A 255,546-nucleotide genomic window follows, 5' to 3' on the forward strand; every position below is an offset into this window, starting at 1 on the left:
TGACTCTCTTCCTAGTATATTACTTTCCTTAGAGGAATTTGGTAGGATGACAGCTTATTTGGTAAATCAGGAGAAAACAGAAATTATGTGTTGGAATATTGCCTACAACAGTCCATTAGTTAAGAAAGAGATGAAATATTTGGGGTTACAGATAACAGCTAATCTTGAGGAGGTTGCCAGGGTTAACTTTAATAAAGCATGGGCGAAAACAAGGAGGCTGTTAAAGACATGGTCTAGCCTCCCTCTATCTTTAATAGGGTAGGCAAATATCCTAAAGATTATTATCCTACCAAAATGTATGTTTTTGTTTAATACAATCCCCCTAGAATTTAGGTCGGGTTGGTTTAAAAAATTGAAGGAGGACGTGACCTCATTTGTATGGGCTTCAAAGGGTGTACGTATTACGTGGAAAACACTGTGCAGGAAGAAAGAACACAGGGGCATTATAACACCCGATTTTTATAAATATGATCTCGCCTTTCAAATAAAAAATGTAAGGGCTGTATAAAATTATAGATTTAACTACACCCCTCTTTTGAGGACAATGGCCCAATCTTTTGCAAATGCAGGAGATCATTTCCTATATAAGTTTGGTCACCCAAAATATTAAAAAAAATATAGATTAAAATTGAGGGTTCATAGGGATAGCATATTACAGCAGCATAGCCCCCATCTGGGACTCACCGGGCACCCCTTAGTGTCTCCTGGAAAAACTATCAGTTTCCCTTTGGTTAAATGGGGTGGTAAAGTGGGGTCAAATTATAGAGGACTATTCATTGGTACCCTGGGCTACATTTAAGGAGCAAGCAGGGAGTACGATTTCTAAATTTAAGTGTTACCAATTGGCAAGCTGGGCTAACTCTTTGTGGAAAGAAGGAACAGGGAAGAGCATCTGGGAGAAGAAACTACTTCAGAGATCTGTTTACCATAAGGAGGTCTTCTTGTGGTACTGGATGTTAATCGAGGTAGGGGAAGGGACCCCAAAGAAGTGGGGAAAAGATTTGCCTACTTTAGATGTTATTAATCTTTGGCAAGTGTCAATGTCTAAACTTTGGCGTACAGCCAAATCAGCCTCCCTGAAGAAGAATCATCTGTTCACTTTGCATAGGGTGTATTGGTCGCCAGCGAGGATAACAGCTCTGGGAAAGGGTAAAAAACACTGTCATCGGTGTGGTGACGAGAGGACGGACGATCTTCACATGTTCTGGCAGTGCCAGAACCTTGAGGCCTTTTGGAACTCTATTGAGAGGGTGTTAAAGAAGGCAATTAGTACAGAGGTTGAGGTAAGCCTCCCGATGCTAATGTTTGGGGTGTGGGACAGGAAAAGGCTAAACTAGTTGCTTAACAGACACCAAAGTCATCTGCTGTTCGTGTTAATACTCTTAGCCAGACTAGAAATTTGTTTAAAATAGGTCCTTTCATCGGCCCCTACTGTACAAGAATGGTTGAGGGTGATTAATAAGCTGAGCTGCTTAGAAGGTAGTGGTCCACTCAGTAAAAGAGATACATTCTGGTTACTTTGGGAGAATAGCTGTCAAGAGATAGGTCTTTAAGGGCATCAAATAAAATGGAGTCCAATGATTAAGAATATTCCACAAGGATGCCTCAGGTCATGAGACTGTTTGGCGAGGTGAGAGGTCGGTGTTGTTTTAAGTGGGACTCGAGGACATCGTTAACACATCGTCTTGGCCCTGAATGGCAGGTGGGCGTAGGGTGTGTCTGGTGGAGGGGACTCACTGCGGCTGGGGTGTCTCTTCCTTGCGACATATACCCATCGCCCCCTTAGCCGGTGTGGAAAACTATGAGGACAAAAAGAAAAAAAATGATAATCGTCTTTTCAGGATCCCATGCAGTCTGTGACAGTGGGAGGCCTTGCACACTGTCATTCAGACATGGCACATTGCACAGTTTACCAGTGACCCCACTATCTGTCATCTGCAGATGAAGGTGGGCACTCAGGGTCTCTATGCCACCTCTTCTCAGGTCATCTGCTCCATCCGCTGAGTTTGGGCATAAAATCTGGCCAAACGTACCTCTTCCTTTAAGGTGCACGAAGCAAGGAATTTTGGTCTTTTCTTCTCGCAATTAGATAATGTGGCATGAACTGGGCTGCACATTCATTCCATGCCTCAGACGGCACTTTCTAGACGTCAGACAGAATACCTTTATAGAAGTTTCCACTGCAAGAGACTAGCACTCTGACGCCTGCTCCAATTATAAAATACTGTTCTCATAAAAAATTCCCGAGACATTTCTGAGATCCACAGACAAAGTGCCCATCTGGGTTGAGAAGGCAAAGAGCCCCCTCCCTCCCCCCCCACCGTTTTGAGTAACTTTATATGACATTACCTTGCATTAAAAGGAAAGACTTGAAGAAGCAACCTTGCAAGAGACATCTATATTAACATGGAAGTGATTTTAGACAAATGCTTCTTTGAACTTCTCCACCAGAGCAGTTTTCCCATTCACTTATACAGGGTTTTAAAAGTATGATAAAAAGCATTGTTGCCAAAATGCTGGCAGCATTTATTCATATACCACGTAATTCAATTTAAATTAATGATAACTAAATAAAGTATCCAAAAACAGCCATTTGGATGTCTTTTTTGTAGAGAAGAGTTTTACATTGTGATAAGTCATTTCTCTGGCATCATCTAAGACTTGCTTAGGCCCTGAAAATTTCAAAATGGAATTCTGGTGCAAAGCCAAACATTGGTTATTTGCACATAAGAAGGCAGTGTTCCTTCATGCCGCATAAAGGTTACTCATTAACAAGTCTGTTTTCTTCAGTGACCGAGGTGAATCAAACTGCTACAGTTTAGCATGGCAGGCATTGGTGGATGTGTAACACACAGAACAACCATTTTGACCGGAAGGACAATATCATTAAACACTGCAATTCTGTATGTGGTTCTGCATTTAAACACAGCATGCACACTGCTGTGTGAATGCATAAGCACATGTAAGCCTGACCTGTCCTAGTGTAGGAGACATTTTTGATAATTAAGGATGCCAAGCACTAAGCAGAAACATTTTGGGGCAGTTGTAAGAAAGCTAATGTATATGCTTGTATTTACATTGTAAACTAAGAAGCAGTAAATACACATAAAGAAAAATAGGCTACCTTTGCTTAAAAAACCCGTTAACTAGTGTCAGACCCTGTTTGGGAGGCTATGGGGCAGAAAGGGCTATTGGCAACAGCTGTGGGGCTGGGTCCATTTGACTATACTGTTCCCGGGTCTGTCCTACTATGACTTTGCAAACTGGGCCATATAAAACCCTGTTTCAGCACTTACTGTCAGTGTTAGCGATGGCAAGCAGTCACAGACTTTTCAGGGAGTGTTAAAATAAATCACATCAGATAATTAAAAGTCTAACGTGTTAAATGCACAAATAGTGAGCAGCACAGCAAATAATCAAGAGACAATTGTCATTTCAACCAACCAGAACTCTCAACGTAAACAGACATTTGGTGCATGTAATGCTAAAAAGCATGCAACTTTTAATGTTTTATATACATTTTTCTCTCAATACAAGTCTATGGAATGCAAATGTGACAGAAAAGTATTACTTTCAGCAAAACGTATGTAATGAGCAGGCTGCAGGGTAGTCCCACTTAGAAAGGCATTCTTGAAACAGAGATATGATACATTAAAACACTCCTAACTTGGTTAATTTCTTAAAATTGTGCTTCCAGATGCTAATTTCAAAAGCAAGGCAATGCTGTAGTACTAGATGCAGGGACTGTGCAAATGTACTACCTCAAATAAACTGGCATCTAGACCTCCTAGAATCATGAAACTTAGCAGGTATTTTAAGGCTAATGGCACTTAAGGTGAGTAAGAAAACAACAATCATATTTGATTAGAAAATATGTGATTGCATGTTGTAATACACAGGAGCAAGGAAACAGTGACTTTAAACCAATAAGAATACAGGCTCATACTCAACAGACTTCCTACAGTCAAATAATGAGATTGTCCAGCCCAGACCTTTTCTTAATAAAAAGAAAAGGACTTTAATACACAATAAGACGCAAAGCTAAATAGAAATGCAAAAGTAGAAAATACCCGCTATTCAGATGTAAGGCTAATGCAGTTAGGCGGGGTGGCCCTCTCTCCTCACTCTAACCCCAATCTGCCCCTCATGTATACTGGAGTATTTTAGGTGTAGAAAACAGTGCAATACGTCACATCTTTAGTTATTAGTCTCTTTAGAGCTATGTTAGTGTTCAGTCACTCACCCATTCTCTGGGATGCAGAAGGCCACGTGTTGGCCTTCTGCTTTTAGCCTGTGTTCACTGTAGACTTGCCAGCCATGGTTGAGTAGTGCAGCTTCCCTGCTTGGGTATGGTAGGAACAGACTTCATGACAGTTTACTGGAGACAGTGGCTGAAATGGCTGTCTTTAGACAGCGGCCTTCTTCTGGGTTTGACGACATTGGCAGTAGGTGAGCCCCTTGGTTGCAGTGGGCCTACCCAGTCTGGATCTTTACGTCTTGGTGATAGTCGCTTGGTCTCCCTGGGTGCAGTTCTTCTTTCAAGTAACTTTGAGATGCTGTTGACAGCAACAGCTGGGTCCAGACAGGTATGCTGATAGTTAACACCAAGGGCATCCAATCACCTGCTTTAGAAAATGGTGATTAGGTACCTCAAGGCAGCTTTTTCTTCTGGGCAGCATCGTGCCAGGTTTGTCAACAGTTCAGTCCATACAGCACAACCTGAAATGGGGGCCAAAAGTTCACAATGTTCTTCTTCAGTGGCATGGTTGGCTTGGACATAACTCAACAAGTGTGATGGCATATAGACCACAGTCACTTTGGGCACACAAATCAATGACACAAGTCAATGCCAAGTCCTTCTTCCACTGTGCAACTGCTTTTGTCCACACAACAGTTTGCTTCTGTTGGAGGATCACCTCACTCTTTCCCTCTTCATTTAGACAGAAATTTCTAGACATTCAGAGAAAAGGAAAGCAGTTCTTCCTTCACCCAGTGATAAAGGCCAATTGAGATCTTTTTTTTATTCTAATTGAAAATTTTTGTAGGTTTGCTGAAAGGTTTGCATACAAAACAGAGTGTCTGATATTGTTAATAAAGACTACAGTTGTAATTTTGTGTTGGGTGGTGAACAACAAATATGTTTTGAGCATATCAAGAATGTCATTTTCTATGTAGGAATTCTGATATCATTTGATATCATTTGATACCAGATTAAAATCTCATCTTACTCTTGATGCCAGTCCTAAGGGCATTGGGACATTCATCTCACAAAAGCATGTGACGAAAGAAAAACAGTAGCTTTTGCTTCTAGAGCCTTGACCAACTATGAACTGAACTACTCAGTTATAGAGAGTGAGACATTGGATGTAGCATGGGGAGCAGAGTATTTCAGGATTTACTTGTGGAAAACCAAATTTGTAGTACATACAGGTCATAAATCGTTAATGAAAATTCTACTTCCAGGTTGTGCTGGCAAGGGGTCTTCAAGATTAGCTAGGTTGGCAGCCAGATTGCAAGAGCATTGTTATGTCTTGGAACATGTCCAGTGTTGAAGAAATTGTCATGTGAATTGCTTGTCAAGGCTTTTATTGGTTTGTCATATAGTTAGTGGTCTAGCTGTCCTTGCAAATGAGAGTGAGGGTGCAGTAGCCTCAGTGCATGATGCTCTTGAGACTTGGGGTATTGATGCAATCACTGTTGAAGAGTGGATAAGGGAAATGGAACCTGATCCTTCATTGAGGGAAGTAAAGTGCCTTCTTTTGCTGGGTAGTAGGAGGAAGAGTACTGTCTCACCTTCAGTTAGTATCAACCAAGAGTATCCCTAGCCCTTATAACAAACCTTATGATCGACAGAGTCAAAGGTCTGACTTCAGTTGTCCCCATCCAGAAAAGATTTTTTTTTTTTTTTTAGTGACCCTCACCCACTCTATTAGTGGCATGCTTCATCATTGGGTGCATCCCCCCCCTAAAAGCCAGGGTGGGCTTGACCAACTTTAGGGAGCTCTTGTAGAGATCCTACCACAGGTCTAAAGATAAAAATACTGTTCAGAAATGTATCCCTTTATTAAGTATGGTTACAAACTAAGGAAATGGGGGGTACTGTAGGGTTTTATGGCACTCAGACCCTTGAACAAATTAAAAACCTGTTTCAGTCCTTGCGAAGGCCATTAAGGACCCGGGCTTTTATCACGACGTACATCTCAGTTTTAGCCCCGTCAGTGATAGAACACCATTTCAGTGAATAATAGATCATGCATAATATATTAGAAATGAATGCAAAGAGTGAGTTCTTCACTCGCCGGTGAATAAAACAAAGCATGATTGTGGTCCCTATGATGAAACAAAGAGGAACAACAATTGTACACTTTCTCATACACTAAGACACTTCCTTGATGTTTTAGAAGCAGCACCCCTCATCATATTCAATACAAGTATGAAAAAGATAAAACACAATTTAAGAAGGAAACACATGTGGGCATGTGGCAAGCAGGCCATTTGGGCACAGTCAAACTAGTGCCACCAGTGCAACATCAGGGATGCTAATGGAATTCACTGAGTTTCATACCGCGGTCTCCCTCTGCTGTTTGTTTCCCATTGTTGTCAATGTTTCCTAGATTGGCAGGTGCTATGTACTCTGCTATGCAATTTTCAGTGTTTTCTAGTCAGGCAATACTCTGTTTTGAACTTTATCTAGGCATGCTATGTACTTTAGCTTGAGTGCACTATTTCAAGATCTGTTTAACTAAGTCGAAATACTTTGAATGTGGAGCTGATTAGTTAAACACCTCTGTTTCCTGCTGACTTAAACGTTGCCTGATATGCTTGTTTATTGTTTATGTGTTCAGTTGCACTGCCATCTAATTATAGGTCTCCATTCCTGCCCAGTCTCCTGCCACAGACAGCCTTCTAATTGACAGGAAACAGTTGGTAGTCTTCAGAAAAACTCTAGTGCCCAATGTGTTTGTTTACTCAACTTTATATTTCAATCCCCAGTCTCCTGCCAGAGAGAGTCAGCCTTCTAACTGTCAAGAAATGCTTAGTAATGTTCAAAAAAGCTCCAGATTAACATTTGCATGACAGACTCTACATACTACTCTCAAACTCAATTCTCTGCTTGGCTTTGTTGATCTGTCTTGAACTGTGTATCCCATCAGCGCTGTCCTTGGGTTCGGAGCTATGCCACCTGTGACAAGAATAACCTGGACATCTTCGCCTGGGGGCCTGCTAATCCTCTTGGAACTTCACATACAAACACCACTCCCACAGACCAAACACAATATAAAACACACACCCACATCACCCACAAACCCCTACGACCAAAAATTAGAGACGAAGGCGACAGAGAGATAGCACACTAATAGGCAACCCCACCACACAGAGGCACACAACACGATCACCCACACAACATCCCCGCACAAAATACCACACACCACTACACATCACCACACTCATCACCACATACACCCCACACACATCACCTACACCACCCCATGGCACGCCAAAGACACCCCAGGTTTTCGGAGGAGGAGCTCAGGGTCATGGTGGAGGAAATCATACGGGTGGAGCCACAGCTATTTGGATCACAGGTGCAGCACACCTCTATAGCTAGGAAGATGGAGCTATGGCGGAGAATCGTCGACAGGGTCAACGCAGTGGGACAGCACCCAAGAAATCGGGAGGACATCAGGAAGAGATGGAACGACCTACGGGGGAAGGTGTGTTCAGTGGTCTCCAGGCACAACATCGCGATTCAGCGGACTGGTGGCGGGCCCCCACCTCCTCCCCCACAACTAACAACATGGGAGGAGCAGGTCTTGACCATTATGCATCCAGAGGGCCTCGGAGGAGTCGGTGGAGGAATGGACACTGGTAAGTCTAATCTTAACTATCATATCCCCCACCCTACCTGCATGCTATCACACACCCCCACCCTAACCCCCTCCCCTATCACTCCAACTCCTCACTAATGTACTAATAACACAAACCACAAATCCCAACACCAAGCCCTCCATGACACAACAAAGCATGGACACCCATCACTAAAGCATGCCCACTGCACATACCCATAACACCCCCCCAACCATCATCACACAAGCCCCCACATGGAAATGCTAGCAAAGGGGTACACGCTCACCCACCTATTGCACACCATGACACACACAGATGCAATAATCATGCTTTTACACCCCTGCAGGACTACTACCTAACGTCACCAGACAGGAGGGTCCAGACATCTCCACCCCACCCACAGAAGAGGCCCACAGTGATGACAGCACCTCTGCCCAACTGGATCCAGATGACCAGCCCGGACCATCGTGGGCCTCGGGACAGTCGGTTCCCCTCGCACAGGCACAGCCCAACACTGACCTTCCACCCTCTGGTAACACCAGCACAGCACCCACCCAGCGGGCCCATACCTCCATACCCAGGACACGTCAATCAGCTGTGTGTCCACCGCTACAGGGAACCCAGGATAACCCACCACCCCAACAACAACAGGGACCTGGGGGCAGTGGCAGTGTGCACACGGTCCAGGGGACGGAGGCACAGGAACACAGGGGAACTGGGAGGGCTGCTGTGCGACAGGGGGCGGACAGGCCCAGGGAACCCACTCTACACGAGGCACTCTCCTCCATCATGGGAGCCTACCACCACTCTCAGGAGACGATGGCTACGGTCCTGGCCAAGTTTCAGGAGACCCAGCGCATGCAGGACGAACAGTATTTGGGGTTCAGGGAGGAGCTCAGAACCATCAGCTCCGCCCTGGGCACCATCGTAGGGGTGCTGAAGGACATACAGAAGACCATGAGGGACACCGTGGCACTCCAGGGGGCCCCTGACACTAGCCTGGACGATGAACTGCCCACAACCTATGCCGGCGCTAGTGGACAGGACGCCCCACCACAGGACCACCACACCAGCACCCCACCCCCTGCAGACGGACAACGACCCCGCAAGCGGTCCCTGAGACCCAGGAACAGGACAGAGCAAGATGGCAAGACCCCCACCAGGAAATGAGACCACCCTGATTGTCATCCCATTGTCCCACTTTGTTACCCTGTCCAGATTGGAACTGCCCCAGCTCCACTTCCTATGCCCATATGGGCAGTGTACCTGTGAGACTAATAGACTGGACTCTGCCATGGACATTCCTCTACCATCACCATTTTGCCACCCCCTCCAATAATTAGCACTTCAATAAACACCCTTGAACCACAAAACAATCTGGAGTCAGTCTGTGATTTTGAAAATGTGTATTATCTAAGACAATGACAAAACCTGTTTGAAAATGCAATGTCAACATACCTATGTAACACATCACAAACCCATGAAGGATGCAAGCAGATGACACACGTTGGTAACCACACCTCTGAAACCGTAATGGAAATGTACCACTCAGTTAGCAAACACTGCTTCAAACTGACAGACAGGATAGAGGTAGAAGTGTGAAAGTAAATATAATAGTAAAAATATTGTTCTCACCTGTGTGTCACTGGAAATATTGCTGTATGACAGAATCCCTGTTATCAATGTCTTCTTCCTCTGCTTCCTCCTCATCACTGTCCACAGGCTCCACAGCTGGCACAACACCGTCATCTGGACTATCCTCCTGCAGAAAAGGCACCTGGCGTCGCAAAGCAAGATTGTGCAGCATACAGCAGGCGATGACGATCTGGCACACCTTCCTTGGTGAGTAGAATAAGGAACCACCTGTCATATGGAGGCACCTGAACCTGGCCTTCAGGAGGCCGAAGGTGCGTTCGATCACCCTCCTAGTATGCCCATGGGCCTCATTGTAGCGTTCCTCCTCCCTGGTCCTGGGATTCCTCACTGGGGTCAATAGCCATGACAGGTTGGGGTAACCAGAGTCCCCTAATAGCCACACACAGTGCCTCTGGAGTTGACCCATCACATAAGGGATGCTGCTATTCCGCAGGATGTAGGCGTCATGCACTGAGCCAGGGAACATAGCATTTACCTGTGAGATGTACTGGTCTGCCAAACATACCATCTGTACATTCATCGAATGATAACTCTTCCGGTTCCTGTACACCTGTTCACTCCTGTGGGGGGGGACCAAAGCCACATGGGTCCCATCAATGGCACCTATGATGTTAGGGATATGTCCCAGGGCATAGAAGTCACCTTTCACTGTAGCCAAATCCTCCACCTGAGGGAAAACAATGTAGCTCCTCACGTGTTTCAGCAGGGCAGACAACACTCTGGACAATACGTTAGAAAACATAGGCTGGGACATCCCTGATGCCATGGCCACTGTTGTCTGAAATGACCCACTTGCTAGGAAATGGAGTACTGACAGCACCTGCACTTGAGGGGGGATACCTGTGGGATTGCGGATTGGTGACATCAGATCTGGCTCCAACTGGGTACACAGTTCCTGGATTGTGGCACGGTCAAACTTGCAGGTGATGATTAAATGTCGCTCCTCCATTGTCAACAGGTCCACCAGAGGTCGGTACACCAGAGGATTCCGCCATCTCCTCACATGTCCCAGCTGACGGTGATTAGGAAGGACAACAGCGACCACAGAGTCAACCAATTATGAGGTATGTACCCACAGCTACACAGAACACGACATAAAATACAAAAATCTTCCTGTATGTGTGTTGAGTCCAGGCCTAGGTATGTGTGACGCAGTTGTAAATGAAGCCATGTGGGCCCCTGAAATGGCGGATGCCTGACCTCTAAAGTGGGACAATGGGATGTGAGGTAACTGCACTGGTGTTGTACACCGCCGCGGTAGGCGGTCCAAGGAGCCAATGACGAAGTGCGCCGGTGGTGATGATACGCACCGCCGTGGACGTCACCGCCGCGGACGTGACCCCCATTTTCTATCTGTTCAATCACTCGATACCTGATCTTCGACAGGAGAGGACCTACACTGCAAGTGCTGCTGTGACCTCGGTCTGGAAGAGACAATGGCACGTGCGTCTGGGGAAAGGGCCCCTGCCTTCACTGCACAGGAGTTGGAGAAGCTTGTGGATGGGATCCTCCCCCAGTACACGCTACTCTACGGTCCTCCAGACCAACAGGTGAGTACATAGGGTGCAAGTTGTATGGGCTATGTCTGGGTGGAGAGGGCTGGATGTAAGTAGGAAGGGGGCAGAGTTATGCGAGCATGAAGGACTGTGAATGCATGTGCCACATGGCAAGGGTAGGGATGTAGGACACTCACTTTGATGGTGCAGTTGGTAATGACTTCTTTTCTTCCCCTGTACATGTCATGTAGGTCAGCGCCCACCAGAAGAAGGATATTTGGCGTGCCATCGCCAAGGACGTCCGGACCCTGGAGGTCCACCAGAGACGGAGCACCCATTGCCGTAAAAAATGGGAGGACATTCGCCGCTGGAGCAAGAAGACGGCGGAGGCTCAGCTGGGGATGGCCTCCCAAGGTGGGAGGGGTGCCCGTCGCACCATGACCCCCCTGATGTTCCGGATCCTGGCGGTGGCCTACCCTGAGTTGGATGGGCGCATGAGGGCATCACAGCAGACACAAGGGGGTGAGTACACTCACATTCTCATGACTTTGCACGCAGTGGAGGGGTCTGGGTGGGGGAGGAGGGCTGTGGGTTTCCCTAGGCCAGGGCGAGTTCCGTAGGCTAGGCCCCTCCCTAATGCAGGAAATGTGCCACTCCGCCCCTCCTCTGTAGAGTGCCAAAAACAGGTATACATGCCCGTGTCATCTATGTGGGCAGATGACACTCATAGGCAAGTAGCCCATATCCCAGGAACTGCATCTGTAGAGGCCAAGAGCACGGCATAGTGCAGGGGGCAGCTGTGTCTGTATTGTCCGCCAACTGTAGCGGTAAGCCATGCACTCAACCTGTCTTTCTTCTGTTTCCCCACCCCTTTTTGTGCTCTCCCTGTTCTTTTGTGCATCATCAGGCGGAGGTACAGGGGCACCGGAGCACGAGGGGGCTGCGTCACACATGGCCATGGAGGGCCACACCATGAACTCCGAATATACCAGTGGGACGGAGGGCGAGGGGAGCTTCACGGCGGTCAGTGGATCAGCAAACAGCGACACGGACTCGTCCTCCGATGGGAGCTCCCTTGTGGTGGCGGCACCATCTGTGCCCCCCACTTCTACAGGTACAGCCACCACCCCCCCTACCAGCACTGCCCTCCCAGCAGCCCCTCAGCCTTCGCCCCGTGCCCGCTCATCTAGGAGGGTGGGCATCACCTTCGCCCCAGGAATCTCAGCCCCTGCCCGTCACCCCTGCTGCCCTCAGTGAGGAGGCCATTGAACTCCTCAGGTCACTCACTGTTGGGCCGTCTACCATTGTGAATGCCATCCAGGGTGTAGGAAGGGAGTTGCAACACACCAATGCATTCCTGGAGGGCATTCATTCTGGTCAGGCTGCCCATCATCGAACCCTGCAATCTCTGGCCTCAGCACTGATGGCAGCCATTGTCCCTGTGTCTAGCCTCCTCCCTCCAACTTCCTCCACCCAGACCCAATCCCCTGTACCTCAACCTATCCCAAGCACACCATCAGACCAGCCTGCACACACCTCAACACACAAGGGCAGCTCAGGCAAACATAGGCACCACACATCCCAGAGGCACTCACACAAGCATCACCCACATACAGACACAGCAACATCCACTGCCTCCACTGTGTCCCCCTCCTCATCGTCTCCCTCCTCCCTCCCAGTGTCGTCTACACTCTCACCTGCATGCACTACCACAACAGCCACTAGGACTCGCACCAGAACACCCAGCACCACACCCCGCTCACCTGCACTCACCACCCCCACTACCATTTACACGTCCCCTTTGTCCTCTCCCAGTGTGTCTGTGACGTCCCCTCCCAAAGTACACAAACGCGGGCACGCACACACCCAACATCCATCCACCTCACGACAGCCTCCAGAACATGCACCTGCACCCAAATCACCAAAAGTTACACCTCCTACAACCACCTCCTCTTCCTCCACTCCCAGACCCCCTCCAGCTACCCGTCCCAGTGTTCGTCAGAAACTTTTCCTGAGCAACCTTGACCTCTGTCCCATCACCCCCCCCTCCAATTCATAGGTCCTGTAGTAGCACCTCAGCCAAAAAGATTCCGATACCAGTTGTGCCTGTTCGAGGTATGTGGAGTGCACCGGGCACCAGGGCAGCCAGTGTGACACGGAGCCAAAGCACTGCCAGTCCACCCCCTTTGAAGCACCAGAAGTTGGACAGTGCCTGACGGGAGAGGGGGAAGACACTTGCCGGCAAAGCTGCCCACAAGGGTCCCGGGGGGAGTGTTGAGTCAGCTGTGACTCCTCCCAAGATGGTGAAGGGGCAGAAGAAGTCTCCAAAGTCTGGCAAGAGCAGCACGGCGGAGAAGGCCGCCATCCTCCCCGCTGCCCAAGACGCCACTGCCAGCCCCATCGTCACCTGTCAGGAGACCACCGCCGGAGTCAGTGCCCAGGAGGGCAGCACTATCGTCACTGGTCAGGAGACCACCACCGGAGTCAGTGCCCAGGAGGGCAGCACTATCGTCACTGGTCAGGAGACCACCGCCAGAGTCAGTGCCCAGGAGGGCAGCACTATTGTCACTGGTCAGGAGACCACCGCCGGAGTCAGTATCCAGGAGGGCCCCAGCAGCCACAGCCCCGCTGGGCAATGAGGGACCGCCATGGCACACACCGCTGCACAGGTCAGAGACAGCAAAGTCAAGCACCACTGAACAGGGCAAAGACCGACATGTCAAGCACCGCTGAACAGGGCAAAGACCGCCATGGACAGCACCGCTGAACAGGGCAAGCACCGCTGAACAGGGCAAAGACTGCCATGGCAAGCACCGCTGAACAGGTCAGAGACAGCAAAGTCAAGCACCGCTGAACAGGGCAAAGACTGCCAAGGCAAGCAATGCTGAATAGGGCAAGCACCGCTGAACAGAGCAAAGACCGCCATGGCAAGCACCGCTGAACAGGGCAAAGACCGCTGAACAGGGCAAGCACCGCTGAACAGGGCAAAGACCACCATGGCAAGCACCGCTGAAAGGGCAAAGACCACCATGGCAAGCACCGCTGAACAGGGCAAGCACCGCCAACTCAAGCACCGCTAGCCCATGAGCGGCAGGGGCAGTGACGCAACAGGGACCGTCACGGGGTCAGTGATGCACTCTGGGCACCAGTCCCCCTCCAGAACCAGTGGAGACATGCATCCACTCCATCTATCCTTCACAGGATGAAGCACTCTGGGCACCAGTCCCCCTCCAGAACCAGTGGAGACATGCATCCACTCCATCTATCCTGCACAGAATGAAGCACTCTGGGCACCAGTCCCCCTCCAGAACCAGTAGAGACTGTTATCCACTTGAGAGACTGTGGCTTTGCACTCCCCAGGATGGCACAGTGGGCAACCCACCCACTGTAGAGACTTGAGAGACTGTGGCTTTGCACTCCCCAGGATGGTACAGTGGGCAAACCAGCCACTGTAGAGACTTGTGAGACTGTGGCTTTGCACTCCCCAGGATGGTACAGTGGGCAAACCACCCACTGTAGAGACGTGAGAGACTGTGGCTTTGCACTCCCCAGGATGGTACAGTGGGCAAACCACCCACTGTAGAGACTTGTGAGACTGTGGCTTTGCACTCCCCAGGATGGTACAGTGGGCAAACCAGCCACTGTAGAGACTTGAGAGACTGTGGCTTTGCACTCCCCAGGATGGTACACTGGGCAACCCACCCACTGTAGAGACTTGAGAGACTGTGGCTTTGCACTGCCCAGGATGGTACAGTGGGCAACCCACCCACTGTAGAGACTTGAGAGACTGTGGCTTTGCACTCCCCAGGATGGTACAGTGGGCAACCCACCCACTGTAGAGACTTGAGAGACTGTGGCTTTGCACTCCCCAGGATGGTACAGTGGGCAAACCACCCACTGTAGAGACTTGTGAAACTGTGGCTTTGCACTCCCCAGGATACATCAATGGGCATGGAGCCCCGTCGTGGATCTGGAGTGGTGCAGTCATCCGGCTGAGGTGCCCCCCTTCCCTTCCCCCTGAGGTGCCTGTTGTATTTCTATCTGATGCCCCTGCAGTGTTCTTTCCGTTCAAGGACAGGTATCGTGTGTGGGCTTCGCCCATGCATTTTGGGCACAGTGGTCCACGGACATTGAAATGTGCATACCTGTACTACTAATCGTGATGTATATATTTGGAATGTGTATATATTGATGTATATATGAGCTTACTGTTTTTTGATACATTACAATGGTTGAACTAATTTCCTTTTGTCTTAGCATTCTTCCGGGGGGGTTGGGGGTTGTTACTGTGATGATCGGAAATGCATTGGTGTGTGTGTTGTAGTGGGTGAGGATCGGGTTGGGGGTGGGGGTGTTGCATGTATGTGCCCCCTCCCCTATGTTGTAGGTGCAGTACTCACCGTTGTCTTCGGCGCCGCGATGCTGATGTTCGTAGAGGAGCAGGAAGACAAGCGCAGGGAGTATTTGGAGTTCCGGCTCCATGGTGCCCTCATTCCTTGTGGAGTTTGTTCAGGTGAGCGTTTTCCCATTGAAATGTCTGTTTCCGCCGTGTTTTTATCCACGGTGAATCCCCCCCGGAAAAGGTGGCGGATTGGCCTGTTGTAATACTGTGGGCGGTACTTTGTCTTCCGCCTGTCTGTTGGCGATGACCGCCGCACTGCTTTTCTGTACCGCCGTGGCGGTCGGAGTGTTAAAGTGGCTGTCTATGTTGGCGGTTTCCGCCACGGTCATAATTCCCTTTTTTTTTCCGCCGGCCTGTTTGCGGTATTACCGCCGCTTTAACACCGTCCGCCAGGGTTGTAATGACCCCCATTGTGTTTTTCTTTTTAACAAACTAAAAGGCCAGTAGGAGCCTTCAGTTCGAAAGGGTGTTGCCATTTTGCTTCTCTTTGTTGGGGTGAGGGTGTCGGTCCAGTCTTTTTTCTTTGCTGCCACGCCCCCCCTCCAATCTCATGTGCCGGCAAAATCTACTTAATCAAGACAGGCCACTGACGTGCAGCAGACGTGCTGAAGGCGTACATAAGGCAAGTCCGTCTGTGCCCGTCCACGCCCGAGCAGGCCCAGGGGCCAGAAATGCTGCTGGTTTCAATATAAATTCTACCCGGATACAATATACAGGGACACAACTTAGAAGTTATATGCCTACATGTAGTAGGAGGGAGAAGGAGACCCATTACTGAAGGAGAGAGCCTCTGGTATAGCACCTGGGAACTCGAAGATTGCTCCAGGATAGACCACCCAGATAAACCCATAAGGCCCCACTATGACTGACCCTCTCAGAAAGGCAGATAAATCCATTCACAATATACTGAGATGTGGGCTGATTAATGTCAGATCTCTAATAAAACACAGCCTGGAGGTAAGGAATGTTATTGAGGAATCTAATTTTGATGGCCTATTCTTGACAGAGACCTGGGCCAGAGCTGACTCTGACCTGGACTTTGTCAGAGCACTGCCTACAGGTTATGGTTTAGAAAGAATGGACAGGCAAGGTAGAAGAGGAGGTGGGGTAGCGATCATCTTCAAACAGAAATTGGGCTGTAGCTTGACCTCTTTCATAATCACACCTGATACCTGTGAAGGCGGGTATTTTAAGATCAAACAAGGAAACCTGCTAAGAATTGAAGGGCTATTAGTCTACTGCCCACCTGGACGCTAGACTAATTTCTTAGGAAATTGTGCCCAAATCATCGAAACCTCTCACTTCTATGAACCACAGTATAGTTCTTGGAGACTTCAACATCCAATTAGAGAATAGAGAAGAAGGTGAGACCCTCTTCCTCCTTGATTCCATGACCTGCTTTGGTTGGAACCACGGGGTTACCAATAGTATACATATTGGGGGCCACACACTAGATGGTATTTTCTCTACACATGAGTTCACCACACTAGGAAAGTGCAGGCAACTCGAGTGGACGGACCATTGCCTGATTCCCTTTGAGGTGAAATACAAAAGAGGGAAGGAACTTAAGCAGACCACCAACACTTCCAGTAGAAATTGGAACCGCATATGAAAAGAGGATCTTAGCCTATAGAGAAGCCAAGAAAAATTAAAGAACAGCACAGGTCAGAGCGTGATAATCTTTGACTAATGGGTCAAAGAGGCAATCAACGCAGTAGCACCTTTGAGGGAGAACAAACCCAAAAGTGGGAAAAACGTTCAGCCCCCTGGTACACCGAAGAGCTTAAAACACTCCAGAAATCGTGCAGCAAACAGGAAAATAAAAGAAAACTCGATCCGAGTCTGGTCGGAAGAACAAAACTTAAAGAACTGTGGGGCACTTACAAAAGTGCCATAAAACATGCCAAAACATGCTACTTCTCTCAGAAAATTAGAAATCCAGACAGCGCTCCAAAAGAACTGTTTAAAGTAATCAAGAGATTAGCAGCACCTATCCCCCTCTAGGAGCTAGAAAATTCACAAAAATTCTGCGACAGTGTAGCTACCTTTTTCAAAGATAAAAGCTCTCATTTTACCAATGGCGGTAAAATACGCCTACCGTCTCGGTGACGGCCTCCGCCATACCACCGCGACGGCGACCATCCGTTCGTCAGATTATGAGCACTGCCTGACTTCCGCCACAATGAGGGTGGAAATCCGGCAGTGTTCATACTGATGGACAGTGGTGACCTGGCGCTGCTTACACTAGCACCGTCCCGCTTAGCCAGTAGAATGCCACCAGCCGTATTTTGAGCTGCAATACGGCCTGTCAATGTTCTGCTGGCGGGGTGCTGCTGGCAGTAGCAGCGCCCCTTCCCATTCCCTGCCGGACAACATCCTCACCCAAGTTAAGTCGGATATACGAAAGGGTTATGGGGGATGTTGTGTGTGTGTGTGTCTGAGTGCTTGTGAAAGCGTCTGTGTGTTGTGCTGTATGCGTGTGAGTGAATGCGTGTAAGAATGGTGAAGTGAGTGCATATCTGCATGTCAGTGTGTCTGTGTGTAAGTATGTGTGTGAGTATGTCCGGACGAATGCGTATGTGAATGCCAGTAAATGAGTGAATGGGTGTATGCCAGTGTACGTGAATGGGTGTATGCGTGGTGCATGTGGGTGTATATGTGCGTGTATGCGGGGAGGTAGGGTGTGGGGTGAGGGGTGCTGTGACTGTTGTGGGAGTGGGAGACGTAGGTGATGTGTGCGTACGTGTGTGTATATGGGGGTGGGGCGTGAATGCGTGTATCGGAGAAGGGGTGTTTGGATGTATCAGAGGGGGGTGTTTGGATGAAGGGAGGGTGGGGGGTCTTAGATGAGTGTTGGGGGGAGCCGCCTAACGGTGACAGGGAAGGAATTCCCTGTCACCAGTAGGGCCTACTGCTATGGTTTTTGTGGCATTGCTATCGCCACGGAAACCATAGCGCTAGGCCGGTCATAGTGCTGCCGGCAGTACTCTGTGCGCTGCCGGGTCAGAGATTGACATCTCCGGCCGGCGGCTCAGACCGCCATGGCAGTATGAATGGAGAAGTGGCGGGTTGGCTGCAACCTGCCTGCCACAGTAATAATGTGGTGGTATGTACCGCTAGCCTGTTGGCGGTTATACTGCCACATTAACCCTGGCGGTCAGGGTTAAAATGAGGGCCAAAGTCCTGAAAAGATTTACTGAATTCTCACCCCCCCAACTGGCTCCAGGAGCGCATGATCTGGAATGGAATAATACACCAGGGAGTGGAGCAACTCTGGCAAAATTCTCACCCCTAACTACTACAAAAATGATCTCCTCTCTGTGCAAAATTCACTCGGGTTCCCCCAACGACCCCTGTCCCCCCAGAATTCTGCAAATGATTAGCAAATGTATAGTAGCACCTCTTGAAAAGATCTATGCAGAAATATTAGAATCAGGAAAGTTTCCCAACACTTGGAAAGAGACTGTCATTATTCCTATTAAACAAAAGCCGGGGAGACCTTAAAAATCTGCGCCCTATTTCTCTCCTTCCAATGCTGGATAAAATATTAGAGAGTCATATAAATGAAGAACTTGCTACTTTTCTGCCGGCACCTGATCAACTGGACATCTCCCAACATGTTTTCTGTAAACACCATAGTGCTGAGTCCGCACTATTGGTCACCACTGATATCATAAGAAAACAGGTTGACCAAAATGCGCCATTCTGATTCTATTAGATCTGTCAGCTGCATTTGATACCATATTGCCCCAAATCCTGATCAGCTGCCGCTTCAAGGCAGGTCTGAGAGGCTCAGCTTTGAACTTGTTGGAGACCTTTCTCCAGGAAAGAATTTTGACAGTGAAGTGTGGGTATTTTCTGCTCACCCCCTTACAAACTTCCTTGTGGGGTCCCTCAGGGATCGTCTTTGAGTCCAACCCTTTTTAGTCTTTATGTCCCCCCCTGGCCAATTTGATTCATTCCTTTGACTTCCAGGTGTCCTCATATGCCGACGATACCCAAATCATTGTTACCTTGCAAGACAGCGTAGACATTTCAGCTGGCAGATTTCAATCTTGTATGAGAGAAGTCAATAAATGGATGAACCAGAACTGGTTAAAAATGAATAGGGACAAAACCGAAGTTATGGTCTTTGGTGCGAACCCACCATTTGGAACCACAGCCGGTGGCACGAGACCTGTGGAACCTTACCTTCCCCAATAACTGTTGTCAGGAATCTTGGAGTCATTTGTGACCCAGGACTAACCTTTGATGCCCAGGTAAATAAAGTCACAAACACATGTATTTGGCTACTCAAAACTCTTAAGAAAATCTTGCCTTATATCCCACATGATCTTAGAGTTATGGTAGTCCTTATTGTGTCTAGGCTAGACTATTGCAATGCCCTTTACCTGAACATCAATCAACTTGCCCTGAACAAGCTACAACTTGTTTAAAATTCGTCAGCCAGAGTAGTACTCGGGATACTCAGGTCTGCTTCCATTAAGAAGGGCCTTAGGAGTTTGCACTGGATTCCAATTAGGAAACATATCTCTTTCAAGACATTGTGCTTTGCGCACAAAACTCTATACTTCAGAAGCGATGTAAACACGACTAGTCTTGAGCTGACGACTTTGGACGGCCACGCGAATTTCACAAATGGACTTACCAGGGTCTGTTTGATGGGCTATCCCTCACTCAATTTGGACGCCTTTTTCCAGTATGGCACAAGTACACCAGCATTAAATAGTTACAGACAACTCAGAGTTTTTGGACTATACTTCTATTTCTGAGATCTTTCAGACTTACCTTGTTGTCACCAATACGTCAGATTTGCCTTGATAAAGTCACCAGTGTGACGAAACACGTGTTGGCTGTGTTTTGGAATGATGCTCTTTGCTTATTGAATACAACTTCGCCCACAATAAAGGAACTCACTTCACAAGACAAGATTCGAATACCGATGTGCCTGATTTCTTCATCTACTTTTTACTTAACCTAACATTACAAAATGTTATGACTCATTTGCGTATTGTGTGCTGTGATCTGTTTCTGTTCATTATTACTTGTGTATACTTTTACACAATATCTGTGTCCAGGGGTAGTAGGGCACTTTGATCACTTGCATCATTTTCTGTTCTACATTACTGTACATTCCCTTTTGAGTGCGGCCAATTCTCACCCTTACTACCCGTTATATTTAATAAAAATACAAATATGCTAATCCTGCAAAGCACATTGAGGCCCATTATAAATAATGGTGTGCCTCCTTTTAACGCCTTCTCTGTGCAGGTCTTAAAAATGACACAAAAAATGGAGCAAAGAAATCTTTTAGATTTCTTTGCTCCATTTTTTTGGCCACTCTAACGGGGGTATGTCCCCCTTGCTTACATTATGCCTACTTTGTAAATCTGGTGCAGCAACGTTGGCATCATTGGGCCACATTAGTGTTTAAAAAAATGATGTTAATGTGGTGCCAAATGGCACTAGGCCCTCTGAAATCCGGGCCTTAGATTTCTGCTTAAAGTCTTCCAGTGAGGAACAACTGCATCAAATGTGCAAGTATTGACCCAGAGGTAGGTTCTCCCTAAGGGGTGCATGGATGTGCACTTCAAAAATCAAGGAGTCTCTTTCTATCAGTGGGTTTGGTGTATAATGTGCTCTGCCAGTGCTTGACCTTAATGAGGTATGAACTGCACCTAGAGCAGAGGCAATAGCTCAGGCTTGGTGACAGGACCGGCAGGATGTAGAGTGTGATACATATCAGCTCAAGAAGAGCAGCTGCAGAGTTTGCAGGAACTTTGTTAACTTGAAAGGGACAGAGGTGAACCCTGTCCATTCTTGGTTTAGTGTAATACCAGAGATAAAGACGGTAAAGCCTTTATTCTTTAGGCCCAAGATATCCAGTTTGACAGCAGCCCAGTGGGAAGGGGAGCTAGTCCCAGAACCAGTTTAGGGTAGCTTACGGGGAGGGTACTCCTCGTTTCCCTGACTACAGACCTCTCTGGCACACCACGGGCAGATGGATGGATTTTTCCTTAGATTAGTGTACCCTGTGCTAGTTTGTAGTAAGACTAACAGGATGTGCTGTAAAAGTGGATAAGATATCCTCTCTGTACTTTTTCTCATTGGCTACGAAGTGTGCAGGAGTCACCCTCACCAATGGTCCAGTGAAGTGTGCCAAGCTGGCACCTTACCAAAAACTCCTCAGAACACTTTCTTGACCTGTGGAAGAACTGAACAGGGGTTGACATGCTATTTGAAACCTGTGAGGATCCTAAATGGGTGAACCTGCATCTACTTGTACCCACAAAATAGAAGCAGACTCCCGGGGTCTGTTGGCTCACCTGCTGTGTAGCTACAGGGGTACAACAGGCTGCACAAGGACTTTTTCCTGGGATGCTCACTTGACCAGTTGCAATGGGACCTGGACTGTCCATGTTGAACGCCTCCTTTGAAGTAAAGTCTGACATCAAAGTGCTGTTTATGTGATCCTGGAATCCTTTGCTGTGCCTAGCTGGAAATGTTGGGACTTGGAACTTTTTTGGACTTTCAAGGCATCCAGAACATGAGGAACATCGCTGCAAAGGTGTCCAGTTTCAATGTGTCTTTGTTGGATACAGCTTCAGGCTTGATGACTAATTCCGAAGGTTGAAATCTTGACCAGGTGAAGCCATGAAAAGTATCCACAGAAATAAAGGACTTTGGCGGCCATAACATTTAAATTTCTTATACACACATATGTTGTTGCCAAAAGCAACAGCTTTGGTGGGACCTCCTTAGCAGATATCTGGTATTAATGGCACATACATCCTGCAGCTTTGCCTCATGGGAGGATTTTGACTTTCATTTCAGAGACCAAGTAGGAAGGTCAAATCTTTAACCGGATGAACGTGCTTTGTGTATCTGACCCACACTCCTTCATGGTCAACTTGAAAATGTGCCTAAATATCTGTCTCAAATACGAATAGTGATCACTTGATTGGCACTTTAATGTTTCTGGGTGCTTTTTGCTTTAATTCTTTAAAAGATCATATCTTTGGTTCCCCTTACTTAATTTTGGCGTTTTGGTGTCATTCTGTTTATGAAATGTTTCCCTAGTTCTATTCATTGGAGAGGGATTTTTATTGTGTTGTGTTTTTGACTTTGTGATTTTTTTGGTACTACCAAAGACTTTCTACATTTTCACTAAACTAAGCCTTTTTTTCTCTGTGGCATAACTACCAAGGGTTGAGCTTATGTTTAAATGATTGAAACCATTGCCTAGAATCAACAGATTGGTATCTTTATTACTTGTGGTGAACTGCCATCCACCCCAATTAATAATTCACTTTCTTACAGGGGTAAACAAATAATGATGCATAAACTAATATAAAACAACCTTCACCACAAGCATTCTTCCTTAAATATCCTCCATATTTTTGTTGAAGTCATAAAAGAACACTTGAAATAACTCTGAAGAAATGTTTCTTGTTGTGGCATTCTATGAAAGTTGACTGTCAAAGAATATCCCCAAGCACCCACACTGATTAACGTATGCTAAGAACATGCTAATATTACTAGGAAGAAATGGATTTGGGCAATGGGCATGGACATCAATTCACCAAAATGCTAGGGGTAGCAGATGTGACATCATATAACTGCTGATCCCAATCTTTCCTGGATGTGATGTAAAATGTCCGTAGACCCAATTACCATCTTAATAACTGACATAACTGATGTTAAGATCTGCTAAGTTAGTTAAGCACACAATTACTAGAGTAACAACAATGTCTAACACAGATGCATGGTATTTAAACTAGGTTACTGCCTTGATATAACATTGATTATTCATCATATACCCTGATACACATGCAAGTAGTCAAATACACATGCAAGTAGTCAAATACAAGTGTAGCCTAAAATACCCATGCACAAAAACTGTCTACCCATAAGTTCAGAAACATGGTCTTCTGTTGTTGCCAGAATTTATCGCAAATCATGGAATTCAAAGCATAAACATCTATATTTGGTTATAATCAGAATGTGCCAGTTTTTGAAACTCAACTGTTGTACAGAATAGATCATCTCAGAATCAATACAATTATGCTCTTTAACATGGTATATAGCGCCAAACCCTGTATAATGCTTCTCCTTGGCCCAATTCACATCCTCACGTGCAGCCCTTGAGGTGCAAGTGTGGCATAGTAGAATACTTAGGGCAGAATACAATGAGGTCAGATTTGGAATGAAAGTGCTGTCATGGTTGACCATTGGCTGCAAGAACGCTGTTGGGTGAGGTGTCCAGAATAAAGCTCCACTTATCTTATCTGTCTGCCATGTCAACTTTTGGGAGAACATCACAATTGCTGCTAACGAGAATGGGATTAATTTGAAAGACACTGTTGGGCACCTCCACAAAGCGATGCTGAGTGATTGGTCAATGCTGGTGCTGACCATGCACTTGCTCGGCTTTCCCGTGGAAATTGCCGATGTTCAATGAGGCAGTGTGGCCTGGTAATTGAGGTCCTGGAGCCCCATGGTCCTGTTTCCTGGTTCAGGAAAGAATTTGGGCCCGACGCTTGAGTAGGACTGTGACCATAGTTAAAGCACAGCTCCTGCATGCTGTAAGTGGCGGCACGAGGACAGCAGTCATATAAAGGAAGGCTGCTTGACCAACAAGCCGCCTGACATGGTTGGAGTTCTGGGAGCCATTGGTGCGAGGTGCACAAGCGTATGCCATGTGACTAGCAGCCTGAGTGTTGGAGTCAGGGTTTGGTATGTGCATGCTCACTGATGAATCAGAAACGTAGAACTGTGAGACTATGCCAACACTTGGGAAGAGCATGTGCATGTGCGCTTAAGTGTTTCTATCAAGTTGTGAGCAAGTCATTTTATTGGTTGCTCTCCCGGGCTCTCTGATGTGGCGTCCTAGTAAGCTGCTGACATCTTGCTTTGGGTTGCCATTTCCAAGCCAACACATTTACAGTGTGTTTACTGGATGACATAACAGTGTCACGCTCGCCTGACTTGTTGCTCTCACGGCTTGCCAGTTTTGCTGTCCTTACAAGCGGCTGACATTTGGGTTGTCATTTTACAACATAGCATGTGTATTCATTGACACAATGGTGACATGCACATCATTATTACTTTATCTGGGGCATTTTCTTATTAATTCTTTTTTGCTGACTTCTTGATTTGGTTGGGTTGTCACTTCTATGACAACTTATATTGCAGTGTGTGTACATATTGACACAGCGGTGACATGCACACCATTACTACTTTATCGTTGGCATTTGGTTTAGTCAAACTAAAATATTGCTATCAGAATCTCAAGAAAGCATTGCTCCAGTTTGTTCATAATATATGTTATCAAACTATTGTGCTCTGCATAATTTGGGTGATTGGTGTAGAGATAAAAGAGGAAAATGCAGAATGTCACAACACCGTTTTTCTTTTTAAAAAATGCCTGGAGAACCCTTACTCAGATAGGCTAAATGGAAGAACGTTTTTGGCAACTATGCACATGTATGTGGCGCTAATCTCAGCGTAGGAAGGAAACATGCACTTTTGCTACACTGACCAAGTGCAGAGGGACAAGATGTGTTGGAGAACTTTACTGGAACTCAGAGATGTGTGACCTCAGTGAGCTTGAGATAGTCATTGCCTAACCGGAATACCATTATTTGCAGCGTGTCAGTACAATATTTGAGCAATATCATTTTGGTCTTAAGAGCCACGGTCAAAATGAGTCAGTGGAGGAATTTATCACAAGTTTAGGGAAACTGGCATCTACATGCAAATTTGGTAATACTGTCAAAGAGAAGATCAGAGACCAGTTTATTTTTGCGTTGCAATAGTGATAAGATATGCGAAGAACTGTAGATGAAATACAGCCACCTCTTGAAGAAGTGCTTTTAATTGCAAAGTGTGTTGAGCATATGTTGAAGTGTGTGGGGAAACTTAATTGAGAAAAGGGAGTGATAAGCAGTGAAAAGGAAGGGGTATCAGAGGTCTGTGATAAAAGCGCATAAGAGCGTACCGAAAAAATTGAACCAGAATTTAAGGGACAGAAAAAGACGAATCAGAATTTAAAAGGACATGTTTTAGGTGTGGACTTGAAGATCATAAAGCTAATGACAAATCTTGCCCAGCATGGTTTCAAGTATGTTAATTCTTGTGGGGGCAGAGGTCATTTCAGCAAGTGTTTGCTGGAGTAAAGGAATGAAGGTGAATAGGACTAAAGTTTTTTCAAGCATGTCAGGATGTAGTGTTACAAGTAGGTGAGGTGGCTAAAATCTTCCCATCTGAGGTAATAACCATTGATGGAGCGCAACATTCTATGAAATTTGATTTATGTTCACTGTTAGAAGTGGGGTCTTTGGTTGACAGTCAGGTTACCCCCTGTTCAAGCAAGGACCCTCAGTCTAATCAGGGTAAAAGAGAATTACCCTCAGCTAACCCCTGCTTACCCCCTTGGTAGCTTGGCAGAGCAGTAGGCTTAACTTCAGAGCGCTAGGTGTAAATTATTTGTACCAACACACACAGTAACTTAATGAAAACACTACAAAATGCCACAACACCGGTTTAGAAAAATAGGGAATATTTATCTAAACAAAACAAGACCAAAACGGCAAAAATCCAACATACACAAGTCATGTTATGAATTTTCAAAGATTAAACTCAAAAATAGCGCTTAGAAACAAAAATGCTTTGATGAGATGTTAACACGGCGTTGTGACGGAGTCGTTCCCAACAAGCCGACATCAGGGGCGACGGACACGGAGTCGTGTAGACCCCCAAGTACAGTACCTTTGGTGAAGAGTGAAAACAAGCCGATGCACGAAGTCGGGAATCGCGGCGTCTGTGCGAATCGTTGAATCCGTGCACTTTGAGCGGCGTCAGTCACGACGTGGTGCGGTGACTTCCACAGAGACGCGGACTTCAGCGGGGCTGCTGCGGCGTCGGGCCTGCGAAGAGCGTCGCGTTCCAGCGAAGGTCACGGCGTCGGGTGCAGGGGGCGTTACCGGATTCAGCAGCGGCGTCGGTCCGAAGTCGTCCGAAGTCGATTTCCTTGGATTTCCACCAGCTTTCCTTTCAAGGGCCCAGGGACTGGATAGGGCATCACTTGTCAGAGCAGGAGTCTCTCCAGAGACTCCAGGTGCTGGCAGAGAGAAGTCTTTGCTGTCCCTGAGACTTCAAACAACATGAGGCAAGCTCTAACTCAAGCCCTTGGAGATTTCTTCACAAGATGGAAGGCACACAAAGTCCAGTCTTTGCCCTCTTACTCTGGCAGAAGCAGCACTGCAGGAAAGCTCCACAAAGCACAGTCACAGGCAGGGCAGCACTTCTTCCTCAGCTATCAGCTCTTCTCCAGGCAGAGGTTCCTCTTGGTTCCAGAAGTATTTTCTAAAGTCTGTAGATTTGGGTGCCCTTCTTATACCCATTTTAGTCTTTGAAGTCACCTTTCTTCAAAGGGGACTCACACCTTCTTGTGAAATCCTGCCTTGCCTAGGCAATGCCTCAGACACACACATCAGGGGGTTGGAGCCGGCATTGTCAGAGGCAGGCACAGTCCTTTCAGATGAGAGTGACCACTCCACCCCTCCCTCCTAGCAGAGATGGCTAATCAGGAAATGCAGGTTACACCCCAGCTCCCTTTCTGTCACTGTCTGGTGTGAGGTGAAAAACAACCCAACTGTCAAACTGACCCAGACAGGGAATCCACAAACACGGCAGAGTCACAGAATGGTTTAAGGAAGAAAATGCTCACTTTCTAAAAGTGGCATTTTCAAACGCACAAAATCAACTTTACTAAAAGATGTATTTTTAAATTGTGAGTTCAGGGACCCCAAACTCCACATGTCCATCTACTCTCTAGGGGAATCTACACTTTAATCATATTTAAAGGTAGCCCCCATATTATCCTATGAGAGAGACAGGCCTTGCAACAGTGTAAAACGAAATTGGCAGTATTTCACTGTCAGGACATATAAACCACATTACTATATGTCCTACCTTATCCATACACTGCACCCTGCCCTTGGGGCTACCTAGGGCCTACCTTAGGGGTGCCTTACATGTAAGAAAAGGGAAGGTTTAGTCCTGGCAAGTGGGTACACTTGCCAAGTCGAATGTACAGTGTAAAAATACACTTACAGACACTGCAGTGGCAGGTCTGAGACATGATTACAGGGTTACTTGTGTGGGTGGCACAACCTGTGCTGCAGGCCCACTAGTAACATTTGATTTACAGGCCCTGGGCACCTCTAGTGCAGTTTACTAGGGACTTAACAGTAAAACAAATATGCCTATCATGGAGAACCAATTACGTACACATTTTAAACAGGAGCACTTGCACTTTAGCACTGGTTAGCAGTGGTAAAGTGCCCAGAGTAACAAAAACAGTAAAATCAGAGTCCAGCACACATCAACAACCTGGGGAACAGAGGCAAAAAGTTAAGGGAGACCACGCCAAGGATGAAAAGTCTAACATTCACGAATCTCCATCATTTCAAATTTGACATTTAAAAAAAATATTCAGAAGGAAGGAGGTTGATGGAGATGGATGTCAAACCAGATGTTTATGGTTGGATTAAGATCAAAATGTTGTGTTATTTTGAAGCTGAACTAGGGATTTGAATCAAATATACTCCTGGAAAGATTTATGTGTTATGTCAAGGTGATGATTCGTTGGGGTGGGTTCATTAAAAAGAATTGGGTGTGTGTTTCCAGCCTAACAAAATACCACAGGTTTGGGTAAATTAAATAAGTTCAAATAATGACAAATTTGTAAGAGAGTTTGAAGGTTTGTTTTGAGACGGAGTTGTGCGGATATAAACACAAAATCAGATTGAGAAATAATGCAATCCCAGTAGTGGCAAAAGTCAGGCAGATACCTTTGAACATGTAAATTGCTGTTGCAAATGAGTTGGAAGGATTATGTGAGTGTGGTGTGATTGAGCCTGTGGAGGCTACAGAATGGTTAGCTCCCACAGTAGTAGCACACAAAAGAAATGGACGCCTTTGTCTTTGTTTGGATTTGTGGACCCTTAATAGGGAAATACTAGTAGCTAAATTTCCTTTGCCCAACACTGAAGAAATGGTTCCAATTATTTTCAGATGCAAAGGTATTCACTACTTTTGATTTAGTGTCTGCATAACACCTGATTGAACTAAAGGAGGCTTCTCAAGATCTAATGGCTTTTGTGACACTGATTGGAGTTTGTCATATAAAAAGAATGCCTTTTGGGCTGATATCTGGGGCTGCAGTGCTTCAAACAGTCATGTTGCGAATTTTGAAAGGAGTACCTGGAGTAAAGTGCTACCAGGATGACATTTAAATTTTTGGTTTGACAATTACTGAACATGATCATAGAGTAATAGGGGTTTTGGGAGACTACAAGAAGCAGGTTTAACTCCCAAAGCTGGTAGATGCAAGTTTGGAGTGCGTGAGGTCAGTTTTCTGGGTTACAGAATTTCAGAATAGGGGATTTGGCCACATACTGAATTGGTTGAGATGATCAAATCCATTGAAGAGCCGAAGTCAAAAGAAGAATTGTCATCATTCCTCAGAATGGTAGAATATTACAGCAAGATAATTAAAGACTGATAGCTATATGCACAATGTGGAGAAATTATTGAAGAAGAGAGTGGAATTTCATTGGGATAATGAACGTATGGATGATTGTACAAGGGTAAAGGAGGAATTGAGCCAATCTCCCTTTTTTAGAAGCATACGATTCTACATGTGACACGAAGGCAGTGTGTGATGCCAGTGTCAGTATTAGGAGCCCTCAATGAGACCAAGAATGGTAAGGCGAATTTGACAGCCTGCATTTTGCATACTTTGAAGGAGGAGGAATGTAACTACCCTGTTATTGAAAGAGATTCACGGGCTGTCTATTGGTCAGTCAAAAGATTCATACAGTTTCTGTGAGGAATTAAGTTTACACTTCAAACAGATCACAAGCCTTTGTTGGGGGTGTTTACAAGAAAGGGTCTAGATTCCATCTGTTCACGTATTAGGAGGTGGGTTGTAGATCTGCAAGATTTCTGTTTTACAATGCAATATGTTCCAGGTGCTAGCAACTATTCTGCGGACTTCTTCTCGAGATTAATAGATATGAAGGAATCAGGGACAGAAGAAATGGATGAGATGGATGATGAGGACTCAGTGAGTGTGTGTGTGAGATTATTCAAGGGATTATGACAGAGAGTGAGTGGGTAAAAGAGTTATAGAAAGATGAAGAATTGAGACAGGTTTTGTCTCGAGACGGGGCCACTCACCTGAAAAGCAGGATGTCTGCAGGGGTGATGGTATGCCCCCTGACCTCCTGGAACACCTCTCGGCACTTCCTGGTGGACACAGAAACCCTGGCAGGTGTCCCAAAAGGAAAGGGGGAATGGAAGAGAAAGAGACAAAACACTGCCACGTCTTGCCGGTCCAGCCAGGCACCCTGTATCTTCGGGGGGAAGGTTGTTGTTGACAGAGTGATAGTAGAGTTAGTGCACTCAACTTCCTTGAAACTGAATCTCTCTTTCTGATATGGGCACGGGAGCGGTAGAAGAACACCGGGATGCTCCAGCACTTTTTTGGGATAATAATAACTGTTGGCACAATTACTAACACTGCATTACAAAAAAAACCAAACTAAGTACCGTTCCAATGAGTACTGCGACACTAGATCTGGCTTCAAAGAGATTTACTGTTGCACACTACAATTAGAACTTTGGTTGCATTTATCATGCACAAGAAAGACAAACAAGGGCATTAATTATATCACGTATAACTTTCCTGCATGCATAGGGTTAAACTAAAAGGAACAAAAAACAATCCAAGAAACATAAATATCCACTCTGGGTTTAAACAGTTAGGGTGGCACAGTTTGGTTTGGTTTCACTGTGTGTGTGAAAAGCCCTTCAAAAGCAAATTCCTCAAATCTGAAACACAGGCATGAATGACACAATTTAAATCCAAGAGTTATGCTATTACAGAAAGAAAAGACACGTAAATGCTCTTTTAAAATTGCACTGTCACTTTTTGCAGTACTTGAGCTCAAGCAGATGTCCTGAAGCACATTTAGGCAAGTAACTACAATAATAATGTCGAATGTTCAGAAATGCATTTGTCTCTTCAAGATAAGCAGTTTGCCAAAATACGAGGTCTGAAATACACCTGCTGTTCTAGGAAAGCGCGGCGCTCAAAGAACAAACTCCCTGGAGAATACTAGTCACTTAGCTGCAGTCTTTTCCGGAGTGCTGGAGGAATTCCTGGTGTCAGCTGGTACAGGAACGAAGAAAAGAATTGCCTCAAAAGTCCTGAATACGAGGATGACAGCAGGGGCTGGACTGCCAAATCAGATGCTGAGATCAGGCAGCAAAACAAAGCCAAGCAGGGAGGCATGCTTCACTCTGCTATTTATAGCCAATCAGGAAAGCAGTTGAGTTTCCACATGTGGATGAGTCACCACACTCAATTAGAAGCACATGTCTACACCACAGCCAACTAGAAGCACATGTCTACACCTGCTCACATTAGCAAACAAGCATTGGTAAAACAAGCATTGATAAAACCAATTGTGTAACACAGCACATTATGTTTACTTAGAAACATGGAGGTTTAGCCAAGAACAGAGATATGATTTAACCCTAATCCTTGGGGATGCTGACAGATAACGCAGGAGGCACCTTGGGGATTCCTGACATTATGCAAGTGCTAAACTCGGAGAGACCTAATCTAGCAGGGTTAAAAGAATACAAAGAAAAGTCAGAAAAATTACTGAATTAACTCACAGTTGACAAAGGATTTTTGTTAAGCGAACAAGGTTGGTCCTACCAAAAGGTCTGAGACAGAAAATATTGCAACTTGCTCATGAAGGGCACATAGGAATGGTACAAACTAAGGAGAGACTTTGACTTGACTTTTAGTGGCCAGCCTTTGACCGTGATGTGGAATGTATGATTGGAGACTGTGTGGAGTGTGTGGCATGTGCTAAAGGGCTAAGAACTAGCCATCTTCCCATGGATTGCAGGGAATTACCTAAATATTCAATGGAAGAAGTTGAATGGACATTTTAGGACCAGTGAAAGGGGAACATGCCACCCTTTATGTGTTAGTTTTCATGAATCTGTACTCCTGGTGGATTGAGGTGTGGTGTGTACATGATATGTCCTTGTCTGAGGCCATTAGGTTTTTAGAAAACATCTTCAAGCATGTAAGTTATCCTCGTTATCTGCTCACGGATAATGGGGCGCAGTTTTCCTCTTGTGAGACATAAAATATTTGAGAGAATCTGGCATTGAACATAAAAAGTCAACTTTATATCACGCTCAAATGAATGGTCCTGTTGAGAGGGTTGTGAAGATGTTAAAGTAAGGCATACAATTGGCAAGAGTAAATGGTGTGGACTGGAAAACAGAGTTATTTTGAAGAATACCTGGTTATCACATTTCTCCGCTCATTACCTCAGGCAAATCACCTTTTGAGTTGTTTAAAGGGAGAACTCCCTCTACTAAAATATGTCTTGGCTGGATGTTTTGGAGCAAGGGTTGTGTTAACAATGTTTTGGGTGAGTAGAGAGAAAAAGAGATTGTAGCTCAGGAAAAGAGAAAGAAGAAGTTTGATAAAAACAAAAATGTGAGAAATGTGAAGGTAAAGGTTGGGGATTTTGTAAAGATAAGAGCACACAAATGTTGTGGAGATTGGTCCAGGTTTACAAAGAAGTTAGAAGTTAGAAGTTATTAAATGTTTCAAAAATGTGTTTAAAATGCATGATGGTCGGATTTGGAATAAGAACAGGGTAGCTGTTCTTCATCATGTGCCTGACTCAACTGGTTCCTTCAAGCCAGATCCTGGGCATGAGGTGGAAAATACAGTTGGTCAGGGCAAACGAAAGGCACACTCAGTTGCAGCTCTTACCTGGAGGAAGAGCATTAGGGTTATAAAAAAACCTGCCTATTACAAGGATTTTGTTCAACGATAACTATATTGTTTTCTTTGACTGGTAACTCCAGACTTAATGTATGCATATAAGTTGTAGGATAGGTCATGAGCTCTTTCTTCAACAATTCTCGGTATGTTGAATTAGTGCAATTCTTTCTGCACTTACCATATTATTATTGTAAATTTCTGTCATTTCATGTTTGATGAGGATGGGGTGGTTTAAGGATTTGGTTTAATTCGGATTTATTTATTGTTTTTTGTTAATAATTTGTTGTGGGAGAGAAAAGTGTGGCATAGTGGAACACTTAGGGCAGAATGCAATGAGGTCAGAGATGGAAAGTGGGAGCTGTCAGAGTTGACAGTTGGATGGAAGGGCGGTGTTGGGTGAGGTGTCCAGAATAAAGCTCCTCTTACCTTATCTGCCTGCCATGTTTTCTTTTGAGAGAACATCACAGGAACCCAGCGTTTAATGCCAAGTTTTTAGCACAGGTGCATCGTACCTCTTTGCCACACCCAGAAAAGGCATTTGCTTGCATATCTACTATCATTACTACCTTAAATTATATTTGTAATCTATCCATTTGCATACAGAAGTACTGAACTCATATGCAGTATTTAAATATTTTTTAACAGGATGGACATTGATAAGGTTATTTCAGGTTTGTCTTGGTTTAGCTTGAAAAAGTCTTGGTCCTCCACCAATTCAGTGGGTGAAGCATTAGTTCAATAGATGCAATTAATAATATGCTACCTTTTTGCTACTGGACATCTGAAAAAGATTTTGGGTGTTATCCGCATTCATAACAATTCCTGACACAAGGGAAGAAAAAAGAAATGCAACTGGATGCATGTAAAGAATAAACAAACTAGAATGAGGAAACACAGTGATTGGCATAACATACACTGAGCAGCGAGGGGGGAACTGATGACGATCTTCAAAGAATGAGGCGACCCATGCAAAGACTGTGGACTCTCACCTCTGTGAATTGCTTTAAAAGAATGGAATGGGTATCTTTGTTGAATGTTTTGGAAAGGGCTAAAATAATCTCCCACGATTTTCCAGCATTCCTAGTTCCACACCATGGCCTTGATAAAAGTCTGCCTGCCTAGGCTCAGGGCGACATGCTGTCCTACACAAGCTTGATTTCAGAAGAAGCTCCTATTCCAACGTGTAAGCCAGAAAGTGAAGGAAAGAAATAGGGTGGTAGTCAGAATGGTCAATGGTATTAGGCATATGCTATTTTCTTTGTAGCTCTTTTCTTTTCATTTCCCTTTCAATCTAATCTGACCCACCTCCTCCTGCTTCTATTTCTAGTGTCCTCAAAGTCCCTTAGCCACACTGGACTTTATCTTTGTCTCATTTTCACTGTATGCCCCTCTCTGTCACCCTGTCAAGTTCTCTCTTCCTTTCCAGCCACTTAACTCTCCGTCCTGTCCAGTTAATTTAATACTCAAATTACTTATAACTCTTTGCTTAAGTGTGAAGCTCAAATATGTGGATGGCCTATGGTGGTCACTCAAACAGTCACAAGAGGGGTGCAAAGCCAGCAATGGAGAAGGCTTCCCTCGCAGAGAACAGGTAGAGCCAGACAGCAGCAATTTAAGCTTCACTTGAATGGCCAGCATAGGTAGCAGCATTGCAAGTGTTTTGCACACAAACGAGGTACAATATGAGCAGGAGGGCAACATTTCCTCACTCCAAGAAGAGTTACAGCACAGGAAGCAACAATGCAAGCTTTCCTCACACAAACAGTACAGTGATTAGCTGTCCCAACTTCCTTCACATACACACACATACACCATTGGCACCTGCAGTGAAAGTCATAGTATGGGCAACAGCTATGAAACTCAACTTCAAACAGTGCATATGGTACAGGCATGAGCTCTGTAGGAGCCCCTCATCGAATATGGGAAGGAGTAGCACAGTAATCAACTTTGCAAGTCTCCATCAAACAGCTGTAAGGTGCAGCAGTGGTAGCTTCCCTCACATAATAGGTACAGGACTGGCATGGTAAATCTCACACAGAAAAGCAAAACATGAGTAGCAGCGGTGGGAGTGCCACATGCAAAAAGTACAGCACAGGGAACAAGCAGAAGTGTAAGCCACACTCACAAAGCTAATGCAGAATAGGCAACCAGTGTGTAGACCTCCTTCAAAGAAAACAAGTACATAATAGACAGCATCAGAGCAATTAGACATCAGAAAAAAGGTAAAGTACAGTACAGGAACACATCATCCCTTCGCACCTCTCTCACAAAACACAAATGAGTGGGTAGGCAAAGCTGCCAATAGGCATCAAGCAATTCGTCACACCTTCAAGCAATACCTGTTTTTTTAATCAAACAGTAGCTTGCATGCAGTGATTTTTACTTTCATGTTTATTATGATAAAACCAAAACTAATAGCCTAAAATTGCTGTTGGATACAAAGTCAGGACTAATCGCTTGTGTGACACACATTAGGACAGATTTACCTACTTTTCACGCAATGGAGTGCAGCAACCAACAAACGTTTCTGAACTGGGTTGCATTTTAGGGAGAGAGAGAGCCGAACAGAGCCACTTCTACTAAGATATGATTCTGCTTTCCTCTCTCCCTGCACTGACAACTTTAAGCTGCCATGCACCAACGCACACACCCTTGCACCTTAGTGCAAAAGTGTGTACTTTCTATCAAGCATTGATTTTGCCCTGGAATGGGACCCTTCCAATATAAAACTAAGCTTTTGTACTTTTGCTACTTTGTATGTCTGTTGTGCAGTGCAACACGTGCAAATTTGGAAAAACGTGGAGAGTTTTAAAATGTGTTCCATCTTCATGCCTGCCTCAAGGAGGTATATTTTTTTGTTTTGGCACTAATCCTTGTCTCCCAATGTTAGTGGATGATTCAAATCAAAACCCTTAGGTGTTTACATGAGAACACTCAAAACCCACAGTAGCTTCATAGGACCATGCATGTACCACCCGTGGTACAAACACTCGAAGCAAAGAAGAGCATAGCTATATCAACTTTTTGATGCAAATCATGATTTGTGTTGGAAAGTAAATCCCACCACAATGCCTTCAACTGGATGTGTGTCACTTTTGAGACACAAACACAGCACAAGAGTTAGTTAATGGGGCAATGGTGTGGGGCCCACTGATAGCTATGTGTACAAACACAATTCAAAAGAGTGCACAAACACCCATCTTGAGACATAAAATAGAGCACTGAATACTCCTACACTTAGACAAAGTGAACGCCAATTATGCAGTCACTCTTAGCAGCAGAGATTATCTTTAACATACGCTTTTCTTGGCATTTACAGGATGCTGGGCCATAGGTACCATTTACTGGTCTTAAAATACTGATCGCAATTTGTGATCAGTATTTTTGCGACCATTTAAGATCCTTAAGTACCAACATATGTACTAATAGGTCAATTCTTAAAAATCCAAATCACAAATTGCATCTCACTATGTTGCCATCATAAGGATGGTGGCCTGCTGCAGTTGGCAGACCATCATTTGTGTGGTTGCTTTTTTAAAAAAAATAAAACAATCTTTTGTTTTACATGCAGCTCGTTCTCCTTAAAGGAAAATGTGCTGTGTTTAAAAAATAAATAAATACAAGTTTTGAAAACTTTTTTTAAGAGTGGATAGTAGCCACATGGACCACTGCCTACCCCTACAAAATGCTGTTTTGACCATTCACAGAAGGGAAGGAGTCCTTTGGGGGCTCCTTTGCTTTTGCAAATAGGTTACCACTATCTATCAGTAGTCAGTAAAATATTAATGTTTTGCAACGGGATTTCAGTTGCAAAACATTAAAATATTTAATCCCTACAGGAGAGTCAAGAGGGTAAAATGATCAAAGTACGTCCTCCTCATTACTAAATTATCTCACCTAAGATACTTGAGTATATTAGGAAACAAGTCACTCTTGTCCTATATGTGAAAGTAATAGCCTACTGGGTCACACACAAATATTTGAGAGGGCATCTCACCTTATCATGGTATGCTTCATCATAGGCAACCTCTCACACTAGAGTAGGATGAGGCCACTACAGCAGACTCAACCAAATACATTTGGGAGTTCTTAAATATTCCTTAATAGGACAAACCTGTCAGTCCAGATTCAAGATTAAAAATAACTAGGGATGTACCCAAAGAATGTTCCTTTATTTTAGGGGACCCCTTGTGTAGGTTAAAAATGAAGTTGTGGTCTAAAGATAGAACACAATGGATCATGCAACCACTAAAAAATATCAACATGGTGCGACCTACGCTTAATGCTGGAAATTGCTCAAAAGGTCTTCTTCGGGGTAAAAGAACTCCCTATCTATATAGCACATACATTACCTGCAGATAAATTGAGAAAATGTTCTCATACCAATGGGACGTCCATTATGACATTAACCCAGGTTTTCCAAACAAGAGGAGATGTCCCTTCCCCCTCTCTGATCTGTAAAGCCCTTAGTTTAGAAAGCCTGGGTTAATGTCATAAGGGATATCCCATTGGTATGGATGTACTCACTGTGAAAGAGTGTCAAATTGACATTAGGCAGTGACTGAAGTAGGCTGACTCATTGCCCTATAATGTATGCTGTAGTAGGTGAAAGCAAATGTGAGTGAATGAAGAACAGAACAATGGACGAAGAGAGCTAAGTAAGTATATAATACCTATAATTTTAGTAAAGTTAAATAAAAGGGCTTGATTAACTCCACAGTTAAAATATAATAGCAGGACTGAATGTCAGCAGTGACAAATGACTGTGCATATCAAGAATGCCAAATTTAATTTCCACCTCATGCCTCTTTCTTCTACCACTGTACACTTGTTGTCTTTTTTCCTCACATTTGCTGGTCCTTTTTAATTCCTCCTTTCCACTTTTGTCACTGATCTTCTATTTTTCTTCATTCTTTCATTCCCATCTAGCGCTCTCTTGCCCTGGGTCAACATTTGAGAATAAAAACCAGATTTAGAACTCGACGGATGGGCGTCTCTATCACAACAGTGACCAATAATCCACCCGCCAAATTCTAAATTCCATAGGATAGAATGGGGTTTACATGTCAGTGGAAGTGATATCTGTCATCGTTGTGACGGAGTGACCTGTCTGACGAGTTCTAAATCAGGCCCTAAGTCCCAGTCTCCAAAAACATGCTGTGCCCCCAACCAGCAATCACTAACACATACTTAGCAGTGGCTCAACGCATCCATGATAATCAGCCCATACCACCTCACAAACACTGACACTCCTTCCCATTAATAATTATCCCATCATTATCCTGTAATACGGAGATGAACGTGTCTTATTAAAGTGTTTGCTGCCAAAGTCTTCATTCAGTGTGATCTACTCCCCAAGTCAATGGTGGACACTTTGTCGACCTCAGTAGGATGAAACTTAGACCTGGGCTTGCTAGAATCCAAACCATTTCGCTGTTGGTTACAAACAATACATTCCGGCAGAAACCTTATAGGTCTGTATTGCAAACCACAAATTCACCTCCTACGAACAAGAAATACACAAAAAATTGCAAAAGTAAATAGCAATAAAACTTACAGAAGATGGGTGAAGCTGCAGCCTGAGTGGTGTGAAGTGGCATATCGTGAAACAAGGACGTATACTATGCATACACACAGTCCAAATCGTCTCTCTTATAACTACACTGACCCCAAGCCTTGCAAGAGTCCCAAGGCGCATTGCCTCAAAGCACAAACACACAACCGAGCAAGTACTGCAGTAACTAAACTGGGGACTGAAACCAGAGGACTGGCTTTTATTCCCAGCTACCCAACCTGCTCAAATTTTGTGATCCTGCAACGCTCATGATATCTTCCTGTTCCTCTTACCCATGAACATCAATTCATCAAAATGCCAGGGATAGCGGCAGTGACATCACACGCCCTTTGACCTTCCAATTTCACTCACACACACATGCTTACATATACACACAGTTACACTTCTCAAGTAAACACACACTCACCCGCAAGCACGCACACAACATACATTTAGAAGCACATTTTTACTGTACTTCAGCTGCCAGGGAAGGCCATATTTCAGCTAATTGTCATCCCTTTTTATTACACTAACAGTGAATAATGAAGCATTATTCACTGTTAGTGTAATTAAAAAAACGTTGAGAGAAAACAGAGTGAAGCTACAACTGAAGTCCATAAGGACGAAATGCCACTGTATTCCTGGCACTGGTTTTTCCACCTCTGAGCACAGGGGTCGCAAAGGGCAAGCCAGGGGTCGTAACTGGGACCCTTAGCAACCCCTTAGTGACGACCATGGTCTTACCTTCAAACTTAGGGAGTGTTGAAGTTGTGTGGGGTTAAAAGAGACTTCCCTTAGAACACTTAAGATGCATATTTCCTACTGTCTCTTTGTGTCATGCCAAGGTAACTACGAAATGTGGTCACAAAAAACCGTGGGTCCTCGCGGCTCGAAAAACCCCTGTGACAGCGCCATCCCTTTGTCTGCAGATTTATGGACCTTCTGTAGCAGAACCGACGACCTCCTATCGGAACTTAGCCCCCCGCCCCTTGCGTCAGGGTCGTGCCAACCTCCTCACCCCCACTGCCCCTCTTGCATCCTCTCCCACTTCATTTTCAAATATGCCGTGGATAGTAGCGGAGGAATAATTGCTCCTGCCGTTCCCTCTCTAGGCCATCGTCTGTGCTTGCTGCTTATGCTGATGCTGAGGTTGGTACCACGGAGAAGGTCTCCATGGCGACACCCTCTCCGTCTTCCTTTCCGTCCCTATATCCCTGACGGACACAGCACACAGCCAATGGGAGGTTCTGCAGTCCAAGGCAAGTGGGCGGTGCTCCATCCATTAGCTAGCAGAGGCCCTGCAACACACACCGGAGAAATTAGACCCGTTCCACCTTTTTATTTCATATTATTTATTTCTGTTCCCTTAAGCTTTGTTCCATTCCGCCCTCGAGTAAATTTATGTCCGCGAACAGCGATGCAGGGGACGTCCACCGCCGTTGCTGTCGGGCCCCTATGTCTGTGAGTCTTTTCGATCTCCCGGTGGGATGGAGAAAAAACCGACGGAGGGGGGCAGGTTTATTTAATTCTTCTATGGTTTTGGGCTTTGCCGCTCGACGGATGGTTTTGGGTTCGCGGTCCTTCGCCTCCCCACTCCCCGGACCAAGACGGCATGTCCCCAGAAGTACGGCAGGCAGAACCGGGGACTACCATGCTGCTGGATTACGGGGGACGCAGGTAAGGCAGGCCCGGCGCCTCTTGTGGGTGAGCTGCACTTGTCTGTCCCTCCCTCTCTCTTTATCAGTCCCATCAGGTCAATTCGGCCATTCACATGGCCACGGCTGGTGCGTATGTGACCGCGCGTCTGTGGGTACCCTCGATTATGCGTGTGCGCGTGTGTAATCTAATCATTTTAGTAATTTACGTATTTTACACATCGAACTGTGGATTCAATCTTGGCACTTGAATTCTAGTCTCCCTCTGCTATGTTTTGTTGCATATCTACATTTGTATAGATTGATATGGAAATATATCTTATATAGAGAGAGAGGTTCTCATCTCATATGGTCCAATATAGCCATTGAGGAGTTACGGTGACATCATAAATCACGAGGCTGAGAGTTGAGTACGTTAGAAATAGCTCTAGATCTCGAGGGTGGCAATAATGAATGAAATTAGGTTATCTATTAAGTGGCATCTTTATATTACGTTTACATTTGGATACTTACCCTGAAAAAGCTGTTTTATTCAAAGTGTAGCCAACCAGGGGTACTAATTAGAGTTAGAAGGCTTAATTTCCGTTTTACCTTTCATAAATACACTTGCTAAACCAAAGTGCAATGTGACGGCCAGTGTATTTTATGCGACTCAATAGCTGCAGTAGTTATTGCATAATTACTGCATTTTTCACACAATTGGCCACATGATTTGCATAACTTGCACATTTCACCAGAAATTTTGTTTCCAGCTAAAAGGTATGAATATTATACTGCCAGAGAATGTGGTGCATAATTTGTGTTTTTTGCCACATAATTTAGTCTCAGAAGCCACATAATTCTTGTAGCTGTGCCAATGGTAAACCTCTGCAGATTGGGATGGGGCCATCATTATGATAATGGAACCATATTTCAGAGCGAACCCTCAAATATTTTCCACGTCATGTGAAATAGGGTTTTTATATCGCTATGTTTTGTGCAGTAAAAGCACATTAGCACATACTATTTACACACAAGCATAGATATACGTATATATATAAATATACACACAGCAGCAGATATAGGCATAATAGATTTGATTTAGACACATAGAGGTATACATTTCGATATAGTAATATTGATTTTTTATTGGTATATGTAGCCAATAACTGATTCAGCTCTTGGCTTGAACTAATATTAATCAACCCAATGTAACACTTGTATACCTGTGTGCACAAATATGTGTTACTTTTTTGGTGTCTATTTCTATGTTAACATCTCTTTGTGTGCCTGTGGGATGTGTTGTGTGTGTGAGTGAGGATGTATGTGGTTGACTGCCTGCCTTGTATTTGCTTCTGTGGGTTTATGCCATGGTGTGACATGTACCTGTGCGTCTGTATATGCATTGACGTATGTGAATCTTCCTGTGTTTTTGTGTGTGCCTATGTTTGTGTTATTGTCTGTGTTTGCCATATCTTTAGGTATTTTTCTGTATTTGTCTGTGTGTCTGTAAGTAAGTGAGTGGTGTGACATCTTCTGTAGTCTATGTCTCTGTGTTTCTCTGTATACGTTTGTGTGAGTTAATTGATGTTAATTGATGTTTCTTTGTGTCTGAGTCTATGTTTGAAGCCCATTTGACCCTACCTCTGCCTGTGCAAAGGTTTCATGTAAAGATGCCCAGGTGTCAGAACCCTCTCTGTGTGTATGTGTACCACATGTGTGTAGAATCTAACAGATCCATGGCCCACCCATTCTTCCACATTAGAGTCTGGCCACCCCCTGCTCCTGGAAGAACCCTCTTTGTGGGGCAGATTTACTAAGATTTTGCATCGGAGTTGCATCACTTTTGTGGGACAGTTCTGAAGCATAACCATTTTTATTGTTTACTAAGCCAAGCAAAGCCAAATTGTGTGGCTTTGCATAGTTTAGTAAATACAAAGAAACTTTGCATTGGGAAGGCATTCCATGAGTGGAGCATTGGCGTTCCCATATATCCATATATGGATTTTGGCCCATTTCCAGATTTACAAAGACTAGTAAACCTGGGAATTAATGAAAATGCTACACCTTCCCCAGTGAGGTGCAACAAGAAGAAATACATTTATATTTCTCTTTATTTTCTCTATGTGTGCTGCGAAATGCAGCACATGCAGAAAGAGGAAAATGTCGTTAAGGATAGTTTTTGTGCAAGAAAAAGTGTCACTTCCTGCACAAAACAATCCTGCGTGTAACACACACACCCATGTACCATGGTTTGAGGGTGCCTGCGCTGGCACTAGGCTGCATGCAATGCGCCAGTGTTAGAAGGCAGCAGAAAGGCGCCTCATCTTAGCTGATACAGCTCACTTCTGCTGTCTTCCTTTCATGTACCGCAGAACAGGAAGTTGCCTTGCTGCGTTGTGTTGCATAAAATGTACCTAAATTTGCCCATAAGTGTGTGTGTCTGTTGTATATGTGTGGAGTTTAACATATCCATGCCTCACCTGTGCTTTCTCAGCAGGTCTTGGGCATCACCTGCTCCTGGCAGAAACATCTCTGTATGTGTGTATTGTATGTGCATGAACTCACAGTCTCTCTGACCTTCTGGCAGAAGCTTCTCTGTATATAATGTACTGCATGTGTGTAGTGTCTCACAGATCCACGCCCCATCTTTACTTCCTCACTAGGGTGTGGCCTTCACCTGCTCCCGAGGCTGGTGCCCTAAGACTCCCATTCGCCAGCCACTGCTCTGCACGTGTGGGCCTTGCTGCCTTTAACTGCGCATGTCCGGGTTTACGACCCCGAGCCTGTGTGCTTCCTCAGCAGGACTGACCTCCCGCTGAACCCGACGTGGCACAGTAAGATCCTAAGGTGGCATTCTCGGCTATGTGTCTGTCTGTGCCGGTGTGTATCCGGGTCTGCTCACCCGTGACCCGCCTGTGCTTTCTCGGCAGCATCAGGGCCATATCCCTCCGAATCCCAGATTGGCGCTGTTCTATGATAAAATGCATAGGAGTCTGACTGAGCTGTGAGTGTGCGCGAGAGTATGCGCTTGTACAGGTGTGTGTGTGCGGGAGAGTATCCCCCCGTGTAGGTGTGCATACATTCTCACAGGTCCCGAGCCTCTTTGTGCGTTCTAAGCAAGGCATGGGTCTCCCGCTCAAAGCATTGAAGCCAGCGCTCACAGGTGCCCAGGCGTCAGCCATTATTCTGTGTGTTCCCTGAGGGTCTATATTGATGTGTATCAATTCCTGCACCCCTGAGCCTGCGTGTTTGTCCTAAACAGGGCCTGCAGCCATCAAAACACTAAAGGTGGCGCCTAAGGTGATAGCGTGGCAGCTGTAGGGGTGTGTGTGTGCTGGGGCGATAGGTGTGTGTGTATTTATACTGGTATGTATCCATTCCCGCAGGCCCTGAGCCTGTGTGTCCGTCCTAAGCAGGGCCTGAGCTTGCCCTGAATCCCAAGAGTGGCGCCCTAAAATGCGCAGGTGGCTACCTCGGCCTGATGAGTGTGTGTGTGTGCGCACTGGTGCCTATTTGGTCACACGTCATGAGCTTCTATGTGCTTGCTCAGCAGGGCCTGGACTCCGCCTGAACCCCGAGGATGGCTCCCAAAGATGCTTAGGTGGCAGCTGGACTGTGTGTGCATGTGTGTGTGTTTCTTGAGGTGTGTGATGTTCGTATCTGTATGCTACCCCGTCACAATTACCCTGCGTCCGTCTTTCCTTCTTCAGCAGGGCCTGAGCTTCCACTGAACTCTGAGGCTGGGACCCTAAGAGAGCACACCACACCTGTTGTGTGTGTTGTTGTGTGTGTATCTGTATTCATGTGTTTCTGTTCACCCCGATCCTGAGCTTCTCTGTGCTTCCTCAGCAGGGCCTGATCTCCCCGTAACCTTGAGGCCGGCACCCTAAGATGCTCAGGTGGCAGTCCCTGCTCTGCTTGCTCTTTTCCATGTCGTATTTTAACCCCGAGAAGGCCCTGGCAGCACCTGCTGAGAACGGTGAGTAGTTGCCTGGGACGTTTAATGCATTTTGCATGGGTAAGCTGGATTCTAGGACTCAATGCAGCCCAGAGCCATACATCAGTTAACAGCGCAAACGACTTATCTCCGTCAGTGTGTAACTCGTGACCTTACACATGACGTCACCGATAAAAAATACACGAAGTGTGGTGACGGGCAACATACAAATTAAATTTCATGAGGCACGTTAGGGAGGAAACAGTTCCACAAGTGCATGTGCCAGAAAGTACACTCAACATGGTCTACTGACACAGCGCCAGATTTAGAGGTGTTCATTGTTGGCTAATTCATCGGAAAACTTACTCCACTCACCTGACAGAGTCGAGGCCGTTAGAGATAAGCTATCAGACCACCCACCATGTTTAGGACTGACAATGTGATGGCTTTATTTCTGACTGTCACTGCCTGTTTTTTTCCTGTGATGGACAGAAAATTAAAATAATCCCCCCACACTCGGGGAACAGAAAACCTACATGGGTGAGCGTGGTGGGGTCTTTATTTATTCGTTTTTCAAAAACACACTTTCACTTTGTAAGTTCCTTTTTGAAAAACAATAAGTTTGCTGGACAGCCTATCAGAATTGGCAGGAACCACCCACCAAACTTTTTTTTTACTTTCAGAGGAACCGTCTTGACAGAGGTTCCTCTAATGGTACAGAGGACTGCGTTGGACTTGTGATGGTCTTTCAATTTTGTGGACAGTAGTTTGTCAGCGTGGCAAATGTAAAGTCGCCCGCATCCGTGACTGACAAAATCCCACCCACCAAATTCTGAATGTGGTCCATTGTCTGTTGAACATGCCCGAGTGGAGCACACAATGCCCAGTTACAGGGTATGCACTCGGCAACGTATCCGTGGGCTAATCGAAGCAAAAGATCGTGGGCCCTGTTTCCTATATTTTAGTGGAACACAGTGCAAAGCTGCAGACTATCCACTGTGTTTCGTTGAAAGACAAAGCTGATAAGCGGAATGCTTGTCAAAGTTTCAGCCACTGGCAATCGCTTGGGGCCCTATTCCTGCCCATCATTTTTTGTCCACTGTGCTACTCCAGATAATGGCCACCTATTTGCAGATCAGAGTCCTGCTCCAGTAGGAATAGTTCCGCACAGACTTCCTGCCTGAATTCCCTCTAGAGAGAAGCATGAGAAGCTCCAAGCCGTTTCATCCTTGATCAGCCTCATCACTGATGTGCATCTTGAGTCCTGTGGCACAGTGAGCACCAAACCAATGCCTTAGCTTCACCCATTGCAGTTAGAGCAATGCTGCAGTAGGCAAGTACTGAATGGTGCAACATTTCTTGGGTATGGTATTACCGTTCATTCCAAGTTCTGCACCTCAGAATTGAAGAGAATGCAAAAATGCTGTGCATGTTTCCCAATGCTGTGGTACGTAAACTCAACGTGTGCAGTGTTTAACTGCATCAGTGCCACCAAGTTTTAACTGAAAACAATTGTCCTGGTCACGCCCTCGCAAACACCCCCTCCCATCTCCAGTAATAACCACTCGGAGTCACGATTTGGGCACAAAATCCCATGTGCACCCAAATCTTGGTTTTAAGGTTGCTTACGTTAAATGTCTGATAAACCCTTCTTTCTTTCTTTCTTTCTTGTTTGTTTCCTCCTTTCCTTCTTTGTTATTGCTGTGAAAAAGAGAAGGAAAGGAATCCACTGCTTAAGGTCCTTATTAAAGATGACCACATGCTGTGATCCTGAACATTTTACTTTATCTTCCTTTGTTCCTTTATCTAATGTTAATCCAAAAAATGTAAAAGAAGCTACTCAGTGTGAGATCCCATCTATTATCCTGAAATTCTCCTTTAAGGTCTCAAAGAGGTGGCTTTTTCCCTAAGCCATACAGTCTTTTTTGGGCCACAGATGCTAGCCATGTAACCTGTTACATGAGGTACTAACAATTTTCTTTAATTTACTTTTTTTCATAAATCATACATAACATTACTAGGTACAGATGCCACGCCTAGCAAAAAGGCTATCCGTGGACCCTAATGATGATAACCAATAGAGAAAAAAGGCATTTTTAGGAGAGCAAATTTACTACCAGAGGCCTCCAATATTTTTCCAAAAATGTTTTATAACCTGTTGACTCGTGGTTGCAGCTGGAAAGTTTCAAGCATACCCCCTTACAGGAAAGCTTGATGTGCCTTTGTTAGGTTAGAGGGTCCTTCAGTCTTTGGATCATTGTAAATTCAGAGCTATAGGCAATTGATTTATTGATTCAACATTTTATTCCCAGGAAGTCCTTATTTCTGGTGGAAAAAATTAGCAGGGTTTGTATCATCTAGAACCTTGGTCTGTAATTCAGATGGGTCAAAGACCTAATTCCTTGGGTACAACCTGAAGGTTGTACCCCAAAAGAGGTGGAGGGTTACCCCTCGGGGACAATCAGGGGGCAATTTATGAGTCCTACATTCTACATTCTAAAATGGGTCGAAGCAATTGGAGAATATAAGACCAGGCCTCTCATGCCAAAAGGACATGAACTCTCCCTTCACTCAATAATTTGAGAGTCATTTTCACCTGTAGCAACCTGAAGTTTTCAAAACGTGACATTCAGCAATTTCTAGAATCTCAAAAATGTATTTGGGAGTGTTTGAGTTGCACCACTTCACAGAGGTTGTCTTATCATAATGAGACTGTTGTGAGCATCAAACGGGCGTTTGACACCTTTTCTATTACCAATACTTCAGGAAGGTTCAGAAACACCTGTGAATGTTTTATCTTGTAAAATCATAATCCTAGGAAAATGATGAAATTCAGAGTATGCTTCAACCAGGATACTATATCAAACTACAATCTTACACACTGCACATTGACACTTCTTGTCAGTTTGTTCATGCGCATGCCAGCCATTCCCCAATATGGAGGAAGCACATCTAGAGTCCCTCTTTTTCTTCCAGGAGGACCTCATCACATTCCATAGGCTGTATGCTTGCCCATGTGATTTTACTTAGAAAAGACCCTGAAGTATTTTTCTATCATGTTTTAGCAGATGATTCCCAATATAACATCTCCTGGCCTACACACACACTATACAGAATAACACTGACCAGGATATCTCCATGGTCTGTTCTACAAGTTGGTTGTGTTACTGTTTTGCATTTTTTATGTAGTGCCATTTTTTAAACTTTGAGGCTTTAACAGACAAAACAAATAATAATGTATAGCAGAAGGATGATATATGTAACTTCATAATGTAGCTAAACTTTGTAACAATAGGTGAGAGAATAAAACAGGTGCCACCAAAGATGATTTTAAATAAGTTCTTCTGTAAGTATAATTTCCACATTTAACATATCTATGCACCTGCAAGCAAATATTATTTGGAACACCCATTTATACTCGTGTAACTTGCACATTTCCCCAAATTATGCAACAGTGAAAGTTCAAACTTTTGTATGACACCGTGCAAGAGATTACATATCAGCTAGGATGTGTTTGTGTGTGTCAAGGCATTGAAGAAAACTAGTCTTTAGGCGACGTGAAGAAATACAGGATGTGCCTGGAATGTGCCAATTGTCTCTATCTTTGGATTGCCTTGGGCCTTATTAATCAAGTGTTATGGTAGAAAAGTAAAAAATTGCCACTTGTTTTAAGTATGTCTTGGAGAAGACAGCTGAACCACAATTGAGGGACAGTTAGTATGGATTGTCAAAATTGCACTATAGGGTGAGAACTGTAAGTGTTGCCACATGTGTCAGCCTGAAAATGAGAAGATAACACAGAATAGTTGTCCATTGAATCAGTGATAAACATTCTACTGATGCAACCAAAACAAATAAATATGCAGGGCAATTTTTAAATGTACAATCAGCAGCAATGTGATCGACAATGTAAACCTTGGTAAGGCTGATATGAGTCCAAGAACCTTATGACATAATATTGAGATGATAAATATCATTATATGCACATATCATAACTACATAAATATAGTGGACCACAACAGCGACATGAAATAGGAAAGTATGTATGTTTAAAAGTAGTTTACATTATAATAATGTAAACAAGATAAATACAATTTACATCCATTAAAATAAGAAAAAATATGTAATAAAGAAAATGTAAAGATACATTTGATAACTTGAGAGTGATATATATATAATAAGTAACATTGAATTCAGTGAATAAAGCTATACAAAATTAATGCAACATAATAAAAATCACTGGATTAACATTTAATTACATAAAATAAACTATTAATAATTATAAACTTCTAACAATATATACAATCACTAAAAAATACAAATATCCAATTCTTAAAATAATTTAACTAAAACGAAAATGTATGAAACAGTAAAACTTACATATTTCAAATACATGAAACAAAATATAACATCATAAAACTATATTTATATATAAAATGCATATAAAACTAAATTACAAAATCTAAAAATGTGAAAGAAAATATAAAACAATAACAACTTTAAATACAAATATCTAACACACGTTAATAAGACTATATCAGCAACTTAGGTACAAGGAGATAGTATATATAGTTTTTTTCCAATCTAATAAACATTAAAAATATATTATCGTATACCAACATAACTCCATTCAAACACAATTTGACCAAAAACACATGTATCAAAGAAAATCAGACTTAGTATTGTCACTCCAACAGCAATACAGGACAAGTTGAGCTTTAGTCAGGTCAGATACACTATTCCCAAAAACTCCAAACTGTGGGGTCAGATATATTATTCCCAACCCAAACGTAACAAAATTGGGAGGGAATTGTTTTCCTTGTTAGCTGTAAGATATACTGTTCCCACTCCAACCAGAGCAGCAGTCAAAATAACTAATATTTTAAAAATTGAAAAAAGTAATTATAATATGTAACTTTGTTTATAATCACATTAGCTAATTAAAAATAACTTAATCACATAAAAAATTACCTACATATAGTTATTTAAATACTACCCATCCTACTCCACCACAAACCCAATAACAGGACAAATAAAAAAGTGAAACAACACTCAAACATTAGATTAAAAGTACTAATTAATATAACATATAAAACTAATAGCTGGCAAAGCAAAAATGTACATATTTATGTTAACATAATAATTCATGTAACCAATGTAAATAAACAAATGACAGCTTATTGAATATTATAACACATATGTGATAATACACTTCCCACCCAACTCCCCAACAAATCCAACAATCCACCAAAAGTCAATCAATCAATCACCCATAGGGTCTCAAGGCGCTGAATGAAGGCGTGCTGCAAATCTAAAGAAGTAAAGGAGTGCAACAAAGCTCAAGCAATAAAAAAAAAAAAATCCTTTAACTGAACAAATAAATGAACTATACAAAAATAATTGTAAATATTTATCAAATAATAACAACTTATAACACTCAAACTAAAAAAAAAAAACATTTAAAAACCCTAACAAAATATCTTATGCAGCAATATTAAATAAAAAAATACTAAACACTTATTAACAAAGTAAAAACAACTTGTATTCTTACCTGTGATATGTTCCACGCTAATCTGTGCATTCAAATATTTTTGCAGCAATAGTAACGACCGGCAATATTTTTGAAACAATATGAAGGTCGTATAACTAATATTAAACTGTAGCTAACAAGCAAAGTTTTGTGGGGTTACCAACAATTCTGAACTGGCTGTACAAATAGAAAGGTACTTGTTTGACTGATTGTAATATGTGATATAATCAAGTGAAGAGTTTACAGATAATATCAACCATCCAAATGATGAACTAAACCAAGCAAGTTCTTCTTCAAGGTGTTAAACTAGTTATTATCTTTTTTTTACAAGAGCAAATAGTGCTCTGCGAAAGATGAAGGAGATTTGTATCGATCGAATAAAATAGATTGTGTTGTTGTGGCTTATTTTACCATCTAAAGGCCCAAATAACAGAAAAAGTTAAAAACCTGCACCTGCACCATTTTAGAGTGTGTGTGATTCAGAATATTATCCTGGAAAGGGATTTTACTCATTCCCTTGACAGAAGTAAATCTTTGACTTTTTCCAGACATATACCATTTCAGGTAGTAAGTTTCAGCTTTCCTGGGAGTACAAACAACAACAGCATTATTTATAAGTATGTATAATCTTTGTACATTATATCTATAGTGATTCAAAGATGACAAGGAATACATATCAGGAAATGGAACATAAATTAGCTCTTGATTGGCTGAGCAATAAACAAACATGTTATAATGATAATAATAATAATAATAATAATAATAATTATTATTATTATTATTTCCCTTTTCTGACCAGCACCAATTTTATGTCTTCAAAGTTTGTAGGATCCAGTTCCTGAAATTGATTAATACCACATGCTATGCCACAGTAAAAACCATGTAAATAAAGTAGTTCTCTTATTGGATATTATGTCACAGAATCTATTTGGAATGATCATTACTTAATACAGTTTAAAAAAACAGTGGCTTCATTTGCCGGTAAACCATTTTCAGAGGTGTGTTTTTAAGCTTAATGAACCACGTGTCATTGTCTTTACATCGCCACTTTTACTTTATGATTACATAATTACCAGTGTTTGTCAAACACTGTTGCCTAAGCAAAGGTTTTGTGATTAGGACACTTAATAATAGAGTTCCATAATACCTCTATCATGGTAACTGATCATGCATCATGGCTCAAATGAATGGACTCGCTTGATGCGGCCTACAAACAATCCCAACAAGATCGGTGCAGCTAGCTGGTGAACTAAAGTGGTGATCTGTCTGCTTCACTTGCAAAACAACACACGTCAGAGTACTGCATGTCAATCCACTATATCTTCCCATTAAACTAGAATGGCTGCCTCCTTATATTCAGGAGACATAAAAACCTTAGCACCCCCTTTCCTTCAGGTGAGTTTGATGGCACAGGCTAAGATGTACCTCACATGGTACACAGATGGATCTGGAATTGCTGTGGCCTATGTCAACTCCCAGGTAAACCAGAGGTACCAAGGAGAATTTGAATACTGCATAGAATGAGGAGAAGCAGCTCAACTTAGTTAACAAAGCTGAGTCCAGAGTGCTTTAATGTTTTTCATGCTGGAGGACAGTGCCATATGTACTGGTTGCCATGACTGGAAGAGCCATGGATATAGTAGAGCGGAGTGTTATTTTCATGTTCAGGAAGATGCTTTGGATTTCTCTGGATGTTACACAGGAAAGTTGCCCATGGTGGTCATTAGGTTTTAAGTTAGTTTTGCCACTTTCCAAGAGCTTTGATGAAGAACGAATGTATATGTACATGTTCTGCATTTTGAAATGAAACGAAGAATAGGAATTCCGAACACCTACTAGAAGAGTTTTACCACTTTTGGAGCTAAACGTGATTGTGGCAGTGCATGTTGCCTTGTTATAAACCTGCCAACACCTACTTAGAAACTTGCGAGGAGATTCAAACACCCATAATAACTATACTAAAGACATACATTTCAAAAGAACTGAAGCAGCTGGTCCCACCTTTAAAAACATGCAGACACACATGTGGGAATTAATATGTTACTCTTATTTTAGCCTACAAGGTGCAGGTGCCTCGTCTTTTCTAGCTTAAACTAGCTACATAAAAATGTCCCTACTTTAATAAGATAAACCTAAGTTAAGAAATTAATTAATGATGGAATTGGCTCGGACAAACTTTCCTTTTCTTTCAGCAACTAGGTCAAAAGATATACCTGTTTAACAATCAAAATGCATTATCTAGAACTTGATATGTCTTGTAGTTTTACAGAAAAAGTTTGCAATTTGGAATAACAGAGCAGTTCTGTGAATATATATTTAAGACAGGAAACTGTTTTAAGGGAGTGTAGACAATTTCAGTCCCTAACTGTAAAATATCAAAGGATAAACACATAGCATAAACTTCACCTAATTGTTGGAGACTACACCGCAAACAATGGCTCACTCGTGTGAATTCTAATGAATATGACATTACATTTTAAAAAGCCATTATGCCTTACAACATAATGTAATGCAAATACCAGGCATGCTGATGGTTCTCGACATCCATAGCTATTGTAATGATTTGCATCCTAAGAAGATAAGAATCTCCAATGACTCTGATGCACGAGGACAGCATCAAATGATTATTCATCATTGTGGGTCATGAACAGCTGATTTAGAGGATTAGTGATCAAGAACACATCTTTGAAGAGATTTGGGGGTCACTTCTTGTCCCCACTAAATTGCTAGGACTTTTGACGAAAATGTATTATATTCCACTTGGCTATTCAATGACAGACTGACCTTGACAAACTCAACACATATTTACCTCTTATGCAGTTTATCACACCCCCTAATGCAATGCTTGCTTGGCCATGATACATAATCACCCCATATCCTTGTCTTCACTATCCATATAACTCAATCATTGAAATTAATACTGCTGACAACTCTTGGCCATGGTCTACTCTTTTCCTATTGTTGCCCCGTAGGCACAAGGGAAAATAAATAAAAGGGGGGGGGGGAGTAGAGGGATTTCAAACTCCTGAAAACACTCTTTTTGCCCATCCACCCCCTTTTATTTATTTTCCTTTTTTAAGGCACCTGACAGAGACACATCCGCTATTAAAAATTCCTAAGGTGACAACTCACTTGCACACTGCTTTCACTTACATGATATTCATGACATGGTTAATCAGTCAATGTAACCACTAGTAAAAACCCGCCATGTATTTGAATAGTGAAACGACTTGACCCTCTTCTACACTTAGATGCACTTATTTCCCAACACTTTCACTGTAGTCTCTACCTTGAATGTTGGCACCATTTCTTGTAATTTTACATATTTTGTATACTTGCACAAGACCTTCCCATGATATAGGGAGTCATCTAATGCTGTTTATGTTACATTGATGATTAAAATGCTATAATGTTCACACTGCCTATAAAAAAGAAATGCTTATAAAAGGAATTATTCAGAAAAAATAAATTTTAAGTGAATAAAGATATTGACATTGTGATGAATAGCTAGTAGCCATTTCCAATCCAAGCTTAAAGACCTCCTAACTCAGAGACCCTGTCAAATGAGTTGGAAATCTCCCTCTACTAGTTTAATTCCAATCACTAGGTCACCACAACTTCGATCTACACTAGTGTAATTAGGGTTTCTCACTCTCCACACTGAAACACTGACTACCACTGTTTCCTCATTTACATCTATGGTGTGCTTGGGGTATTTCGTGTCTTCACCTGTATTGACCTATGTGTTCTCCATTAAGTAATTGCGTCATCTCTATTTAATGGACTGCTGCATTGTGAATTGTATAGATCTTGGTCTAGATGTTTATATGGCACACCTTATCATCTAATCTCATATCTTAACATGTAGCATTGTGCTCTTCATCACTTTTTCTCTGTGCCCTACACACTATATCAAAAATGGCAGATATCTTGTCTGCCGTATTACAACTGCCAAAGGCTAACATGTACTTGGAATATGGTGGACATAACATCTCCCAGTTTTGTGATAGAGTACCCCATTTACCGAACTCTAAACAAAGCTTTTAGTTTTTTGCTACATTTAGGCCCTCATTTACTAAAGATTTCACATGCACTTGCACCACCGACCTTTTTAATACACAAGGGTCTAATTCCAATGCTTTTGACACCTGGTCCCTGCAAAGGAAAACCTTGCAAATGAAATAGTTCACCCATCAGGTGTCCCGTGAAATAATCTATTAAAAATGATCACTACTTTAGTTAATAGAGTCTGTGTTATTTTCTTTACATCATCAAATTTATGACAAAATTAATACCTGTATTAGTCAAACACTCTTATCTAAGCAAGGGATTTGCAGGTGGAATATTGAATACTCAAGTTCCATAGTAACTCTTTTGAGGTAATTGATCATACAGAGACTATAACCAAATTATGTTTTTGCTTACTGGCCGAACTATTAATATAGACCTCTTGATTTACCTATATGTTGATCAACACAATTCAATTATTATGGTATCATGTATTTAGGGCAAATCCCACATGACTAGATGGTGCTTGTCATAGATAAACATAAATTGTTTTACAAAATGCTAGTTTTTTGTGAAAGGGGAGAAATGTGAAAATTGTATTCCATGTAACGTATAGAAAAAGTACTTAATAATAATGTCATTGATGATGTTGATTGAAGACTATGGTGATAATAAACAATAAATTATAACACATAATAATAATCATACAATAATAAAAATAACTTGTTTTATATAGCTTGTCGTACCACACTTCTGCCATTTCTATGTACTATAAATAATACATGTTAATATTACCCAAGTTAATGATACTTGTCTCGAAGAGATGCACTAGATGTAAGAGCAAGCTTATTCCCAAGTTCCTATGTGAAAAAACGGAAACATATAGCTCTAATTAGTGTTTTAGCAGTGGTACGTAAGATAAGGCAAGATCAGAATACAGATATCACAAGTATCTCCTGGCCATTTTTGCCTCTATAGAATGGCCGCTCAATATCTCAGAGACTGGAGAATAAACACCTTTATTTTAAACTGTGATGATAAATGCATGAATTTCCATGAATTTCATCCCTATATGAGCAAAAAACGAAATCGTAACTGCATACAATCGGTAAATATTATAAATTTTTTCAAGAATCACAAATTGAACTAAAACCACAGAGTAAAGAATGGCTTAAATAATGAACTGTGCAGTGCAAAGATACTTTCACTCTCTCAGATATGAGGAGTCCCTCTCTAAGTAACCCTGAAAAGAGCCAATACTTCAGATTTTATAACTGTATCAACTTTACCCTGTTCCTACTATCATACTTTCTGCTAACTTGTGTTAAAATAATTTAGGCGTGACACTTGGTTAATCTTAGGGCCTCACTTAGAGGTAGCTTGTAACAGACACACCCACCCCCTCTTGCATCCCCGCCTTATTTAGAGTGTGGTGGCTTTCATGACGATGGAGTAGCCACTCGAACAGTACAGTTATCGGATCTTCATTGCTCAATATATAAATATATTTACTCACACTTTTTAACAATCAACAGCACTTGGCTAACAATTCTGTATCCTCCTGTATAAAATGGCCACATGCACAAATGATCTTTGAGCTCCAGGCTTAATTGGAAAAATGGATGCTATTGTGTTGAAGTAATGCATGGGTTGAAAACCTTAAAATGCTAGCTAAATAGGGAAAATCACACAGAAACTGATGTGACTTGGTCTCAACACATTGTTTGTTTGCATTTTAAGTGTAACTCCCGATAGTTCGAGATAGCTTTGTATTGAATTTCTAGGTAAAGAAATGTGAGGGGAAATAACAGCTAGGTCAACATCCATGTAGATTAGAAGGCTTTTGTGTTATAAAACCCATGCCCTAAACGCTGTGATTTATAAACATCACTTTCCCCCTTCTTCTCTTTTAAGATGGCTCTTCACAAGGGCGGATGCCCCTTGCCCCACCCTATGCTGTGGTCCTGATTTCCTGCTCAGGCCTTCTGGCCTTCGTTTTTCTTCTTCTCACCTGCCTTTGCTGCAAAAGGGGTGATGTTGGCTTCAAGGTGAGTGAAGGGAGAATTGGGAGTAGGCCTGGGAAGCGGTGCCAGGTTCAGAATCGTCCTAGCATCAAGCATGAGGGTCTGTTTCTTGAAGTGACGGATGCCTTGATGACAAAAGTGCATGTGGATGGTGGGGAATAAGACTGAGGTGCTCATTACGAGTCTGGCGGTCCTGGGACTGCCAGACTCCTGGTGGCGGTCAGACCACCACCAAAGCAGCGGTCCGGCCTCCACATTATGACGCTGGTGGAGCCGCCACGGTCTGACCGCCCTGGGAATTACGACTCCCCTCTCTGCCGGCTTTTGCATGGCGGTCCCACCGCCATGCAAAGGCTGGTGGAGACGGGGTGCCAGAATTTGCCAGTATAGAGAACAAATCTTTGTGCAGTCTGGCTTTACTGACAATCATCAACAATTCCAGAATGCTGCTTTGTCTGATGACCTCTACTTGGGTTTTGAATTTTATTGTGGCATCATTCACTGGAGAGCACCTTAAAAGTAGCATGGACAGGTGCATTTTATCAAAACAGAACTTGATGTGATATAAGTCAGTCTTTACAGGGAGTCCGGGCTTCCCTAATGGAATGTGTCCTTACAAATACATTGTTAGTAACATTGATGAAAAGAAATAGATTTTAAATACACTTTTAGAGTGCGGTTTAGGGGAGCCACTCCCAAGGATTGCTTGGTAAAACGAGTGCCAAAGGGTTGTTTTGAAGCACATTGGACCAGGAAAAATGTCTCTATTCACATTATACCAGACTAATTATCCCAGACTGCTATGCTGTCTAGGCATTGATCTGCAGTTATAATCATATAGCCGGTTCTAGGAAAGAAGGACTATTCTTGCGCCAGCATGTAACAATCTGAGCATGAAGGGAGCAGTTCTATAATGTAATATAACTCTAAAAAACATAAAGGCCTCGATCCAGTCCTGGAAATGGAAAATATGTATTTTCTAGCTTCATAGGTTAGTGCTTATGCACTAAAACAAAAAACAGAAGGTACCAATTCAGCTGGTGGCTTCAGTGTAGCGGCACCATCAGTGCTCCTTGTGTACTATAACTGAGCAGGAGTCCCAACCTTTTCAAGAACCAATAACAGCATTTTTAGAAGGACCTTCGTACATTTCTCGTGACAAGCCCTACACTTGATTGTATGATGGAACCACGCATGCATGAATAGTGCATGCCTTAACATCGTTGTCGGAACCACAACTGCATTGTTTTCCCGCATGCCTTTACCACTCATGCCTTTAGAACTAATTTTGTTGTAAAAGCATGCCTAGTAAAGGCATGTGTGGAAACGGCATGCACTACGGCATGCGTTGCTCTATCATACAACCCCCTCACCCCTCTAAGACCCAAAACAACCCCCACCCTAATACCTAAACTACCCCGACCTTCCACCCGCCCTGAGCCCTAAAATAATACTACCCTAACCCCCACCCTCTTCATTAGAAACTAAAGTACCCTGACCCCCCCACCCGCCCTGAATTCTAATAAAAACCCTAACCTGACCCCCATCCCCTGCCCCATACAACAAAACTACTCCGACATTCCCACCCACCCTGAGCGTTAAAATCATCCCCTTAAGTAAACCACCCCCCCACCCACCCTAAGCCCTAAATTCACCCCACCCCTAAAAACTATCCCCTACCCCAACCCCACTTCCTCACTGCGTCCTCTCCCGATCCTTCCTCCTCTTCTCTCCTCCCTCCTCCCGCCCTCCCTTAAACAATCCCCCACCCCTTTAAAAATAAACTACCCCACCCCTCACCCTAAGCCCTAAATAAAAATAACCAAACCCCCCACATCCCAACTCCTAAAAAATAAAATAGCCCGACCCCCCAACCTAAGCCCTGAAAAAACAAAATACCCAAACCCCCCCACCCGCCCCTAAAAGATAAAGTGCGACCCCCACCCACCCCAAGCCCTTAATCCAACCCCTACCCCCAAAAACTACCCCACCCCTGCCCCACTTACCTCACTGCGTTCTCTCCTGATCCATTCTGCCTTTTTCTGTGCTGTAACCATGCATATGCATAGTTTCATATATGCGTGGTTAAGGCATATAAAAAGGCAGCCGTTGTTCCGGCAAGCGTGGTTACACTTGCGTGGGAAACGTCTGCGTTGTTTACAATGCGTTATTCAGGACGTTTCCCCCTACACTTATTGGTCAAGCCTCTGTCCTTCTAATGGAACAGTTTAAACAGTTCTCAGCAGGGCAGTCATCGCTTGATTGGACAGTTCTAGCAATGTTCATCAAAGTTGCCATACTTTAATGAGACAGTGACATTTTTAACTGGTGACAATGAGGGTCGGGTGGGTTGATGGGGGTGAGCTATTGTGAGGTGTTCGAAAAAGCAATGCCAGGCCAGTAACGTCCGTCAGATGCTGAAGAAATATTAAGAACATTTTCCATTTGAAAGGCCTTTAGATTGCTAACGTTAGTAAATAGACGGTAGGCTTCAAATGCCACTTTACAGAGAGTGCAGGGTTCTATACCATGGAGGAATTTGGAACATTGTGAGCAAATGCTGAAATTCACAGGGCATTAGTCCTGTAATACTGGACCAAAAATAGCACGCTTTTAAGGACCACTTTAAGGCAGATTTGAGGGGGGTGGGCCCTCAAAATGAAATTTATGAACATTAGTTTTCAATGGTGCCTTAAGACATAATTTAAGCCACTGACATTGGTCAAAACGTAATATGTTTTAAAGACTAACTAAGCATTATTTTCATACACTTTCTGCCTCTCACACCAACACTTTTCTGTTTCATTCTTTCCCTTACATTTTCTCCTAGTCTCTCTCTCTTCTCTCATCTATTTTCTCTGCCCTTCTCCTCTTTACCTCCCTTTTTCTTCTAATCTCTTGTCAATCTTTTTTCTTAGTCTCCATCTCTATCTCCCCCTTTTCTCTTTTGTTTCTTCTTCCGTCATCTGTTTCTCTCCCTTGATATCCATAGCTTCTGCTTTCTTTTAGAAAATTGTAGTTCTGTATTCTATCTCTAGATCTCCTTTCCTAGTTTCTGTTTGTTTCCACCTGTTACCATTCTCTTTTGCGTCCCTGTCTCCTTTCTTCACTCTATAACTCTATTTACTTCTTTTGCCTACGCAATCTGTTTCACTGTCTTACTTAGGGCCTGATTTAGAGTTTGGTGGGTGGGGTTACTCTGTCACAAATGTGACGGATATCCCTTCCGCCATATTACGATTCCATTATAGCCTATGGACATCGTAATACAGCGGACGTGATATCCATCACATATGTGACAGAGTAACCCGTCCACCAAACTCTAAATCTGGCTCTTACTTATTGCCCCCTCTCTCTCTCTATATATATCCCTCTCTCGCTCCCTCTCTCTATCTCTCCTCTCAGCTTTGGGGTCTCTCTCCTTACTTTGATCGCCATTTCACTTGGTGTCTCTCATTCTTTTCCTCATTCTTAAGTCCTCCATTCCCTTCTTTCTTGCTCTTCATTTGCACCTCTCTACCAATAATTCTATCTATTCATTTTAAATCTACTCGATGTGACAAGAACAGAACATTTGCTGTGGAGTGGAATAAAATTATACAAAGAGAGGGTTTGCCGAGAATTATTGTATCTTATACATTTTGCAGCAAACTCTTCTGCAGCCGTTATGCTCAAAAACAGAACAAATCAACAATCCACAAAATTTGAGGGAGACACTTGACTGTTTCAAATTAGTAGATTTTTTTTTGGTTGTCTGATTATTATATTGTATTGTGAATTTAAATCACCAAATTTGCATTATTTTAATCTTTAGCAAATTTTCAACCATCTCAGCCAGCATGTATTTCAAGAGTGAAACCCTGCCTCATCAGGGCCTGATCCTTAACCAACATTATAATCCTTTAACCAGAATGAAATATATTTGTTCAAATAATATAAGGCAAATTAAGGTAGGTTGCATTCTTGGAGCCCGAATCTGTCTTGGATGTATACAGAAAGCACTCTATTTATGAATTCATTTGGCTACTGTACATCCTTTGGACTAGTGTATTTCATGCCGGATACAGAAACAGGCCCCAATGAAATGAGATTTAGCTCGTGAAAACTTTGCTGGCTTAGCCAGTTCAAAATTTGATGAGACTGAAAATGAGAATTTGATGACTGGATTTGCATTTATAAGTAGAATGAAAACAATGCCAAATAAATTGAAACTCACATTCAAGTTCCATAGGTTGTTGAATTTAAGGCTAGTGTTTGAAAAAGGGCATTAGAGAGACAGACACCAATAGTCATGTAACTTTGATAGATCTACTGGTTGAAACAATGTTTTTAATTTAATTTAAGGATCACAGTTCTTCTAAATTGTAGTTTAGTGGGCTTTAGGGTACTATGTTTCCGTAATTGAAATGGAATCCATAGGAATACATGTTAATAAATGGAGAACCATAAATTAATTAATTTTCTTTGTTTTAAAGGTTTAATGACATGGACTGTATGGTTGAAGAAGCGGCAAGTCTATTCTCATAAGAATATTTTTGTGTCACAAAACACACATTGCCATAGTAGTTTCTAGTACTCTAGTACACTTTGGGGGTCATTTTGACCTTGGCGGACGGCGGAGGCCGTCCGCCAAGGTACCGCCGCTGAATGACCGCACCGCGGTCAAAAGACCGCGGCTGCCATTCAGACATTTCCTCTGGGCCGGCGGGCGCTCTCCAAAAGAGCGCCCGCCGGCCCAGAGGAAATGCCCCTGCAACGAGGACGCCGGCTCAGAATTGAGCCGGCGTAGTTGCAGGGGTGCGACGGGTGCAGTTGCACCCGTCGCGTATTTCAGTGTCTGCTTAGCAGACACTGAAATACTTTGCGGGGCCCTCTTACGGGGGCCCCTGCAGCCATGGGCATGGGCACTGCATGGGCCCCCAGGGGCCCCGCGGCACCCCCTACCGCCATCCTGTTCCTGGCGGGAGACCCGCCAGGAACAGGATGGCGGTAGGGGGTGTCAGAATCCCCATGGCTGCGGAGCGCGCTCCGCAGCCATGGAGGATTCACAAGGGCAGTGGTAAACCGGCGGGAGACCGCCGGTTTACCCTTTCTGGCCGCGGCTGAACCGCCGCGGTCAGAATGCCCTCGGGAGCACCGCCAGCCTGTTGGCGGTGCTCCCGTGGTCCGTGACCCTGGCGGTCACCGGCCGCCAGGGTCAGAATGACCCCCTTTGTGTGTGAATGTGCTACTTGTAAACAGGCAAAATGCCGCCACTCACAATGAGGTTAGACAGTAGCTGATTTGGGCTGACCTATTGCCCCATGTTGCATGCTGTAATGGGTGAAAGAAATATGTGAATGACACAGTAACAGAACGGTGAATGAAGAGGGCTAAATGAAATAACTAAATAGAATATATGTCTATTTTCATAAAATTAGAAGATCTTGGCTACTGCCAGACCTAAAATGAACACTTTCAGGTGCAAATTTCAGTAAGTTGTTGAAACAGAAGAATAACTCAAATAGAGCCACAGCTGTATTGCCTGTGTTAGGCAATGGAGCAGCTACCAATACAAGATGGCTGAAAGCTAACTGCAGAAACAGGAGCAAATACACCACTATTACACCAGTTAAGTGGATGCACTCCTCTGCTAAAGCAAGAGTATACTTCCTGACATAGGTTATTTTGCGTACTTTACCACGCAACAGTTTACTCCTACTTATACTAAATACAAGTGCCATTCTACTTTCTCACAGTTTCTATTAACATTTGTCATCAAGAAATCACAAAACTTTGTGGGGGAAGTCAGCAATCCAATGTCCCAGTCAAGGACAATAACCCCCTTCTCTATCGGTCAGAGACACAAGTTAAAGGTGTGAATGACAGAGAAGTCAAAACAAGATCCGTACTCCTCAATCTGTTCAAAACAATGCACTGGGCCTCATTAAGAGTGCCACTTATAATACCAAAATGTGTGGTAGCTTTTTGACAGCATGTCAGATTTATATGTGGATTTTAACACATCCTGTAAATCCTGAGTGTGATAAAATCCTCATCTTCATTATTACAAAGTAATAGCTGCCAAGTTTCCCAGGTTCATGCATGATATGCTGGTCCAGTCCAGTTTTTTTCTGTGATTTGTAGTCCTGTTTTATAATGGAATAAACAAGACCATAAGTCCCAGAATTCAAAGAAAAAAATTGGACTGGAGCAGCACATCACTCATGAACCTGGGAAACTTGACGGAGCTGTGAAGTTTAGCATGTGAATTGTATCTGCCACATCCCTCAACCAGGGGGTCAGGAACTTCAATGCATGGATTATGAACTGCGTCAACAACGCTGCTCCCAGCAGAGGCAGCAACTACAAAAGGTGCACAAAAAAAGCAAGCTAGTACACTGAAGAACTTATAACAGCTAAACGTATCTGCAGGAAAGAAGGTGGCATACTGCCAAGGACACCACTGACAGTACCTCCTTCAAGATCCCCCTAAACCTCTATGATCAGCTCCTAAGGGAGAAGAAGAGAGAGGCCTTAGCTGCCCGCACTGATTCCAGTTCCAAACACAGCAAGGAACTCTTCAACATCATCGGGGAGTTTTCCAACACCTCAGTCACTAAGAACAGCATCACACATTTGCAGGAGCACTGCGACAACCTCACCAATTACTTCCAGTACAAGATCGCCACCATCTACAAGAACTCCGAACTCTACCCTTAGCCTACTGACTTCCTCAACCTACACACTGCAACTGGCACAGAACCCTGACTAACCACTCGGAACTCACTTACCACCCTGGAAACTGCTAACTTTATGAACTCCATCCATTCAGGAGGACTAATGACCCCTGCCCACACCACATCTTCAGCCTCGGAAAAGACAAAATCAAGAACCCATTGACTGAGCCCAGCGAACTCAAGAACTACTGACACATCTCCCTGCTCATCTGAAAAAGACCATCAACAAACAACTCACCACACATATCGAGCTAAACCACCTTCTTGACTCCTCCCAATCTGGATTCCGCAGCAACCACAGCACAGAGACTTCTCTCATTGCAGCTGCAGATGACATTTGAATCCTCCTTGATCAAGGAGAGACAGCAGCCCTGATCATTCTTGACCTCTGAGTAGCATTCAACACATTATCCTACCACACTATGATCACCAGGCTACACTGCATCAATATCCAAGGGAACGCCCTCAGATGTAACACCTCATTCCTCACCGGAAGAACCCAAAAAGTCTGCCTACCTTCATTCACCTCCAAACCTAAGGAAATCATATGCGGTGTCCCTCTGGGCTCAGCTCTCAGCCCCACCCTCTTCAACAACTACATGACACACTTGGCCAAATTAGTTTGATTCCACAGGCTCCACATCATCTCATACTCAGACAACACTCAGCTTATCCTCTCCAGGGATCCCACCACAGACAGATTCCACAGGTGCATGACGAGCGTGGCCCACTGGATGAGAGAGAACTGCATGAAGGTCAACACCTACAAAACAGAAGAACTAATCTTCGGCAAAAACTCCACCCCCTGGAACACCTCCAGGTGGCCAGTGGAACTAGGACAAGCACCCTCCCCGTTCGATCAAGCCAGAAACCTCAGCATTATCCTTGACAGCAATCTGACTATGAAATCCCAGATCAATGCAGTCTCATCAGCCTGCTTCATCAATCTGTGCATGCTACAAAAGATTTTCAAGTGGCTCCTCGGAAACACTAGACGCACCGTCACACAATCCCGCATCATGAGAGGACTGGATTACGGCAACACCCTGTACTACAAGATCTCTATACTCCTCCTCCAGAGACTACAGGCCATCCATAGCGCCACAGCCAGACTCATCCTCGACCTCCCCTGATGGACCAACATCCCCCCTCACCTCAAGGAACTCCATTGGCTCCCAGTACAGAGGAGATACTGATTCAAGCTACTGACCCACGCATACAAGGCCTTTCTCACAACCTAGGATGAGCCTACATCAACCACAGCCTGAATTTCCACCAGCCAGCCAGTCTCTGCTTCCCTAGGGCTCACCCTCTCTCCCCAAATTAACAGAAGCTGGAAGGGAGGATGCTCTTTCTCCTTCCTCTCAGCAAAAGCATGTAACGACCTTCCCTGCAACTGCAAACCTCCCCATCTTTACTGGAATTCTGAAAAATCTCTCAAGAACTGGCTATTTGACTGAGCCTGTTGCAACCTGCAAGCGACTAGATATCCTCTCGGGTAATTAGTCACGCTGTACAAATCGACTGATTGATTGATTGTCTAGAAAATACTGATCAGAAATGTTTGGTGCAATAAGCACTAAAATCTTCATGTTATGCACCCTTTTTATAATGGGCCATAATTAATGCACATGATCAAATCCGAGCCCTTTTGTGACAGATTTTTTTTGTGTGCAATAATTATCACACTGGACACTAAGGCACTCCTAATGAGGCTGTCGATCATTAAACCTGCGCTCGGAGAAGGCACCAGTATTTTATCCTCGAAATAGGCATCTATTCTGCTGCACCGTTTCTGGGTGTTGGAGCAATTAGTTTTTTTTAATTTCGGTGCTCAGTGCTTTAAATGGAAATACAGAAGTCCAGGTACTCAGTCTTCAGGGTACCTGTTCCTTAGAAGTGCCGGTACTCTCCCATTAAATGTATGACATCAGAGCTGATCAGTGCAGGTACTCTCCCTGTCAAATTGAAGAAGTGCAGGTACTTAGTACCGGAGAGTACCCGCCCGTTTAAAGCACTGCCGGTGTCACATTTCTACCCAATTGTGTATTCAACCCTTTCAACCTTGAAAAGTAACAACACTCATACAAAATTGCGGATCCTTTAGCAACGATGCTATTCACTGCAACTCCATTTAAAACACTTTTAACGTCAACTACGCGCAGTTATATTTTGTTATTTTTTGTTTCAGTTTCTTTACAGCATTTTTTTTTAGTTATAATAACCAACATTCAGCGTTGGGAAATCGGCGATAGAAATGCTCTTGTCGGTAATAACTTGTAAGTAATAATCTAACAAAGGGAAATAAAATACATTAGTGCATTGGCAGCGCGCCTCTACGTGTGTGCTTTTACGGGAATGAAAGGCTGCAGCAAAAGTGGAAAGTGGAGGAAATAGTACCGAAGGGTGAGGAGGGTGGCACTGGCCCAGCCTTGTGTGGACCACAGGAGGCGACAGGACCCTCCAGAAAACTACTCATCCCTCACTGCGGTGTCCTTCTCGTTCGCTGATTTCGGCCTTTTTTACGTCTTTATACGTGCACGCCACTCCACGTTTGCTTACATTCGTAGTCTCGCTTTTTACAACTCCTGTTTTTTCCTGTACTGGGGTCTAGGATCTGTGGGAATCAAATAACCGGTGTCACCTCCTTATTTCAACCAACTAACACTCAGGTCAGCAGGATGTGGTAACCAGCACACTTTACATTCTCATTTACACGCATACACAGTTACACATTTAGGGCCAGATGTAGCAAACGTTTTGCGACTCGCAAACGGCAAAATTTGCGTTTGCGAGTCGCAAAACGCGTATCCCAATGCAGAAATGCATTTTGCGAGTCGTTACCGACTCGCAAAATGCATTTCAGACTTGCAAATAGGAAGGGGTGTTCCCTTCCTATTTGCGAGTCGCATTGGGATGCAATACCATTTGCGACCGCACATGCGGTCGCAAATGGCATCGCAGTTACCATCCACTTCAAGTGGATGGTAACCCAATCGCAAATTGGAAGGGGTCCCCATGGGACCTCTTCCAGTTTGTGACTGGACCCCAAACTATTTTTTCAGGGCAGGGAGTGAAAAAAACCGAAACTAAAGGTTTCGTTTTTTTTTGAAGTGCAGCTCGTTTTCCCTTAGGGAAAACGGGCTACACTTCAACAAAAAAAACTGCTTTATTTAAAAGCAGGTCGCTAACATGGAGGTCTGCTGACGTCAGCAGGCCTCCATGTTAGCGAGTGCCTATACTCGCAATGGGGCCGCAATTTGCGACCCCATTGCGAGTTGCAGTCGGTGTCTGAGACACCGTACTGCATAGCAATTTGCGACTTGCAAATTGCGAGTCGCAGGGACTCGCAATTTGCAAGTCGCAAATTGCTTTTTTCCTACATCTGGCCCTTAGTGGCTAAAACTAGTCATAGGCAAACGCGCATTAAATAAATGTTGCTGGCAGTGTACATTTCAGGAAGATATTTCTATGTTAACATAGCCACGATGTTTCTGTCCTTGTTGTTAATCCCTTCTGTAGTCCAATTAACATGATTAATAACACAATATGTAAAAATATAAAGTATTAACACACGTAAATACATTGTATTGTCTTCTTACCAGAACATTTGAATGTTAGGATCTTCACTGAAGACACTGGAGTGGCTCAGAGCAGTGATGGCCAGTACACGCCTTCTGCTCCAACATTCCAATGCTTGGCTTTCTGTTCCTCCCTTTTAAGTTATGACATTCTCCTCCCCAGAAGAGACAATGGTATTATACTTTTATGCCCTTCTATGTAGGGCTATGAATGTTGTTAAAGGCCTTCACCCTCATCATATGCCCTGGCTATGAATGTATTATATACCTCAGATTCAGGACCTTTAACAATCTTCATAACTCTAAACAAAGGACTTGCTTAAACATAAATAAGAATAATTTGATGTTATAAGGAATGAAATACAATGCATAATAATTTTAGCCACAGAACATCAGAAACTTGGGTGAAACTGAATAGTGTGGCAGTACTGTGATCCTCCAGGTACGTCCACCTACAAACTGAACTTGCTTTTGTATCCCACCCTCAATAGCTCAGCTCACAATATCCTCTAGATCACCATATTCTGTTACGTTACAAGTTGGGTGAACACTCCACTCTAAACCATCCTCATATATAGGCTACAGCTAGCCAGCATCTCCTGAGGATCACACCAGGAGGACCTCAGTTACATTTAAGCACCTGGCACAAAAGTTGCAACAGGACTTCATAATCAATAAAGAAACCAATATCACCAGCGCCCATTACTTATAAAACGTTCCCTCAGCTTCTGGCATAGTACATGGCTATTCCCCAGCTTGATCTGGCTAAGTTTGTGTTCTTGACTGGGTATCGGACAGCATGGGCAAGAGCTTCCCCACCTACAGAACATGTGCAGTATGGGCAGGAGTCTGGCAGCACGCAGGCTGCCTCCTCCCTCACCAAGAGCCTGAAACTCTTCTTCAGGCACCACTGCTTGCAGCACCTGAAAGCTCACCAGCCATTGTTGGGATGCTGCTCTGCCCTCTTGTCACAGTCTGACATGGAGACACTTACACACTCGTTGACACTCACCTGACATGTCCCTGGGCCATCTTCTGTCTGCTCACAGACTGCACTGCTGCTGGGCCCGCTGTGTCTCATGCCATCTTCTGACTACTCACAGACTGCACTGCTGCTGGACCCCTGCAGTGTCTCATGCCATCTTCTGACTACTCACAGACTGCACTGCTGCTGGACCCCTGCAGTGTCTCATGCCATCTTCTGACTACTCACAGACTGCACTGCTGCTGGGCCCCCACTGCCTCTTGTGCAATCTTCTGGCTGCTCACAGACTGCACTGCTGCTGGGCCCGCTGTGTCTCATGCCATCTTCTGACTACTCACAGACTGCACTGCTGCTGGACCCCTGCAGTGTCTCATGCCATCTTCTGACTACTCACAGACTGCACTGCTGCTGGGCCCCCACTGCCTCTTGTGCAATCTTCTGGCTGCTCGCAGACTGCACTGCTGCTGGGCCCGCTGTGTCTCATGCCATCTTCTGACTACTCACAGACTGCACTGCTGCTGGACCCCTGCAGTGTTTCATGCCTTCTTCTGACTACTCACAGACTGCACTGCTGCTGGGCTCCCACTGCCTCTTGTGCAATCTTCTGTCTGCTCACAGACTGCACTGCTGCTGGGCCCGCTGTGTCTCATGCCATCTTCTGACTACTCACAGACTGCACTGCTGCTGGGCCCCCACCGTCTCTTGTGCAATCTTCTGGCTGCTCTCAGACTTCACTGCTTCTGCACCCCCGCAGTGTCTCATGCCATCTTCTGACTACTCACAGACTGGACTGCTGCTGGGCCCCCACTGTCTCTTGTGCAATCTTCTGGCTGCTCACAGACTGCACTGTTGCTGGGCCCGCTGTGTCTCACGCCATCTTCTGACTACTCACAGACTGCACTGCTGCTGGGCCCCCACCGTCTCTTGTGCAATCTTCTGGCTGCTCGCAGACTGCACTGCTGCTGGACCCCCGCAGTGTCTCATGCCATCTTCTGACTACTCACAGACTGGACTGCTGCTGGGCCCCCACTGTCTCTTGTGCAATCTTCTGGCTGCTCACAGACTGCACTGCTGCTGGGCCCGCTGTGTCTCATGCCATCTTCTGGCTTTTCACAGACTGAACTGCTGTGAGGTTCCCGCTGTGTCTTGATGCTTCTTCTGGCTGCTCACAGACTGCACTGCTATGGATCCTGCTGTGTCTCATGCCACCTTCTGGCTGCTCACATATTGCACTGCTGCTGGACCCCCACTGTCTCTTGTGCAATCTTCTGGCTGCTCGCAGGCTGCACTGCTGCTGGACACCCGCAGTGTCTCATGCCATCTTCTGACTACTCACAGACTGCACTGCTGCTGGGCCCGCTGTGTCTCATGCCATCTTCTGGCTTTTCACAGACTGAAGTGCTGTGAGGTTCCCGCTGTGTCTTGATGCTTCTTCTGGCTGCTCACAGACTGCACTGCTATGGATCCTGCTGTAACTCATTCCACCTTCTGGCTTCCCACAGACTGCACTGCTGTGGGGCCCCACTGTATCTTGTGCCATCTTCTGACTGCTCACAGACTGTACTGCTCTGGGTCCACCACTGTGTATCATGCCATCTTCTGACTGCTCACAGACTTCACGGCTGCTGGGCCCCTGCTGTGCCTCATGCTATATTCTGGCTGCTCACAGACTGCACTGCTGTGGGGCCACCACTGTCTCATGCCATCTTCTAATGGTTGGGTGATGAAGTGAGGGGACATTAAAAGAATAATTGCCTTCCCGCATTTGCTTATATCCTCTGTCTTTCAATGTATCATAAAATGATTGCAGTGCATATGTGCTTTCCCAATAAAAAGCATTGCAGCCCAGCTATTTAGTTAGGTCATGTACCATTAAATGCATTGCAAACATTTTAAGAGGGGCTAGTACTATCCCATGAAAATTAAAACAGGTCTCATTAACAAGCATTGGTAAAGCCAATAGGTCTCGACTACCAGACTAGAACTATTGACTTTGTCAGTGTTTAGCCATGTTGTGCAGCAGCATGGCCGGTGTTCATCATGGCTTAAACAAAAAGCATTGACAAAGCCATTGTGTTTTGTCCCAGTGAGCTATTGACTTGTCAGTGTTTTAGCCATGTTGTACTGCAGCGTAACTGCTGTGCGGCATGGCTGCAAGTAAAAACAAACATTTGAAATGCAGTCAGCCCCTAGAGAGCACAACCACATGAAAACAGAATGGCAGAAAATGATGCAGTGTAACCATATATTTAACCCCTAGAGGGCATTGTGCATTACACATTTTCATGGCTAGCAGGCCTACTGGAATATTATTACAAGCAAGGCCATTAAAACACAAACTACTCCCAGCTGTAAAACAAACGTTCCAGCCATGAGAGTGCTTAAAAAGACACTGAATCGTGGGAGAGGCTATTATTTTGGGGTCCCCATTAACCTAGCTTTGTGACCCAGAGATCTAGACAGAAGGAGCGTGTTGTGGTGAACGTTTTGAAGGTGGTCCCATTGTCCTAGGACCCCCACAGGCTGTTATGAGCAAAAATGTTTTGTGAAAGAAATGCCCCACAAAGTTTTATGGGGTTAGTTTCCCAAGTGCAGTGAATATTGTAATATCGGCTCTCCCGCTGTGCTGGGAAAGCTGTTTGGAGGATTTCTGTGTTTTTTTTTGTTTTTTGAAACAGCTGCAGTTTGTATATTTTTGAACTGTTAATCCTTGGAAGAATTTAGGAACGAGGTTAGTCTGATCCAGTAATAATGTGACTTTACTGGTGCTTATGCAAAATGCTCCAATACCTCTGATTATCATCATCATCATTGTCCTTTATTTTGATTAATTGAATCATAAAAGGTAGAAAAAACAGAGATAAAACCATTGAAAGTTAAAACATAATAACATACATTCTTCCAATCCCACATGGGGATTTAAATTAAATGGAATTAAAATGTACACACAGCATGTTTAAAATATACACAACTTGAGTATTCTAAAATTCATTTTAAGCCCTCTGGTTTAAAAGATATTCTTCAATACTTAAAGATTTTGCCATACTGTGCCCTATCGCTGCAAAAAATGTTGCTACAGCGCACACTACAATGCCATGGGTACTAGTTCTACAGATCCTAAGGGTTGAATGACGATCTCAAGCCCCAGACATTGGAGAGGGGTCTAATCCAACAAGCCCTCTGCTTGTTATACACAGAACAATGAAATAGGATGTGACTGATGTATTCTTTAGTCTTACATCCCATAGGGAAAGAATCTGTAAGACCATCATTCTGCTGCCATCTGGAGGTAAAATCTTGCAAGGGTAAGGATCCAGTTCTGAATCTGATATAAAGTGCACGTGCTGAAGGCTGTGAAATAGTATCAAGATAACGTTTAAATTCATAATAACACTTGACTGATAAAAAGATAGCCAGGTGGAGCAGATGCTAGTTCTGACATTTGCACATTAACTCAACATGCATCCTTCAGGCTTTATAGAGCGTTTTTGGGAAGGTGCAAAGTGTCCAACCAATAGGAGCCCAGCCCTAGGTTAAAAAAGCTGTTTTTTTTAGATAACTGCACCACACAATTTTCTCGGCTTGCGAGGCCCCGTGGAGCTCTCTTAGCCATACCCTATATGGTTTTAACACCTCTGAAGACCAAACCCTGATCCAATATGGTAGTGGCCTCAGAGCAGCAATATCTGCAATGGATTGCAGACTTAGATCCAAGCGGATTGAGAGCAAAGGTGTGCTCGATGGAATCTTTAACAAAGCCTTTATAAAATGGTTCTCTGCTCTTACCAAGTTATGTAATTTTCCATGGCCCCACAGCTCAGCACCATACAGAGCTCCCCCTCTGGCCTGGCTTTTATATATTTCTATAGCTGGCGTGATGAAGAAGTTGGGGGATCTTCCAGCGAATCTTAACATACACTCTACATTTTGTCTTAGGGACATGGTACTTTTAACAGCTGGCCTGTTTATTTATGGGAATTCCCTAATCTGACTCCCAGGTAGTCGAATTCTGATACTCGTTGAAGAATCTCACCATCTAGCGATATGTTTTTCTTCACTCTGTGCTTGCTATCGCCAAATCGGTCTGTAGTTGTCCGGGACCGACTTATCTTCCTTTTTCTAAATGAGTACAACAGTTGCACCTTTCTAGGAACGGGGAAAAAAGCTACCTGCCAAAACAGTCTTTGATACACAATTTACTAGGGGCTCCAAATCAGATTTAAACAGGTCAGACTTTATCCCATCTAGCCCGGGAGCCTTCCCAGATTTTTCAGCCATTACGACAGTCTCAGTTTCCCCCATGGTAAATAGGGTAATCAATCAAGTCTCTGCGTTACTCTACTCACTTGGTCTAGCTGGGCCTATTGAGGAAGTGTGCTCCTATTTATAAAGTTCGGTAAAGTGGAGAGTCCACTTTTCAGGGATGAGATGTGGAAATCAGGTCTGGAGCTTGCATTTCACCTGTCGTGGGAGACCAAGCACCAGAACCATTTGGCATTGTTTTCCTTAGCTGCTGTTTGTAGTTCCTGTCAAATGCCCTCCTCCCACTGTGCCTTTCTAGTCTTAACAGCAGCAGCATACACGTGCCTCGCCAAGATTATCATTGATCTATCCTTTTGTCTTTTTGCTTCTAGAAGTCTATACTTGGCTTTTTTGCATCTATTATCAAACCATCTATTGGGTTTGTCCAAGTTCAAGTGCTTTCTTCCTTTGTAAATCCTAGTGAATAGAACCTTAAGGGAGGTGAACAGGTCAACGTGTTTCGCCATGATCTGGTTTGGTGTGTAGATGTTAGATATAAGGACTGGCAATTGACTGGAAACTAAATCATGCATCCTAGCTACTAGAATATCTGAGTTCTTAAGTGTGTCCCATTTTAGAAAATATTGGTTACTTGACACCACTAAAGGAGGCATAACTTCTTGCTTCCATAGGTTGTCCCCCTTACCAGAGAACCACCTTTCCCACTCTACTATTATAGGGGAGTGATCACTATTTTGTTGCTTTCCCAGCCTAAGATCTTTGATCTCCTGCCAGATCCTTACATCTATGAGCACATAATCGATGAGGCTGCTGTAACTCCCTCTGAAGAAGGTGGGATTATCTGGGCTATCTGAGGGGAAGGGCCCATTACCTGGCCGTAGGCCATGCTTCAACATTAGATCCATAATCTGCAATGCCATAATACTGATCTCGGGCTGCTTCCTCAATGTAGAGACAGGTGGAATCCCGCATGTAGCGTCTTCTGCCTGCGTTAGCTCAGAGAAAAGGGAGTTAAGTTCTAGGGACACATTGAAATCTCCAGGTATGATAACATGGGTAGCAGCTCTGCCACAAGTGTGCCCAAAAGGCTAATAGGTTTTGTGGTTTGACTAGGGGGGGCTGGTCTGATATAAAGGTTTACACACAGAAGCAGGGGTCCCTGTTTTAACTAAATAGAGACCACCAGCATGTCAGCTGAATCAACATATATTTCCTTCATTGTGACACCCTGGAAGATTTTTATCCATGTCGTATGGCCCCCTCCTACCCTCTCTGCAGATGAAGGAGATATACCCCTGCCTATGCATATTTGTGGTGGCCCATGTTTCCTGGAATAAACATACAGTAAAACTATCAATAAATCAATAAACAAACCCCACTCTGCATTGTCAATCTTATCTTGTATGCTCGCAACATTCCATACGATTAGAGCAGGGTGAAAAGAGCCAGGGCCCACGTGTTGCGTTCAAGCTCCTGGGGTAATCTGTCTCATTAGGGATCCAAAACATGTTTGGGACCCCTCAAACTATTCAATTCAGGATGCTCTTTTATTATCGTTTGGGAGTTTTCGCCCCCAGTCAGTGTGTTAGTGTTCTGGGGGCTACAACTTCCCACAGTCAATCAATGTCTGAAAGATCATCTTTGCAAATTTTTCTAGGTGATCTCAGACTCTTGTCCTGGCTCATGTGCTCCCTCGTAGCAACGTCTGTGAAATGAGCCTTCAGAGGTGATACTTGCACCACATAACCAATGGTAGATGCCCTCATAGATGGAATATATTGTTCCAGCCGAGAATTTTTAAAAACAATGCTTGAGCCATTGCGTGCTGGGGGATGGGCCTCCATGGACATCAAACCTTTTACTAGAACAGGACAAGATAATGTTAACTCAATGGTATACCAATGCTCCGCCTCCCCTGGATATCGTTTGGCAGAAATGATGTCTGAGTATATAATGGAGCCACACTGTCTGACATGTCGTATGCAGTGGATAACTTTGTTTTTAGTGACATACTGCCCTCCCGGGCATTCAGTGGTAATGTGGGAACCTTACACTTATAAATTGGATAACCAATAATTTGGTCTTTAGCAAAAGGCTGCCCTTCCATGGGGTTCCGTGCCAACTCCACATGAGGGCGGGTCTGGAAGGAGAGGCTGCTGTGCTTGTTTGCCCATGAACCATTTTCACTACTTTCCAAGGGTACTCTTGCCCTATCGACTTCCTTAATGGGGCCTGCACTCAATGAGCTTCTCAGCTTTATGGAACTAGACATAGTTTGGGTCAGGATTTTTTCAGCAAGGCTCTTTACATCCCCTTCTTTTGCTGCTGATCGAAGTAGGGTGAGGGCCTCTGTCAACATTTGTTGGAGTTCCTTAAACTAAATTTTTTCAGACCGGTAATGAGATTTCTTCTTTCTGGAAGTTATCGTCTGTAACCGGTGGACTAGAAGTTTCTAGGTTTGCGTCAATGTGACCAGTTCCAGGAGAGGGGTCCAAGTTCCCCAACAAGGAAAAGTGATTTGAACTAGGTAGTTTGTGCACAACTATACTTCTGTCAAGGGCAATCGCATCTATTTTCTGTGGAAGGCTTGATCCCCCATCCACAGCATTGGGCTTGCCGTGTTTCCCTTGTGCTGGCGACACTGCAGGGGCATCCATTTTGCTGGCTATTGATCCCTTCTTAGACAGTTTAGGCTTGAAAAAAAGATGAAAGAGATCCACTTTTGGCCTCTTTGACACTCTCCTCTCATTCCCTTTCAATATAGGCTTTACTTCTTCAATTAGAGTATCAATTTCGGTAGTGACACAATTGAAAGATTTGGTGGAGAATTTGTGTGACTTAGAGATTATAGGCAAAGCGTCTTCCATGACAGGGCTCCCTTGGGCTTTGCGCTTCTCCACCCTCCCGTCTATGTTTTTAGGTGACGCTAGTCTTCAAAGTCAAATAAATAAACAGAAATTGCTATCAAAATATTGAGAAAAGCAAGCCCAACCTTCAGACCAAGAGGGATGCCCCAGCCACTGACGGGCATGGGCGGGAGACCCAAAGTGCTTGACTGTGCTCTCCAAGCACTCTTCTGGCTTTCCTGGCATGTCCTCCCAGTGCTGAGGCCGCCCACTAGCCTACAGCCTCCTGGGACTTCAAGTCCCCATCCTCATCTTCCTCGGATGTGGAAAGAGTGTGACTGCGATCCAGTGGCCAGTGGCCAGTCTATCCTGTGGTATGTGGAGCAAACTCAGGTGCTGGGTTGAGCCTCTCTACCCTGCAGGCTCTTCAAGCTTAACCCCCTTAGGCATAGATCAGCTTGCCATCGCTGTACGGTGTGAGGAGTGATGGGATCAACTATAGTCTTTTATTATGGGACCCAGCTATCCCTCGCCACAGTGCTCTGCCGCTCATTAATTTGCTATCTTGGACCTGTTACTCAGTCTCCCTGTGCCTCGCGCTCTTCCGGCTACAGATCTCACTGCCCTGTGCCCGCCCAGTCTGAGCACAGTCAGTCCCGCTTGCGCTGCTCTGGAAGGGGCACGGCAATATGGCAGGTGTCCTTGGCCGGCGTGAGCCAGCACATCCAGGGCCCTCACCGTCAATCCTCCGCTAGCACCTGGGGCCCCAGCGCTCACACAGGGTCCGAGCTTCCACTGGGTCGGCCAGTTCCCCCACTGCGGTGCTCACCTTATGGATCTTGGAGTGCCAGTAAAAGGTGATGTCGGAAGCCCCCTACGCTGTCTGTGTCTTGCTGCAAGGGCCCAGGACCCAGCAGTTCTCCCCGTAGTGGTCGCTCTTTCTCTGTGCGCCACTAATGGCGTTGGCCTTGCTAGTATGTCCAGTGCCCCTCCAGACAGTCGTGGAGGTTAATGCAGTCCCAAGGTCCTTGCTCACTCACTGCTGGCTTGATCCATGTCTTTGTATTATTTTTCTCCAAGCTGAACCGAGCCATCATTCTAGCCCAAATAAAGCCATGTTATTTGATGACAGTGTGAAGTCTCCTCAGTAGCCGCCCAGCTGCCCAGTCAAAGCCGCCATCTTGACCCATGAACTCACTCGTCTGATCAAGTTTGTACTTCAAACTGCCACGGCCACCATGGAGCTTGAAGGGGAAAGACAAAATAAAAATGTAAATGACTCTGATTCAGTGTGATGTAATTGGTACTCATGCAAAGCAGTCCAATACCTCCGATTGAGTTTGTGAGATAGGAAACTTCAAAGCGCTGTGGCTGCTATGGAGCGTGAAGCGTCGAGACAGAAGAAAAAAGTAGTACGCCCACACTAAAGACCTATTGCATTGATCTCTTCTTTGGTGATTTTGGTAATGATACACATGACCTGCGCAACAGTTTTTGGTAATACTGCACAGCATCAGCAAAAATAAATAAATAAAATAACAGTAATGAAGCCGGGCTCATTATTCTGTAGGCACGCATGTGCATCAGCATGTGAAATGACATAAGTGCCTTTTTTTAACATTTACTGATCCAAAAATGATCGATAGATTTAAAAAAAAGAAAGAAAATGAAGCAGCGGGAAATCGCTTTTTAGGGCAGACGACCCAGCATATATTTGCTGCCTGGCCCTCCCCCCCAAAAAAAGTCGACGGTGAGAGATCATATGGTAGGTTGGGTAGGTGAAAAGCAGCATAGGAAGGAGATAACAGCATGTAGCAAGGGGAGTTTGTTATATTATGTTGTGTTGTGCTGTGTTGTGTTGTGTTGTGTTGATTTGTATAACTCACTAATCACCAAGAGGGTATCAAGGTGCTTGGGCAGGTGTGTGCTCCCAAGGTGCTTATATGAAGAGCCAGGTCTTCAGCTTCTTGCATAACCCAAGTAGTGATCAGGCTCTAATGTGTTGAGAGAGGTTGTTCCCTATCTTGTATGTGATAAAGGAGAATAAGCAACCTCAGTTTTGCTTTTGCAGATGCAGGGAATGTATCTGAGTGAAAGTGAGGCAGAACATAGGTGTCTGGTGGGCTGATGAAAGTGTATGCATCTGTTCAGGCATTCTGGCCCTGTGTTGTGTAGGGCTTTGAATGTGTGTGTGAGAAGTTTGAATTGGCTGCGCTTGTGAATGGGGATCCAGTGAAGCTTCCTGCAGTGCGGTGTGAGATGGGTGAGGCATGGGAGGTAGAGTATGAGTCTTTAAGTGGGTTTCTGGATGGTCTGGAGTCTGTGTAGGAGTTGTTTGGAGATTCCGGCATAGAGTGTTGCCGTAGTCCAGCCTGCTGGTGATGAGTGCTTGCATGATGGTGCTTCTGATTTTCTAAGCCAACCATTTGAACATCTTTAGTAGTATGTGGAGGATGTGGAAACAGGAGGTTCACACTGCGTTGACATGAGCCATCATGTTTGGTGAGAGGCACAAGTATGCGTGCCAGCAGACTGGGGAGGGTGTTTTGTGGCGGGGAAGCATAAGAGGGAGAAATCTGGAAAAGGCATGTACTCCTGCGCAGTGCTAGGCCAAAAAGAAAACTAATTTGTTAAAAGTGTGCAGTGGAAGGAGAGAAGCCAGCCAATCAGAGAGTTAGTATAGTGGCTATGCTCCAGATGAGGGACAACCACAAGATGGACAAGCTGGGATAAGGAAAGCCATCAAATAAGCAGGGAAATGAAAGTGGCAATGAAGCCGTCCAATGAGAAGCAATGGGCAGGCTATAAGCTCTTGTAAAACTGCACTGCATCTTTTTCAACCAGAGAACAACATAGAGAGACAGGACGTGAAGGGTGGTGGAAGAAAGAAGCAGAAGGCAGGTTCAGGCCTAGACAGCTTTGGAACTCATAAATAGCGTCTGCAGTGGATCCCTTAGAAAAACTGATGCCAAGTTTGCATGAGATGCACATGAAGCAAGTGATTAGTATCAGAGACAACCTAGCGTCTCAGGGGGTGAGATTCTAGCCCACATTATATTGTATTTATCTTGCGCTGCTGTAGGGGCTGGATCTAGAAAAGACAAACTAACGCTGGTCTGATATCTTGGGTGTGAGTGGCAGGAACATACACTCATCCATCATACCTTCCCCCCTTTTTCACCTCTTTGTGTCCTGTGGCTGACAAGATGTGCATTGTGCTACTGTTAGTAACAATCAGAACTAGTTTTTATACAGAGATGACACAGTTTTGTAGGTTTGTAGTGCTGTAAATCACAGATGTCAAATGATATAGCGTAAAGTCGGTGCAATTAATAGGATTAGTGCAAGAGTGCCGTGCACTGACAAACGTGCAAAAAGAAAGTCTGAACCAACCACATTCAAACATTTTTTAACTTGGTGGTGGGTGCAAATATTGCAGTGGCTGATAGGCAGGGACACTGGGTTTCTGCGGCAGGGAAAGGCCAAATTATGCAGCAGGGTTGAGTAAATTATGCAGCATGAAAAGTCTAATTATGTGGCGTAAGGCAGCACATTTTGTGATAGTATTACTTCATTATTTTGTCATTTTTAAACTTGTTAACACTGTCTGGGCACTAGTTGCACCTCATCAGTACTAGTTTACCACCCAAATAAGGCAATAAGCTACGGGAAAATGACCAGTCAACCGTTGCAAAGGGTCTTACACTGTGCGGCAACACAGGCTGCTGTATTTTAGTAACTTTTGAATTGTTTGAGCTAAAACAATTTTTTGGGTTACAATCAGCAGATTATGCGACAGGTGATGGATTATGTGGTAAATGCTGCAAATCTTCAATTATGCATAAATTGCCCCAGCTGCACAATTCAAATTTCAGGAGCCTAGTTGATAGGCCCCTTGATGAGTGACAAATTAATTGATTCTCCTGTCTGGGTGACTGTCCTGTTGGGGTCAGACTGGGGTCACAGACCGCAACTTACTCCAGCACTAGAAAGAAAGCTTCAGAGGAATTGTAAAATTAATAAAATTAAAAGTGGGATGACAACTCAAGCCTATCTTGACTTAGACGCAATGCCAGAGACGTGCTAATCTTTAGGTCTGACTAAACTTCTGCTTTAAAGCCATGTATGGCAAAACTGGATCTCATCTTCACAAATAAGAACAGACTTGGGCATGGGATGCAAACTGTAGGCTCTGTAATTGGTGCTTGCAAGAGAGGACCGTGGGCTGTATAGTTCCGGTTCTCCTTATGTCATGGCTGCCATAAGACTTTAGAAAGTGACCATCTTGTTGGTGCCCCTGATGGGGGTGCAGAAATCATTGTAAATACCTCTGTGCAAATGTAGCCATGCCTGTACTGAGTCTACTGACTTCTGCAGCATAAACGGCTAAGTCAGCCCTGCCATAAAGTCACAAGAGATTTCAGCAGCAGACACTTAACGTACACAATCTTCTTAGCAGTCGGGGCAATTATCTGTGATCATCTATGAAAGTGGAGAATGGGCTAGTCTTAACCAGTGTGAGTCAATGCCCTCTTCTTGCCACCACCCACGTTTGTTCCCCTTCCTCCTGCCCATCCCCATGCCAGTCTGTCTCCACCCTTTTTTGCCCCACAATCCTCATGCTTATGTATTTGGCCCTACAGCCCACTCATGCTCCCTGAAGTCCCACTGTTTGCAGTCACATGCTGTGTATCTGGCACTAGCTATGTGAGTGCTACTAGGATAGTTTTCTGCAATCCCCTGTCCGACTTCCAAAAAGGGCCCTTGCTGCTTAATAGAGGTTAATGCAGGACTTTTCCTAGAAATTTTGAGACAGACAGTTCTCTCGCTAACCTCTGGCAATGCATGCATGGTGCTCCGCCTTTCACCAGTACACAAGGATTCTTCGTGCACTTCTCCAGCTGATAAACTCTTTACTGGAGCAAGATGTTTTTTGTGCAGAGAACCAAGGCGAAAACAAAAAAAAACTAAAAAAAAGTAGCACAAAAGCAATTTTTTTTAACAGGAAGTCAGAGCGGCGAGGGGGTTGAGAACCACAGGGGCGAGAGAGGGCAATACGGATATTTGTATGGGTTGCTGACGTGTGGGGGTTACACAGAAGCCCACTGTGCATACAGCACCAAGGGGGGTGGCGCATATGAGGGAGATTGATAAAACACATGTACTTTCACCCAGTGCTTCACATCAATGCATTCCGGGATTTGTTGAAGTTTGTCAGAGGAGGAGGCGGGGAAGCAGTGGGCTTTGGGTCTTGGAGAGAGCAGAATAAACAAGAATCCTGAGAGGCTCAGGCTGAGCTGAGCTGCAAAAGAAAAAATAGTGTAGAAATGTAAGACAAATGGTCCACAAGTGAAAGCCTACAAGTAACAGGGCCAGTCCCATAGGCATGAGCAGCACACCAAAAGGAGGGACAAATGTAAGCAATTGCCCACAGAAAAGCAAGTATTTTAGGAGAGCACACGAAGGAACAAATTGCAAGAGGTGGGCGTGGTATATGCCCACATATTAGATACACCATGCCTCGTAGAGGCAGCACATGCACTTCCTAGGCGAGACCTAAAAAGGTACTGCCACATCATATTACTTTTTCTTGTATTATCAGCCATCCCGCACATTGCTGAAAACATCAACAAAGTTAAAAAAAGAAATAAGCTCTATTATGCAGCCAGTGCAGGCTATGTCATAGTACTTTTATTATTGCACAGGGGAGTATTGGGGGCAATGGAAACCAAATGTGGGGAAAAAACTGATGTGACATGGTTAGCATTGGCTGCATCACAATGCTTTTTTGTTTATTCTGCGATGGGAGAAGGCAAAACAGAGGAAGGCAGTCGAGGGGAGGATGAGCAACAACACTGACTGCAGGTGGAGCAGAAGGGAGAGCAACAACACGAACAGCTTGTGCGGAAGAGAGAGTAACAACACAGGCAACAGGTGGGGCGAGCAACAACATGGCAGTAGGGTGGGGCCTGCAACAACACAGACAGGAGTCAGCTGCAAGCTACAACACAGACGGTGGATTCTGGCAACAACATGGCCAGTGGGTGCAGGCAACAACATGGCCAGTGGGTGGGGCAAGCAACAACACAGACAGTGGGAGAGGGCAAAGAACAACACAGGCAGCAGAAAGGGTAAGCAACAACATGGACAGAAGTTGGGGAACACAACAACACATACAGAGGGCGGGGCAAGCAACAACATTGGTATTGGGTGGGGGCAAGTAATAACATAGACAGTGGGAGTGCAAGCAACAAGGAGTGGAAAGCAACATGGAGGGTGGGAGATCTGGAACTTGAAGCAACACGGAGAACGAGTACACGAGAGAGACTATTAAAAAATACAGCCAGTCTAAATACAGCCAGTCGAGTGGTCAGGAAAGAAGAAAAAAGTAGAGTCGATTAAGGGAGCACTGGAAGGAGAAAAGTACTTGGGCCATTCCCCAGGGAAACAAAAAACAGAAATGAATGTTGGATATGCCAACTTATGAAAAGCAAGTAAATGAAAGAGACAATGAAGCCATCCGATGGCAAGCAGTTGGCGGCATTTAAGCCCTCTCTAAATAAAAAAATTACTTGCAAGCGACAGCACGTCTCAGGCGAGACCTAAAGTAATGATACAAAGCCATTAAAAGAATTACAGCTTGTGAATACGTTTGCATCTTGCCCAGTAAAAGACAAGCATCCTCAGAGGGAAGTATTTGTACTGTCCCATAAAAGTATAGAAGCCCTCCAGAGAAATTCAAACTCACCAATTAAAATAATAGCTTTCTTGCAGAAAATTACTGTAAAACAAGTGTGGCAGCAATGTGGGGAAAGTCTGGTAATGTGGCATTTAAAGCAAGGGCTTTCTCGTCTAAAGGCATGAAAAGTAGGCTTAACTATTGCGACCCCAATGAGAAGCATATTACAGCCCATTAAAAGTACACTAGTCCTTCTGAGAGCTACTGGTACGATGCCATTAAAGGTATAGCAAAATTTAGGAGGGTAGAGCTGAAGCTGAGGCTACAAGACCTTTTGGTTATTCTCCGCCTGTCTGAGAAGTCCAACAAGTAATGAAAAAAGAAATGTCTGTTAGTTACACATATTTTTATACCAGCCTGCTCCTAAGTACATCTAATATTTTGCTGGCGTACCAAATGAGGAACATGTCAATAACGGGATTTACCAAGGGACACAGATGCACAGCGTGTTGTCCAGTGGTTAATTTGTGCTTGTTGTTTCCGGTGCGGAGCACCGGCACCTATTTTTCAGCAATGGCGCTTATTTTCCTGCCTCAAGCATTTTCTATGAGCAAAAGACACATATGGGAAAGACGGAGGAAGAGAAAAACGAAAAAGCGTCATCAAGGGAGAAAGCAAAAAGCTGCAAGAGTGAGCTGAAGGGGCACGGAGCAGCTTTAAATGGATTAAAGAGGCCCGAGATGGCTTCAGGATTACGCTGCCTCTGTTTTACCAGCACGCACATTTAATTCCAGCAGCCGCATGTTTAAGAGGAAGGCTGTGAGCACCGGCACGTTTTTATTTACAAATTAAGCACTGGTGTTGTCATGCGGAGTAGACAGGATTGCAACCCATTTCGTCCCATTCATCAGTATTCCAAACCAGTATCCCTTTCAAGTCTCCCAGTTCAAAAGATACAGCATCGGCTGACGCTCATGGACAAATCAATCAATCAGTGTATTTGTAGAGCGCACTACCACCTGTGAGGTTCTCAAGGCGCTGGGGGGGGTGCTGCTAATGCTCAAATAGGCAGGTTTTGAGCCGCTTCCTGAAAGTCAGCAGGTTTTCGGTCTGTCGTTGGGGCAAGGACAGGATGTTCCAGGTCTTGGCGGCGAGGTGGGAGAAGGATCTGCCTCCGGTAGTCGCTCTTCGGATGTGGGGGACGGTGGCGAGGGGGAGGTCGGCTGAGCGGTGTTGGCGGGACGGGGTGTAGAAGGTGAGTCGCCTGTTGAGGAAGGCCGGACCGGTGCTGTGGAGCACCTTGTGTGCGTGGGTGAGGAGCTTGAAGGTTATCCTTTTGTTGACGGGGAGCCAGTGTAGGTCTCTCAGCAGGGGAGTGATGTGGCTGTGGTGGTGGGCATCAAGGATCAGGTGTGCGGAGACGTTTTGTATGCATTGCAGTCATTTGAGGAGTTTGGCCGGGGCTCCTGCGTAGAGGGTGTTTCCGTAGTCAAGTTTGCTGCTGACGAGGGCTTGGGTGACTATTCTTCTTGTATCTGGGGATCCATCTGTAGATCTTGCGGAGCATGCGGAGGGTGTTGAAGCAGGTTGAGGAGATGGCGCTGACTTGCTTGGTCATGGAGAGTGTTGAGTCGAGGATGGTGCCCAGGTTGTGTGCGTGGTTGTTGGGTGTAGGGGCTGCTCCCAGAGTGGTCGGCCACCAGGAATCGTCCCAGGCTGAGGGGTTGGCACCGAAGATGAGCACCTCCATCTTATCTGAGTTCAACTTCAGTTTGCTGTTCCCCATTCATTCAGCGACGACCTTCATTCCTTCGTGGAGGTTGGATTTGTCGGTGAGGGGAGGATCAGTTGGGTGTTGTTGGTGTAGGAGATGATGTTGAGGTTGTGCAGCCGGGCGACGCGGGTGAGCGGGGCCGTAGACGTTGAAAAGAGTAGGGCTGAGGGACGAACCTTGGGGAACGCAGCAGATGATCTTGGAGGCTTCGGAGCGGAAAGGGGGGAAGCAGACGCTCTGGGTTCTGCCGGAAAGGAAGGAGGTGGTCCACTCCAGAGCTTTGTCCTGGATCCCTGCATTGTGGAGGCGTGTGCGTAGGATGCGGTGGCAGACGGTGTCGAATGCGGCCGAGAGGTCCAGGAGGATGAGGGCCACGGTTTTGCCGTTGTCAAGCAGGGCCTTGATGTCGTCAGTGGCGGTGATGAGGGCGGTTTCCGTACTGTGGTTGCTGCGGAACCCTGACTGGGATGGGTCCAGGATGTTGTTTTCTTCGAGGTAGTGGGTCAGTTGTCTGTTGACAATCTTCTCGATGACTGTTAGACTTTTCATCCTTGGCGTGGTCTCCCTTAACTTTTTGCCTCTGTTCCCCAGGTTGTTGATGTGTGCTGGACTCTGATTTTACTGTTTTTGTTACTCTGGGCACTTTACCACTGCTAACCAGTGCTAAAGTGCAAGTGCTCCTGTTTAAAATGTGTACGTAATTGGTTCTCCATGATTGGCATATTTGTTTTACTGTTAAGTCCCTAGTAAAGTGCACTAGAGGTGCCCAGGGCCTGTAAATGAAATGTTACTGGTGGGCCTGCAGCACTGGTTGTGCCACCCACACAAGTAACCCTGTAATCATGTCTCAGACCTGCCACTGCAGTGTCTGTAAGTGTATTTTTACACTGTAAATTCGACTTGGCAAGTGTACCCACTTGCCAGGCCTAATCCTTCCCTTTTCTTACATGTAAGGCATCCCTAAGGTAGGCCCTAGGTAGCCCCAAGGGCAGGGTGCTGTGTATGGATAAGGTAGGACATATAGGCGGTCATTCTGACCTTGGCGGACGGCGGAGGCCGTCCGCCAAGGTACCGCCGTCAGAACACCGCACCGCGGTCGAAAGACCGCGGCGGTGATTCTGACATTTGCCCTGGGCTGGCGGGTGGCCGCCAAAAGGCCGCCCGCCAGCCCAGGGCAAATCAACCTTCCCACTAGGATGCCGGCTCAGAATTGGCATGGGCACTGCAGGGGCCCCCAGGGGCCCCGCGGCACCCCCTACCGCCATCCTGTTCATGGCGGGAGAGCCGCCATGAACAGGATGGCGGTAGGGGGTGTCTGAATCCCCATGGCGGCGGAGCGTGCTCCGCCGCCATGGAGGATTCAGACGGGCAGCGGAAAGTCGGCGGTACCCCGCCGGCTTTCCGCTTCTGGCCGCGGCTGTACCGCCGCGGTCAGAATGCCCGGCGGAGCACCGCCAGCCTGTTGGCGGTGCTACCGCCAACCTCCGCCCTGGCGGTAATTACCGCCAGGGTGAGAATCAGGGCCATAGTAATGTGGTTTATATGTTCTGATAGTGAAATACTGCCAATTTCGTTTTTCACTGTTGCAAGGCCTGTCTCTCTCATAGGATAACATGGGGGCTACCTTTAAATATGATTAAAGTTTCGATTCCCCTAGAGAGTAGATGGACATGTGGAGTTTGGGGTCCCTGAACTCACAATTTAAAAATACATCTTTTAGTAAAGTTGATTTTAAGATTGTGCATTTGAAAATGGCACTTTTAGAAAGTGAGCATTTTCTTGCTTAAACCATTCTGTGACTCTGCCTTGTTTGTGGATTCCCTGTCTGGGTCAGTTTGACAGTTGGGTTGTTTTTTACCTCACACCAGACAGTGACAGAAAGGGAGCTGGGGTGTAACCTGCATTTCCTGATTAGCCATCTCTGCTAGGAGGGAGGGGTGGAGTGGTCACTCTCATCTGAAAGGACTGTGCCTGCCTCTGACAATGCCGGCTCCAACCCCCTGGTGTGTGTCTGAGGCCTTGCCTGGGCAAGGCAGGATTTCACAAGTAGGTGTGAGTCCCCTTTGAAGAAAGGTGACTTCAAAGACTAAAATGGGTATAAGAAGGGCACCCAAATCTACAGACTTTAGAAACACTTCTGGAACCAAGAGGAACCTCTGCCTGGAGAAGAGCTGATAGCTGAGGAAGAAGTGCTGCCCTGCCTGTGACCGTGCTTTGTGGAGCTTTCCTGCAGTGCTGCTTCTGCCAGAGTAAGAGGGCAAAGACTGGACTTTGTGTGCCTTCCATCTTGTGAAGAAATTGAAGAAATCTCCAAGGGCTTGAGTTAGAGCTTGCCTCCTGTTGTTTGAAGTCTCAGGGACAGCAAAGACTTCTCTCTGCCAGCACCTGGAGACTCTGGAGAGACTCCTGCCCGACAAGTGGTGCCCTATCCAGTCCCTGGGCCCTTGAAATGAAAGCTGGTGGAAATCCAAGGAAATCGACTTCGGACGACTTCGGACCGACGCCGCTGCTAAATCCGGTAACGCCGCCTGCACCTGACGCCGTGACCTTTGCTGGAACGCGACGCTTTTTCGCAGGCCCGACGCCACAGCAGCCCCGCTGAAGTCCGCGACTCCGTGGAAGTCGCCGCACCACATCGTGACCGACGCCGCTCGAAGTGCACGGATTCAACGTTCCGCACAGACGCCGCGGTTCCCCACTTCGCGCATTGGCTTGTTTTCACTCTTCACCAAAGGTACTGTACTTGGGGGTCTACACGACTCCGTGTCCGGCGCCGCTGGTGTCGGCTTGTTGGGAACGACTCCGTCATGACGCCGTGTTAACATCTCATCGAAGCATTTTTGTTTCTAAGCGCTATTTTTGAGTTTAATCTTTAAAAATTCATAACTTGACTTGTGTATGTCGGATTTTTGTTGTTTTGGTCTTGTTTTGTTTAGATAAATATTTCCTATTTTTCTAAACCTGTGTTGTGTCATCTTGTAGTGTTTTCATTAAGTTAATGTGTGTGTTGGTACAAATACTTTACACCTAGCACTCTGAAGTTAAGCCTACTGCTCTGCCAAGCTACCAAGGGGGTAAGCAGGGGTTAGCTGAGGGTGATTCTCTTTTACCCTGACTAGAGTGAGGGTCTTTGCTTGAACATGGGGTAACCTGACTGTCACCCAAAGACCCCATTTCTAACAATGACCTTGGCCGGGAATGGGAGCAGGGAGATGGGGCGGAAGTTCTTGAGGTCTCTTGGGTCCGCCGTGGGTTTCTTGAGTAGGGGTTTGATCTCAGCATGCTTCCAGCTCTCGGGGTAGGTCACGGTCTCGAAGGAGATGTTGATGACTTTGCGGAGGTGGGGTACGATGGTGGCGCTTGCTTTGTTAAAGATGTGGTGCGGGCATGGGTCTGACAGAGATCCAGAGAGGATGGAGCCCATGGTTTTGATTGTGTCGTCTTCGTTCACGTTGGCCCAGGCAAGCAGGGGGTCGTAGTGGAAAGTGGGTGGAGAGTCTGAGGATTCGGTGATTGGTGGGGTGGTCTGGCTGTTGAAGCTGTCATGGATGTCTGTGATCTTGTGGTGGAAGAAGGTGGCAAGGGAGTTGCACAGGTCTAGTGAAGGTGGGATGTCGTTTGTGCTGGAGCTGGGGTTGGAGAGTTCATTCACGATGTTGAAGAGCTCCCTGCTGTTGTGTGCATTGTTGTCCAGGCGGTCTTTGGAAGAGGTTTTCTTGACAGATCTGATGAGGTGATGGTGATTGCAGATGGCGTTCTTGAAGGCGACATGGTTGTCAGGAGTCTGTTTGAGGAGCCACTTTCTCTCCAGTTTCTGACAGGTTTGCTTGGAGGCTTGAAGGTCCGAGGTGAACCAGCTGGCTCTCTTGTTGGCATCTCTGTTGGAAGGTTTATTGGGCGGGGCGAGAGTGTTGGCACAGTCATCGATCCAGCACCAGAGGTTGCAGGCTGCGAGGTCGGGATTGGTGGGCTCAGTGGGTGTTTTTCGGGCGAGGCTGGTGTTAAGCTGGTCTTGGCTCATTTTGCTCCAGTTGCGGCGGGGGATCTGTTGGGTGCGGTGGTGTGTGGTGGGTTTCTGGAAGGTGAAGTGGATGCAGCGGTGGTCGGTCCATTGGAGTTCGTGGTGTGGCTGAATGTGACGTGGGGGCAAACTGAGACAACGGGGTCTAGCGTGTGGCCAGCCGAGTGTGTTGGGGTAGTGACGAGTTGTCTGAGTCCGAGGGTGGTGAGGTTGTTGATTAGGGTGGTGGTGTTGGGGTCATTGCTATTTTCCAGGTGACAGTTAAGGTCGCCGAGGAGGACGTAGTCGGCGGAGACTAGGGCGTGCCTGCTGACAAGGTCGGCGATGGAGTCGCAGAACTGAGGCCGAGGTCCGGGGGGTCTGTAGATGAGGGTTCCTCTGAGGGTGGTGTTGGAGTTGGTGTGGATCTGGAAGTGCAGGTGTTCGGCGGCGCTGGGGGTGTCGTCGATATAGGTCGTGACCCTGATGGTGTTCTTGTGGACGATGGCAATTCCGCCTCCGACTCCATTGGTGCGATCCCTGCGGGTGATTTTGTAGCCATCCAGAAGGGCTATGGCGATGTCTGGGGCTGAGGTGGCGTTCATCCAGGTCTCCGTCAGGAAGGCGACGTCCGGGGTGGAGGTGTCGAGCAGGTCCCAGAGTTCGACGGCGTGTTTGCATGCGGAGCCAGTGTTAAGTAGGATGCATCGGAGGTAGTTGCGGTCAGGCTCGGCAGGAGGTTTGGTGATTTGGAGGCTGGTGAGGCTGCAGTTCCGGAAGCTAAAGGGTCCCTGGGTGTGCTTAGGGGAAGCCAGGAAGCAGGCGTGTGCTCATCCGGTATTGAGTGCGCGGAGGGTGCTGGCGGAGTATTGGCGTTGCCGGCTGTGCTGGTCTTGGGGACCAGGGGTCCTGGCGCTGAGCGCGGTCTGGACACGGACGGGCGCAGACGGACTTGCCTTAGGCGCGCAGCGGCTGCCATATGAGAGGAGGTAGGAGAGAGTGGCAGCAGGGAGGATGGAGGGGACAGCGAATGGGAGAGCAGGGGGACGGGGCCGCAGGGACGCAGCGGTGGGAAGAGGGAAACTGAAGTGGAGGTGGGGCGGGCCGCAGGAACACAGCGGCAGGGGCTGAGGAAAGAAAAAAAAAAAACAAAGACGAGGGCACCTGGAGCAGAGGCAGCACCAGCACGCGGTGCAGGGGAGCGACCTGCCTGAAGCAGGGTCAAGGGCCGCTCCCCTCACTGTGCAGCGGCTGCCATGTGAGGGGAGATGGGAGGGAGTGGCAGCAGGGAGGAGGGAGGGGACAGCGAATGGAAGAGCAGGGGGGCGGGGCCGCAGGGACGCAGCGGCGGGAAGAGGGAAACTAAAGTGGATGGAGGGGGGCGGGCCGCAGGGACGCAGAGGCAGGGGCAGAGGAAAGAAAAAAAAAAACAAAGATGAGGGCGCCTGGAGCAGAGGCAGCACCGGCACGCGGTGCAGGGGAGCGACCTGCCTGAAGCAGGGTCAAGGGTCGCTTCCCTCACTGCACAGCGGCTGCCAAAAAAAAGCTGCCACAACAACTGTAAAGAAGTCAGGCTGACTGCTGTGTCAGGACCCCATCCTTCACCTGTTTACCATTTCTCACTTCTTCTGTGGTCATTTATGTTTCGCTCTGGACCTCTGTGGCCGTCTCAGTGGCTCTGAATGGTATTTCAGAAAAAATTTAAGGTGGAGTTGAAACGCCAGAACGGACAAACATCAGTAAGGCTGGATCATTAAACATAAATTAAATGACAAGTAACCCCCAAACTGGGAAAGCCAACTCCCCTCTTGTGACTGGGAGTGGGTAGGTGGTTGACAACACATGCATTCCCCTTGGCGATACACTGTGAGGGCACAGCACACCTAAATGTGTTGTGCCCCTGCTGCATTTATTCTGAGGTGAAGGCTGTGCATTTAAAACCAGTGTTCGCCTGAAGACTACCATCTAAAGGGTGTTCAGGTCGGTGTGATTTGTCCAGACCCTAGCAGGCACTCCACTCCACATTCTTGTAGATATGAGTAGGTGAGCCTCTAATCCCCATCACCTGTGCTACCATGAGAGAGAATTGAAAAGGATGTTGACATATTTAATAGTGCTCAGTAGGGATCAGAGGCTTCTGTCCTTTAGAATTTAGCAGAGGCAGATTTACTTATAAAGGTTGGAGACTGAAACATGTAAAAGAATATACAGGCAACACAGGAGGGCCATGAAATTCAACATTTGCATGGTCTCTGCAGAGTTCTACGAAGGGAAGGGGACAATTCTGTTCAGTAGTGGAAGATTTGAGGTTAGGAAATAAGCAGATAAACCAAACTGCTCAAGGAGGAAAACCTCTGTGAAAGATCCCATTTCTTTGGCTTGTTCTACCACCTTTGGGCCATCAGACATGGCGCCAGCACTGGCTATATGAGTGACTGAACATAGAATAGATGGGAGGTGGCCCACTGATAGAGAGTGACAGAAAACAATCAACAATGTAAACAAAGTGATCAGATTCAATAAATGGTACTTTACAGATCACGAGCATCATAAGCATATTGGTGAAGGGGTTATACAAAACTCATTCTTTGGCATATTCTTTGAAAAAATACAAAATAGGAGATTGTTTCTCGCTGTAGTAGGGTCAGAATGAAACCATTTCCATGGAATTACTGAGTGCTCTAATCCAGGCACTTTTGTGTTTTGTGTGGAGCAATCACTGGGACACAACCACTGAAACAATAGATTTGAAGAAGAGGGAAAAGTTTTATTTGCTTTTGATATGTTTTTTTACTTGACGCTTACAATTAATTTTAAATAGGGCTGTGAAAGGTTTTTTTTTTTAACCTCGGTGAATGTCTGTGGAACACTTTGCAACTTTGCCAAGGTTGCCTAGAATTTTGCTTTTCTATTTCTGTAACCTTCGCAACACACGTATATCACCCCTATCGTATTAAACATTAACAACATTATTTTTGCATAAGGTATATATGAAAAAAAAGTTCAGTGTTTTCGTCCCAATGACAATGTATTCAGAAAAGATTTGCAAAAGGTTATCTTCCAGAGAATAAACCTACATATTTTTCAAGCGCGATTGAAAGTTGCCGTGATATGTGTTGATAATTATCTTGTTATGCATAACAAACAGCTTGCTCGCGCGAAGGTCAGGTTGTATGGCAGAATTTGAGCACAAAAATATCCTTGCCAGAATGTCGACTGGCAAAATCTAAGCATAGATTTATTTACTATTATTAAATTGCTATATGTGTACCTTGAAGATGTGCATGTTGTCAAAGCTCATATATGTGAGTTAAGTAGAGGAAGTCTATACTTACCTATGAAATCTAACCTTTACGATATATTGATTGTCGATATTCTGTCAATGATATTCTGATAGAATACAGGAGGCCAATGTAAACCAGCAAAACGTTTAAACCTTGGCCAAGGGTAGAAGTTGGGAACTTCACAGAACTTTGCTGAAAAAAAATGACGATAATGTCAGTTAGGGTTTGTGTAGCTGACAGTGGCCTGAGGCTGACCACATATTGGTGGTCATTTTGACCCTGGCGGTACTAGACCGCCAGGGATAAAATGACAGAAGCACCGCCAACAGGCTGGCGGTGCTTCCTGGCCTATTCCACCGCGGTCGCACCACCGGGGCCGGCGGTATACCGCCAGATTTGCCCCGGCGGTGATAATCCGCCTGGGCAGCGCTGCCCAGGGGATTACGAGTCCCCGACCGCCAGCCTTTTTCTGGCGGTCTGAATCACCAGGAAAAGGCTGGTGGTACGGGGAGTCGTGGGGCCCCTGGGGGCCCCTGCACTGCCCATGCTACTGGCTACTGGCTACTGGCATGGGCAGTGCATGGGCCCCCTGACAGGGCCCCATGCGGCTTTTCACTGTCTGCACAGCAGACAGTGAAAAGCGTGACGGGTGCAACTGCACCCGTCGCACGGCTGCAACACCGCCGGCTCCATTTGGAGCCGGCTCCCATGTTGTGGCCCACATCCCCGCTGGGCCGGCTGGCGGAAACTTGGTTTCTGCCCGCCGGCCCAGCGGGGATGTCCAAATGGGCACCGCGGGAGTGCGGCCGCATTGGCGGCCGCCCGGTGGTTACAGCTTGGCGGGCAGCGGCAGCCGCCCGCCAATGTTGTAATGAGGCCCATTGTCTGTTTCACAGCCATACTGTCAGTGCTTAATTTGTAAATAAAAACGTGACGTGACCAAAGCCCTCCTCTTAAACACACGGCTGCTGCAATTAAATGTAGGGACATGGAATACGGAGGCAGCTTAATCCTGAAGCCATCTCGGGCCTCTGCAATCCATATAAAGCCACTCCCTGCCCCTTCAGCTCACTCTTGCAGCTTTGTGACACTTTTTCGTTTTTCTCTTCCTCCGTCTTTCCCATCTGTGTCTTTTGCTCCTCAAAAATAAGTGCCGGTGCTCAACACCGGAAACAACAAGCACAAATTAAGCACTGCATACTGTTGAACTGCAGCAGTAAGAAGTAACATTTAACAAGAGGGAGAGAGACCCTTGATAGATAATGTTCACATGACACGGATAAAGTGCCTGGTGTATCGTGAAATAGTAACTCATCAACATTCATGAGCTGGGAATTATTCAGTGGTCACAACGCATTGATATATGCTTTGCAATAGAGGTTGGCGAGTCACTTAAAGCTTGAGCCAAGCTCGAGACAGATCAGATGCTGAGCTCTGGCTCACTTCGAGGCCCTCATGGCATCTCGACCCCAAAAAGAGCAAAACTTTCATATGGCTTCTGCCTGCCCCCTCGCTTTAACCTCATGTCCAAAGTGAAGCATAAAGCATTTACATCTGAGGGAAAGAGGAGAGACAAACAGATACCCATTTTTTTACAAAGTCAAACCAGAAAACCAAAAATTAATCCCAGCTTAACCAAACTATGGGGGTTATTACAACTTTGGAGGAGGTGTTAATCTGTCCCAAAAGTGACTGTAAAGTGACGGATATACCACCAGCCGTATTACGAGTCCATTATATCCTATGGAACTCGTAATACGGCTGGTGGTATATCCGTCACTTTTGGGACTGATTAACACTTCCTCCACAGTTCTAATAACCCCCTATGTTCTTAAGCAAATATTTTGTTTCACCAATCTTCCTCTTTCTTCATTACCTCTCTATGAACGTATATTGTGACGTAAAAACGTCAAAGCGGATGGATTTTAAAGAAATGCTCTTTTTTAATTTTGAAGAGACTTTGGGGGTCATTCTGACCCTGGCGGCCGGTGACCGCCAGGGTCACCGACCACGGGAGCACCGCCAACAGGCTGGCGGTGCTCCCGAGGGCATTCTGACCGCGGCGGTTCAGCCGCGGCCAGAAAGGGTAAACCGGCGGTCTCCCGCCGGTTTACCACTGCCCTTGTGAATCCTCCATGGCTGCGGAGCGCGCTCCGCAGCCATGGGGATTCTGACACCCCCTACCGCCATCCTGTTCCTGGCGGGTCTCCCGCCAGGAACAGGATGGCGGTAGGGGGTGCCGCGGGGCCCCTGGGGGCCCCTGCAGTGGCCATGGCATGGGCACTGCAGGGGCCCCCGTAAGATGGCCCCCCAAAGTATTTCAGTGTCTGCTAAGCAGACACTGAAATACGCGACGGGTGCAACTGCACCCGTCGCACCCCTGCAACTACGCCGGCTCAATTCTGAGCCGGCGTCCTCGTTGCAGGGGCATTTCCTCTGGGCCGGCGGGCGCTCTTTTGGAGAGCGCCCGCCGGCCCAGAGGAAATGTCTGAATGGCCGCCGCGGTCTTTTGACCGCGGTGCGGTCATTCAGCGGCGGTACCTTGGCGGACGGCCTCCGCCGTCCGCCAAGGTCAAAATGACCCCCTTTATCATATTTTACGTAATGTTTGTTTGTATGATGTACAAGGCAAACATTTCCAGGGCTCGGCTCCTGCAGGAACTCTTAGAGCTCAGCCATTCCACTGGCTTGGCTCCGACTCGGCTTTCCCTGTAAATTTATTGGCCTGCCCAATTTCACTTTGCAAGTGTCAGTGGCAACTGTGACTTGGATTTCTCTTTCTTCATTGCACAAAGTCTGCTACTTTGGCAGAGTCAGTTCTGTGGGTGAAGAAACTGTTTCAGACATAACACCCAGTGTGTATAACCCATGAATCTTTGGCATACATAATTCATACTTCAGGTATTGAAAAGAAACGTAACACAGACTAGTGACATCCAGCATTCTGTAGAGAGGTGGGACTTGATTAGACTAAAGGGGCAATGAAAAATCCACCGATTCACAGAAGATTGTTTTTCCTAACTTTAAATAATGCCTATATTCCCTTTCTTGAAGAGGTGGGGGCTGAGTAAGTTGGATCGTACTGGACACATGCATGTGAGTATAATACCAAGTGAGGGTGTGAGCCAAGTTTTAGGATATGGAAGACTTGCAAAGTTTGTAAAGAAGGGTGAAAAGAACTCCAAAAGGGCAATGTTTGCCAGAAATGTTCCTGCAAAATGGGCGTGAGTTATAGTTACCTTAGTGCAGGAGTTACAGTTACTTGAAATAACTCTAACTGTAACAGCTTAATTTCTATGGTTTTGTGCATGGCAAATCTGAACCTAACTATAACGTCCCTGTAACCTTTGGTTTTTTAGTGAATAAATATATATATTATTATTATTAGTGAATATATATATTTATTTATTCACTAAAAAAATCAAAGGTTAGAGAGATGTTATAATTGGGTTCAGATATACATATATCTTACCTACTGGTGGTCCCCAGTAAGTAGTTATAGTCTGGACAGAGTTTTCATTGAAAAGCGTTTTTCAACTTGGCTATATCTTTGCCACCGTTTGATTACTCTTCATGAAATTTCCCCCAAAAAAGTGTGCTCAAGAATCTTGTTGTGTAAGGGAATTTTCGGGGAGGACTGTCACGCGGGGGCCAAGAAAAAGGGGGAGTGTAAAAAAAAGTGCAGTTCCCATGTTAATTTCCATTGCAGTTTTGAGCACAACTACAACCCAAACAAATTGACGGAATCACACCAAATTTGGTCCAGAAAGCAACCTTTTTGTTATTTGGTGATAATCCATTCTGTAGTTTGGTGGATATTAAAGGAAAACCAAATTTGTATATCTAGTGGTGCAAAGGCTTCGCAAATCCTTTCAATCTTGTGCAGAGATCTGATTGGCTGCCAACATTGCAACCAGGAAGCGTTGGCTGCCAACACTTCAACCAGGAAGCGTTGGCTGCCAACACTTAAACCAAGAAGAGCTGGCTGCCAACACTTCAACCAGGAAGCGTTGGCAGTCATTTTGAGACTTGGCTTCAGCCGAGTCCAAACAAAAAAATGAAAAAAAATAAAAGGGGCCAGGGTAGGGATAACCTGAGCCCCTAGCCTTGATGCAGGGGTATCTCTGATGCCCCATTAGGAATAAAAAGCATTTTTTTAAATTCACTGTGAAAATCGTGAATATTTGCAGTTTTCTCCATGATTTAAAAACAAGTAGTGACTGTGATGAATGGTTCTTTCTTGTGAGCTGCTGCTGAGAGCCAACCCCTGCCATGCACGGCCAAAGGCAACCCCCAGCACCCACGGTGCAGGAAAGGGTGATTAGCTGCAAGACATGGCCACAGACCAGGCCCTGCAGCCCGCCTCCAAGACAGTGTGCAGCAGTGGTTGGATTAACGTAAAGCAATTAAAATTACTTTATGATAAAAAAAACAACATAGAAATTCACTGAAAAAACAAAGGTTACAGGGACGTTATAGTTAAGAAATAGAATTAAAACACAGAAATTCAATAAAAAAATCCAAAGGTTACAGGAACGTAATAGTTAGGCTCACATTTTAAACATATAAAACCATAGAAATTCAGCTGTTAGAGTTAGAGTTATTTCAAGTAACTATAACTTGTGCCGTAAGGTAACTATTGCCCGTGCCCTCACTGTGCCCTGCTAATTACCCCACATATTACAGCACTCACATCATCTTTTCTAACATTATTGATAATATCACTGTAACATTTGCAGTAAGATTATTGATGACAAACTGTGCATTGTGGGGACGCGAGTTAGAGTTACCTTAGGGCACGAGTTATAGTTACTTCAAACTACTCTAACTATAACAGCTGAATTTCTATGGTTTTGTATGTTTAAAATGTGAGCCTAACTATAAGGTCCCTTTAACCTTTGGTTTTTAAGTGAATTTCTATGTTTTTTTAAATTCCATTTCCTAACTATAAAGTCCCTGTAACCTTTGTTTTTTCCGTATAGATATACATATGTACTTTTTGTGTTTGTTTGCTTCTCTTATATCTATTTTATCTTTCTTTTAGTCTGTCCATGTCCCACTTTTTTGTTTCTTTCTTGCTCTCTTTCTTTCTCTAAAACTAGGATTTGTAGATAAAAATATGAGGCTTGGTTCTTCATTTCAGGACATAAATTAATCTTTAAAATGCAAGCAATGGCAATCTGCTTTAGGGGGTTGTGGGGCACAATGTAAATATTGTGTCTTGTTCGTAATGTTGACAGCAGACGACAAGCATCAACTGTTCTGCCATCCTGACACACAGGGGATGAGCAGCATCAGTATTTTACATTCTAAATGAGTGAGGGATTAATAAAACTCAGGCAGAAAAATGGGAGAGGATGAGCTATGAATAGACAAATTAGGTATATTCTTCTCTGGTTATTCTAACAAAGAGCGAGAGATACTTAATTTTGAGGCCTAATTTAATATCATTTTAAAGGCTTGCATCATTTTACATACAGAATGTTACTTTTTCACAAGGAAAGTTGACCAATTTCTCTTTAAGATTCTGGACCTTGCAGTACAATCTGCTTGTTTTTTTTTTCTTACCCTACTTTGGTCCTCTTTCTTTCCTGTTATGTTCATGAGACGGTTCTTCAGTTCTTCTAGCTTCCTGCTGATTCAGGAAACTGTTTCCAGTGTCCTAGTTTTCTGTACCGTCTCTGATGTTATTTGCTTCCCCTTATTGCCTCCCTCTGCCTTTTCCTCCCTCGTCCCCTTGCATACCTTTCCCCATCATCTTGTTGAGTGGACATTCTCTCGACCCTCCTCTCTATCTTCCAGGAATTTGAGAACCCGGATGGGGAGGAGTTCTCAGGGGAGTACACCCCACCTGCCGAGGAGACCTCCTCTTCACAGTCCATTCCTGACGTGTATATTCTCCCCCTCTCTGAAGTGTCGCTTCCTGACCCCAACCCTCAGCTTCCGAAGTCAGGTACTCACTTCCAGCAGCTCCACCCCTGTATGTGCTTCTCCTGCCCATCGCTTGCTGTATCCATTAGAGATTCCATCTTCTCTGTCTTTCCATCTTTCACTGGTTCTACTTACATCTTTGTCCATCAACTGAATTCCTCTGCATCCTCTTTCTACATCTTTTGTCTCACGTAGTTCAAATGCATATAGACAACTATATCAAGTTATATATGCTTCATGTCCTGTTTCCATGTCTTCATTCACCAGACTCCAGTTGTACAAATTTCATATTGGGTTATACCTGATGTCAACATTCAATGTCCACCATGATTTTCTGAATATATGAAGTACTCTCGGTATGGTTCCATGATTAGAACAGTATTAATGTTAGTTTACCATATTTTCGAAGTGGATGTGCAGTGCAATGCATTGAAGCAGGTCAGAATGAAACGTTGGAGTAGACATGTATGTTAATCGTGTGACTCGATGAAATTATCATAAAGAGATGGTTGGAAATGCCCAAGTCAATGTCTATTCTCTGCTATGATTCTTTGGGTAATTTACCTCCTCTGAATAATAAGGAGACCAATGCTCTTTATCAGCAGGACACCATAGTTTCAGTCACTTTTCTTTTCATTTAACAAACTAGTGTCTTCTTTGGTGTTTATCTAGTGCTAACAATGAAAACAACTGCACTACAATACAATGCTTTGTGAAAGGAGAAAAGCCCACAAATGGAAACCTGATTTCTGTTTGTCTTGTAGCTATATAGTCACTAATACAATCTAGAAGGCTCTTTAGCTATAACCACTCAACAATCCATATGGACAGGTAAAAAGAAAGACACACTATTCAAAGAAGAAAGCCACTATGGGTGTGGTCTGCAGCAGGGCAAGGACAACTCATGCACTGAAAGAGACAATCACAGAAACGTCATCTTAAGGAAAGCACAAGAGCACATATCATAATCAATCACTCGTCATTACTGGCTGAAAAACATTACACCTCTCAGATAAGACGCGGGCAAGCTAAGGTTGCAAGATTGCTTGGAGGAAGAAAAGACCACAACCATTTCCCTTCACAAGAAGAATGCTACTTCACTTTAAGTTACCAGTAGGATTGTAGCCCATGACCGCCGTCTCTGAGCCTCCTTTGTAAGAGCATACAACATACTGAGTGTTTGTTCATAGGAAGAGAACACTGAATTACTCAGTGTTCCACTCAAAATAGACCACAGCTATAGTCTCTATAGAAAGACTTACATGTTCATCAATCTGCATATTAATACTGATTTTGAAAAGTTGCCAGTTTCTGTGGATAGCTGCCGGTCCAAAGCCACTTAAGTCAAAGGTGAGCTGACCTGCTGGTAAATTGAGAGATTTTGTTCCATAGGCAGAAGCCTTTGAAATGCCTGGAGGGCTGAGACGCAGCCAGTCAGTTTCATCAGGCCCAAGCCCTGTCCGACAAGTGATTGATTAATCCGTAGTGCTCCAACCATTTCAGAAGCATATGTCAGTTGAAAAATGTTGCAAATGGCCCAAACCTTCAACGACCTTCTCCCAACATTGATGAAAGACACTTTATGGTGGTTTGTCATATCAGTGGAAACCCATCACAGGGAGTCTCCTGGACAATTCTGTGGCCCAGTTGCACTATTAACAAACTGTTACTTGACTTTTAAGGTCTGGTGAAGCAGCCAGGATTCAGCCGCCAGGACCTCAGCTATCTGCAGGAGATTGGGAACGGTTGGTTTGGCAAGGTACGTGCATCTTTCAAGGACTTTTAGCTCTTGTCATTGGGTTGTTTTGGGCTGGTCGAGGGTGAAAGGATTATTTAAATGCAGAACAAGAAATTGGTCGAGCTGCGGCCAGGCTCTGAATGAAACAGAAAAGTCGTTAAATAAAGAAGCCTATGACAAGATGCTTCTCTGGGTTAGAAAGAGAAGGGAAAAGGGAAAGAGAGAGATAGAGAAAGATATAGAGATGGAGAGAGACGGGCATTTTGGGATATCCGGTATGTAGTAAGAAGAAGAAAGATATGAGAAGGATGTGTAGAGGCTAGTCTGAAATACAACGGAAATATGACCCACTCTGGAATGGACATCACATTGGAATATTAGGCCAGTAGATATTTGCTGTTTTTAACAGCACAAATTTTTCTACATTGTCTGTATGTTGCGAACATTGTCTGTGCTCAGTGTGAGCGGTCTTTTGTTGTACGGCTTGTCTGGCTTTAAAGGCAGTGTTACCAATGCTAAATTCATCTTCAGTTTTCAGTGCTATGAAGTTGTCATGTTGGTTTTGTTCACAACCACCTTCTACAAAATATCACTGAGGGAGTAGTATTTCAGTGGGAGGGAGAGTGCCATTCAAGATATTGTGTCTTCCTTCCTTGTGGCTGTTGCCTCATCCTGTCTACCTGTCTTGTTTTTGTAGGTAATTCTTGGTGAGATATTCTCAGATTACACTCCTGCGCAGGTGGTTGTAAAGGAACTACGGGTCAGCGCCAGCCCTCTGGAGCAGAGGAAGTTCCTATGTGAAGCGCAACCTTACCGGTAAGACTGAAGGCACCACTTGGTCTCATTGCTCTACCCATGGGCTATTTCATGCCTGGGCTGTTAGGTCTGAATCAGACCTTATTTTAGATGTTCTAGACTACACCAGGGGTGGCTGGTGTTCAAGGGCTAAGGGGCTGCGCCCCTAGCCTTTTCTGGCCTCTCTAGTGAAGCATATATGTAATTACATGATGAAAGTAAAACATTTTCCGCACAACATTTTCGAAGTGAAAGTTGTGCACTTTGAAAAGCCCCACTGCGCCTGCGTGAGTATGTGGCTGAAAGCTGCACAGTAGGGCTGACAGGGCTTGTCCGCGCAAAGCCCTTACGTTTTCTCAGAGCGCAGTGACGTCCCTGGCTTATCTCCTCCTCCACCAGAAGCCCTGATAGTAAACAGCCTGGAGCATTTTTTATTCAGACTGGGTTTCTGAAAACTTCATGTCACTCCGATATTATTATCCACCCTTTCCTATTTACTCAAATGGTGGGGTGTGATCAGAAGGGTCTACGTACCAGAGGTCATGTTTTATTAAAAGAATGTGGCATTGCGCAAAGAAAATGCCCTTTTCCTGCATTACAAGCAGTCTGTGGCAGAGAAATGGAATAAATACAATAAATAACTCCATCCAGGGCTCTCTGGGAGACAGGAGTGTGACCTGAAGACCTCAAGTCATAAATATGCCAAAGACAACCCTTCACACAAGTGAGTTGGAGCTCTATCTTTTTTACAGACAATAAGAAAAGAATCTGTTCTCTCAGCTCTACTCTCCCTTCACTACCTCTGTAGGTGATTTCGTCTCTCAAAGGCAGTAATGGTTCCAGTAATTGATCATGGCTAGTTATGCTCGTTTTATTTCTTCTGCAGACTAATGACTGGATATGTCATATTAAACATGTAGGGCCATATTTATACTTTTTGACGCAAAACTGCGCTAACGCAGTTTTGCGTCAAAAAAATTAGCGCCGGCTAACGCCATTCTGAAGCACCATGGGGGCGCCGTATTTATTGAATGACGTTAGCCGGCGTTAGCCGGCGGCGCTGTCTGGTGTGCGTTAAAAAAAAATTCGTACACCAGGCAGCGCCGGCGTAGGGGAAAATGGAGCTTGGCCGGCAAAAAATGGGGTAAGTCAGGCTGAGGCAAAATTTTCGCCGCAACCCGATTTGCGCCATTTTTTTTTTACTCCCAACCCCCATTGACATGACTCCTGTCTTAGCAAAGACAGGAGTCATGCCCCCTTGCCCAATGGCCAGGCCCAGGGGACTTATGTCCCCTGGGCCTGGTCATTGGGCATAGTGGCATGTAGGGGGGCACAAATCAGGCCCCCCTATGCCACAAACAAAAAAAAAAATACTTACCTGAACTTACCTTAATGTCCCTGGGATGGGTCCCTCCAGCCTTGGGTGTCCTCCTGGGGTGGGCAAGGGTGACATGGGGTGTCCCTGGGGGCATGGGAGGGCACCTCTGGGCTCCTTCCGAGCCCAAAGGTCCCTTAACGCCTGCCTTTTCCAGGCGCAAAAAAACGGCGCAAAAGCGGCCGTACGTCATTTTTTTTGACCCGCCCACTCCCGGGCGTGAATTTTGCCCGGGAGTGTAAATACGGCGCACATGCCTCGGAGTCACTTTTTTAGACGGGAACGCCTACCTTGCATATAATTAACGGAAAGTAGGTGTCCACGCTAAAAAATGACGCAAACTCCAAGGACTTTGGCGCTAGACGCGTCTAACGCCAAAGTATAAATATGGAGTTAGTTTTGCGTCGGAATTGCGTCAAAAAAAACGACGCAATTCCGGCGCAAACGGAGTATAAATATGCCCCTTAATCTGGAGCTCAAATAAACGTGTACCTTTTATCACTGAAACTGCTGGATACTGGATGGGTGAGGCAATGTGTGTTTGTTTGAATAAGTGTTTGCAGGGCTTGACTGAGTGGCTGAGAAATTGTGGGTGTCTGTGTATAAGAGTTGTGTGAATGGCAGTGGATGACAATGTGGATGAGTAAATGGGTAGGTGACCAAAGGCAGTGGGTGAGTAGGTGAATGGAAATACGTGGGTAGTGAGGCTCATTCACAAGGTGCAATTCTGTCTTGTATTGTTGCCCCACCACTGCTTTCAGTCACCAGCCACCACTAGACTACACCCCACTTAGTTCAAAGAAGTCACTGAACACAACAATGATATCTAGAAATCCCTAATATGAGTTATGACACAAAATGGACAACAGTTATTGCAACAACTTATTAGAGTATTGGCTAAGGCGAATAAAAAATACCCTGTCTCCATATATGTCAACTGTCTGGGTTATGCGCAGCCCTCACTTTGTCAGCAGTCCAAGCTCATAGCATATCACACATTCATCCTTTGTAGTATTTCTCTCGGGCTTGCTCATGTCTTGCTAACAGCTAAAACATGGACTGCTCATGTAAACTAGAAGGTGCAACAGCAAGTGAAGACAGTATTTGTTTCCCAGGATGTTTGTCGAAAGAAGTTGGGAGATCCACAGACATGTGAACAACGCTAGCAATGAGAATTGTGTTTTCCAATTTCCACCTATTTAAAAAGTATTGCAGCTAAATAAAGCTTTAGCAGTAATAAATACCTGCATATAAATAATTTGTGCAAATACACATGAGCCTGCAAACTGTCATATTGTAAAGTAAAGAAATACTAAAAAAGTCCTCCCTACCGAAGGGCATAGTTCAAATGTCATAGTTCATAAATCATCCGAGTCTGCAACAAGGTAATTGACCTGAACATGCCCTCATTTGTTCCTAGGGGCATTCCTGATCAATACAGAGGTTCTGTACCTTTTCTTTAAGTGCCTGTCCCATTAAACACCCTCTAGTTTACGGAAAACCCATCTCTACATCATTTGTAAGGGCACCAGGCTCAGCATCAAAGGGGATCCTCTGCATTCCCTGGTCTGTTTTATATCCCACAAAACGGCAGCTTCAGCACTAAATTACCTGCTTCTGATTAGATCCAGCCACTCATCATTTTTACCCCAGTTGTTATGAAAAGCCACTGGTTTTCCCATGAGGTCTCCGTTAATTCGACAGCCAGACACAAGAGGTAGTTTAGTCTCAGTTTATATTAAATAAGTCATCCCACTTACCCACTTCTGCTACGCAATGCAACTAGTCAATAAGCTCAAGGAAGGGATCTGGAGTGCTCTCTACAAATTGTGCAGCTAGCAATGAGGACGAGTTGGCAGGCTAAACACTGAATCAACCCTACAATGAAAAGATGAGAACAACGTCCAGTGCACCTACATACTAGTCAATGCCTTCACATTTAGGGAACTTAAAGTGGTTTTCTGTTTTTAATGGAATGTATTTTGACTATATAACTTGGGCTGTTGAGGTTTCTTTGAAGTTATTTCAAAATAATAGTGCATGTTTAGATGCTCTCTGCCGAGAGTATGTTTAACTACTTTGCCCACAATTATGCAAATCCACCCCATCCCAAAGATGAAACATTGTTGAGATCAGCTGGGACAAAGCTCTACCTATGGACCATAAGAAGAAAAGATCATTGGAGTCATCAATGGTAATTGGCACAAATTAAGGTATTGTAAGTAATATTGGGTGGATAATGCAAATGGATAAATCTGGAAGTGGTAATTTGATGTTTTCTGGGCAGTTTTATGGCTCAACTGGTAGATTACATTAAATGGATATTTTCTGTACCCTGGTATAAAAGCTTATTGTGTGTTTGCAGATAAACAAGGAGAGAATCAATGTTGTGTGTGCAAACTCATATTGAAAAACAATTACTCTTCAAAATGCATGCTCAAGTGCCCAAGATTATGACAATACCAGTGGTTTTAGGAAACCATATCTTGAATGGCTGCGCAAAGATATCATAAGAAACAGTGGAGATTTGGAAGGGAGGAATTAACGTATACATGGAGGCGAAAAGGGAAATTTTCGAGGACAGGAGCTGTCGCAAGAAATTCAACAATGTGTGGTGGAAGTGGAGAGCATACCATGGTCTGGATGTGGAACTCAGGGACTCAGAAGAGGTCAATCTCTCCGTTTAACACCTGCCAGAGGAAAGCAAAAGATATCAAAAGAAAACCTTTTGATCGGTCAGGTGATTTGCACCAATCGCTATTGTTGAGAGGCTGATGAGGTGATGCATCTAGGTGTCTGCTTAAGTGTAAGTAGTAGAACACTGCTAGATCTATACTCATTACTGACTCTAATGTGGCCAAATGTTTGTAAATGATATTTTGGACACGTACAATAATTAGTCCATGATATTCTTATGCCATACAGTTACATCTGAAGTTAAAACTACTAATATCCTTTATCACACTGAAGGTGGTGTTCCAGTTTATGCATGTGCACTCTATTTTGGATTCAGCACTTTATGCAGCATTTGTTTAGTGGAACGTTGGTGCTTTATTTTATCTGCAGAACTGTGCTGCCCTCTACTTTTTCCTCTGTCAGCTCAGCAATCATGCAAGCTTGCTGAGAGTTCTCTTTTTGATGACATGAGATGTCTGAACTGGGTGGATCTCTAGGTGGATCCTGTCCTCTCTAGCCATCTATGAAGGACTGATTGTGCTGGCAGTGTAATGATGATAAGAAGATGGGGTTTATACCTCTACTCCCCTAGCAGTACTACCTACAAGTGTTCTCATGTAAAGTTCTGTTCTGTTTCCTGTAACTGGGGTCCATTGCCCATTTCACAACTTTGTGCGTGGAGTGTGGCCATGTGTGAGCCTTCTAGGGATGCTTGGTTGAGTGAATAGTGTAGTACATCTCTCTGGTGAGCAACAAGATGCTGGCTGGCATAGTGTAAAGCTGCCCAGGATCCATGCTCTACCAGGGAGCCTCAACATATCATACTCCATTCCCAATTCCAGTTGAGATGTGGGCTCATGTCTGGGAGCAATACATTTTCTTGGTGGACCAGCTGAAATTGACCCCAGAGAAACATCTTTAAAATTTGATCCTTGCATCTGCTGGTTCCGCAGTAGTCATGCCCTTCCTGGATTGGTGAACTCTCGAACTCTTCCCCAGCAAGAAGCGAGACAGAGCAGTGTATCATTGCATCAACTCCTCTTCTGTGCTTCTTGTCTCGCCTACTCTAGTATGAGGATGGCATGTGGAATGCTGCACGTGCACAGAGAAAAAGAAGAGTCTCACCAGCTGGGTGCCATGCTTTTGTTTGTGTAGATTGTAGATGTTTTGCTGGAGGTGTAAGGTGTAATGACTGCAAAGCTCATGATATAGGGTGTATGTAGTGTGGGTGATGTAGCTGGCATACTGTGTAGGTAGTGGTGTCCTATGAAGGGTGTAGCATGAAGGTAGCAGTGCATGGTGCAGGATTTGCAGGAATTTAGTAGGTGGTTTGAGCTGTACAATAGTCACGGTATAAGTTATAAGTGGGAAAGGGTGTAGCAGTGGATTAGGCTGTGGCTGATTGTGAGTGTATGTGAATGTATAGGTTGCATATTAGGGTGTAGGTGTGGTGAAGGTGATACTGTAAGTGAGGGTATAAATGGTGCAGGTGGTGATGAAGATTGTGACTCAGGTAGCATAAGGTATATGGTGTATGTGGTGTAAGTGTAATCTAGTGGCCATAATGTAGATGGTGGTGTGGATGTAGGGTGTAGGGTGTAGGGTAAAGCTGGGTGCAGCTGAGGTAAGATGAAGGTGTAGGGTGCAGCTGAAGTAAGGTGTAGTTGGTGTGGTTTAGTTAGTGGTTCTAGGGAATGAATGGGAGGAAGCAATATCCACTGGATATGTGTGGTGTAGTAGGGGACAGGCTGTACTGTAGGTTGAGGAGTATGGTGTATTTTGTCTAGGGTCTAATGTATGTAGTTAGGTGTGTAGGTGGTTAGAGTGGTTGCATTTAAATGGATGCAATTCAGGATTGGCTAGATATAGTCCATAGATATTCTTGGTTATGGATAATTGCTTGAGGAAATTCAACACACATTGACTTTGAATGGCAGTCATTTACATATCTGTGGGTATCCTAAAAACAGGCATAGGATAGGGTATAGAGGGTCATGTAAGGTGCAAGTGGCTGTTTAGGGTGTAGGGTGTGGGTGTAGAGAGTAAGGGATGGAGGTGTAAAGTGGTATTGTAAAAGGTGGTATAGATGGTGGTATAACTTTAGTTTGTTTTTGCAGTCTAATTGTAGATAGTGTGACTACAGTTGAGGGTATAAGATATATGTGTTAGTGTAGAGTGTATGTGATAGTAAAATGTATAGGTTGTGGCAATAACTGTAGGTGGCATAAGCAGTACAATATAGGTACCTTGTGTAGGTTTTTGAAGGTGCAAAGCAGTGTTCTAAGGTGTGGAAGGTTATATATGCTGTTTAGTTTAGGTAGTTGATTGAGGTAAGGTAGGTGAGGCATTTGCTTAATCAGTCTAGTGCTGTATAACCCTATGATTAGTCAGAAATTAGAGGGAGAATGTGTGGTTCTGTAATTAAAGTTACTTGTGTTAATGTAAGCCATACAGAATATGGATTTTTCTGTATGCAAAATGCTAGAAGAGCAGCAGTACAGAGAGAAGGAACAACAAAGTTGGCATTTAGTAATGACCTTGTCTTCAGCTGTGGTTGCCTTTGATAACCAAGCCTCTCTATTTCCATTGCAAATCCAACACTCTTATCAGTGGTGCTTTATCTTGAACAATAGGAAATCCTGGTTCTGCTTTTTGTAATATTCCTTGTTATTTTCATTTGGTTGATGTACAAATCAAACTGCATAGTCCAGGCCATGCAGAAAGAATCAGGTACACCTTCAGTGTGCTTAAATGACTGAGTCAATGCACATTGCTACACAGCACTATGTTCCATTCTTTCTATTGTAATCTTAGAGCTATTAGCACACCAGCATAAACAATCACCGGCTTTCCTCTTTGGCCTAGTTCCATTCTGCCAATTTTAATCCTAGAGCTAAATAGCACACCAGCATAAACAATCACCAGCTTTCCTCTTCTGCCTAGTTCCATTCCTCTAATTTTAATCTTAGCGCTATATAGCGCACCAGCATAAACAATCACCGGCTTTCATCTTTAGCCTAGTTCCATTCCGCCAATTTTAATCTTAGAGCTTTATAGCACACCAGCATAAACAATCACCAGTTTTCCTTTTTCCTTCTTTGTCTAATTTAACCCTGGATAACATCAAACAGGAGTTTATAAGGAGTATGCAGTTTTGGGACGTTTTCTCAGTTTCACCCAGTTACCCAAAGCTAAGTCGACTTGAAAGCTTGTACTATAGTCCCTGGGGATGGGTATAGTTCGCTGTATCATGAAGAGAAACGTGTTGCAATTAACCTAGACGTGATTTCACTCTTACAGGTAACACAACAGGCAATAGACAAATGTTTTACCTGCAGCCAACTCAATGTACATAAATGTAGTTAAAAACATGTTATCTACTCAATGAACCTTGGGTTTAAAACATTTTAGTTATTAGAGAATGGGATTATATTCCTATAATAGAAAAACGTTGTTGACATGGATGTTCTTGTGCATAGACTATATCTGTGCAGCCTCTCAATTTAAGTATTGAATTATCATACATACAAAATTGGAATTTCAAATTCACAGACTCTATGTTATATTCAAGAAATATGCAGAACTAGTAATTCATCGATAAAACAGATGATATGGCCTCAACAGATATTCCCCTCTCCAGCAAGTAAAGATTTCATTGTGACCAGTAACTATTTATATATTTCAAGATGGCAAAGAGATTGGAGTGTGTGAATGATGCATGTTAAAGAGCTTTGAGAAGCCTGCATGTGAGCAGTGAAACACATGTTGGCTGAAATCCGGACAGTTTTGAAGCGATAATCTGCTGGGAAAAGGGTCCTCTTACTTTCAAATCTTTTTATTTGTTTTTTGTTATATATTTGTTTCAACTTTAATTTTTATTTTTCAGAATTTGTAATACAGTTTATTAGCCAAGAAATACAACATAAAAATAAAAGGAGAGCAAACACAGAGCGATCTCAACATGCTAGTAATAAATAAACATTGTAAAAGTGTTTGTTAGATTGTATATAAACGGTAGATTGAGCTCTATCACATTTAGCGTTAATAACACATTAACTCAAAGTGTGACTACAAGGTATGCAAAAGATTAAGCATAGACATCGAGAAATCAGGACCAAATGAAAGTGGAGGTCAGTTTGTCATTTCTCAGTGTGTAGGCGACTTTCTCCATTTATCTTTGTGTAGCCAAGTCCACAACCTACTCATATCTATAAAGCTTCTTTTAAGTTTCCCAGTAACAGCAGATTATTGTTTAGCAATCACACTGCTGACAATTTTGTAACAATCACACAATGTTTATCAATCCAAACAGTGCAAAACGTATTTGCTATGTCAGACTAAGACAGACCATTCAACAGAGAAGTGGATAGCAGGAGATCTACATTTGTCATCTACATGAGTCTTGGTAAAACCATCTTTCACCGTTCTAAAATGAAATCACCGCCAATAAACATTTGCAGTCTCTCCTTTGTGTCTCCATGATCTAGTATGCTCCTTTAAGTTTATTTTTATAAAACTTTGATATTTTTCCCAGTCTTCAAAGGTTTTTGCAAGAATCCAGTTTTTAATGAAGTAGAGAGATAGTAAATACACGATGCTTCGTTCTGTTACCTTTACCAGTGACTGTTTTGTACAAAATGTGTAAATGGTGAAACCTTAACCACTCCATGTGCTTGTGGTTCAGAACGCAGGATATCATCAAGGTTAAACCCAGATTCTTAACAGCCCCTACAGGAACAGCACATAGAAATAAAAGCCCGAAAAATAATAATTCGCACATTTACATTTCCACTGAGCAATCAAGATGATACAGAAATGACTGATGTATTTGAAGTCTGTTCCTTGATCTGTGGCTGTTCTCTTAGTGCAGGAAACGTGTGACCTTTTTGGCGGAAATGAAATCAGATGCCCTTTTTATGCTCCATCCTAATTGTAGTTCTAACAGGGTCTCAAAAAACCTTTTATGGGTCTAAGACTCTCTTTCGACTCATAAAAGAGCTTTTGTAAATAGCAAAAAGGAGTTTTGCAGTGGCAAAACCTATGAATTTGTGAATTGTGGGGTTGTCAACTGCAAAATGCTTTAGTACACCAAGCCCTTTGTTCATTGCAGCAGACTCCTTCTGTGAGCCATGCTAGGGTATGGGAAGGAATGGGACCTGTTGGTTAACATACCCCCAACACTTTAAATTATATCCCGAATTATGGAGAGCAGTGAATTATGGTTTCTTCCCTTGCTTCTCAGTTCCGTTTTTCTCTCCCATTCTTAGTCTTGTGTGGCCCCTCACTTGTTTTATTTCAATCGTTTTTCCACCTTTCCTTTTTCCGTATGGTCTTACTATCTTTTCTTCTTTCTTTTTCTTTATTTTCAATGTCATTTCACTTTCTTAACACCTTTTCAGCACGCCATCTTTCCATTTTGTCCTTCTGTCCATCAGTAGTTCTTTCTTTCTTTAATTGTTTCTTAGCTATCTTTCGTTTGCAGCTTTCTGTTTTCTTTACTTTCCCTTCCTTCCTTCTTTACTTTCATTTTCTTTTTAATTGCTTTATCATTTCATTGTGTTTCTACTATTTTCCTTCTTTGTTATCAATACCACCCCACCCTTCGCTCTATATGGACCATCAATACGTCAAGAAGGTAACAAATAGCAATTAAGGGCCATATGTACAAACACTTTTTCCCATAGACACAGAGGCCCTCATTCTGACCCTGGCGGTGTCTCACCGCCAGGGCAGAGGGCAGAGGAAGCACCGCCAACAGGCTGGCGGTGCTTCCGTGGCATTCTGACCGCGGCGGTACAGCCGCAGTCAGAAACGGGAAACCGGCGGTGTCCCGCCGGTTTCCCGCTGCCCTGGGGAATCCTGTTCCTGGCGGTGCTCGCCGCCAGGAACCGGATGGCGGTAAACGGTGTCGAGGGGCCCCTGGGGGCCCCTGCAGTGCCCATGCCAATGGCATGGGCACTGCAGGGGCCCCCTAACAGGGCCCCACTATGATTTTCAGTGTCTGCCAAGCAGACACTGAAAATCGCGACGGGTGCAACTGCACCCGTCGCACCCCTTCCACTCCGCCGGCTCCATTCGGAGCCCGCATTCTCATGGAAGGGGGTTTCCCGCTGGGCTGGCGGGCGGCCTTCTGGCGGTCGCCCGCCAGCCCAGCGGGAAACTCAGAATAACCGCGGCGGTCTTTTGACCACGCAGCGGTATTCTGACGGCGGTACTTTGGCGGGCGGCCTCCGCCGCCCGCCAAAGTCAGAATGAGGGCCAGAATGGGTAAAAACCTTTGCTACATCTGGCCCCAAATCATTAAATGCAACAGACCAGCAATGCCTCCAGCAAACCTTCCACCCTCCCTGCAGCTGGTTCTCAATGTCATTGTTGAGGTGTTTTTTTTCTGCAGCACGCCTGCGTGGGCTAGATAGGGAGGCATTGTTGAGTATGGCACACTGGACTGAAGAGCCCTCTCGTGCTCAGTTTTAGATTCAGAGCTCTTAACCTTCGGTGCGGAATTGTTCGTGGAGGCTCGGTGCAGGAGCGTCTTATGTGCCATAGATATCACAATAGTATGTTACTCTAGTGCCATCGAGATCCCCTTGCATTCAGTCACACGTAGCTAGTAGATTATCCAGCATTTGATAAAAATCTAAAGGCAATCTTTGATAACCTTCCTCCACGAAAGGACTCTGGGAAGTACCTACGGTCCCCGGTTGTGTACTGCTCAGGTAATTCCATGGCACTTAGGTTTTTTTCAGCAGTGCTAATGGTGGATGACGCTTCATGGAAAATCCCCAAAGAAGAGAGAAAATGTAGATTGGGAATTACCTGTCTTTAAACTGATTAATTTGTTCTGCTCTTTTGCCCAGAGTGCCCCGGCCTGCACACACTTTGCTAGAGCTTGAGGGGCATATTTATTTGCCCGAATGTGCGTCACAATTTTTGATGCACAATCGGCGCAAACCCTGCCCCATATTTATACTTTGACGTCCGACCCCGCGGGCGTCAAAATTCCACCATGTGCGTCATTTTTTGGAAGGGGGAACCAGCCTTGCGTTAATTATATGCAAGGTAGGCGTTCCTTTCCAAAAAATGACTTTAAGGCCTGTGCCCCTTATTTATACTCTGACGTAATTTTGACGCACAGGAGGGGGCAGGCCTTAAAAAACAGCGCACAGCCTGATGGGTGCCGTTTTTTAACGCCTGGGTCAGGGCAGGCGTTAAGGGACCTGTGGGCTCGGAAGGAGCCCAGAGGTGCCCTCCCCTGCCCCCAGGGACACCCTCTGCCACCCTTGCCCACCCCAGGAGGACACCCAAGGATGGAGGGACCCATCCCAGGGAAGAAAAGGTAAGTTTGGGTAAGTATTTTTTTCCGTATTTTTTGTGGCATAGGGGGGCATGATTTGGGCCCCCCTACATGCCACTATGCCCAATGACCATGCCCAGGGGACATAAGTCCCCTGGGCATGGCCATTGGGCAAGGGGGCATGACTCCTGTCTTTGCTAAGACAGGAGTTATGTCAATGGAGGTTGGGTGTAAAAAAAAATGGCGCAAATCCGGTTTGAGGCCTGAATTTTGTCTCAGACCTGACTTGCACCGTTTTTTGACACACAACCCCCATTTTCCCATACGCCGGCGCTGCCTGGTGTGAGTCATTTTTTTTTACGCACACCAGTCCGCAGCGCCGGCTCGCGTCATTCCATTAATAAGGCACCCGCATGGTGCGTTGGAATGGCGTTAGCCGGCGGTAAAATTGTTGACGCACAACTGCGTTGGCGCAGTTGTGCGTCACAAAGTATAAATATGGGCCTTAATTTTTACTGAACGGTGTAAGAAACTGTTTGGATCCATTGTCCATTTTGAGTTGAGATATAGGCCTTGCAGTGCATTAGTAATAGGTGATTCTAATTAAAACAATGACACTGTGAGGAGGAATGTAAATAATATGTAATAAATATGCATACAGAATGTGGCCTAAACTGAACGTGGTAAGAGCGTGTAGCACTTCAGCCTTTAAAATAATATTCATTCAAATAGTATTAATCATTTTTAAAATGTTAACAGTTTGTTTAGTGAAATGCAGTTGATTTATTTACCCCGACCCTAGATATCATATTCGCTTATCAGTATTCCACGCTTTACAAAGAAGTCAGTGGATCCTGAATTCGAAATAGATACTGATGCAAAAGTACGGTCTTCGCATGAAGTTTAATTCATGTGTAAGTATCTTAGGGCCAGATGTAGCAAACACATTGCGACTTGCAAACGGCGAAAATCGCCGTTTGCGAGTCGCAAATGCGTGTTTGCTATGTAGAAATGCATTTTGCGAGTCGGAACCGACTCGCAAAATGCATTTCCGAGTCGCAAATAGGAAGGGGTGTTCCCTTCCTATTTGCGAGTCGCAGTGGTATGCAATTCCATTTGGAGTCGCAGTTACCATCCACTTGAAGTGGATGGTAACCCACTCGCAAAAGGGAAGGGGTCCCCATGGGACCCCTTCCCCTTTGTGACTGGACCCAAAAATATTTTTTCAGGGCAGGCAGTGGTCCAAGGGACCACTGCCTGCCCTGAAAAAATCCGAAACAAAAGGTTTCGCTTTTTTTTTCTAAGTGCAGCTCGTTTTCCTTTAAGGAAAACGGGCTACACTTGGAAAAAAAAAACTGCTTTATTTAAAAGCAGTCACGGACATGGAGGTCTGCTGTTCCCAGCAGGCCTCCATCCCTGTGAGTGCCCAGAGTCGCTATGGGGGCGCAAATTGCGACTCACCTCATTAATATTAATGAGGTGGGTCTTTGCGACCCCATAGCGACTCGCAGAAGGTGTCTGAGACACCTTTCTGCATACCAAATTGCGACTTGCAATTTGCGAGTCGCAGGGACTCGCAAATTGCAAGTCGCAATTTGGTATATTGCTACATCTGGCCCTTAGTCATTATTTGAGCTTTGTGGTGCTTTATGAACCTATTTCTATTCACTAATATCCATTTTTAAATATGGGCCCTATGCTTGAACAGAATAGTTGCGATGTGGTCGGACGAGGTCTTGTTCTGCAGGACACTGACCTTCCTAGTCATACTTTGTATGGTCCTTAAGGTCAGGATAAGGCTTAGGGCCTGATTTAGAATTTGGCGGATCGGGTTACTCCATCACAAATGTGGAGGATATTCCATCTGCCGTATTACAAACCCATTATAGGCTATGGAGATGGTAATACGGCAGTGGGGAAATCCTTCACGTTTGTGATGGAGTAACTAGTCTGTCAAACTCTAAATCAGGCCTTTACTCTTCTTTGAAGGCCCAGTATGACATTGTTCACTCATTTGTAGCTTTCTGTTTATAGGCTATCCATAATCCTTAATGCCACTGTTAATATCTAGTCATTTTAAAGAATGAGACCACCTCTGTTTGACAGCAGCCAAAGGTTGGTCTACCATGGTGTCATAGCTTTCTTACTGTCCTACAATGCCTGTTTGTTATGTTTTCTTCTTTCCTTGCTCTCAAGAAGCCTCCATCACCCTAACATCCTGCAATGCCTTGGACTGTGCACCGAGATTGTGCCCCTCCTGCTCATCATGGAGTTCTGCCAGCTGGTGAGTGTCCTAGGAACATTTGTTTGGGATAGGAGCGGGTAAAAGGAAGTGTGTTTCATATGTTTGATTTTGCACTTGCCACGTAATCTTCATTTTTCTGATGCACGGAGATAGTAGTGAATCCTACCTGAAGCACCCCGAGGCTGACTAGAGAGGATAATTAGACTGAAGGACATGGGAAGCAGTTGTGTTTTTATGATTTGTTAAAATATGGATAGTTTTTATGTCTCTGAAAGCCAGTCATATGGCACCCCAAGCAACACCCCATAAAAGTTCCTTACTTAAAAACGCTTTTTGCTAAAGAGAGGGACAACCATGAGGTTCCTAGTCAGAGGCATGGCCTTCCTGTCAGTGTACATTCCGCCAACCTGGTTTGCAAATATTTTGTTATTAGCTTTCAGATGACATTACTGATCAGAAGGTGGATCTTAATCTTGATCCTCTTATTGACTTCAAGATAGTTATTTTTGGCTAGGAAGAATTGTGCATGGTCTTTGGTTGTGCATGGTACATTAGTCTGTACATGATCTAGTTGCCTATGCATGGTGTAGTGATCTGTTCATGTGCTCTTTGTTTTTTGCATGGTCTACTGGTCTGTGCTTAGTTTATTGACTGTTACAATGTTTATTGGTCTGCATGGTTTATTAATTAGTGCATGGTCTCTTGGTGCATTGTCTACTAGTCCATGCTTGGTCTACTGCTCTGTGTATGGTCATGACCTGCTTGCTTAATTTATCTGTACGTTGTTTATTAGTCTGCATATTTATTTATTATGTTTAGGATAAAATAGGAAGAAATTAAAAGTAGAAGCCAAGTGAAAATCCACCTATCACTTGTTTTAAATAAATTCACATCAATATGTCACAGAAAAAATGATGATGGCTTCCCTCGTTTAGTTTCATTGGTGGCTTATTCACTAGTGTGGTGGTCCATGACTGCAGGATAACTTCATCTTCTGCCAGGAGGTCTTCTTTCCTAGTCCAAAAATGAAATGAAGCCAAAAATCCAAGTACTCTGGTGGTTAAATAAACAAACGTTTTAAATCTTTTACCAGAGAGCTGCATCTCAGAAATATTGTTAAAAATATGGTCACATTTTTCCCTAGCAGTGGATGGGCCACATAGCTCAATAAAATTATTCAGGTAGTTAAAAAAATGAAAAAAGTGCTGGGAGCAAGTGGAGCTCTTTCAGCTCCCATCTGATATAGTCATATCACCACAAGTTTAGACACAAACTGGCAACTTTATTTTGAAGTCATTGTGGTCTATCAGGCTTTTTGGAAAGGCAATTTGAGGCACACTTCACTAGTTTAGATCACCCCTAACAGCGTATCCTGTCAGTTCACTCAAGTGAGATATTGTAAGAAAGGAGTAATTTTCTGGAGCATAGAGATTTGCCTACTGATACATTTAACCAGAGGGTGGTGTTTTGATCGGTGAACACCTTAGTCTACTCTTCACATATGGTGTATTGGTGTAAAAATGTACTACTATCCTGCACATTGTCTATTGGTTTGTACATAACTACTGCTTCACACATGGTTTATTGGTCTGCACATGGTCTATTGATCTGATCATATCCCATTGGTCTGTGCATGGTCTACTGGTTTATGCATTGGCTATTGGTATATGCATGATTTATTGGTCTGTGCATGGTCAACTGTTCTGCACATGTTCTATGGGGCTATACATGATTTACCTGCATATGGTTTATTATTGTTCTGTGCATAGTCAGCTGGTTTACTTTCTATTGTTCTTCTATTGTCTTATTTGTCTGTTCAAGGTCTATTGATTTGTACCTGTTCCACTGTTCAGCATTTGATCTATTGTTTGAGTCTGAATATGGCTTCGATAGCATTACTTCATAACAGCTCATAAGTTCTTAACAGTTTCCTGGGCAATCAAAACTACTGAAAGTTACAGTGGTTGAACAATGCAAGTATGAAAGCTCTCTTAGCGTTTAATTGCTTTACTGATCAGAATAAGACCCTAGGATGTAAGTTTATTCTTCACTCAGCACACTTGTAACATCGGTCTAAGGCATTGTTAGCTATAAAGACTGGTTAAGCCTCTGAACATGGGTCTGAAAATGTGTCTTCTCAGTCCTTCTGCTGAAAACAGAGGGGTGCATGAAGAAAAAGTGTAGTAAGCAGAGCATTTGTGTCAGGGAAACAACACCTGAGTGAATTCAATCATTTGTCCATGTTTCTACAATAGAGATTATTTTTTTTACACATTAAAGGATTGTCTAGATTCTGAATATTGCTTTTTTTGTCATTTAAGGACACTGGTTGCCCATGTGCCTGAACAGTGTCACGAGTCCCGTCACCCGGGAGAGACCCCTATGCAAATTCGTTTGTGCCCACCACCACTGCATTTAAGTTTAGCTGTGGGTGAACATGAACAATTCAGTTTCAGGCTTTAATTTTTCACACACACTTTTCTTCTGCCCCAAGATTCTGTTTTAAGGTGTTCCACACGCTGGAGCCCTGAACTCCTACAGCTGCGCCTCTGTGTTATATCCATTTGAAAGTGTATTGGATGATGAAGCGTGCAGTCATTGAATGGATTTATAGTTGGATTTTATTCTGTAGTTATCCTAGTCCTTTGCCTCAACAGGCGTTGAACATGGTGCAAAGAACATTTAACTTTCTTCTTGCACCCCTGGAAGACAGTGAAGTGCTTTGCGGGGTGATTTTATCTGTCACATACACTTTGCTTATTGATACAGCATCCCTGCTCATGCATTTGGTGCTCACTACTGCCTCTAGCACGATGGCCTCTTAGTAGAGCACGTAATACACTGTGATGAGAGTCTCAGACGGACGGTTAGGTGGTTCCACTCCTTCTTTAGGGAATTGTTCCCACCAGATGAAACTAGCCCAGCTCGCCTCTGAAATCTCCAGGCTGTACTGTGGAGTCCAACTGGGGTTTCCCCTGTCATCCACACTTCTTAAAGTCGGTGCCTACCAGACAGCGCAGCAACAAATATTTCAAAACCATCACAACAAATCAATACACTAGAGTATGACATTTCCAGACATTATAGTTTGTGCGCTGTATAGTGTTATCAGTAAACGGTATGTCTTTTCAAATGTGAGGGCCATTTCATTTGAAGATGTGTTGTCCATAATGGCAGTGCACTATCACACTATGCGTGCTCCACTTTACATCACTCCACTCCACTCTACACCACTCCACATCACTGCACTCTACTCTTCACCACTCCACTCTGCACCATTTCACAGTGCGTCTCAGTGTTCTACTCTGCACCATTCCACTCTGCGCCCCTTCACTCTACCCCTCTCTCCTCTACATCACTGTACGCCAATGCACTCTATTCTACTGTGCACCACTGCACTCTTCGCCACTCCAGTCCACACCATTCCACTCTACGCCCTCCTCTCTATGCCATTCTCCTCTGCAACCCTGCACTCTATGCCTCTGCACTCTACTCTATACCACTCCACTCTACGTCATCCACTGTATGCCACTGTAACCTACTCCGCACTACTGCCCTTTATGCCACTGCACTCTGCCTGCATCACTCCAGTCTAGTGTGCAGCATTCAACTGTATGCCACTTCACTCAACTCTAAAACAATCTACTCTGTACCATGCCATTCTCCTCCACTGAAATCTATGCCACTGTACTCTGTACCTCCCCACTTTATGCCAGTGTACTCTACTCTCACCACTGCACTATATGCAAATGCACTTTACACCACTTTAGTCCAAAACAATGCAGCGTTTGCCACTGAACTCTGCAGCAATCTACTGTGCACCACTGCACTCTACGCCACTATACTCTACTCTGCAATACTCTACGCCACTTCACTTTACACCATTGTATTCTACATCACTGCAATCTACACTGCAGCACACCCCCCTACTCTGCACCACTCTACTCTACGACACCTGATCTTCACTGCACTCTACGCCAATGAACTCTACACCATTTTACACAAAACAATGGCACTCCAAGCCACTGCACTCTATTTTAATCTACTCTGCACCTGTCCTTTATGCCACTTCACTCGAGGCCACTCTATTCCACTCTAGAACACTCCACTCTATAATGATCTACTTCATTAAACTCTATTCCACTCTATGCCACTCTGCTCTACAATGCTCTATTACACTCTACAACACTACTCCACTCTGCCACGTTCCATGCAACTCCCTCTATGACACGCCATGCCACTTTACTTCACTCTATTCTGCGACACACTACTCCACTCCATTACTCCACTCTGCAGCTCCAGTACTCATCTCTATGCCACTCCACCCCACTCTATGCCACTCCACTCTGACGCTCTATGCCACTTTGTGCCATTCCACTCTATTGTACTACTCCACTCATTGCCACTCTACTCTACAACAATCTACTCTGCCTTACGCCAGTCTACTCTACAACACTCTAATCCACTCTACGCAACAATCCATATGTTACTCCACTCTGCACCACTTCACAACACTCTATGCCACTCCACTCTATGGCACTGTAATCCACTTTGACACTCTACTCCACTTTATACTACTCAGCTCTTCAACAATCTACTCCATTCTACGCCCTTCCACTGTACAACACTTTACTCCCTCCACAACACTCCACAACACTCTATGCCACTCCACTCTGCACCACTCCATGACAGTCCACTTCACTCCACGCTACCCCATTTTACCCTACACCACTCCATGCCACTCCAAAACACACGTCTCTACGCAACAACACTGTCCTTTACAACCCGAACTTTTAGCCATATAGAACAGCTGCCAGGCTGGTGTACAACATGGCTAAAACATATTGGCACACCAAGTAGCTCTTGCATAGGCGAGATCTATTGGCTTTGCCAGAGCTTGCAATTTATACTTCCTTCGTCTCGTAATTTCATCTCGCTCTGTAAGTTCTATACTGATCACACCTGAGTAAATATTACATTTATAACCGACCCAGACATCGATCTTGAACACTTCTTACTTCAGGTTTGGATGTCCGCGACTATCTCCTGCTCATGAACAAGACTGATTCATTTTGGTCTCAAATGGAGACAACCTCTGAATCTTCTAAACTTTTTCTCCATTCAGGAGAGATAACTAAGAATCTTGGTTCTTGGATCCGAACACTACCTTTACACTATAGGGCAGCAGAGCTGTTAGCAATTGTCATTTTTAGCTTAGGAAACTGAAGCTCGCCCTCCCAATATTGCCCACGTAGCATCGAGCATCAATTGGTGAACCCCTATTAATTCTCATTTTGACGATTGCACTGCCCTTCTATACTCGGAGCTTTTCAAGTCTCTTCTGTGTCACCTCCAAAAAGGTCAAAATGCTATTACTGGCACCAGGAAAGAAATACAGTGTTTCTTCAGATCACAGCACTAAACAGTCATGCATGTCGGAAGTGTTTACGAGGCCTGAATCAACACCTTCAGGGGGACCACTGAAAGGACCAGCGCCTGAGTCTATGTTAAAAACATGCCCTGTAAAGAAAGAGACTGTAAATTGAACATTTGGCACCATCTAGTGATTTTAGCCCAGTTATTCTCCTTGTCATTAATAAACAGGGCAGGCATTCGCTACTCAATTAGCTCATTGGCGTTTGCTTTATCATTTTTTGAAGATCAAAGGCTTTCTGGACCAATCAAAAGTCATAGTAGTGGATTCTACATTTGCATGGACACCTCTGCAACAAATGTAAACCAGCTCTCCACCTTAAATAGTCAAATGCTAATTTGCGCCTGCTGAAATGGCACTTTTGGGCCCTGATTTATAATTTTTGACACAAACCTGTGTTAGCGCAAAAACAGTTTACTGCCAGCTAGCACCATTCCTGGATGCCAGCCGGGAGTCATATTTAAGGAATGACGCTAGCTGGCGGTAAGACCTGGTTAGCGTCAAAATAAATGACGCTATCCGGGTGGGGGAGGCGTAGGGAAAACAGGAGGTTGTGGGTCAAAGAATGGCGCTAGTCAGGTTAGAGTCAGAAAAATGAATCTAACCTAACCAGCGTAATTTTTTGACGCACAACCCCCATGGACATGACTCCTGTCTTAACAAAGACAGGAGTCATGTCCCCCTGCCCAATGGCTATGTAGGGGGGCCCAAGTTAGGCCCCCTATGGCACTTTAAAAAAAAAACTTACCTGGACTTACCTGGGATGGGTCCCCCTATCCTTAGGTTTCTTCCAGGTGTGGGTGGGGGTGTCCCTGGGGGCAGGGAAGAGCACCTGTGGGCTGCTTCCATGGTCTTTGACCATGGAAATTAGCCCACAGGGCCCCTAACATCTGCCCTAACCCAGGCGTTAAATAATGGCGCTAAGCAAGCTTAACACCATTATTTAAGGCCCTCCTCTTCCTGTGCGTGATTTTTGCATGGGAGGATAAATAAGGCACTAAGGTCTTAGAGTCTTTTTTTGCCCGGGAATGCCTACCTTGCATCTCATTGACGCAAGGTAGGTTTTCACAGTAAAAAAATTACGTTAAACTCCAATATTTTGACGCTAGATGGGTCTAGCGTCACAATAAGAATATGGAGATAAGTTTGCGCTGGATTTGCATAAAAAAATGACGCAAATCCGGCGCAAACAGAGTATAACTATGCCCCTTAATGTTTTATTGGCATTGCATTGGCCTCTTCTGAACACGTTCCCGGATGTTTGAATACTATTCATGGTGGGACATAAAGACTGAATAATTGCATAGCGTGTAATTACAGAACGCAAGCTATTAACTTAGTATGACCTCCCAACGCACTTCAATGAGAAGATGGGCTGGAAGGGAGTTCCATATGTGTGAGTCTTCTGTATGCGGAATCCATTGCCCAAGACGTCACAGAGTGAAAACAGGTTATTCTGGGAGCTTGACTAAAGGTTCCTCATTGAATAAAGCGGGGTTACAGTTTTTTGATTTATGTAGAGATCACACTGCTTTGCTTTGTGCTCTAGACCTATTTATGACTTTTCATTTCAAACTAGCCATTATGAGCTCTGATTGATTCATGCCAAAGATGCGTTGCAGACGTAGTTTTGGATTTCTTATTGTTCATTCTGTGCCTTAGCTAGTAGATCTTATATAGACTGTTGAAGTCCAAGTGGGATAGTACTATTCCAATGACTAATGTTGTCAATTGAGGCATGATCAACATGAGGGAAACAGATGGCAGGACCTTTAGATGATGGAATGCACTTTTTTGTTGCTGCATTGACTTGGGGTTGAAGGGTAGAGTGGTGTTGATTAGGGCCCCACGTTTCCTATTTTCTGCTTCAGTGTTCATGGTGGTCCCGTGATTGATGTTGAATTGAACATTACTGTGGATTGATGTTAGTGCTGATAAGCAGGATTTCTGCCTTTGCAGCATTTAGGCAGAGCCATGTCTGATGCACGTACGTCTGGGCTAGTACTAGACACCCTGATGTTTTTTGGAGCCCCAGTTCCATTTTTCAGTTCACCTGCATCTGGGTTATCACATACTGTGGTTGACTGGATTGAGCCTGTTAGTGGGCTCAGCTAGACAACGAAAGAAAGAGGCGATGTGGTAGAGTTGCTGGGGCCTCCTCATGTGTTTCTGAAGCTGGTTGACCTCGTATAGGAGTAACGTGAGGTGAGCTGGCAGCAGACGTGAGACCTGAAAGCTCCTTCCTCCACACATGCTCAGATACAGTAAGCAATCTGTATGGGATTGAACTTGGCTGGTTTCCTTAACTAATTTGGCAGCAGTAAACAGAAATAAAAAGCCTTATCAGAACAAATGGAACATTAAACACAACAAAGGACCGACCTCACTGGCCGACCTCACTGGCACGTCTGTCCCACTCTCTCTATCGAGTCAGTAAGCGTGATACTGGCACAAGTATGTGTCACTTTCAAATCTTAAAAGACCTTTTCTACTAGAATTTCTTTATCTCGATAAAGGTTTGGAGCCAGATGCTCAGAATAGAAATAAAAGTCAAACAAAACTTTATTTGCGCAGCTGCTTAAAAGTGACTGGAGAGCAGCAGAACCACCATTTTACACCCAGCCAAGGCTAAATTAAAAACGTGTTTGATGCCTGGTCTTGGAGAATTTGAGATCAAAGATTTAAAATGTTTGCCTGGCCGGATGGTCAGTAATGAAGGGGCAAGGGATGCTTTCAAACCCCAGGATTAAGAGGAGATGGAAGCATAACTAAAGGTGTCAGATTTTCATCTGTAAACTATTTTAGAGACTTTTCCCCTTCTTCGGTAGACACAGAAAGTTATTATTTTTGGCACTGCTCTTTCCAGACTGTATTTGTTCGCCATCTATTACACCTCACCAAGGAAAGCAGCACTATGTGTTGCTGCAATACCCTTTTGTGGTTAAAAAAGGTCTCAAGCTCTGAAGTATCTAACTGGAGGTGTGCTGTGGACTACAAAACCCAGTTGATGTTATTCAATGTAGGTCTTCGAAACTCTTATCCTTCTCAGAATTTCAGGCTAACCAGTAACTGTGTAAAAGAACTCCATTTAGATTAATAGTAGGCAACTTTAGTCTATGTGGATATTGCGAAAAGCTGTCATAAATGTGGATCTCTTGGGTGTACTGAATCTAGCATAACAATTATAATTTATCAAACTAAAACTTCTACAAACCTGTCACTGGAATTTTCTGCTGAGTGAAAAATTGGATAATTTGACAGACGATTAGGAATAGATGACTTTTTGATCAATTTAGCAGTAAATGAACCTTTAGGTTTTGTCTTGAAGGCAGAGTGTGAAACATGTTCACCGTATTTCATTGAGCCACATTTCCTCATAATCCTGGTATATTCAGCATACACTTCTTCTGTGCTTTTTGAAAAGAGGCCTGCACAACCTGTGAAGAATGCTGTTTCTAAACAGAGGACACTATTAATGTGTTCCTGAGTGAAACTTTCAAATTAGATTTCCAGCAATAACTTATTGGTGAGCTTCCATTTTGGACCCTGATGCATCACTGATATTATTGTGTGAAATTCTGCGCTTCTTTTGATGGCCTAAGATATTACGGTAGGTCATGACATGTTTACTAAAAAGCAGAAATACACTAAAACAATGTACTACTATGATTGTTAAGCTGCAAAGAATGTTGGCCGAGCAGACCCTGCAGGGGAATACCAAGGATGTAGTTTGAATTGACACTGGCAGAGTCAATTTTTAACTTGGGGTTTGTGCTGCCATCGACGCCCACGAACAGTCACAAATGGCCACAAATGCACAGCATCAATGACATCCACGAACACACGTTAAATGCAGATAAACATCTACAATAGTATCATGCAACAATGTCTTAAAGGGTGTCAATAGAAGGGCACAAATTAATAAATGCATTAATCATGCAAGAAACAAAAAACACATAGGGGGTCATTCTGACTCCCGCCGGCGGCGGTAACTGCACGTCCGGCGGGAGCCGCCGAATGACCGCACCGCAGTCAAATGACCGCGGCGGTCATTCTGAGTTTCCCGCTGGGCTGGCGGGTGACCGCCAGAAGGCCGCCCGCCCGCCCAGCGGGAAACCCCCTTCCACAAGGATGCCGGCTCCGAATGGAGCCGGCGGAGTGGAAGGGGTGCGACGGGTGCAGTTGCACCCATCGCGATTTTCAGTGTCTGCCACGCAGACACTGAAAATCTATGTGGGGCCCTGTTAGGGGGCCCCTGCAGTGCCCATGCCAATGGCATGGCATGGGCACTGCAGGGGCCCCCAGGGGCCCCACAACACCCGTTCCCGCCAGCCAGGTTCTGGCGGGAAGGGGGTCGGAATCCCCATGGCGGCGCTGCTTGCAGCGCCGCCGTGGAGGATTCCCTGGGGCAGCGGGAAACCGGCGGGACACCGCCGGTTTCCCGTTTCTGACCGTGGCTGTACCGCCGCGGTCAGAATGCCCATGGAAGCACCGCCAGCCTGTTGGCGGTGGGTCAGAATGACCCCCATAGTCCCAACTTTTTGGTTAAATGCATTTATATTAACAACAAATGCATAGCAATATGCATCATGGATTATAATGCAACATCAACCATGCTTTTAGAGGGTGTCCTAAGTTCAAGTTGAACACATTGTGCTCATGAAAAAATATATTTAAACGGTGCAAGGTGAAACACATGAGAATACAGGTGACACAGGGTATTGGAAATAATTTGGAAGAATATTATGCATGAGTTGTTTGAATACAATGAAAATAATGTGACATCATTGCATTGTTGGTGCATGTCAACGGTGTTTCGACCTTCACGACTAGTGGTCATAATCAGGACAGGGGTGACACTCATGAGATGGTTGTGCCCTGAAGGGAAAGATGGAACTGAGGTTTTAACCCTGGTATTCAATCAAACTAGACCAATGACTGACAGCGTAAGGGACGTGTTTGGGTACCTGCAAGAAATCCAGGGCACCTAACGAAGAAAAAGAAAATAATTACAAACATCTAGATCGAGACCCTCAACAGTAATGTACACCCAGGAACCCACAGACAATAAATGTGCTTTGCGCAGACAATACTAGAAATCGAGGTGGGCCAATGCCCTTTGCAACCTCAAGCAACTCAAATCACTTTAATCAGCACAGAGATTCCTCGCCTCATACAAAAAGTCTACCTTCTACAAGACTACCATTAATAAAGTGACTAAAAGAATGAAAGCATTCTTTAAGGGTGTCAAGCACTGTTTCAATCCACTTGCAAACACTCCAGTCCAATAATCAGTTGCTATGCCATCAATTATTTTTTTAACTGCAAAAATTGATACAATTTGATCCCACATAGCCAACACAAAAGCTGACATCCACTTTGCCTCCAATCCACCAATCCTGCCACCCCAAGTTGACTACTTCAATCTTCTTTGGCACTCTGGATTTTCCATCATTCTCTACTCTCAAGGCCACTGTTTATTAACATGAGACTCTTCTAATCTTTGTGAAATCTCTTTAAGAAGCTACATTAAACCCCATCCTCAACATGAACTCCTCTCTTAGTGAAAAAAGTGTTCTGAACAAGCTCAAGACAGTTCAAATTCTCCCTTTGCTATGGAAATCTACCCTAACCCAAAAGGTCTTGCCACCTACTGCCCCAGCACTATCCTGTGTTTCATTGGAAAATTAATTCAGAAAGCAGCATCCAACCAACCCCCAGGTTCCCCCAAGATCAGGTAAGCATGAATTAACTTTAACAGGACTACTAAGTAGTCTTTGATTAATTCCTCCCATTACTGACTGATCTCTGATCGTCTCTGCAGCTGCCTGTCCAGTCAACCACAGAGCGCTGATCCATACCATGGAACCTCCTATGGGTCTCTCGGACACAGACATGTAGTGGTTCTTCTCTAACAGAGTAATCAGGTGACTGAAATTAAAACCAGCTGAGCGGCCATGCACTTGGTCTTTGAACAAGGGAGGAGATGTCTGGAACTGTTTCCGCACTGGCTACACCTAATGAGGTGAAACACTACAGACTACATTTCTCTGCTGATGAAGGGATGAACCCAGAAACAAGTGTCGAGAGATGAATGAAAATCAGAGATGAATGAAAATAAAAGGCCATGAATAATGAAAATGTCAAAAGAATTCACTGTAAGTTGCTGGCTTTGCCATATTCTCTAATACTTAACCTGTTGGGAGTGCGCTTTCACAGAGGACAACCCTTGTTTGCATTGGTTCTTCTCTTACTTTACCAGCTCATACTGCTGGGATGCTGAAGATACCAGAAACTCCAAATCCCCTGCAGAGCACTCTAGGGATCTGTTCTCTGCCTTTTCCTCTTCAGGCTCCACATGGAGTGCTTCAGATCCAGCCTCACTCAAAATAACATCAAGATCCATCAATATGGTTGCCACACATAATACTACCTCATAATCTCACCAAGCTAATAGTATACAGAGGATTGTAACCTGTCTCAAGCTGTTACCTAAAGCTCTAAATATTACTTAAATTGTAGCCCAATGCACAACACGATCCCTGCACAACACGATCTCAGATTCAAGTGTGGCTAAGAACCTATATGGCTGACAGCAAGCTTAAAATATATTGAATTTACTTTTGACACAGATCTCAAAGATCACATCCCCATGAAAATGAAGACAGCGTGACACCAGCTTGCCCTCCTAAAAAAGTGAAGCTTTCCTCCCCAGAAATCAACTTTATAATGACAGTGGAAGCTTTGGTCTTCTCCCACCTACATGCAAGGCTGTGCACAATGGCTTCCTTGACACCACATTGGCATCCTTGAAATGCATCCTACATGCTATGATGCACCTTACTAAAGTCCTGAAGAGGGTTAAACACATCACTCAAAAACTGAAGGATTTACCCTGGCTCCTACTCTATGCTAGTATCAGCTTAAAGGCCACTTGCATCACCTGTAAGGCTATCAGAAACAATATTCCTGCATACCTGCTGAGAAAATAATCACCTCAGATGCACAGTGCCACACCAGAACCAGGCCATTGTCAGACTGGAGAAGAAGAAAAGGCATAAAGTAAAAAACTAAAATGCAGGCCTTCTCAATCTACTCACCCTGGATGTGGAACAACCTACCCGTTGACATTAGATCCCTCATGGCCCTCTTTCCATTCAGAAAGAAATTGAAGATGCATCTCTTCAAAGGACACTACCACTTTACTTTAGAGAGACCTGCCTCTTCTAAAATACCCTACTTTATCCCAAGACCACCACACATTGGTCAGCGCTCTATTCCTGTCTAGTTAGGTTTGAGCTATGAAAATATATTAAATACCAATATACAGGTCAGAATTTAGAAACTTAGCTTTTCAACCAACTCAAGTTGGTACACTGATTTCCACTAAGAATAATAATAGTTAAATCTGGTGTATATTCAGTGTTAATGAAATTCAGAAACTGTTAGAGAGTGAAAAGGTTATGGCTGGTGACTTCACTTCGTTTGGGTTTATTCAGACAGCCTTTTACAATAAATATATTTTCTTCCAAACTTTATTTAGCTCACTCGCAGCATGGAAGTTCTACTATAGCTTTTATGAAACCTCACTCATTCTCTTCAAAGGATTGCACCCCATGCAAAAAAGTCAATAGTAAGACAATCTAGGCACTGATATATAATCAGGAGGGAGTGGCCACATTAATTCAGAGCATATTAATTGGTACGTCCTGCATCCAAAGTAAATGTGTTTGGTTTGTGATAAGGTCTCTCACCCAGTGGGTTTTAATTCAGTGGCATGCAGGGGCGGCCCCTCCGCTATGGTTGAGGAATGTCACCCCACTGATGAAAGCAGAAAAATAAAGGGATAATAAAAGTATTTTACTATCCCTTTATTTTTCTGCTTTCGTAGGGCGGAGCAGGGCCAGCTTCCTCCACGTCAGCAAGTGGAGGAGGAGAAGTGATGCACTCCTAAGTGCGCATGTCAGTTTGGCCAGCCATCCGAGGCTGGCCAAACTGACATGCTCACTTAGAAACTCTCCACAGGGCTGTATTTTATAGCCGAGTGGAACCCAAGCGCAGTGCCCGCACTCCCTCCTTGAGCAGCATTTCTACCCGCTCAGGCCAATCGTGGCACTCCTTTCATGTTGTGTAACAGCTTGAGAGAAGTGTCAGGATTGGTTGGGGAGGGAAGAAGACAAGAGGCGGCTGAAGCGGGAGAGGCAGATCACACAGGGGCAGAGAAGTTCTTTATTTTATTTTTACTGCCTCCCTGTGCCAATTGCTCTGTGCACTGTCTCCCTGCACCCCTACCCTTCCTGGCGATAGCAGCTGCGACTGGTGGCATGCTTGGTCATTGAGTCCTTGATGCAAAAAACTGCAGTGTATCTGGGCAGGCTCTACTCCATTTGTTTGAGAGAGCTCTTTATGTTGTATTGTTTTGTTTTCCCAGGGGATTGGGATCTAACTTTTCAAATTGTCTCATAGAACCATATGAATTTAATGTTAAACATAAATTCAATATAGATATGTTGCAAAACAAAGGGAGATTAATTGTCTGGTGAGTAACCTGAGAAATGTGTAATAAGTAGAGCAGACAAAGGTGGTAATGTGGTGTTATGGCACAGAGGCTGGTCCATGGAAGACGTTTATAATCAATTAAGTGACCCTAAATGCTCTACAAAGATTGAAATGCATGATTATATGGATACTATCGCAGAGGTCTATGTGAAGTTGAAAGAATGGCATTGAAAGGATTTGTTGAATGATGATGAAGTGAGGCTTCTGAAAAATGATTTTCCCAAATTACCAATTTTTTACCTTATGCCTAAGGAACCCCTAGTGACCTCCAAGGAGGCCCATTATAGCGGCCAGTGATAGTCTTTTGGAAAATACGTCAAAGTTTGTGGACCTTTATTTAAGACCCTTCCTATCTGGTCATCATACATCGATTTAAAAAAAAATAATCTTTGATGTTGTTTGGGAATCTGATATGTTGATTATTACAATGGATGTTTCAGCACTATATACAAGTATGTAGTTCATGAGGGTTGTTTAAGAGCAGTGAAACACTTCTTGAGAGCAAGACCTATCAAGTTTTATAAACCCAGCAGATTGTTGTTAAAAATGATTGAATTCTGTCTAACAAGAAATATGTTTTTCTTTGATGGGCACTTGTACAGGCAAGAACATGGGCCTGCGATGGGCACCTGCTTCGCCCCCAGCTATGCAAATTTGTATATGGAATTGTGGGAGGAGCAGGTGGTCTGTGACCTTCCAAACTGGATAAAATATATAGATGATTTGTTTGTACTCTGGTGAGGTGATGTTAAATCTGCCCAATCATTCATTCAGGAGTTGAATGATAATAATCTCAATTTAAGACTGACTAGTAAAATAATTGCAACCCACAGTAAGTTTCTGGATTTAGCTATCAAAATTGACATTGAAGAGGGCAGATTAATGACAAGCATATATAGGAAGGAAACTTCAGGAAATAGTGTGCTACAGGCCGCTAGCTGCCACCCGGAGAGTTTTTAAAAAAGTATCCCCTACTGGCCATTTTCATTTTATTTTTCTTGCACTTCAAAATGATCCTGTGCTCCCCTATTGTGATCTTCACTTTCCTACATGCATCGACACACGCAGGGGCAGGTTATCATATATATGACACAGGCTGAGTTACAGTTTGTGTGTCATCTCAGAACCCAAGGTTTCTCTAAATGTAGTTTCAGGAATTATGTGTGTTTTTGTAGATTACACAGGTTACATTGGCCACATGCATGTGTACTAGAATGCCCCCAAGGTTCCTACTCCTTTGATGTGAGAAAAAGGTTTTTTCAAAGTTTAGGGACCCTGTATTTGGGCATAGCAATGTTTCTGAATGGTTCTTGTCCTTTGATTAGACATGGTTATTGTATGTTGTAACACAGATAAAAATAGGTTCCTTTTTTCTTTTCTTCTTGTTTCCAACAGAGTGTCTTGCTCTTTTCTGTGTCTTCCTTATAATGTGTTCCGGATAATTCGGTCTAGGGTGAAAACTGGCAAACCTTAATAAATTTGTGTTGTCTGTTGATTTGTGATGCGTGGTCATGTACAGACCTCCCTCTCCTGCTAAGAAGGTTCACATCTAGGAATGTACATTCAGTGTTACTAACCTCATCAGTAAACTTCAAAAATTGGTCCTCGTTATCAAGTCAGGTAAAAAAATTCTGCAATGGAATCCTGGTCACCAACCCATACCAGAAAAATATTGTCAATGTATCTTTTTCATACAAGGATCCTGTCAGAAAAAGGAGTGTTTTTTCTCAAAATGTACTTTCTTTCAAAATTGTGCACATATTGCCTCTATTTGTTTTTTGAAAGGGGTAATTTTGATAGTTGTCCAGAGATGATTCTGTAGTTTGATGGCTAGAGATTGTGATAATCGTTTTTCTGACTGTATATCAGGATCAACCAATTTCTAGTACAATGTCATGCAATTAGGCACCAGTCCATTCTGAGGATCAGATCTGGACAGTGATAACCAGTAACACATAAACTCTCTCAAGAGGCGTTGATTGTTTTTTGCCATCAGTCTGAGCCTGTCTCTTCATGGTACACACAGGGAGACCTGAAACGATATCTTCGCGCTCAGCGCAAGGCAGATGGCATGACCCCTGACCTCCTGACCCGTGACCTTACCACATTGCAGCGCATGGCGTACGAGATAACCTTGGGGCTGCTGTTTCTGCACAAGAACAACTACATTCACAGGTGAGTCGTTGACTGCTTTCCCTTGGTTGTGGTGGCACAAAGTTAAGCAGAAGTCATTTGTTGACTGGTGCTGAATCGCGTTGTAGAGACCAGGATTCACCCAATCCTTATACAGCAAATATTGTATTGTAGTGTTATAGGCTTCAATAAAGTAGCTTGATGACACTGGAATGACAATGTGGTGCTCCTAGGCATTTTATGCATCATAGGTTTCACAGTGATAGGATGGAAGGACAGTATGACTAGGGCAGAGTCTGATGCTAGGCATGAGCATGCCTCAGAAGCCGGGAATAGGTTTGCATTGCTCCTCTGTCTCTGTGCTGGAGAGATCTGAGACTACAAATTGGGCGTACAACTCCCATAAATGCTATGTATACAAGGTGAAGACCAGAACTGTGCACCCTATTACAATGAGTGTGCTATTCCCTGTGCAGCTGCTGACTCATTCCTGAACTAGGAAGAGTACATTTATGAAAAGTAAAGTGACTGTTTGAAGCCCCCGGTCTGCCTTTCACTGTGCAGGTCCAGCTTGCTAATCAAAGTGTGAAAAAGATCACTTTGCAGGTGGTTGCAGTGAGTGTCTACACTCACTTGCACAAGGATACCTGTGGAGTCCCAGGGACACCTTACTGCCCTTTTGAGCTGTGCATTGAGTGTGTGCCTCTTCTATGTCGTGCAGTCGTAGAGCCTTCTAACAGCACTCCTGGCTCTGTGTCTGCATCTGTAATACAAAAACAACATGGATGGAATGCTTAACAAATCAAACATTCACCCCAGTCACAGATCTGAGTTTAATCCATCCGTTTTTTTGCGTGCAGTGACATTCCAGTTTGGACTCAGCCATCTAAAGATCAAGTCTTGACCATGTTCCCCATGGGAACAGAACAACCGGAACTGCACACCAGGTCCTCCCTGGACCAGAAACAAGCATTCTGGGACCTGTTTCAGGGTATCACTCCTCATCAACCAGGCTAGCTTGAATCTGGTGGCATAGCAGGCACAGGACCCACATCTGGGCATACTCCCCACTTAGGGCGACAAATGCAAAAACAACAGATGATGGATGCATGTTTCCAGTTCAGGGAGAATCTGGCCTGGCAGTTCAGGCTGGTGTGTTCCCATGGGGACCAGGGCCAAGACTGATTTGCATATGGCTGGGTCTAAACTAGGGTGGTATGGTGTGTAAAAGAATGATGGATTAATCCCAGATCTGTGACTGGGGGTGAGTGTTTGAAACATCCATCATCCTTTTCTGGTGCATCTGTAATACAGCACAGATGATTTGTCTTTATGAAAATGTGGAAACCCCTCTTTGGGCTTACAAATTGTTCAGCTGTGCAATTCACATTATAGAAAGCGCCAAACAAGCATCTACGCCCCTTAAAAAATATCAAAGTACTCTGAGCCCAAAAATCAAGAGCAAACTCTGTCCGACCAACATCAACGCCCGACCTACCCCCCAGGACATTTACCGTAATACAACCACAGGTATTTTTCTCTGTCTTGGCAGTGAATCAATGTACACCCTCAACCAAATATTTTGTGGACAAATCTGTAAACAATGCATTTACAAATTCCTGTCTACAGAGACACATTTGATTTACTTGCATATCTGCTCATATCTTATTCATGGTCATAAATGTAATATTGCATCACATTAATTGTCTTTAGGGTATTGTCTCCGGGGCGGGCAGGGGTAGGAGAGATACTCAGACATTAGTGGGAAGTGGAGAGAGTAGCATCACTATAGAGCGAGTGGGTCATGTAGACTCTGGTGAGCAGTCAGTCAGTTTTCCTTGTGATTTCCCCCACACTTGTATGTAAATATAAATGAATGTGGTGTGGACCTAGCCAAAAGGCAGTGGAGCACTGTACATGGTCAAAGACCAACATAAAGTCAATGAATGGTAGGAAAGGTAGCTGGTTTGTAGTCTGTTAACGCATCATTACATAGTTTATTAAAGTGGAGCATCTTCAAATCATTCCTGCATTGGATCAGCTTTCAGGCAGCCTAATAGATTCAAGTCATTATACCTCTGCAAATGCTGCTGCTGGTTTTGAAAATCCATAAGAATGAGGATGATGTAATCATACTTCTTCAGGTGCTGAATAGAACATGCTGCGGTGTTGGAGATGCCCTTACGAGGTATCAGTGTGAGTCTGAGGCCACGAAGTAGGGCATTACCATCATCCAGATCCAGTAGCCCCCCTCAGGAAACCTGCAGGAAACTGACATAAGAAAACACCTAAATGGTTCATGACAGACCTACATTAGTCCAAACGCTCCTGCAGACAACTGGAATGGATATGGAGGAACAGCAATTCAACCGAAGACCACAAAGCCAACAAGAACGCAGTCACCATGCACCACCAGAACATCAGAGCCACCAAAAAAGCTGTCATTCAAGAACGCTTCAGCACCAGTGCTCACATTAGAAAAAGAGCTCTTTGCCGTTGTCAGAGTTTATGAACCCGAGACAGACATCTCCTTCTCTCCCTCCCAAGACCTCTGCAACTACCTTGTCACCTTCTTCCACTGAAAAATCCAGGACATTTAAGAAGGCTACAAGAACCAAAACCCACCTGCACTGCCCACAAATACCACCACAGACTCAGCATCACACCAGACCCTGAACTTCTAGACCCCATCACCAAAGAGGACACCCAAAGACTCGTACTTTATCCGTTCGGAAGCACCTTCGGATCTGTGCCCTCATCACATCCTTAACCTGGCCAGTGCCACCATAGCACCTAAGTTCTGCTGAACTATCAACTGATTCTTCGAGACCGCCACCTGCCCATCAGACTGGAAGCATGCCAAGATCAACCCTCTACTCAAGAAACCCACAGCCGACCCAAGGGAGCTGAAAAACGACAGACCCATCTCTCTGCTCCCTTTCTACGCCAAAGTAATGGAAAAGGAAGTCAACCAGCAACTCACCAAATTCCTCGAGACACACCAAATTCTAGTCCCATCCCAATCTGGATTTAGGAGCAACCACAGCACTGAAACAGCACTTCTTGCAGCCACGGATGATATATGTGCCATACTAGACATGGCTGCAATAATCCTCCTCGACCTCTCCGCCATATTCAACACCTTCTCCCACTCCACCCTCTGCGCTAGACTCCACAACGGCGGCATCCACGATAAAGCACTGAAATGGCTCAGGTCCTTCCTTACCGGAAGAACACAGTGTCAGACTACCACTGTTCACATCAGAACCCAAAGATACTTGCTGCGAAGTGCCCCAGCCCAACGCTTTTCAACATCTACATGGCCCACAAGCCAAGATCATCAAACAACACAGGTTAAACATTGTCTCCTACGCTGACAATACCCAACTGATCCTCTCCTTGTCTGACGACCCTATAAAGGCCAAGAGAAATTTCCACAATGGGGTGACTTCAGTCGCTGCCTGGATGGAAGCCAGCTGCCTCAAACTCAACTCAGGCAAGACGGAGATCCCCTTAATCGGCTCCACTCCTTCTGCCTGGAACTACTCCTGGTGGCTTACGCACTGGGAAACTTCTCCGCTCCCATGGACCACGCTCGCAATCTGGGCATCATTCTGGACTCCTGTCTATCCATGACGCCATCCTGTCTTCATGCTTCCACACCCTCCGACTCTAGGGAAAGATTTTCAAGTTGATCCCCTCCGGCACGACGAAGACAGTCACCCATGCACTTGTCACTAGCAAACTGGATTACAGCAAAGCACTCTATGCCGGCATCACCAAGAAACTGCAATCAGGACTACAAAGAATCCAGAATGCAGCAACTAGACTCATCCTGGAAATTCCCTGACACAGCAACATCTCCTCCCACCTCAGAGACCAACACTGGCTCCCATCAACAAGCGCATCACATACAAACTCCTGATTCATATCTATAAGGCACTACGCAACATAGCACTGGCATACCTCAACTACTGCCTCGCCTTCTACGACAGACAAATCTGTTCTTCCCAGCTCGCCCTCGCAGCCGTTCCCAAAATCCGAAAAAGCACAGCAGGAGGAAGATCCTTCTCCTACCTCGCAGCCCGGACATAGAACTTGCTACCTCGCAAACTCTGACGGACCGCATCACTGAAACAGTTCAGGAAGGACCTCAAGACCTGGCTTTTCGATTGAGAAGTACACCTGCAACAGCACCTTGAAACCCTACAGGTGATTAGCTGCGATTTAGATATTACTGATTGATTGAAGAGTACGATGACTTGAACAGCAATTCTGAAGTCATGGCTGCAAGAAATAGTTTAACTTTTTTTATGAGAGCTGCTACCAGGCCTCCTTTGTTTTGTTCTGTCAATGTGTTCTTTGACAGTAAGTTTGGTTTTCAGGGTGAGTCCAGGTGACTTGGTATTCTGTGAAAGTTGGGGTTCAAAGCTCACAGGATCATGACATTGAGCCAGGTTTGTACTGTTTCCTGCTTGTTGTACTTGGAAAACACCAGGAATTTTGTCCTGGCTGATCTTCAGGTAGGCACTGAACATCCAGGTCTGGATGATGTGCAGGCAGTGTTAAAGGAGCTGCATAGCTGAAGGAGATGAGACTTTCTGATAGAATTTGTGTCATAAGCATACTGATGACTCTTGATGCTGTTATCTCTGAGAAGAGCACTAGATGGCTCCATGTAGAGACTGAACATGAAAGGGGGCAGTTTAGAAACCTCTGAGACACAGGTGATAGGTGATTGAGACCTGGAGGTGCCCAAGTGAACAAACTGATGCTAACTTCACCTTGCTTGCTTTTTAGGGAAAGGTAAGGCGTGTGATGGTCATGCACACCATAAAAACTGTTGTTCACTGCAAACATAGTTTAATAGTTATAGATAACAAGAATGCTGTGTACTGCGCTTTAGCTGTTGCACACACATTCAGAACTCAGGGAAGGCTTCAGCCATCCATATAGCTACCTATTATTTGGAAGCATAGTACTTAATGCCTCACAGACAAATCATAACGATTGAAGACCACTCTCTATCTATTAACATTTTTGTGTCACAGTGACCTGGCCCTGAGAAATTGCCTCCTGACTTCTGACCTGACTGTCCGCATTGGGGACTATGGTATCTCCCACAACAACTACAAGGTGAGTTTTACTGTGTGATGTATTATGTCAGTGTATAAATTGAAAGGGTGGTGGTGAGGTCGGGGGAGCTGGAATTAGGAGTGAGGGAGGTGCCGCAGCTCCCGTAGAACAATCTTGTAAGAGTTTGAACGGAGAGTGATCAATTAAGAGGCCTACCAAATGTGTTCATTTCTCGTAGCATTTGCTACAAATGCCAGGCAACGTCTTTTGAAAAATGAATCCTTATTCTTGTTTTTAAATGGAGACTGGTGTTTCATCTTTTTTTTTAGCAAGAGTGAGCAGCAATGATATATTCATTTTGAAAACAAATATATTTTTTATTAACAATTTGCTGTTATACACATACAGTATGATTTGTGATGGTGTCTGGCCTTTCTTCTACATCTCAGGATGTTACATGCTTTGCTCGGATATCACATACTTTGTTATACATTTACATCAGTTTTAATTACTCATGATCCAGTTCTGGAGCCTCATACGTTTACCTGAGAGCCATATGAGAACTATGCCACCAATCTGATTTTTATACATCTAAAACAGTCTTTAACTAAAGTTAAACAAGCTAATGGTGCAATGGTACCTGTGTGGACAGGCGGTTCCATTTTCCGGAGTTAACCTCTTCTCCTTTACCCCTCAGAGAGGGGTTGGCTCCCTTCATGATATCCGTCCCTTTTTAATCCCAAAACGGTATCTCCTTCAAATAATGCCCAATTCCTTCTAACCCCGCCTGGTCATTTCTGTGACCTTGGGCCGTGTATCCCATGTCTACATTCGTTTCCCTTCTATTATCTGCTAGGATCCAAACCCTGGTTTCACCCTTCCTTGCCATAGGTGTTGCATCACTACTATCTTCTATTTCTGTCCCTCAGTTTATTTTTATGTCAGTCCCTCTGTAGGTGTGTACCCTCAACATCCCCTTCCTTTTCGTCAGTATCTCCTCCCATTCTGGGGCAATGGGGGTCTGGCGGAGTCCACGCTCCTCCTCTCTCTTCAGTATCTGCAGTTCTGCTCTGGAGCACTTCTCAACTTCCCGTCTCCATTCCATCAGTGAGGGGCATCTGGGGGATTTCCACCCCAAAGTAATCAGTCTCCGATATAAAACCAGAGCCATGTCCAGTAAACGACCCTTCACCTTCCCACGAGGGAGTCCCGTTCTAAGACCCAATAGGCACACATTAGGGGATAAGGCCAAATCCTTTTCAAGCAGTCTAGACAGGTCCGCTAGCACATTGCCCCAGCCCCGTTGTAGTTCGGGGCATTTTCACACCATGTGGTCGAAGTCTGCATTCACGTCACTGCACCTGGGGCATGTCCTGGGGCCCCCTCCGTACATTAAGGATAAGTGGTGCAGGGTAAGGTACGTCCTGTGAGTGTAGTTAGCAATGATATATTCATAACACATACGAACAGACAGAAGACTCGCAATAAGTTGAAACAGTACCTTAAATATGGGTGAATTAGTCAAATCAGGGTCTTTACAAATCTTTACAAATTTAACATAATTACGTAAAGAAGTACATAAATATCATAAAAATCGGTACATACATTCCATATATTTAAAAAATATGTCAACTAACTCATTTAAATGGCAAAATTAGTAAACCATCTCAAAGAAAGAATCCCAAATTCTGCCTAAGGGACAACACCTCAAGTTCCAAGAGTTAAGCATGCCCTGGAGCCAGAAATTATGCAAAAATAATTGCCAGCGCTAAAGTGCTAGCAGTATGCATATTAAAGTGCAAAAATTATTTTAGTAATTACTAAGTGATCACCTATAACACCAATCAAGGAAACCCCATTGCTAGCTATTGGAATACAAAATAGTGCCAACATTAAAGTGCAAACAATTTCTATGATAAAGCCAGCCTCTAGCAGCGGTTTGGCCTATTGACCTCCCCTAAGCTCAAGGCTGTTAAAACTAAGACCTGAAAAAGCTGTCCAAGTTGCCTCATATTATCCCACCCCTTTGGCGAAGGCCGATTCAAAAGCTTGGGTCCTTTTCATTTTGGTGAACCATTGCTGAATTGACTGGGCTATGGAGGTTTTCCAACCCTGCAAAATCACAGAATGGGTTATTCCAACAGCAATTGACATAAAATACTGTTGATATTTTTGCACATTGCGCAACTCATTTGAAAATCCAAAAAGTATCAACATTGGGGTTGGGATAATATCAATCCAGGCACTATACATAATAGCACTGAAGTCTTCACTCCAGAATTGCTGAAGTCTGGGACAATCAAAGAAAACATGAGTCCAACCACCACGCCCTATAGCAAAGCACCTGAAGCATTGATCGGACACCAAAGGATACATCCTATGGAGCATGTGGGGTGTATAATATGCTAACCATCTTGATAGAAAAGCCATACATTTGAAATTAGCTGCTCTTAATGATTTGTACCCTACTTCACTAAGAAATTCCCATTTGTAAGTACTAAACCTACAGTTTGTTTTCTGGACATTTTCTGCAACAGCTCAGGAAGTAGTTTCTGGTTTATATGGTAACACAACAGATGCTACCATTTCCCAACGCCTGTCAATTTAGTTACCTTCATACGATATGATATCTACCTTGCAGCTTCGTTCATCACTATATAGTTTTTGTTTAGGAAGCTGCTCATTTGATTGAAACTCAAACAAATTAGAGTGCCTAGATTACCAAAATGCTGGACCATACTATTCCATGTTATCAGATTTACTCCACTATAGAAATTGGCAAGCGTCTTAAACCCTAGTTCCTTCCAAGCTTGTATAGCATATTTAGGTAGTAACAAGCCGCAAGCCTTGCAGTCTTGTCGTGGGATGAAGGCATGACAAAGTGGAATACGCCATGATCTAAAAAAAAGCTGATATCCGAGATGAAAGTACAGATATTACTTTGTATCTAGTTTTCTTTGGGAGGTTGGCGGTATGTATGAAAACTTGTAGGCTAATTTGGCTTTCATTGATCAAAACATTCAACAAAAAGTTGTCATAGGCTGGGGAATCTGATACCAGGTAGACCATGTAATCGATTAACATCGCCTGATAGTATGTCTGAAGATGCGGCAGTGCTAAACCTCCCTGGTCTACATCTAATTGTAGTACAGGGATTTTAACTTTAGTCTGCTTGTTTGCCCATATAAAGGTTCTACAAATGCTGTATACCTCATAAAAGTATGAACTAGAAATTCTAAGGGGGACATTAGAAAATAAAAATAAAAATAAAGGGAAGCTAGACATCTTAATTAATGCAAACCTACTGATCAAAGAAAGAGGTAAGAGGGTCCATCTTTGCAACAATCTTTGACTTTCAACAACATGGCCCCTTAGTTTAACTGAAATAGCTGAGATTAGCTATTTGGCACATATATTCCTATGTACCTAATTGAGTTATTTGGGATCAACTGCAAACTAGTGAGTAGTAGGGAACAGGTTGCATTGAATAGAAGGAGTTCTGCTTTGGTATGATTAACTTTATACCCACCTATCTGTGTGAAACATGAGATTTCATCAATGGTATTCTGAAGATTTTGCTGCTCAGCCTTTAAGTACAAGAAGGCATCATCAGCTAAAAGTTTAATCTTCACCATCCCAGTTTTAGGCGGTGTAATCAAGGGCCTAGCATGGATCCTAATCACTAAAGTTTCAATAAACAGAATGAAAAGCAGCGGGACAAAGGACACCCCTGTCTTGTGCTCATTTAATCCTTACAACCCACACTTATTTACCACTGATAATGATCTTGGCCTCTGCTCCATTATAAAGTCCTTTAAGTAGAGCAATCAAGGAGGGTGGGAACCCAAATTCTCCCAGAATGTGAAAAAGTGCCTGCCAGTTCACAAGATCAAACGCTTCTTCAGCATCCATCATTAAGATTGCCGCCGTTTCCTTATTGACTGTAAAATAATCAATTGCTTGAATCAAGAAATTGGTATTGTCAGCCATCACCCTAGTGGCAAGAAACCATTCTTGTCCTGATAAATTACCGCCTGTGTACAAGGTGCAAGGCGTTCAGCCCATATTTTCTTGTTTTACTTTAATGAGCTGATCATGCACTACCTGCCTGGCCATTACTCACATTGGCTTTGATGCTTCTCTCATAACAGACTCTACATCTGTTTGAAGATTTTGGATCCTATGCATCCAAGCCCTGGCTAGATTAGCTTTGTAGGATATTACCTGTCCTCTAAATGCTGCCTTGAAAGCCTCACGGACAATGAAACTAGAGGCAGTATGAAGATTTATCTAAAAAAAATCACAAATAAACTGGTGCATTTCATTTAGCCATGTTTGGTTAAAAAGAAGAGACTCATCAAAATGCCATTGTGGATTTTTTACCTCCCCATCTTCCCAGAAACAATTTGCGCAAGTTTTGACCTTCATACTTTTTGACCACCTGGATGTTTAAAAAAAGTCTAAGCGGGAGGCAGACTGAAACCTGGCAGAATAACAGGTAAATTGAGTGAATTTATGATTTTTAAGGAGCCAAAGATCTGCCAATGCCAGATCCTGCTTTATTAGGTTCAGGATTCTAGTGGCCTTTGGCTTCAGCTGTCTTCTATTTTTATTGGAGGTAAAGTTAAAGTCACTACCAAGAACTAATAAACTCTCTGTCTGAAGAGTAAGGTTATATATTTGTCCAAGGCTTCCGTCTCATCCGAAGCTGGACCATAATAATTGCAAAAATTCACAGCCCTTTCTTCTAATTGTCCCTGTGGAACTCTTTTATCTCCCAGTCTAATGTATTGGACAATAGTATCACCACCCCCTGCTTTGCTATTCCCGCTGATGCATAAAATGCCCAAGTATACTTGACAGGAATAGAAATTCTTGGAGCATTTCATTTAATGTGTGTTTCCTCTAAAAAAAAAATAACTTCCAGATTAAATGAAGCAATCCATTTTAACAAAGCACTGCATTTTGTTTGTTTGGGATGCCATTCCAATTACAAGTAATAATTTTTATCTGGAGCATTTTAACCCAAAGAGATCAGGCTTCACTTCTAGACATTCTCGTGAACCCGCCTCCAACCAATTGAATTCCCCCTCAATTGTCACCAAACATTCAGAATGACTGGCCAAAGCTACCCAATTCCGCAAGATCTTATGCAACACCTTCTTTGACCTTTCTTTGACACTCTGCTCTTACTCATTTTTAATGCATGTACAGTCCCTACATCCCCTTTCCATCCCAAGTCGCCCCCATACCCCAACCCCACCATTCCTATCCCCATATCCGCAGGAAGGAGTGCCCACCTTACTCTCTGCCCCCACACACACAATTTGTGTGCCATATAAACGCACTCGGCTACGCTCTAAAGCTCGCACCTCCCTCCCCTCCCCTCCACAAGAACACCCATCACCTGGATCCAAGAACTACCCCAATCCTAAGTTAGTTGGGAGTTTGAGAATACAGCACATCCCAAACCATCCTGAACCATCATTCCAATATATCAGATATAAATCTTTTAGCCTGCTGCCTGGTGCAGCAGGGATTCTGCTCATGAAATTTGCAAGATTACTTTCAAGTTTGAATGCTGAAAAAGTGGGCACGGCATATTTAAACTGACCAAATAAACCCAAAAAGTCTCTCCTCCTGTGGGCTGCTGATGGTGACAAGTAAAAAAAAATGCAAAGTTGACCTCCAGTAGGTAAGGCAAAACCCTGCTTCTGAATAGTTTTGGTGAGAATTTTTTCCTTGATACGATAGCCAGCAAAATTAATAATAACTGCATGGGATATTTTGAATTGGGAAAGCGTTGACCCGGCACCCTATGTGCCTGCATAATAGTGAGGTCAGGAGGAGCATCCTCAGAAGCATGCTTTCTTAATAAAGAATCAACCAAGTGTGAGACACTGTCATAGTTACCAGAATCCTCTAGGTCTTCAGAAACCCCAATCAAACATAAATTCGAACTCCACTCATAATTTTCCAGATCATCGACCTTGTTCTGTGAGATTGTTTTTTTTTTTTTTGGAGACTTGCAAGTTGATTCATCATCATTGGGCTTGGCTGATTGGCCAGAAGAGAGACAGGGCATCTTCCTCTCTCAGACAGCTGATGCCCACTCCCACTTGTACTGGTGCATTATATTGGACTAATTACGATTGCCCTGTTTCCGAGTCCACGTGCAGCAAACACAACTGGGCCGCAAGTGCTAGTTCTAGAAACCCTCAGGGCGAAGTGGTAATCTTCAAAACCCAGTTTGATCCAATGAACCTGTTGTTTCTTAAAGGCAATGCAAAACAAATAGGACGTCCTCGATAGTCTCTGGAGCTGCTCATCCCAATAGACACGTTTTTGATGTTCCAAGATTGCTTTTCCATTTACTAGTAAAAGCAAACAACGGAAGTGACTCTGTTCTAAATCTAACAAAGTGCTCGTGCAAAAGGCTGATACAATATCAATGAATGGTTCAAACTCAAACGAGGCATGTGTTTACTTTTCCCTTCTCTTAAGGCGAAGTAAGCGATATTTTTCAATCAAGTGACAATCCTCCTGGCGTACATAGAGTGTAAATGGAGAATGCTGCTTTATGTCAAATGTTTTCTAACGCACACAAAAAATGGAAATTTCTAAATGAATTTTACAAATATTCAAAATATAGCAGTAGCAATCACAAAGGTAACTTACACATGTAAGTGATTCACATGTGTAAGGCTACTATTACACTTTGTAATAACTTTACTACTTTGGATATTCACTACATCCAAGTGTAAACTTACAAGAAAGTCTAGACTTGAACGTCTTCGCCCCCTTTCGTTAGATATGTTTTCCACACTGACTGTACATCATATGGACTGCTTCTAGCGGTTTCTGTTTTGTCGATTTGTATTTCCTTTTGAATGCACATGGCAGATAAGAACCAATACACACTGATTGGGAGACATACAGTACGACAGCTCAAGATACATTCAGACACGAAGAATGCATGAACCAAGCGCTTTGATACATGCCAAGGTTGATAGAGATACACACTCAAAGCAATGCAAACTTCCTCACACAAAGACAGAAACACCCAAAACCTGAACAGCTACACCTAGAAAAGATGAAATAGCCAGAGTTGAACCAAATACACTAAAACAGAAATAAATATCTAGACAGGAAGCGATAACCCTGATATGGATAAATGACTCCAACTGAAACAAGACAGAAATACGGAAGGAGGACAAACTGAAAGAGTCACTCAAAAAAACCACATCTAGCTATAAATGCATAAAGCAGAAATCAAATATACTCAGTCATTATCCATACACACAGGAAGAAATATGCCCGGCCAGGATTAAACAGACCCGCAAAAAATATACCTGCAAGAGAACACCAATGCCTAGACATCAACATATTAACTGAAAAAGGGACAAATAAAGCTAGACAGGAAGGCATATGCATGATACACCATAAGACAGGGAAAACTATAGAGACAGAAATAGATAGGCCCAGATAATAGGACATACACTGAGAGGTAGGCATACACGTGGAGAGAAAGACAGGCTCCCTGGCTGGAATACTAGGACATTAAGAAGCCACCTTAAATAGGAATGAAAGGAGAAACATTGCTCAACTCGGAATCACTAACATGCACTCCTAGACTCGAAGATGTGCACCCATACAAAAAACAAACACACCTAGAGAGTTAGATAAATAAACAAACAAGAACTGATACATTCAGGAAGACCTGAACCCCAGACTAGAAGAATAAACACGCAAACCGAGACAAAAACATAAAAAAATAAAATATCAAGACTGGGTAAGGTACACCCCGATAGGAATAAATGCTTTCAAGTAGGCGAATATACACAAAGCCGAAAAAAGACCAGTAAGTAAAAACACAAGAAAAGTAAATAGGAAGCAGTATGCTCTGATAATATATGTGCTTCCAGATAGGAACACAAACCAAACAAACCGAGAGGGAAGGAAATACACACTGGCCGAAGAAACACACCTAGATATGACACAAATGTACACAGATGTAAATACATGACCCATACAGGGCAAATACACTTAGGCGGCTGATAAAAATCTGACAACGCATCTAATAAAAATCTGACAACGAGGTGTTTGGAATTTATTGGATGCGATAATTACCGCATATTTCGAGGTTTTTGGGAATTATATGCACATTTTGGTGCCCAGTGTACCAAAATCCGCATGTACTTGGCAATACCACGCCTTTTCGCCTTGGTGAAGTCAGGCAGGTTTGACCTGCTGAGGTTTATTGAAGGGCACCATTGTATTCCATGGGGGTAAAAACAGTTTTTTTGCGCAGGCATCACAGTTTAACTGAACGACCACTTGTAATGATCCCCTTGGCCAGACCCAATACACCCAGTCAGGAAGCAATATGCCCAGATGTGAATTCCTATACCCAGACAAGAAGACATGCACCCACACAGAACACATACAACCACAAAGGAATAATTATATATAAACTAATTGCATTCAAACTAATTACATACCCCGCTGGCAAACCTATACTTTTACTGCCTCACATACATCCAGATTTGTAATCATAGACCCAGACAATAGGCATCTCGTCAAGCCAGCACTAAACAAATACAGCAGCGCTGGATCAAGGTGAGGGTCTAGGATATCGAGTATGGAATATCATGTATATATATATATATATACATATATATATATATACATATATGTATATATATATATACATATATATTTATATAGTGAGAAAGACTGGAGATCAGCGGTAGTTCTTTGTTGGGAGAACAAACATATATATCTGTAGTATAGATTTACGCAAGGTACATAGATGTGAAGTTAAGAATAGTAAATTTATACCTTCCTCTCTGCACTTACCTGTAAAACTTTTTGTCCTCGATATGTTGGCTACAATATTAAGGTAACATTCTACTCCATACTCAATATTCCATACTGCAACTGAAACAAATAACCCACAGAGGAAGGCATGTTATATTTATTTTTCCTATAGTCTCGGGACACTGTGCTGGTTCCAGTGCATAAATATCAAATAAAGGGAACACCAGTGAGAGATGTTCTTCCATCCTGTCTGCCTGATGTTCACACTTAGCTTCTGCCTAGCCGTAGCTTCTCATCTTCCATTCTCCTCAATGGCCTCATGGTTGCATCATGGTGCTGGACTTTCCCCGCTTTTATTGTCACTCTCCTGATGCTCATCTCCCCCATTGTGAACAATGACATGAAAAAATGAGAAAAAGAACTACATAAACTTAAAAAGAAACAAAGTCACTCACGTGTTCAATGAGCTACTGGGATTGTCTGATGACCTGGAGTCATAACAACTCTGCACATTAGCAACACTTTGCGACCTGTTGTCCCATCATCATCAGCAATTTGCTCCTCTGTGATTGGATGTCCAGTTGAGGCCACTGATACTTCTGCAAGTTCATTGTATTTATTGTTATGGACCTGTGGTCAAACCGGGACAAAACCATTGTCCCTTTGATCTGTAAGTACTTGCATGATGGGTTATTGGAATGAGGCACTGGATTTCCTGCTTTGTCCCTGGGATGCCACTGCCAACTCTCTTGGAGATAGGTTTGAGGAAATGACGTGATGCCTGGGGGAGTGCATGCTGTTTTATTTTGGCTTTTATCTCACGATCAGTAGCATCAATGTCATTATTTCTAGTGGGTGTCAACCACCATCTGAGGAAGCCATGTCTGCCTGGCCTTTCCAAAGATGAGTTTACGGGGACATCACCCAGTGGATGCAAGTGTGGTATTTCAGTAGTCTCTGAGGAACTGGCCGAAAGCTTGGGTGATGGAGTTTTGCATCAGATATTCATGTGAAATTGGCCGTTTTACTGTCAACATGAAGCTCTCGAACATATGGTTGTCTGAAGCCACTAAGGCATGACATTCTAGGTAGCAGTTTGGCAGTGGATGTGTATGGGACCTGGCAGACTAATGGGAATCGTGAGTACTCACTGGCTTCCAGACAAAAGTATCCTCCGTCCAGGGGTCGGCAGAAATCTGAGACTAATTTTAATCATAGAGTTCCAGGAATTCCAGACGTCAGTGGTTTCCCAGGCAGTACAATTTTGCCAATGTTTAGGCATAAGTGACACTGTTGAATCGTTATATGAACCAGAGCATCCAGGCTGGAGAGCCACATCATTTCACTTAGCAGTTTCTTGGATGTGGCTCTTCCCCACTGACTCTCTTAATTAGTGAGCACCACCTGACACTGACGCATCTTTAAGTGCACAGGTCTAGATCCATGAAGCATAAGTATGGCTTTTTCAGTGGAAGGTGTCTTCATGAATCTGCTTGTACACTCAGACCTCTCTCCACCTTCTCCCACAGAATGTTGACTTGCAGTGTTGACATGCTTCCATTTGTATTACAACATTATCTTCTGTTGGGTCTTCCTTAGATAGTGTGGCCAGTCTTTCCATTGACATTCTCTCAGTGCAGATTGGTTGTAATCAAAAGTTAATTTACTCCTCAACCTGTGACGACTAGCATTTGGCGTCATGGAGTGATTGCTCATCAACTTTTTTAGTGTTATTAGAGACATCTAAACTAGCAGAAAATAAATTAAATTTAATTAATTTGATTTAATTATTTCCTTTATTGCCCTCTCTTTTACACTAGTAAGTAACTTATCTCCCAGCCTGTCTACCCCCTCTTCTTGCCTCCAGTGATCCTGCACCTTTGCTGGCACAGCTATTACTTATCTTATTTCACAGAGACAGAACGAGATAAAGAGGTGAAGGCTTGGTAACCTACATTAATAAAAAGTAATGTACAAACGCAAGGAAACTGACATACTTAGTGGGCAGACATGTACTAGGCCGAAGAGGGAGTCATGCAGTGAAACAGTGAAACTGACATACACTGTGACAGAGATACTGACATATACTGAGAAATTGAGGTGACATACAAAAACTGACATAAAATTACTTGTATAAACAAAGACTAACATACCAAGAGATAAAGAGTCTAAGTAGGAAAGAGGCATAAAGGGGGAAACCTAAAGAGAACTTCCACACGTTGAAACAGGGCCACCTTTAGCGCTCGTGGAGCTCAGTGTGAGAATCTTTAGTGACATCTCCCAGCCCACAAAAACCTCTAGCGCTAACCATACCAGTGTAGCGTTTCAGAGCACTTTATATCACAGACACATTATACAGAGCCAATGACTCAAAAGTGCGTAAATCAGTCCATAGGAAATGTTACATAAGAAAATGTGGATTGCAAGGTGTAGGAGTCACATGTCACTGATACTAGTAGGCACTAACATTTTAAAAGCACCTCCATCATGTAGCTAAACTTTTATTAATTATAACGTTACAGTGGTTATACTGTGTAAGCATGGCAATATTTTAATTGTTTCTTTTTATAAATATGCAATATATAATGGTTTTAGTTAACTATGCATTAATAAACTTACTTACTTAGTAGGCACCTTATTTTAAGTGTGTTTGGTCTGGAGAAGCACAAACTCAGAAAGTGCCACAGTGGTTGGCTTTACTAGAAAGAATGTATTTCTACCCAATAAACCCTTTTAGCAAGATTAGGATAATGAAAGACTGGGGAAAAGATAAGTATTTACATATTTGGCAGGGTGGTATCCTATACCATGCAGTTTGGATGCACTTCTTTGATGACAGTTCATAGCTCACCAAGCTTTAGCGCATTGGAAATCATGAACTGCGAGTAACAAAAGGATCTCTGTGACAAAACCAGTAATATACTTACTTAGCCTCATAAAGTATAGTATCTGATTTGGGTGGTACACTTTATTTGCAGTAGGCATAATAACCCCCCTGCACTAATTTATGGTGAAGGGAAACTGCCACTAGACAAAATTCCAATCTATCTACAGCAGGAACATTAATCATCAGTATTATCTTGGCATTTTTATTTTTGCCTGAAAACTGCGAGAAGTACAAGTAACTCTGCAGCAAGCGCTTTTAAAACTGTGTTATATCTAATCCCACCCATCGAAGTCTGCGACAGGTGCACCGCTCTAAAGCCGTCCCTCAAACAGGCAGTCTGGCAATAAAATCACGAGACATTCAGGGCCAGATTTATGCTGGCCTTGCGCCGTTCCAACACCACATTAGCGTCATTTTTTTTATACTAATGTGGCATTCTAAAAACACTGTGCCATGTTTACAAAGTGACGCAATGCTTGCATTGGTCCACTTTGTAAACTATTGAGACACATTATGCCAGCAATAGGCATAATGTATGCAAAGGGGTGTTTTCCGGTTCTGGGGGGGGCGTAAAAGTGGCACAAAGGAATCTATGAGATAATCTGTGAGATTCCTCTACTCCATTTTTGTCGACATATTTTATTGCCTGCTAAGTGCAGGCGTTAAAAAGAGGCTTCTATTGATTACAGTGGGCCTCTGGGGGCTTTGCAGTATTAGTGTCATCATTTTTTACCCCAGGACTGCAAAGCGGCGCACTAGTGTAAAAAATGATGACGCTAGTCACCCTAACTAGCACCGTGGTGCGGCATATTTTAAATACGGTGCTACCATGGTGGTGTCAGGGGGGTCGCTAAGGGGCGAAGGAAAAGTGGCGCTGCAGTAGATGCACGGCAACTTTTCCTAAATCTGCCCTTTAAGTGTGCGTAAATCATTAGGAGGAGAGATCCAATCCTGGAGTACATAATCTCTGTCTGTTGTTTAACAATGATATGAGTGCCCTTTTCTTTTGGCCAGCAGGGTGGTTTTGATCTGCCTACCTTGGTGAAGTGCGTGACATGGTATTTCCTCTGTGTAATGGTGCGAGTGTGATTTTGCTCTGAGTCCAATTTAGGTGCATGTGTGTCAATGCGTCACTTCCTTTGTGTCAAGGATGCGTGAGTTATCTTCATTTGTGCCTGCTCTTTATGTCTATACCAACCTATCATCACTGCAGTGTTAGTTTATTGTATAATTTGCACGAGGTTGTGTTTTGTTTGGATGCGTCTCAGTATGTTATGTCATTGAGTTACAGGTGCTGTCATTTTGATTTATATTTGGAACGACCGTCGGTATAGTGATTCAAGAAATCACTTGGTGGTAGAAGGTAGTACCAGTATACACTGCCTTTAGGCCATTGGAGATGTAATCTTCCTTGGTGTTGCTGTCAGTTTATAATTCCCTTTCTGTCAGCGTGCGGATGTAATTCGATTTAGGAGTGTCCTGTGTCAGTATATTGTGTTCAAGAATCGTAGGTGTTGTGATTTGTTCTTTCTGTTTTGAATGCCTGCCGGTATATTATTCTTTCCATGTCAGCGCGTGGGTGTGATTTGAGATAGCTTGTCATGTATTAAATCTATATAACTATGTCGCGCCTTTGTGTCGTATTATTTCCTTGGTGTCGGAGTGTGGGTGTTATTTTGATCAGAGTGCTGTTTTAATGCAGGTCAGAATACTGTGTTCTTGTGAAGGAGTGTTGTGATCTTGTTCTGTGTCTATTGTGCATGCCTGCTAGTGCAATATTTTCTGTGTAAGAGTGTAGATGTGTGATTTGTGTCGAAGTGTCCAGTTGTAGCGTGGGCCATAATATGGTGTTCTTGGATGAGGAGAATTAAATCTTGATCTGTTTCTGTTTATATTGATCTATTTCTTTGTCATGGTGTGGGTGTGATTTAATGTACATTAGCATATGGTGTCCCAGTTTTACAGTGCTGGGATTTTGCAGTGCCGACTTTTATGTTGAGTGTTCTCCTTCCATATGTGTCAGTATATCCTGTGCTTGTATCAAGGGTCCTGTTATACTGCTGTGTTTGCATGTATCTTTTTCGTATTGTGTATTTCCTCTGTTGGGGTGTGATTTGCGTTGAAGTGAGCTGTTTTAGTGGCAGTCAGTATTTTGTTGTATTTTTCAGGAGGATTATTACATTACCCCAGACCGCCTCTGGATTCCTCTTCGCTGGGTGGCTCCGGAGCTGTTGGATGAAGTCCATGGGAACCTTGTGGTGGTGGATCAGAGCAAGGAGAGCAACGTTTGGTTGGACACTCCACTTACCTCTTTGTCTTCCCCTTCATTCACCCATTCCCGTTTTGCTTTTCTTCCTCTCTCTTTTTAGTATCCATCATTCTCTACAGCCATAGTCACACTTATTTTAGGTCTGGGATTTGAGGCCACGTTAGTTGTCAAGCTACTCCATTGTTTCCACACAAAATGCATACATAATATAGATGTATATAGAGGCTTTTAGGTCAGTGGGCTTCAGTCATTGGTTTGTGGAATTGTCATTCTCATTTTTCTTCTACCTACTAAAGCATCCAGCATGGGCAATGGGCTAGCCCACTTTAGCCATTGGCTCCATCTACTTTGAGTGATTGCACAAAACATGTCCACATTGTTCACTTTCGCTTAAAAATAATTCCATTCTCTTAAGTGACAAATCTTTTTCGTAGTGTGCTTTTTATACTGTAGTTTTTAAACATTGTCAGTTATTTTGAATGGACTGTTGTTGCCCAGTTAGATCGTGATTTATTGTATGTTTCCTTTTCAAAGTTGCTGTTATAAAGTGTTTAGGTGGCATTGTAGCTTCCAGCAATTGGTATGCTTGGTGGTTGATGATTTCTTTTTGTTGTGTACACATTTGTTCCTTGCTTATTTTTATTGTGTACCAACCTCATACCCTATTTTCCTTCTTTAATCTATCTTCCTTCTTTGTTTGCAGTTGTTTTTATATATTTCCTTCAGCACATCTCCAGAATTGCCTCATTCGTAACTCTTTCTCACATCTCAAACCCTGTGTTGCCCATCACTTCTGACAACTAAACATTTGCCTTCCTTGCCTCACCTCACATCTAATCAAACACACCCTCAACATTCCTCACACCTGATCACCTAAATCCTCTCCTGTGCTCACTCCGAAACACATGCTTCCACAATCATTACCTCTCACATCTGAACACCTGCACTCCTTACCACCTTTCATACCTCAACACTGGCCTCCCTCACCCCTCTTCACATCCAAACACCTAGCTTCTATCATACTTCCACATCTAAACACTAGCCTCCTTCACCATCACTCAGGTCTGTCACAGCTGAAAACCTGCATCTCCCACCACTCTTGTAACGAATACCTGCTTTACTCAGTATTCCACACCTGGACATGTGTCTCCCTCACCAATCTTCATATTGAACACTTAAAACCCCACAACTCCTCACACCTAAAAACCTGTAACCCTCACCACTGCTCACACATGAACACTTGTCTTATTTAATACTCTTCACATCTGAACAGTAGCCTCTCTCGCTTCTCACACCTGACCACCTGCTTCACTACTACTTTTCACACCTAAACACCTGTCTCGTTTACCTCTCCTCACAACAAATGTCTGACTCTTTCTGTATATCACATACCAAAAACCTGCCTCCCCTACCTTCCCTCATACAGAAACACTTGCCTCCCTGTCCATCACACCTGTCTTCTTCACCACCCCACAAAGCTGAACATCTGAATTCCTCACAACTCCTCAAGCTCAAATACCCGCCTCACTTAGCACTCTTCACTCTTCCCTCCCTCACCACTCCTAACATCTGAACACCTGCATCCAGCACCACTACTCACATCTGAATGTATGCACTATTTGCCATTCCTCACATCTGAACATCCTCCATTACCACTCCTCACATGTAGATAGCTGTTTCAATCACCACTCCTCACATCTGGTGCACAACCAGCATCTTCCTCACACCACGTCTATATAATGAACTAAACGACTTGTCTAGTTTGAACATATGCATGTGTGTCCCTGATGTCATGCCCTTGACATGCCTATTTATGTGTCTGAAGGTCTCTCGGTGTGACTATATGGGAGCTCTTTGAGTTTGGCAGCCAACCTTACCGACACCTTTCGGATGAAGAAGTGTTGACCTTTGTCATCAAGGAGCAGCAGATGAAGCTTGCCAAGCCCCGGCTTAAGTTGCCCCACTCAGACTACTGGTGAGTGGGCTGGGCATCTGTGTTCCGATGGTTATTTCCCCTACTTAGGTGTGTGTATTTAAATGACAGCTTTGATGACTTACTGGTAATGTCATTACTCCAACTCTGCCTTTCCTATCCTAATGCTTCATAAAAGAGCCAAATCTTTCTAATAAAAAGTTTGCAGTGAAAGTCCCTTCATGCCCACAGTTCCCACATGAAACGCACTAAATGTTGGCACCCTCAGTATTATTTTTCCACAAGCATCAGAACAAAGTCATAAGTCAATGTAGGGAGGGGTGGCAGACCTCAAGGACTTTGATGACTCAACCTGATATGAAAGTAATTAGATTACTATTACCATTACCATAACCATTACCATTACATAATCTAAGCATTATTTCCTTGACCATCATCAATGCCTTAGTCATTCAGACCAAAAAGACAATATACCAGAATAAAGAGTTTGTGGTTGTTTCCTAGTAATAGTTGAAACAATACAACAGCCAATGTGCTACACATCTAGAATTTAATTAATATTCAACAGTAATTACAGACCACAAAGTCTCCAGGGCCGTGGTATCTCCCACCTTAGGTCATTCTGGAAAAGACATCACAACCTCTTAAAAGGCAAGTTACATTTCAATAACAACCTCTTTGAAAACAAGCCCAGGAGAAAAGCACTGCAAATGAGGTCTCGTAAAGAGCCAAATCTCTTGCAGCAGTAATGACTACTAATAAGAAAACTTTAGCGGAAAGATACAATGAAGATTCTCCGAAGACAGATTCTGTTTCTTCTGACTGAAGAAGATTCAACACTAGAGGCACATCTCAAGGTGGAGCTGACACAAAATCACATGATGGATTATGGCAAAACCTTGAAAAAGATTAGAGGCAAACAGATTGATTAATTCCAGACCCATTCCATTGCTCACTCATGACCCATATCCTCCCACTAAGTCCAAATAGTGACATTGCCAAAGCAAAGCCTCCACCTTAGAAATATAACATAGAGACTATTCACAGTCCACAGGATGAACTTCCGTTGCTGTACACTAAAGCCAATAATGGTTACACATTTTGAGTGTAGGTGACCTGCATATCGCCTGAACTGATGCTGCTAAGTCAATGGAAATTCGTCTGCTGTAACCCCAGCCTCCAAGATCTGAAAAATCTGCAGGATAGAAGCAAAGGAGATGGACATCTAAAGGGATATGAGATGAACAGAAACAAAGGTTCCTTATGAAATACCATCTACCTTAAAAGAGAAAAACAGGGCTCTGTTTCCAGACAGGGACACCAGAATCACCATTGTTCCCTCTTCTGGTATTCCTGCAATGAAGTTTACCGGGTTGTGAGGCAAATAGTAGGAAGCTTGGTCAGGGAAACAACTGTTCACCCATCTCCTAACCACTGGCAATTTGGCACAAAACAATGGTAGCATCCCAGGCTTTCAATCTGCAGTCAGATCTGTATAGGGAGCTCCAATTCCTAGTCATAGCGCTGCAAACCTGTTTCTCGACAGACAATACATTTGTTTCGATGGGAGGACCCCAGTCAGCCTTTCCACCACTATATTGTTTACCCTCTGGCTATAATGCTGAAAATGCTAGGAACTCCCTATCTACCAGGATGCCACCCGGATCAACAATGCTCTGGAGAAGTTTCCCCTGGCTGTTTACATAGGTTTTTTTGGCCATGCGTCAGTGCAGACTTTTCCTGCTGTTCAGCATATATAAGGCTCAAAATGTGTTAGGGTCAAAATAAGCATAGACAACTCTTTCCAATTAGAGGACTACAACACCTCGGACCTCTTGGTCAATGGCTTACTCAGGCTAACTTCACCAATCCAGAATTAATATGGGATGAAAGAGATATTCTCATACCTGAGCTAGGTTCCCTGGTATCAAATAGACCTGGAGAACCTTCTAGATCCAACCTGACAATAGGATCAATATTGCGAAGCAAGACTAACTCAGGTCCTAGAACTCTGTGCTCCACCAAGTGCCTTAAATATATGTGGCACAAGTAACTACTGACAGCAGCTGGATCCAGCATGACAGTTACAGAGGTTTACTCGCCATGCATCCTATTTGCCTCTCATTGTTGCCTGACGGACTTTTCTCTGCCATAACAGGTGTCAGAATTGTTACCATCATTTCTCTTCCACAAAGTCCTGGAGAAATACAGTCTCAATTATTTGTAGACCTTGGGAAAGTATACATTTAGTCATGCTTGGTTGTTAAAAAAACTAATCTGAGTTCCATATGTTGTGCACAGCTTTCATGTTGTTAATTGTCCGAAGAATGAAGCATTCATTCAATCAGAAGGAGATGGCCCCACCCGATGCCCACCAAAAAAGCTAGGACCTTTGTGAATAACCACCATGCTGATTAGAGGCTAAAAGGAAAGACTCTGAATTCTAAGTGCATGCTTTTGATGGAAACCTGCCACTACAGGAAAGTGGAATCTTCCAGGGAATTCTGAAAATCCCACAGCAGGATTACAATGATGGACACTTTCCATTTTGAAACTGGTAATCTGACTGAACAAAATGACACTCTTCAGTTTGGTGTCACAGGGTGCCCTTAACCTTTAAACTAAACAATATATGTATAGACTCTGGGGCCCAATGAGGAACCAGATTGATGGCATTTTAGAACAACATGTCTGGATTCATTAGGATCAGTTTTCTGGCAAGAGCATGGCAGATTCCGTCTCCTAACCTTATGAAGATTCCTGCTGACAAAAAGGTTAAACTGATCATTGTCACATCTCCAGAAAGTGTGACAGCTTCTCTGCCTTTCTTCCCTGTCCCCTGTTCATAGAATTCCCTTATCAGAAGCTCCTGACCCACTCAATTCAAAACTCATTCCAACATGCATTTCCTAATTGTTCTGGCTAGTGGTTTTATGGCCTGTGCAAATTGAATTGGTGACAGTGGGCATTCCTTTCTGGTAATGCATTGCACATGCCAGAGGTTTGATATAATTTATTCTGTGTTGACTCTTGCCAATGGCGCAGTATGAAACATAGATATCCAATTGAACACAGTATGAATAAATTAATTAAATTCTTATAAAGCACAAAACGTTCACCCTAGGGCTTCTTAGCAAACAGTACTAGAGAATAAGAGGGGAACCCAGCAGTAAAGATGGGTCTTAAGAGCCTTTCTAAACAATTGACAGTTTTTTTGCTGACAATGTTGTAGTGGAAGAGTATCCCTGAAGGCAGATGCCATAATAGAAAAGGCTTGTCCTCCCAGTCAGGCTCTTGCTAAACAAATAACAGTCAACAACAGCCAAGAGCTAGACCTAACAGAATGCAATAGACAGTACCGAGGTCGCAGCTTCCTGAAGAAGGTGAGACCCTTCTCATACATGTTTTATGACAGAAGCACAGTGCCTTAAATTGAGTTGCCTTAGAAATTCTGTCATACCTCCACAAATTGTGTACAATCATGCACGTCTGGACCATGTTCTGGACCCCTGCAGTCACCGCATTAAAAAGGACCCTTGCAGTCTCCACATTGAAAAGGTAGGAAGGCCTAAGTAATAGGCATTAGGGCAGTGTAATCTATAATTTTTAGTTGGATTAAGCTCTCAGTTGAGAAAAAACTTGCAGACATTTCTTGGGTGTTCTCATTTGGAAAAAACAGACAGAAGACAATGCATTGATTTGTGTTACTAGAGTGAGATCCTTTTCCAGCCAGAAACCTAAACTCTTGAACATTTCCACTGCTATTGGTACATTTCTCAAAGTGGAGGGCTAAAAATCAGATGGCGAGGGGGTGCTGTGGCCTAGCAACAGTATTCAAGTGTTTGCTTGATCAAGTCTCAAGAAATTGCCATTCATGCATTGCAAGTTACATCTTGTCACTGCTTGTTGTATGTCAGACGGTGGTTTGCAAACTCTCAAAATAAGCTTCCTGAAGTCAGCATAAGAGTCTACTCTGAATCCAATGGATCTTATGATGTTAGCTAATGGCCAGTTGTAGGTGTTAAAAGGGATGGGGAAAACAAAGATCCCTGTGGCCCACTGCAGTGTACTCAAAAAGATTTGGATCAGTAAGAAGGAAGAATTAGTGCCTGATTTCTTCCAAAGAGAAAGGAAAGTCAGCTACAGACAAACTCATCCATTTGTCTAAGATGATGTGTCAACTGTATCAAATGTTGGCAATAAGTCAAGCAGAATGAGATAAGTGGGAATGCTTAAATCCAGATTGAGTCTCAGATCATTCATTTCCGTTATCATAGTGCTTCTGTCCCCTCGCCCACCGAAAAGCGCCTTTGGCTAACATCTAGTAGATGTTGAGCTTGTATATCAAAAACTTCTCACCAATTTTTGATACCACACATAAAAGGATCATGGCCTCATAGCAGGCTTTGACTTTGGGATGTAAGCTAATATTTTAAAGAAGGAGCTTCACTGCCCCTCTCTTCCTTCCTTGCGGAAATGTGCCAGAGACAAAAGAAGAATTGAGAATAGAGGTAATGACTAGAATAGAAACTGAAGAAATAGATTGATAGGGAAATCTCATTTCAGTGACAAGAGAAACCCAGAAACTTCTGTAAGACCGGATCCTATTCACCTGAGAGTAATGTAAAGACAATCCTTATCTACAGTGTCACATTCTTCTCAGTGTCTAATCTGGACAATGCTCTGGCTTCCTTCCTAATTAACTGTCTCTAATGGCCGGATTAAGAATGGCCCAGTAAATTTGGATGAGCAATTACCAGGTGTGATACTGCCCACATTCCTACTTCACTAGGTGGTTCATTCTAAGATTTTGTTTTATTATTTATGGTCCTGAGCAAGCATAGGTGGCGGGAGGAATAGACTTTGTTAATATCAACCCATATCCGATTGTCACTGTGAAGTGTCAAGAAGCAGTCAAAGTGTGTACCTTGTTGGGACCTGCAATGATGGACTATTTAGGCGCATTCACTGGTCTAATTTATTTATTCCTACTTCACCATGCAGCAATTGCTCCCAGGGCTTTCGTAAGGACCAGTACCTTCTGTCTCAATGTATTCCAGGATAGTAATACATGACATTTTCTCTCCTTAATTAGATTTGAACTGCCATATTAACTGAGCCCATTGTGTTCTTCATAATTTTAAGTAGCGAGAACTTGGTTTACAACAGATCCAGAGTACATTACACGTTTCTTTCTTTTAGGTACATAAAAATTAAGTAATGTGTTAAGAATCACAGAATGTTCATCCAGAACAAGGATTCCAACCTGTTTGCCAAGTTTGAAAGGTGGTAAATCTAGATGTTTGGCCACAAGTCCTCTTCTGGATGAACAACTGTAACAAGGAGATGAATATGTACAGTCCTTACACTGTGGATGTGCAGTCTGAGGTTCTGCTTGGAAGACTGGTAATGGAATGCCCCAGACATGCAAAGTCCGGGGAGTTCAGTAAATTCCTCATAGTTCTACTAGCGCTATTACAATTCCTCAATTCATGCTCTTGCAGAAATAGATTTCACAAATGGTTATTAAGAGTACTGCTGACAGGTACTGCTGACTGTCTGCAAGCCTTGCAGGTCTCTAGGAAAACCTTTCTGAATTCCTATAAATCGGAAAATGGCACCCCTCAGAAGTAGTAAACTAGCACGTGCAGATGTAAGTGCTCCCTTAGGATCCTGAGGGATACACTATTTAAAAGTACCAATAAATACATACATCTATACATGTAAGAATCAGGCCTTCATTGTATTTAGCATGCATATGACTAGCTGCTAAATGGATTAGCCAGATTTATTAGCTAGAATTTCCTGAACTGTGACCTTCTCTTACAGTGATCACTGGCTTAACCTTAAGACCCAGCTCAAACTCACAAAGGTTTTCAGGGCCAAGCTCATGTGCTAGTGCATGCGTCTTGCTTGCAGGACTCTGTTGTTAGCTAAAACAGGTTTGGGACCCGCCTGTTGTTTACCATTTGTTGGCTTGCCTGGCACTCTTACTTAGAGACTCATAATTCGTCGCTGCAGGCCTACCATCTTTTCTGTTCATGTCTGTGGAGCAGGGACCAAGCACTGATTGATTCAACATAATCATTGCCTGTCCATTGCTCCCTATGTGATTGAGGTAACTCTTTTAAAATTCTGGGGCTCTGCAAACAGAAGGCGCATGGCTAGCAAATACATACCCAGCTGGACAAACAAAAATGCAAAGTTAATTTTTTTATAGTTAACTCTTTTATTTTGCCAAGTCTTCTTTTCTCACTTTGCACTCATGTTTTGTTTTGTTTTTGATTGTGGGTGCTGTTCTCAAAAGATTAATATTATCTTGCAATAAATATGTAAAGCGGCATTGTTTCGTTCTTATGTGTAATTTCTGAAATTATGCTTTAACACATAATCATGCAGAACAGCCCAACCCACCCCTCTCCAATCCAATCAGCCCAACTCCAATCTATGCCAGTCCACCTGACCTCACCTGACACCAATCCATCCCACTAAATGATATTGACCCCAGACCAATCCAAACCGCCCTACTCCATACCAAACCACTCACCCAACCCACTTCAATCCACCACACTCCAATCCAATTTAATCCAGTCCAAGCCAACCCACCCTTTTAATCCACCCACTCTAGTCCAATCCATCTCACTCTAGTCCAGTCCAATTCAACCCACCCTACTCTGATCAACCCCACTCCAATCCAATCCACCCCACACCAGTCCAGTCCAATCCACCCCACTCCAGTTCAGTATAATTTACCCCACTCCAGTCCAACCTAATCCACCCCACTCCTCTCCAGTTCACCCCACCACAAACCACCCTATTTAAATCCAATCTATCCCACACAATACAATCCACTCCACTCCACTCCACCCCAGTGCAATCCACCCCACCCCAGTCCTATAGCCCTAGTTCAATCCACTCAACCCAGTCCAATCTAATGTACCCCACTCCAAACTATGCCAATCCAATCCACCTCACCCCATTTCAAATCACCACGCTCCAGTCCACCTCATCCAGTCCACCCAAATCCAATCTACCCCACTCTACCCAATTAACTCCACACTCTACCCCAGTCAAGTTCACCATGCTCTACTCCTATCCAATATACCAGACTTCCTCAATCCACTCCAACCCAGTCCACCCTATTCCACACCACCCCTCTCCACTGTACACCAGTCCACTCTACGACACTCTTCTACTACACTCTCGGCCACTGAACCACTCACTGAACTCTACTCCTCTCTACTCAACTCTACGACATGCTATTACTCCTTCTGCACTCTATGACACTCCACCCAATAACGTTTAGTCGTGCTGAACAGCAGTCACACTGGTATACAATATGGCAAAAGCACATTGCCAAACCAACGACTCTTGTATAGGCAAGATTTATTGGTTTTTCCAATGCCTGCTTTACTATTTGTGACTTGCTGTGGGCTTTGATGTGTCTTATTCAGAAACGTTTACATGCTTTTTTTCACTTTATTAAACTCGTCTTACTCCTGGAAATTCATGAGTAGGCCACACTTCAACTCAGAGTAAGACAACTATTGAGAGAAAAATATTTGTGAATTGGATTTACAGTACCTTCTGTCTCAACCTATCATATTGCACAAGCGCAAAACAGACCAATCCTGATTCAGATCCCGTAGCAGACTTCGAGCGTCCCCATTTTCAAGATCATTCATGCTCTGCTTTCCACTCCTATTTCTTTCCTTGTGAAAAGGTTTAGTGCTACTGAGATCGGCCTACTGTTCTGCCAACAGTTACGCTGTCAAGGTGGCAGGGTATGGAGATTTTTAGTCTGTCAATGCAGTACCATCCAATAATGCCTCGAAGCCCCCCACAGGCGCTCAGCAAGTGCAGAAGCGAATGACTTGAGTGCCAGAGAGCTTCAAATTCACTCACTTCTTCCACGTTCACCAGCAGTAATTTATATTACGACCCGTTGGGACAGGCCAAGACCCTTAATAATGTTTATTTTAGCCAGACCTATGTGAGACTCATAGTGGAAGGAGCGCAGTCCACCTGTTCCGTGAGGGCACAGGCCAGCATGAATGAACTCTTTCGTTTCCAACTCACTGAATTGTCAGATATTTGCTTTTTGATAAAAAATGATTTTTTATAAACCTGTGCTAGCTTGTTGCTGTTGTTGATGAGACCCTTAGAGGCAATTCAATTAATGTGTTGAATTTTCCCTCCATTTTGTCCCCCCGGTCCTCGCAGGTATGAGGTGATGCAGTCCTGCTGGCTATCTGTTGAGCAGAGGCCCACAGTTGAGGAACTCCACCTGCAGCTGACCTACCTCCTCAATGAGCGAGCCAACCAGGCGGATGAAAGCTTCGAGTGGCGCTGGAATGAACTGAGGCCCAGCAAAATGTCCTTGGGTGTACTTCGGCGTTCTGAAGAAATCTCAGCTTTCCCACTGCTGGACAACTTTACCACAGATGGCTTCCATGCTGATATGGACGACATTCTGACGGTCACTGAGAGCAGTCGGGGGCTCAACTTTGAATACATGTGGGAAAAAGCCCGCATGGGTCGCTGGAAAGAGTCACCTCACTCTCCAGATTATCCAGCCAGTAACGGGGGCCTGACAGTGCCTGCCAATCCCTTCTTTGACTCTGGCCACCAGCATTCTCGACAGAACTTGGAGACACCCAGTGTGGTCCCTGTCATCAGTGCTCGAAGTCCTTCAGTGAGTAGTGAGTACTATATCCGTCTAGAAGAGCATAGTGAACGGAACAATGGTGTGGAATGCACAGTTTGTGCCCCCAGCCCTGTATATGAACGGCAATATGACCTTGAAGACCAAAGGGGCCACCACAGACGCCTGTCTCTTGGGAGCCCAAACTCACCCCTAGAGCCGCTCTTCTCTTCAGACTGGGACCCGCTAGAGAGCAGCAGAGATAGTCCAGAGCAGGTCCCTGCCCATCTGATATTGCATGAAGTGCCTTCCCTTGTGCATGGCTGGACACCAAGTGGCTCAAACCCCTTTATCACTGTTGCTAGGGACTTGCCACGCTATGTCAACCCTTTCCGTGGGCCAGGGGAGAGGGATATTGCCAGGCACATTCAGGAGACATCCCTTATGGAGCCTATAGGTGACATGTTCTCTGGAAACTCCCTTCTCAATGTCTACCATGACCTGGAAGATCACCCTCGGGGCTGGGACTGTGATGGAGTGGAAGGGAGAGGGGCTGGAGAGACGCTGGCTGAAGACCCAGCATCCTTATGTGAGTTCCTAGATGACAGGGCTTCACCCTGGGATTGTGAGCCATCTCTCTTGGAAGACCAGACATCAGAGGACAGCAGCAGCAGTAGCAGTGGTGGGCATCGCCGGGGCTCACTCTCTTGCCCTTTGTGCAACAGAGGGCTGCGGGGCAGCCTGCAAAAGTGTACATGCTCCATGCTTCGAGGGGATGTGGTCATTGACTGGGCCCACCACCAAGATCTGGATCATGACAACTTTGGGCTGGATGACAATTCATCTCTCAAGGTTGAGCAGGGATCTCTTTCAGAGTGCTCTATACAGGCTAGGGTGTTTGGAGAAGGTGATGCTTTGCCTGGAGGCCCTCCTGGGGAAGGCCTTGCCTCTTCAGAACATGAGGAGTTTTTTGATCCACTCATGGGTGCTGCAGTGAAGAGCTATGACATCCAGGACTACCCAAAGAGGGGTCAGGTGAAAAACCATGAAACTCTTCAAAAGAGCAGCCTCCAGCACCCCTCTTCTCCGTACATTGGTGTGTCAAATGCATTGTCCAACTCTAGCATCATGATCCCTATAGAAATCACTCCACTGTCAACTCTGGCAGAGAGCGCTGAAGAACAGACTATAGAGATACTGCCAGATATGCAAAAAGAAGACATTGTAAATCATAGCACACTGCACACCACAGAGGGCAATCATAGTGAACAAAGGGCAACCCTAGACTCTGTGGATTCTCTCGATATACCATCCAACACCAGCTCCTCTGATGTTTGCAGCCCAGCCTCTCACTACTCCTCGCCAGGGCAGAAGTTTGGAGACAGTGGCTACGAAACAGAGAACACCTTCTCTCCAGAGTTTGTTGTCAAGGTAATGGAGGAGGATGACTCAAAGACCCCGAAACTCACCTTGACACCCATTTCTGAGTCAACAAGCGATCTCACTCTCACTGAGGACATGTCTGAAGAGCAAGCCTCCCCAATGGATGAGTCACTTCTGAGAGCTTTGGAACTAGGAATTCCCCACAGAGACTCTGCTTACTTCTCAGATGCTGACACTGAGTCTGAGAAGCTTCCAGACAGAGTAAATGAGGATACTTCTGAAACAGTGGACCAGGGTGGTGGCCAGCTGCAAGAGGAGATGCCAATTGTAGCAGATCTAGAGCTTGGGCAGCCGTTTCAGCAGCAGAATGAAGAAGAAGTGAAATCACATCTTGATCCTATGAAAGAAGTTACAAAACATGACAGCCATCAAAATGTGGAATATAAGGCCGTTTTACCACTTGTGGAGAATGGGGGTCTTCCTAATGCAGAATTTGAAAATCTAATTGAAAGCCATACTGGGAAATTTCAAGAAGAAACAAAAGATGGTGCTTTAAAGGAGGTGACAGCAAACATTAAACTGGTTGGTACTGACACAAAAAAAGAGAATGGTGAAGAACAATCTTTTAACATTGACCTAAAGGTTAAAGGAGAAGGAAGCATGAAAACCTCAAAAGAAAGTGGCTTTGTGGTGCAGATTTCCAAAGAGGAGCTCTTGGTTTCGTTGAGGGAGAATGTCACCAAAAATGTGTTGTCCAACAAAGACTCTAGAGCAGAGGGTGGAACTCATGTCTTCCTGAAAGACCAATCTGTGCAGAAATTGTGGTCCATGGAGCCTGGAAGAAAGGTGTCATGTGAGGGCACAGAACATAAAGGAACATTGTGCCCAGAGAAACAGGAGTCATTGGCACCCTCAGGCATTTCGGATACCGGGCCGGATCCATGCTCTGACACCATGAACAGTGAGGATATAACGTGCTGCACCTCTGAGGAACTGTGTGAGCATTGTGGGGAGGCAGGGGAGAATGGCCAAGTGACGGGCAAACTGTCAGACAGCCAGAATCGTAGGTCAGCGCAAACCAGCAGTACAGGCTCCTCAACTGAGGTCTCAGACTTTCCAAGCCCTCCCCCGGTGGAAGTGGACAAGCCACAGCAACAACCAAAGCTTTTCTTGGATTTGACAGTTTCGGGGAACCACGAGAGTGAGAACATCAAAGGTAAGCAAAAGGCTTGTGTAATTAATAACTGGGCTGATAAGGGACAATGATATGCACATCGATTTAATGGAATAATTTAAGATAATGCATGTTTAGGCTCAAAGAATATTGAATGTTTGTTTGGTATATACCAGAGCCAGGTGCCTAAATACTCAACAACTGCAGGTCAATGTAGTGACGCATTCAAGCAAAAAACAGAGCTGGATTGCATAGGGAATTGAGGGGTTTACAGGCCTTTATGTTGAAATCTGACTGTCATATGAATATATTAGCCCCTCTGTTTGAGATCCAAATCTATTTTAACGCTGCAAATGAAACAGGGTTTCTGTAAGTAAAACAAGACTGCTGGTCGGGCCTTTTGCGACCGCAAAAATGCATTTTGGTTTGTATATGAATTCCAATTTGTGATTCAGTAACTTGTTACTGAATCGCAAATTGGAATTGCGACTGCATACCGATTCAGTATGAGGAAGGGGCATGTAAGGGCATCCCCTCCAAATACCGAATCGCAGCAGTATGTAGGAATGTTTTGTGACCGAAATGCTGTTGCAAAACATTTGCATTTTACCACCTACTTCAAGTAGGTGGTAACCCATTCACAAACTGGAAGGGGCCCCCAGGGGACACCTTCCCCTTTGTGAATGCATGTGAAAACATTTATTAAGAGCAGGCAGTGGTCCCACTGACCACTGCCTGCTCTTAAAAAATGAACAGAAAACGTTTCATTTTTCTTTTTTAAACCCATCCCGTTTTCCTTTAAGGAAAACGGGCAGCATTTTAAAAAAAGGCTTTATTTAAAAGCGATCACAGGCATCGTGGTCTGCTGAGCCCAGCAGGCCATCTTCCCAGTGATTTTCGCGTTTCCTAATGGGTCGCAAATTGTGACCTACCTCATGAATATTAATGATCTGTATTGATTACCGGGTGCAATTCTAACACAAAGCAGAAGCAAATTCCAACACGCCTTCCTTTGCTAGGTCATCATCTCCTCTTTGCTGCCTATTATTCTGCACCAGTCTCTCTTAATATGCATGAACTGACCCATCTGCATTTTGCATCATACTCATGCTTTTCAACTAGTTAACCTGTTTCTGTGGAAGCTTCCTTTAAAATGTTCAATAACTTGGGTATACTTTTGCATGGCAGGTGGTAAATACTTAAAACTAGAGCACTCTCTTTGCGGTTCTTAATTGGGCCATTGTACTACTATTGTTCACCCACTCCACACATGTTTAGGCCAAACAATTGAAAAAAACACACTCGTATTGTCCCAAAGCACCATTAAGATGATGGCAATTCCCTCTATCTGAGTGAACCACTTTTCTGGCTCCTCCTGCCTTGTCCATGATACATATACATATGGTCCTCCAGGCACCTCTCTAAATGGAAACTTTTTTCAACTGTCACTTCGCATTCAGAATCAATCACACTTGTGGCTCTTTTTTATTTACTCCTTTCAGTTTTTTTAATTTTAGCAAATTCTATCCATTCATCTCTGCTCATTGAGTCATTTTCCCAGCCTCGGATCACAACTTTATTGATCATACATCATACATCCTATACATTCCTGTTTATACCTTGTCATCCAAATCCTCTTGGATGACATTTTCATCTCACTTTGGGAAGACAGACCAGGGTCTGGTTCTTTCAACTTACACTTGACTCTCCTGCTCCCACTACTTGCACACAAGACTCATTATGTGGGAGTGTTCTTACTTCAATCAACAAATGATCCATGATCTCATCCTTTCCCTCAGATTTACTCTTATTCTCACTCTCTGTTTCATCTACAGTTTTATTTTTCTCTTCCGTTGTTTTGTTTTTTGTCTGATTTAGCACCAATCGCAGGAAACACAACACCAGTTTCTACTATGTTCTCACACCACTCCTTTTTCTAGAAACTCATTCTCGCCTGCAACCAGTTATTTATGGCATTACCAACTTGGCCCTTCAGTATTTTGTGATGTCTTTCTTTTTTGACCACATAATCCCATTGTTTCAATGCTTCAGACTGCACAGGTCTCGGTTGCAGTTTCATTTCAAATATAAACACACATCAGATACTCAAGTTTCTTCACACCAAACATACCATACTCAGGAAATTGCAGCTTCTTGTCACCTCTGGTAACATTATTCTGGTCTTTAAGCCACACATGTAAGCCATGATTCAACAGCATTTCTTATGCAGCACTTCTCCCTGGAGGCAGAACTACTTCCCTGCTTTACAATGTCTTGGATTTTACCATATGCTCACCCATTGTTGACTTCACAGTACACCTAACTAACCTCAATACAATTTCAAAACAAAACCAGAAACACAATACAGGATGTTAATAAATCAAAATACATACACCTTTGGCTGCCTACCAGGACATGGGAAGGGATTCAAACTCACCACTGCAAAGGGATATTGTATCTTGCGATATTATTACATTGAATTTGTAAAGTGCATGGCTACCCGAAACTAGGCTTCCCAGCGCTAAGGGTACCAGTGAGTGACTGGCATATCACAATGGGGAAAAAGGTAAGTTTTTAGCTGTTTTTTAAAATGCAACCAATTGTTTTTGCCTCTCAGCTTGAGAGGAAGAGAATGCCACAGCTTGGGAGCCAGGTATGAAAATGATCGACCGCCACACCTAGATCTTTTGATCCTAGGTGTAACTAGAAGATCCAGTGTGCAGGATCTCAGGGCCCTGTTAGGTTAGGAAGGTTTGATCAGTTGGTGGAGGATTTTAGGGCCCAACTTGTGTTTGGCATGATAAACCAGGCAGAGTACCTTGAACTGGAATCTGCTGCTTGTAGGCAGCCAATCAAGAGTTTTGAGTGCTTCACTTGTTGACTGTGATTTTGGAATACCCATGAGAGTCTGTGATGCAGTATTCTGGATGACTGAATTTTACTCATCACCACCCTAGGGCTCCCTAAATAAGTGAGTTGCCACAGTCCGGGTGTAATAGAATTAGTCTCCTGAATCACACTTCTTCTGGAATCCACCAGGAGCCATTTCAAGGTTTTCCTGAGCGCTCTTAATTGACCAAAACAGGTACCAGCAATCTTGTTCACCTGAGTAGCTATATAAAGCTGATTATTTAGGGTAAAGCCCAAGCTCTTTACCTCTACTTTAGGTGTTGGACGATCCCCTAACACAGTGGGCCAGCTGATTTGTTGCCAGAGGGATGGGTTGTTACTTATCACCATCACCTCTGTTTTCTCTCCATTTAATTGTAGGCTACCTCCCACCATCCAAACAGCTATTAAGTTTTGCAGAGGTGGCCATGGTGTTATGGGACAGCATGACTATCGGCTGTGTGTTATCTGCGTAGGAAACCATTGTAAACCCAAAGGCACCAATGATATCTGACAGCGGGCAGACATAGATATTAAAGAGTGTGTGACCCAGTGATGAGCCCTGAAGAACGCCACATCTCAGCTGTTGAATGGTGGAGTAACATGACCACTCACTGACTTGGTAACCTCTCTCTCTCAGAAAGGCGGCAAGCCATCTTAGTGCAATTCCTAAGGATGCCACCTACATACGCTCTGATCTAGGTTTCTCGACCGGCGATCCAAACCCAACCTGGAATCTATTAATTTTATCTTCGGGCACAGTGCAAAATGCCACAATTCCTAATTATTAGTACTCATAACAGCTTTACTATTAAGAATCTCATAAACTTCAACTTATTAAATAACCTGGCTCCACACCTAATTAGCAGACAACCTTATACAATTTGAATTCTTCATAAATCTGATACCTTTACATAAACCACATACAGTCTTCAATATCTTTAATAAAACATGAGCCAACTAACCATTACAATGATGCACTATACATGTCAATATATCACAACTTCAGGTGGTGCGTGCAAATACCACATAGCAGAAACACGATCACCAAATCAATATCGCACATTGAATGACAATTCACACCATAAGTAAACCCCATTAATACCAGGGCCAGTGGATTTATGCACCAGGGGGGCACCAAATTATGTGTTAGTTTGTGCTAAATTATGTGGCAAGAAAGGCCAAATTATGCAGCATAATGAGGCACAAATTTTGATTCATTATCTGGTCATTTTTACACATGGTGGTATTGTGTAGGCAATGATTTCACCTCATGGGCGTCAGGTTAGCAACTAAATAAAGAAATAAGCAAATGAAAGATGACAAGTTAACCTTTGTGAAGAGTCTTCTATTGCACGCAAAGACAAGTCACTGCATTTTAGTAACCTTTGGTCCGTTTGAGCTAGAAACAATTGTTTGTTACAATCTGCAGATTATGCATCAGATGGTGGATTATGTGACAAATGTGGTCATTTCATAATTACACAAAAAAGTAGCGGCCACAGAATCACTTAATTCCAGTGGCCCTGAATGATACTCACCAAATTCATTCATGTGGCGACAAGTAACAGTATTCTGGCAGTAATCTGAGTTTTTCACGATTCTCCAACTTTCCGCAACCAGATATGTTCACTAATAATTAGGGTAGCTAGTGTTAATTATGTTAATTCGATTTGTTGGCTTTTTGCCCGCATTCTACACCAACAATCTGTTGACACTTTAAATAAAATAATTAAGGGGGTCAAGACACAGGATCGGGACTACCTGACTGTTCGTAAGACCTTGGAGTCTTAATAAGATTGAGTCCAAACCCAACCATAAAACCTTAACAAGACGATATAAAGACAAAACCATAAAGGTTTATTTATATCATGACAGAAAGAGAAAAGTAATTATTCAGTGAATTAGCAAGAATTAACTTAATAGTGAATCAAAATAATGTAAGTTTATAAACATATGCCCCACACCCTAAAGTAATTAAGCAGCCAGAACCACGTACAGTCAAATGACAGACTAACATAGAGTCCACATAATTTTAAAGGTAAAGAAAGGATAAGTATGAAGATGAGAAACAGTCAAGCACAGTGTGTGCTTAGTTTCAGACCAAAGAAAGTTTGGCACATATCCCAAAACATCTTTCATAGGGGCTTAGGCATAGAAATCACAAATATTTAATGGTGAGAGATGAAAGAATAGGTATGTACTAGTGATGTAATATTCTAGTAAGCCAATCCTTAGTCTAACACATGAGATACATCAAATAAGTTACACCTAGTAACACTTCCTTTACTGCATAAAAATGAAAGAGGTGTAAATAGGAAATTAAGGAAATTACATGATATTTATTTAATACAGAAATACAACAGACGGTTGAACTAATGGTTTTTCGAAAAAACATGATCAAAGGACGGTGAATGAGGAACACACACACTAATACATTTTATTTATATGGCGTCTATGGATCTAGTTCATTGATTTTTTTTTTAAATAGAAAAGAACTCGGAGACATGCTCAGAGAAGGCTTATTCACATAGAATAAAAGTGCTATTTCGTTCTGCAAATATGAATAGATGTCAGTGCAAGCTGTCTGAGACCTAGTCAGCCTCTGTAAACCATAGGAAGTACCCTCCTTTCTGCCCAACAATTTTTGGTAGTCTTCCATTCTTAAGGGGGGTCTGTAAGTATCCCACATGCCCATCATGTTGTATGGTGGTTGCAAACTGCGTCTGATTGTACCCAGCCTTATGGTGGCCAGGAAACCTGCCCATATCCCATTCAATTTTATAGTGCAATACTACTATCTAACAAGTCCACCCAGTCTTAGGGTGGTTTGTAAACTGCCCACATACACATTTGGTCTTATGGTGGTCTTTAAACTTTGCACATACACATCTATAAATGTTCCACATGTCCTTCTAGTCTTATGGTGTTATTTAAACTTCAAACATGTGAAAGAAAATTAGTGACAGTATTGTTTTAACGTGGTACATAGATCTTCATGCCTGGTGTAGGCTCAGTGCTTTTATATGCTTTCAACCCTGTTTGCTGCTTATGGGGTTTGTTGAGTCAGGCTTGCAGTTGACTCATTACCAGTGAGAATTGAGCTACCCTGTACACTGGAGTGAGAGCTCTGTACATGCGAATATTATACCAGTGGTTCACTTCTTTTCATTTTGGTAGAAAAATATAGTGAATTACTGTGAAAAAATATAGTAAATTATATTAAATGCTACAGCTACTGATATGAAAGGAGCAACATCAAGTGTCTGTTTCAATTTTTGTAGTCAAAAGTAGCTACTGATTATATGTAACACTGATCGTGATTTAATACAAGAGTATAGACCTAAGTGGTGTGGATAAAGCTTGGGTCAACAGCAAAATTTGTTTTGAGGAATACTATTTGTGAATATCTGTAAACCAGTCATTCATTATTACATTTCAAAATTCGTCGTTCCGACCCAAGTGCCGTCTCATCCAGTTTTAATAATCAGAACAATAACGGTTTTTGATCATATGTTCCTGGTAAACTGAAATAAAGGGGCAAAGATCAATCTATTTGTCAAAAATTGAAAATATCTTACGTAAGCAGAATGTAGGGTCATAAAACCCATTTTAAGCTCCAGTGAAAACATATCTTCAAAACTATGGGCCACTAGAAATTAAAACAAGAAACATTGGTGCCAAAAGGCAGAGTTTGTTAAAAAATAAAATAGCTTCCTGCATTTGATTTGCATGATAAATCTGTCTAAAAAGTGTGGCATTGAAAAAGAGCAAAGTAATTCTTTTGTATTAAGTAAAAATATTGGGACCTCAGTTAGCCCCACGGATTAAAACCTCTTCCTGGCAGATCCTCTGCTGTAAGACCACCCTATTTAGGGCAAGGCTTCGTATGCATTTTTTTCTGGCCTACAACTGTCATAGAGGCATGGGGGTCCCATGCAGGAAAAATCATCCCCCACACATAGGAATACATTTCAATACGTATTAGGATGTTTTTTGTACTTTAGAAATAATCATCAACATTGTTGGTTATTTGTTAAATGCTTTAAACACTACAGCACGTCACTGCAACCAGATGGCCAACTAGCATTACATTTCTGCCAAAAGTGCATCTGTCTCATTGGAAGAAGTTCTTTTGGCACTCTTTATGATTCGGTGGGCAGTCTTGTACCAGTCGCGGGAAAGCTTGGGTCTCAGCCTCTGTAGAGGATTCTCCGACCAAGTTCCAGACTTGAAAGGAGCCCCACTGTCTTAGACACCCAGACAACTTTCTCTCATAAAAATGTCCTAAATCAATGGATGTAGATGTGTAATATTCTCCATCAAAAAGGAGAATACATCCATCCACACACGGGATTAAGGATGCTTGAGAGTTATCCACAACAGGGAGGGAAAGTAAAGGGGTAATGGTACTGCATCAATTATTTTCAAATTTCTTTATACAATATGGTTTATCTCTGTGCAGTGGTCCACTTGAGGAACTTTTGGGGCTTTATAGTGAATTCTACAGCAATGTTTTCTAATTCAGTGATTTCTGCAAACACTGAAGTTGCCGCATGTATTATGTTAAGTTATAGCAGAAAGGCACCAACAGCTAGAAGTGGGCATTTTTAAAACTGTGGCCGAGTAGGCTTGCACCACTTAATATTTGAGATGATTTGCTCTTTTAAAGAAGACAAACATTGGTTTGTCAAATGTGACCTCACTAGATGAGAGTGCATCTTTTATAGTGCTACCTCCATGAAGGAGTCTCTCACTAAAAGACAAGCAACAGGGACTATCACCATACTCCAAGTGCCATGCTTGGATTTATTTTCACTCATAGGGTACAGATCACCAACCTTTGATTTAAGGTACTTGCAGATTCGTACGTAAGGGGCGTGCTTACTGATTATAGTTTGTGCTTTGTAAATTAAATTGCGTTTGTGAATCCTGCCACGTTAATTTACTGTGGTTTCACATATTTAACAAATAATATTGGATGTTTCTAACACCTTGGTTTTTGCTGAGCCTCTACTGATCATTCACTTAGTATAAAACAACTACTTTGCCTTTTTTGGATTTCAGTTTGCTTACAATGTATTGATGATCAACAGTATCACGTGCTGCTGTCTGGTGTCCTGTTGAGTGGACTTAAAAAAAAGGTTTGCCATTCTCCAGTCCCTAAAAGGCTGCACCAATACTTTATTTCTGGAAGGTCTAAGGTGTGAGGTACTTTTATCATAGGGGCTGAGGATGCATGAGGAGGATAGTGAGAGCCTGGTCTTGAGGCTGATGATTACCAAGATGCACCAAAATGACTGCATTAAGGGGTAGTGAATTGCAGGGACATTAACCCATCCCACAGTTGGTGCTACTTCCATGGATGCAAGAGCTCACACACTCAGTTATCAGTGAATATAGTTTGAACTGGCATGCACAGATGCACAATTGTAATACACCTGTGCATTCTTTGTAAATCAAAGTTAAACAGAGTAAACTCATTCTAACTAAGACTATTATTCTTTTAAACATTTCCTCATCTCAGGATATTAAACACGGAATTTCCTGGTATTTCGCTGTAATATGGAATCCGCATTGGTATTGAGCTGCTGGTTGGTCTGAATGTCTTGTGAAGGTCCAGAGTGTCAAGAGGTGCCACATGGTGTCCTTTGGGAGATTTACTTTGCTGAACTCTGTGAGGACTTCACTTTGCTTTTCCATCCGACTAAATAAGCACTCTGCGGTGTACATCGCTCCACTGTATTTTGGCCACATTTGTGTTGTACTAGTAACATATTTAGAAACACACTCTGTTTATCAACATCCTAGGGAGACTGGGACAGATTACTGGTGTAAGACTGAAGCTGTCAGCCTCTTCATTTTCTTAATGGGCCTTAGGTAACTAAAGCTGCATGATATGTTAGATAGGTTCTAGTTAACAGATTCTCTTATTGGCTGTATCTTTGATTTGCAAATGGACTTGAGATCTCTTCTGGAGCTTTCATTTACTGTATCTTTAGTTTGTATAATACTAAAGAAAAAGTGTGAAGCTCCAACAGAACTGTATTCGTGTGTTACTCCTAGTGATAAAGATTCTGGGGGAAACCTCCTTTAATAGATTTGTTAGGGGTCCATTCAGCCCTCCACGCGTTCAGAAGCTGTCAGGAAGTGCACATTGGCAGTCTAAGCAATGGTATAGTAATGCTAAGAAGCAGGAAAGCTGAGCGGGTTGTTTTATCCACTGTGGAAATTAGTGTATAAACTGAATTTCACATGTTAGAATCCTGACTGGGCTGTCCCAGCCTTTCATCATTTTAAAGTCAATGAAAACGTAATATTGTGGTACAGAAACAGGTGAAGTTCTCCACGTGGCGTGAGTGCATTCGCCTACATTCAGCAAATTATAATTCGTGCAAATGAGAGCTATGATTTATAAACAATTGATGTTTGTGCTAATGTGATGGAAACGAACTGTAAAAATAGGCCCACCAAACCATGAAACAAGCCGACAAACAGTTTAAATACGACCAACACAGTGACCTGACAGATCAGCCCTTCGGGTCCTTCTTGTGAAAATTAGATGTTTTTTTCGAACTGCTGGATGCCTGGTAACTCTAGCAATGCTTCTCACTCCATGCTGCCAAGTCATTGATGGGTACATAAGTCTTCAGTAAGCTAGGCTATAACAACAGTTTCCTAATGGGACATCAATAATATGTGTTTTCCATTTTTGTTAGAACTGTACATTTTGACGCATAAACACACACATTTGTTCACACCAGTACTAAGATGGCTACTGTACTGGTACACTACAAAACCCATATGTTTAAAGCAATATGTAGCACAACTAATCAAACACCAGACCCTATCATGTGATTATTCACCCTCCACTGCTTTACTACACTGTACTCATTCCTTGGTAACCTTGTTGAAACAGATTATTAAAGCTTCTTAGACCTTTTCTTGGAAAGGCTCTCTCCACCCTATCTCAGAACCACTCATTGATTTTCTGAGTTTCAGATCTTAAACTACACTGCCTCACTCCAGAATGACCAAACGCTGGGATCCAGATAACCCTGTCTTCTTGACAGTGCCTGAATTTAAAAAGATTGACATGCCTAAAATTTGACAATGTTGTTATCAAAATGTTAGTCTTGTATTAAATATTCCCCTTTAACCCCTACCAAATCACCACATCTGCCATCACTTCTTTCTGTTATCCACTCAGCCTTTGAACTGTTATTAAGTACTTCTATTCTAATTATGCACTGGACCTCCGGAAGAAGGGTGACCTGTTTTTTTCAACAAAAATCCAAACTAACAAAAATTCAAATGTTAGGACAGGGATCAACGGAGACGTAAATTCTTAAACAATTCCGAAAATGTGTGTATGGATAGTCACCACACTGAGATTTGGATCATCATCAGCGGCAGGTTTTTCCCATAGTGTACTAAAAAGACTCAAAATGAGTATCCAGGTGCTCACACAGAACAGCTAAAACAACTCAGAACAGAAAGGCTAGCTCCACAAAACAGCGACAAACTCCTAGTCTATCAAACGGAGACTTTCACAGGTTCCACATTTTGCAAAAAAACATGGAAGTAAATTGATTATCTTCTCAATATCTTTTTGTTCTTGGACCATCCAGCAAACATTTTCCGTGTGGTTGACGTAGGATTATGATTTTTAAGCCTATTCTTTATATGCTTGGTTCTTTTCTTTAATGACAGACGTGACCTAAAAATGATGCATTTGTATGTGTCAAGGGCAATTTACAGTGGTTCCGTTTAATTCAGCTGAGTCCTATAAACTCTGGCATAGGGTTGTTGATAGATAATATGCAAATTTCTTCCATAAATTTGGGTGAAGTTGGAAACCTTTGCCCCTTGTGAAGGTGAAGAGGAAAAGGATAAGGGCAACCCAATAGCCTCTTGTGGGCTTGGGTATCTATAGACAATAATAATAAGGTGTGGACAAGAGGATTATTCAATACATTATTTGAAAAAACACCATGTCACCTAATGAATAAAACATCTATTCAAAAGAACATTCAATGGCTAGTAAAAAAATGGAGGAGGGCGAGGAAAATAAATATTCTTTACAAGAAGCATAAAATAGAAAACGTGTTTTTCCACCATAAATGAAACAATTCAAGACAAATGACAACAAAGCAATCAATGTGTAGAAATAGGGGTGCTGTGAGGTTACTTTAGTGTCTTATGTAGGCACATTTATTTAATTCTGGGTCTGAGGCCTGTGCCCTCCCACCTAGTTATTTGCAATTTTATTTCTCGTATTATTTTAGCAAGGGTTTTATTTTGGTAGTGATGTTTTATAATTTTATATCAGTTGCCCTTCCATGCAGAATTGTTATTCATTTCACTGCACAACATCTCATCCTGTGCTCACTCCAAGGCTATCCACAATAGTTTACCGGGTATTGCAGGTCCAGAGAGCGCAATGTCTACCTGACGCAGACAAGACATTTTATCATGTCTGGACAGTTCCTAGAACACCATCATTTTTTATCATAAAACAACAGGCTGTCTGAAAATAAGGCAGAGGGGACATTCCAGCCAGCTTGCCATCTCATGCTACACGTAGTTTGCAGTTTCCTTGTCACTGTTGTAATAGTATTGTGTTTCATTATCCTCATAATCGCCATTCATGCCTTTTTACGTAGAATGAAGTTGCTTCAATAAAACACATATTGAAGCAAGAGCCTGCTTCTGTTCGTCTTTGCATGTATGAAACATGTATTTCTGAGAGAAAGGAGCATGATCTGTTCCACTGCAACTTCCATCAGGAGTCGGAGTGTCATGCAACAGACTGCCACATATGACTTCTATCTCTTGGTATTGGTGAGGTGCAGCTAGCTAGCTGGAAGGATTAGGCTGACAGCTGTCACACAGTGTGAGAGTGGACTCAGTCCCTCATACTCGGTGGTGCTGCCACCCAGAAATCCAGAAGTCTTGTTACCACAGCGAGAGTCTACAACAGGGGTTGTAGGGATACAACACCAATGTGACTCAAAGCAGTCAGAGACAACAAAGTTCATGATAAGGGCTACAGCAGTGTTGATCCACTCCGGCAGAGAAACAGCCCTATCACAAGCCTAATGATAAAAAGATACACATACACTGACAAACACAGACTTGTTAATGAGGAAGCAAGAAGAGATAATGGGTTGACCTTTCCATCTGTATGATACCTAATACGTGAGACCATCCTCAGGACAATGCTTAGACTTTTAAAATTGAAACCCTGTTGTTTCTGAATAAGAACAAAACAGATATACTCGTAACGTATGACTGCATGCCTCAAATTAAGTTAATAAGTTAAATGGAGCCCAGAGACAATGCAGCCGTGGAGTACATTCGTGAAAGAACAACACTGCACTCGTGTGTATAAACCGTGAGTCACTGCTTAATGTGCTGGTTCTTTTGTTTAATGGCAGATGTGGCCTAAAAATGATGGCTTCTAATTTACCCAGAGAAATTTGCAGTGGTTCCATTCGGTTCATGTGAGTTCAGAAAACCCTAGCATAGAGCTGTTGGTGGGCAATATGCAAACTTCATCCATAAATGTGGGCGAAGTTGGACAACTTTGCCCTTTGTGAAGGTTGGGTACAGGGCAAAATTTAATCTTGCTTAAGATTAAAAGTTCCATCCTGTCAATCTATTTTGTCAGCGGATGCAGCCGTACACTGTATGATTTCTTGTTGCCCATCATTTGGTGAACAGTTATAGCTGTGTACTGATTGCTCACTAGCAATTCACTGGCCTGTGTTAAAATCCAGGGTTGTAATGAAGGCCTCTGCAGCCCCTACTGCTCATGGGGGCCCCACCATTCATTGCCCCTACTTAAACTAAGGCTTATGAATATCTGTAATATATGGGTCTCTCAGGAACCCCACTCTAAAATCTGCAGGTTGGTCCTGTCATTTAGTATAACACCTCTGACTGAAATCCTACATTTGTAGGGTGGACCTCTCTGTGGTGGTAACTAGCTTGCCTACCGCCAATCATGGCACTGAGCAACAACAGGAATGTTTTTCCATTAACCCACACATGCCCCAGCCATTTGGGGAAGGTCGCAAAAAGTTTAAAAACATATTCCACAAAGTTGCAAGAAAAAAAATCTTTGCAACTTTGCAAATCCCTAATGTTGGGGCTCAAGCTGAAGAGGGCTCAAGGTCTAAAAGCTTAATGTGATCTGTATGTTCCTCGTCTAGTAGAGTGGACTGGATCCATTTGTTTTTCCCTTGCTTAACTTGTTTATATATGCTCATTCTTTTGATTTTATTGTGTACCCTTTATTCTTTGAACTATCTATTCTTTACTGTTTTCTGTTGTGTTATTTGCCTCAGCAGCACTGTACTCAGTTTTTTTCTTGATGTATGTTGGTTTCAGTCGTTGCCTTGTTGTGACTTTCCAGGCATTATTAAGGTCTTGCTACAGTCAGTCTTCCAAAATGTGAAGTAAATGAATGGCTCTTCCTGCTGAGGTGTGATTCCTGCAACCAGCAGCTATTTCCCAGTCTCTAATACTCTGATGAGCATTTGTGTAACATCTAGGTCTGTCTGGCGGAACTTAAGTCCAGAGATCCCGCTAGAATATTATTTCTGTTGTCCCTCTTCTGTTTTCAGCTTCATTTTTTATTATACAAAGCCTTTCTTGAATGTGCCTAAGCACCATGATGAGTTTGGACTCAGGTGGTCCCCAACAAATAAGTAAGTTGCCAGTGCGTCAGCATTGCAGACTTCCAACTCACTCAGTGACCCCGCTTGTCACACGATAGCGGCCTCCATCACACGGTCACTGGGTGAGGAGATGATATCACATAGTGAGTGTAAAATGAGATAGAACCTCCTGCAGAGAGCAGGTTTTCCAGCTAAATGGTTAGCGGTTCTGCTCAGCTCATGTCCATTATGAGGTGTGAAACCCCCTTTGTTTTTTTGGGGAGAGGTCAAGTCAAGTCAAAAAGGGCTTTATTCGTTATCATACAAGAAAAACCATAACAGCACAGCAATCGTAAAAAACATATATTAAAAACATTATTTACATCATCAATTCAAACATTTTTAATAATTAATCGACAGATAATATATTAGACAATCAAGGACTTACCACGTTTCACCGCTGCCCTCAAAAACCTTGACATAATATTACAGATATATGAGTTGACAGAGACTGTATGCGGGTCGACATTGCCTAAAACCATATGGCCTCATTCAGGGAAGTATCCAATATTTTCTTAATTCACTATAAAATTCACAAAATATAACAGTGTGCATGGTATTTTGCGATGATACATTATCACAAGGGCAATTGTCTAAAATCGATGTCCAGCTATTAGTCACAGGTCTAATTAGTCGATGAAATATATCCAACCTAAAACGAGTTACAACAAATCTGTGTTGAACATTATACACAGTTTCCAGAAACGACTGCAAATCATATGTGACCAACATCTATTGATGTCTACGTACGCCAGACTTCATCATTTCAGTAGACAGCCTAAGGTCTTCACACAAAGTCAGGCAGTTTTAAAGTATTTTCTGCTAATTGTCGTTAAGGTTTCTGGATGGTAAAAGAAATCGGAGTGCTCTTAGTCACTCATGAAATTGTTAATGTACTTCAGCCATGGTACTTGAAAGTATAAAACGTTATTCCCTCATAATCTCACAATTAAGGGTAGTTTGTTCCGACATCCAGGTCTTGTGCCAAAGTAGAATAGGTTGGATCTTAGCTATGTCTGCTAAAAAGGAAAATCTCAGGTCAGCGTCGCAGACATAAGTAGAAAAGCTGTTGGGAACCGAAAGTAAGAATTTTAAAACGGCATTCTCAACCGTTTGCAGTGCATTATACTCAATATGTTTATAGATGATTATCAACAACTTCACTGGTTTCCTTCCCAATTTCTTTCAAAAGTTACAAAGGGCCGTAGTAGTTTGTTAAAACTTGAGCTTCCTAGTGTTGACAGCCTGTGCCCAAGACCCCCCTGATGCCCAGGTTTGAAAAGGGTTTGGTGAAGCTGATCCTAGTATCAGCAATCCTCTATTGGGGCACTTCACACGCCTATTCCCACACCTCATGGCAAAGGTTTTCCCCTTATTGACGGAGATGCCCAAATCTTGTACATATTCCACAAAGGTCGTCAGCAGGCGTTGCAGTCCTCTGGGAGTACCGGCCATAAGCACCACGTTGTCAGCATAGAGGAGGCCTGGGATCGGGCGGTGCCCGAACTGAGGGAGATCTCGACAGTGATCTCTCAGAATACTCCCCAAGCTGTTAATATACAGTGTGAATAGAAAGGGAGCTGGCACTCAGTCCTGCCGGACACCTCTCTCTATGCTGAATGAATGTAAGCATTCTCCCTTAACCACACATCGCTCCCTCGCCTTGATTCCAGTGTAGAATTGACTGGGAAATTCAACTATTGGTGGATCTACGCCCAAATCATACATGAGGGCCCACATTTTATTGTGTACTGCACAATGGAAGGCTAATTTCAAATCAGCAAATGCTAAAAACAAACTGCCACGTTAAACCTGCATATACTTCCCAATTAAAAGCGCCAAATTAAGTCATTGCTCAGTCATTTCTAAGTCTGTATATTGGAGGTCTGATAGAATTTCACTGGATTCAGCCCATTCTTCTAGTTTATTCAAAACAACATGACCTGCTACCTTGACCAGTGAGTCCAGAAATGAAATCGGATGGTAGAAGGCAGGGTTATGTTGATCCCCCCTTTTAGGGTCGAGCCTCCTTAGCATGTGCTTGTGCATGCATATCGCTTGCGAGACGCTGGAGTAGTTAGAAAAGGGCTCGGAGCCCCGCCCATGTCACGTCAGTGTCTTTCATTGGTTCGTGGGCTTGCCTTTTAAAATCTGCTTGCTTTCATTAGTGGAAGGCATGCGTACGTCATGACTTTTCCGGTGGTTAGCTCTCCTCGAGCACAGCAACCAAGTACTGAAAACATACAAGGCTCGCGGTTTTCTGTCCAGTTTGTGGACTATTTATCTTTTTTCGCAGCGCGATCTCGCTTGTTTAGCATTGCGATCGTGCTTGGTTTTTTTCCCATTTAATGAGGCAAAAAAAATACGGTGGGGAGTTTACAACTGCTTATAGCTCTAACTCGGAGAAATGTGAGACCCATTGCATTGCAGATGCTTGTTAAAAATTGGCACTATCAATGACTCAGACCAAGTGGGTAAAAAGCCTGCACTACAGCAGGCTCGCAAAACTAGTTACAGTAGGGGGGGCCATGATGGGATATTTGCTTTGTAAAGATTCACTGCAATATTATCAGGGTCAGTGTCCTCCCCCTTACTCACTATAAGACATTGATAATTTCCTCTACTGTAAATAAAAGTTTAGTAGAAATAAAAGTAACAGAATCCGGAACAAGGGGACTGAAATTGCTCCGTTCAATCATGTTTTTATTATATATATATATGAAAAATAGGCCACCCATTCAACTTCATTGATAACAATCTCCAGCCTAGGCCTCTCAACTGATTTTCAAAAGGGAACATTAATCCCCTCCAAAAAGCAATATTATCATTACTGGCTTCACATAAGGACTCCCAGGCTTTATCAATCAAGCCTCTCTTTCTCTGGTTCAGAGCTTTCTTGTACTTCTTCCTAAGGGACTGGATATCAACCTTACACCTGGGCACTCTATGCAAGGCAACTTTAAATCTTCTATGGGCCTTTGAGTATATAGAGTCAAACCACTCTAATTTTTTACGAGTTGATTGCTTCTTTTGGACAGTTAACCATCATTAATTCCTTTTATAATTTACTTAAAGGCCTCTATCACTTTAACATGGTCAGTTATCAGATCTAGACAGATTTCAAATGCCTCCCGTTGTGCAATTACGATCTGCTCCAAAAAGAGCCCGATATGTGACCATCGCATGGAGTACCCATTAGTATCTACAACATCAATATTATTCACTGCAAGGGAATTAGCATTTACCATCAAGTTATATCCCTGTTGATCCGTCAATAAGAGCAAGAGATACACTCTGATGGAAGTGATCGCTTAAAGCAATACTGTGAGTGACAACATTTCTTTACCCTATCAGAGTGTGGTGAGGAGAACAGCATATAGTCAGTAACCCTGTAGATACCTCTCCCATTGAAAGTACGTTTAAACTGAACTGTCGGTATACATAGCTCATTGTTAAAACCTAGGTCATGCTTAAATAATACATCATTTACATTTTTGCTGGGTCTGGTGTTCATAAAATGCATCAAGTCAGTACTACTGAGACCAACTAAGCCACAAATCTTGTGTGAATATTTAGGGCACAAATTCACATTAAAGTCCCCAACCCTTAGTATGATCAAATCCCTTTTTTCCCATTAGAAATTACCTCAAGCTTGTTATCTAATTGCAGCAAAATTTCATATATTTTTAACATTCCAGCATTATTGTAAAAATGTACTACTATAGGAGGCTATGTTGTGATATTGTTATGCTAATTATTTGGAAACGTTCTTTCGCCACTGCCATGCACGTATCATTAGGCGGCATATAGTTCAAGAGATAGGTGCATAAGCCCCCTCAGATCTCCCAGAGCTGGATGACACAGCTGGAGTGTGATATGTTCTATAGCCATTAAGATGTAGTGGATCCACAGACCAGGTCTCCTGAAAGCACAAGATGTAAAAAACACAAAGGCCTATTCAATTACCATCATTTTGTCCTTTAAACCTGCCACTTTCCAGAATAAAACCTTGGTTGTCTTGGATAGGTTTGGCTTCTCATACACAATTTCAGAGTGCACAGGTAGGGTCAGAGTACAACTGGGCAGGGTGGCCACCTGTGTATCTGTTAGCTCGGGGTCTGCGTTATTTAGAATAATACACCCATTAACGGAGCTTGCAACAATAATGCAGTCACCAATTTGTCAAGAAATCAGAGCTACTGTCAGTCAAGCTACAAAATCTAGTGTTGCCAAATTATCAAATCTATTCATGGTAGGGACCGCATATATGGGAACCTGTAAAAACTCAGAGTTCAAACTGCCCCTAATTCCTGAATACTCCACATCCTTGGTAGTGTATAAAAAAACAATGTGATTTGGTTGCAAGACACCGTCAGAGTACATGTTCTACTCAGAATAGTATCTACTAGTTGGACAAAAAGAAAAAAGGGAGCACACTGCCTCACACTCAAGCAAAAGGTTAGCCCCAATGCATCATGGTAAATGCAGTCACTTCGTTTTGTGCTGAAAATGTAATCAAAAGTCTTTCACCTAAGTAGGTGCAGCAAGTGCTGTGTATCTCTGGACACGTGTTTCTAGGTTTAGCCCGTCATCAGCAGAGAGCAGCCAAGTCTGTTTAAAAGTATCTACTAGTTGCAGGGTTTTAAGGAATAGAATCACACAGTCACCTGGCAAAATTTTACGACCACACCCTACCCATTTTACCCTCCTGGCCATCTTATTATCTACGAATAAAGCACGCGTTAGCCCCGTTTTGTTGCCTTCCTGAGGTAGTGGCTTATATCTCAATGAAGAGTCCCAGGTCTCATGATCGCTAGGTGACAAAACTGGAACATTGGCTAGGACAACCACATAAGGCAAAGCAGAAAGAGGGAGATCGAGAAATTCTGGAACAACTGGCTATTTGTCTGGCCTGGGAGACTAATTAAGCTATTAGAATGTCCAGACGGGAGGAGTATGGCTTCTTTTAAGCCCCTATCTGGCAGTGGGAAAAGCCGGGCTGCACCCGTTGTACTAGGACAGCAACTAGAAGAATTATCTTTATGGGGACCACATACGGAAGATGTCTCAATGCTAATGTCCCTGCAGGTCATTTCCTCTACTCTATCTGCCCCGGTTTGGAACCCCATTACCTCAGGAGGAATCTCTGTGACAGCCAGGGGATGTCTTGCTTTTAATATCTCCAGACAGGTAGACGCCAGGCATTCAACTTGATTTAATGTAATAGATAAGGAATTCATTGTAGTCCTAAAAGTCCAACAATTGTAACAGTGCTGAAAGGGATTGTAAATCACCAGGCGCTACTTTGCAGGATTGTTTGACAGTAACTCCCTTTGTTTTTGTTTCAGTTTTAACAGGGGCTGTCTTAGATACTAAATTCAAGATAGTGGATAGCAATTCGGTCTTTCTCTACTTCTCCATTCATGGTATGTAAGGTAGCACTTGGACTCCGCGGGTGGTTTAAAGGAGGTTCTATGTCAGACTCACACACCAATGTACAGTCAGACGTATTTTGGACACACCCATTAGCACTCTTTTGTGTTAGCTTAGTCTTTTTAACTGTTAAGAGATTAGGTTGTTCAGACGTTTCTTCCACAGGCATGATTTGCTTTTCTATTGCCCTTGTAACCCCGTGATATAATTAATTAAACTGGTACACGTTTTACCTGGGGACTTATTTCTGCCCCCCCGTTAACAGGGGCTTTCATCTTGCCCATCGTTGTACTGTTTACAGGGAAGAATGTCCTCCCTGCATTAGATAACCTGTTTTCTCAGTTACCCCAAGGTAACAGACCCAATTAGTACAAAAAAGATAGTTGATACAAAAAATAATTGAGATCTGCAAAAGTTTACAAACATCTGACAAAAAAGTCCTCCAAATAATGGCATGGAAGAGTCAAGAAAAACTTTATCCGTGACCAGGGTGATGGAAATTTGGAGGCCAAAGTAAATCACCAACTTTAAATAAGATGCACAGCCAGATTAATCAGGAAATATCCAAATGAGCAACCAAGGTTTACAGAAACGAGGGCCAAAGGGGATAGCCCTGCCCTGTCTCTTTCTGTTGCTGACAGGCGCTGGACAGGCCCACCCTTGGCCCAGGTTTTACGTGGCCATGCCTAAGCCATGCCTAAGCCCCGTGCCGTTCGAGGCCCAGCCCTCTCCTCAAAAAGTTTCATAAGTTAGCAGGTTGGTTTTCTTGCTCCAAGAAGTGCTTAATTGAGTCGGTGATTGCCTGTGGGGCCCACCGGCACTCATTTTTGGGAACTGCCCCTTATTTTCCCTCATCAGTCATTCACCAGGAGCAAGACAAAGCAGGGACAGCAAGACTGAGATAGCTGTAGAAGCTGTGTCAAAGTGTTGGAAGAGTACATCATAGTTGAGGTTAGTGTACACAGGCCCATTTGGTTGTAGTGAGTTAAGAGTAAGGAAGAAGATTGCATTCACAATCTGACAGACAAGAGGAAGTCTGAAGTATTGTTTGTAGGGGGATGTGATGGGCCAAATATAGAAAAAGATCTGGGTAACATCCTCATAAAAAATAATTGAGAAAATGAAAGAGGAAATGTTGTCTCTAAAAGAGATGCTGTAGAATGGGAGTAGGAGAGGACCGAATGTTGAGCCCTGAATGATTCCAGCTGGTATAGGCTTGTTGGCAAGAGGGTAGCGAGTTCATATCACCAGGAGACTAGAAAGAGGCGAGAAATAAAAGTCTGTGATGGCCTCAAACTGAGTTCCATTATGGATTATTGTAAGGGGATTAAAGAAAAATGGTGACTCTACAACACTTTATCATTTTCATGTGAGTAACTCCTCTCTTATTTCTGAAGTTGTACTTTGTGATCTTAAGCAGTCAATAGATACCCACATATTAAGAGGACCTCTTTAGATCTTCAGTTTCTTGCTACACTTGTCTTACTTTGCTGCTTCAGAAAACTACAGAGAGTAATGCATATTTGGGTTTTTCTGCCATTCCCCTGTAAACCTTTATGCAACATATCTGCCATTTAAGCACATAAAATACAGTAAGAAACAATTAAAATAAGCAATAAAATAAATAAATAACTAAGATTTACATTAAGTTAATTTAGTAACAATACAATAAATGTTGTCCAGCCATAATTCTAAAAGAAGGAGAAAGACAGCGGGCCCCTTTACAATATTTTCTACTCCTGTCATTCCTCTCACCTCTCTCTACAACTGAGTTATAATTATGGAGGCAGGATCCGACATGGAGCAATACACTTCAGAAGGCTAGCTTTTTTCACGGAGCCTCAACATGTTCATGAAGAAATGAGACACAGCAAGTACAATAGGTTGGCTGGTGTCATTTCTCAGGACTCTGATTGCTGATCTACAATCCCTAATCCCCAAATTATGGCAGATCAGCAGGATCCACTTCCTTCTGTATCCATGATAAGTCGGAAAAAACATTATAACATGGTTAATTGACTCTATAATCAGAAGGGACAGAAAAGACAATGCACATCTGACTCTTTGAATGCACTCTGCCACTTTGCTGTGACTGAAGATAGGGGCAAAGTCCCAAACCGGAATTTCAGTACAATGCTTTTGCAAGAGAGGGGTTAAATCTGTGGCCCAGCCTAACCTCCCTGTTAGCAAGGTGCTAACAGGGAGGTTAGGGAGGAGTTGCAGAAAGCGGTTTTCAACTAGCTCCAGACTGCTGACGTTCTCATGGCTCTAGAGTTCCCCACCATATAAGGCCGCCCCAATAGCTTGTAGGTTATACATTTGGAGAGCTGGGGATACTGGATGAAACGTGGAACCACGATTTGACCTCACAATACCCCTGTATATTGCTCCAACTTTAATCTACACTTTTGGATATGTGGGGACCAGTCAAACTGCCCTGTAAGCGTAACCCCTAAGTAATTGAATACATGGACTCTCTCCAGCGGGACATCATTTTGAGTTGGTTGGGAGCGAGCTGAAGGTCAGGGATTAATCACCATATACTTGGTTCTGGTAAGATTGATCTCCATCCTCCTCTGCTTGCAAAAGACACCCAAATGAGCCAGGAATTTGGGGATCCCCATTAGAGATTATAAAATCAAAAGAATATCTTCTGCAAACAGAGAGCTGGGACCTTCCCATTGGCAAGACTCATGACATTGTTACCGCTCAACCCAAGCTGGAGAACTATATCATTGACATACAGAAGGAAAAGTCTCAGGGCTAACACATACCATTGCCTCATACCTCTAGGCACAAGAATGAGGGGTGTCAATTCACCCAGAGTATCACATCTGACATGGGCGAAATTATTGGAGTGAAGCCTAATAATGACATCAACAAAATATTTTGGGACACCCTGCTCCATCATGATCTTCCGCAAGGATTCTCTGGGTGCAAGGTCAAAGGCAGACTGGAGGTCCACGAAAACTACATAAGGTTGACCAACCCAAAGGAATGACATATTTCCAGTGAATTTGCTGAAGTTGAAATGCCTGATCAATAGTGCTAATATCATCCCTAAAGCTGGCTTGCAGTGGCAACAGTAGGTCCCCATCTTCCATCCAAGCATGCTATCTATCCAACACTATCTGGCTAAAAAGTTTCTGGGAACTGTCAATCAGGTTATTGGGCTTATAGTTTGATGCGAGAGACTTTAAGCCCTTATTGAAAATCAGGATTATCTCAGCCTTAGTCCATGAGGGAGGCACATGCAAACTGTGGGGTCTCAAGTGATCCCGGGGGGGGGCACCAGGCTCTTGCCAAAAGAAAGATTATGCGGATAATAGTGCTTTGTTTAAAGCAGAAACATGTTTATTGCATTTGTAAAAAGGTAACAGAGCTTAACTGCAATGTTTAAATAAGTCCAGACTTAGTTGAACACTGCCAACTTAATAGATTAGTTTTGAAAAATTCTGATGGTGGGCCCGATGATTTATTTTTTCCCGCTGGGGGAGGCGCGGCCTTAGCAAAATTGAAAACCACTGCATTAAGGCATTAAAACACAAAGCAAAATAGGGGCACCAGATGTCCTTAGCAGCCTTAAAAAAGTCACAGGGGCTCTTGTCTAAACCAGGAGCTTTCTTAGGGATGATCCAATCAGTTGCTTTATTGATTTCGCTAATGGAAATAGGCCTTGCATCTAGAGGATCCTGCCTAAGCATGGAACCAACAAAAACGGCACCAGCTATGTTGTTATTCCCCCTAGAAATTGAAAACCCAACCATCATGCTGAGAGTGGTTCACCTTCGCATTATATGGTGAGACACCAGCTAAACAACTATTCCCTTTATAACAGATGTCCCAGCTAACTTGCACTTAGAAGGATCCACCCCCTTAGCATGAGAGTACAATTTAGAAAAGTGGTTGATTCAGGCGGCTGCAGAAATTTTACTTTCAATTGGTGAGATGACCTCACACCCCTTATTGGTAAGCGTACGCCAGAAGGAACAGTGACCTTTCCCTTTCACAGGTGTTAGCATGGCTTCCTATTTAGCATATTTCCAGTCTCTTTTAGCACTAAGAACAGTGGCTTTAGAGAAGGACCTAGCTTCATGTATTAAACTCCTGTTCCCACCTTTAATGGCATTGGTTAAAACTCACCTCACAATTCTACATGTATTGGTATACCTAGATGCCACTTCAGCCCTTTGAGGAAGGCACTTAGGCCCATATTTATGGATTTTGCCGCAAAACTGCGCAAGCACAGTTTTGCGGCACAATTCATAGCACCTGATAGCATCATTACATTGAGCCAGCCGGGCCACCATATTTATGGACTGGTGCACAGTGGCACAAAGGACAGGCTAGCATCTAAAGAAAAGACGCTAGCTGGGGAGGGGGGATGAGGAGAGGGGGAAAAGGTGTTAGTGGGTCAGAAATGACGCTAGGCTGGTTAGCGGCAATAAATATGCCAGCTAACCAGCCTAGCATCATGTTCTGATGCACTACCACCAAAACATGACTCCTGTCTTAATAAAGACAGGAGTCATGCCCACCACCCCAATGGCCAGCCCAGGGGGCCAGTGTCCCCTGGGCAAGGCCATAATGCAGTGCCAGAGAGAGGGCCCCATGTCAGGAGCCCCCAATAGCATAGAAATAAAATAATAATACTTACCAATACTTACCCAGGATGGGGTCCCCCATCCTATGACGTCCCTTTGGTGTGGGTGTTCCTGGGGCTTGGGGTAGGCATCTGTGGGCCATTCCATGGTGTTCAGCCATGGAAATGAGTCCACAGGTCCCCTAATGCCTTGTCAGAACCAGGTGTTAAATAATGGCGCTAAGCAGGCTTAGCACCATTATTTGGGTCTGCCTACTCCGTGCGTTTCATTTTTGCGCCAGAGTATAAATAAGGCATTAGGGGGTTAGCGTCATATTGTGGATGGGGGACGCCTACCCTGCATCTAATTACCGAAAGGTAGTTTGCCGCACCCACAATATAACGCTGACTTCTATATTTTGACACTATACAGATCAAAATATAAATATGGAGTTACCTTTGCACCGTTTTAGCGTCAAAATAAATGATGATAAAACGAAGCAACCCATGTATAAATATGTCCCCTAGGCTCAACCAGAAACAGATTCCTAAGTAAAGAAAACATAGGCCCTCATTCTGACCTTGGCGGGCGGCGGAGGCCGCCCGCCAAAGTCCCGCCGTCAGATTACCGTTCCGCGGTCGAAAGACCGCGGCGGTAATTCTGACTTTCCCGCTGGGCTGGCGGGCGGTCGCCTTCAGACCGCCCGCCAGCCCAGCGGGAAAGAGGCTTCCACGATGAAGCCGGCTCGGAATCGAGCCGGCGGAGTGGAAGCTGTGCGACGGGTGCAGTTGCACCCGTCGCGTATTTCACTGTCTGCGCAGCAGACAGTGAAATACTTGTAGGGGCCCTCTTACGGGGGCCCCTGCAATGCCCATGCCAGTGGCATGGGCACTGCAGGGGCCCCCAGGGGCCCGCGACCCCCCCTACCGCCATCCGGATCCCGGCGGTCCGACCGCCGGGATCTGGATGGCGGTAGGGGGGGTCGGAATCCCCGCGGCGGTGAAGCAAGCTGCGCCGCCGCGGAGGATTCAATGGGGCGGCGGTACACTGGCGGGACCCCGCCAGTGGTGCCGGTCCGACCGCGGCTTTACCGCCGCGGTCGGAATCCCCATTGGAGCACCGCCGGCCTGTCGGCGGTGCTCCCGCGGTCCTCCGCCCTGGCGGTCAAAGACCGCCAGGGTCAGAATGACCACCATAGTGTTATAGATACCATTGATTCACACAAAAGAATCAGTTTGCAGCAAGTTAATTCCCACAGCCTGCACAGCTTCCAGGCTCATAAACCTCAACACTACCGGGGAATCGGTCACAAAGTTCCCCTTTAGCCTATGGCAATTATTTGTTGAGGTGAGCTTCCTGTCAAATGGTTCAGTAAGAGAGCTAGAAATAGTGGAACCCAACAATCTCAGTGTGAGATCCAAGGCATTATGGTCACTGTCAAATCGTGGAATCACAAGCATATCTATCAATAAACGCCATAGTGTGATGCCCAACAAAATATAATCAATAAGCCTCATCCTTGAAAGTGTGCCTTCCCTCTTTATCTGACACCACTACCTCATTACAGGCTTGAAGGCCATTATTCAAGAGTAAAGGCATTTAGCTGTCGAGCAGCAGCTGACCACTTCTTAATGGGCGGAAGAGACAGCGCAGGAATTTCCAGTTTTCATCCTCTTCACTAAATAAGAAATCAGAATCAGTACTAAGGGGCTCAAAGTTATAATTAAATCACCCACTACAAATTAAAAAACCCAGCAGGGAAAGTAGTCAAATCAGTGTTGATCATACAACTAGTAAGTAGCTCAGCTCTGCTACCACCTTGCCTATAGTAGACATTATTATATATGCAAAGAGAAGAACCAAAAGGGAACGTCAGAGTGACACACAAAACATCAGGGGAACCTAAATCGATAACTTTAGATGAGGACAGCAAAGTAGATTTATTACAGAGTGAAAGCCCACCAGACGGTAGACCTTTCCTCGAGGTGATTGCAGCTGTATCAAAGTTAACAAATCCAATGGGGAACTGTGAGAACAAAGCCCAGGTCTCTTGAAAGAGGCAAATGTCAAATTTATCAGCAAACTGGCACCAATGTGGGCAGGATATTTTGGACACTATGCCAACAAGGTTCCAGGAGACTAACTTTGTACAGAAAGTAGTTAGAGTCATGCAGTAGCTATTAGATAATAAAGTAAGTGGACCAGCAGCTGTATATAGTGGTGAAGAAATAAAATGGGAACCCGCGTTCACAACCCTTTCTGTAGCCGATGCCTTGCCGACTTCCAGGATGGAAAAACATCAGTCAGTGCTGTCCAGCCCTGACAGAGGGAGGTACCTATTAGAGGCGGAGACAGGAAAATCCACAGGCACATCAATCCAAGCTGTGGGAAACTCGCAGCCATCCATCTGCGTAGGTGTAATGGGTTTGTAAACGAAGCCTAGAGGGACGATGTTGACAGCAGTTCCCAGCTTATTAACCCTGATATCAGATTGGATTAAGCAATGGGCAATGCCCGGGTATTTGCATTTTATGACAACACAATCCCCGCCAACGTGCTTGATTGAAGTACCAACCCACCAAACACTCCTCACAAACAATATGTCATTCTACTACTCAGAAACTGTGACACCAGTGTGCCTGGTCAGCCAATTGCACACTTTATTTTTGAGCTGCAAAGAGGATTCCTCCCCAGAGGAGAGAGAGAGAGCTGGTACTTCAGTCACGATAGCCACATAGGGGCAGCATTCAGGGGAGAGATTCAAACAAGGTTGGCTGTGGGAGGGGTGATGCTGTGTAGAAGAATCTTGGGGGCGCAAACTAGGTATAGAGCTACTGAGCCCTCCTTGCCCCTTCTGGCCAACACCACTTGGCGTTCAACTCAGAACACCCACACCCTGTGCAGACAAGGACTGGCTATTAATAGTAGAAGGCACACTAATGGGCGGTAAAATCCTAGAACCAGGGGCACAACTTATGTCTCTATGCTATGCCTGGCTGGTATTAGGTGGTTGTACAGCAGGCTGGGGGGGCAGGTTTTGCCGTCAATCCATTTCATGTAGCAGATAATTTCAAAATAGACCTCTAGGCTACAAATCCTGTCCATCAAACGGGGAACACATGCAGTTACAATACATTTAAACTTCTCCAAGACACATTGTCAGTCAAAATAAGGTGCCTCACAGTTCTCCCCGGAAATAGCAGAAGATATCAGTCCAGTCGTGAATGCAATGGACCCAGTTAAATTGCAAGAACTACCTGTGGGATGAGCTGCAGACCTGTGTCCAGTAACTGAACCGTGAGCAACCCCTTGCTTTGTTAGACTCTTCTTTTTAGAAGAGGGACTTTAAACACTTGTAATAGTAGGGGCAGTGTTACACTGCAAGCTAATAGCAGGCTGCAGAGGGCTTGATCAGTATCCACAAAAATAGATGGACCACAGGGATTGAAATGGTCCACATCAGGAACATCAGGAGGGGGGCTGCCAAACTCAATAAGGGACTGCTCTGCCACTCTCAAAGGACTAAGGACACACCCCTCTCTGCCAAGTCAATTTCCTTAGAAATTATGCCTATGGCGCTGGCCAGAAAGGAAACACGCTTAGTACCACTCCGTGGCTTTGTGGCACTGTCTTTGGTCCCAGTTAATTTCCTTTTGCCCATTTTCCCACCTGGGTAGCATGCGTAGCAGAGACTGGCTAAAACAAGCAGGTTTAACAAATAAGACTTGCCAACACCGCCTAATCGAACAGCCAAGGGGGGTGGCATAGCCCAGTCTCTTCCATGTGAGGAAGGGCAAAGTCCGGTCCTGTCTTCACCCGGGTGCACCCCGTACATGTCCTACACTCGCCCCATGTGCATTCCATGCTGCGGGAAGCTGTCGGCACTTCAAGCAACGTTGTTAACTGTCCAGCGCCTACTGAGCTGCTGGAAACCTCCAGCACCTAAAAGCGCGTTGTTAACTGTCCGACCCCTCCAGTGTGCATGGAGAGCTGGGGGGCACAATCCCACCCCAGCCTTGGCCAGTAGCTGTGGTCAAATATATGGCCAGGGAAAATACAGCTCACAGTGTCCTAGCAAAGCGAGTGCAGGCAGAGGTTGAGGTTAGCAGATTGCTTTCATCCATATCCCATCCTATTCATTCCTTCTAATTATTTTTTCAACCTACATATAATTATGTTGACAACTTGGTGATAGTTCATATTTTTAAGTTGATATTCTTGTAGGCTGATGTTATGATGTTAAAAATTCCATATTGCGTAAGTACAGCATAGAGGCAATATGAAAATGTGTGCATGTATACACATTGAGGGGCATACTTATAAGGGGAGTTCCATTGCTCTTACACCAATCAGCTAGGTGCAAACATGACACACGTCCAAAATGCGATTTATGAGCCACCCAAGATCACCTTGTGTGGCCTAGGAGCCTTCATAAATCTGCAGTCATGCAATGCAGCGTAAATTGCTGTGTTGCGTTACTGTGCCCCAGGAAGGCATTCCATGGGTGTTGCGTGGGTGTTTCTATGCAACATCCATGGATTTTGATGCATTCCCAAATTTACCAAAAGTGGTAAATACTATGCCTTCCCAGGTGAGGCATAACAAGGAGAAACATCTTTATTTCTCCTCATTACTTTCTCTTTCTGCAGCACACCTAGAAAGAGGGATGTGCATCAGGGTTCGCTTTTGTACAGGAAGGTGCCCCTTCCTGCACAAAACAATTCCCCTTACAATGCAGGCACCCTTGCACCATGGTGCTGGGGTGCCTGCGTTGGTGCAAGGCAGCCAAAATGGTCCAGCGCAGAGACAATGGAAGGAATGCACCATATTCTTTGGAATATGGCTCATTGCTGCCCTTACCCTGTGACACAGCACTGCAAGACAACTTGCGGCGCTGCATCATTTTGCCATAAATGTACCTCATAATATGTCATAGCAGTGAAAATATATGTGTCGGAGTCATACATTTTTAGAGATTTAGAACACTTGCACTAATAAGTACACATTAACACATTTATTACTACAGGGCAAATAACTTCAAATTTATTACCACAGTTCAACAACTTATGTGGCCCTGCATTGCTTGGTAAATCTGGAGTATCACAAGGCAGCGCAAGTCACTGCCTTGCGTTACTCTGCCCTGGGAAGGGGTTTCATGGGTGGAGTGTGGGCATTCCCACACATCCACCCATGGAGTTTGGCACATTCTCAGCTTTACCAACACTGGTAAACCTGGAAATGCATCAAAATGCTACACCTTCCCAGGGAAGACGTAACAAGGAGAAATATCTTTATTTCACATCATTGTTTCCTCTTCCTAGGTGTGCTGCATTTTGCAGCACACCTAGAAATAGGAAAATGCCATTGAGGATTGATTTTCTGCAGGAAGGTGCCCCTTCCTGAACAAAAACAATCCTGCTTACAGCACAGGCACCCTTGCACCATGACGCAAGGGTGCCTGCGCTGGCACATGATGGAATATTGTGCACCCGTGCAAGGAGAGGACAGAAATGCACCATCAAATGATGGATATGGTACATTCCTGCGCTTTCACGCAGTGGAGAGAAGCAAGGTGTCATGCTGTGTTGTGTGAAAGTATGATAAATCTGTCCCCTAGTTTTTACTGCCTCACAGATTGCATGTCACACTTACTTTATAAGTAGAAACAACTCTCCTAGTTGTCATTGTATCTCTTCGTTCTCTACCTTGATGCACAACTTTAATGCCATACATCCTGCTTTTGGTTAAATACCTTTGATAAAACAACTTCTCTTGAAAACATGCCACGGCATAAACCATATATGCAGACATGCAGAGCAGAATATGCTGTTTATTACTATTGCTGAAGGACGGGAGCGGTATCATGACTCATTTAATGATTCACTTCTTGTGATTCATGGTCTCGCCCCATACTCAACATTGTAATAGCATTCAGCACACTTAACATATGCATATGTGCCAAATGTATTTAAATATTCACTTAAACACAAGTTAAATATGTACATATACCATATTATTCAAATATGCACTTAAAACAGAATTTAGAGTGAAGTCACTGTTAAAAACAAAACCTAAAAACCACTGGAATTCTCCAGTTTGTAATCCATAACTTGCACAGCAGCCATGCAAACTATACTTTGCTCAGCAAATGCAATGCTCATGACTTCAGCCGTGCTGAGATAAATGCAATTATAGATGTCAACAATAATCTTTCTGATGAAATTACATATGTGATTACTAGTAACACATCAATAAAAAAGTTTAAAAAATATGTAGCACACTACAAAAGAGGTAAATATAAATGTAGTAATATATTGGTATTAAATAGTAAGGTCTTATGCACGGCAGGGTTTGGTCACAATGCCTGGTCTTGGCCAAGGCTTGCGCCCAACTGCTGTGATTGGCTTTGCGTTGGATATTCATTTAAAGAGTCAAACCAAATTTTTCTTTTCTATTAGTGGTTCTCAAAAGAATATTTTTAGGGGTGAAGTATTGTTTTTTTAACTTTGTGTTTATACCTTTTTTGCAACTTTGGTTTTTAACTTAAGCTTCTTTACTTGGTAAATTTAGAGAAGTGATCATTCATCATTTGATTCCTAATCATGAGATTTTAATCTTCACATCTGATATTTCTCTTGCACGCAGTACAGTAGAGTGCAAAGATGCACCTTTTGGTGAACATTCTCGGGTCTTTGTGATTCCTGGAGGCCTGTGTTTTTATTCTTACATCCCTGCAAGAAGGTCTTATGCTCCTTGTTACGCTTCAACTTGAAGCAGCATTGAATGGTTACTATGCTAAAGGATTCATTTCTTCGCTGCCCCGAGCTAAGGTTTTGGCCACATAGTTTTCTTGTGGCAATCTCTACATTCAATCTCTTCTCAAGTTAATGTCTTATTGTGTCAGCTCTTACAATCACCCCTCCTTTTACTAGAGCAACTCAGCTAAATAAGGAATTTCCATCCAGTATAAATTTTAAATCTACCTCCAGCAACCAGTGTCTGACAATCCCTTATATTTCAATGCCCAGCAAACCTGCATCAAAAAACTCTCACCAAATAGAATTAGAGCGTAATACCACTCCTCTCTTCAAAAATGAATCCTTGTCTCTGTGCCGCCTTCTTTATTATTAGCAGCCTGCAATGGCTTGCCAAATGGAGGGTGCTGGAATTATCAGTTCTCTAATCTTAGACTTACTGATCTTCATGGGAACCTAGCTTCTGATCCTCCCTGGCTTTTTCAAGATACGCCTAGACCGTGATTAAAAGTTAGCTTGGCCCGTTGCATAGGACTTTCCTATGCTACAAATACATCAGGACTGAATTTTACAAATGTTTTAGTGCTTCAGTTAAACTTGATCTAAGACTAAGAACCTGATTTAGAGTTTGTCAGACGGGTTACTCCACGCACATGGCAGATATCTCATCTGCATTATTATAAAGGCATTATATCCATTGGCACTTTTGAAAAGATGGACGGGATGTCCATCCCTATTTTGATGGAGTAACTGTCTGTCAAACTTTAATCATGTCCTAAATATGATTTATCACCTTACTTTATAGAGCAGTTCATAGCAAAATGCCTGTTCTTAAAAAATGGCTTTTTATATATCTCTATGATATATCAGCTCATACTAAGTGTGCTAGTTCTATCTGCATAACCTCCCCTAAGAGGAAACTGAATGTTGATGAACCAAACAAGGTTAACTTGTTCACTTACAAATCCCTTCCTCTTTTAATATTTGGTCAGCCTACACACACAGGACCAATTGCTTCAAGTCAACAAAAGCATTGATCTTGACCAATTAAATCTCCAGATAATTTCTCACCTTCCTTGCCGTTCTACTCTTTCGCAGTGTGTTAGAAATGGGGTTTCTGGTTGGCTAGGGTATGCACCTCAGCCAGGAAGAATTTACCCACTCTAGTCAGGGCTAGGGAGTTACACGCCCAAGATAACCCCTGCTCACCCCTTGTGCTGGCCTGTAGCTGGGCCCACCAGCCCTGTGCTCTTTCTTTTCTTGCTTGCTCCCAGAGGCAGTGTGCTGTGGCCCCTGACCCCTGCAAACAAACTCAACAACCTTGCCTAAGCGCTTGGAAAGAGCACTCTCTTTAACTGCCGATCTTGCCTGAGCGCTTTGAGAAGCGCTTTATTGGGATCCCAAATCACCGCCGCAACCTGGGGTGGGAAACAAGCCCTCGCGCTCTCTTTCGCGCTCTGCCTGGATTTGAGGACCCCAAATCACTGCTGCGACCCGGGCGCCGCAGTTTGACTTCAGCGCGAGGTTCGCGCTGACCCTAGTGCCCCCGGGGCGCTTACTGAAGGTAAAAGAAGGAGCTTGCACGCTCCTACCGTGTCCCTGGGTGACGCGCCCTTTTCAGAGCGCCCCCGGGGCACACCTCGACTCCGACTCCTCACGCTGCTTCCCTTGCGGATGAGGGAATGCAGAAAACATGGCTCGCGCACCGGACCGGGTGCGGCCGCCTGTGGGAGCAGGTGCAAAGCCTCATCGGAGGCCCCTGCTTCCCCTGCCACCTCGTTAGGCGGCCGCACCGCGGACAAGGGTGGCTGCCTCCTAGCCCTAAGCAGGACACGGGGAGAAAAGAGAAACCCCCTTTCCCCTGGTCACTGCGCTAGGGGCGCGATCGCCCCATACTGCCCTAAATCTTTGACGCTTTGGCTCCCCCTTCGGAGAGGGCCATTAGAGGTCAGGAGGGCCACCAAGGATCACGGGTCCCCAGAGGGGCCCGGTCTTCGCATAGTGGAGGGGGTGCAGACCGCCCCTCTCTACCAGGAACCCCTGTTTTGCGCATAGGAGCGCCGGGGGCTCCAGTGCTCATCCTTTTGGTGCTGGGAGTGCCTCTTCTACAACTGGAAACAGGTACCCTTCAGGGAATCCAGGCTCTAGGAACCTAGTACAGACTTTTGGTTGTTTAGATTTCCTACCTGTTTACTGTTCCTACATATGTGTGCTAATGTTCCTTTTTATGGGCATGTCTAGCTGATATGTATTTGTATGACTTGTGATATATTCTCTAATGTTCCTTTTATGGGTATTTAGGAATTGTTCATGACAAGTGCATATATCTTTTACTATAATTCCTGACTATTGCTTATGTTGCAGAATCCTGAGTACTTACGTGTTCTAATGTGACAACTGCATATTCCTGCAGAGTATTAGTAACTTGTGTAACATTCTGACAACTGCTAAGGTAGCAGGGTATTATTCACGTGTAATGTTGGTCTAATTATGTTTTGTGCAATACAGATTATTTTTACATAGCTCAGTGTTGTGTTTACTTTGTGGTGTACATTTTGCGTCACGTGTGTTGTGTGTGTTGTGCAAACGCTTTACACATTGCCTCCGGGTTAAGCCTGACTGCTCGTGCCAAGCTACCAAGGGGGTGAGCAGGGGTTATCTTGGAAGTGTAACTCCCTAGCCCTGACTAGAGTGGGTAAGTTCTGCCTGGCTCAGGTGCATACCCTAGCCAACCAGAAACCCCATTTCTAACACAGCGTAACTCTGCTCCTCTTGAAATACAACTCCACTGTATGTGCTATAACTAATGAATTAGCTCCATGAGATTAAAGAGTTAAACAAAAACTGTCAGTTTAGTGGGTCTCACCTGAACTCATTGATGAATAAAAAAGATACAAGACATGTACAGAATATGGTATTGTAATCCTACTTCTCTAATTCTTGTAAATCTCCAAGCTGCCTGGAAAATCTACAAGACATATTAAAGCCATTCTACATTTGGTTGAAATTGACTAAGTGTAAAACTACCTAAAACCATTCTTTGACACAGTCAGAAAAGCCAATAATCTAACAGCCCTTGTTTGCTTTACAAAACCTTCAACAAAAGGTGATTAACTTCACAGCTTTGTCCGAGATAAAATACACAATCTTATGTCCAGCCACTCATTTACCCCATTGCTCTCAATTTCAGAAATTAGCTCCAGAAGAAAACACTCATATAATCTGAATTTGAACTCGTTAACAAAAGGATGAGATTCAAACTATCTTTGACCTGAATCTCTTAGGCTACTATGCAAATCATATTTAAGTATCCTGTTTTCCCTTTTTCCTGATTTTTACCGATAAATATAGACAGAAAACCATTTAGTTTATATTTATTTTTAAATGTGAATAAAAAAGGATATTGGATTGTAGTTTGAGTGATTCTATGTGCTTTCATTAATGGCTGTCAGGCCAAAAGCTGTGTGGATGTACAAGAACGGAGGTTTAAAAAGTGAGGAATTTTAGGAAAGAGGAATAAACAGCAATTGATATGCACAAGGTTAAGACTAAAATGTGCATGTTTTTATATAAGTGCATTGATTCATCATCTGTGGGTGTTCTTATCACTGTGAAACTGTCATGCATTTAAACATGAGTGCACATTTATTGGTTAAATAAATGTGGAAATGTACCATTTTAATACCAAAAACTAAATATAGGTAAAGACAGATGGAAGTGATAAAAAACCGAGTATCATAAAACCGGAAGCCCTACTTATATCCTTACCTCCGTCACTAAATCTACCTATGAATATATTATTCTTTACTGAACAAACTTAGCAAAGTCCTCTTTCATACAAGGAAGATTTCGGGACTTCATTAAAATTGACAACGTCGAACTCCTAAAAACGGTGCTGACCCTGATACCCTAAATAATTATCAACCTATACCTGGGCTTCCCATTTCCTTTTATCCAAAGTTGTTGAGAGTTTTATGGTCTCTAAATCGCGAACATGCATCTAAGAAAACAAACTAGTCGATAATTACCAGCGTGGGTTCAGGGCCAGTTTCAGCAATGAGAAAACCATGATAAATATTGTTGATGATGCCCTCTGTATTCTGACTATCAGTGATTTTTGTCTCCTAATTTTGATAGGCTGTTCTCCGGCTTTTGATACAATACATTAACACATAACTTTTTCACTAAAATCTATAGGAAGTCATGCTTGGCTGCAGACTTCTGCCTTGATAATTATTCCCAGCAACAGAAGATTGATTAGCTCCTTCCAAACCCTATGCTCTGCATTTTAGTGCCCCCAAGGTCCATCCTTACTCCCATTCTTTCAAATATAAACATGGAACCAATTGGGGACCTTCTACAAAGATGTGGCTTTTTTGACACTTAGGCACCCTGATCAAAACAGAATTTCTATTCATCCCTCCAACGCTCTCTATTTCTGCAATTCACTCTAAGCTGAAACCTCTCACAGTTCTCAATACAGTACCATTTATAATTGATAAGTGCTGTGGCCTGTCCCTGAAATATTACAACGCAGGGGTGTCTCCTCCCTTATAGCGGGGGAGCATCGCCCCCACTATTAAAAATGCCCCCAGACACTGCCCGGAGATGAAACATAAAATGGTAGTAAAGGTAATGTATCAGTATTTTATATTTCATCCTCCCTCCCGAACCGAGTGTCAGGACGCGGCAGGGTTACCTAAGTGCCAGCACCAGGAAGGGGTGGTGGGCCGCCTGTGCACTTGTTTAAAGCACGCATGTTCCTTTGACAATCCGTATTGCGGTGACCAGCCAGACATGCACACTTTAAAACTCTTAACCCATCTGTCTTAAACAGCTGGGTTGAAAGCAAGCACAGGCCTCCAGAGTCATCAGGAGCACCGAGAGCGGGCGCTCCCTCAAATCCTGGCGCTTCACTCATGCTAGTTAACAGCATGAGAGCAGCGCCAGTATTGGTTAAGGGAGCTGGAGCCTGGACAGAAGACGGAAACTGGAGCAGGGAGGAGGTCAACTTGCAAGCAAGGCAAGTTATTTTTATTTTATTTATTTGTTTTATGTACCCCCTCCTTGCACCCACCAAGACATATTTGCCCGCCCCACCACTGTCAGAAGTTGTCAGCCAACCCCATTGCCACGTAGATGTTCCATTGGTAAAGTTCCAGGGGCAATCAGGGCAACAAGGTGGAATGTTGAGGAGAGATGTGGACACAACATCTGTGTAAAAAGAAGCCACTGTTGTGCTGTGTCGCTGTGGGTGAATAAAAGCCTCTCTATGCTACATGCTGTAGTGAGGGCATACACTAACTTAACAAAAATCCTAAACCCTAGTGTTTTTAGCATCATTAATCAACATATTCTAGTCCGGTGCTAGCTATAAGCTCATAGCATCTAAAATAGATTTGAAAATGCTGGTAGAAACTCTGATGCTGTCTAAACTAGACTATGACCATACTCTTCTTACTGGTGTTCCTAGCAGCACATTTCCCTTTCATAAAAGTGTAGTATGTGCAGCATCCCAATTATATCCAGCAGCTGAAAATTCAACCACATCACATTGTTCTGATTTTCCTCCAGTGGCTTCCCATTAAAGGCAGATGACCCTAGAAATTGTCACTGTCCATTCCTTAGTGCCCTTCTTACAGACTATGCTCACTATCTGGAGATATATGCTATATCGTGAAGCTCATGATCCATTTCACAGTACTGAACACTAAACTTGGAAACTTTGACCTTTAAAAAGCAACGTACTCTGACCCAGTCGTCTCAGGATCAGACTATGGATTTTGGAACTGTCTCCATCTTGTGCTCTGTTAGATTCCCTCACATCGGTTTTTCAAGTAAGAGCTTGGACTATTATTGATCATCCAGTACCTCGAAGCCTAACTATTTCCTGATTTTAGAGTAAAAACTTATTGGCAGTTCTAAAAAATAAATAAGGAGCTGTAAGACTATCCCAAATATTAAGTAGAGAGTAGCTCTTTTATATGGAGCACTCTACAACACCACAGACACGCTAAATCTGCTCATGTGTCTGTTCTTCAAGCAGTTTTAAAGCTTTGGAATAGCAAAGTGCCATCCACTCTGAGCTAGAAAAGAGACAAAGCATATTGTCATTTCTACAGCAGAGTCTTTAAGCATACATAGAATTAGCTAATGCTATCCATGCTGAGCTGAAAAGTGACGAAGCTTTTTACCAATACTTACCATTACCAGGCACAATATTATAGATTTGGATTGGTACAATACCATCCAAGCCAACCTGGGATGAATAAATGCAGCTCATGACACAGGTTTCACTCTTTTTAGAGCTTGCCAGAGAAGCACAGCTTTGTCCAGACACAAGGGAGCTATTAGAATAAATCCAAACAATGCCCTCTCAAGCTTAGAGAGCTGCAAACATTATGCAAAAAAGAAGTAGGGAATACGAGGTAGTTTCTAGCGTTTAGGTGGCAAGCAGCTCTTTTATAGTGAGCAGTCTTGCCACCACCAACACTCCTAGATCTGCTCACCTCAAACATCTGTTGCTGTTCTTAAACACTGAATAAGAGGAGCGACATCCACGCTGAGCTAGAACAGTGACAAAGTCTTTTGTAATTTTTGCAACAGTCTTTATCCATTATTTGTTCTGTAAGATTCCACCATATCAGTATGTAAACAGAAAGCTTGAACGATTATTGACCATCTAATACCTTGACATCTAAATATTTACTTGCATTGGAATAAAAACGTATTGGTACTTTCACCCTTGTTACACTCGGCTATCATCATTTACCACTATCTCCTATGTTATAAATTGAAATGATCTTTTGAAAATTAATATTTATTTTCTCTAGCTTATTGAAATGTCTTCACATTATTATCTGCTTTGTAGTCACAGCACTTCTAGAAGTTGTCTCTCCATCTCACCCGCCTATCATTTTACAATGCTGTGACGCCCCTGGGCCTGGTTTGCAATGAACAAAACTTCTAAATAAACAAGCATTGGCAATGCCAAATCAGTCTCAACAATCCAAGAGCTATTGACATTGTAAATATCTTTTAGCCATGTGTTATGGAGTGGAGTGGATGTATGTAATTATGTGGTATTGAGTGTACTAGAATCATGTGGAGTGGAAATGTGTGACATGGAGTGTATTTATGTGTAATGGAATAGCATATAGTTGAGTGGAATATGTGGTGCGGTGTTGAATTTGATGGCACAATGTGGAATTCTATGTTGTGGATTGGATATATGTGATGTGTAGTGGAATTGTACTGTGGAGTGGAATTATGTGGATTGGTGTGGAAGTATGTGGTGTGGAATGGATTTGTGTGGAGTTGAATTGTGTGGCATGGAACTGTGTGGCATTCAGTGAAATTATGTAGAGTGGAATTATGTAACATGGTGTGGAGTGTATTTATGTGGATTGTTATTATGTGGCATTGAGTTGATTTATGTGGGGTGTATTTATGTGGCACTGAGTAAAGTGTAACAATGTGGAGTTTAATTATGTGGTGTTGAGTGGTATTATGTGGGGTGTAAATATGTTTCGTGGTATGGAATTGTGTGATGTTGAAATGTGTGGTGTGGAACTGTGTGACGTTGTGTGGAATTGTGTGGCATGGTGTGGAGTGGAAGTTTGTGGCATGTGTGGAGTGGAATTACTTTGAGTTTAATTATGTGGCATTGTGTGGGGTGGTATGTGGTGGGGAATTATGTGGCATGTTGCAAAGTTGAATTTTGTGGAGTAGAATTATGTGTTTTGGAGTTGAGTGGATTTATTTGGAGTGTAAACATGTGGCAGAAGTGTATATATGTAGGTTGGAGTGGAATTATCTGCAGTGGAATTATCTGGAGTTGAATTGTGTAGTGCAGAGTGTAATTATGTGGTTTGAAGTGGAGTGGGATTATGGCGCATGGAGAAGTATTATGTGGCATAGAGTGGAGTGGAAATATGTGGAGTTGAATTTATTGGATTGTAATTATGTAGCATTAGGAGTAATGATGCGGAGTGGAAGTGTGTGTAGCTGAATGGTGTGGTGTGGAATTATGACATGTTTAAATGTGTTGTGAGTAGTTGTGTTATGTGTAGTGGAATTATGCGACGTGGATTTGTGTGTGGACTGAATGAAGGATTTTTTTATTTTACATCTGATAAATGCACTCAATCATCACACTGTTTTTCATAATAAATTATTCATCTTTTATATGTATGTAATCCAGAAAGTAATTATTTTTGTATGATATTTTTCCACAGCACTGGCAAAACCAGTGGGGCTGGCTTCAATGTGATAAACAGCATTTGTGCAAGCAATGCGAATAAATAAAATATGTTAATTGTGAATGTTTATATGTATCTGTGTTGACACATTGAAGCTAGACCTATTGGCTTTGTCAATGCTTTCTAATTTCTGGAACAGTGGCTTGCCAGGCTTACTGCCTAAGGCCATTGTTAAATCAAAGTTAATGTAGAATTTGTCACACAAACTCACTCTACACTTGAACACGTACACTTCAGAGACAGCAAGGTAATAGAGGAATGGAGTCTGGAAAAAAATTCTGGCGGGTTGTTATTCGGGTATGTTTCTTAAGGGGGACAGGAGAAGATCGCTACAGCAGTGCCTCTGTTTCTGGTTAGAACAGTGCCTTGAAAGGATTGATCTCCACCTGGCTGTGGCTGCACTATCAGTGCCACCATCTGTGTTTGTGCCATACTAATACAACAGTTGTTCCGTGAGAAATGAGGGGCATTGCTATGAATGGTGCAGCAGGTACAGTGGCACCGAGACACGTGGGTATTAGAAACACACTTCAATCAGAGGCTGTTTTTTATTGCAAAACCAGGCGACCGGGTCAGTTTCCTACCTTGTTATGGAGCCCCCGCTAGACCACTGTGAGAGATGTTTAATTCAGTTGCTCCGCAGACTCTGCACTATGAATGTACATTCGCGGGGTCACAGGGAGCTGTACCGCTGCTTAAACCAGATACAGCTTAAAATCACTTTCTGAAGTTCCAAAGAGCCCTTTTTGTAGACTCCGAGGCAGACACTGCAGCAGGGACTCGTGGGGCCAGATGTAGCAAAGGGTTTTTCCCATTCTGTGTCAATGGGAAAATGTGTTCGTACATATGGCCCGTGGTTCGGTGTCTCAAGTTACACGTGCAGTGGCAGTCATCCTGGCAGCAGAAAGACACTCTTTAATTATCACTCACTACTCCGGTTCAAAAGGCACCAGGAACCAATAAGAAACATTTCAGAAAAAAATAAAAAATACATTGTATCGGTATATTGCATATTAATTATTATAATCACTTTTTTATACATAAATTTGAATATTGCACATTGATTATTGTAATCAGTTTTTATACATATACGTATCATACGACTCTGTGTATTGCTGGCCAGATGAGGTCTTAACACTTGTAAACAGATATACTTACAGAAAATGATACACCAGGTTAGGCAAAATTGTAAAAGGGAGTGAACAACCACATGTTTCAGAGTATACACAACCATGTGGCAGATTGTTTCCGACCCTGGAAACATCATACCTACTCAATTTGTTTCTAGAGTAGAAAAGTGCAGGGTACATCCGAAAATACATGAGAAATAAATTCCTCATGGTCTGACAAAAAAAGTAATTAATTACGAATGTATGACTGCAGTAAATTATACGTTCTAACTAGAACTGCATTTCATGGTGTACAAATAAATGCATGATACATTATAATACTCAAATGAAGCTGTGATGGTCACAGTTTTAAAGGGGGGCTCCTGGAAGACTGGTAGCTCTCTAAAACTACCATTTACCAAATCTAGAAGTAACGCACCAAGAGTACATCTCCAAATTACTTTATGAACCTGACCAGCTGGTTTATGGAAAACTAACAAAGCGCTGTTCAGGATGAAAGCGTAACACTTGATTCTTGCTTAAGGGAGGATTTTCCTTGTTTCCTCTACATAGGCGGAAGTCCAATGTCAACCCCTTTCTAGGAAAATATATTTATACTAGGCCCACAAAGTTGCACGGAATTAAAAAAGCAAGCACTTCATGGCACAGAAATCTATTGCTTACATTATTAAATCTCCAAAGCAAGCAACACAAAACTCTCTACCATACACACAACATGTTAGCTCAGCTGCCTGGATGCCTTCCTCCCCAGCCTCTCAACAAGAGGAAGCCGCATGTGGACCTGGAAGCAAAGTCCACTGCCCTTGTAATGAGTACGATGGAGTCAGAGTGTGCGGCTGCTCCGGACACAAGTACGACTCCTCTATGCAATATTTCACACTTTAATGGTTTGTTTCATACCAACTCCTTCCTTTCTGTTCTTTCTACAAAGCAGACCTAACATGTTGCAATGATCTCTTGGCTATTTCCATTTTGGGAGTCAGGTCTGTGCAATGTTCCTAAAAGCATCACAAACACACAAGGCAGCTGCCAGCTCACATCGACTTCAGTGACCAGCCTATCTCCCCGGGCTAGTTCTGTCATGAGGGTCCACAGTATTTCAGGCTGTATGAAAGGACATCCTAGCACCTGCCATTAAAGTCATCTACTTGCACAGTGTCATCTCTGCAAAGCAGAAGGCAGTGCCATAAACTAACAAGCAGCGATGAGGGAGGGGTGGAAGCATGAAACAGATGCCCTCTGAAAACAGCGTCTGATCTCCGTCTTTGAATGCTCAGCAGATGTGACAAGATAAGAACAAGATTTACAGGCCAGTTTATAAAAACACAGTGGAGCTAAGAGTAAATGAAAATAGGACCGATCATGTCTATTGCTTTTCAACTAAAAAAAAGTAGTTCCTAAAACAGATACTAAAATGGTGACCAGTTGATTGATGTAGTAATTGGTCCCTGTTCTGGGGAAGGCTAAACACAGGAAGAAATGCTTGTTATTGACAAATGGGGAGAAAGAATAGGAGAGTGATGATTGAGCCAGCAAATGGGAAGCCTTTGGGCGGGCTGAAGCCCATAAAGTATACACATCACGTCTCGAAGATACAGCATAAGCTCTGTCTAACCGAGACCTAACAAATAAAGCCTGCATACTGAAATTAGTGGTGTTGAAATAGTTGTCCTGTAGTTTCATATCAGCAATCTTTGAGTTTGAGCAAGTGATGTAATGTTCCTGGTGCACTTCATTGGTGATATTTAGCATATATTTAATTGTGGTAAATGAATCTCAATGGGAGTTGAAGGAGGTATTTTATTGTGTTCAGTGGAAAAAATTATTTGTTGTGACAAATGCTGTAGCAGTCCCTTTACTGTGCTCTGTGCATTTCACTGGTGGTTTGGAGCAGGTATAATATTGCATCCAGTTCAAATTTAATGTGAGGAGTAGATATTTTGTTTTTCTGTCTAGTTGTTTTGTAAATGTTGGCTTGTTTTCTGATAAATGTGTAAACATCACTTGTATTTATTGTTTCTGTGCCTTCTACAGCAAAAGTCGCCCGGCTATCACTCTCCCTTCCCCCTCTGAACCTTCAAGCATTCCCGAGCCCCACCAGCCGAAAGTCCTTCTGGGACAATAAAGAAGATGGCTCCGGTGGCCATTACCAGCCAGACCCTTCTTACCACAGGGAAGAGGAGGAAGAAGAGGATGAAGTGGGCAACCAGGCAAAGCTTCCGGGACGGGGTACGGAGGTTGAGATGGGAGGCGTCCCCATCATTGTAACGGAGACCGATGATTCTCACAATCTGCGCAGCTTGCTGAAGTCACCCAGGTCAGCAGACGAGGCGGACGATGACATGGACCGGAAGAGGAAAATGGTGTCTTTTTTTGATGATGTAACTGTCTTCCTGTTTGACCAGGTGAGCTTTGCCTGAAAATACTTGTGCTGCCAGGGTGAGCACTGCATCACAAATGCAATGCCCTTCAGCAGGCGTGGGTGCTTTTACTTTGAATATTTTAATTTTGCTGTGTTCATCTTTGAAAATTGCGGTTTAAAAGAATTTTTTTCTACTATAGTCAATAGCTTGAATAAATATCAAATGCACATGGAGTACTTGAAGCAAAATGCTCCACATGTTTTGTGACTGTTATGAAGCACAACTTTTGTGGTCAAAGCTTTTTGATACATGGGGTCTCTCTTTTTTCTATAAGAAAAGTAGCAATTCGTCGCATTTGCTACGTTTGAGGTAGTTTTAATTGGTTTTATATTTACTGTAGCTGATAAAGAAACACTTTTTGCAGTCTACATTTGTTTCTGTGTTCGCTACTAATGTTCATCTCCGAAAATGCAAACGACTTAAAGAAAGAGATAACAGCTTCTTACAGAGGAAGTACAGTGATATGTATTTTAAAATATTGAATGTAGCTTTGTTTGCGCCTTCTAGCCTAGACACTTCTTTAGCTGCCAGATATATTTGTTACAATAATACAAAAATGCAAATAATAATAATCGTAATTCATAGATAGGCTTTTGGTCATCTCCTTGCAATCAGTGCTTTGTTGAAGTGTCCAGCCCATAGATACTTAAACTGGGGTAATGACTCAGCCCCTTTGATGCACTGCCTCTACTTTATTCCCCGAGCAGGCTGTGTTGTGCTGTTGATGTCTTTTATTCCCCCATCTGGTGCACAACATCCATGGTGAATAAGAAGAAACGGAAAAAACATAGGAGGTACAGACATCACTTGAAGCAGTACTCTGGGATAGAGGCTCTTCTCATACCTGCACATGCATAGTAAACATATACATGTGCACGCATAGTAAAAATAAGCTAATGGCCCTACAACTCACAGACTTCAAGTGAAGGAGGGCATGGTATAGCACTGAGTTCCATCATCACAAAAGTTTGTTAATCCAGCAGAGTCGTCAGAAGCCTACTAGCATAATATAATTCATGAAATTAGACGCTGTACACTCTTCTGAGATTTACAGTAGTAACTTGATGTGGGACACAGCCTAACAGAGTATTCATAGGAAGCTGCCAGGCTTGCAGAATCCCAGCAGTACTGAGTTGTGTAAAGATTAACAACTCCAGAAAATGAACAGGTGAACATTTAGAAACCGTATTTGGCAGGGCTCTCTATCTTTTTCCACTGTTGCTTCTGCCATTACCAAGAGTACATCTCTGACCACTGTCAGGGTGGGAATCTATCTCCAAATGTTTTGTTAGTTCTAACCGTGGACGTCATTTAGGGGTCGCCAGTGGCCTTCTGTTTGGTACCCCTGGCACTGCCTTTGTGACCCCTGGCCTCAGAAGTGGCAAATTCAGTGCCTGGAGCACAGTGGCTGCTCCTAACGGTGCTCCGCTCTCTTAGTTTTCTGTCAATTTTTATTACACTAATAGTGAATAATACTGTATTATTCACTATTAGTTTAATAAAAATGGAGTGCAGTTAGCTGGGATGTGGCCTTCCACGGCAGCTGAGGTAAGTAAACATGGATTTAAATGTATGTTGTGTGCGTGCTTGCGAGTGAGATGTGTTTATGTGAGTAGAGTGTATGTAAGTTTGAATTTGCGTGTATGTGTAAGTATGTATGTGTGAGCGAAAGTGGAGGCCAAAAAGCATGTGATGTTACTTCCGCTCCCTTTGGCATTTCGGTGAAGTGACGTCCATGGTTCTAACAAACCTGCGAGTTTTTGATGTCCACTCAGTGTTGCCACTCTGGAAAGCCCTCAACTCCATAAAGTGAAGTCTCAGATGATAAATACCGCCAGTCTGGCATAATTTTACATGTCGGTAAATCCAGTTACGAGTCCAAATTTGCAATTTGAGGATAAAAAGCAGACATTTAACTGCCATGTGCGCAGTTAAAGATCACTTTCGTGCAGATAGATGACTGCCAGTTAAGGGTCTCTATTGCCTGTGGGTTCAACGGAGGATATTGTGATAGGGGTGAGTCCTGGTCAAAATGGAAATGGCGGTACATCTAGTTGAGCTATGGAAGCGTGGGAGCACTGGCAGTCAAATTATGGGTATGGAAACTGGGGGCGGGATTTCTGTCACAGGCAAGGGTTGTTATGCGAGAAGGACAAAGATGAAGATTCCTAGGGCCTTGTGTTTCTAGGGCACGTGAGGCTGGAATCTGTGAGTGTAAACTTCTTAATGTGATGTTAGCCTGGTAATTGCTTTTGAGCTCTTGAGCATTGCTGCAGTCAGCAACCGGGTGGAATGTATAGATGGTTTGGGTGAAGTCACTATGAGTTAAAAGGCAGATGCAATACTTGTTTTTCGGTTAAACCCCGTTTAGACATTTTAAGTCGAGGAAAAAACGACTAAATTACTTGGGGCTTATTTAAGAAAAGTGGTGCTACACCCAGTGCAGTGCCACTTTCCGTGCGCCCCTATGTGCCCCCCTACTGCCACCATTGCATAGGGCCACATTATAAATAATGGTGTGCCCCCTTTTAACGCCTGCTCTGAGCAGGAGTTAAAAATGCAGGAAAAATTGACCCAAAGAAATCTCTTCGATTTCTCTGCACCATTTTTTCGCCCTCCCCTAACGGGGAGCGCCCTCCTTGCATATATTATGCCTGGTGCAGGCATAATGTGCCACAAAGTGTTACAAAGGGGTGCAATGAATTCATTGCTCCACTTTGTAACTATGACGCAGCGTTTTTGGCCATCTAACGCCACATTAGTGTGAAAAATTGATGCTAAAGTTAGATGGCGCTAGGCCCTCTTAAATCTGGGCCTTGGTGTCAGGAAGTCAGAACAGTCCCTAGAGTGCATTGTGTTCAAAAATATAACTTTCAGACTTGGCGTTTTAACTAGTTCATGTCCATGTGTACATTTCTGTGACACCTCAATGAGTCTCACTCTTCATTTCCTCTCCTTGGATTGTGACTAGTGCAAATCCTTCAAGAGTCCTTGTCTTCTATTTTGCTCCCAGAGTTTAAAGAAAAACATAAGGCTTGAGAATTCTGACTGGTAGCTTAACTCAATCTTGTCTCAAGCACGCTACAAATATTGAACAATTAGACTCACTTTGGGATACTCGATTGCAGGAGACACCCACCAACGAGCTGAGTTTTCAGGCTGCCATGGAGAATGATCAGATAGTTCTTGATCCTGTTGTCGACGCAGGAATGGATGGCTTTCCATCATCTGATGGATTCAGTAAGTACTCATTCGTTATCAGTTTTTTTTTTATAAATGAGAACTTGGGGATTTTAAAAACTAAAACACACTTTGCATAAAAAGAATTGCCAGCTGAATGACAGTGATGTGTTCCATTATGGTACTGTGGCAGGAGTGTGCTTTTTGCATAGTATGGTTCTGTATATGGACATATGGAAACATCTTTGAATTCTGAGCCATATAGTCTCAGCCTACCTTCAATTTCCTGTCTCATCCATGTAGTAAAATTCATTGTTCATTTACCCCAACCATTTGGCCCTAATTTTGGCTTTGGGTTTACTAATATATTTCCGATCTGCAGTATGGTATTACTGTGGCTTTGTCACCAATTGTGGTGGATCTGCACAACTATACCCTCTATTATGATAACGGTGTGATTTGTCACACCATGGCCTCCCATTGTTAAGTAGTGCTCATTGTTTCCAACAATGCTGTGGAGGTGTTGAAATGTAGCCTTCTATTGTTATGGTCAAATTATGGATCTGGCCGAAACCTCAACCTGTCATACTGCCACAAAGGGGATGTAACTATAATGCCACATTAAGCTGTTGATTCAGCCATCATCACTAGAAGACAACGTTAGTCATTGTGCTGCACTGTTTTTTTCAGAGGCTCGGTTTTCACCTTAAAGTGCATGGCTAATGCTCTGATTTTTACCGTGCTTCTTTCACTAATCATGTAGTAAATTAATGCTTACTAAATTGTTAAGTGTATCATTAGCATATTTATGCAATGTGTTTCTGGCCCTCAGCACTGGTGGTAACATAATTCTACCTTGTGCTCTTGACCCCTTGAAAGGATGTTCCGATTTACTTATTTGTTCCCTTATCCACAGGTGGAAGCTTTGAGTGGGATGATGACTTTCCCCTGATGACTCAGAACTCATCCTTTGTGCCCATGGTAACAGATCCTATCTCTTCCAAGCTGCAACTTCCCTTGCCTAGCCCACCACCGGCTCTGCCTCTCCCATCGCTACAGGGGAAGGTGATGGATTCTGGCCTGGTGGAGACCTTGAGATTCTCCCGCTTCACCGTGTCCCCTGCCTTGGATCCCCATCTCACTTCCTGTGATGGTGACCTAGAGACCTCAGCTGGTATGTTTCAGGCTTTTCTGTGCATCATGTAAGACTTCCAATTACCTGAATCTGAACATCTTAGCGGTAGGGTGGCCTCTTTGGAAATGTGGGTGTTTCCCGAAAATCCTACCATTTTTCAGATGCTTTAGAATGGAAAGAACATGTCACATATATGTCTTTGCTCTGTCTGGAAATTTGCTGGTTTTCCTACTGACCGGTCTTCCTCCTTGCAGACCTCAAAGATGGGATGTTGTGTAAGGTGTGATCAGGAGTCAGCTCACCTTGATACCGGTGCCTCAGGCTGATGCTGACACAGTGGTGACAGAGTTAGCCTCTGTAGTCATTGCTAGACCATTGTAATTGTAGACTACAACATGATTAGAATGAATGCACTCCCCGCCTCCTTCTATTTTAGCAAAACTCCTTTGAGGACTTTGAAACAGCTATTGTGGTTACCGAGCCATTGTCTGCATATTGGGGACCATGAATGAGGTTCGGTGCTGAGCTTTGCAGCTTTACTCGTAGTGCTCAGGACATGAACTTTCCCTTAAAGCTGCCCCCGCTATATCCACATACCTAGCACACACACTCTCACATACACAAATATTCTTATCAAGATACTCTGCAAACATGTTATTCTTCACATTTAACGGGGGACTCAAGACTTTATCTTTTTATTTGAGCTTGTTTCCATTTAACCTCCTAAAGCCCTTTTATTTCCTTTGTCCTCCACTTCCCGCCCACCCAAACCGGAAGGTGTACCTCTCTTGGTCTATGACATGGCTGGAAGCTGCAGTGTTCATACTATGGGCACTTTTCAATATGGACCAGCACAACCTCAGACACGGAAACCCATTCAATCAGCATGTCCAGCTAAAGTAAAACCTACAGTGATATGTGTAAAGACTTCCTTCACATGTAGTAGCTTTTAATCCTTTTTTTAGTCCCTAATAATAAACCCTGACACACATACACAGGAGGTAACGGTTCTCCACCTCTCGTATCTCATTCTCTCTACATTCCACAGCTCTACACTCGTCTACATTTTTCAACTATCTAATGAAGTACGGTGAGGGACAAAATATAATATAATTACATCACAACACGCCTCCCTCCTTTAAACAAGTAAAGCTATATACATAAATGATAATATCCTCATTAACCATTAACTAATTACATGGCTGTGAGAAAAGCACAATATATTATACTATTAGACATATCAAAGATAATAATAAATAATGTCTACAATATACTATTGATACAATGGAATACTGTCTACAATATTCTATTGATCCAATGGAATAACTCTCCACTCACAAATATAATCTTCCAATTTATTTGTTTTTTTTTGCAGTTTGACCCCTTTTACTGGTTGCTCCACCTATAGTGTAGTTAGGTTCTTGATGTACAAGTTGTTCTTCTTCACCTTCCATTGCATTCTCTGTATCTTCTTCTCCTACCATTGTATCTTTAGGACCCTCCACATAGGGTTGATCATACAAATCTTTATAATTTAACCAATCAAACGTTTTCCTCATGTGCTCCTGTACCTCATGTTAATCTTCTTGTCCTTTTTACACAAGGATATGAAATTCAGATGCCACACCTTACCATCACTTAACTGTACTGAATTACCAAATACTCATTCATCAACCAATGGTTTTGAACATTTACTTTGATCCTTCCTCCACATTTCACTCCTTTTCCCTTTCAGCCAATCACCAACTTCATTGTGAAATGTCTTACAGTCATGTTTCTCACCATAATACTCCTTGTATGTTGCTTGGGCTTGTGATAACTTTCCATTTATCATATTTGGGGACCACTCCACCTTTCTTGATATATTCATCCAGCCTACATTATCCATAGAAAATGGTGTGCACCTTGTCATTAGTTCAAAAGTACTGCACCCGGTGATTAAACTTGGCATAATCCAGTAGACCCACACAGTGTGGTACAAATCCTTCCTCCAGTTTAACCTGTTGCTACCAGCCAATTGAATGATCCATTTAATAACACTGTTGAACCTTTCCACAGTACCATTTCTTGCAGGATGATACACAGAATTAGGTTTGTGCATGATTCCCTACCTCCTCAGGAAAGACTTGAAAACCTCTGAAGTAAACTGCGGCCCATTGTCACTAAGGATGACGTTTGAGAATCCTTCCTTCAAGAACACTTTGCCAAACATGCTTATGCTTTCACTAGAATCAGCCTTATGAGCAATTTCAACTTCAGGGCAATTTTGAATACTATCAACAATCACAACCAAATACCACTGTTCGTCATCCTCCCAAATAGGACCTGTGACCTATTCTTTCTCATGGCATATTTGGACTACTGATAGGGTGCAAATGTGGTTTGAATGTAGAATGAGTCTTGTCTGAGTTCTCGCATTGAACACAATTTCTTACTTTCCTGTCTATCTTTCTATCCAACCCAAGCCACCAATACAAGCTCTTCACCCTGCATTTAGTTTTACCAATTTCAAGATGTTCCTCTGGATATATATCCAACCTTACCTTTCCTCATAACCAAACCACCTTCAAAGCATAATTCCTGTCATAAATCCCAATATGTCAACAAATGCTTCTCCAAATGTCTTTTCCCTGGCCATCCTCTTATTATCATTTTACTCACTTCTGGAAATGTCTGGGCACCTCTTCGAGCTATTTCCCAATCTTCACGTGTAACTCCAAGGGGTTTCATTAATGATATGTGCAACAAACAATTCATTGCAATCATTTCCCCCCACATCTCATAAAGGTAATGGCATTTGACTTAAAAAATCACCAACAACATTTTTTATATCTGGTGTATACTGCACATCATAATTATAATCCATTAACTTGATAGACATATAAGCCAGTCACGTTGACATACCTACATAAGTCCTGTGTGGTCAAAACAATGGTGAGCATTTTGTGATCACTGCACAAGGTGACTTTTGCACCCCAGATGTATTGTCTTAAATGTTCCAGACCCCATACACAACCAAGGGGCATATTTAAGTAAAGTGGTGCTGCACCTAGTGCAGCACCGCTTTTCTTGAGCCCCTTAGCATCCCCCTACCGCCACCATGTGTGCTCCGTATCTAAGATACGGCACACCATGGCGCAGAGTAGAGGGCAATAGCGTAATTTTATTGACGCTAATGATGTACTCTGCAGGAATAGCACCAAAATATTGGCGCTACTCCTACAGAGTACATAGGGGCCCATTATAAATAATGGAAGCCCCCTTTTAACGCCTGCTCTGAGCAGGCGTTAAAAGTGCAGTAAAAGTTATGCAAGGAAATCTGGTAAATTTCTTTGCGCCATTTTTTTGGTCCCCCTAATGGGGTAACGCCCCCTTTGCATACATTATGCCTGGCTCAGGCATAATGTAGCACAAAGGGTTACAAAGTGGAACAAAGCATGCATACTGACACAAATATTTCTTGCCACTGCTCTGACCATTCAAATTTATTTTTGAGCTTCAGTAACTGATGTCGGGGATATATTTTGTAAAAATAATTATGGACAAATTTTAAATAGTATTTGACCAGCCTTAAAAAAGCTTGTACTTTATCTTTTTAGAGTAGGTGCTTCTCTGATAGCTTCTAGCAGCTCTTTTTTTGGTGTAATACCTTCACCTCTGACTTCGTGACCCAAGTGCAATACTTGATTCTTAACAAACTTGCACTTGCCATATTCGATTGTCAAACCCCTCTGTTCAAGTACTTCTAGTACTTGTGTAAGTTTTGAGTCATCTTTTTTTCTAATCTCACCCATGACTAATATGTCATCCTGGAAGACACTGAGGCCCTCATTACAGCGTCTGCGGTCTTTTTTAAAGACCACCAAAGCTGCTGCAGCCAGCATACCACCAGTGCTGGCACTATGCTGGCTGCCCTATTAGAAGTTTTCTGCTTGGCCAGCGGGCGAAAACAGCGTTTCTGCCCGCTGGCCCAGCGGAAAACTCACCACAACATTGAAGCCAACTCATAATCGACTCAGCAGCAATGTTGTGGTCTGTCAGGTGCAACAGCACCCGTCGGGCATTTCACTGCCCATAATTCGGGCAGTGAAAAGCATGACTGGGCTGTCCATGGGTCCCCTGCAGTGCCCAGCCTTTCCACCAGCCTCTGCATGGCGGTGAGACCGCCATGCAAAGGCTGGCGGAAAGGGGACTCGTAATTCCCAGGGCAGTGCTGCTTGCAGCACTGCCCTGGTGGATTGCGACAGCCGAGACCGCCAGGCTGTCAACAGGCGGCAACCTGGCGGTGCCGGAAGTCGGACTGTAGCCCATCTGCCAAGGTCATTATAGGGCGGTCTGACCCTATCTGTGGCAGTGGCAATTATTTGCACTCTTTTTTAAGCCTTATGTCCCTGCTAGGAACCTAAGATCTGCCGGGTCTCATCTAGCATAGGTTCCCACTGTTAAAAGGATGCGGATTAAAGGTTGTTTCTTTAACGTTCTAGCAGCTAAACTATGGAACTACGTGCCTCTCTCAATCAGACAGGAACCCTCAGAACTATTGTTTTGGAAAAAGCTAAAAACCTGGCTGTTTAGGTCAGCCCATTAGGCCTGTCACTCTATCCGCCATAAGTTTCTGTGTTGGGTTTAGGGATCCCTTTCTCCTAGCACTGAGACACTTCGGTTGAAGTAGCCATGCGCTCTATAAATTATTAATATTAAACCAAGAGGTATATTCCTAGCCATGTGTATATGAGGTTCCACACCTGGCTTTAATATTATCTTATATTGGAACCTTTTGGGTTTCCCTATTTTCCCTGAAAAAATCGTTTTTTAAATTTTTTCAACATATTTTGTTTATACTCTTCATCCGGTTGCAGTAACAAAACCGGTTCTGGGCCATTTGGATTCAAAGTAATCTCCAATTCACATTGATCCATTCAACCAAGTACAGATGGACCAGTTACTGAGACATATCAGGGCATATTTACAAGACGTGGCACAGTGCGCCTGCTGTGCCAAAATTGGCAGCGCCACGCTGCGTCACTTCTAAAACGTAGTGATGAACTGTATTTAGTAGAATACAGAGCATCCCTGTGTTTCACCCTGCGCCAGCGCTAAATTAGCTGCCGAGCATCAATGCATCCACCCTTGCGCCATGGTGCAAGGATGGCTGTATTGCAGAAGAGATAGTTTTTGTGCAGGAAGGCATACCTTACTGCACAAAAACAATCTTCAGTGGTGATTTGCAATTTCTATGTGTGCTGCACAATGCAGCACATATAGAAAGAGCAAAAAACTAGGAGAAATTAAAGCGTGTCTCCTTGTTCCACCATGCTAACGTCAACCCTGGAGTGGCGTTAGATTTTGGCACTGCCTTAAGTTTAGTAAAATCTCATAAATCTGGGGCAGCATCAAAAAGCAATGGATGTTGCTGTGGAATCCATTGCACGCGCTTTCCAACCAAAGTGCTGCGTGTGAAAGGGCCCTATATACAAAGTGGCGTTAAGACACAAAAAGTGGCTTAATGCCGCCTTGTAAATATGGTGCAATGCACAGTGCCATAGGAGCGTCACAAAAAGTGATGCTTTGGTGGTGCTAGGAGCTTGTAAAAATGCCCCATAGTTTTCCCTGGAGCCTCCCCGTTCTTGAATTTAAATACTAAATTCCTATATCCTGCTATGTGTATGGTCTCCCTGTGAATGTCTTCGTGTGGTATCAGGTTGTTCTAATTTGTCCCCTATGAATGAAACAAACTTATCACGTCAAACACTCTTATTATGATCGTGTAAGGGGAACCAGAATCCGCCACAATGGATATGTCTATTCCACCAATGGTCATTTCACACATCAGTCTCTTAGTTTTATTATCCACACTTAAAACATCCATATCAATGTTCAATACACACATATTCAAATTTTCACTATCTGACAAATCAGATTGCGACTCAGGCCCTAATTACGAGTTTGGAGGGCGGAAAAGGCCGCCCGCCAAACCCCTGCAGTTAGGAGACCGCCATTGCAGTCTCCTTCCCACAGGCCCCATTATGAGTTTCCCGCTGGGTCAGCCCAGCGGAAAATGGCAACAACAACATTGACGCTGGCTCATAATAGAGCTGGTGGCAATGCTGTTTTGCGTTGTGTGCACCTGCACCTGTTGCGAAAATCACTGTCTGCAAGACAGTGATTTGAGCTACGGGGCTGGCCAGGGGGGCTCTGCACTGCCCATTCCAAGTGCATGGGCAGTGCGGGGCCCCCCCTGGGGCCCCTAACACCCCATTGCTGCAAGCCTTTACATGGCGGTGAAACCACTACGTAAATGCCTGACAAAGAGAGGGGTCATAATCCCTGGCAGATTGGGACCGCTGGGGCGAACAAAAAGTGGCGGTGGTGGTGGTCTGACCGTGGCAGTAATCTCATGGTTGTAATGTCGTGGTCGGATCGCCGCTTTGGCGGTGGTCCAAACACAACTGCGACCGCCAGGGCCATAATGAGGGCCTCAATGTTTGAATCTACTATCAATACAGATTTTCCCATTTTCTTCCGATACACTGTGTAGAGGTGACCTACTATGCCACAAATTGAACACATCTGTTTGCGAGCCTGACTCTTTTTTCAATCATTGGCGCAATGGGTGCTATTCCCACATCTGCAGCAGTGCCTTAATGTTACATGCGTGTTAGGTTTCTTCTCACAATCCAGTTTACATTAGTTTGTTCCTTGGGTCAATCGAGAAGTAGGTTTTGCGCTTTTTACTCTAGCAATAGTAGATTAATTGCTACTTATTTTTCACTTCTTAAAGTACAGCCTTTGCGCACCTTCAAGTTAGTTCCGCTCTTTCCACTATTTCTATCACATCTTGCAGTGGTGATTCTCCCTTTGCCCATAAATTGTCCTGGATAGCTGAGTTTGCAGCATGCATACCTATTTGATCACAAATAAGCTCATCATGTAGGGGTCCAAATTAACAATTAAGGGCTAAATTCTTTAACGCAGCAACAACTACATCTATGGACTCCTATTTATCGTGCTTCCTTTGAAAAAACTTATACCAATCTATGGTCACACATACAGTGTGTTTGAAGTATGTATCCAAATCTTCCAACGCATCTCCTTGACCAGCAGTTCTTGGTTTCTTTTTCAATACCATTATAGATCTTAAAGGCCGCCGGGTCCTAAACAATGTAGCATTTTCTTTTCTTTTCATGAGTAAGATCATCATCATCTTCAAAGGTAGAAATGTAGTTAATTACATATTCACACCATTCCTTCCATTTTAATGTTGTTTCTCCCTACGCTGATACAAAAGGCTGTAATGGCGGTAAATTCCAAATGTTACTGGAAGCCATGTTGAATATAAATAACTCTTAACCCCTTTGCTGCTAGCTCCCCTCCCCCTGTGCTAGGCCTTTTGTTGGGCTATTTGGGGTAGTTTGCATTGAAGCTCCTGGAACTTTTTGTCCACATAAGGTATCCACGACAAATTTGCATCTTTTTTTACCTACATTTTGGGGATTTTAAAGTCACCCAGGGTTTTTGGATTTCCCTGGAGGGGACCGAGAAATTAGAAAAAAGCTAAATTTGAGGTTTTTTGGTGGAAACAATGGGATAAAATGCTGCAGAAGAAAGGTGTAAATATAATTGGCTATCAAAGATGCTAAAATACGTTTTTTTGCAGAAGATTAGTGGCGTGGCAAATATCCCTTAAGAATTGCTTAAAGAGGTATGTTCCTTAGCCTCCCCCACCCATATCTCAAGAGATTGAGAATTCACAACTTTTTTGTGACAAGGTTGCAGGGTTTTTAGAGATAACATTCTGAAAATCTACTCAGATTTTCCTGTTCTTCCCACAGAGTCTGCTAAGTCAGAAGCTGGGATAGCTGATGGGGAGGACAGGGGGCCGATTGTGGCAAAGTTTGGACCTCTGCCTGCCGATAAGATCAAGTCCCTTATTACAGGGATTAATTTGGTTTCACTGGATGCTTCTTTTCCTTCAAGGGTGTTACATATGGCTATAGAACCCATTGTCGAAGCATTGGAGATAGTGTATGCAGAGGTGTTGGAACTGGGGGTTTACCCCAGCCTGGAAAGAGACAAGTGTCATGCCCCTGAAAAAGAAACCGGGAGGGGACCCTTGCGACCTTAAAAATCTATGTCCTATCTCCCTCCTGCCTGCCCTTGCCAAGGCACTTGAAAAGCATACTAATATCAAGAGCTAGTCAGCTATCTGCTTGCTCATGGCTGTTTGGGCCCCTCTCAACATGGGTTCAGAAAAAATCACAGCACAGAATCTGCACTGATTGCCACCACAGACACCATTAGTAGGCAGGTAGATCAGTGGGGTGCTGCTATCCTAGTTTTACTGGACTTATCGGTGGCCATTGATACTATCTCGCCCCAACATATGATACAATGACTGTATCAGGCAGGACTAAGGGATATGGCCCTTGAAATACTTGAGATATTCCTTTATGGCAGATCTATCATGGTTAGCTGCTGTGACTATAGATCAGCCCAGTTTCAGCTTCCCAGTGGAGTCCCTCAGGGCTCGTCCCTCAGCCTGACCCTTTTTAATTTGAACGTGGCACCGCTGGCAAAACTGGTCCGCTCTTTTGGATTCCAGGCGTCCTCCTATGCGGACGACACCCAGCTTATTGTTTCCATTAGAGACGACTGGGAAATAGTGGCAGATAGGCTTCAAGATTGCAGGAGGTTAGACGCCAATGAATGGGTCAGAACTGGCTGAAAATGAATGGGGACAAAACTGAGATTTTGATATTTGGGGCCAACACTTCTATCTGGAGTAACCGTTAGTGGCCTGGGTTTTGTGGTACTTTGCCTAGCACCATCTCAGTAGCTAAGAATTTGGGGGTTATGTTCCACTCTTCCCTGACTTTTGACATGTAGGTTAATAGAATTACGAGCACATGTTTCTGGTTGGTTAAGATCCTAAACAAGGTTTTGCCTTTCATGCCTCTAGAACTCAGACCCACGGTGGTCCTGGACTGGACTATTTTAACGAATTGTATTTACATATCAATCAATCTGCTCTGCATAAACTTCAGATTGTTCAAAATCCGAATGCCCGTCTGGTGCTTGGTCTGCCAAAGTTTTCCTCAGTCAAGGAGGGTCTCAGGAACCTGCATTGGCCTGTTAGGTAACGCATTTCCTTTAAAACTCTGTGTCTGACCCACAAAGCCCTGCATTCTCAGGATATCTGCAAGGGGTGCTTAAGTGGTACTCTCCATGTCGCCCTTTAAGGTCTGCAGACCTCAGATTGTCCCTGGTACCTCATTGTAAAAAAGTAAAATGGGGTGATCAGGCCTTTTCAGTGGCTGAAGCTCTGGAATTCTTTGCCTGCCCAAATTAGAGGAATCAATTCACTTTTTTTGTTTCGCAAGCACCCCAAAACATGGCTGTTTTCATAGTAGTTGGTGTATGGATTGTGTCCTTTTTTTCTCACTCCGCTTAGCACTGGTCTGAACGTGCTTTAGAAGCATCAAAAACACAAAATATAAAGTGTTTGTTTTTTTCCCTGCAAATGACATCAATGAAGCATCTGGGGTGCTAAAATCACCATCTTCCCAGCTTTCAGGAACAGGCATACTAGAATCTGAAAACCAAATTTTTCAACACAGTTTTGGCATTTTCCTGGGACATAGCCCATTTCCCTATTTTTTGTGTTTTGATCCTCCTTCCAGTTAGTGCTAGAAATGGGGATGAAACCAATGGTGGATCTGAAAAGTAGACACAATTCAGAATTCAGCAAGAGGTCATTCATGTAGATACTTCAAGGTTTTCCTATAGAAAGTGACAGTTGAAATAAAGAAATATTGAAACTGAGTTGAGAAAAACAGCCAATTTTGTTTATGTTTTCATCTGTAACTTTTTCTAGCTCTGGCAGATTTTCAAAAGCAATATATTGTTATGTCCGCTGTACGCTTTTGGTTGCGGGGATTGATAAGGCTTGTAGGTTCACCAAGAACACCAGATACCCAGAGCCAGTGCTTAATTTGTAAATAAAAATGTGATGGTGCCCAAAGCTCTCCTCTGAAGCATGCAGCTGCTGCAATTAAATGTCCGAGCACAGAATCCTGAGGGAGTGTAATCCTGAAGCCATCTCGGGCCTCTTCAATCCATTTACAGCCACTCCCTTCCCCTTCAGCTCACTCCTGCAGCTTTCCGCTGCTGCTCCCATTGTGACGCTTTTTTTATTTTCTCCTCCTCCGTCTTTACCATATATGTCTTTTGCTCACAGTAAATGCTTGAGGCAGAGGAATAAGTGCCCGCCCTCAAAAATAATTGCTGGTGCTCTGCACCGGAAACAACAAGAACAAATTAAGCATTGCCCAGAGCCAATAAATGAGGTATACCTTGCAGTGAGTTTCCATTGTGTACCGGGTATCCAGCAATTCATTTGGTAAAATATAAAGAATGAAAAATAGGTATCAAGAAAACCTATGTATTTCTGAAATGGGCATAAGATATGGAGTTTAGAAGCAGTGGCTATGAGCACATCTCTGAATTTGGGGGTACCCATTCTGGCATGTGGATTAGAAGGCATTTCTCAATATGACTTCTTGGTTACACACTGTCTTACATTTGGAAGGCACAAAGGCAGAGAAAGACAATTGGTAATAACACTAGTTCTACTATTCTGTGTTACCCCAAGTCTCCAGATAAAAATGGTATCTCACTTGTGTGGGTAGGCCTAGTGCCCAGGACAGGAAACACCCCAAAACGCAACATGGACACATCACATTTTTCTACTGAAAACGACTGTTTTTTGTAATGTGCCTAGCTGTGGATTTTGGGTCTTAGCTCAGCCGGCACCTAGGGAAACCTTTAAAACCTGTACATTTTTCAGAACTAGACACTAGGGGAATCGAGGTTGGGGTGACTTGTATGGCTCGTACCACATTTTTCTACCCAGAACCCTTGGAAACTTCAAAATTTGCCTAAAAAAACACATTTTCTGCACATTTCTGTGATGGAAAGTTCGGGAATCTGAGTGGAGTGACAAATTTCCTACCACTCAGCGTTCCCCTCAGTCTCCGGATGAAAATTATACCTCACTTGTGTGGGTTGGCCAAGTGCCTGCGGCCAGGAAGGGCCAAGAACATGTAGAGATTGAGGGGGCACCAAAGCGTGTTTATAAGCGCAGTTTTCTAATATACATTTTTAGGCTGACTCTGCTTTGGGCACCCACACAAGTGAAATATAATTTTTTTCAGGAAACTGAGGGGTACACTGGATGGTAGGAAATTTGTGGTTTATTTCTATTTCTGTTAGAATATGGCACAGAAATGCAGGAAAATGTGTGATTTTAGTCACATTTTGAGATTTGCAGAGCATTGTGGGTAAGAAAACTTGTTGGGATCCACAAGAGGCATACCACCCTGTACTCCCCTGGGTGTCTACTTTTCAAACATGTTTAGAGTTGGTAGATTGTCCCTGCACAAGAAGCGAGCATGCTTCCAAGTCTCTTACTTCTGTGATGTCCCAAACACTCAAATTGTGAAAAAAACTCCCTTCATTTTTGGTAAAAAGACCTCTCACCCACCAACCTATTTGGTGGCATACTTCATCGTCCCACCCGAGACACCAAGAATGTCAGAGGTGTGCTGCAATGCCTGATTACAGTGGAGCAGGTGTTGTTTGTGAGTTGAATTCCCAACTGAGAGGAGAAGTGCAATAAATACGTCTTGTGGCTACCCACCATTATTTTTACACACATACTGGTTGGATTTGGCACGAGGGTCAGTGATGTTTCAATATACAAAGTGTTATTAAGAAGAGACTTCACAAAAATGAAAGGCACTTTTAATAATTGAAAGGTCAAAAAACTGAACCAATGACACAGCTCGTGAGCTGTAAAGCAGCAACAAGGCACCAACCGCTTTACAGGCTATTCACACTCCTTTCATACATGACACACACAATACCATGCACACCACCAGCTGTGGGCCCCGCACATTTCAACATTCATAACAAGAGACAATGTAGAGACAATGTACATTCTGGCAGAGAAAGATAGAAAAGACAATTATTACTGCAGAACCATGTAGTCATCAAGTACGCACACATACTGGTTGGATTTGGCACGAGGATAAGTGATGTTAACTATATAAAATTTTATTAACAAGAGATTTAAAAAAATGAAATGCACTGTTAACAATTGAAAGATTAAAAATTGAACCAATGACTCACAGCTCGTGAGCTGTTACGCCGCGTCAAGGCACCAACCACTTTACAGTCCATTCCCACACCTTTCTTATGTAACACGCAGACCATTCATGCCTCCAGCCACGAGATAGCACATTACAACACTCACATCAACCGACAGCGCCATTCAAGGGCCTAACACTTTCATACACCCACATGCCCGACACAGCAATCACACGAATCACAGACTGCTGAAACTGAACAAATGTCATCTTTGACTCTGGAGAACAATCCTTGAATACAACAAAAGCATTAAAGGTTGCTAAGTGGAATAAATGGATAGCCAACGTCTTATATCAAATGTAAGCCTTTAGAACAGCAGTGTAAGGTGCCAACTTCAGACCCGCCCATGTGCATATTACAGTCTAAAATGCACACAGGTTTGCGCACTTCTGCAACCTGATCCCAAACAGTCACAGGTGTTTCATTTTGGATGGTAGTCAGCATGTACACATCTCTCCACTCTGCAAATATTACAGCTAGATGTTCATCACTATGCACAGCACTGCACTGTCCCCGCTCAAGATTTTTACAAACAAGCTCTCCTGGGTAACCTTTACGGTTAAAGTGGATTGTGCCACAAACAACAGTGTCCACTTTGATCCATTACCTGAACAATTGCACATCAGTGTAGAAGTTATCTACATATAAATGGTGACCTTTGTTGAAAAGTCCTCTACCAAGTTTCCACACAATCTTCTCACTAACTCCAAAAGTGGAGGACAACCAGGGGGGTAAATACTGGAATTCCAACCAGTGTACACCCTGAAATTATAGACATATCGAGTCCTACTCTGAGACAGAATATACATCTTAATTCCATAACCTGCCCTCTTGCTAGGAAGCTACTGCCTAAACACCAAACAGCCCTTAAACAGTACGAAAGACCCGTCTACAGCTATTTATTTCCCTGGAACATAGATCTCTGAAACACAATGTACAAAGAGATCAAGGACAGGCAGAATCTTAAAAAGACGGTCACAATCAGTGTGATCTTTTGGCAACGCTAAAGCATTATCAACAAAATGCAGCATCTGAAGCAGAAGCAAATACCGATCACAATTTATGGTTGCAGAAAATATAGCCGTTGTCATCAAGGAACTAGTAGACCAATATGAAGACAGCGATGGCTTCCTTATCAAAACCATCAAAAAAGTTGAACCCAAAAAATTCATCACATCCAGATTTGTTAGAGCCCACTGGGTAGCTCTAGAGCAGGGCCTAAGTTTGGCACTGCTGTCCCTCCCCTCAAATACTGTTCAGCACACAAATCAATCTGTTCAACAATCTCATCCAAAAATACATCGTCCATAAACAACTGTAAGAAATTTATAGCTTAAAGGTTTTCAGTATTCACTCTACACCCTGCGACAACAGTAAAACAGGCAATCGTGTTTGGGGCAACCGTGAGTCCAGCTCTTCCAATGGGAAGCCTTGCAGCCCCAGGCTGTAATCCAGATGCCTCTTGCTGCACATCAGTGTCCTCCTCTAAAGAGGCACTTCATCCACACTGAGACTGGCTTCATCTTCAGATGATTCCTCTCAGACAAAAAATTTACTTCCAGAATCTTGGACTGCCACAGATGCAGAGTCAGTCTCATAATCATGGTCAGAGGAAGATTCAAAAAGCATACCAGCAACCTGCTGAGCAGTCATCTTGCAGCTAGCCATAATGCTTACTAATGAATGAATCTTGACAAATAAGTCAACAACAATCAACACTGTGTTAAATAAGTAGTAAACAAAGTGTGGCTTTATCACAAAAACCTATACACTCAAAGATAATACCACTCACTTGCCAGAGACAGCTAGTCTGCACCTACTCTGCACAGATGCAGCAAGCACCAATGATATCCCACTAAAACTGAAAAAAAAAGAAAAATTACGCACGAGACAGCACAATACACATCGTGCACAGATGCAAGGAGAATTTCACACAGAATAAAACAGAAGCTAAATATGCAGCTATTATGACACCATTTACAAAAAACACATTCATGCAGGGAAATGATACTCATTTAAAGCAAATAGTACAAAAAATGTTTTCTTACAAAACACATGCAACTACACAAACTGAAAATCTACCAGTGATGAAACAGCAATTAGGAATCACAGCAATCACAGCAAAGCAAATTAAAAGCTTTGCACTAGAATAAAAAGGAGAAATAAAACATTACAATCTTAAATGCATAACACAAGAAATAAAACAGTTAACATTATAATAGGCTATGTCAGAGGTTCCCAATCTGTGCGCTGCGGCACCCTGGTGCGCCTCCAAAACTACCCAGGGGCGCCGGGACGTAATGGCTCAATATTCAGAGTGCAATTTCTTTCATTTTTCAAGCTGGCTTTCAAAATATGTTTTGCTAAGATGAAACTCCCTCTAGTATCACTAGATGGCAGTGTGTCATGCAAAATAGCACAGAAATTGCTCCTATCTGTCAGATCAGTTAACACAAACTATGAGCAATGCAGAGATATAAACACACGCACGTTTTGGACTTAAGTATGTACGGTGTCACTTTTAAGGAAATTGTGGTATTGTTTTAATAATATATTTTATTTTATCCTGAAGAGCACTGTTTTTAGTCTTGTTAACGTTAGTTGGTGGGAAGACTTTTTAACATCTTTTGTAGTGTATGAATAAGTTCTTAGAACTATGATAGTATGCAACATGTTTAATGCATAACTGTGTTTTTACTTTTTTGATATGGTGTTATGTGGACCTCCATCGGAGTTTTGTACCATAATAAGAAATGAATTGACACAAACTGTGACACACGACTATAGTAAAAAGGAATCAGAGACTGCAGACAAATACTGAGGTCTGAGACAGGAGAGTGCAATGACTTCATCAGACGCTAGAAGAGACAGAAGCAGAGTTAAGATAATGGTGGCTGCTGGAACATTTAGTAAAGTACTTTAGTAAAGTACTTGAAAATGAAATATAGTAGAGCTGATTAGTGGAGCTGCATTCGTATATATTAAAAGTGGCTCCTTGACAACAAGAATGACCTGTAGGAGAGTTCCCTGTGCTGAAGGCAATTTTTAAGGAACAAAACATAGTTTTAAAGAAAATCCATATGCAGAGCACTGTTTCCGTCTTAACCAATGAAAGGTATTTTATTCATTAAACAACTGTTATATTTTTTTATTTTGCTACATCTATGATTATAATAGCTTCATAGTTCATACCAAGTATTTTTGAGGGAATAAAATGGAAGAATTCCAGAGGCCGGGCTTACAATCTCCCCCCCCCACCTCGCCCAAAAAAATATAACATAGTGGGGAGCCACAGCCAACTGCCAATAGGCCAAGGGAGCCACAGGTTGAAAAAGTTTGGGAACCACTGGGCTATGCAAATCAGCAGCATCCTCACTCCCATCCTCAACACCTCCATCAGGACTGCCACCCCCCCAAAGCATGGAAGCAAGCTGATGTCAAGCCTCTCCTTAACAAACTATCCGCTGATCCAAACAAACTCAAAAATTACTGCTTTATTTCACTACTCCCCTTACCAGTGAAGGTCCTGGAAAATGCCATCAACAAACAGCTCTCTGAATACCTGGAAAGACAACTACAGCACAGAGACCGTCCTTATTGCTGCAACAAACATCATCAGGTCCCTCCTTGACCATCGAGAGAAGGTTGCCCTGATCCTCCTCGACCTCTCTGCAGTGTTCAACACCATTCTCCACTACACCCTCACCTCCAGACTCCGCATCGGTATCTGAATCAGCGCCCTCAAATTGATCCATGACTTTCTCACAGGACGCACTCAGAGAGTCTGCATCCTACCTTTTACCTTGAAAACAAAGAGTACCTTTTGCAGCGTCCCCCAGGGATCCTCACTCAGCCCCACCCTTTTCAACACCTACGTGATGCTGTTGCCCGAGATTGTTCTTTCCCATGGGCTGAACATCATCTTATATGCCGACGACATTCAAATTATACTCTTCCCCCCCCGAAGACCACCCCACCCTTAGAGACAGTTTCAGCAACGCCATGAGCCACATCACTGAATGGATGAAATCCAACTGCTTGAAACAGAACACAGACAAGACGGAGGCGATCATCACTGGAAATAACACCTCCCCCTGCAATGGACAACCCCCGACTGACCACTCGTGCAATCTCGGCATCATCATCGATAGCAAACTCACCTTCAAATGACAGATGAATGCCGTGACCACCTCCAGCTTCCACAGCCTCCGCATGCTACGGAAGATCTTCAGATGAATCCCCATCGAAACCAGAAAGACGGCATTCCAAGCCATCATCACCATTAGACTAGACTATGGAAACGTCCTTTACGTCGGTCTCCCAACCCAGCTCCTCCACTGCTTCCAGACCATCCAGAATGCAGCAACGAGACTAGTCCTAGGCCTCCCTAGGTGGATCCTCATCACCCCCTCCCTCAGAGGTCTCCACTGGCTGCCTGTGCTCAAGAGGTGCAAATTCAAGGTTCTCACCCTTGCATATAAAGCCCTTCTCAACATTGGACACAATCTCATTAACCACAGACTCTTCTCTCAGCGGCCCGCTAGAGAACTCTGTTCCACTACCCTTGCCTTAGCTCAAGACCTGAGAATTTGACGCAGTCACAGCAGAGGGCGCTCCTTCTCCTACCTTGCCGCGAAGACCTGGAATGACCCCTCCCACGCATATCACACCCCCCCTCCTCAACTTCAGGAGGAAGCTCAAGACATGACTCTTTGATGAGTAGATACCAGTTTGCAGCGATTACCCACAGCAACTGGATACCCCCCGGGGTGATAAGCTGCGCTTCACAATCGAATGATTGATTGATTGATTGTCACTACCCAAATGCCAGTCCACACACACCGCAAGTCAAGCGCTAGTCCACACATACTGCCAGCCGAACTCCAGACACACACAAAAACTTTCCCTGGTGTCTACTGGTTTTCTAATTTAGATACTGGTTCCTCTCTCCCGATGCTTCAGTGTACAGTGCAACCTCTCCCCCTCCCACGGGCAGGAAAACCTACCTTCTCTGTCTTGCGCTGGAAGCCAACATCATCAAAAGCCAAATGGCTTACAGCACGTCGGGTGGCTTCTGATGATGTTGGCACGTGCCATGCACGCCAACATCATCAGATCGCTGCGGGGGGAGTGTCTGGGTGGCAGTGGAAGCCCTTCTGCGGCCATCCCCTGTAGGGTAGCTAAAATGGGCTGTCCACGAGGGGAGCACCAGCGCTTCCCCCGCGGGCCGGTGCAAGGACAGTAATGGTTCCATCCTCAGCACACACCCACCAGTGCGCATGACGAAACCTTTCAGTCATGTGCACCAAAAGGGTTAAGAGATACAAATTTTAGTAGAAAGGAAATATCCACCTGCACATTCAAATTGTCAGTCAACTCACCTTATAAGAGCAAACATGTTTGAACTACCCAGTATAATTATGTCTGAAGTTGTATTTAAGTAAAGTGTACTGCTGTATTAAAGCCACAATATTGTGTGGTAAGACGATATTGTGTAGAAATTACTTTTTAACAACTCTCCAATCTAGTTTAGTATTTTGATCTGTGCTGCAACAGTGATGCTGATTGTAAAATGAGTATAATTTTCATGAAAGCACCCATTTTTCAGGACAGGATGGCTGCCACACATGTGTGTAAGCGGGTGATATAGGGGGATTTAAGCACATTCGTCAACGTGATGATGTCTGTGGTTTTCCCAATTCAAAATGGCTACCTCGTGTCTACTAAGCTCACCTACTATCAAACGTAACACACTTGTTAACGTGAAAACAGATAACAGGAGACAGTTGGAACAGAGATTCAAATTTCCTTAAATAACGTACCTGTTCACTTTCTGCAAGTTCTTAATTTCTGCAAGTTCTTAGTTCCTTCAAGAGATATTTTGGCTTGTAACACTGCATGCACGTTCAAAGACCGCGCTCTACTGAAACTGTTCCAATTTTGGTATTTTTGGTGTATAGTCTGAAACAAATGTTTTTTTGTGCCAGAGTGATGTACTGCTCATCGTCAAATCTGTAAAGACTGCCTTCACACGTAGTAGCTTTTAATCCTTTATTTAGATCCAGTCATAAACCCTGACACACATACATGGGAGGTAACGGTTCCTCACCTCTTGTCGTATCTCACTGTCCCTACATTCCAGCTTTCCACAATGGCCTACATTCTACAACTATCTAATGAAGTACGGTGTCCAATAAGGGGTCAAAACATAATAACATATTTACATTGCAACAATATGTCATTGTTGTTAGTCCTACCTTGAAGCAGGAAATAGCAATGGCACCTCCAATCTCCAGTAATTCCCAGTAATTACTTCTGTCCCGGCTGTAAGTATTACAGATAAGTAGCTGATAACAACCTTTGAGATGCAGGGTGAAAACATGAAAAATTCCTTAAGTGCCATCTTAAGTATTTACAATATAGTAACAGTGCTAATTTGGTACTTCAGTTTTGTAGCAAGAAGTTGCATTATAATTGTTGATTGCAGGGGCGGCTCCTCCGTTAGGGTGGAGGGGCGTCACCTAAACCCCACCACCAGCAGCAGGAGAAGCTACAGAACCTTTCACAACCTGAGGATAATGAACTATGTTTATTATTCCTTCGTTGTGAAAGGGGCAGGGCATCTAGGATGACGAGCATTGAGGGGAGTGCACTGTGCACTCCCCTCAGAGCACGCATGTGTTTGGTTGGCCATCTCATGCGAGGCTCCCTCCAGCCCAACAACACAGTTGCCAGGCTGGAGAGAGCCTGCAAAGGCTCCCAGTCTGTGCTCTGAGTGAATCCTGACGCTGCTTTAAGCAGCATCACGATTGGCCACAGGACAGGCTGGGAGTCTGTGCCTGCCTGCAGCGGCGGGAGAGGCAAGGAGTGAGGTAAGTTTTTATTTCATTTTATTTTATGTTTTTAAATAAATTTTAGACCACAAAGACCCACCCCCCCCCACTTCGCGTGCCGCACCCACCCCACTCGTTATGAGTGAAGAGAACCACGACTGGTTGATTGACTATCCATAAAAGTTTTCATTGATCTCTCTAGTGCTCATGGTTCAAAGGAATTTGCACACGTTGCTGCTGGAGAAGGTCACCCGCAAGAACACCCCCTTTGAAATGCATCTTCACACATATGCATTGCCTTAAAATAGACACATTGAGGGATTGAGCCTATTGCAAAGATAGTTATAATTTGTTTTTTCTGAGACCATTCATTTGAACAGGAGAATCCCCATTGACCCTGTTCTTGTGAGTGTTGGGCCAAATGCTATAACCATTTGTTTATGAATAAACTAGTCCCCGACGTGCGTTCTTCTGGCTTCCAGTTTAGAATTCTAATACCCCTACAAGAGAGCTCCTCAGCTTTTTAAATGAAAGGTTGTGGAAATAAGTAGTGAAAAGAATAATTCACATATGTCGAGACAAAGTACAGACACAGTGTGACTTAAGTGCAAGAGGGCAAAGAACCAAGTTAAAGTCAGGAATAGGCATCATTTCGGTAGAAAGAGAAACAAACGAGAACCAAGAAGCAGGCATATGTGCAGATTAGTACAGGAATTCATAGCTGCATACAGTCATTCTGAATGGTGAAAAGTTTTCAGCGGGGTGTGCAACTTAAGGGCCAGATTTACTCAATGTTAATGCAACGCGGCACAGCAAGGCAAGTTGTTGCGCTACATGCTACGGGAGAGAGCTTAACAGCATCATACTTACAAAGGTATGACTCTCTCCCTGCGCTTCCGCACTTGCGCCTGCCTAACGTCAACGGAGGCAGCATAGCACCATATCACAACGGTTCCTGCCTAGAGGTCAGAATTATTTTTTGTTTCGGAGTATATAGTTTCCTGCACAAAAACTATCCTGAGAGGCATATACCCCTTTCTATGCGTGCTGCACAATGATGAAGTAGCAAGGAGAAATGGAAATATTTATGCCTTTTATTTATGCTTCTCCCTTTATCTGTCTTTGTAACTGTGGAAGAAATAATCCTTGAGATCTGTGCACTAAAATATCCCAAGGATTCCTTCGTCAGATTAACTTGTTCTTGTTGATCCTATTATTTGTGTCTCATTTCTCACTTGATGTTCCCTATGTTGTCTTTCAGATACCATCGAAAGCTGAGCATTCTGTCCGGACCGGTGCCGCTGCCTCTCTGCTGCCCCACTGGAGATGTTTAACTCACACCTCTCAGAACATGATGAAAAACCATGCAGAACGCCCCTGCCCTTTCTGGCCTCCCACCTTCATCACACCCCTTGCACCAAATTAAATTCCAGTTTTTCCAGTTGGTAGCAGTGAACAGTTGGGTCCAGTTTCTCGGTTTAATTGGCATAGCTCATCCAGACAGACCCGAAAGAGACTCTCCACACATATCTGTGGAAATGGTTGTCTTCTCAATGTATTGATGGGGATGTTGAAATAATGGGGAGCATAAAGCTCAGAGGTGGAAAGGAGTAATTGAATATTTGGAGATTCTGCACATATTAGTGCCTCTCAATGGCATTCATGAGTTATGTAGTGCAAGTAATCCACAGACTTTGGGCGTAGCAAGGGGTAGCATGCTACCTCCATCTTGCCTTTTGGTACTCCTGGTCCTGCCCTTGCTAACACTGGTCTCTTGGCAGCGGTGGGAAACTACAGGCTCCTCACCAGCCTCTCAGCAGCAAGTAGACTGCTGTTGAGGGACATGGAGTGCATCATTTGATGTCATAAGACGTCAAAAGGCACTTGATGTCAGCTTTTTGGTGACTCAAGATCCCCTAAGCTTGTCACATCTGTTTGTTGTTTCTCTATGGACATATCTGCCTCTTAGCAAGGTAGCCTGATAAATGTTTTTATTATGGCAACATTAACGGTACACACACCATTAGAAAGTATAACAGTAAATCTATTACACTGCTGAAATATTTAGGTTCAGGATAACTCATGGCTGAGGCTACACGTGTGCCTTTCAACCACCCTCATTTAGTAGTTCAATAAATAGGATATCAAGCTGTCTACAGGCCTACAGATTGATTTTAAAGCTGATCATGCACCACTGGTGAGTATTACATTGACGAAGCAGCTCAGTGAAACGAGGGCCTTGAGTGAGTCCACAAGTCATGTCGGTGTGGTTATTACCCTTAGCGGGTGTTCCAAACAGAAACAAGGCAATAGTCAGATGTATCCAATCACTTTGCCATAACGAGATGCATTTTTCAGGATTTTGTATTCTGAGCAATATGGCAATACATGTGTATATAATATTTTTATACATGTATATATTATGAAAGGTTGCATTTTGGATCAGCCTGAGGAAGTAAGGGTTGCCAGTATTGAAATTGTAGCCCTGGCTTCCTGTATGGGACTTGGCAAGGGTCTGTGCCTTGTTTGCATGGCTTTTTTAATATAGGCTTGCATCCTTCTGGTGAAGACACTGAGGGGGAGTGGAGGGGATACCCTTTATAGAACCCTGGGAGGTGATTTGCCCTTGAAGATAGTTCTGCACATAGGGTGTCCCAATGGCGGGAACGCATAATTTGCATATGTTGGTAAACTCTACCTAATAAGTACAAACCTGTGCTACAGTGTACTCTGGCCTTCGTGACGTGTTTCACTCCCAGAGCTATGAGCCTACTGAGATTTGATTTATGTAGGTACCACCTTCAAGAGTATAGTAACCCATCCATAAAAATATTGAAGCACAATATTGTGTTTTAAATATCGACCTGCCAGAACAGCTTATCCAGAATACTACCTACAACAATAATGTGCAATTTCACATCTACGTGCCTTAACAGTCACACACTCTCTCTCTCTCTCTCTCTCACACACACCCACTCTCTCTCTACATATATATATTTATTTATATATATGTACACACACACAAACATATATATTGATGATGTGGATTGTGTATGTTGAACAGTACACCTATGCTTATATATATATACTTACCTTCACAGTATAGTAATTGATATCCTGCACTCAATACTTTGGCAGGGCTTTATTCTGTCACTTGATATTGTGAAATAAAACCATCTGTGAAAGACTTAGGGCCTCATTTAGATATTGGCGGGCAAGTTACTCCGTCACAACAATGAAGGATATCCCGTCCGCCGAAATCTAAATCCCATAGGATATAATTAGATTTAGATTTTGGTAGATGGGATATCCGTCACCGTTGTGACGGAGTACCTCATCTGCCAATATCTAAATCAGGCCCTCAGACTCAAAAGCAAGGAAGAGCCCAATCCAGAATCCATAATATAGGTGGGACCTTTACATACTTATTTACTCGCTTATTTAATGAAAACCAATCTTTATTTAGTTTTAGTTTCTTTATAGGGCACACTGAGCACTGTATGTCACGGATTTAGGGAAGTGGAATCTACAAATTTTCAATTTCATCCACAAAGCAAGTCGTACTCAAGGTGCTTTGCATATTTAGGTTTGGTAAAACAATTTGTGACTTGCATTTTTTTTCTGCTTTCAAAGACATTCAATAGTGCTGGATTACATGAGGTGCCAAAGTGATGCTAAATTATACCATACTATTTATTTATTTTTCAGGGCCCTCTCTGCAAGCTAAATTGTCCTTATTTAATCATGTTCCCAAATTGCTCAAACTTTACATGAGTCATATTGACACCTCAATACTGTATGTGTTCGGAGGATATTCACTCAAAACACTTTTCCACGTCCAGGGCTTGATGCAGAGAAAAAAAAAAGAATGTTTTGCTTATAGTAGCCATTTCGAGTAGTACCCTTCACTTTACCATTTCACCTAGAGGACTGCATACACAGAATTACCAGAACATGAAAACTACATTTTTATTTTGTATTCCCAATGTGTGGGCAAGCTAGACCTACATAGAGTAGTGCTTTAAATACCATTTTGAATAAAAGCAAATCAGAGTAATGGTTTTAGATATGGTACTGACCCTATTGGTTGATGGTATTCTCACAATCATTTCCAAACATCTTCTATTAGCTGCCCAGCTCACTCATCATTTACTCTTCTACTGCTGATAAGGAGGACACATTCTAGCCTTTTTTCTATTCTCCTGCCTATGCAATTCTCCTCTTTTCTCCTTTCTTAACTTTAATATTCGCCTCCCATTCCCCACATGTTGGGTCAGACTCCCAGGAACTCTCTTGCCTGCTTGCTCTCTTAAACTTCTCTCCTGTTTCTCCCACCCACTTCTCCAAGACATCCATACAGACAGCTTTGGTTGTCAGTTGGAAACTGGCCTAATGTATTCAACTTAGACAGTGTGTGCTTTGTGCCCAGTCCTTATTTATGGATTGGGTGTTTTTTCTGTCGATCTTAGTTCTCTGTTCTTGATTCAATGGCTTTTATCTCTAATTCTTGTATTTGGCTGACCCAAGGAACATTTTGGTCTTACCCTGTTTTGATTAGATTGGTTGGTTCCACTGCTAACATCAGACCTTGTATTGCAATATCCGAGGGACTATTTTCTCCTACTTTCCATGTCTCCTCTTGCTGCCTTCTATGCCACCTACCTTTAATTCTGCCCCAGTTTCTTTATTAAAAAATTAGGCCAGCATCCATTATACCCTCCTGCAAGATGGTTTTGTGACCGCCTGCTTCTATATTTAGGTGCCACTGCTGTTAAATGTTTTTAAGCCATTCCAAGATGTGCAGAGGTGTGCATGTATGCACTGCAGTCCCTTTTTAAATGATTGTTATGAAACAAAATACAAATATTTCCAAGATGACCATCAGGCATACATGTGCATGTACAGAAGCCATCTTGGAATGATTTTTCTCATGCTGTAAAAAATCATTTCAAGATGGCTACTGTATGTGTGTACGCATGAACAGTGGTCATCTTGAAAAAGGATTGCAAAATAGCTACCGTGCATACTCATTGAAGAGAGGGAGCCCTCTTGGAATGATTTTTCATAACTCAATTGAGAAACCATTCCACAATGGCCGCAACAGTCTATCTGAGCTGTCCTTTCTGGCGTCCACCATTGCTCGCTCTTCTCCAATGGTTGTCTTCCAGCCTCTTGCTCCAAGTTTGCTTTTCACTCAGCTGCCCTTCTGTTAGATCCTGCTCCTCTCCCAGGCACATGTCTGTCCTCGTTCACTGATAACTGCCCCAATTCTTGTCAATACCCAGTTCTTCCACGTCTCTCTTCACCTTGGTCTCCTACTAAATATCCCTTCAGAAAAAGGTGTGTGAAAGGTAGGGGTGGGCAAAATGTTTCATTCCGCCCACAGAATTGGTGGAATTTTGATCACTCTTTATCGTGGAGTGCTGACCAAATTCCACTACCCTAGTGAAAGTCTACCTGTCTCCCAGGGATCCAGTGTCTCTGAAACAATGAACCTTTGCATAAAAATGTAATGGCTTTATTCGTTGAAAGGGTACCTCTATAGGTTGCCCTATGAAATGTGCTATGTCTCCAATGCCAATGCTCCACAGCACGTGCCAATTGCTAAACACCTTTAGGCAATGTTTTTTGCATCTGCCAAAACTAAGTAAACATATTGCAGATGGTAAATCTACATCCAAACTTCAAAAGTACACTTTTGGCCTAAATCATAGAAAACGTGTAAATCTAGTCTTCGTTGATGTACACTTGTGATTAGCTTATAGTAACATATTTTCAGAGGTTAACAGACTTCTAATGAATACTCTATAAAAATCTAAGCAAACTATAGCTGTGCAGGCATACTAATGTTCTGTGAGTATTTACCTAGTGGAGTCATCCCCTGTACGTATGGCACTATCATTTATTGTGGTTGCAATATCATTTTACATAAATATTGTACCCTAAATATCACCCTATAGAAGATAATAACAGAAAATCTGTGCCCAGGTGACAGTTGTGAGGATACGTACTGATATACAATATCCACTGAAGTAGCCTGAAAAAGACGTGCATAATTTGTGTTTATTCCTTCAAAAAGTATATTTGTCAGCGTGAACAAACGCTTGGCTGAGCAATGAGCCAGGGGTGCTCCGTGATCTCTCGTGTCAGATGAGTGATTTTACGCAATCGAAAATCTACCAAGTTGGTGAAGTACACACAATAGAACTTCCACTTTAAGTAGATGCTGAGCCTGTGAATTTGTATATTGAATTTTTCCATCTTTTGGTCAGTTATTTTTCCTCACACATTCTAGTGCAAAAAACTTTGTTATCCGATCATTGGTTTTCTGCTTCATTCCCTTGATGAAAATGCCTTGGTTCGCGAGTAGGTAAGACATGCTGGCCTAGTAGAGGCAAAACTCTTGGTTTGGTACAGAGCGGGCCAGGCAACAATGTAGCACAGCTTTGTTATTTCAAATAAATAATCCTTCCTGATGCAAAATGTAGTGTTTGCTTGTGCTGGGCGCGACACTCTCTCAACATGGACATGACTCAAGCGTCGCCCTGTGTTCCCCCTCTACTTCTAATGTACTCTTTGGTACTCCAGCGGCTTCCCTCACTTGTCCTGGTCACCGAATCAGTAATAGAATGTACACAAGAGCTCTGACAAAACACATTACTGTCTGCAGTGTTTGCTCATAGCCCAGTCCCTCCACAATGAACAGGAAAGTATTCAGGGGCTTCGTGTGGGGCACGATTTAAAACCATGATGTCAAAGGGTACACAATGCAATTTCCCTACTATTGGAATTTAGGTGAATATCCTCCAAACACAACTGCTGTGTGCCTGAATCACGCTCTATTCTTGTACGATGCAATATGAGGCATGCTTTCCATAATTTTGCATGGATGTTTTTGGATACCAGTGCTATCCTGCTGCATAAGGGAGAGCAACTGACAGCACCAGTAAAAAAAATGTTCTATGTATCATAGCACATGGAGAGTGGAACAAGAAGGTAGGTCTGAAGAAGTTAGAGAGTCGCTGACTGTAACAGGTAAAGAAGCACTCAGGGCCTCATTTATGAGGCCCTTGCGCCACCAAAGCATCACTTTTAGCAACGCTCGGGTGGTGCTGTGCCATGCTCCATATCTACAAGGCAGCGTTTAACCACTTTTTGTGGCTTAACGCTGCCTTGTAAATATGGGCCGCACCACACAGTTGCTTTTTGATGCAGCACCAGATTTACGAGAAATGATAAACCTGAGGTAGTGCCAAAAACTAACACCTTCCTAGGGGTGGCGTTCGAGTGGCGCAGCGAGGAGAAAAACTTTTATTTCTCACCGTTATAGAAGGAGCAAATCGCCATTAAGGATTGATTATGTGCAGGAAGGTGCCCCTTCCTGCACATAAACAATCACCTTCACAATGCAGGCCTCCTTGCACCATAGCGCATGGGTGCCTGCATTGGCGTTAGGCAGCTGATTTAGCACCGTTGCAGGGGTAAACACAGGGATGTGCCTTATTTTTATAAATACAACGCATTGCTGTGTTTTGGAAATTACACAGATCGGTGAGCAATATTGCTTGTGGCACCGCGCTGCACCATTTCCTAATAATTGAGGCACTCGGTTCATCATCATATCGGGAGAAAGCAAGTGGGAGCAGGGCGGGAGACAGGAGAGGGACTGACAACCCCCCAAGAACAGAAGTGAATCCTAGGAACACATAACTGCCAAGTGGCCCTGTGCATAGTATGACACCTTCAGCCAGTCATTGCCTTTTAGTCTATGATGCTTTGCTTGTCGGGACTTTCTAGCCCTTTTTTAGAATGAACCTGCAAGTCCAGAATGCAACATGACATTACATAAAACCCCATCAGTGGTGGATGGCATCATGCATGAAATAGAACCTCTTGGTATATTTGAGGATATGTTCAGTGCAGGTGGGAGCAGGGTGGGGAAGGTGAGAGACTGAACCCAACTGCATCACGACCATCTGGAGCCATTGCCTTCCCTACTTCTGCCAGCGTTGCCTTGTCCCTGTCATGAAATTCCCTCGTCTCTTTTCCCACGCTCCTGCTCGAGCCTCTTTCTATGACACTCATGTTTCACGATGACTGGGGAATGTAAACCCACTGTTCGTTGCCAAATGAACTCTCTAACTAACGCTCTCACTTCAGAAAGTGACTTCTTTTCTGTGCACACCTTACTTTCCTGCAGGACAGCCTCATAATGGACAAAGCACGAGATGTTGCAACAGTCGCCGCACCAGATGCTGCAACAGTCGCCATTTTGACATTCGTCGAAATGTGGTTGGACCAGTTATCTCTGGCCCCCACTGGCAAGGAAGACACAAAGAACTATCGCGAATTGCATCTGGAATGGGGTCTCCTGCTGAACTGGGGTTTCCATAGTGGTGATCACTGGGTCACTTGGGGAGAACTACAGTGTTTGATATGATCACATTAACTCAGTTCTTGTTGTTGATGGTAAGCTTTATACTTGGTCCTTTATGTGAGCAGGTGCTGTCTGCTTTTCTCTTCAAATGCTTCTCTTTTTAGAAGACACTTTTCAGCGGGGCACCAAGCTTTGCACTGGACATTAGCTGGACTACTCTGGAGGCCTACCATGCTCTTAGTAGGACAATGCCGGCATTCCTCATCGCACCTGCTATACTTTTAAGGAAACAATGCTGGCACTTTATTTCAGATCTGCAATATTTGGAATGGGACTACAATGGCTGCATCAACACTTCACTGAAGGAAGCACGTACTGTCACACACAGCTGTGCTACACACTTGCTGTGCCTGCTGGAATGACTGGTTACCTTCTTGAGTAAGTTAGATGCGCTTGTAGAAAGGTCATGGTTGTTTTTGGATAGAAAACATACAATGGTTTCTGCAGAGTGAACTGAATAATGAATGCCTGGCTCCCGACAGATAAAGCTAACCACCATGGAGTCAGTGTGTTAAATGGCTTAATGCTGTACAACTCGGTGTAGATGTCATCAGCGTAGGAGGTGCGGTGTCACCGGTTTCCAGGGGTATGATGTGCCCATTTCACTCCAAATCTGGCTGCTGCTTACTAACCAGGTAGGGCGGGTAGGTGGGCCCATTTTTCTTGCTTGCTTTAGGAGCCATGGCACAATTGCTACGCGACTGCCTGTGGCACGTCCTGTGTTCCGAGCTCTGTATGAAAAGTGCTGCCCCCTGTTTGATTCAAAGATCCAGAAGCCAGGCCTTCTCTTCAGTAAGAGTCAAAGTAGGAAACTGCCTATCATGCTTAGATTAAGCAAGAAAGATAGCTCGGTATGTTGAGCCTCTGCTGTAGAGTTCTTTATTTAATCTAGATTTCATGGGTTTAAATCACACATTGGTGAAATCTTCCTTTTTCTCCTGAGGTGAATTAAAATAGAATCATTAAGTTGGGTAATAATAAGAGCCATTATTTAATTACCAAGAAATAATTCAGTTTGGAGGTATGTGGTTGACTTAAAAACGTACTTTGTTCTGTCAGTTATTTGTAACACTCCTAATACAAACTCTAGGCATGGCTGGCAAAGCGAGACCTAGAGTATATAATGACAGAATTGGGTGTCAATAAGAGAGACATAAGAGCGTAATAGCGAAAGAGCACCTACACCTCTACAGATGCAGTGCCTGAGAAAGAGAGAGCGCAAACAAGGAGATAGCTATCTCTGCCAGCATTAAGCAACCTAAGAATTGTCAGTCTTTCAATGACACTGGTAGTCTGGCCACTCTTGGCATCTCCCAATTGTACTGTAATCAAGTTCTCCTCTGATGGTGAACAGCACCTTTACTCTATAGGCCCATCCAGGTCTTGTCCAGATAGTTTCAAGACAGAGGATGTTGCGATGTGTGGAAAAATCATCACTTGAAGTATCTGCATTCTAGAGATGGGCCTAAGAAAGAGTATCCATTAGAGTACATACATTCTAGAGAAGGGTGTCTATGAAGAGAGCAGAAATGAGGACAGAGGTACGCCCCAGAGTTGTGCACATTATGGTATTGAGTTATACACAGTACCCTAATACTAGCAATCCAGAAACTGTCAGCATCTGATGGAAAGCCCAGTGACTTTGTAGGATGGCCATGAGTGAGAGTGGGAGAGGGTGCACAAGCTTGCACTATAAGCACAAGTAATAATCTAAAGGTCAGAGGTAGCCTGGCCTATGAGTATAGCAGAATATTTCACAGTAATGTTACTGAAATATCAAGAGGGATGCCTCTGATTCAGTATAGAAACCCTTCTGTTTTAAAAGATATAAAAAACATCTCTTTTGCCCAGTCCACCTATTGGTCAACTTTATGGCTTTATTATCCCTGTGCTTACATATTTAAGGAGCTGCAATGCTTTAGGCCAAGTCACCGTCCCTCGCCCACACCCTGACACATCACAAATGTACATGTCCACATGCTTAAAAATGTCTAAGGGTATGGCTTTGAGGTATGTGCCCTACTGCTTAGTGTTTTGACTCCATCAACATCACTTTCTACCTTTCAACAATGTTCTTCCCTTTTCAATCATTACTGAACAGAAGAAGAGTGTTTTGATCATTTTATCTGAGTTCCTACATTGAAAACATTCCTGGTGGCAGTATGAGATGTTTCCCGTCAAAACCATATCAACCAAATCTGTTTATGACATCAGTTTCCTCAATTATTCATCTGTTTTTCTTCCTCTAACGTCAACACAATAGTATCCATGTGTTTTGGTCACATCCCCTAACCTGGGCTGTCAGCTCTACTACAGTTTCTGTGTTTAGTACTTGGCTGCTTCTCTCTGTCCTTGACAGGTCTCTTGTTGCTCATACAGAGGTTTATTATAAATGGTACTAAATGGCCCATTCTTGAAAGCACTACGTCATTCACACCTACCAACAGTAAGTAGATCCCCAGGGAAGTGAGAATATACAGCAGTAGCAGAACTGATGGTTGCTTTAGCTCCTTCACTGTTTGATTATATTTGTCCAGTGGTTTGTTTATCTTTCCACGACTGGAACTGTTCAAGTTGCTGCTTACTTCCAACAGAAATCACAGTTTTGAGGGTCTCTCGTAAGATTCATTTCTTGAAAACAGAAACTGTCTAATCAAAACAAAGCTATCTCCACCCTGCATAGTGTGGTGTCACCAATAGCCATGATGAACTAGTGTAACTGTCTCCAGCTACATATATATTGGAGGAAACTCTGGGAAAACAAGGGCACTGAGGAGACAGCACTGCGCTTCAGCCGAAGTGTACTAAGACAAAAAGCTTTGACTTAAAAATTAATTGACAATATCCGTATTATGCCAAGGTGCGGGAGCACGTTGGATATAGAACCACATTATACAGATGTGAAGCTTGTAGGCCAAGTCAGAACAAACATTTGGGATTAGTTTATAGGATTAGACATGACACCCTTAATAGAGAAGAAACCGAAATGGCAATCATGCTACACAGCTTAAACTGGTGACAGTTAAGTTGTTACACAGATATCTAGAAGTGAAGACCTGCATATCCCGAAATAAGGTAGCAAACCCAGGTTTTACAGTAAATGATCAGATGAGAGAATTTATAGAACAACATGACCAGGTAGGAAGAGATATTGCAAACTGGAAGCAGGGAGGACATATGGAGGACCGTCCTAAGACCTAAATGTCTTGTGTAAAAAATACATCTTAGACAAGACTTTAAGTTCCTATTCAATTATACAGAATAGAATCAATCATACAGAACAAATAAGGACTTGAAGTCCCATAGCAGAAAGGTGAACATGTGGCTCATTGTAATTTTCATGGGCACTATGCCTCTAGCCTTGAGGATTTCTCCAAAGACTGTTGGGATTTAGGGGCATATTTACAAGCCCCTTGCGCCTCCTTGTGCCACACTAGCATCATTTTCATACGCTAATTTGGCGTTAAGAAGGCATTTTCGTCACGCCATGTTTATAAGGTGGTGCAAAGCAAGCATTGCGCTGCTCTGTAACCCCTTGTGCCTCATTATGCCTGCGTCAGGCACAATGTAAGCAAGGGGGGGGGGGGCGTTCCACCGTTAGGAGGCCCAGAAAAATGGTGCAGTGAAATTTGCAAGATTTCACTGCACCATTTTTAGCGTCATTTTTAAATCCTGCCTTCCTCAAAGAGAGTAAAAATGACACTCCCATTGTATTCAATGGGCCTCCCTTGACTTAGGTGGATTAGCACCATAATTTTTGGTCCTAATCCACCAAAGCGCCACAATAGCGTCAACATTTTTTAAACTATTGGACTAGTGTGCACCATGGTGCGTCGTATTGTAAATACGGCACACACATAGTGTCGTTAGAGGGGGCACAAGAAAAGTGTTGCATCATCTATGATACGCCACCTTCTTGTAAATGTGCCCCATAAGTACTGTAACCAAGAGGAAATGAACAATCACCATGTGTTTCAGATACATTAGTTTAAAAAAGGAAATAGGAAGGACATGACACTTAGAGTTCTCGTGATATTGAGCCATCTGATTACCACATGCCACAGACATATCAGGGATGATTAGAAGATAGTCTAGTGAAAAGACAAGTGTGAGTATGCTTAGAAGTCACAATCTAGCTATAGTATATAAGAGACAAGGGCCCTGATTTAAGCCAAAGTGGTGCAGAGAGGTGCTGCACCAAAAGTAGCACTGCAACACTTTTGGAACACAGGGATGCACTGTATTTACAGGAATACGGTGCAGCCCTGCGTTTCCCCCTGCGCCAGTGCTAAATTAAGCTGTCTGCGCCAACGGAGGCATCCTTGCACCACAGTGCAAGGGTGTCTGCATTGAGGGAATAGATTGTTTATATGCAGGAAGGTGTGCCTTCCTGCACATAAACAATCTATATGGTGATTTGCCACTTCTACGTGTGCTGTATAATGCAGCACACATAGAAGTACCAAAGCGTCATTTTGGAATGCTTGTTTATGTGCAGGAAGGGACACCTTCCTGCATATAAACAATGATCCATAGCATTTTGCTTCTTCTATGTGTGCTTCAGGATGCAGCACATATAGAAAAAGCAAAAAATGAAGAGGAATAAAATAATTCCTCCTCGTTTTGCCATGCTAACACCACCCCAGGGTGATGTTAGTTTTGGGCGCTGCCTCAGGTTTATGACAACTGGTAAATCTGAGGCAGCGTCAAAAGCAATGGGTGTTGCTGTGGAATGCCCACTGCAACACCCATTGCACACCCCTCTGACTCAGAAAACAGCATTGGAGGGTCCCATATTTACAAGGAGGCGTAACGCCACAAAAAGTGGCCTTACACCTCCTTGTAAATATGGAGCAGTAGTTAGTGCCACCCGAGTGTCATGAAAAATGACTCTCCGGTGGTGCAAGGAGCTGTTAAATCTGCCACAATGTGTTGTGGATATTGCAAAAAAACAAACAAGGTGATGATATTGAGCAAATATACAAAGGTGATAATGTGTTTGATGCTCTCTAGTAAAGAGACAAAGAAGAAAATGTTTTGAGGATCAAGTCAAAGGCCAAAGGAAATCATGGTTTAAAGTCACATCCCAGAAGATAATGTTAAAAAGTTATACTATAAAAAATGAGGTAATATTTTGATAACATCAAACAAGTACACAACCAACCTAACGCTGTGAAGATGTCAAGTCGTCAAAAACGTAAAAAAATATTCTTTGAAGATATAGAGCCAACAACTAAAACAGATAAGAGCTAATGTATTTACCCAACATTCATTAGTGGTACAGTATGGAGCCAAAATACGAAAGAGGTCATGCTCTGAAGGTATAGCGACCAGTGGGGAATTAATCCTTTTGATACATTAAATCAAATCGCCTTTGAGGTAGTCTTTTGTACATGTGAACCAACACACAAAGAAGATAATTCTTTGAAGATACAGAACAAACACTCAGAGAAGATAACATTTTTAAGGTATTGGTCCATCACAGGAAGGAAACAATGCCTTGAAAATATCAAAAGAATACAGAGCAAAGGTGTGCTAAATCACAAAGGACTGCAACACAGAACAGAGATATTGCCTTGAAGATATTCAGTCACTACCTAAGGTAGATCATGCTTAGAAGACATAGGCTTTGATTACGAGTGACCAGGTGTTAAGTGTGATATTTGCCGCACCTGCTAAATAGCAACACCAAAGGTATGTTACCTATCAGGTGACTCAGGCAGCACCTGTTATTAGTTTTTCCTCCAAAATGGAGTGTAGCATGTGGATGTTGATGCTTACTGCACTAAACTCTGCTTGTCCCCATAATTACGGGAATTTTTTCCCTTTAAATTCTGCCGGGTGCCATAAAAAACACAAAACTCATAATTCCAATGTGTGCAGTAATAGTAGCTAACGCACATATTAGTAATTATCGGCCAACTTATAATCAGGGCGGCCCATAGATCAAATCCACTATGTGGATAATGATCTGAATAAGTGGAGGCAAAACACTAAGAAGGAAATCAATGAAGCGACTAACCTGACACACAAAGGTGGAAATGCTTTTAGGCTATGGAACCAACACAAGAAGGGAATGATTTCAAGATCTACGATCAAACCACACTGAAGACAAGCCCCCAAGAAGTCATTGAAAGAAAGCAGCAGCAACTTCTTGAGCTTACCTTTAAGCAATGGTGTTTGTCAGTTCTGGCAGGTTCCATCTTTCCCAAACATCTGACATGTGACCCATTGGGCAAAAGCCTTCTCTGGAATTTATAGCTGACACTTTGTTTCTAGGGATATTAAGATTTAAGAAGTTTCAAAAAGACCGTTGTTAATTCTTGCTCTCTTCATCAATAAAAAGCAAACTTAAAAAAATATAAATATATAAATATATGTAAAACTTAAACCATTAAAGCCGCAGTATTATTGCTCTGAAACCCACGGTATTTTTACATGGTTGAAATGTGATGTATTTTGACAATTTGTCTGTAAATAATTACATTTGCTGTTCTGAAGTGCAAATTTAAAAAACAATGTTTTTTCATTAAGGGTGTATGTTCACCAAAAGCATTAAAACAAGGTCTTATACTGAGAGGATTGCGGAGAAGTTCTCAAGCTCCATATTTTGTCTACAAAATATTAATAAGAGTAAGAAAGAAATAGATGAGTTTCTAAGCTAAACTGGTGTGCTTGCAGACTAGCCTGTTGCATTTCAAACCCATTATTTGCTCATTCAAACTAATGCGGACCAATCTCCAACCCAACCTGGTACACTTTCAACACATGCCAATTACCTTTACTTATTCAATCTGGTACCCTTCTAAGCAATTTTTTTTGAGTATTTAATTCAACTTTGTGAATGTTCACCTTAACTTAGAGCGTTCATCTTAAACTGCTATAACTCAGTTCTGATGAGCTTCGTACCCAGTGTGGTGCTTTCCTCCCAGCCTGGTTCACTTGCAGTCCAGTGAGATTCCAATGCACCCTAGTGTACTTCAACCTTTCCCTACATGCTTTCCACATGCTGAACCCCCCATAACCTAATCCACTGACCTTCCCAACCACCTGGTCCATTACTTAGCACCTTTAACTCAATCTATGAGCTCTCAAGTCTATTCATTCCAACCTGTTCTCTACCAACAATGTGAGCTTCCCAATTGATCAGCTGCACTTAAATGCACTTAAAAATTAACTTAATGGATACTCAACCAACCCTAGTGTCCATTAAGTCTTCCCAGTTGCACCCCAAGCCAAAGCAAGTGTAATTTAAACACACCTAGATTCAGATTCATTCCAACTGGTGCTCTTCCAAACCTCATTGATGAGCCTTTATTCCAGGTTGGTACACTTCTAATATGTCTGGTGCTCTTGCAGTCCAATGTCTTGGACATCCCTCCCATCCTCATGCACTTCTAACCCATTCTGGTGCATTCCAAACCCTGCCTTGAGAACCTTCGATCTACCCTGGTGCAGTTCTGATCAAACTGGACAGTGCCCAGCTCACTCTGATTTGCCCCCTGCCTGCCCCAATAATAGTGACAATTCATTTAATTTGATGATCCTGAAAACCAATAGGCCCAGATGCACTTTTAAAAACCTATGTGCATATATATCAAGGTTACCCGCAGCGAAGCAAGCCACCTTGCTGTGCTGCATGAAAGAAAAAGGACAGCAATATAATGTTAAATATGGCACAGTCCTTTCCTTCCCTTGCACTGGCACCCTAATGCTAATGCAGGCACCCTTGCGCCGTGGTACAAGGGTGCCTGTGTTGTAGGCAGGATTGTTTTTATGCAGGAAAGGGATACCTTCCTGCACAAAAACAATCCTCAGAGTTATTTCCTCTTTCTAAGTGTGCCGCAGAGTGCTGCAGAATACAGCACTCTTATAAAGGGGAAATAAAGGTATTTCTCCTTGTCTCCTTGTTGAGCCTCCCCTGGGAGGTTGCAGCATTTTGACGCATTCCCAGGTTTACCAGTGCTGGTTAATCTTGGGACATCTGGGATCAGAATCCATGGTTGGATGATTAGGAACACCCATGCTCCCACCATTGAAAATGCCTTCCTGGGGCAGAGTAACACAATGCAGCGATTTGTGCTGCGTTGTGTTAGTCTAGATTTATCAAACAACTCAGGGCCACAGAAGGTGGCCTTGTTTGGCTTGATAAATCTGATTTAGTAGTTGTGACGCCCTCGCGCCCTCTTGTTTGGCACAAGGGCAACACAGCTCAATTATAAATATGCCCCCCAATACAGTTCCAGCTGGTCTTTGTGCATTTGAAACATTTCTCCAATGCTTCTTGTTACTTACTTGCTGCTCTTTCCCTCCAATCATGAACTTGTTTTTCCACTTGGTGAAATTTCAGAGTAAACTAACCAAACTTAATCTAACCAGAACTCAATCCAGTTGGGTATTTCCAATCTACCCTGTTTTCAACTGAACCTTACTTAATGCCTTTCCATTCAAAGGCAATGAACTTTTAACCATATCTTGTGAATGTAAACAAACTACTGGCTATCTAATTCAAAATAGTGCACTCTCAAACCAACCAATACATTTTCAGTTCAGGCTGGCCCATGTTCAAGCCTATTTGTCGCATTTATAAACCTCTGCCATGAACATGCAACCTAGATTGATGCACTTTTACATGAAAAATATAAGTTGTGTACCAAAACTGCCTGATGAGCTTCCATCTCAGCCTGGCGTACTTTCAAATTATGTTGGTGCCATTTCAACCCACCTAGGTGTATTTTTAATAAAGCCTTGTTGGTTTCCAGCATAAATAGATGAATTTTCAACCTAACCTATCTAATTCCAATATGGTCAAACCATTTCTAATCTGTTTTAAACCCAACAAATTAGCTTTCAGACCAACCTTATACACTTCTAGCCAACTGCAAAAAATGATTTGTGGATATAAACAATTTAGGGCCAGATGTAGCAAAGTGTTTGCGCCTCGCAAACTGCGAAAATCGCAGTTTGCGAGGCGCAAAAGCCACTTTGCTATTCAGAAATGCATTTTGCGAGTCGGCTCCGACTCGCAAAATGCGTTTCTGACTCGCAAATAGGAAGGGGTGTTCCCTTCCTATTTGCGACTCGCAGTGGGATGCAATTCCATTTGCGACCGCGTACGCGGTCACAAATGGACTCGCAGTTACCATCCACTTCAAGTGGATGGTAACCCACTCGCAAATTGGAAGGGGTCCCCATGGGACCCCTTCTACTTTGTGAATGGACCCAAAAATATTTTTTCAGGGCAGGGAGTGGTCCAAGGGACCACTCCCTGTCCTGAAAAAATACCGAAACAAAAGGTTTCGGTTTTTTTGCAGTGCAGCTCGTTTTCCTGTCAGGAAAACGGGCTACACTTAAAAAAAAAAAACTGTTTTATTTAAAAGCAGGCCGCGAACATGGAGGTCTGCTGACGTCAGCAGGCCTCCATGTTAGCGAGTGCCTATACTCGCTATGGGGCCGCAATTTGCGACCCACCTCATGAATATTCATGAGGTGGGTCATTGCGACCCCATAGCAAGTTGCAGTCGGTGTCTGAGACACCGTACTGCATACGAATTTGCGAGTTGCAAATTGCGAGTCGCATGGACTCGCACTTTGCAACTCGCAAATTCGTCAGTTGCTACATCTGGCCCCTAGTGCTTGGAAAATAGAAAGTGGTGCCTTTTCATCTAACAAAATACACTGGCTACCCGGGCTGGGCCATTTTCAAGACTACATAACCCACTTTTAACCCACACTGATGTACCTTTATCTAAACCAGGTTCACGTTAAATCCAATTCTAACTCACGAACCATCCAGCTTGGTGCACTTCTACACCAGTATAATGAGCAAAGCACTCCACCTGCGTAAAATGCTTTCGTCTCATCAATCCATCCTGCTACACCCATTCTGGTGCACTTCTTAGCCAGCCTGGTTGGTCCAACATAAATCGCTGAGCTTTCCACCTCACATAACTCACCCCAATGAGCTCAAACCATTCCCAGTCTTTGCTGGTGCACCTGTTTTCGACCCGTCCAAATTAGCTTTCGACCTATAAATGAAAAGAACTTTCAACCAGATGCACTGTTAACCCAGGCTGGGACATGTGCAAGGCAACATAATAGCTGAACTACTGTGCCCCTGCAAAGTCCGATTAGACAGTCTCAGACGGCTCTCAAAGGGAAAAGGGATAACACATTTTTAAGCAGTACAAATCTAGTTACACACAATCAACAGCAAAGTCATAAAATGAATAGCCCTCTGAGTCACAGACAGGAAAGGCCTTGAACATTAACAGTTATCATTGGAAGGAAAACGTCCTCCAGACTTTCTCGACAACAGCATCAGCACAACATTTTATTGCTACACATTTTGCTTTGTGCAATTTGAGGAGAAATGAAAACCTCAAGGCACAGAAATACAAGATGGGGCCAGGAATAGTTTGGCCCTAGCTTGACCTTGTAGTGTACAGTGAATTGTTTTAAATGGAAAATTTTCATGATGCTAAGCACCCATTATTAATAAAAAATCTCTCTCACACTAACATAGCATGTCCATGCAAACTTAGAGGCATATTTTTTAAACAGTTGTGTCACCCTTGCACCACGCCATGGGGTGAACGAGCGACTCAACTGTGAAGTTAGAATTATCAAGCCATGAAAGCCATCTACAGTAATGCAACACCATGCAAATCACTGCATTGCATTACTCTGCCCTGGGAAGGCGTTCCATGGGTGGAGCGTGGGTGTTCCCACACACCCACCAGTGGATTTTGGTGCATTCCCAGATTTACCATTACTGGTACGTTACGCCTCGCCAGGTAAGGTGTAATGAGAAAAAATATCTTTATTCGATTATAACCAAAAGGACAACAAGTGAGGTTTCAGCTAAACATTTTGCACACAGCTTCTAGACTGGTACTTTAAACTCACTTTAATGCACTTCCACCCTACCCTTAACCCTAGAGTGCACGTTCAACTAGATATGCTTGGTACACTTCCAATGTAGCCCGATGAGAGTTTAACTTAATCCTACGTGAAGTACGCCCAAGACAAGCTGCTGTATATATATACAGACCTTCACAATAAGTTTTTAAGCCAACATGGAGTATTAGTTATTGAATTTGACGATTTTTCACCCCATTCTAGTGCACTCACCAAACCAGCCTCTTTCTAGACCAACCTGATCGTATGAGCTTTCATACCAAAACTGTGCCATCCTAGTCTAATGTTTTGTGCCGAGATTCTGCCAAACGCCATCAGTTGGGGAAACAGAATTCAGGAAATGTGAAATATGTTAGTATAGAATAAGTAAAGGGTAAGCATTTCACTTCCTCAGTCTCTGCTTCTGAAATAAATATCAATTTTGTGTAGCTTCTATGACCTAAATCAGATGTTAAGATTATGAATAGGAGTACCCGTGCAACTCCCCCATTGTCCATAACCTTTTCGGGTGGGTAAAAGAACAGAGGTTTTTAAAGTAGAGTAAATGTGTTTGTCCATTGTGATGTTCTTTGGTGGTACATCAAGTTGGGTCCAAATAATCTGATGCCATTTTGTCATTAGCATCTCTGAATCATTCTGTATTCAGCCATTTCCTGACCTTTAGGAAACTGGATTCTTTCATACTGTGTGGATTCCAAACTTTCAGTTCTAGGGCACCTAATGGTCTTCCTCAGTGAGTACTTCAGCTGACTGAATTGTTTTGGAATGAGCATGTGTTAATTTTGTGTGAGAGAGCTGGCTGTTACACAATGGGCAACAATTTTTGGAGGTAACAAGGACATCTGTTTCAGTATGTCTTGTGTATGGAATACATGATTATGAATATAATTCTGGCCTCCGAAGGATGCAAGTAGAGGCTTTTAGTTACTCATTTATTGTACTAATGTTTTTGCAGGTGTAGGTTCACTCTAGCAGCCTGCTGTCATACTATCCTAAGTTTATTTAGGTGTTTTGGTAGACTAGTGTACATTAAGGTTCAGAGATTCAACCAATCCTTAACAACAACTGGTTAGACCTATGTGGTGATGCATTTCTAGAAGTTGTAGCCTTTAGCCAGTGGTGGTACCTGGAATTTGTTGTTTTTCACTAACATGATACTTTTTGGTTCTAATTATAGGTCGAGACTTGAAATAAGGCACATATTTCTGACTCTCTGTGAAGGGCCCTGAGATAGGGCCCCAATTTTTGGGCCACTCAAAGTCAAGGGTCCCATTGTGGATGCCGCTCTCTGACAAAGTCTCTGTTTAGCCATTTTAGTCAGAGGCAATTGTCCTTTATCCAAAAATAAGGATGGCTTATGCCAATGATGGTGGTTTTCATTACTGATTCCTTTTTAGATGTACATCTGTTAATCTTCCATGTACAATGGGAATTTGAAGTTGTGGCTTTCTATTATCTGCATGCTGCATCAGTAAGCACAGGTAGCAGTAGTTGTGAAAGAGAAAAACCCTGTGGCATGCCTAAGGCAAATGTAATCTCCAGATGATTCTGCTCACCTGATTTGAATTCGGCGCCTGTGATAATGGAGGAAAGACCGGATTCACGCTAGGGCTGTTTGAGAATTGTCCATCATTCTGCCAACCAGTTGATTAGCATGCCCATTAGACTTTTGAGAGATCAAGCAATATCAGTGCTAACTCATCATCTTCATCCATCGTAGTAAGAAGGTTGTCCCTTATGTCTGAAAGATCAGTTTCTGAGCCTTGCGTCATCCGGAAACCTGAATCCTGGAGCAATTATATAATCTGGCTTTCCAGATTCTTACTAAGGTATGGGAGATCTGAAATTGGACAAAGGTAGGCTAGAACATTTAGGTTAATGTTTTCCAGAATAGAAGAAATAATGGCATACTTTAGGAGGTTCTCAAAACATGAAAGGCAAGGGGGGGTGTACGGCACTACACATCCTCCCAAAGTAAAGAGGGGATCCAGATAAAGTTAAAAGTGCCAAGTGGTGGCTCCACCCCAGGGACCACCCTGATTAGGGGTGACACTAATGCAGTTCCAGACCCTGCGCTTGAATCTCCTGTAATTGATACTACCAGGGACTTGTTCATGTTGACCAGGAGACCGGAGACCTCCCTGTATTTATTAAGGATTTCAAGGCATCGTGGGCCCGACACCCGGGGATCAGCAAGAAATAATGAAACATCGTGGACATAGACAGCTATGCATTAATGCAAGCCCCCCACCCCTACCAGGACCATTCCCGCACCCAGGTGCTGCAACAAATGAGGTGTCCCAAGGGCTCAATCACAAAAGCAAGAGCAACAGAGACAGGGTCTGGCTGGTGCGCTGTACAGATGGGGAAAAGAGAGGACAGGACTCTAGAAACCTGGATATGGCTACTACCTTGCTGCACATGTTGTAACTATAAATAGGTGGTTTATCGGGGCACGGGACAACCCCACCTACCGGGTTGAGCTGCACCTGTTGGGTATAGACGGCATCCTAGATTTGCTATGGAGACCCAATTCCTCAATCTCGTCTAGCCTACACCTGGGTGACTTTGCTCTGCTGGACAGCGTCCCTTCGTTTCATTGGTTCACCGGATTAATGACATTATGGCCTGGTATGTGGTTAAACCAGGTAATGGGTTTGAGAGGTTTCACATACTGGGAAAGAATAGTGATTATCTATCTGGGAAACATTTGGGCCCATATTTATACTTTTTGACGCAAATCAGCGCTTGGGCAGATTTGCGTCAAAAAGTTTACAGCTGGCTAACCCGATTCCAACGCGCCAGCCTGGTGCCTTATTTATGGAATGAGTTAGCCGGTGCTGCAGCCTGGTTAGCGTCAAACTAAAGGACGGTAAATGGGCAGCAGAGGCGAAGGGAAGACTGGGGGTTGTGCGCCAACGAATGGTGCAACTCAGGTTAAAGTCAAAAATATTGGCTCTAACCTGACTTTCGCCATTTTTTGGCACACAACCCCAATGGAAATGACTCCTGTCTTAGCAAAGACAGGAGTCATGCTCCCCTACCCAATGGCCATGCCCAGGGGACTTTTGTCCCCTGGGCATGGCCATTGGGCACAGTGGCATGTAAAGGGGCCTAAGTCAGGCCCCCCTTCCCTATGCCACTTAAAAAAATATATATATATACATACTTACCTCCACTTACCTGCACTCACCATCCATGGGTGTCCTCCAGGGGTGGGCGAGGGTGGCAGGGGGTGTCCCTGGGTGCAGGGAAGGGCACCTGTGTACTGCTTCCATGGTCTCCCACCATGGAAATGAGCCCACAGGTCCCTTAACACCTGTCCTGACCCAGGCGTTAAAAAACGGCGCAAGTCCAGCTGGCGCCATGTTTTAAGGCCCGCCTCCACCTGTGCGTCATTTTGACGCCAGAGGATAAATAAGGCGCACATGCATTAGAGTAATTTTTTGCACGGAAACGCCTACCTTGCATGTCATAATTGCAAGGTAGGTTATCATATACAAAAAATGACTCAAACTCCATAAGTTTGGTGCTGGACAGGCCTAGCGCCAAACTATAAATATGGAGCTAAGTTTGTGACAAATTCGCGAAAAAAATGACGCAAATCTGGCGCAAACAGAGTATAAATATGGGCCTTGGAGTGGTGGTGCCTGATGTTGTTTCAAGCCCTACAATACCAACTTTCCCCAGCACACAGTTATACCCCTATCTTCCAATGAAATTAAAAGTATTTTTATTAAGTGAATATTAGAAATATTAGAATTGAAGTACTAAATGAATATGAATTATTCGTACTCATATTGATTTAAATTAATTTATTAACATGAGTTATGTGTGCAGAAAAAAATGCACATTTAAATTGTGTTCTAATATGTTGTGAATAATGTTTACAATTAAATAATTAGCTTTTTATATTTGATTCAAATTGTAAGGTGCACAATAGGATTCATGTGAATTAACTGTATTAATGTGTATAAAGCCTTTTTTAGCTAGACTAGGCCTGAAAGATTAATTTATGCAGTAGTAATGAAGAAATGTAAACTCATTCTGTTCCCTCTGACCTCAATTATTTCGTAGGTTACTCACGTATTGTTGAATGTCCTATTGTATTAAGGATCAAGAACATGTCTTGAGAAACAAAGTAACACTATTCGATCTAACTGTCAAACAAGACAGGAAGCCTTATTAACTTCCCATGAGAATTGTTCATTTTGTCCTGTGTATCATGAGAAAGGATCCCAAAGTTACAATCAACTAGAAAATGTCATATTTTGGCATAACTGTATGAATTATTTGAGATTACCAAACATTTTTGCTGAGAAAATCTGGAATAGTTGCAAGCCTGATGGGCATGTGGAAATGTTATTAGACCCCTGGACATTTCTAGTTAGGGAGAGACTTTTGAAAGTTTTCAGTTAGTCTGCTAGAGTCTGGCAAAGTTTGGCAAAGTCTGCTGCTGTTTGCAACTCCTGTCCCTTCCCAAGTTTTCTGCCATATTTATTTTTTATAATAATGAGTTTCCTGTTAGTTCGAATTGCCCTGCTTGCTTATGCTATCCAGTACTAATATGCCAATCAATTCTGAACTGCTGGCTTGTCCTATGTGCAGTTCGTGTTCTGCACTGTCCTGATCCTGCTGTCTACTTATGCTGCGCTATGGTGAACGCTCTACTTGATAAATCTTTACTGCCTGCTGTCCTATGAGGATAGGTATAACTCATAAGGTTTCTTGTTTCCCCTTTTAGTTTAGATAATTCCAACAGTGTATTTTTATAGTGAGTTACTTTAGTTAGATGATTTTCCAAATTATTTTTTTCTTCCTTTTGTTTTGCCTGCATGTGTTAGCCCGTTCCCACACATGCAAGTCCAATTTTGTGTTAGAGATAAGGATGGTCCAGCTCTGAAACTGAGGGCCGTATTTATACTTTTTGGCACACAACTGCGCCAACGCAGTTGTGCGTCAAAAAATTTAACGCCGGCTAACGCCATTCCAAAGCGCCATGCGGGCGCCTTATTTATGGAATGACGTTAGCCGGCGGAGCTGCCTGGTGTGCGTAAAAAAAAATGACTTACACCAGGCAGCGCCGGCGTAGGGGAAAATGGAGCTTGGGCGTCAAAAAATGGGGCAAGTCAGGCTGAGGCAAAATTTTCGCCTCAACCCGATTTGCGCCATATTTTTTGACTCCCAACCCCCATTTAAATGACTCCTGTCTTAGCAAAGACAGGAGTCATGCCCCCTTGCCCAATGGCCATGCCCAGGGGACTTCTGTCCCCTGGGCATGGTCATTGGGCATAGTGGCATGTAGGGGGGCACAAATCAGGCCCCCCTATGCCACCCAAAAAAAACCACAAAAAAAAACCTGAACTTACCTTAAGTTCCCTGGGATGGGTCCCTCCATCCTTGGGTGTCCTCCTGGGGTGGGCAAGGGTGGCAGGGGGTGTCCCTGGGGGCATGGGAGGGCACCTCTGGGCTCCTTCCGAGTCCACAGGTCCCTTAACGCCTGCCCTGACCAGGCGTTAAAAAATGACGCTAAAACGGCTGGACATAATTTTTTGGACCCGCCCACTCCCGGGCGTCATTTTTGCCCGGGAGTGTAAATACGGCACACATGCCTCGGAGTCATTTTTTAGACGGGAACGCCTACCTTGCATATCATTAACGCAAGGTAGGTGTCCACGCTAAAAAATGACGCAAACTCCAAGATCTTTGGCGCTAGACGGGTCTAACGCCCTAAAGTATAAATATGGAGTTAGTTTTGCGTCGGATTTGCGTAAAAAAAACCTACACAATTCCGGCGCAAACAGAGTATAAATATGCCCCTGAATGTTAATAAATAAATTTTGATGATTTACTGATGTCATCATCAATGCTTTGAAATCTGACTTTAGTGTCCCACTTACCGCCACGCTAACTGCCGCCAACTTACCACTGCTGCAGCAGATATCCGTTCACCATATTATGACACACACACACCAATCCGTCAGTATTCAGCCACATACACAAATCTGCCACACCAAGGTCAGTGATAAACTGGCGGTATCAAAGCCGTTCCACCAACAGAACAAGCCCATCACATTATGACCCACAAATCACCACAGCGGACATTCAGCGGCGGTAAACCATTGGCGGTACATACCGCCGCACTCAAAAAGGACACACATAAACAAAACAACACCACATTGGACAATTAAAACAACACACACCTGACACCCATACACATACCACACCCACACCACTATAAAACACACACCCACAGTACCTACAACCCTTTACGACTACAAAGCTTTGCCAGCAGAGAGACATCAAGACCACAGACACAACTAGAGCCACACACTATTCACATCTACACACCACTCATGCACCCCACATCACACACCCCAACACATTACCCAACACACCCTCACCTACACACCTCACACAACACCAATGGCACCCCAAATACACCCCCATTACACAGAGGGAGAGCTAAGGGTCATGGTGGAGGAAATTATCAGGGTAGAGCCACAGTTATTTGGAGCACAGGTGCAGCAGATATCGATAGCTAGAAAGATGGGGCTATGGCAGAGAATCGTGGACAGGGTCAACGCCGTAGGACAGCACCCAAGAACTAGGGATGACATCAGGAAGAGGTAGAACGACCTACGAGGAAAGGTACATTCCATTGCAGCAAGACACCAGCTAGCTGTACAGAGGACTGGCGGTGGACCTCCACCTCCCCCCACAACTAACAGCATGGGAGGAGCAAGTCTTGGCAATCCTGCATCCTGAGGGCCTGGCCGGAGTAGGAGGAGGACTGGACTCTGGTAAGTCAACTCTCTACTACTACTAATACCACCCTACCTGCATGCCATAACATACCCCCACCCTCACACCCATCACTCCACCACTTCCCACACACCCCACCATCACATCTCACTCATCCCAATGCCAAACCCTGCATGCTCTACCAATGCATGGGCACCACTGACAGCCCTGCACGGACACTCATCACAAAAGCATGCACACTATAGAGAATGAACCATCCCACCATACACTAACGTACACAAGTGAAAGCTGCCAGGGCAAATACAACCAGAGGGCAGGCCACGGATGCACAATATGCCAGACACAGAAACCATAACACATCATTTACATCCCCACAGGTACCCCAGCCAATGTCAGCGGAGAGGAGGTGCCAGCACTATCCAGTCCACCAACTGAAGAGGCCCACAGTGTTGGCAGCAACTTTGTTTTTCAGGATATGGATGACCTACCTGGCCCATCAGGGACCTCTGGACAACCCGTTACCCAGGCCCAGTCACACACCACCACAGAGCCTCCCCCATCAGGAAACACCACTCCAGCACCCACCCAGTGTACCCACACCTCTGTCCCCAGGACACGTCAATCAGCAGTGTGTCCACCTCTACAGGGACCCCAGGCCACACCTCATACCCAAGACAATCACGGACCTGTGGTCCGTGGCAGTGGGCACACGGTTCAAGGGACAGAGGCACAGGCCAACAGGGAAACTGGGGGAGTGCTGTGCACCAGGTGGAGGACAAGCCCAGGGAACCGACTCTCCAGGAGGCACTTACAGAGATCCTGTGAGCCTATCAACATCCCCAGGACACGATGGGCCAGATCCTGGACAATGTGCAGGAGAACAGGCGGCTGCAGAAGGGACAGTACCAGGGGATCAGGGAGGACTTGCAGGCCATCAACAACACCCTAGTCTCCATTGCAGGGGTGCTAGCAGACATGGCCAGTATTATGAGGAAGGCAGTGACACAACAGTGGGCCCCTGCCACTAGCCATACATCTGAACAGCCTTCCACCTCCGCTACCGTTAGTGGCCATGAGGCCCCACCACAGGACTCACAGGCCACCAGCACCCCTCCCCCTGCAGAAGGTGAACCACCCTGCAAACATTCCCTGCAATCCAGACAGAAGCCAGAGACACTTGCCAAGACCCCTGTCAGGAAATGAGACTCTCCTGATTGTCATCCTTGTGTCCTACTCAGTCACCCTGTCCACCTTGAACTGCCATTGCTCCCCTTCCTATGTCCCTTTAGACAATGCACCTGTGATACAAACAGACTGGAACAATACCCTGGACTTTCTTCCATCATCACCCATTCCCATTGCACTTTCCCCTCTTTTTCTTAGCACTTCAGTAAATACCCTTTGAAAATATCTATTTGGAGTATGTCATGTATCTAAATTATGTATTCATTGAAACAGGTACAAACATTTTATTTGAACTGTTCAGAAAATGAGCATAGATTAATGACCTGTAGCTGGCTGCAGTGATTACACCAGGAGTACATGTGATGTCACCAACATCTGCAAAATGAATTGCCAGAGGGAACAGTAAGTGGGCATAGAAGTGGAAAATATCAGCATGCCAGTGACACAGACAATCAAACAAATGTCATTGAAATTTGAAGTAACACTGTCCTATCTGTGTCATAGGAAGTATTGTCTGATGACAGATGTTCTGTTGTCCTCATCCTCTGCCTCCTCATTCTTACTGTCCACAGGGTCTACTGCTGGTACACAGGCATCTCCAGCCTCCTCCTCCTGCAGGAATGGGACATGGCGTCTGAGGGCCATGTTATGCAACATGCAACATGTAACCACTATCTGGCAGACCTTCTTGGGTGAGTAGCACAGGGATCCACCTGTCAGATGGAGGCACCTGAACCTGGCCTTCAGGAGGCCAAAGGTCCTTTCAATTATCCTTCTGGTTCGGGTATGGGCCTCATTATAACGTTCTTCTGCCTTTGTCCTGGCATTTCTCACAGGGTCAGCAGCCATGATAGGTTGGGGTAACCAGAGTCACCTGAAATATTGAGGGACAACATTTAGCCACACACTATCCCATATGGCCCACACCATACCCATACACCAACATCTACTGGTTGGGAACGAGGGCTCACCTATTACCCACACATGTGCCTTTGTAGTTGGGCCATCACATTTGGGATGCTGTTATTCCTCAGGACAAAGGCATCATGCACCGACCCTGGATACTTAACATTGACGTGGGAGATGTACTGGTCCACAAGGCACACTATCTGTACATTCATAGGTGGAAACTCTTACGATTTCCGAACACCTGTTCATTCTGGTGGGGGGGGGGGACAAATGCCATATGTGTTCCATCAATCGCCCCAATTATGTTGGGGATATGTCCCATTGCAAAGAACTCGGCCTTCACTGTGGCCAAATCTTCAACCTGGGGGAAAACAATGTAGCTGCACATGTGTTTAATCAGGGCAGACAACACTCTTGTCAGCACTATTGAGAACATTGGCTGTGACATTCCTGCTGCTAAGCCCACAGTCACTTGGAAAGAACCAGTTGCCAGGAAATGGAGAACTGATAGCACTTGCACAAGAGGGGGGATCCAAGTGGGGTGACGGATAGCAGATATCAGGTCAGGCTCCAATTGGGCACACAGCTCTGTGATTGGGGCCCTGTCCAGTCTATAGGTGAGGATAATGTGCCTCTCCTCCAGTGTTGCCAAGTCCACCAGGGGTCTGTACACGGGGTATGTCTCCATCTCCTATTCATCCACAGCGGTAGTAATCTAAGGGACAAAAGAGTGAGGAGACGGTCACAAACTGAACAATGGAGCTACAACAGAACTTTGCATCCTGTTAACTTGCAACGGGCCAGTATGCTTTGTCCAGTATGTCCTAATATCACCAGTGATGCAGTAATTTTCAAGGGCCTGCTCCCCCCATGAAATGGCGTCCGCCTGTCCTTTGTGGAGGGACAGGTTGAAGTGAAGTAATTCTGCTGCCGTTGTGTGCTGTTGCAGGAGGCGGTCGGGAACCGCTGTGCAACTCCTCTTTGGTTATAATTGGCCCTATGGGTTACAGTGGCCAATGGTGATCTACAACGGCAGTGACAGTATACACCACCGCGGATGTTACCGCCATTTTCTACCTGATTCCTCACTTGCTACCTGGCCTTCCACAGGAGAGGACCTACACTGCATGTGCTGCTGTGACCTGTGCCTGGAACCTTCCATAGCCTGGGTGACTAGGATAAAAGCCCCAGCCATCACATCGGAGACGTTGGAGAGACTAGTGGATGGGGCCCTACCCCAGTACAGACCGCTGTATGGACCTCCAAGCCAACAGGTGAGTACACTGTGGGCACAATGCATGTGGCATGAATGCATGGAGTTGTGTGGTGTGAAGGCCTCGTGTAAGTGGGGTGGGTGGATGTCCTCTTGGCAGTGTACAGGTTGTGTGCTGGGCCATGTGTGTGTAGATGGTGATGGAAAGGGATATGGTGGGCCATATGTGTAACAGGCAGGACTGTTTGTCTAATTATATTTTCCTGTGTGTATTGTCTCTGCAGGTCAGCGCCCATCAAAAGAAGGGTATATGGCATGCCACCGCCAAAGAGGTGCGGACCCTGGGGGTCTATGGCAGGTGGAACACCCACTGTCGCAAATGGTGAGAGGACCTGAGACGCTGGGCATGGAAGACGGCGGAGGCCCAGCTGGGGATGGCGCCCAATGAGGAAGGGGTGCCCATTGAACCTTGACCCCCCTGATGGCCCGCATACTGGCTGTGACCAATCCAGAGTTGGATGGGCGCTTGAGGGCATCACAGCAGCCACAAGGGGGTGAGTACAGTGCCCATCATTACAACTTACGCATGGTAGGGTGGTATCCTGGTGGGGGATGTGGGTCAGTGGGTGCCCCAGGTCAGACCTAACATTGCAGCATAGGTCCCCTGGTGGCTAGGGGTCAGGAGTGAAATTCTTGCTACCTAGCTCGTAGCCATCCACTACTGGTCAGGCCTGCGTGGGTCCCAAGAGTGTTGCATTTGGCGGTGTGTGCCCCTCCCCATGCCTTGCCCGTGAACTATTTCTCTGGTAGTGCTATGGCATATTGCGTAGGGCTGTTCCCTGTGTGTGAGTGTGCTGTGTACGCCAACGGTGGTGTTGGTGCAGCAATTGACCAAGTGTATCCTTTGTCTCTCTCCCCCCCTTTTTGCTTTATCATCCTATCCTTATGTGCATTAGCATCATCTGACGGAGGAGCAGAGGCACCGGCGACAGAGGGACCTGCATCTCACAGGACCCAGGCGGCAGAGTCCACGGACACTGAGGGCACCAGTGGGACAGAGGGCGAGGGCAGCACCACGGCAGAG

At 43.7% G+C, this 255,546-nt stretch overlaps 1 protein-coding gene across 1 annotated transcript; it reads left to right on the top strand.

The window, feature by feature from the left end:
* The first annotated feature begins 39,092 nt into the window (after nucleotides 1-39,092).
* Nucleotides 39,093-240,052, top strand: LMTK3 (lemur tyrosine kinase 3). The gene is made up of 16 exons (XM_069200686.1): nucleotides 39,093-39,524; nucleotides 43,334-43,463; nucleotides 54,874-55,007; nucleotides 94,917-95,067; nucleotides 96,728-96,804; nucleotides 97,481-97,599; nucleotides 111,123-111,207; nucleotides 127,188-127,336; nucleotides 132,346-132,430; nucleotides 146,246-146,367; nucleotides 148,172-148,321; nucleotides 156,503-159,522; nucleotides 201,290-201,660; nucleotides 204,807-204,918; nucleotides 205,775-206,032; nucleotides 226,295-240,052. The coding sequence occupies exons 2-16, from the start codon at nucleotides 43,376-43,378 to the stop codon at nucleotides 226,309-226,311; spliced, it is 4,938 nt and encodes a 1,645-aa protein (XP_069056787.1). The 5' UTR covers nucleotides 39,093-39,524; nucleotides 43,334-43,375; the 3' UTR covers nucleotides 226,312-240,052.
* The last annotated feature ends 15,494 nt before the right edge of the window (nucleotides 240,053-255,546 follow it).

The sequence above is a fragment of the Pleurodeles waltl genome, chromosome 7, assembly GCF_031143425.1.
Source record: "Pleurodeles waltl isolate 20211129_DDA chromosome 7, aPleWal1.hap1.20221129, whole genome shotgun sequence".
In the NCBI taxonomy this organism is placed as follows: Eukaryota; Metazoa; Chordata; class Amphibia; order Caudata; family Salamandridae; genus Pleurodeles; species Pleurodeles waltl.

Bases quoted from the DNA above. Each gene is read 5' to 3' on its own strand.
- LMTK3 (XM_069200686.1), top strand. From the start codon at position 43,376: ATGCTCAGGTGGCAGTCCCTGCTCTGCTTGCTCTTTTCCATGTCGTAT. The intron at 95,068-96,727 runs GTACTCACTTCC...TTGACTTTTAAG, and splicing joins CCCTCAGCTTCCGAAGTCAG to GTCTGGTGAAGCAGCCAGGA. The intron at 127,337-132,345 runs GTGAGTCGTTGA...TTTGTGTCACAG, and splicing joins AAGAACAACTACATTCACAG to TGACCTGGCCCTGAGAAATT.